This window comes from Pelobates fuscus, chromosome 1 (genome assembly GCF_036172605.1).
Source record: "Pelobates fuscus isolate aPelFus1 chromosome 1, aPelFus1.pri, whole genome shotgun sequence".
NCBI lineage: Eukaryota > Metazoa > Chordata > Amphibia > Anura > Pelobatidae > Pelobates > Pelobates fuscus.
Genome location: NC_086317.1, coordinates 89,105,580 through 89,332,421, shown reverse-complemented (window position 1 = coordinate 89,332,421; position 226,842 = coordinate 89,105,580). Strand labels below are relative to the sequence as shown.

Sequence of the window (226,842 nt, the reverse complement as noted above, 5' to 3'; positions counted from 1 at the left end):
TGGAGGAGGAAGCGGAAGTGGATGGGGGTAATGAGGGGAGGGCTGCAGGTCTTCCTGCGTTTGCGTCACTTCCTCTTAACGGAAAGTAAGGGGGCGGCAAAGGGATCTCGGACTCAGGGGGCGTGTCCAAAATGGGCCTAACACCAGTCCTAGTGGACGAACAAGTCCTAGCTACCATGAGGCGACACTGCTCCTCGTGGCATGTCTGGAGCCATTTTGGCGAGTCATTTACGGCCTGTCTCCAACAGTCAATATAAGGAAACTGGCCGTAAAGTTCAGGCCTACCTGATACAGCCACGTGTAAGCGCTGTACCAGAGTTGGATCCAAACTGCCACGTGGCGGCCATGCCGCAACCAAAGTAGGCCACTCCCTAGTACATAAAGTGACCAAACGTACAGGAGACATCTTTACCCCAAAATCACAAACCTTGAATCCCTTTTTAAAATTCTTAACCATACATCCTAAGGGATCCGGAATCGTTGACTGCGACGCACCCATATTTAACAATGGAACGTCGTCGACAACGATTACTATACACGCGTACTATTCAACAGTCACACCCGTTTCCTCTGGCAACAGCACCACGTGGTACGGTTACCAAGTGAAACGTACACAATAACAATAAACACTCAGGGAATTCCCGTACACACACAGCTGTTACACCAGTCACTATATAATCAATATTATGCCCTTTGGCGTAACTATACAGTCACCCACGCTATAATTCTCTATATACGAATTACCCGTCTATAACACACCCCAGTAACATCGTCTTTTACAAATAGCGGTTACAGTACGGTTAGCATAGGTCAAAGCACAAGTTAAGGTCACAATACAATTATTAGTGGTTATGGTGTTAAAACATGCAATTGACGACAATGATTAGTACTTATATACAGTGTCAGTAAATATACAGGGTTATGGTACCGTGCACTATAATACAGCAACACACTATTAACACTCTCGCTAGACCGCTGAGCTCGCGCTATCTAACAAGATATACACTTGACTAAACAATCGCTAACACATTTACAATTCCCAACTAAACTATTGGCCAGTACCTTGAATGGACTACCTAAAAACAATCTACATACGTTTTGGTTAGCCACACTGCCCAATCACCACATATATAGCGAGCTAGAGAACCGAATTTACACAGGCGCCTCTTAGTCGCACTATACAACGAGCTAGAGAACCGAATTTACACAGGCGCCTCTTAGTCGTACTATCAAAAGTCTAGTGGGTTCCAAATTTACACGCCTTCCCACTTAGCCCAGATAGGATGAGAACTAGCGAACCGAATTTACACAGGCGCCGCTTAGTCTCCCGGTCCCTCCGACCTAGCGAACGTAATATACACCCTAGAACGCTAGTCTAGACAAGACACCGGTGTCCGGCTAGGGCTATTTACACCAGGACCCCGCCTGACTAACCAAATCAAACGGTCTGACTAAAGAGCGTTCGATCGAGCGGTGCGCCTTCGCTCCTTCCCTCCGACAGAGGGGGCAGATACAGATTCAAAAACCCCTTTGGGCCTACCGCACAATCGGTATACCCCTAGCGGGTCCTGCCGTCTAAAACAGCAGTTGTCTTACCTCCTCGTTCCTGAACCTGAGTTCACACTCATCGACGGGGACACCCCAGCACTTCTCACGTAGAGGCCGATGATCTCCTGGACAACAGACCAGTGGCGCCGAGACGAAGGGAGGTCCACGCAGAAGTTCAGGGGTGCAGCCGTAGAGAACGTGGGCAAAGATAGACCGTCTCACGCCTCTGCCTCTCAGCTACCGTTGAACGATGAGCTTCCCGGCCAATGCACCAAATGATACCGGAGAAACTGACGGAAGCCAAGCACAGAGAGATGGACACAGGTTTCTTCAGGAAGGAAGAGATTCTTTATTGGATCACCGATCGGGACTCAGAGGGACTAGCGTCACCAAAATACAGCAAGTTCTGAGCCCCGGACAATAGTGCAGGCTCCTTATATAGGCATATAACTCCTCCCATATTAAGCTCCACCCGCACATTCCCTTGACCAATCAACACAAATAAGAATTAACTTCCTGTTTGACCGCATGGCTTGTCCAGCACAATGGAGGAGGGGGAATACTACATCCTGTATTCTTGCACATGCTCCGTACACTACTGATCGTATCTTGCCTCGTGCAACCAACTGATCGATACGTCAGCATATGCACGTACACATGCCACGTGGTAATCTCGGCCTACTAAATTTATTTTTACCGAGATTCCACCACAACGCCTCAAATGTTTCTGTTTCATTTGGATCTGCCAAAAAGCAATATAAAATAAAAAATTCTCATGATTCATGTCTGTATGGCAATAAAAATAGTCATGGCCAGAAACTGGAGAAATATGGGTCCGCTAAACTGGCAAGATATATATTTACAGATAGAATTTCAACGTAGTATGGAAGCTGGGATAGCTCAAAATAAGATATCCAAAGAGAAATACAATGAAGTCTAGGCCCCTTGGGTTAGATACCTAAATCACAAAACTCAAACCCCCCGCTCCTCCATAGATCGCCACTCCTAGGTAGCAGAAAACTGTGTATGAATAAGTTGAATAGTATGTAATGTATGAATGTAGATACAGCAGAAAGAGTATTTATCAGCATTTGAAACACGGTCCTATTGTAATATATGCACAATATTTTACTGTAACGCAACCTATTGTACTGTTGTTTCAACTCTATATCCGAAAAGCTGTATGTGAATGAATTTTTTTTTCTATTTAATTGAAAATAAAGATTTATATATAAAAAAAAAAAAAAAAAGTTTTGTGTTGTAACCCCATATTAAAGGATCACTATAGGGTTAGGAACACAAACTTATTCCTGACCCTATAGTGTCAACACCACCATCTAGCCCCCCTGGGCCCCTCATGCCTGAAGCTGTAACTCTGCATGCTGTTTGATTCAGAAAAACAAGCAGTGTGCTGACATCAACAAAAGTGGTAGCCTGATCCAATCACTCCAGAAAAAATTGCTGCCAGCGCAACCTCCTAATATCACACCACCTAACCTTGACCTAGTGATAACGAATCCCAAGAGTCTGGTCATACTACCTCTGGTCTGCCTGACCAGCTGTCCAATAAATAAAAGCATGCTCAAGGATACAAACTTACAGAGAATAACTAGTTATAAAGAAATAAACCGAACATTAACCATATCCAGGCACCTATGAAAGGTGCTGACGAACATACAAACAAAACCTGCTCGATTCCTACCGACGACACCAGACGAATGGAAGAGTCTGACAGACTATCATCCACTCCTAACGAGCACAACACCAACATTAAGACTCTAGTGAACGGATAAGAACCGGACCATATGCATGCAACAAAAGGAACCCGCAGCACTGGGACAAATCTCCAAATAATGGTGGCTCCAATCCTTATCACTCTACTACTACCCGTTTGATAAGTACTCGATCACTAAATCAAAATTTCCACTTTATTTTCATACTAAAGAAAATCCTGCCTAAAAAGGGATTACTGAGCTCTAAACTTGGAGCCACCAATCTGCCGACCCATAGAGCTGCGTAAAAACAACACTGAGAAGACCACCTCGGAACAGGATTGCCTCAAATAGGGAAACGTAAATATCAGGCAGGATCCCACCTATGTCTACCAGCAAGTGCACAAATACAGGACGCCTAACGTTTACGTCTCCAACAGTGCAATACCCATTGAACCACAAATGCTTTAGTTACATCTTCCCATCCCATTAAGTGCATCAAAATTAAGAGAGCGGACATACCCTGTTCCACTGACACGAATGTCCCACGATGCCGCAAGTCAGAAAGAAAGGCTAAAGTAGATGACAACCCACTTTCTGAAGAAGACCAACTAAAATTCTTCTACCACACAAATCTCTTGATCCCACACGGTCAGGTATGCTCCCCAAGACGTAGGAGCCAGGGACCTCCCAATCAAGTCAGTCAAGTTCTCAAACTGAGGTTCCAGTAGCATTCGGGGGCACTCCACAAGCCTCTGCCTATAGAATCACCTCCTGAAATTGATCCTACTGGAAGAGTCAGCAATTGCATCAGACACATCTGGCACATGCACGGGAACCAAGCAATGCAGACCCAATCATCGCATTAAGGCCAATACTGGAAGAGAACCCAAAAATAACTGGTTCACGACATAAACCGCAATCAGGTTATCTGTACGGAAAAGAACCCTGCTTCCAACTGTAAAACTAACTGTATCCATTTGGTTGCTATGCCAACCCTTCAGGGCAGCAGTCATGCTCCCCCCTCCCTATTCACTCCAGGGGTTGGCCTTTACCCAGCATGCAGTGTGACACTATAGACAGTAGATAGTCTCATTGTGGCACTGTGGTAGTATCATTACCCACCATGCACTGTGACAATATATACAGTAACTACCAGTATTCTCATTGTGCACTGTGTTATTTGCCCACAAAGACTGTGTCACTATATAGTAACTAATCTACTGTGGCCATATAATGTGTTATTACCCAGCATACAATGCACAATGATGTTTCTTCTCATACATGCATTAATAGTGATGTGTATTTTTTGTTTTGTTTAGGATCAACAGCAAAAACATATGTGAGGAAGGCTGAACTTGATGGACGTCTCTTTTCAGCTATGTAACTATAATGTTTTATTCCCCACAAATACAGAAATGTGTTGTGCTATTAATAGCTGGATGACCAATCCAAAACAGAATTTTGAAGAAGCTTCCAACACACACACACACACACCTTACTCCAAAAATCATGTAATGCGCCAGAGTGCCAGAAGAGGGTGACACAACATTACACATTTAGTATAACAGTAAAGTTATTATTTATTTATACAGCGCCAACATATTCTGCAACAAGCAATTGACATAAATAAGAACAGAGACAAAATACATAAAATAATTATTAAAATTACTAACGGAGACTGAAGGTGAAGAAGGGCCTGCTCAAACAAGCTTCCAATCTATGCCCCTCATTATTTATTGATTAGTTATGTTATTTTACCATTAAAAACCCTAATGTTAGGACAAAGCTTTTTTTGCAGAGAGTATTCAGTATACAGAATGCTGGGTTATCCACTAAACACTGACATGCAAGGTTATTAACTAAATTTAGATAAATTACTGTTGTGCATCACAAGCATATCTCAAGTTGGGCTTAGGAAAGTCCTTCTTTGGCCCAAAAACTCAAAAACTCATGTTTTCACAGCTATCCCAGAGTTCCCAGCTTGACATGCAAACAAACACAGACAGGCATTGTGTATCAGACTTCATTCAGCATTTTTGCAGACTGAAGTCTGAAATACAAAGTAAATGTAAAATTTAAGGCTACAGTAGCTAAACTGAAGGCATAGTTGTCTTTGAGAATTTTTCCAATTCAACCATTTTGACTTGAAATTTGAAATTAATTTTCAATTCAATTTGAATTCCTGTTTTAGTGATCAACCCTATGAATTTTATTGTTTTAAATCTGAATTGCAAAATTTATATATGAAAAGTCAAGCTGGGACTATAGTTGAGTTAGAATTTTTTTTCTCAAGATTTTAGCCTTAAAGGACCACTCTAGGCACCCAGACCACTTCAGCTTAACGGAGTGGTCTGGGTGCCAGGTCCAGCTAGGTTTAACCCATTTTTTTATACACATAGCAGTTTCAGAGAAACTGCTATGTTTATAAATGGGTTAAGCCTTCCCCCTAATCCTCTAGTGGCTGTCTCACTGACAGCCGCTAGAGGCGCTTGCGTGATTCTCACTGTGAAAATCACAGTGAGAGCACGCAAGCGTCCATAGGAAAGCATTGTAAATGCTTTCCTATGCGACCGGCTGAATGCAAGCGCAGCTCTTGCCGCGCGTGCGCATTCATCCGACAGGCCGGAACGGAGGAGGATCGGAGGCAGAGAGCTCCCCGCCCAGCGCTGGAAAAAGGTAAGTTTTACCCCTTTTCCCCTTTCCAGAGCCCGGCGGGAGGGGGACCCTGAGGGTGGGGGCACCCTCAGGCAGTGGCGTAGCGTGGGTTGTCAGCACCCGGGGCAAGGCAAGTAATTTGCGCCCCCTAGCCTGTGGATTTTTAGACACACACACACTAACAGACACACACACACACACACACACTAACAGACACACACACACACTGACACACACTAACAGACACAGACACACACACAGACACACACACACACACACTAACAGACATACACACACACACTAACAGACATACACACACACACTAACAGACACGCACACACACACTAACAGACACGCACACTAACAGACACACACACTAACAGACACACACACTAACAGATATACACACTAACAGATATACACACACACTCACATTTTTAACACATATTCTTTTTTTTTTTAAATGTAACCCCCCCAGCATCCTTACCTTTGGAAATGCTGGGGGGGGGGGGAGAATTCTCTTTCTCCCTGGTGGTCCAGGGGCTGCTGGGCGGGCAGTATTGGCGGGCGGCAGGCTGGCGAGGGAGCACTTCCCCGGAGCTGTCTGCTCAGCTCCCTCGCGCGTCGCAGAGTGAGGCTGGGAGCCGGAATATGACGTCATATTCTGGCTCCCAGCCTCACTCTGCGGCGCCCGAGGGAGTATGTTTTCCTGGCACTATAGTGGTCCTTTAATTTTACTATTTAGCTTTTTTTCACTAAAGTGTTTAGTGACGAAAGCCATGCAGAATATATTGGAGCTATATAAATGATAATAATATTAATATTAATAATAACCCTGTTATTATTTTGAAACTTTTTTTATAATGACAGTATAATATTCACCTGCAGTATATAGCACACAATTCCTTATAACTGTGATGTCTATCGTGTATATATACACTATATACTGTGATTAGATCAGCAGTTTAATAATTTATTAGTCTGTGGCTTCCTCTGGGAAAACAATTCCATTTAGTCCCAAGGTCACACATTTTAGCTTGAAGGCAACATATTTGAAGAGACTCTTTGTTATAATGATGTCGTCAAACTTTATTTTTTCCTTTCCAAATCCTTAATGAGAAATTTGTTGGCAAATACAGTTTCAAATTATCATCTTAAACTACAATGCAAGGCTAATGGGTGTTGGTTTTGGCTTTTAGTAGATTCACACAAATTATTTTTATCGCAATTTAATAAATAGCTGAATGTTTAAAATGAAACCACCACATTTTCCAAAATGATTAATGTTCCTTCTAATGGCCATTGATGTTACCATGTCTTAAGCCAAGTTCAAATTGTTTTTTTTAACATTAGTGGAAGATATTGGCATCAATAGATAATACAGATGTAGAGTGGCAAGTTATATGGTCCATTCTACATATCTATCATACTGGGTGCTTTTGGTGTAAAAAGAACCCTAATGAGCAGGGTATATTAAAAGGAAGTGTTAAAGGCCTTCTAAATCAATGATGTTGTCTGGGTGCATTGGCCCTGTAGTTTAACCCTGCATTGTAAAACATTGCAGGTTTGTAGAAAGAGCAAGGCTTCCATTGCAGAATTAAACACACCTCTTCCTGACAGCCACTAGAGGCTGTTTTTGTGCAACAACAGAGTGAAACATGGTCATGTGATCAATTGCAGCTCATAGGAAAGAATTGGAATCACATGTGCATCCCGTTTCCAATTTATAAGGACCATTGGATGGAATTATCACTTTGACTTGTTCCCAATGCCCATCGTTGAGGCGTCATGTGGTAAACACTATAGACGCCACGTGTAAACACTATAGAGCCAGGAAAACTAGTTTGTTTTTCTGGCACTATTGTGGTCCTTTAATAAAGGGGGAATAAGAAAATCCCTCATTTAGTCCATGCATTGGTCTAAATTGCCTTTCCTTTGGTCCAACTTGACTAGTTCAATGCCAGTAATTTTATCAGGCATATTCATATGAGTCAAGTCTGCCAAAGTTTGTTTTTTATCCCTCAAGTATGAGGGGAGTCGGACTACTAGAGGTCTTAGAATGCGATCTAAGTAGATGCTTGCATTTTGGGTCATGTTATGGGTCTCCCTGATAGTATTGGATGTTGTTTATGTATTTTGGGTAGACTGTAGAACGTGGAGATACGTGGATTTATATTCAACATGAACTCATATTCATTCTTAGAGATCAGTTTGTCATTGAGCCCTGTTTGTAGGATATTTTTAGTTTACTCAGAAAGGCCTTTGTGGGATCTGATATTAAGATCTTATAGGTGGTATTATCAGTGAGGATTTTTTGGTCATCTCAACATACTGGGTGGTATCTAAAATTAGAATGTCCCCCCCTTTATCAGAGGGTTTGATTGTTATCCCTTTCATTTCTTGTAAACCCTTCAAAGCCTGGAATTCCTTTATTGTTAGATTGGAGTTTGGTTTAAGAGTTAGCTCAGGGTTGGAGATGTTGTCAATTTCCTTCATACTAATTCACCAAATGTTTCCACATATTTGGAGTACCCCAATCGTGGACAATATTCGCTCTTTTTGCACTGGGCTCCCTCATCTCTGTCATTTTCTTCCAAAAGTTCTGCCAACTTAGAGTTAGTTGGTAGTCCCTGGGTTCAAGGCCCAGCGATTAAGCTTTTTTTGTCATTGTTTAAAATGTGGTTCTTGTGTAGTATAAGTTTCTGTGCAAAGAGGTGGATATCCTTGATCTAGTTGAACTTGTCGAAGCGTTGGATTGGGATGAACTAAAGTCCTTTCCCAAGTACTTCAAGTTCTAACTGGGTCAAGGTATATTTAGACAAGTTTACAACTTGGTTCCCATCTATTCCTTCGATTGTATTGCCTCCTGGGTCTTGGTCTCAGGTAGGGGCGTTCTCCCCCTGGCGGCTTGTCGAAAAAACTCACTCCTTTTTTGAGAATGCTCCTGTTTTGCTCATTAGAGGTTGAGGGGTTGAACTGAGAGTCAGTATCTGAACTGCTAGATTCATACTCTGAGGTTAAGACCTGATCTTTATCTACCTTTCTCTTTCTTTGGAATTTCCTATAAACATTACCAGTTTTAAAGTCCTTATGATCTCTTAGATATTTCTGATGTTTTCTCTGTTTAATTATAGCTTGATATTTCTCCAAGTTGTTTTGGAGTTTGTTCTCATTTAGACTAAAAGTTGGATCAGCTTTAAAATATCAATTCTGTAAAAACTGTAAGAAACATTGAGAACCCAATCTCAAGGCATGTTAAAACTGCCCACCAGGGGGACCCCACAGTACTAAAATTTATGGGCATTGAGCTACTCAAGCTGGACCAAAGGAAAGCCAATTTAGACCAAAGTCTGAGGAGAAGAGAATGCTTTTGGATTTATTGTTTAAAAACTTTATCCCCGGATGGATCAAATGTCGGGTCCTCTTATTTTATTTTTATTTTTCACCATATTGAGCACTTTGTATCACAAATGAACTTACTGAGTGTTTAGCATCCCTTATTCCTTTCTTTTTTGATTTGCGTGTGTGTTGACTGACTGGAACTGAGGGCATGTATCTAACAGAGATTTAGCATAGAACACCCATGAAGGTGTTTCTTAGGAGAATTAGGGATTAGTAGCAAGGGCATTAATTACTCTTTATACTTGTTTGTTCCGAATGGATGTTTGCCCCTCTTCTGCCGAGAGAGGGGGGATAATACCTACATGGGCGCCCGCAGGAATTTTTCCGGGGGTGGGGGGAGGGCATAATTGTAATGACATCCATGCTTGGCCCCTTTTTGACAGTGTCATGAAAGGGAAAGAGCATAGTCATTTTCACATAAAGTCAGGGTGAAAAGCTTTTTTACAACTATGGTGTCAGGAATATATGTTTGTATTCCTGACACTATAGAGTTCCTTTAATCAAATTAAAGGAACATTCTGGTCACCATAACAACTTCAACTAAATGAAAATGCTATGATGCAAGCAGGCCCCTGGGCGCTCTCTTTCCTTTAAGTGGTGAAACCACTCTCAAATGGTTTCCCCCTAAAGGCTTCCTCCAGCTCCAGATCTCCAGGTCGCTCAGTGGTATTCAGCTTCTTAAACGGAGTGTCAGGAAGTGCAGACTGACGTCAGGCATGGGTGCCGCTGATTGGCTAGAGTGGTCAGCTGACGCTCTAAGCCAATCGCTAGTTCCCGATTCATAAAAATGTTTTACGTTTTCATGAATGGGGAGCTAATGTTTTATGTTTTCAGAGTGGCAGCTGACCCTCTAGCCAATCAGCGGCACCCCTAACCAGCGGCCCTCTGTGTTTCCTGACACTCAGTAAATTAAAGTGAACACATTAACACTGATTTTTTTTACCTGGGGAGATGAGAAGGTCCAAAGTTTCCCTACCAGGCCCAGGTACCAAAGCCTTATGATGTGGTGTCCATAATGAAGTGCTTCAATCTCATTTTCTTCTCCTTCATTTGACACAGTCTTCTTTTTCTTCTGAAGCTCCTTCTGCAGAGGCGGCTCTAGACTTTATGAGGCCTTAGGCGAAACTCAAAAATGAGGCCCCACTAACAAAAAAGTGAAAAGTTGCAATACATGCACACTGTCACATATACACATTGATGCACAGTTTACCTGTGTATGTGCCTGAGAGTGTGTCTGACAGAGAGTATCTGTGTGTGTGTGTGTGTGTGTGTGTGTGTGTGTGTGTGTGTGTGTGTGTGTGTGCGAATGTATGTCTCTGTGAGCATGTTTGCGTTTTTGTCTGGTACCCTATGTGTATGGGGTAGCTGCTTGAAGAGGGGGGTGATGGTGAGAGGGACAGGCGGGTGATGGTGAGAGGGACAGGCGGGTGATGGTGAGAGGGACAGGCGGGTGATGGTGAGAGGGACAGGCGGGTGATGGTGAGAGGGACAGGCGGGTGATGGTGAGTGGGACAGGCGGGTGATGGTGAGTGGGACGAGGGGGTGATGGTGAGTGGGACGAGGGGGTGATGGTGAGTGGGACGAGGGGGTGATGGTGAGTCGGACGAGGGGGTGATGGTGAGTCGGACGAGGGGGTGATGGTGAGTAGGACGAGGGGGTGATGGTGAGTAGGACGAGGGGGGTGATGCTTAGGGGGGAGTGATGGTGAGGGGGCGTAATTCTGAGGGAGGGGGTGATGGTGACGGAGGGGGTAATGCTGCTGAGGGAGAGGGTGATGGGGGTAATGCTGTGGGTGGTGAGGGGGGCGATGCTGAGGGAGGGAGTGATGGTGAGGGGGGTGATGCTGAGGAAGGGGGGTAATGCTGAGGGTGGTGAGGGTGGTGATGCTGAGGGAGGTGGGTAATGCTGAGGGTGGTGGGGGGTGATGCTGAGGGAGGGGGTAATGCTGAGGGTGTGAAAGGGGGTGATAGTGAGGGGGTGATGCTGAGGGGGTAATAGTGAAGGGGTGATGCTGAGGGTGGTGAGGGGAGGTGATAGTGAGGGGGGTGATGCTGAGGGTGGTGTGATAGTGAGGGGGGTGATATTGAGGGGGGTGGTGAGGGGGTGAAGGTGAGGGGGGTGATGCTGAGGGGGGTAATGCTGGGGGTGTGAGAGGGGGTGATGCTGAGGGTGATGATAGTAAGGGGGGGTAATGCTGAGGGTGATGATAGTGAGGGTGGGTGATGCTGAGGGTGATGATAGTGAGGGGGTTGTGATGCTGAGGGTGTGAGGGGGGGTAATAGTGAGGTAGGTGATCCTGAGGGTGTGAGGGGGTAATAGTGAGGGGGTAATAGTGAGGAGGGGTAATGCTGAGGGTGTGAGGGGGGTAATAGTGAGGAGGGGTAATGCTGAGGGTGTGAGGGGGGTAATAGTGAGGGGGTGATGCTGAGGGTGTGAGGGGGGTAATAGTGAGGGAGGTGTGAAGCTGAGGGTGTGAGGGGGTAATAGTGGGGGGGGGTGATGCTGAGGGTGTGAGGGGGTAATAGTGAGGGGGTGATGCTGAGGGTGTGAGGGGGGTAATAGTGAGGGGGGGTGATGCTGAGGGTGGTGATGGGGGTGATAGTGATGGGGTGATGCTGAGGGTGTGAGGGGGGTAATAGTGAGGGAGGTGATGCTGAGGGTGTGAGGGGGGTAATAGTGAGGGGGATAATAGTGAGGAGGGGTAATGCTGAGGGTGTGTGGGGGGGTAACAGTGAGGAGGGGTAATGCTGAGGGTGTGAGGGGGGGGTAATAGTGAGGGGGGGGGTAATAGTGAGGGTGTGATGGGGGTAATGATGAGGGTGGTGAGTGATAGTGAGGGGGTTAATAGTGCCCTCCATCCCTCATTTACCTGCTCTGTAGGCAGTGGCAGCTCTAGACTTTATGAGGCCTTAGGCGAAACTCAAACAAGAGGCCCCCCACTAACACTCATAGTAAAAAAACATATAGGGGTTGCATCGTGTGTATAATGAGCTGTTGTTATAATGTATGACAGGCTTGCAGCTCTGGATACAGAGAGCTAGTCTCTGTATTCACCGTTGGGGTGAGTGTGGCACGGTTGAAGGAGAAAGTGTGACAGGGCAATGGGGAGGTGAGAGTGACAGGATGAGGGAGGGTTATGTGACAGGGTGAGTGTGGCATGTCTAGGCAGGATGAGTGACAGGATAGGAGAAGTTAATGTGATAGGGTGAAGGGGGGATAAGTTTGACAGGGTTATGGGTTATGTGTTGCACAGCTGGAGGAGGGAGTGTGACAAGACGAGGGAAAGTGAGTCGGACAGGATTATGTGACAGGGTGAGAGTGGCATGGTTGGGCACGAGTGAAAGGGTTAATGCGAAAAAGGGTGAGTGTGACAGGGTTGGGGGTGAGTGTGACAGGATGAGAGACGATGAGTGTGATAGGATTAGGGGGATTAATGTGATAGGGTGAGTGTAGAAGAGCAAGGGCTGGTAATTGTGGTATGGATGGAGGGGGTGAGAGTGACAAGATTAGGAGAGGTTAATGTGAGCAAGGCTGGGTGAAGGGGGCATGACAGAATGTGGGGGTGACAGTGTGGGTGGTGGCTGTATGTGTGTGGAATTGTGACGGTGGGTAGGTGAGAGTGTGGGAGGCAGTGTTGGAAAGGGTGACAGTGTGTGCAGGGGCAGTGTGTGGGAGGCGTGACTGTATGTATTGGTGACATAGTGTTGGGGGCTGACAATATGGTGTGTGAAAGGGTAACAGGGTGAGAGAGCAGTGTGGAGGAATGTGACAGTTTTGGGGGCAGGGTGTGAGTGGGTGACAGTGAGGGGGACAGGGTGTGTTACAGTGTGGGACACAGTGTAGTGAGTGCAGGGTGTGTGACCTTGTGGGTGGCAGAGTGTGTGGGAGACAGTGTGGGGGAGCAGGGTGTGTGACAGTGGGGGGCATTTTGTGTGAGAAACTGGGTGGGGGCAGAGTGTATGGGAGACAGTGTGGGGAACAGTGTCTATGGTGGTCAGTGTGATGGTTAGTGTGGGGGCAGTGTCTGTGGTGGTCAGTGTGGGGGCAGTGTATGTGGTGGTAAGAGTGGGGGAACGGTATATAGGGGCAGTGTATGTGGTGGTCAGTGAGGGAGCAGGCCATGTGGGGGCAGGGCATGTGAGGGTCAGTGTATGTGGGAGTCAGTGTGGTGGTCAGTGTGGGGGGCAGGGTGTGTGGTGGTCAGTGTGGTCATCAGTGTGGGGGCAGTGTATGTGGTGGTCAGTGTGTGTGGGGGGCAGGGCATGTGGCTGGCAGGGCAACGTGGGTGCAGTGTATGTGGGTGGGCAGTGGGGGTGGGAGGGTAGTGTTGGGGCAGTGTGGGTGGGAGGGCAGTGTAAGTAGGTGTGCAGTGAGGGTGGGACTGTGAGGGTAGTGTTGGGGCAGTGTGGGTGGAGGGCAGTGTATGTAGGTGGGAGGGCAGTGTTGGGACAGTGAGGGTGGGCAGTGTTTGGGACAGTGAGGGTGGGCAGTGTTTGGGACAGTGAGGGTGGGCAGTGTTGGGGACAGTGAGGGTGGGTGGGCAGTGTTGGGCACAGTGAGGGTGGGCAGTGTTGGGGACAGTGAAGGTGGGTGGGCAGTGTTGGGGACAGTGAGGGTGGGCAGTGTTGGGGAGAGTGAGAGTGGGCAGTGTTGGTGGGTGGGCAGTGTTGGGGCAGTGAGGGTGGGTGGGCAGGGTTGGGGCAGTGTTGGGGACAGTGAGGGTGGGTGGGCAGTGTTGGGACAGTGAGGGTGGGCAGTGTTGGGGCAGTGAGGGTGGGCAGTGAGGGTGGGTGGGCAGTGTTGGGGCAGCGAGGGTGGGCAGTGTTGGGACAGTGAGGGTGGGTGGGCAGTGTTGGGGCAGTGAGGGTGGGCAGTGTTGGGGACAGTGAGGGTGGGCAGTGTTGGGGACAGCGAGGGTGGGAAGTGTTGGGGACAGTGAGGGTGGGTGGGCAGTGTATTTGGGACAGTGAGGGTGGGCAGTGAGGGTGGGCAGTGTTGGGGACAGTGAGGGTGGGTGGGCAGTGTATTTGGGACAGTGAGGGTGGGCAGTGTTGGGGCAGTGAGGGTGGGCAGTGTTGGGGACAGTGAGAGTGGGTGGGGAGTATTAAGGGAAGTGAGGGTGGGTGGGCAGTGTATTTGGGGCAGTGAGGGTGGGCAGTGTTGGGGCAGTGAGGGTGGGCAGTGTTGGGGACAGTGAGGGTGGGTGGGGAGTATTGGGGCAGTGAGGGTGGGTGGGCAGTGTATTTGGGACAGTGAGGGTGGGAAGTGTTGGGGCAGTGAGGGTGGGCAGTGTTGGGGACAGTGAGGGTGGGCAGTGTATTTGGGACAGTGAGGGTGGGCAGTGTTGGGGCAATGAGGGTGGGCAGTGTTGGGGACAGTGAGGGTGGGTGGGGAGTATTGGGGCAGTGAGTGTGGGTGGGCAGTGTATTTGGGACAGTGAGGGTGGGTGGGGAGTATTGGGGCAGTGAGGGTGGGTGGGGAGTATTGGGGCAGTGAGGGTGGGCAGTGTATTTAGGACAGTGAGGGTGGGCAGTGTTGGGGACAGTGAGGGTGGGTGGGCAGTGTATTTGGGACAGTGAGGGTGGGCAGTGTTGGGGCAGTGAGGGTGGGTGGGGAGTATTGGGGCAGTGAGGGTGGGTGGGCAGTGTATTTGGGACAGTAAGGGTGGGCAGTGTTGGGGCAGTGAGGGTGGGCAGTGTTGGGGACAGTGAGGGTGGGTGGGCAGTGTATTTGGGACAGTAAGGGTGGGCAGTGTTGGGGCAGTGAGGGTGGGCAGTGTTGGGGACAGTGAGGGTGGGTGGGCAGTGTATTTGGGACAGTGAGGGTGGGCAGTGTTGGGGCAGTGAGGGTGGGCAGTGTTGGGGACAGTGAGGGTGGGTGGGCAGTGTATTTGGGACACTGAGGGTGGACAGTGTTGGGGCAGTGAAGGTGGGCAGTGTTGGGGACAGTGAGGGTGGGTGGGTAGTGTTGGGGACAGTGTGTGTGGAGGCTGTGACAAGCCTCCACACACTAAAATACCTTGTTTTGTAATAAAATTCCCTGGTGGTCCAGTGGCAGCAGTCCCTGGTGGTCCGGTGGGATGGCTATTCTGTCTGCTGCTCCGCGAGAGCTGCAGACCTCGTTCTCGCAAGCGCCTGTCAGAGCGTTGCCGTGGTAACCCGCGGCAACGCTCTGTAAGCTTGCGAGAACCTTATTATGTGATCTGCAGCTCTGCACTCGGCGGAGCTGCAGATCAGAGGCTGGCTCTCCCTGTGGGCAGACCATGTGGAGGGGCCACCCGGCGGCATACTGGGCAAGCCGCCGGGCCCCCTCTCACTGTCGGGTCCTCGGTCACAGACCGAGGACCCGACAGTGCAGTCTGCCGTAAGGCGATTTAGGCGGCCGCGAGGCCCCAGCAAGCGCGAGGCCTTAGGCGGCCGCCTAAATCGCCTAATTAGAGAGCCGCCTCTGTCTGTAGGCTGCCTCTGTGCTGCTCCCCTGCGGTTTCAGTCATGAGCGAAAGGCAGGGATAAGCTGTAGCTTCCTGCCTTTCAGCATTCACAGCGCCACCTACTTGCCGGCGCCGGTACTGCAGTGTATTCTCACACAAACCAAAAATAGCAGCACAAGCTGAAAAATCCAGGGGGCTTTTGCTTTGCCTTAAGTAGGTATGAGTGATCATTACACTTATTTAAACTTTTGCAATACAATTTTTCTGTAATTGTTTTGTCTACTATCTCCTAGATTCAGACTATATTAGTGTGGCCCTTTTTTCCCATACAGTCATTGGATGATATAGCTACCCATTTCACTGTTTAGTGAATTTTCCCTACTATTTTTTCCTACCATTTGGTCTTAGCAGCAATTACCAGGTTAAGTGTTAACCATATCAATTTAGCTGCCCTTTTCAAACCAAATACAAGGATAGGGTGTGGAGTTGCTATATGTTACCCAGCTTAACTCCAACTTGTATCTTATTGTGTATGGGTTCAATAAAGTATTTATTCATTGGATACAGTTGGTACTAATTCGGCTGGGGATTTTAGCTTTTTGACACACATGACTTATCTTTAAGGAAGTTATTTAGCTGCCAATGTATTTATTTATTGTTTTTCCTTTTCTCATATACCAGTATTGAGTTTCCCCCTTGTTTGGTGTACTCTTTGTTTACACATATTTATTTGTTGTCATGGTGTGTTTAAATAAATTGTATCTATAAAAAAAACATAACTTGATATCTGTTAAAATAAAATTAATTTACTGCCTGTCCCAGTGTCTTGTCTACATGGTGGATAATATATACCTAAATACCTGAATAAAGCATGTTCTTTTGATGTTGCAATATGACCTGTAAATTGTTTTAAAAAATGAAATCAAGTAAAAAATGTTCTGAAATAAATAATATTTAGACACTGGGACAGACAATAATTATAAATTAATTTTATTTTAACAGATATCATGTTATGGTTTGTGGCGGAACTTACCACCTATTCGTATGTTTTCCTATTTATGTTGTATGTTTGATCCTTTTTCTGTTCGCGAGTACTTCATATGAACAGAATCCTTTTGTCTCCCGAATGAGGACCACCCCTGTACCCTATTAGAATGTTAACACTAGCAACTTTAGTGCGAAACAGCAAGCAAAGTAATTAATGAATGCTTCCCCTGGGTGGCCGCCGTTCGTATAACTGAACACGTGGCAGACAAAAGAATGGCGGAGATTTTCTCTCCCGAACATGGGCAACGGTACTTGTTCGTCGAGTGCCTGGAACTCTTTTCGGCTAGGCACTTGCGCGAACGCTGGTAAAACTTAGACCGCTGCCCGTTCCTTTTCCCGACCACCTATACAAACAACGTTCGGGAAATATGAGCTACCGAACGGGGGGGGGGGGGGCATTTGTATCCTGAAAAGAGATTCCTCTGCATGGTGTTCGCAATTAAACCTCACAAACGAAGACCGGCCAGGGCACCTGTTTTCCTGGAACTGTTTTGGGCTAGCGCCTCGTGTCTGGACGACAAAACTTTACCTCAATGGCATTCCAGTTTCACCGAATGACATTTATTTGAATTCTTATTAATAAGTCACCTTCAATTTCTCAGAAGAGCCCACATTGGCCATACCACCATTGAAAAATTAAAATGTCCTTTTTTGTCTATTTTAAATGTTGGAATGTATGTTGTTTCCCCTCAGTGCAGTGGGGGTTAATTCTGATAATAATAAAAACTTGAAAACGGACAAGCTGTAGGCATCTTGGCAGGGCCCGTATAAGGCAGTAGCCCAGCTCTGTGATACTACCTACGTTATTGCCAGCTGTGCAGATAAAAGGATCCAGCGATCCTTTCATGTGAACATGCTGAAGGAGTATCAGGAAAGGCAGGAAGATATTGCTGCAGTATATGCCCCTGCTGCAGACGACTATGAGAGCTTACCTCTCCCTGACCTGTTAGAAAGGGATCCCCAGACTGACCTCACTAGTCTAGTAAAATTAGGAGACCGGTTAAGCCCCACAGAAACCGAGCAAGTCAAACAGCTTCTGTGGGAAAAACAGGCTACCTTTTCCCAAAAAACAGGATACACTACCCTGGCCGTACATAAGGTAGAGTCCCCTGGACAAGCACCCCTCAGACAACCGCCCTACTGTATCCCTGAAGCAGTCAGAGAAGGAATGCAGAAGGAGATACAGGAGATGACTCAGTTAGGAGTCATTGAGCACTCGGACAGCCGCTGGGCCTCGCCTGTAGTCCTTGTCCCCAAGAAGGATGGAACCACACTGTTTTGTGCAGACTATGGTATAAGCTTAAGAAACTTATACCATATTTTTATGGACAAGAATTTTCACTGGTCACTGACCACAACCCATTGGTCTGGCTTAACAGGGTTGCAGGAGACAATGGCAGGGAGCTTAGCCCTGCAACCCTAAAACTTCACCATCAGCTACGACCCGGTAAGCAGAATGGCAATGCCGATGGGTTGTCCCAGCAAACAGACCTCACTTCAGCTTCCTAGTTCCGGACATCCCCAAGTTGACACCAGAAGGATAAAGCCGGGTCTGTCGGAGTGTCCCACAAGGAGGAAGCCTTGTGGCAGAACTCTCTGCCTTTGGATTACTACTGTTTCGTCTGTTTGTTCAGTATTTGCCGGTTGTTCGTATGGTTCTGCTTTCATTCACCTACATATGAATGAACTACCGAATGGCAGGCCACCTAGCAAGGAAGTGTGCTGCTTGTGGTTAACCGCAGACACTTCCAACTCCAGAACGGTCGGCTGGGTGGTCGTCGTTCGCATGTACAAACACATGGCGATGGCCATCTTGGACAGTCGAACGCCCAGCGGTGTTCGTCGACAAACTTATGGAACTAATTTTGGACTCTGTTTCCCACGAACACCGAAATTACCGACTCTCATTGTTCTGTCCAAGGTTCATACGAACGCCGTGCCATTCAGTAAAGTGACAATGCATGAACAGAGCTGCCCCAGATAGCCATCCCATGGAGCTCATTCATTTCGTCGAAAGCACCCTGTACAAGACTTTAGCTCCATGGCGATTGAACTACATGTATGGGATCTCAGCGCTGTTCGGTTATATTGAGCGCTCAGATCTAAGCTATCTGGGGATACGTTAAATGTGGGGATTCTGTTCAGTATATTTGGAAATATATATTTTTATGTGGTTTTACTGTTGGTATAACATAGGGGATATTCTCTATCCCTGGAGGTAATTGAGTTACTTCTTGCACTTAACCCAATTATCTCCAGGATAGAGAGGAGGAGTTGTACTGTCCATGTGGGAGTGTTTCATACTGTAAATGTATGTGATTGGTTGCTGTACAAAACTGTCTCAGTCTTCCACAAGGTCCCTATGGGAGTGTCCCTTGCTGGAAAATCTGTATAAAAGGCTGACATGTAGCCCCCATTAAACAGGTCCTGCTTGACCCTCAATACAGAGCCTCGTCTCGTACTTGGGGGGATTATTCGTATGTTTTCTGTTCGGCGCTTAGGAGTGTTCGGTAGCTGACTTTGTATTCGGGAAAAGGGAACAGCTTTGGCGGTGTTAACCCTCTCTATACCCGGGGTGCCGTTACACCTATATTCTTAGGTGTGTTGCCTTGTCAATATTATCCTTTTTGGTTTTGTTAGCACTGATCATTTATTTTATTATTGATTGTGTTTTATTTATACTGCAATAGACTATTTCTTTCCGTTTTAGAAAAAAAATGTTCCTATGTTATTAATTGTATTTTTCTATTAGTTGTCTATTTTTAGGAAATAGTTTTTACTATATTTCTACATTATGATTATGTATTTCTATGCAATGTTCTGCATTATACATATATATATATACAGGCAGTGAGGAGAGCACTCCAGAGGACTTGTTGAAACCATTTATTCAGTGAAGAGGAAAAAAAATCGACGTTTCGACCCTCAGGTCTTTATCAAGATAAAGACCTGAGGGTCGAAACGTCGATTTTTTTTCCTCTTCACTGAATAAATGGTTTCAACAAGTCCTCTGGAGTGCTCTCCTCACTGCCTGTATATCTATTTACGCTTTGCAGCACCGAGGCTTCTTTTTTCATGAATTAATCTAAAGGTAGAGTGCCAGACCTTGTACATATTTTCTATATATATATATATTAGCCCGCCAAGTCCGCCCTCCAGTTCTTTCCACTCTGCATGGAAAGGTTTATTGAAGTTGAAGGATCACAATACCAAACAAAAAAAATGTTTTTTTTCGATTTACATTTTTACCTTCCAATATGAAATAAATTTGAGGTGGTTGGACTATATTTTAAAGACATGCTTAACCAATCACATCTCTTATTAGGAGTGCAAAAAACTAAAACGGATTCTGGAATACACCATTTAAAGACATACTAACGGACATTTAATACACTTTGATAAAGTCTAACATAGGTGAAACGTGTCAGTGGGAGAGATGTTTACATATTTATTGTTCTTAATCAATTTTGCTGTTCACTTTTTTTTCTACCATTTCATCTTCCGTGATTTTCAGCCACCTGTCTGCATGCACAGCATATCTCTATGGATTGTGCTTGATGACTGTTTTTGTTTCCATTTATATATGTATGTATATATGTATATGTACGTATATGTATATATAATATAAACAAAGACCATTAGTCAGATGTAGGGTTTGTATTTGTGCAAACACCTTTCATCGTGAGAAGAGAACTGACCATTTCCAGCTCTGTGTGGTTCTAATTTTGCCACAGTGTGATATTATTATTATTATTATTGCCATTTATATAGCACCAACAGATTCCGTAGCGCTTTACAATATTATGAGAGGAGGGTGTAACTATAAATAGGACAATTACAAGAAAACTTACAGGATCGATAGGTTGAAGAGGACCCTGCTCAAACGAGCTTACAGTCTGTAGGAATTGGTATAAGACACATTAGGACAGGAAATAGCAATCAAATAAGGTGGGAGTAAAACAGAGCTGGAGGAGAGAGTAAAGCGCTGCCCTATAGGAGAGAGCAAGAGACAGGTATGCAAGGTAGAGGTTACTCTGGGAGGCAATAAGCTTTCCTAAAGAGATGGGTTTTAAGGCACTTCTTAAAGTATTGAAGACTAGCGGAGAGTCTGATGGGGGTAGGAAGGCTATTCCATAGGAAGGGAGCTGCCTGCGAGAAGTCCTGCAAGCGCGAGTAGGCCGTACGGGTTCAAGCAGCGGTCAGGAGGTGGTTATGAGCAGAGCGGAGGGAACGAGGAGGGGCATACCTATGGATCTGTGAAGAGATATAAGAGGGTCTAGAATTGTTCAGTGCTTTATAGGTATGGGTTAGTACTTTGAATTGACTCCTATAGGATAGAGTAATTCAATGGAAGGACTGATAGAGAGGTGAGGTGTGAGAGGACCGACTAGAAAGGAAAATCAGTCTGGCGGCGGCATTCATTACAGACTGTAGCGGGTACGGCTTTTGGGAAGGCTAAATAGAGCGTGGACAAGCTCCTTGGTAGCATCTTGCGTAAGAAAGAAGCGGATGCAGGCTATGTTTTTAAGATGGAATCTACAGGATTTGGCAACATACTGGATGTGAGGCTCAAAGGTGAGGTCAGAGTCAAGTATGATGCCAAGACAGCGTGCTTGCAAGGATGGACTGATGTGGATATCACTGACTTGAAGGGAGAGCGAGAGAGGAGGATCAGTATTAGGGAGATCAAAGACAAGGAGTTAAATTTTAGAGAGATTGAGTTTCAGAAAGCGGGAGAACATCCGGTCAGAGTTGAAAGAAGGGCAAGCAGTGACATGTTACAGGATGGCAGGGGAGAAGTCCAGGGAGGAGAGATATATTTGGTTGTCATCAGCGTGCAGGTGGTAGTGGAATCCAAATGAGGTAATAAGTCTGCCAAGAGAGGCAGTATAAAAAGAAAATAGAAAGGGACCAAGGACAGAGCCTTAGGGGACTCCAACCAAGACAGGACGAGAGGAGGAGGTATAATTAGAAAAGGAGACACTGAATGAGCGTTGGGAGAAATAAGAGGAAAACCACGCGAATACAGAGTCACAGAGACTGAGTGATTGAAGAGTTTGAAAGGCAGCAAAGAGGTCAAGAAGAATTAGTTTGGAGTAGTGGCCTTTGGATTTAGCTGCGATTAGGTCATTAGTAACTTTGAAAATATATTAAATATATTATAATATCATGCTATGACCTATTTCCCCCCGCCCCCGCCACCTCCCCCTCCCCACATGTGACTATAACATTACCGCTTTGAACTAAAAGTTAAATATGTGTATTTTACTAGTTAGGCGCAGTTATACTCCTTTGTTTTTCATTGATATCTTATGACTGAAGTGTCTTTGTCTCGAACTATATTCTTATATGTTAAAACTTTATATATCTTAGGAAAACTGTTCTACATTTGTCTATTATACATTTATAATTTGTTTTTAAAGCACTTGCATCATGTTTAGCATACCCACTTGTAAAAGACACACACACACATATATATATATATCTAAATATATATATATGATATATTTCTTTTAATCCTGAGATGACGTCTTCTACTAGATACATAGTATACTATTCAGTAATTGCATTGTGTTTGAAAAATATTCTGCTCCTGTACATATCGTTGGTCCCAGGGGCATTCGGAAGTTTCTGTCATTGTAACCTTATGTTTTACAATCTGTTACAGGCCCCTCCAGCTCAGAGCGGGATTTAAAAATCAATTATTCCAAGTCAGTCTGCCCAATCCTTGGTATTAATAAAATGTTTCATATCTCAACACATCTGTTCAGAGCTCCTTGGGACCAATACTCATTGTGGCTGTAAAACACTTTATTACACCCACATAAAAGGCTGTAAAACACTTCATACAGCAGTGACTCCCATATATCAATGTGTGCACATCACTCTTAAGGACCGAATGTTGCACTTTGCCATCATCGCAATCTGGTCACTATTGGCCTTGAATTACGTTTTGGCAGCTCTATATGCTGGATTTTGTGGCAGGTACAAGCACAGATATTTCTACACCATCCGATAAATCTCCCTCATGCTCTATATACAATAGCTTACTTGCTATTGTCTCTTACGTTGTTTATACATAGTTTTCTTTATTGTTCACTCTCTCCCTGCCCCATGTTCTTCAAACTTTAATTTGATGGTGATCAACGTGAGTTTGACCTAGAAGATATGTGCAGGAGTTTTGTAGATAGAGATAAAACTCACGAGTCTCCACTATACATAGTAAAATGTGCCTTACATAGATTCTGTTTAAAGGTTGTTTATCAAAGCAGTAACGTTATACATAGTTTTGAACCCAAGAGGGTGACGGGGGATTTGCAGAATTTTCATATATATATTTTTTTATTCTTTATTTTTATTGTGCAGGTGTGTACATAGCTTTGTCAAGACGCCACAACAGCGTAATCATACAGTTGCATGCATGCTAGGTAGTGGCATGTATTTTTGCACATTTTTATATAAATAAACAAGCTAAACCTAATGAGTGTCAGATAGGCTATCAATTATGTTTATGGCGCGGAACGACAATACTGGTAAAGTCAGTTGTATTACAGGCTGAGACATAAACTAAACATAGGCAAACTAAATAATGACCGCTAGAACATACACAATACATGACTGCGTTGCTGTAAGGTACTGCAGTTTTACATTGCTTCTGTTTTACAGATAGAGGAGGTTAATTAGCAGTGTAGTGGTAGTCAGAGCATATACAGAAGGGGTTATCTGCGTTAATTATCTGACTTGTTGTGAGAGAGTTCCGCGTGGCCCATTGCCTTCTTAACATTAATAGGTTATCTCTGGAGAGGCAGTTACATAAAATAAATGATTAAATCATTTTAACAGTGAAGCCTCGTTTATGCATAGATAGTCACAGTGCTGGGTTTGCATTTATGAGTTATAGCCTTGTGGGAGCCTCTGGAGTTGCGGGTTGTTGTGGGCCACTGTGTGGTCGAGTACATAGCTGTGATGGTGTTTGTTGGTACATCATGAGCTCGAGTTTTATCCAGAAGTCTTGAAAGTGCTGATCCAGCCGGGTGAAGATATCATCGCCGTCGGGGCTTTGGGGCCGCGTGGTCACCGCCATTTTGGTGAGGCCTCGGTCGACCTGTCGTATGCTTGTGGCTTCAGCTTGCTGACCTGTCCGGTTTGGATTGCTTTTCAAAGATGAACCGGGATCACCCCCGCCGGTCCCGGGGGGGAGGGGGGGGGGTAACGGGGCACCTGCATGGAAGGAAGGCTTTGTGTGCAACGCTGGTTCAGCATATTGGCCGCTATTTCTGTCCGGCATGCAGTAGGCCGCTTTTGCCCCGACGGGGCTTGCAGATTTTCAGGGAGCCACCGACCACCTCGCCACATCTTAGGTGGGTCAGGCAGCTTAGACCTCTCTTGGTGTTGTCCCTGTCCAGGGCAATCGGGCAGTGAAAAAGCCTTTTTTAGTGAGAGTGTGGGGGAGCTCGTCCGAGACACATCTATCCTCCATTGCAGTCATGCCCCGCCCCTTCAGATATTGCATGTAAATTATTTTCTTTTTAACAGGTCAAATACAGGTTTTAATTTCCTTTTGCCCCTGTCAGTGGAAAAAAATAATAATCTGGATTACTGGAAGTTCCACCTGACAAGGCATCTAAAATAAAGGATCTACCACAGGATGGTTTTATAAATAGTATGGAACAAGAATGAAAATGGATTTACGAATAATATTACAATGAGCTTGGACAGTTTCCTGATCATCAAGGATATTGTTGTTAAAACTAGAGAAAAATAATTAATTTAAAGGACAGAGCTTATTACAGCCATTTTCAAATATCAAACTTGAAACAGACTTCCTGTGTGAATCATTCACTGACACTGAGTTTTCTAGTAAATGGGATTATTTTAAATAAAGGAAGCTGAGGGGCACTGCAACATGGTTCAACAAATTCAACTTAAAGTGTATGAGCACCATAACAAGTTCATCAAAATTAAGTTGTAATTTTGCCCAGAGGTCCCTTACCTGATGGGGTTAAACCACTCTTTAAGAGTTTAGGCCCAAAGGTTGTTTTCCGTTGCCTGATCTCCCTATCCTCAGTGTAACGGACCGTTTCACTTACAAGAGGATAAAACCCAGTTTAGGCGATATCCCCCTTTCCAGATGCATCGGCAGCCACTGCAAACACCATTCTCCCGACTGGAGACACACGAACACTGGAACAGCTGAACAAGAAAAGCAGACATCGGCTTACACTCCTGGCAGTCAGCATACAATCCAATTCCCCCAAAGAACGAGATGACACATCGCTTTGAGGGTTAAGCAGGAACTCTGGACTGGGACACCCAGTCTGGCTTTTATTACAACCAAGTACATACAGGACACTCCCAGGGGGAGGCATAAAAGAACCAATGACATAGATGTTACATCCCACACATCCCCTCCCCTTAGTGTGACACATAATCCCATTATGCATACAGTTTAAAATATACTTTTACACAACTTTCATAACTTTAAAACCATACATCACATTCACATAAAAATACATATCCACAATCAATCCATTCAGGGGAACAACATATTAAAAAATGGCATGAATCCGACCAGGGGTTCAAAAGTTACTAAAAGTATATTTTGTCCCTTACTAGCCGCATGGCAAACCAATTTAGAAAGGTTTTACATAGGCCTCTATCCTGAAGACAAAGAGGAAAGTAATCCAATTACCCAGGGCTAGAAGCAGACTCCATTAACCACATGGTTACAGAAATACATAAAACACTTTAAAATACAGAAAGTTACTTTTTATCCATAACACACAGACATTTCACATATCCCCAGATAGCTGGGATCTGAGCGCACAAAACTACCGAATAGCGCGCAGATCCTATTCACACAGTACAATTGCCATGGAGCTAAAGTCTTTCCCATAGTCTTTCATTATATGAATAGGCTGCATGGTATAGCTATCTGGGGTATCACATTCCCATAAAGTCTGGTCCATAGTCCAAAGGCAGCAGGCGGGCAACCAGGCTTCTCCAGTTCACAGTGGCGAAGTTGGTTTCGCCACACTCAGTTTCTCCAATGCAGTTTGAGGGAGCAATGAGTACTGCCAGACAGGAGTGTGACTTATTGGCCTAGAGTAGTCCACTGAGAGTAGCTTCCAAATCATAAAAAATATATCCGACTTCCCAGTGGGTCATTCCCAGTGGGCAACATATAGATTCAATTTATACCTACCTGAAGGTGAATTTCCGATTTTTCCATTCACAGACTATGTGTATCATTGGTCAAATTAAAGAGATCATCTTAATTTTGATACTTTTTAGAAAATAAAAATTGTGTAACCAGACTGATTTGGAGTGACTGATACATTCAATGTATTTATTGACAAATAAGGTTGAATCAGTCAATATTGATGGCTTCACCTTCATAATTTTTGTCTGGCATTATTGTCTTTCAGGGTTTTATTGCCTTGTAGCGATGAACATTCTACTCTTTCTCCTAACATTTATTTGTAACTAATTTTTATAGCTATATTATACCCTGATACCTAATGTTATTTTTCACAAAACTATAAAAAAACATTTTAACTGCAGAATATTTCCTAAAATAATTAGGAGCAGAATTACTGTACTTGTTACTGAACTTGTTACATTAAATGGACACTATAGTCACCCAGACCACTTCAGCTTATTGAGGCGCCAAGGGATAAAAAAAAGTGATAAAGGTTTTTTGTAACCCTTTCAGCACCATGGGGGAGGGGCCGAAATAAAGGTGGGCACTATAGGTCACTATAGTGCTAGGAAAACAAGTTGTCTGTTGGGAGGGAGTCCTTTATTTTAAGCTGTTCTCTAACTAGATCACCCACTTCCAAGGCAGAACCATATGGACTCATTGGCACTACTGCGGTAAAAACCTCTTAACTAGCAGCACATATCGGCACGAAGAACCATGGGTCAAAGAAGATATGCCTGTTGCATATAACTATTGCATGATAATACAGAAAATAAAAGAAGCAATTGAAATAGATAAAAACCTGGCAGAGCTATACGACATCCTTCCATAAAATTTTAAACCCTTGGCAGAATCAAGACATTTCTACATTCGGCTAGACTTCACTAGCCAATGAAGGCAACTATTTGCTACCTTCATTTTTGGGAAACAAACTGGCACTCTTACATATCTTTCCCATAAACCCTCATCCCATTTTTTCAGACTTGCACCGGGACATGCTCCTTTTATTTTCTTTAACACTGTATTCATCATCACCTCAATCCGCTCTGATGGACCTATAAATAGTTCTAAGTTTATATCTCCCCATTTACTCCCTTAATAATATACTTCCCAACCTCCCCCCTCTCTAACTCTTCCAGGAGGACACACGGAGGACTTGGAACGTACGTGACCCCGACAATTTAAGGAATACATCAGACTTGCTTTAATTATCTTACCTCCTTCCTCACACCATATGGGTGGAACCCCATATTTATGCATCCCTTTTTATCAATGGTTATCACTTTGCTAGCTAACACATGATACTACTGATGTGCCTAGAAATACTTATGACTTTTCAATATAGACCAGAGTGTGTTATCCTCCTTTGAATGTTATTTCTTCTTTGTTTATTGATATATACTTTTTATTACTCCTTCTACGTGTATATTCATACACACACAAACACACCATCTGAGCACACATAATCAACTCACTAATAGAAAAAATATAGTTTTTCTTAATTCCTTTTTGGCAAAAGAAAAAAATACATCTGAGACAGGAGGATAACTTTATGCTTTATTAAGGTTAAAATCAGGCAATCCCCCTGATTATTAAAAGCCAAATCCCAAAGTGTAGGCCACACAGTGTCTTTATTGGTAGCACAAGGAAAGGCAAAATATTTGTTCTTTAGTATGGACATTTATCTGGGATTTTAATGCCCAAGCATAATTGTCTTCATTTCCTTTTTTAAGTGTCACACAGAAAGGAGGATACATATTCCAGGTACTTTATTATGAATTATGTGAAAGTGTCTGGCTAGTGTTATAAAATTAACATTGGCTAATGCAATATCACTCGATTCTGAACACCAAATCATGAAATTCAAGCAACAAAGCCTCCACTGACACTCATATTCCAAAAAACACTGCAGGTTTTGATTTGTTTGATTGAACACAGCAGTCCAGATTTATCAAGTGGTTAAGAAAAATATCCAGCACAAAAAAATTCTACCAATTTTCACAAGACTTAACTATCAAAGTATCGTTAGCACCATTTGACAAAGAAAGGACTAGAATTGGGTTTGATTTGTCCATTGTCTTTAACTTTCGGTAATGGTTTCCAATAACGTTCTTTTACAGATCCTCATTAAATGGGCATTAATGTGAGGGAGAAAAATAATATATAAATATATTCTTTAATGTTAATTTTATGGCAAAATCTGGTCTGGATTTCTATGTTCAAATCTACATTTTGCAGTAAGGATGTTGGTTCAATTGCAATGTAACCGTTTTGCCTATGTTTGTGTTTCTTCTATGTGTACCCTAAATTAGCAAGGTGACTGTTCATTCTCACATATTGTGAGGTAACGGACAGAATCAAATGCTTTATAGCACAGTCAGCTGTTCTTCCCAAATAATGCCATCTCTCAACTTCAAATGACCACAGAGAAATCTCATTTATTTCCAAATAATTATTCCACCATATTAATGACAGTATGAAGAAATAAAAAAAATAATTACTATTAAAATTGCTTGGCCATGCAGTCAGTGTTATCTGTGTCCTGCAGAATGGATGGCATTTGGATTTCCAAAATCCCCCATAATCCCCTTTCCTTTGTTTATACGTTTGTCGTTACACATGGATATCTGTATCAAACAGTTGTTTGATTGTTTTCTCTCTCATCCTGATGCTCTTAAGTAGAATATTATTTTTATTTTTTTAAATTGTTAAATTGTACAAAACAAAAAAACAAATAAATAATAAATCCAATTTTTATTTCTTTTAACCCCCATCACTGTGCAGTTTGTAGTTATTGTTGAATGGAATGCATAAGAAGTACATAGAACACGTTTATCTTCATCTGGATAGAATGCTTTCAAGTACAGCTAAACATCTGTGCAATAAAGGCTACTGCAGGCCTCAACTGCAGCTGTAAAAAAACTCTGTAATGTGTTCAGTGTGCAGAGACCCCTTCTCTCCCTTCCCTTTCTGTACGGTGTGGAGAAGATAATGGGGGACCGTCATAATTTACATTCAAAGACAGAATGGATACCTGTTGAATAAATTTGTTTCCTTGCAGGATGAAACCTACCATTGCAGCTAAAGCGAACACAAGTAGAGCTTTGTGGGCTAAATTAAATTTCCCTTTGCAGAACATATAGAAACATTTAATTTTGTTATGAGAGGAAGGCCAATTTAGCATTTTCAGTAAGTAAAGAATTCTCCTTTGAAAAATAATTTCCCCATCATTAATGTCCTTTTAATTAAGGGTTACCATTGTAAAATGAAAACACAGACAGGATATTCTGCAAAACCAGCTGTTCCTGCCTCCTAGGTTAATACCAGAGTTACTGGAATCAATACAAAATAGCAGGTGTTACATGCTACAGTCAACATAATCCAGAGAAAACCATCTAATTTAAAAAAATAAATTAAAGCTAATAGATACAGTAATGTTCCTTTCAGAGATGTTACTTTGAGGTCAGTAGAATTATTCAGTTGGTCCATCTCAAAGAAAATGTTTCTTTGTCACTGATATAGGGTTGGAGTCCAGGATTGTACACATTGTAAAAAACACATTATTTATTTAAACGAATCACTGATGGCTATGCCAGGGTTAATTTTCACTGTGTTCCACCAAGTCAGTTATTTCACAGTTCCACCAGAGTTTAAGATACCAAATTCCCTTTCTGCAGTGAGGTAGAATGAACAGGTGCCCTTTACGGTCAAATGTTATATAAACATATATATTTCTTGTGCATTTGTCAGACATTTAACCCCTTAAGGACACATGACATGTGTGACATGTCATGATTCCCTTTTATTCCAGAAGTTTGGTCCTTAAGGGGTTAAAATGAATGTATGTATAGCTTAGTCTTCCGTGCTAATGATGTGCTTCTATCATTCCACAAAGGAAGAGGCTGAGCCTATCAAAGAATTTGGTTTGAAGCCAATCACATAAAAATGAAAAATCAGTATGATGAATTCAAGTTTTCTATGATACATCCATAGAAAAACTACAAGATGCCTTATAATATTGGTGACAATTTATATTTCTTGAGCTTTACAAATACAAGTCTTCTCTACGCCCAGGTGGTAATTTGACGACCAATTAGGGGTACACAAGATCAGCATATATTACAATTAATGGTTCTTTCTTTTGTTGACAAGAAACCAAATGATGGGTTTCAAGTGTTATATAATACACACCAACACAAATTCAGCAAAAACACCTTTCTTGTTCTCTTCCGAGTGTCAGAAAAGAAGACAGTCCTGATACATTAAACTATTGTTTGTGAGCACTTACCTGGGTCAGCCACAGTGGAACCTGACCATTGACCAATATGTGAAACATTCACTGACAGTCACACTCACTGATTTGACAAACATCATACTAATCCCTCCCCTTTGCAAATGCCCATACCTGCCTGTTTCTATGCCAACGACTCTACCTTTCTATCTATATGCCACACACCCTTTTGTAATCAGACGCACTCTCTCACTGATAGACACACACACTCACTGATTTGACACACACTGACAGTGTGTGTTTCAATTCAGTGATATTGTGTGTCTGTCATTGAGAGTGTCAGTATGTCTGACAGGCACGCTTACTGACAGGCACACACATACACACACTCTCAATGACAGACACACACTCTCACTGATTTGAAACACACACTGGCAGACACGCTGGCACACTCTCTCAATGACAGACACACAATCTCACTAAATTTGAAACACACACCTGACAGGCACACTTACTGACAGGCACACACATACAAACACATACTCTCACTAATTCGAAACACACACTGGCAGACACACACACTGACAGACACACTGGCACACTCTCTCAATGACAGACACACAATCTCACTGATTTGAAACACACACACTGACAGGCACACTTACTGACAGGCACACACATACAAATACTTTCAATGACAGACACAGACTCTCACTGATTCGAAACACACACTGGCAGACACACACACTGATAGACACACTGGCACACACTCTCTCTCTCACAAACCAAGTAGGGCAAATATATGGGAAGCGGGGTATATGGTCTGTATTGTGGGGGATAGAGGGTGTAGTGTTTTGTGGGGGCATAGAGGTTGTATTGTGATGAGATAGGGGCTGTATAGTGTGGGATAGTGGCTTTAGTGTGGGGGGGGGTAAAGGCAGTATTGTGGGGGATTGGGGTTTATTGTGATGGGATCAGGGGCTATATTGTGGGGGGTTGATTCTTTAGTTTGGGGGGATTGGAACACTATTGAGGGTATTTGGGCTTTAGTGTAGTGGTATAGTGGCTGTATTGTGGTGCACATTATAAAGTGCTTTAGTGTAGGGGATAGGAGCAGTATTATGTGGAATAGGGGTATTAGTGGTGTGGATAGGGTCAGTATTGTGGGGGATCGGGGTTTTATTGTGATGGGGACAGCGGATGTATTGTAGGGGATTTATTCTTTAGTGTGGGTGGATAGGGAAAGTATTATGGATAATTGGGGCTTAAGTGGGGAATAGGAACATTATAGCATTGGGACTTCAGTGTGGTGGTATAGTAACAGTATTGTGGGGGATAAGGGCTTTAGTGTGGGGGATAGCGAGGTATTGTCTGCGAATAGGGACAGTATTGTGGCAGGCTAGGGACTTAGTGGTGCAAGATAGGATTTGTATTGTGGAGGATTGCGGCTTTAGTAGGTGATAGAGGCGGTATTGTGGGGGATTGGAACTTTAGTGGGGGATAGAGGCAGTATTGTGGGGGATTGAGAGTTTAGTGGGGGGGATAGGGGCAGTATTGTCTTGGAACAAGGACAGTATTGTGGGAGGTAAAAGCATTAGAGTGTGTGGGGGGGGGGTAGAAACCGTATTGTGTGGGGTTGGGGCTTTAGTGTGGCATAGGGCAGTATTGGGGGGATTGGGAGTTTAGTGGTGGGAGAGAGGCCATGGCGTGGTGGGTAGGGGCAGTATTGTCTTGGTTTGGGGCTTTAGTGAAGGATGGGGTAGTATTGGGAGGGGTAGTATTGTGGGGATTGGGGCTTTAGTGTGAATTTAATAAGTATGGTGGGTTGGTAAGGATATGAACAGAATTGTTGGGGATTAAAGTGTTAGTGCGGGGCTGGGGACAGTATTGTGGGCACATACACATATAATGAAACACACTCAAAAACACTGAGCCACACAAACAACCACAGGCACAATCTCACACACTAACAGACATTCTCACACACACATTCTGCAAAAAAAAAAAGTGTTTTTTAAATTTATTTTAAATTTTTATTTTTACTCCCAGTCTTCCTAACCTTTAGGAGAACTGGAGTGGATCCACAGTCCCCTGGTGTCCAGTGTGGGCTGCTGCTGTGCACCTCTGAGGGACCTGCGATCCATATGAGCACTCCCTGTATAGCTCCCTTGCGCGCCCTGGGCCGGACTGAGGTCACATTCCGACTACGGGGACAGGGTGCGAGGGAGCTGTACAGGGAGTGCTCATATGGAGCTCCCCCGCTGGCCATACACCTCCTATCAACGAGTGGTGCAGCATATCAGGCAGGCGGACACTCGGTGCCGATCGGCATATTTCAAGTAGCTGCTCAGCGCCAAGAGAGAGCACACACAGTGCTGTGTTAGGGAGAGGCTGAGTAGACCCTCACCTAGCGCAGGACCCTGGATGGCATCAAATTTGGAGGGGGTAATGGCTCCCTCTGCCCGCACAACTCCACTGCCTCGGGAGCGCCCCCCACCTTCTGGCGCCTGGGCAAGGTGCACCCCGTGCACCCGCCAAGGATCGGCCCGGCTTTCCCCATAGGACAAAAACTGAATCAATGCTTTCCTATTGGGATTTTGAAGGTACTGGACGTCCTCATGCAAAGCACGAGAACAACCAACATCGTTTCACGGCATTAAACTAGAAGTTGTGTTAATCCTGCAGTGTAAATATTGCAGTTTATCTGAAACCACAATTGCAGAGTTACGGGGACGAAATTAAATGGTCTGGGTGCCTATAATGTCCATTTAAGAATTACTGCATTAAAACAACTGTCCACTATGGGTAGCTCTGCTTGGTGCGTATAATTGGCAATAACTTTGTTGAAATGTATCAACAGTGATTATTTCACTGGCCATTTAAAGTAACAGTAAAGTAATTTTAAAATACCCTACACTACAGAACAGGTTGAAGTCTATTTGTGCGGCGACTTATATTTTGATAGCATAAGAATAGAGCAGAGCTACTTTAGGAATTGAGGCACAGGATTAGCACAGTATCTGTAAAGCTTAGTGTCTTAGTCTTAGCAGTGAAAATAACTTAATTAAAGGCTGCTCTTCACGTTTAATGGCTTTTACCACTAATACTGGTCTATCTTTCTGGGACACCACTCTAGAAAGATAGACCAGTATTAGCTGCTCTAGCCTAGCAGAAATTGCTCAGTAAAAAGCTATTCCTCCTCTGGAGTCTAGGGGAAGATTAAACTCGTCCTCTGCTAAGAGTATCCAGCTCACTGTCTGTATCATCTTCAAATAAATAAAAACAAGTTACCATAACAAACGGACCAAACACCAAAACCACTCTTGTTTTTAGAAGTGATCATGGTGCAAGCTGAAAGAGATATTCCTATTTTTGTGCCGAAATATAGTCATATATCCTGCACATGTGGCTTAGTCAATCCAGAACATTGTTCCTGGACTCAGTAATGTTAATACTATGCATAAAAAACATGCATCGTCAGCATGCACTGACATAGATTCCCCAGTACACCCTCTCTTAAGTCTCTGTGCCTCTCATCATCCCTCCCTTCAGCTCTTGGATGTGGAGATAGGTAGGCACAAGGGGGCGAGATGTGCTGCCGCTAGCTTATCTTGCAACTCGTAAACGTTCACAATGTGCACACGAGCTGGATAGCATTCACTAGTTCTGATAGAGAAGCATTCGATTCAATGCGTCCTTATCAGAATGATCCGAGTGGCAGTTGTGGCGAAGTGCCCTAGTTCACTATGAGAAGCATTTGATTGAGCCTTGAAGCAAGTAGCGATATAGGCAGAGTGCTCTCCAGGGAGCACATGGTCCAGTGTTGGACGGAAGGTAAGTTTTTTTGCCTTTGTTTTAAGTTTTGTATTGGGAAAAAAGGTGAACAATACGTCTCATTGATACATGAATGCTTATAGAACAAAATAAGCATAGATGAATTGTAGGCATGGTGTAACCCTGTAATTTAAAAAGAAAACCTGTAATGTGACTCTGGCACTTTAACTGCAGTAGACTACTTTTTTTTTTTTAATACAGGCCAATATATAGTTTTTGGAAAACTTGTTTGGGCACAAAGAAACTCAGACAGATGTTGCAATTGGAAAATTCCCATCAAACAGAAGAGTATATTCACTTCAGTTGAAAAAAATGTCACACTGCCCACGCACATGAGTACAATATAGTATAGTTCAGTACATTTGCAATGTGTGGATGGAGAGATACAACCCACAATATCCAGAACATAAGAAATAGAGGAGTTTAAACTCTGTACAGCGATGTATCATCTGCCAGAATTGACTTGATTTTGCACAAATTGCTGCAATATGGAATCATTCATTTTTCATTTGACATAGCAAAATAACAGAGCAAAGCCGCACGGTTTCAACCACTCTCCTTTGGATAAATATATTTTCTGTTAATTGTAACAGAGAAAGCATAGTGCCGTGCAGAGTTCTAAATCACTTATCTCCCGATTTGATTATTTTCTCTCTATTTTGCAGGCCTCTAATAGAGACATGTTATGCTCTGTGTAACTGTCACTTGTTTGACACCATAATGTTAAGGTTATAGTCTCATTTTAAGGCATACTAGAGGAAATATTAAATTCATTGTTTTTTTTCCCCCAAAGCACAGTATGTTTTTCATTCTGGAGGAAAGTGTTTGAAGCTTATCTTTTTAAATCGGCAGACATTCGGCTTCTCAGTGTTCGTGACTGAAGTATATGCTTTTGAACCCAGAGTAGAAAATAAAGATGTACTTTAGAAGATGGTTAGAGAGTCATTAGGCGATAAAAATAAGGAGAGTGTAAACTCCATTTCTGCTCAATGGCAGTTATGGGTAACAAATATCACTGTACTTAATGTGGGATGCGATTCTATAATGACACTCCTCGCAGGAGCGCAGTATCATGACAACATAAGGCACAGCTGTTTACACCTTCACAGCATTTACTCAAATTCTCATGGACACTAAATGTGCTAGTTGCATGAGTTTTTAAAAATGAATTTACCAATTCGAAATATATTACACACAATGAATGCTTAATGTATGGAGCTTTGTTTGACTAGGTACGGAAGAAGACATCTTTTAAATGAGCTTCATTTTCCGCCTTGCAAAGTCGGGCTCTTTCGATTGCATTGTTCATAAGATTAGTTAATGTTTACTTACTGACAAAACCATTTAAATGAAAATGAGCTTCGTCAGACATGGTGAGTTGTTGAATAAATCCATTCTTTTCAATTTATGGGCAGGTTTATACAACTGTTTTTTTTTAACATGAATTCTACAATGGGCAAATAACAAAATCACAGTTATCTATTGTTTTCCATCAATATGCTGTGCTAGTCCAAAAGCTATTAAATGTATAGAACATGTGTCGTGTTTTAAATAAAGCTGTGCATGATTACAGTTGCTACATTCATTGCTTCTTTAACCATAAGGTGTAGCAAGAAACATAAAAAATTAAATATTCCAAGTGATCAATACATTTGCTGTCTATTTCTCTAGTACCATGAATGGATGACGAACAAAAATGGGTAAAGAGTTTTAACCCTTGCTATGATGTTCAAAGTATTACAGGGTGTGCAATATTATAACACACTTTTCTTTCTTACTCTTTTTTTTTTTTACTGAAAAAACAAATCTCTTCTCTAAGACGCCTGACTTGACACTCAACACGTGCCCTCTGCCAGTGGAACTTGCAAGTCAAAGCAACAAAGTTACTTCAGCCACAATGTCCTAAAACACTGATTTCTTAACATATAATCCGTATTTTGATCTGCAATGTTCCATTTCCAGCAGCCTTTATCTAGCTAAGACTTCCTGTGTGTGTTCCATTTCTTTCCTCATCCTTGTCATCAGTTTCTTTTTTTTCCGTCTGTTTTCTATCAATCTCTTTAACCATCAAACTGTAGAAGTGAAGACAAGTGCCTGTGATTCTTCCCTCCTTGCACAGGGTACATTGATTGTTCAGTGGTCATTGTCTGACCTGCTCTTCTGGCTATGCTCATCACCTTCAAGAACTGTTTAGAAGGGCAGTGACAAAAATGAACTGACCAAGGGTTAGACGGGGGCCACACAACCATGAATTTGTTTGGTCCCATTAACCATCCCTATGTGAGGAATGAAGGGAGGCAAACTCATAGCCCGCCTAAGATCTCATGGGATCTTAATCTTTCTCTGCCCAAAACTTCCAGCATTATTAAATGTAGGCCAGCGTGCATTCGTACCCAAAATAAGCATTGATCAAGATAAAAGCCCTAGTTATATTAAAGCCAATGGCGCCCATAGGCCCTAGGTATGCAGAGTGTAAAATGCAGTGTGACACGTGTAGTACAATTGTATTGGGAACTGCAAGTGTTTTAGGCTAAACCAGTGATGGCTAATTTTTGTACTGCACCACTTTTCCAATTACGCTCTGCCTGTCATTATGCTGGGAAATATATTCCACAGCTAATTAAGGACCTAAACTAGTTCATAAAAAAAAAAACTGCAGTACCAAACTTAGACCTCGATGGACAAGACACACAAGAGAAGATACACAAAACTATTTAGCTTTTAGTTGATGTCGATGTTGCTGGAGCTTTGCAGATTGTGTCTGGCAACCATTAAAAAAAAAAAACATATTGAACACTGGATGAGACATATTCTAGGACAGCATTAATTCTCAGCATGAAGTCATTGTTTATAACAAACTGTGACTCACCATATGTAATGTGTTAAGACTCTCACTACTTTAGATTTTCCAGTGCTCTCAAGGCCAAGACCATTTGGAAGATCCAGGTGAGTTATAGCAGCAATCATATCACATCTATTTCTGTACAGTCAGTGATCTAACACATCATTTTTAGAGTGATAAGTCTTAAAATATCCCGGGCTCCTTAAAGAATCTCTTTTTGAATTGGCAATAACGTTTCAGAAAGGATGGGGGGTATTATGTAAGAGTTGAAAATTTGCCATGAATTATGAATTAATTTGTAGTTAAACCCTCCTCAGTAATTTTCAGAACAAAAAAAATATTAATAATATAATGGAACTGTTCCAAATATGCATAACTTCTTCCTCCACCCTAAACCAGTCTGAAGCATTGTCTGAGATAGATGTTTCCTCCATGAGGATAATGGGAAATGTAGTTGAAAAAGAGCTAGCATGGCAAAGTTCCTTACTCGGCTACAATCTATGAAATGGTAAGTGCCCAAAATCAGGGCAAAATACAGTTAAAAATCTGTCTACATGGAAATGTCAAATAAAGTATATTCTGAACATGAAATGGCATGTTTGCATTAATATGAAATCCACATTTATTTAAGGAATTTTTGGTACCTTTAATTTATCCATCAGTATGTGATATATTTAAGGGACAAAAAATGAGTCCATGTCTGTCCTGGTGAAAGCTCCATTTAGGAGCTGAATCGCTGACCTGGATTTCATTTGATTAAAGAAGGAAGATTGAAAAAGCCCAAGAGTGCCGGTATTTTCTGAAATGTATTTAATATGTGACTTGGCACCGGGTACCACTATTTAAAGTTGGAGTGCAAGTGTTTGGAATTGCTTATATCTATATCTATATATCTATATATATATATATATATATATATATATATCCTGCTGTTCCATCACTGTATGATCTTTTTAAGAAACTATTGAAATCAGAAAAAATAAGCTTATTGTCTTCTGAAGAACCATACACATGTAACACAATCTAACCTGACTCAGATACCACAATTAAAAAGAACGTGGTAATAGACTATAAATGTGCTGGAGTACTGTACAAAGAACAGTTAATGATCAAAGATCTGAAATGGAACAGCATGACCATTTCAGTGGTTTCCATGGTGACTGCTCAGCAATAAGAACGTTGCCTATTAACGATCTTTATACATAACCTTATTGACAAATGATGTATCTTAATTCAGGTAGAATTTTCATATAACTATGCAATCTTGATAGCACCGAAGAGCATATGGGGAGCCATGGGCATTAAAACAGAAAGTGATCTATGTACCGTAGCTCTGGTTTAAATATAAGACATTATTATTAAAAAAATAAATAAAACAAAACACATAACCATTTGAATTTACTGCACACATTTACCACTCTGGCATTCATACAGTCAGTATTATTATTATTTCCAAGCCATTGGTAATCATACTAATAATATTAATATGCTGCCAACATCAGCAGCTACCAACCAAAAATGCAGTCCACCCTCTGAGCCTACTAGTCACCCTTTTTCCACTGATCTCAACCAAAAAGTGTTAGATTAATCTGCCTGCATCTGTCTGGATCCCAGTCATTGGGATGTTTTGCTTTTGATGGCGATAATTTTGGAATGATAAACCTCTGGAGACTTTTCAATGTTTAGATGCCCTGTACCCTGCTGTACCATCATGGAATCTCTAGCGACTTTTAATTCATTGTGTTTTTTCGTGTATTTTGGTCATTCTTCATTCACCAGCAGAAAATGGGTTTCAACCAGCACCATAACCGGCAGAGCTAATCTGAGAGGCCCCATTCACTATCTGGACTTGTCTCAACGTACTGAGTGTTCTCTGAAATATTGCAGGTGATTTGCGATTCTCTGACTGAAGGAGACAAAAGATAAAATTAAGGTACGTAGTGGGATCGGAACACTTTTCTCTGGCTTATGTTTCAATGTATTGGGTGTAACAGGAAACCTAATCTGCAGACAGCACCCATCCTTATGAATCCTCCCTTGACATGTCCAGATTTATGGCTTCCCAGATAAGCCTCGAGAAGGCTCAGCATGTTTCCTGGGGTGCTTGATTGGTTGAGTGTAAGTCCTGCTATTTCTCGGTTAGGGAGAGTTGCAGTATTCGCTCCAGCTCTTCCTCTTCTTGCTGCTTTAACTTAATCTCTTCCTCTTGCTCCTTAGCAGAGAGCTCCATGGCTAACCTCAGCTGCTCCTGATAGGTGGTGAATACATTGTTGGAACCTGTGTGAGGAGGGCTGGAGGGTTGGTTGTGCTGGGGAGTCCTGCAAAATAAGCCCATTACAATAACTCCATACATTTCTAACAGATTCAAAGTATCTCGCTAAACACAATTTTAGGAATGAAAAACTAAACATAACAACTTGAGTAACATGTATTCCCTTGTCTATAATATGGCATTTGTCCTGCCAGATAGCTGAATGTATAAAATCAATAGAGATCTGTGCGTCTGTCTGTGCAGATTACTATTAGTGCATATCGCCTACCTGTCTCTTGCTCTCTCCTAAAGGGCAACCCACCTTATTTGACTGCAAATTCCTGTCCTAATGTGTTTTACACCCCACCTCCTATAGAATGTAAGCTCGATTGAGCAGGGTCCTCTTCAACCTATTGTTCCCGTAAGTTTATTTGTAATTGTCCTATTTATAGTTAAATCCCCTCTCATAATATTGTAAAGCGCTACAGAATCTGTTGGCGCTATATAAATGGCAATAATAATAATAATAATAATAATATGATCTGATTGATAAATGAAGGAATTATGTCAAATAGGCAATATGAGCTTTAGCAGTGCTTTTTAATAATCAGATTTATGCCATGGTTTTAGCATCAAAACAGACACAAAAAGTAGTAAGCTACCGTATATACTCGAGTATAAGCCGAGTTTTTTAGCACATTTTTTAGTGCTAAAAAACCCCAACTCGGCTTATACTCGAGTCAATTGTCTGTATTATGGCAATTTGCACTGCCATAATACAGACTGGGGGAGAGGGGGGCTGGCAGAGCTGTACTTACCTCTCCTGCAGCTCCTGTCAGCTCTCTCCTCCTCTGCGCCGTCCGTTCAGCACCTCGGTCAGCTCCCAGTGTAAATCTCGCGAGAGCCGCGGCTCTCGCGAGACTTACACTGTGAGCTGACAGAGGGAGCTGCACGGACGGCGCGGAGGAGGAGAGAGCTGACAGGAGCTGCAGGAGAGGTAAGTACAGCTCTGCCAGCACCCCTCTCCCCCCACTGAACTACCAATGCTGGACCACCAGGGAAGGAGCCCCCCTCCCTGCTATATATCAAGCAGGGAGGGGGGACGAAAAAAAAATAATGAATAATAAAAAAAAAAAAAAAAAATAATACAATAATAATAATAATAATTAAATGAATAAAAATAATAATTAATAATAATAACAAAAATTTTTAAATAATACAAATTTAAATAATAAAAAAAACCACCCACCCCCACCAAGGCTCTGCAACTCTCACACTCTCACACTCTCACACTCTCACACTCTCACACTCACACTCTCACACTCACACTCTCACACTCTCACACACTCACTCACACACTCACACACTCACACACTCACTCACACTCACTCACACTCACACACTCACTCACACTCACTCACACTCACACACTCATACACACGCTGCACTCATACACTCACGCTGCACTCATACACTCACGCTGCACTCATACACTCACGCTGCACTCATACACTCACGCTGCACTCATACACACGCTGCACTCATACACTCACACTGCATTCATACACACACACACACTGCATTCATTATACACACACTGTAAATAAATATTCAATTAATATATTTTTTTTAGGATCTAATTTTATTTAGAAATTTACCAGTAGCTGCTGCATTTCTCACCCTAGTCTTATACTCGAGTCAATAAGTTTTCCCAGTTTTTTTGGGTAAAATTAGGGGCCTCGGCTTATATTCGGGTCGGCTTATACTCGAGTATATACGGTAGTTGTTTTTTGTTCTCTCCACATTTCCTGTGGCCACGGTACAATTTGTTTCATTATCACTTATAAAAGTTGATGTAATTTTCTCTTTTCTCTTGCTAATGCTGGGATGGAGCTAAAATATATCTTGTTTTGATACAACCCATGTACAAGACAATTTGTGTGATCTTATGCAGATTATACCTCCATCATACAGTCTTGTGTAAGTTTGTTGTTCGCACTTTTTTCTCTCAATAAAAATCTATATAAAAATGCAGTAAGCACCTGTGTGCTCCCTACTGGCCTTATGTCACCAATATGAACCCCTGCTACGATTGTTAAAAAAAAATATTAATTTAGGTGTACGTTAGCTTTGTTGCGCTATATGATTATATCTGCTGATATCCCTGAGCATACAGACTCATATATCCCACACAGACACTTGGCTTTCTTTCAGTTGCAGTCAGGATAAACAGATCACACATACCTTTCGCCTCTTCGACTGTCATTGGACATCGGGTGAGTTCCTGGCTTGCTGTTGGTCAGAGCTTCCCAAATAGTTACCTATAAAGTCAGAATATATTTAACATTTAGATTATTTTTCTCTTATTCCTTTAACGAATACAGCTAAACTAAAATTCTTTGCCTAAGACCGATTTGAGTTATGAAATAGGTTCCTGCTACTCATTCTATGCTAGTCCCATGCCCTCAGGCATATTCCATAAATTGAAAACAAAATTGTGAAAATGTCTGGTTGTATAATAGGTAACACAATTTAAAGTATCACTTTATCTATTTATAGTCTATTGGCATGAAGAAAGCATCTTGCTTCAAAGTTGTATAAAATCTATTTCCCTATTTTTCTATAGGGAAACGGAAGAACAGAAGGGAAAGTTATTTTTTCTTCTCAGTGGAACGTTGCATCTTTTGACCAAACAGGACACATTTTACGTTAGGCAGTGGTCCTATTGACAGATCTCACCTGATCGTACTCACTACCAGCTTCTAATAAGCTCTGCTGGATTGCAAACTGAAGCAGGTCATCTTCTTCCTCACGCATGCTTTCCCGGTAACTTCCCACCACGCTGTAACCACGAGGCGCTTCAAACAATGACTGATCCATATCGCAGCCACGTCCAGAAGCTACAAACCCATCAAAAAAAAACATACAGCACTCATTCCATGTGGGCAAGGAACAAAGTAGGAATTATTTCCTTGATCCTTTCAGCTCAGATATCAATATCTGAGCAATAACAGCAATAACTAAACTTGTATGTGCATATGTTTTGATAATGCAGTGAAGGTGGAGGCCTAGAAGACCTATCTGAAATGTTGGCTTAGACCATGCGATCTGGCTCAGAGTTTCCCAACTAGAATTCTAAAGGATACATGATGCATAGCTAATGGTGGCCCTGTCTGACCTCCCAGCCAAGGACTTCCTGTGCCACCCAGTGTAATACCCTGCTGAGAACTGACACATACTGTTGTGGTCCCTCTGTCCCGCATCCCCCTGGTGTGGCATCATACTTATAGAACTGGTGCTGCTAACGCTGCAGGAGTCACTACTCGGGGATGGTGCTTCGCTGCTGGGGCTCTGACGCAGGGACGAGACCGGTTCATCACATCCATTGAGGTTTCCAAATGTGATGCGGGCATTCAGGATGTGGAAAATGGGAATTTCTGTAGAAAGTCATAATAATTACAAGGATGATATATATTATAGCTATGATTCTGCTATTCCACACTTAAGAATAGTTTTTTTTTTTTTAAATGGATTAATGACTATAATTCATATTTAATATTTTTTAAAAAGTTGTAAAAAATAATAATAATATAGTTTCCCTAAGGAATCACTAAGGGTATAAATAAAAACATTAAGCCGTTACAATTTGGAGTTAAATTCATTACTGTAACTTGTAAGCAAGAAATAAATATTTTTTTTTTCAACTTAGCTATTCTGCCATAGCCAATACTGGGTAATAAATTGTGTAATAGTAACAACCCCTGGATGTGGGCTAAGATAACATCCCCAGGATGTACTTGAAAACCAGAGTAATCTGAATGGACCTTTCCTGGTTAAATACTTTGTTATTATTATTATTATTATTATTATTAATAAATGTTCTTTCAAAGCAGGTAAGGTTGTCCAAAGTAGTGTCCTGCATTTTCTAAGTAAATATGATATCAAACATAGAGAAGATTCTCATATAAAATGCCCGAAAGCTGATAGTGTAAAATAAAAGACAAAAAAATTAAAAATAGATTATTTAATGTATTGATTTATATTGTATATATATATTCATGTATATAACATCCACTCACCAATTTTGACAGGGAAGCCTGGGGGTAGCCTGAGAGTAATAAAATCACGGAGTTTTGCAAAAAGTGCATTGCTTATTGCCATGAGGTCAATGATTGGAGCCACTTGTTCTGACAATGACAGGGGATGGTCCTCGCATAACCACAACTTGGCTTTAAACCTTCAGGACAGTAAGAATACAATTATCATGCATATGGGAAACAGGTGAGTGGGGAGACCAGTACAAATCATTTTTTCTTTGATTTCTTAAAAAAATAAATATAAAAAAGGTTGCGCCATATGCAGTTATATAATATAGCTTTAAAACAGGGCTGTCCAACCTGCGGCCCCCCAGAGGTTTCTGAACTACAACCCCCATGAGTCTTTCAATGAAACAGATCATCATCAGGGAATCATGGGAGTTGTAGTTCAGCAACATCTGGGCGGCCGCAGGTTGGACTGCCTTGCTTTAAAACATATGTAAGAAATTGTTCAATACTTTCAATTTTTATGTGTGTATATGTACAGGCTGTTAAGCTTGTAGTTGTGGGAGGTGTTTACAGAACCTGTACATATCCAGGGAAATGGAGGGGGAGTGAGGCCCTCATATAGGAACATTAACCCCTCCTGCCAAAATGATACACCTGTATATATATTTATTTATTTTCTTCATTGCTCGTCATATGCTCTTGCTCTATGATGTTGTACAGCAGAAACTGAATACGGGAACTTGGAAGAGATGCAAAGCTTTGTGGACAAGTTGGCTATACATTAATTACTATAAAGTTGACTGGGCACACAGGGCAAATGCTCTTATTTCTTCTATTTCTGTTAAGCCCAACATCCTCTTATCATCATGTGATGTGTGACATGTCCCCTCTTTGCTACAGTCACCTCTTTCTTTGTCCCAGGCTGTATACCAAGAGCCAGTGTCTGCCTAACAGGCAGGGAAGGAGAGGACAAACAAGTCCCGAACTGAGTGGATTCAGTGTTTGTGATCAGAGAGAGCAGATAAAAGCTGTGAGGCTTGTAAGATAGACAGGTAGACTGAGCTGAGAGTTGGAAGATAGTCATCGACTTAGGATATGTCCGTTCTTAAAAATGAATCCTGCAAGTATGCCTCTAGCAAAACCACACACCTGACACAAGACACTCAGGATGTATAGCTGTTATAGTACTTTGTATCAAAAAGATTCTGTAATAGGCCCAACATAACTGTCAGCAATAGGCCCAATAGGCTCTTAACCCAGCACTTACATTCAGCAATTTTAATTGTTCACAAATCAAGCAGCATTTTCTGGGATGTTCTTTAAATTCTTTTTTATTATCGCCGTTAACTTCTCTTCTGCAACATCTTTGGCTCAACCTCCATTGTTTTCATTAGATTGTAAGCTCAAGAGCTATTTTGCTAAGCACGTGTTCCTAAGACTGCTTGAATGAGGAAGGCCATGCCTCCGCCGTGATGTCGGAGCTGGAAAAAGGTATTTGTATTCCTAACGCTACAGTGTTCTATTAATGCCCCGTTATTCAGATTTAAAAAACACTTCTTGGTAAACCTTTAAATAAGGAAACAATATCCAAATAATACTGTCAGGGTTATTTACTAAAGTGAGAACTGTAAGGAATTCGAAGTGGATTTCAAATTTGAGGACAGAAAACCTGAACTGATATAATTCTCCAAGTCAGCTAAGCTCTCAGTTTGGCTATATTGCTGTGAAATGTGAAGCTCACTTTGAATTCCATACAATTCTCACTGAATAACCCTGTATATCTCTAAACCTTCTATTCATATAGGTATAAACAGGTTCAGCCTTCCTCTGGCAAGTTTGCTAATATTCAGGATTCCTATAACATGACTATCTAGGCCAGGCTTCCCCAAACTCCGGCCCACCAGATGTTGCTGAACTACAACTCCCATGATTCTCAGCTTATCTATTTCATTCATAGAATCATGGGAGTTGTAGTTCAGCAACATCTGAAGGGCCAGGGTTTGGGGAAGCCTGATCTAGGTTAAAACTATTTTATATTTTTGTTGTCAATACTTTTCCCCCCTATGTTCTACTAAACCTCATCCAAATATCACCGCCATTTTTCTTTCCCTGCAGTAAATGACTACACAAACACATTTCATTTGGAGAACAAAGAATGCAGCTGGCTTACTTCTGTGTTTTGGTGGTGAGCTCCATGGGCCGTCCCATATCCCGATTCCCCAGGTCAAAGTTGGGATCAAAGTATTCATCTGGCGTGATGGATGTAGGGTTTGTCTGGCTGAAGGTCTGAGTGATTAATGTTTGCTAAAAAAAAAACCACATTGATAAAAGAGATGTTTGACCATCGATTACCAAGCCATAACTATAATATTTTCTCTTGGTAAACGTGCAATAATGTATCCTCGTATATGTCATTGTTAAAAACAATAATTAATGCTTTTAAAAAAAATAGATGGCAAACTCAAGTCAAATAAACCCTTTCAGGAGCAAAACATGTCAGAACAACTTCCAACACCCAAATATCAGGGTTATTTACTAAACTGGGAATTGTGGGAGTAAACTGTAGAATTTTTTTTAAATGATTTCCTAATCAACTGGAAAACATTTCCAACCCATCTAGTTTCAGCTTAAAACTTCCCCCCCCTAAATTTTGCAATTTCCTGGCAATTCTCAACAATATCAAGTTTAGTGAAAAAACTAGATTGGAGGGCTATAGATACACCTATATGTAATTAGAAAAATCAATATCATGTTTGCACTCACATATAAGGAATCAGAAATACTGCATAAACACGTATCATTGTTAAAGATATGCATAGAACCCTATCGAAGAAATTGACAGAAAGTAGCATCATTAAACTTTTGTACAAAGCTGTTGGTGGATTACTTTTTATTAAAATGAATCCAGAGGTTCGGGTCATATGCCTGCAGACTAGATTAATGCACATCGAAGATTCAAACGCCACGTAATAACCTTCATTGCTAACTCAGTAGAAATCTCACCTGATGGAAAGTAAAATAACCTCTTGTATAGAAGCCTGCATGGCTCAATCTGTAAAGGTACACTGAAGAGCAGCTAGCGAGAGTATAGGAAGAACGCTAGGCACATTTTAGTGATCAGTTATTTTTAGGAGAGAAACTCTACAGTTCATCAAGCCCTTTGCATTCAATTGTACATTCAAGGAACACAGTACTCCTATATACATGTTCCTCCAACAGCACTTTTAAGGGACAGATAATGGAAATAGAATAATAATAATCAGTGATGGCTAAAGATGAACCCGAAAGATATTTATGATATACGTTTAACAGGGCAGGTAAATATGGGGTTATGTTTAAAAAATGTGGTATCCATTTCTTTCTGGAGCTTTTTTCTAATTGCACCCATTTATTCCCCATTTATTATTACTCCTTTTCTGTTATTTTATTTTCCTGTTACTTTTTCGTTCTTGTTTTGGTTTGATAGCAAAAGATCCAAAAGAGGAATAGAAAATAGCAAAAAGATGGATTTTTGGCACCCTACAGAAAGTCAGGAAAAAAGCTACAATTTGTAATGGGTGCAGTAACAATTTTATACAATGGCACATGCACACAAAATGAGCGCAAACGCAAAAGGGTAATGCAACACTTTTTATACATAATCCCATATTTCACACCCATCCGCTTACATGATAACCATACTTACTCCGTTGTTTGGTCCCACATGCTGCTCGGCTATCCCCAGGAATGATTGTAAAGGCGTTTTACTGCCTGGAATTTAACAGACAAAATTGTATCACAGAATTAATTTTCTCTCCTTTAGGCTTGTTCACTGGTTCAGGAATTGTGGTAGGCTTACTAGGAAATTGTACATGTTGAGCCGAAAATTGAAATAAAGCACCACTCACCTATTTTTCTAGGTGGGATATTTTGGCAACCCACTAGCCAATTTCCTGTTCTGTGAAAAGCCTTTGTACTGCTACGGCATGTTAAAAGAAATTATATCCTGCAATTACTGCTAGGAAGTAAACAATTAATGAAGAGCTGATTTTGCATCTCCCATCACTTTAAAAGGTGTTTGTATGGAGTTAAATTTAATGGGAAATTAGTACCGCTTTTATCATAGGATTTCTTGTTTTACTTTTTACTGTGAATCCACAGAGTAACCTAGATGACCACACCGGATTCCTGATCCAGGTTGGGCTGATTTGTTTTTGCTACATAGAAATGGAGCTCTTCAGAATACTTCCCTGAGACATTGTTCCCAATCCAGTCCTTAAAGAGCACAAACAGCGCAGGTACTGTCAATATGGTCACTCGAACAGACTACGGAATTGTCTAAACCCACGCATTTAATTATGATTTTTTTCATTAGGGGTATGTCTAAAAACAGCTTGAAAATGCTGCAGTTCTCTTGTCTGCAGCCATTGCAAGACCTCCCCTTCTAATTCCACCCAGACGTTCTGTGCTGTCCAATCACAGACTTCCCAATGCAGTTCAAAGAAAAGCCTTTGCGAGGGCCGGTGCTCTTTGAAAATTGATGCCTCTAGAGGTTAGCTCTGGCTGTTAGCTTGACAGCCATGGGATATAACACGGTTAATTTATAAAAGTGACAATTTCTATTGAAATCTGTACTTTTTGTCAAATTTTAAAAAGAGGATGCACTTTTTATACATAAAGCATTTCAGCAAGCTAAAGTGCCCAAGAGGTCCATGGTGTGCTTTATGGGTCTGGAGTCTCCATTTAGGCTGTTGTTGTACTACTAGACAAAATTTAAACAATACGCCATATTGGACCAGGCAGATGTCACAATATTTGCATTCTGAAATGCTGTGTGACTAGCTGAACCTACACAATCTGTGTGGTTACTGATGGTTTTCAGAGTGGCACCCATATTCTGATTTATCCTAGCTTAAGGCATATTTGACTTTATTTTAAATATGACTAAGCTGACACACAAATGGTTAGCCATTAGCAGCACCTATAACCTGCTGGCACTGCTGGTTACCAAATAACTGGTGTGTCGGCATCCATGGTCATGTATAAACAGATTTAAGAAATAGTTAAGTTATTACTTATTAATATTGAACATTTTACATGTTAAATTTTCTTGAAAATAAAAATATATTTAAACCAGTCATATGCAGAATTAATAATGATAACATTTTATTTATTAATCTAAACAGGGATTTTCCTTTGACAATCTGAGACTTTGGAAAATGTGAATGCTACCTTTTAGAACATTTCTGCAGTGTAAGGATAAGAAAGGTAAATAACTCCATATTTCAAGGGGCGCTCTAAGCACCACAACCTCATTTACGTCATATGGTTTTAAAGACCGTAACTCTCAGAAACCATACTGAGAAACCATACTTCATTCATCAAGTGCGACTCTGTCCAACCTTGACAGCAGTGAGAGGCTGAGAGCACAGGGGATTCCATAGACTTATACAAACCATAATCACTGCAACGAGCTGTGCCAGGGTGACTCCAAACATCCCTGATTTTGGTGAAACAGTCCATATTTTAATAGCCCCCCTCTTTGGGTGGTGCCAGTGACTCAATTCGTGACACTGGTCTGCTTCCTTTTACCCCACCTGCCAATGTCTCTTCATGAAATGATTCAGATGTCGGGGTGGTAGGTAAGCTTTATTTTTTTTTAATACAGTTGTGAATTAATTCTAATAGTGAGTAGAGAATGAATTTGCATTTTAATCAGATATTTGTAGCGCTAGAATACTTTAAACACTGGACAGGTATGGATTTACTAGCAATTAGCACTGAATGGTCATGTTAAGCCAAACCTAGGTCAATGTGTTTAATCGTGTGATTACAGTGCAGGAATCCTGAAAATCTCCTTAAATACTTGACAATTTACCTAGCTTATTGACAACTGACAATTGATTTTTATTCTCAGACTTGCGATAATACCTTTGCTTTTGCTCTTGTGCTGGTCTGACAGATGCTCTGTGCGAGTTCTAGTGATTAATTCTACATTGGAAGCTCCATATACCTAAAAAGGAACATAGGTGCATTATGTGACACTGTCAAACAGAATTCTGTTAAAAGCTTGATTATGACTTATTACACATTTGAGGTTTTCATTAAACTAAGAATAGTGTAAAATTTACCATGGATATGTGCAATTTTAGACCAAAAGAATATTGCTGGAATAGATACTAAACATCTAAACTACCTTATCCTAAATTGTTATAGTGAATAATCCAAAGTCTTTTTTTTTTTTTTTGTGTAGAACAATAAATTCAGCAACAGGACAGTGCTATACGATGGAGAGTATTTATAACAAATGTACTGTTAAAACATTTTTTTTAAAAATACATAAGTAATATTTTAAAGTATTTGCTCTGTATTTTGAATTTAAATGCAAATAAAACAATTCATAATAAAACAGAAATTTAAAGTAATGGGACTGTCCGTAATGGAGGGAGAATTGTTGTAGATGTAAAGGTTAAATGAGACACTAATTTTGGCTGGGGAATCTGTAATGGCATGGGGAGTTTATTGAGAACACTTATGCTTGTACCATGGGTTTAATTGTTTACTTCCAATTTTTTTTTCCCCCAGAAATGTCGGTCAAGGGTTTAGTATTAGACTTAGCACAAATCCCTTTCAGGTGCACTGAACAAATCAAATGCCTGTCAATCTAGGGCCGAACAATCTGATTCGTTCAGATTCTGCTTAATCAATCAATTAGTTCGTCCATAGATTGACAGGCATTTAATTCGTTTGGCGCACCTTAAAGGAATTTGTACACTAGTCTACTAAATATGGAGAGTTTACAGCATTTAAACATTTTCGAGAAAAAATATTTTTGTTTTGTAGCATTTGAAAGCAGTTCACATTAAACGCACAGGTCTTTAAACAAATATAGGGAAGTGATGGTGGGCTATCCTCAAATTTGGAGAAGCGTTTTATGCTCTCTGCCTGTACCCACTATTAGTTTCAGTCAAATTTCTATTGTGAAAGGATGATGGCAACAAACTAAATAAGTCCTTAATCCTGTGTGAATAGCAGAATTGGCAAAGCAGAATGGCTTTCCTCACCCCATGAGGAAGTTTGCAAAAAGAGAAAAGGTATAATGTAACACTTTCAGAGATATCTCTTGAAAAAGTAAGGTTTTCATTAAAGTGCAATGCACACCCAAGAGTTTTGCTGTAATAGAGTGATGAGTGTATGGGTCACTGGATCATGCCTGTATTGTAATCAGTGAGGCGTGATACATCACACAATAGAGTTTATAAATGTGTTTATGTGCCATGTGTTTAAAAGGAGGATATTTAAGGGGCGTGGCCTGACCGCGAGCCTGGACGGAGGCATGTGAGCTGAGCTCCCGCCGAAAATAGGCCCCACAGCCACCAATAGCACCCCAAAAAGCCAGAAATCTCATCCCAACACCTACCATCCCCAGGAATGGACAAGCGGCAGCCGAAAAAGTCCCCTAAAAAAACGGCGGATGCCGGGACCTCCGTGGCCGACATGTTCGCGGCTTCCCGCCAGACCCAGACTGAACACCAAGATGGCGGCCGCCACAGCCCGAAACCCGCGGCACCACAAAACCGCCCAATGTCACCCCAGCCTGCAGGCTCACCCAGGGGGGACACCTCCCAGATACTGAACAAGTTAATGGAGGTGAAGACCTACCTGGCAGCAGAGATCAGCAGGTCCGCGGCGGAAGTGAGGGCGGAAATCGCGGCAGTGGGCCACCGCACGACCATCCTGGAGCAGAGGCAGGAGAAGGCCACAACAGCCCACAATGAGGTAATTCAGCATGTAAACGACCTCACCACTAGATTAGCTACAGCAGAGGCTGGCCTAGAGGATCTAGCAAATCGCTCCAGAAGAAATAACATCAGGCTTAGGGGCCTACCGGAACGGGAGGGGGAAGGCAACCTGGCAGACACAGTGCTGGCTATTCTAAAACCCCTTGCACTGGACGTCCCTGACCAGTTCTGGCTCCTGGATAGGGTACACAGAGCCCTTGGCACGCGAAATCCAGCCGCAAAACAACCACGCGACATTGTCATGCGCTTCCAACACTACAAAACCAAGGAAGCAATAATGAAGCGTAGCAGAGAGGGCCCCATTTCCTACAGAGGCACAGCAATATCCCTATTCCAGGATCTCTCCCCGGTTACGCTGCAGAGACGACGGGAGTGGAGACCGGTCACCGACCTCTTGCGGCAACACAACATCAAATACGCCTGGGGCCACCCCTTTAAGTTAATGGCATTTAAAAATGGCAGACCCAAGATCCTGCAGCCGGGGGGTGACGCCGCAACCTTCCTTCAGGCGCTAGACATCACACTTCCGACAGATATCCAGTGGCAGACAGCGAAAGCAGCAGAACTGCAGCCCCTGCCCAGGGAATGGTACACAGCGGGCGAATAGAGACGCTGACCCCAACCCCACGACGCAGAGATCTCCGATCAACAGGATACCGTTTGTCACACCTCCCAGGAGCCCGGACGCCCGTCCCAGTTGGGGACTCTCGGGGACTCCAGCATGGATTGGACAGATGGGGCTTGGCCCCCTCCCCCCTCCCCTCCCTTCCCTCCCCCCCACCCCCTGGGATGCCAGAACAGCTGGGGATGTCGCACCTCCTTGGGGCGGGGGGTTGGGGGGACTTGGGGGGGAATGGGGTGGGGTGGGGGGACTTGCCCCACTGGAGGGCGCAGACACTGACAAGCCATGCCACCGGGGGACCCTGCATTCCTTGCCAGCCTCACAGACCCTGGGGACACCTCTGACAAATACGTATGGCGGGGTGGTCCTGGGGAGGCAGAAAAAAAGGGGGAAAAAATCACTACAATACCTCACTCTAGCAAAAGGTGCGGAGGACCTAGTGGACGGGTGGGAGGTCAGGACCACATACCATCCTAGCTCGTAGGAGCGGACAGGGCGGAAGCCAGGGCCGACTTCCACGCCACAGTGCAAGCGCTCTAGCAGGGGGGTACTATAGCCTTTATGGGGGATACAAGCCTAACAGCATAAAAAGTACCGCAACACCACAGGCAGAAGTGACCACCACTCCAGGGATACCTCATAACAGAGACGTGAAGCCACAAGGGTTGCACTCACACATTAGTTACCCTGCGGGATGCTACGTCCCCCCCGGCGCACCACTGGGAGACCGAAATAGACAGACACACAGCGAGGACACCACACCAGCGGCACCAAGGGAAGCACTACTGCACACCACAGAGGCTGGGCTGATACCACGGGGGGCTGGGGGACAGGGCCAGATGGAAACTGACAAACGAGGAAAACACCATAATATACTTGAAGTCACCACGGGGGATACAGTTAACAAGAATGCAAATCGGACCACGGGGTCAGGGGCGTCACAGGGAATCACACAGGAGGGCTTATTTACACTCAAGGAGAGGGCCTAGAGATGTGTTAGTTCAGACGAGGGTCCATGCCTCCGCGCGTTGTACCCACAATTGATGGGCGAACAGCGCTGACGCATGTGCTCCACAGAAGTCTGGCAAATAGTAAGACCAGACAGTTATTTTGTTTGATTTCATGTTATGTTCACTTATTTCTGTTCTTCCTTCGTTTCCTCCCCTCCTCACGGAGATCGGAGAATCCTGCACCTGAAGGCCACTCGGTGTAGAGTAGAGGCAACCCTCTGGAGGGTGAAAGTGAGACCTACCAGCGAGAAAAGAGCAGAGACACAACCCCGTAAGTTGTCCAAATCGCACCCTCTCCACACACCACCATGCCCATACGCATCACCTCACTAAATGTCAAGGGGCTAAACGCCCCCAAAAAGCGTAGGTTACTATTTAGAGAACTCAAAAGGCTGAGCCCAGACATAGCCTTCCTCCAAGAAACTCACTTACCCAAGACTTTAGGGATGCCCCTCCGAGACCACATATATAACACGAGCTACGAAGCCAGGACACACTCCAAACGCAACGGCGTAGCGATTCTGATACATAAGAGATGCCCTATACGGGTCACAAGCATAGAATCCGACCCAGACGAACGATACATAATTATCTCGGAAACGCTATTCGCACACACCATCCACTTAGTAAATCTATATGCACCCAACGACCCCACCAGAGATTTCTGGACACTCATAAAAGACAAACTGGCAGCTCTGCAGCACAGCATAGTCATAACTGGCGGCGACTTTAACGCAGCACCATGCCCAGCTGCAGACCGGGGGAATATCCGGGGCCTGCCGCGCTCACGCAGCAGGGGCCGACAGGACAAACTATTACACGACTTCGTACGCGCGACAGGACTGACAGACATCTGGAGGGCCCAACATCCCAGCGAAGTAGACTACACATTTTACTCTGCACCCCACGACTCATACTCTCGAATAGACCTTTTCCTAGTAAACGACCAGGCCATCCCAAAAATTGCAAAATCCTCAGTGGGCTCCATTACCTGGTCTGACCATGCAGATATAAGCATAGAAATAGACGGCCTCTGCACTACGACCCCATGGACCTGGAAATTAAATACCTCCCTACTCCCTAGACATCAAAGAGACCATCCGCAAAGAGATAGACGAATACTTCCAGCTTAACTCAACACAAGACCTGACACCCGCGACCATATGGGCCGCACACAAAACGGAAATCAGAGGGGCCCTCATCAGGGAAGCCACCCGCAAAAAGAAACAAAAAACACAACAACTAAAATCCCTACTCCTGGTCCTCCACACGCAAGAACAGCGACACAAAACGAACCCTACACCTGACGGACTGCAGGCCCTACAAACCACTCCGCGCCGCCTCAAAGAGACTCTACTGGACGATGTAGCTAGGGCTATGACGTGGTCCAGGAGAACATTCTATGAACAAGCTAACAAAATGCATACACTCCTGGCCCGCACACTACGCCCACGACTAAAGCAAACACATATCACCACAATTAGGGACCACAACGGCCAACCCAAAACGACACCAACAGATATAGCACGAATTTTCACAGACTTTTACAGGGCCTTATACAACCATACCCCCACAGATACCACCGACGGAACAGACCCGACGGACGCCATACAACGGTACTTAAACAGATTTAACCTCCCAAAACTGAACCAGCCAGCTATAGCAACCTTGGGTGAAGAAATTTCAATAGATGAAATTAACAAGGTGATCTCCCAACTAAAGGGACGCAAGGCCCCAGGCCCCGACGGCTTTGAGGGGAGCTACTGCAAAACATACAGGGAGGAATTACTACCCCACCTAGCCAAATGGTCAAACCACCTGATGCAGGGATGGCCCCCAGACCCAGAAATGTCCACAGCCCATATAGTACTGATTCCAAAACCGGGGAAAGACACAGGATCCAGAACATTACAGACCCATATCACTAATAAACCACAACGTCAAAATTCTAGCAAAGATCCTGGCGGAAAGACTGTAGATCAGGTACGATTTATTCCCGGACGACAATTATTCGAGAATACCTGACGCAACATTGACCTTATCTGGACACAGACGACCACACACACCCCATCCCTTATGCTCTCACTAGACGCCGAAAAGGCGTTTGACAGGGTGAATTGGAAGTACCTGTTTGCACTCTTGAGACACCTCCGATTCCCCGAGACATACATCGCGACAGTTCAAGACATGTACACAGACGTCAAAGCGTATATCCGTATCCCAGGAGCACAGACAGCCCCCTTCCCATTGCACAACGGTACACGGCAGGGGTGCCCGCTCCCCCCCTCCTCTTTGTGCTAACATTAGAACCCCTACTACAAGCAATCCGCTCTAACCAGGCTATCCAGGGAATCGAGATAGGAGGCCAGACTTACAAAGTCTCCGGATACGCCAACGACATACTTATCACCCTCACGAACCCAAGAGACTCAATGAGAACCCTGAACCAAGAACTGACGGAATATGGCAAACTCTCAGGTTACAAGGTAAACATGGCCAAATCCACGGTGCTCCCAATAGCCGTCACACCCACAGACGTGACATACATACGAGAACACTACCGAATACCCATAGCGAATGCAGCTATAAAATATCTGGGGATACAGCTCACCACAGACCCCACACACCTATACAGAGCCAACTACACCCCCCTCCTCAAAACTCTCAGCGCGGACCTAGACAAATGGATAGACAAGCCCCTGTCGTGGATAGGAAGGGTCCACACGATTAACATGAATATACTACCCAGACTCCTCTTCCAGGCACTACCCATCCCTGTTTCCAAATCTGACTTGGCCCCCCTACAAAAGACTATAGGAGACTATATGGCAGCGCAAACGACACAGGGTATCCAGGAATGTTCTGTATAGACCCAAGGATGGGGGAGGATTGGGCCTGCCCCATCTCCACAACTACTACCTCGCGGCCCAGATAGCCCAGATTGCCATGTGGCACTCAGCACCGGGTGACCAACGATGGGCAGACCTACAGGCAGGCATTATGGGAGCAGACCTATCCCAATTTTATATATGGCTAATGAAGGAACACAGGGCCCTAATACGCACCCAATGCCCCGCAATCCTGAATTCCATACGAGTCTGGGACGCCACAGGTACAAAACACAAATTAACTACCTCACCCTCCCCAATGATGCCAGTCCTGAGAAACAGGGCTTTCCCACCAGGAATGCGTGCCAGAGATATTAAGAACATAGAGAGGGCGGGCCTACAGCGGGCGATCCACCTGTATGAGGGCGACCAGATACTAACATTCGAAGCCCTGGCAGAAAAGACCAGGCTAACACCCTCAGATTTCTTTCGATACATACAGATCAGGGATTTCGCACAACACAGCCAGCAAAAACTGCAGCACGGACTACACCAACGGGCTTCGAGAAAATGTGCCTAAAAGAAAACCCCCCGAAAGGGCTCATATCGCCACTTTATGCACACCTTAGCTCCAATAACACAGATTGGGGGGAACTACATTACACGACCCAATTGGAATCAGATCTGGGAGAGGTACAGGGCACAGACTGGAGAGACATATGGGAGGCAAATAAGGCCACCTCGATATGTGTTACACAACAGGAACAGGCTTACAAAACCATGTTTAGATGGTATACCACCCCAGTGAAGCTATACCACATGCGCAAAATCCCTGATGACCTGTGCTGGAGGGGCTGTGGACATAAAGGGACGTACAAGCACATGTGGTGGGACTGCCCGAAGGCACAGGCCTTTTGGAGAGAAGTAGGGAACCTCTTAGATAAAGTGTTCCAGAGAAGGGTAGGCATAGACCCATGGGTGTGCCTGTTGTCCAGACCAATGGACGACTGGACAGGAAGGGATCAAAAACTCCTACGTAAAATCACCATGGCAGCTAGACTCACCATGGCACAGGCATGGCTTAAACCCGAAATCCCCCAGATCCAAACGGTGATACACAAAATAAGAGACATCCACGTCATGGACCACCTCACGGCACTAGTGAGAGGTACTATACAAACATATGAAAAGGTTTGGGAACCCTGAAAGGCCACTGATAGAGAAGACTGAGACTAGAACAGGAGGCATTGCCACCCCTGGTCTGCCCCGAGTGTAAGCCAGTGCAATCCAGACGAAACTCCGATCTCCGCTTGAGGACTCCCTCCCCCTCCCCTTCCCTCTCTACCTGCTATTCTCCTCTCTTTTCTTTAACTGGTTACTGTGTAAGTATCAAATTGTGTCGCCAACAACAGTATATTTTGGCTTGTGACAACGACAACAATACTGTACGGGTCGCATTACACAATAGTATACGTATACCTGAATGTACCATGTATGTACCTGGTCACGCAACTATATCCACCAAAGAGTAATACAACAACACACCAAACATAAATGAATCTTAAAAAAGGTGGTATAGAGAACAGGGCAAATCACAAGATAGCATAAGTGAAAAAACGTGTTAGAAATTGAATGGGACACAAGTTAGTGTTTGTTAAGAGTTAATTAAAAACTCCTTGGTGGACGGTGACGAAGAAATTACTTACGATGAACATGCAGTGTCTCTGGTTGCTTATTATATAACTCTGTTCAAATGCATGACATGTTACGTGGCTTTTGCACAAGCCAATACGCTAATGATCTATCACTATGTCTGCCAAGATGGAAAAATAAAGAATATAAAAAAAAAAGGAGGATATTTAGAAGGAGTTGTCACCAAATGGATTGGGTGAGATTTATAGAAAATCCAGATATAACAAGTCTTGTATGGAATGCAAAAATAGGGAAAATCCCTAATTGTTCTGACTTTATAGTTCTGTTGTAGTTAAACTGATATTCCTTACCAGTCTTTCTATCATGGAGAACATTTACTTGTTTCTCAAACATTCGGGACAGATTTTAGCATAAGTCCTTGAAAGCGATGGTATTGCTAAGCAATACATAATGTTTTATTTACTGTTGACCATTGTTACAGTTTCTTGGTGCTGGCACTACATATAAATGCGATATATCACATTTATATGTAGAGTTTCTTCTGCTATGACCTAAAAATGGCTAAACAGACCTGCATCAAAAGGTGAAGTTAGGGGCTACACACAGTATGAGCTATTATGAGGCAGAAACCTACCCTGCCTCCCACAAATAAATTCATATTTGGCCGTTCCCAGTACTCCATTATTTCAGATGTGACCAGAAGTTAGTTGAGGGCCACAGGAACAGCTATTAATTAGGAAAAGCAAGACATGGCAATAAAGAGAATACAAATCTTATCTAATATTTGAGGGACCATAGAATGCTCCACCTAGCATCATTCCATATGAGTGCTAGCTCCCTCTAGAGCCCTAAAAGTGTCCCCCTGAGCCTTTTATGCAAGGATGGGAACTTGCCAAAGTTAACAAAAGAATGACAATATATTAAAATATAATCTATACTTTTTTATTATTAGACATTAAAGGGACACTATAGTCACCAGAACAACTACAGCTTTATGTAGTTGTTCTGGTATTTACAATTTGTCCTTGCATGCTTCTCAATGTAAAATAGGCAGTGTTTATATTGCAGACTAGGAACACCTCCAGTGGCAGTCACTAAGACGGCCCCTAGAGGTGATTCCTAGTCCAGTGCTGCACAGTGTACAGCATTGACGTTCAGTGTCTCCACGCATGGAGATGCTGAATATTCCCCATAGAGATGCATTCATTCAATGCATCTCATTGAGAAGATGCTGATTGGAGCAGCAAGGCATTTTGCTCCCAAGAAAAAGCATTGGATTAGCCGTGGAGGCAAAGCCAAATGTGGCGAGCCGCGGCGAGACCGGCGTGGGAGAGAAGGTGAGTAAAATTCCCATTTTTAGCAGGATCGGAGCAAGGTCAGTCACCTAAAAATACCACATCAGGTTCATGATTGTATTCCTGACACTATAGTGTTCCTTTAAAGTGCTTGCACCATCAACTTTTTTGCAAGCAACGAGCGTACAACATTGACTCATGGGGAAAGTAGAGCTGAAGTAAGTAAATTGTGGCACTCGCATATGAGAAATTGGGGCACCGCCCAAAACCTGAAAATGTCAGCTTCAGGGGTCTTGAAATATATACAACGATCCCTGAAGATGGCAGAGCCTCTTTAAATACAACTGAAAAAATATGGAATATAGATTGTCAGCAGATAAACTGAATACGGCAAAATAATATATAAATAAATAAATTTAGTTCATATTCCCGCAGTTATAATTAAATAAATAAGTTACTTATCTGTAATTCTGTAATCCACCAGCAAGACAGTCTCCTTGCTGCAGCACTAGTCTCTCTCTGTCCACTCCAACACTTCTCCCTCCACTATCTTAGTCTCCTGACTCCTGAGAGCTGCTGTCTATATTCTGGACCAGAGTAACTCAGGGTTTAACTTTCATAAGTTAGACAGTAAAAGTGCTGAGTGTCTTCCATTGAGATAAATGGGAGAAACACTGCACATATGAGCGAATGACATCACAAAACATCATGCGTGCTGTGCAAGACGATTGGATGGCCAGAAAAGGTAACTTTCACAATTCTCCCAGAAAGCTAAGGGGGTGGATTAAGACCCAATTAAAAGATTCAGGTGAATTATTAACAGGCCAGCTGCCATGCTTGAAATTGAAATATGTTATTTAGTATATGTTTTGAAATGTAATTAATTATATGCATATACAAAAATAGGCCTCCAAAGGGTAAAACTCTAACTATTTGACTGCTTAGGAATGTAACGTCATGTATAGTATTCATTATTACTCTGTAAGTGGTTATAATAGCAAAATATTTTTTAAAGGCAATACTGTAATAATTTTCACTTTAATACGCAAAATGTCACCCCACATTTACAGTTCCCCAAATCTGATTTGATGTACAGGGTCTCTGACAAAATTCTCGTCAAACCTTTGATTCATAGCCATTGATAACTTCCGTCTTCTCGCTCCTCCAACCCAGAATTCCTGATTTGTTCCTACAGAAGGGAAGACACAGGCTCTAATTGTAAAAAATAACGAGGTCTGTTCTGACGACAAACTGTACATATCGTAATCAATTCTCTTCCCAGGCTACACCTGAAGAGCTTTGATGAAGTGAATTGAATATGCAATTAAAATAAATAAGAAATTTTGCACGTAGAGGAGTCTATTAACCTCAGACAAGTGGATCTAAGTGTTTAACTTGGAGGAAAAAAATTGATAAAATTGTGCCAACTGAGTATGAGAGGACGGTAATCTGGACTGTGTTTTTTTGATAACTAACAGAACTGTAAAATCTCACCCCATCTGTCATTTTGTTGTCTGTGTGACTTAAGTGTGATGCTTTCCACTGGACAAAACAAATGATGGGGTCCTATTGTAATGTGATAGTTTATGAGTACAGGCTACTCAATTTGATAACAGATAGACATATGAACCACACTGAAAAATATATAGCTTTGGATATTAGTGTAATTTCCGAGAATAAAGGACACATAATCACTAGGAGAGACAGAATGACGAGAAATGGCACCTTGGAGATTGTACAGGACAACAAAGATTTTTTTAAAAAACAAACCTAATATTTAAAAGAGCACTACCAGAAATGTTGTATTAAATTGAATTTGCAGAAACATTCCAAATTGGCAGCATCAATGCACCTTTTTTACTCACTTTTCTGAATGGGGAGCCTACCCCAAACCTCATCACAATACCCTGCCCTTTACCCTCACTTACCAAAATTCATTGTGCACTCTGGAATGCCCGCTCCATCTGCAGTAATTTAAAATCAACAACCATACACGACTTTTTCATCTCAAACTCACTCACACTGCTTGCACTTACAGAGACCTGGCTGTCCCCCTCTGATAGCGCTATTCCTGCCTCTTTATGTTTTGGTGGGCTACAATTCTCTCACACTCCCAGACTCAACTGTAAAGGAGGCGGCGTAGGCATCCTTCTCTCCCCTCAATGTATCTTTCAACCAATCATAACTCCCCCTGCCCTATCCTTTTCTTCTTTTGAAGTTCACACTGTCCGCCTATTTAAAACCACTCCTTTAAGAATCTACCGCCCCCCCCTGGTTATCCTAGACTATTCATTGAGCACTTTTCTTCCTGGCTTCCCCACTTCCTCTCATGCTACTTTAGGATTTCAATATCCCAATCAACAACCCCAATTGCACTGATGCCTCTCGACTGCTCTCTGTAACCTCCTCCTTTGGCCTTACGCAATGGTCCAATTTAGCAACCCATACAGCGGGAAACAATCTTGATCTTGCCTTCACCAACCTTTGTACTGCCTCCAATATTACTTTTCCTCTATCTGACCACCATCTGCTGACTTTTGACATTGGCATACCTAAGACCCAATTGACACCACCGTCTGAACATCACTCTCACAGAAACCTCCAATGTCTTGACCTAGAGCATTTCTCCACTAATCTCCAAACTCTCCTTTTACCTATCTCAAACCTCACCTGTCCTAGTTCTGCAACCTCCTTCTACAATTCCACCCTCTCCTCTCAACTAGACATCATGGAACCTTGTACATATAAATGCCGCAGGCGCCCCCAACAACAACCCTGGCACACCAAGCTCACTCGATACCTCCAAAAATGCTCCAGAACTGCTGAATGCTGTTGGAGAAAGTCTCACTGTGCATCTGACTTTCTCCACTATAAATTTATGCTGAGCTCATACAGATTGTCTCTTTCCTCTGCAAAAGTGAATTACTTCAATACCCTCATAACCACACTCTCCCGCAAACCCAAACGACTATTTCACACATTTAACTCTCTTCTTCGCCCTGCTGTTCCTCCTCCACCTACTAACTTGACTGCCTCAGACTTTGCAACTCACTTCACTGACAAGATATCTACAATCAGAGAAGAGATCTCTCATCTTTCTTCTTCCCCTTACAATACTTCCCCTAATTTCACTCCCTCTGCTGTTCTATGTTCATTCGCACCCGCTACCTGCTCCCTGATCTAATTCCCTCGCATCTCATCCATACTCTGTCTTCTTCTCTTTCTCCACCTCTCATTAAAATTCTCAATCTCTCTCTCTCCTCTGGTATATTTCCATTGCCCTTCAAACATGCAACTGTAACCCCAATTCTAAAAAAGCCCAATCTTGACCCTAACTCCCCATCCAACTATCGTCCTATCTCGCTACTGCCTTTTGCATCCAAGATCCTTGAAAGAATTGTGTATGCGAGATTGACAGACTTCCTTGAGTCCAACTTTCTGCTAGGCCCGCTTCAGTCTGGTTTTCGCACTAAGCACTCTGTGGAAACGGCACTGACCAGAGTATCCAATGATCTACTCGCTGCAAAATCTCGTGGTCACTACTCTATCCTAATTCTCCTTGACCTGTCTGCGGCTTTTGACACTGTTGATCATCAACAGCTTCTTCTCATCCTTCTTTTCTACAAGATATTGCTCACTCCTGGTGCTCCTCCTACCTCTCCCAGCACTCTTTCAGTGTTTCTTTCTCTGGCTCTGCGTCTTCTCCCCAACTCCTCTCTGTTGGTGTCCCCCAAGGTTCAGTCCTTGGTCCCCTACTGTTCTGTATCTATACTGCCTCCCTTGGTAAACTCATTAGCTCCTCTGGCTTCCAATATCATTTCTATGCAGATGACACGCAACTCTATCTGTCCTCTCCTGATCTCTCCCCGTCCCTCTTGACTAGTAACTCTCTGACGGCCTCTCTGCTATTTCTAACTGGATGGCTGTCCACTTCCTTAAACTAAACTTGACCAAAACTGAAATTCTGGTCTTTCCTCCCTCAAGTGTTGTTACTCCTGTGTCTGTCTCCCTCCAAGTCAATGGTGCTACCATCAGCTCCACCACGCAGGCTCGCTGCCTAGGTGTTCTCTTTGACTCCGACCTCTCCTTCATGCCTCATGTTCAATCTATCGCCAAATCCTGTCATTTCCATCTCAAAAACATTGCGTGCATCCGCCCCTACTTAACGCCAGATGCGACTAAAGTGTTGGTTCATTCCACTGTCCTTTCTCGCCTTGACTACTAAAATCCGCTTCTCAGTGGTCTTACGTGCTCCCAACTTGCTCCGTTACAGTCCATAATGAATGCGGCAGCGAGGCTCATCTTCCTGTCTGCCGCTTACCTCCCATGCCTCACCCTTCTGTCAGTCCCTACATTGGCTTCCTATAAAATATAGAGCTCAATTTAAAATTCTGGTTCTTGCCTTCAAATCGCTACATAATGCGGCTCCCACCTATCTATCCTCCCTTATACACAAGTATGTCCCGTCTAGGCCCTTACGATCTGCTGAAGAATTACGTCTATCTTCTGTCCGTACTCCCACCTCTGATGCTCGCCTTCAAGATTTCTCGAGGGCTGCACCGTTCCTGCGGAACTCGCTTCCCTCCTCCGTTAGATGCTCACCCAGTCACCACTATATCAAAAAATCGTTAAAAACCCACTTCTTCATAAAAGCGTATCAATTAAACTGTTAATAGCTCCTGACTGATTCCTCTTCTGCAACTGTCACTAGTCTAATACTATCATTACCTTTTTGTGTCATTTTACCTCCCTCTAGTATGTAAGCTCATTGAGCAGGGCCCTCTGATCCTGTGTGTCCAACGTGTCTGGTTACAACTACATGTCTGTTTGTCCATCCATTGTAAAGCGCTGCGGAATTTGATGGCGCTATATAAATAACATAATAATAATAATAACTAGGAGAGACAGAATGAAGAGAACTGGCACCTTGGAGATTGTACAGGACAACAAAGATTTAAAAAAAATAAAAAGAATAAAAAAACCTAATATTTAAAAGAGCACTACCAGAAATTTTGTATTAAATTGAATCTGCAGAAACATTCCAAATGGGCAGCATCAATGTACCTTTTTCAGTGGAGGGGCAGAGCAATTGGTGTCTTTTGAAGACTTTGACGTTAAACCATTCATTAACAGTTTAATCCCTCAAGGTAAGAAAGAGCCTGGGACATCTGCACAATATAACAACTTAATTGTGATGAAGTTGTTATGGTGCCAATAGTTGTCCTTTCATTTATGAAAATCCATGAGGACTTATATTAGTTAACATAGTAGTTTCGTTCATATATCTTTTTATGCATGAACCTACCAGAAGTGAGTCGTGACCTACATCCATAGCTTTATGGGAAATCCACAGCACTTTATCAAGACATATGGTGAAATCAGGACTGGGCAACATTTACAGCCAGTTACTGCATATTTGCAGCAAGCAAGTAAAATTAGGAGTGTATTCTTTCCTTTATTGTTCTTTTCATTATTTTGCATTTTTATGGAACTTATTTAAATTTATAAACTGCATAAAAGGGAGAATATGTTGTGTCCCTGTTTTCATTTTAGTCGCAAGACGTGCCAGAAAGCGTATGTTGTTGTTGTATTAGATTTAATAAATCTAATACACAAACAGATTTTGTGCATTGCGGGAATTTGTGCCCGAGGCATGTAGACATCAAGTAGCAGAAATAGTTTAAAATCTATGCTTCCTGGATATACTTTGCTGAATGAACTACACACCAATGTCTAAAATGTTAAAACAGAATTAAACAACTCATACATGCTTTTATTCAGTAACTGTCACCATCCAGGATTTTTTATATTATAATTACTAATCTCTATGTTTAACATTTATATATTTATGAGGTGTAACAAAATAACATTAATGGTACATTAAGATTCAGCCTCCCATCCACAAAAAAAAAAAAAAAAAAATACTCACCTTTACACACCCATCGATCTCCTCCCTTAGCTGAGATTATTAATAGTGAAGATCCAAAGCTTAACCATAGGGAAGCATTGGAGGGCTAACGTGCATGCGCCGCAATTGCAATGCTACGCCAATCAGCATCTCCTCATAGAGATGCATTGACACAATGGGGGTATGTTCAGCATCTCCATGCAGAGGGTGGAGACGCTGGATATTGTTCCTGCAATCTTTGCAGGGAGTCATCCAAAAAGTCCCTCTAGTGGCTGTCTGCAGGGACAATCTCAAAAAAAAATCTATGATTCTAAAATTTCCAGGATTTGCAATGGCTAATCCCAAAGCTCGAAGTTACTGATGCTTTCAATACTTTTTATAGCACTTCCCACAAGCTGTGATTACTATGCACAGTAAGAAATTCAGGGAGGGTCTGCTGAACTACAACTCCCAAAAACTACATTATGTACAGCAGTACTTTTGTAGAAATAAAAGCACACACTGGAAGATGGAAGACAGCAGAAGGAATGGGCTTAAGGAGCAAACTTAATTGATAAAATATATTAGAGTTGGTGTCTGGTGTGCCACTTGAAGCTGAAATTGCTATTGTACATATGGGTTTCCTTTGACTACCTGTATTCACACACAAGCATGCACACACACACATGTACAAGAAACAGATAGTTAATAAAAAATATAAATATAAAAAAAAATGGTAAGACGCTTGCACAGTTTGTTGGTAGTATGGAAAGTGTAACAATAAAATCCCGCACTTCCTTTTGAAAGTTATGTGCTTTTATTCAGGTGCCAAAAATGTAGAACAGCAATGTTTCCACAACCACTTCCAAAGTCTTTATTTTCTTATTTTGGAGGTACTTATAAATTGGCAGCAAGACAAACAACCCATAACTCTCTCCTGCTGCCCGATGGTTAATGAAAATGTAGGAGAGATGGAAGATGCACTGCAAAAATCCAGGGGTAGTATGAAAAACAAATGTAGACAACAGAAAATGATCCACTAGTGTAGTATGGTCAGCACCTCTGGAGTGAATAAGTGTATTACTTTACCACTTTATCCACTTATGCATCTGACCATACTACACTACTGAATTGTTACCTTTCCTTTGCTTTAGTTTTTAATATTCCATTGGATTTTTGAGGTGCAACTTCCATCTTTCCTACATAAGAGACAGATAGTTGCCTTTCGGAGGACCCTGCAGAACAGAGAATATTTTCTTTGTCATATACCTGTCTATAAGTCGAATCATTACATTCAGCACTGTAAATAGTGAACTTCCAGTGAGCCACTGAGTCATAGAGATTGAAGAATATTAAATTGACATCTGGTTCAAAGTAAACCTCATCTGACATCTAAAAATAGTCATTCTCCTTTGTCTTGCTATCAGAGGCCTATTAAAGAAAGGTAAATGATCTAAATGGTAACACTATGAATTGCTCTAAAACCAGTGCTAGGCCATCACATTGGAGTTTAACAGTCAACCCATTATTATTATTATTATCTCTATTTGAAAAGCACTAACATTTTCTTCAGATCTGTACAAAACAAAATGTTGTATCCCTGTTTTCTGATAGATTTTTTTAATGAGGCATAACATTTTTTTTTTTTTTTTTAAATAGTTAACGAATACAGTAACAAAAACATTTACGGCCCAGTTGTCCGGGCACTAACCTCTCAAAGGCAATGTTCTTGGTATCCAGCTGTGTTGTAACTACAGGGGCAGTCAGTCGACTCATGGCCTGTTCTTCGGTGGGCTGCACGGCAGCCAGCAGTACTTCATGGTCCTGGGAACCTAAACTCAGGGTTTCAGAGAAGACCACATGTCTATCGTGATCAATCTCCATTACCACGGCGCTGGTATCTGATGTAACATAAATAACATTGTTTACAAAGAGAATGAATACATTTTGGCAGCAATAACACAGTGATTGAGTTCTACTTGTCCCTACCATATCCAGATTACTGCTATTTTTATGAAAAAAAAAACAAAGATATGTCAGGAAGTTAAACTGAGCAAAACAAGCAAAATACACATAAACAAACAAGATGCAGTCTACAAGCGATACGTTTCAGGGAAAGTATCTCATTATTGTATCTAATAACAATATGGCAAAGTACTCGGTTTATATCCTTGCAAATAACACTAATTGGATAAAGAAAGATGTACTCTATATATTTGAATACTTTATAAAGTTGTAGATTAGAATGTGTACATAGAATCTTTTTAGGCAAAGCAAACTCCTTGTCTATGGAATTAATTTGCATATTTAACAAAGAATATTGATTATATAGATTGTTGGCAACGTTAGTTTTCATTATATTTCTTTAACATTACACTCAAGACTATTTACATTGACCAGGACCCGATTATAGAGAGACAAGCAATAAATGGAATCTAGGGGGCCATGAGTGAAATAGATGCAGTTATCTGGACTTCCTCTCATTAACAAGTTCAATATTTATTGCAGCTTTGTTTGGACATTCTGTAGTTAGGCTATTATTGTCTAGTTCTGAGATAGTCACAGTTCTGCAAACAGATTCTAGAACTGTTTTCTGACTTTACTGGTGGCCTCAAGGTGGCTTAAAGGCACTGATGGGCCCTGGGCAAAGCCTTAGCTAATGAATCTCCTTATAATATGCCTGGTAAGATATCCTTGTAACAGCTGAAATATTCTTAATAAGGGGATGTTTGGGGGGGGCGTGGCCTGACGGCTAATGGAGACGGACGTCTGAGCGCTCAGCTCCGTGCAAGAGTCCATATAATACAGCTAATAACAGAGAGATACTCACCGAAAAACACTCACCCACGCTGGGGAGTCCACCCGTTAGGATGGCACAACGATGTACTAAAAAGACTAAACTGAAGATAGCCCCTATGCAAATCGCGGCTATGCAGTCGCCACCACGCCGCTCACAAGATGGCGCCGGAAGGCCTCTATCACCAGCTTCCAGCTCCGACAGGAGTGATATCACCTCGATATCAACCAAGGCTGTACCGGCAACAGATGCCTCTATTCAGAAAATGCTCAAAGACCTACAAGCAGCATTAACCGCAGACTTTGCTAAAATAGCGAAAGAAATCCGGACAGACCTACAAGCACTCGGTGAACGCACAGATCACCTAGAAAATAAAACTGAAGAGATCATCTCTGCACATAACACCATGTCCGCGGCTTATGAAACCATGGATGCAAAGGTAAACTCGATCATCACTAAATTAGCAGATCATGAAGACAGAGATCGTCGGAACAATATCCGAATTAGGGGCATTCCAGACACCGTTAATCCTAAAGATCTGGGTACATATACTAAGGAGTTGTTTCAACTGATGGTGCCAGACCTCCCAGAAGAAGCGACACTCTTGGACAGAATCCACAGACTGCCGCGGCCCAAACACCTTCCGACTTCCATACCACGAGACACGATTGCCAGACTGCATTACTACACCACCAAGGAGAAGATAATGCGGGCTTCACGACAACAACCACAATTACCGGACAACTACAATAAGATCCAAATATTTACAGACCTCTCAGCCACTACTCTGGCATCCAGGAGATCATTTCAAGGGATTACGAAAGCCTTAAGAGCCGCTGACATGCCATATAAATGGGGATTTCCGGCTAGAATCATCGTCCGACACAACGGAGCTGAACACCACCTGCTTACCCCAGAGGCCGGAGAGAAAATCTTGGCTTCTTGGAATATCCGGGTGGAGGACAAAGCTTCCAGAGATGATGCCTCTACCAAGGCTCCGAAATCGCTGAAAACGATCACCCACGACTGGCAGCTGGCCACCACAGCTAAGTGAACCCCCACATACGGGCCCTGCAAGGGCTCTACAGTACACAGGTCACCTAATGGACCAAAAGTGACGTTCATTCTACCCTAATTGTGGTTTATTCAATCTGTGTTATTCAATTTGTGATATTTGATACTTGCTATAATTGTTTTGATGTTTTGTTGTGTAGGGCCAGGGGACGAATGTTAGCCTACTCCTGATCCTAATATAGTACAGCATCTTAGATACGGACGTAAAATTTAACACACCAAAAATATGCTAGAATTATCGGCATACTATGCCGTATAATTTTCTTCTTAAGTTTGACTGGAGCCCCGGTTCCAACTCTCCCCATTATAAGACTTGCCCAACTCTCAGCGGCACACTTACAATGACGGGCACAGATGGATATTCTACTGAGCATGTGTAAAATGAGAATGTTATATACTGTTTATTTTATACACTACTCTTCCTCCTTGGTTGAGAAGCTCCGTTTTATTGTTTTGTTTGCTATACATGTCATACAAGTTATATCCACAGTAACCACTTTTATACTGCACAAAAGGTTCCTTACGAGCTGTAAACTTGAGCTTAGACCATGGGATATGAGCAGTATCCCCACCAATTACAATGATTACATGGAATCGTCACTCCTATGTCCCCCTTGAAACATGTTCAGGAAAGGATATAGCCAGACTGCCATTGTTACCCTATGCAGTATACCCGGTCCATAATATACCCGGGCAGTTATCCCCCAGTTGATCGAGGTGTCTAACCTTTTAGTCTCTATATATAGAGTAAGAAGTAAACAGACTCTCACAATAATATGCTCTGTTGTTTTGCGATACGAACGGCGAGCGATCCACCTTGCCAATCAAGAGATAAATATAACAAAAAACAAACAAAAAAAACAATAAAAGAAATAACCACTGACTGCGTACTCTACGATACAGTAATCAGTGAGAATCGAAGAATTGACTATACCCTACAATAGAACACCGTGAGTCACCCTTAAGGGACCCACAAAGGACTCTTCCCCCATACACGAGCTTCACTGCTCACTTGTCTATATGACAACTCAGTCTCAACCTGGAGACTATAACACTGTATATAGTTCTACCCCAGTTTCCTGTTCCACCCCCTTCCTGGTTCGCTGTCCCAAACTACCACCATGTAAACAACAAATCGAGATCCTATCCTCCTATACAGACTCTAAGGGTCAGACTAAGGATGCACTATCAAATGCTACCTCTCGAAGTACCTATACCTCAACCGCCAGTCCTCTGATTAATCAGCGGGCTGTCACAGTAGAAACTCATATATATCACTATTATGGCGCTTAATATTTTCTCCTTAAACACCAATGGCCTCAACTCCCCTACTAAAAGACGACTAGCACTCAAAGAACCTAAGCAACACAAAGCACACGTGGTGTTCCTCCAAGAGACCCACTTCCAAAAAATGCACACACCTAAGCTAAGGTCCAACAACTTCCCAATAGGATATCATAATACCTACAAGAAAAAGAAGAGGGGAGTCTCAATCCTTATAAGCAACGAAGTCTCTTTTCAGCTAGTCAAAAAAGTAGGCGACAAAAAAGGAAGATATCTCATCATACAGTGCATAATTAATAATGCTCAATACACATTAGTCAACCTATATGGTCCACATGACAATCAACATTTATTTTTGGACCATGTCCTAACCCTCACCAGTGCACATAAATATGGCTTAATCATAGTTGGAGGTGATACCAATTTTCTTCTAGACCCAATACAGGATACCACCTCATCTTCCCAAGTTACACAAAAAACGACACACCGGAGACACCGAGCCACTAAACTAATAGAAAATACCCTCCTCCACCACGGTTATACAGATATATGGAGGACCCTGCACCCACTCGAGAAAGATTATACACACCACTCCCTAGCACACGATTCATATTCAAGAATTGACCGATTTCTCATCCCAACGACGCAGATACCACAGGTCACTAAGGCAGAGATAGGCGTCATTACTTGGTCCGATCATGCCCCAATTACAATATCACTTAAAACACAATATCCAATTACTGGATATAGGACCTGGCGTCTTGATGATAAGCTGCTCACAGACCATACCTTTGTTGCCCAGATCAGAGATGAACTGGAGTCCTATTTTGCCACTAATAATACAGAAGACATAAAAGTGGGCACATTATGGCAGGCCCACAAGGCGGTCATCCGGGGCCAACTTCTCAAGCAGGCCAGCCACAACAAACGGCAACGCCTGAAAACATACACGGACACGATCACCGAACTCGCAGCGTTAGCACGTACAAATAAAATATCACCATCCCACTCAACCACGAAACAAATCCTCCACTTACAAGCAAAACTCAGAGACATGGAACTAGCTAAAACCACCTACTTATTGACAAAAATGAAACATAAATTTTTTAAAGAGGGTAATAGAGCAGGCAAAATTTTAGCCGCCCAATTGAAAGCCCGAACACCGAGATCTAATATAGCGTTTGTATATAACAAAGAGAATCGCAAACTTACTAATCCACAAGATAGCGTGGAGGAATTCGGTAAATATTTGTCAGGGTCTTACCTGAGTTGGGAGTCTGTAGCGCAGATATGTCGCTCACCCTTGCAGATAGCCACAGGCCGAGGTGGTCAGGTAAGAATTCACCTGGCCTGTGGGTCTGTGCACGGGGGCTGTGCAGGATGCAGTACCAAATTCGCAGGACAGGCAAGGGCAGAACCAGCAGGATAGTCGAGGGATAGCCGAGGTCAAAGGATGCCAGAGGTTAGAATAAACGTAGTCACAAGCCGAGGTCAAATATACGAAGCAGAATAAACAGGAACACTGGTACGACACAGGAACACAGATCAAAGACTTGACAAGGAGTACAGGGCGAGGCTGGGTTTAAATACCCTGCTGATGAAGATCAGAGTCAGGTGAGAAGCAGACAAGTCAAGGTGCAGCCCCCGGTGTAGTAGCCAAGCCAGGGTGAACAAGACCGGAATCAGAAGTCTCTGGTAAAGCTGCTGTGGCTCAGAGGCAGAGAGCAGGACTGGGATAGATAAGTACCCTGGTTCAAGTCCCTTGTTGGGAATTCCAGGAGCGACCACGTCTGGCCGTCTGTCTCACAGGTGAGTACCCTGACAGTACCTCCCCCTTCAAAAACGACCTCTGGGCGCAGGTAGGCTCCTCATTGAAATAATCCGTCTCACCAGAGTCACTCTCAGAATCCGTCGAGTCCCCATAGTGAAAGTCCTCAGTATGGGATCCCTGATTAGCTCGGGATTTCCCAGTACCAGCTTCTGGTACAGCTGACGATCGGTCTAGGTTCCGGGTAGGGGTGACAAAAACTTCCACAACTTCGGGAGGGACAGTGCTCGCAGCTAGCAGTGCTTTTTCGAACACTTCCAGGTCTTTTTTACAGACCGTAGTGCCATTAGAAGCAATGACACAATCCTTAGGTAAATCCTTTTCAAGTGGGCAGGAAGTAGTGGTGGTAATACAGGAAGCAACTTTGGTAGTAAAGGCAGACGACTCTGGAGCAGGAGGTCTAGGAGGGCGAACAGGACAAAGCGTGATGAAGTGTCCACCTTCTCCACAGTAAAAACACAGACCATGGCTTCTCCTTCGGTCCCTCTCCCCCGGTGTGACTTTGCAGTGGACACGTCCAATTTGCATAGGTTCCTCAGGATCAAGTTGAACACAGGATACCTCTGGAGTTCTCCTGGGGAGTGGATCATAAGAGGGTATCACCGGGGTGTGGTGACGTAGACTCCGCGATTTTTTAGTAGGTGGAGCTGGCTTGGGCTTAGTGGTCCTGCACTGTGAGTCCAAAGCCATAATAAAGGACTCCCAGCTGACAAGGACAGGACTCTTCCTCTGCAACATTTGGTAAGCCCAAACTTTAATGCGTCCAGACAACAGGTTGATAGCCGCTCTGACCCTGATGAAATCCGTGGCGTAAGTTCGAGGCTTTAAAGAGAACAATACCTCGCAATCCATCCTGAATGACTGGAAGGACGTGTAGTTACCATCAAATCTGTCGGGCATGATGACAAAGGGTTCCGGAGCTGGATGTACTGCGCCTTTAAGAGAAAAAAGTTCCTGCTGCAACTCCGAAACAATCTGGGCCAGGCTGGACACTTGCTGGAGTGAGGGTGAGCACATTTCTGCGGACTCCATATTGGTCAAGTCTTTTGTCAGGGTCTTACCTGAGTTGGGAGTCTGTAGCGCAGATATGTCGCTCACCCTTGCAGATAGCCACAGGCCGAGGTGGTCAGGTAAGAATTCACCTGGCCTGTGGGTCTGTGCACGGGGGCTGTGCAGGATGCAGTACCAAATTCGCAGGACAGGCAAGGGCAGAACCAGCAGGATAGTCGAGGGATAGCCGAGGTCAAAGGATGCCAGAGGTTAGAATAAACGTAGTCACAAGCCGAGGTCAAATATACGAAGCAGAATAAACAGGAACACTGGTACGACACAGGAACACAGATCAAAGACTTGACAAGGAGTACAGGGCGAGGCTGGGTTTAAATACCCTGCTGATGAAGATCAGAGTCAGGTGAGAAGCAGACAAGTCAAGGTGCAGCCCCCGGTGTAGTAGCCAAGCCAGGGTGAACAAGACCGGAATCAGAAGTCTCTGGTAAAGCTGCTGTGGCTCAGAGGCAGAGAGCAGGACTGGGATAGATAAGTACCCCGGTTCAAGTCCCCTGTTGGGAATTCCAGGAGCGACCACGTCTGGCCGTCTGTCTCACAGGTGAGTACCCTGACAATATTACAGCAACTTATATAACTTAGCTCAAGATAAAGACTCATACCATCCCAGTCTCACAGATATAGATACCTTCCTTCAGGATATTTGCTTACCTACCCTCTCGACAGCAGAAGGCCACATGTTGACACAACCATTCCAAACCCAAGAACTTCTAGATATAATCAACCAATTACCAAAACAAAAATCACCAGGCCCAGACGGATTCACTAACTCATACTACCATACATTTAAAGACATCCTAGCACCGCACATGACTAAACTGTTTAATCAATGCTTCCAAACAGGTGACATGCCCACAGACATGTTGAAGGCACACATTTCTACGCTGCCGAAACCAGGAAAACCCCCCACTCAGTGCGCAAATTTTAGACCCATATCTCTCCTGAATTGCGATACAAAAATCTATGCCAAATTGATAGCAAACAGGTTAACGCCAATTCTATCGAAATTGATAAACAACGATCAATCAGGATTCATAAAAGGTAGACAGGGGTCTGACAATACTAGGAAAATACTGAACATACTATCACACATAGAAGAGAAGGGTACAGAAAGCCTTCTGTTAGCCCTTGATGCCGAAAAGGCATTTGATAGACTCCATTGGACATACATGGCTTCGGTGTTAACGAAATACAACTTCCCACCGGAACTAATACAGGGGATCATGTCATTATATAAACATCCCACGGCCCAAGTATCTCAATCGGGCTTTATCTCGACACCCTTTGCTCTAACCAACGGAACCCGACAAGGATGTCCCTTATCTCCCCTCTTATACATATTAGCACTGGAACCAATAGCGGAAAAAATCAGACAGGATCCAATCATCACAGGCATCCAAATCAACAACACAGACCATAGGTTGACTATGTTTGCAGATGATGTTTTACTTTCTCTGAGCAACCCTAAGACCTCCCTGCCACGCCTTATGTCTCTGCTACAAGAATTTGGACAGATATCATATTATAAGCTAAACACCAATAAGACACAAGCCTTACCGATAAATATTCCTACACCATTTATACAACAACTGCGTCATACATTCCAATTTGATTGGAGACAGAAACATATCACGTACTTGGGAGTGAAATTGGCACTCCATGCAACAACAACAGTATCCTTGAACTATGGTCCTCTAAGGCACACATGTATCTATAACTTCCAGAAGTGGAAACAAGTCAAATTATCCTGGTTGGGAAGGCTCCACACAATAAAGATGGTATTATTGCCAAAAATCTTGTACATATTTCGAATGTTGCCGTTGCAGGTTCCGTCAAGTTTCTTCAAATCACTTCAAACTACCTTAAACAGATTCATATGGGATAATAAGAAACCTCGACTACCTCTCTCCGTAGTCCAGATTACACAAGCGGAAGGGGGTCTTGGCCTACCGAAATTAAATACTTACTATGAAGCGGCTATCCTCGAATCTGCAATACGTCTTCATGCCCCTCACTCTACGTACCAATGGGCGGATATGGAGAAAGAAAAAGTTTCTAGGTCATCCCTAAAGAACATAATGTGGACACCGAAGAATTTTCGGAAAAAAGAGTTGACAGTATACCCAACCACGAAACTAACATTAAAAATATGGGATAAACTTTTAGCCACAAGGGCCGACAAAGGGAAATACAGTGTTCATGCTCCTTTGGAAGCAATAAAAGTAATCTCACCGTGGCTCTCGCTTAATCATTGGACGGAGCAAGGCATCATTTATATTAAGGACGTATGTACACAAACTTCGATTCTGGCATTTCCGGAGCTACAGAAGAAATATAAGTTACCAGACTCTTTCATCTTCCCGTACCTCCAACTGAAAAGTATCGTCCAAGACAAAGTAACATTACGCACGCCGACACCAAACCCACGGGAGGTTTATGTCTCCTCTCTGATCGAGAGATGTAGATCAGCCCCTACTAAACCTAAGTCCTTATCGCTCTGCTATAAATCTCTCCTAAGCACCCTAACGCCCAGATCCTTCAAGTATGTAACCCAATGGGACAAAGAAGGCTTATCTGGAATTTTAGATGAAGACTGGCTGCGGGCACTCAATGCTCTTAAGGGTCTCACATCCTGTTTTTCACATGTAGAAGCGCATAAAAAGTTAATCTACAGATGGTACCTCACCCCTCACAGACTACAGCAAATATTTCCCGGAGCCAATCCCACCTGTTGGAGATGCGGTTCACATACAGGAACCATGATGCACCTGTGGTGGGACTGTAATGTAATCAAACACCTGTGGAAACATGTTCAAACCATTTTAAATGCAATCTTACCTAACACACAACCTCTTACCCCACGGGAGGGTTTATTGATGCTTTTCCCAAATACGTGGAATCAAAAGGCGAAAAAAGTAATCGCAATTATCATCTTAGCAGCACGAAATCTTCTGGCTACACACTGGAAAACCACCTACTGCCCCTCACTCAAAGAGCTATCCACCAAGATTTTCCAGTATTATAGATATGAAGTGCTGTCCGCAGATACTCACAGATCGGCAAAATATACAGAACAACTGTGGAAACCCTGGCTCACACACCTGGGAAAACCCTGATCCTGACATACAACGAATGATACAATTCAACAATCACATAAATTGAGACGGCCTGCCACAAGGTAGGCTTTCTCCATTCAGGGCCAAACTTGATAATTAACGAGAATTATCAAGACACAGGGCAACACATTTCCTTCTGAAGGAATCCCATATCACACCAGTGTGTCTACCCAACAAAAGTACCCTCCACGTTTCCATAATATACCATAATATACCAGGCCTACTCAAGCTTACCATGGCCTCTCATTCCCATTCGCCCACTGACAATAGGGAACGAGACAGGGGCCCGCCCACTCAACCATATTCAACCATAATTATAAAACGAAATACTTGCATAAATAAATAACCAAATACTTAAATGACCAAATAACTAAACAGAACGATAAACCAAACCACACAGAGAAGACATAAAGACATCACGCCGCTCGACCATACACGACCCAAATCACTACCCACAAAGACCACACAACAGCAAATGGAATTCTGACAGACTAGGCAAGTTAGGAATTAGCGTTTGATATACTTGAGGAACATGGATAACTGTCTGCAATATTCCTCTTTTTATCTATAACCCAAACTGTTGTTTGGGAAAGTCTGATCGCATGATCTTGTTGTACCCCCTCCCCTTCTTCCTTTCTGTACCCGACTTTACTTTTTGTTGAAAAAAATAAAAATCTCATATATAAAAAAAAAAAAAAATAAGGGCATGTTTGTCAGAGGGAATAAGGGATATTACATTTTCCCGAATGATTCCTGCTCTTCTAGTATTTTTGCTGTTGGGTCACATTAACCATAAGACACATCACCTCTGTCTAGCCAGGAAACGTGCAATTAGACTAAAAGCAGAGACAGTTTTTTTTAAAGAAATGTAGCACAAATGTTAACCTTGTAAAATGATATAATGCTATAAGTAAAGCTGGCATTGTTTGAGGGTTAAGATTTCACAAATATTTCAGATAACTTCTTATAATATACTATTGATTGGGTTAGTGGTTATTGTGATTTACGACTACAACTACTACATTAATAAATACTTAAAGGACCACTATAGGCACCCAAATCACTTCAGCTCAATAAAGTGGTCTGGGTGCCAGGTCCCCCTAGTTTTAACCCTGCAGCCGACAACACAGCAGTTTTAGAGAAACTGGTATGTCTCACTGAGGGTTAACCCAGCTTCTAGTGGCTGTCTCCCTAACAACCACTAGAGGCCGCTTCCGCGATTCTCACTGTGAAAATCACAGTGAGAAGACGCTGGACGTCCATAGGAAAGAATTGAGTAATGCTTTCCTATGGGCGGTGAATGTGCGCGCAGTTCTGGCCGCGCATGCGCATTCGGAGCTGACGTCAGCAGTGGGAGGAAAGGTCACCAGCGCTGAGGGAGCCCGGCACTGGATTAAGGTAAGTGGCTGAAGGGGTTATGACCCCTTCAGCCCAGCGGGAGGGGGGTACCTAATAACCCTATAGTGTCAGGAAAACGGGTTTGTTTCCTGGCACTATAGTGTTCCTTTAAATGCTAAACTTTACCTTAGGTATACACAAAGATTGCGGTATAGGCTTTTATTTAAAGACAGTTTATCCTACAACTGCAAAGGAGAAATACGATATTATCCAGAGTTGATACATGATGTTTTTATAGCCATATAATGAAGGATCCACAGCACCCAAATCATGCTCATGGATGGAACGGAGTACACAGCAACTAAGTTTTTCCAACTCTTGGATCAACAGCAGCAATAGGGCATGTGATAGTCTGCACGTCGTAGACTTGAGCCTTTTTTCAAACTACAATGCTATGGAATTCATCACAGTCCAGTCCCAATATTCTATTGATAAAGCTTTCTAACTCTTGGACAGAATTGTATGAGAATCTTTAACCCCTTAAGGACACATGACGTGTGTGACATTTCATGATTCCCTTTTATTCCAGAAGTTTGGTCCTTAAGGGGTTAATGTAACCATATTCCACAAATGTCACAAACCTTTTCTACCAGTAATGCCACCGAAGTTAAAAATCAATTTAAAAACCAGGCTCAGTTGTCATCATAAAAAGCATGCACAGGAGTGCTAACAGGGTGTCCCGTGTGTCCCCAGGCACACCCGAAAGCACCCAAAAAGCAGAACCAGTCCTGCTCGTCATTTATTTATTTTACCATAGTGCTGATGGATTTTATCAGTGCAATGTGTATTATTTAAAGTGATACAGTCATCTGTAAGACATTGGTGGTATAGAGCAGCATTATAGACAGGCTATGTGTCTACATGCTCTCAGTGGCCTTTATTTTCTGAGCGGAGCCTGTAAGTGAAGGTGGGAGGATGTAACATCACATCTCCTCAACTTCCCATCAGGCCCAGCAGTAAATACTCTATGAATACGTGACTGTAATGCTGTTAGGGCAAACCCACTGCATGTCCCACTGGACCACCAGGGATTACGACTCCCCCTCCATGGCCTAAGGTAAGCCTCAGGGAGGGGGATAAACTTTAGTTTATTTAGGTTTTTTGTTTTAATTAACAGTTTTTTCCCCTTGCACTATACTTCTCCTGCATCCTTTGCTCTCCCCACAGCAGCCCATATCCCCAACACTCACAGTAAACTCATCTACCCAACCAGTCAGTTATCACAGCTACCCACACAAGCAGAACACATCACACACAGCAATACTACTACAGGTATCCACATACATCACGCACTGCAACAAACATCACTAAAAGCTACCCAATCATTCTCACACATACCTACTCACACATATGAGACACAGATAGATACAACACTTACAGCCACCCCACACATAGGCACAACAAAGTAACCTCTCACACACAACCTTCTAAAAAATATATCTGGGTGCACACTCTAATGAAATGAAAAAAATATTTATTTTGCACTAAATCTTACAAGACACTCACCTTGTCCCCTGAAGATGAAGCTGCGGTTCCCTCGTTGCCAAGTCATGTGGTCAAACCCAAGCAGCGTGGTATCTACACGCAGGTTCTGGCCACTTTTCCACACTTTATACGTGTCACTAGGACAGATCTTGGACACCAGGGGCACTACAGAAAGAGTTGTCATCATTCAGTTAGTGGTAGTACATACAGTCATCTTTGCTCAATTCTAAAACTAACACATTGGTGCAAGAATCATTAAAAATAGTCTTTAAAAAAAACATCAATGATTACATTTTGCAATTATCATGTCTCTACTGGCTATCAGACAAAGAGACACTAGGAACGCGAAATAGATTCAATTACTTGATGTATGCCCAGTGTTTCCCTATGAGAAGTATTGGATCCCATGCTTCTCATACAGAAGCATTGGATTAACAGATTGAAGTATTTGCTATGCATTCACTCTGCCCTCAATGCTTCCTTATGAGAAGCATTAATTGAACAAAAGTCATCACAGGGTTATTCACTGAAGTCTGAATTTCTGCAAAAAAAAATGTTGTCTTCAAAAGAGAGGAGGACTGGGCTGCAGTGAGGAATCTGTGCTGGCTCTGTAATAAAAGGTGAGATTAACTATGTTTTTAAAGATGTTAAAAAATATGCAGCACAGATTTCTCACTGCAGACAAATCCTCCACAAAACTGATCAGAGTTATTCACTAAACCCTGAATGTTTATGAATTAAATCCAAATGGCAAAACTGAGGCAAAAACACATGATGTGGTATAAATACATTCTTTTTATTACAGTGAACCTTTGGGGATTTAATGACTAAACAGTGAATTGTCATGTAGCAAGAGCAGAATTGCTAAATTTAGGCTAAAATAATCAAGCAGTGACTAAAGTTGAAGGTTTTTTCAAAATCAACAAAAATAAACTAGCAATACCTTTAAGCTTTAATAACTTTGTCCCTGTAAGTCAAATTAAATGATGCTGTTTGGGGTAATTAAATGACAGATTTCACAAATTAGCAAACAAAGGCATTTAATATGGGATTGTCATGCAGTTGCACTGTCACACTATAAACATTCAAGATTTCTAGTATGGTGGAGCTTTTTGACACACATGAATTAATAATTACTTCAGCTACATGACCCTAGAGGTATAGAATCTATCTCGGATGTAGTCACACATTCCATGCATTCACCTAGAACAGAGGTAGACAACCTTCAGCATTCCAGATCTTGTGGACTACATCTCCCATAATTCTCTCTCAGCCATAATGCTGGAAAAGCATAAGAGAAGATGTAGTACCTAACATCTGGAGTGCCAAAAGGTAGCCTACCCCTGACCTAAGGAAGGGAGGTTTGTCTAAGTTCAATGCCATCTCCTTTCTTAGAGGGAATTAATGGATAATCATTTTTCTGTTTTTCGTTTTGATTTCTGAAATAATACCCAGAATAAGTGTTGTGTGTCACGTTTACTTCTACCACGAATGGCTACTTACCCCAACTTGTAAACTCCCATTTCATTTCTACATAAAAGTCCTGTGCCTGATTAGAAAGAAATAAGAGACTATAATTAAATAACACCTTAACGTCTGCCAACAGATGTGACACATTCAACAGTCTTTCTACAATGCTCAAATGCACAGCTAAAATTCTTCTATATGTTAACAGAACCTGGAATAATGTATGTTTTAATAATAGGCGCAATGTATTCCCCTGGGGAAAAAAATTCTACTCACAAAACACAAAATGCAATTGAATCCAATTTAACAGAAACACGTCTTTGTTATCCAATGTCCTACAACACACATTAACTTTATTGGGTAGTCTTAGTCTACGTGTTCTAAGATGAGGGAAAGCCAAGTGATTAGTAAGAACCATTGATTAGTCCTATCTACATTTGTGCAAATTAACGAACGTTTACAAATTAATCCTTTCAGTGTAGTGTAGAAATGCATTCTTCAACTGTAGGAAACGATGGCAGATATGAAGTTCAGCTGTCCACGTTGTATTAAAAGCTTTACCGCTCATTGTAGACTGAGTCACTTATTATATTGTTCACAAGAAAAAGAATGGATCTACTCAACAACTCTACAGCAGCAATGTAACAGCTACGAATATTAGACAAGTAGCGTCATTTTCGTGAATGAAAAACTAGCTAGTCAGACAATCTTGCAGCTGCTCTAAAGGCTATCTCACATAAATCAATAAGAGAAACAGTTACACGTCTACGACTACGACTACGACTACGTTCTACGACTTGCCCTAGGTGAACACTCTGTACAAAATCTTGTACAGAAGAAAGCTAGCCACAACTCTTTGATATGACGAAATTAAAGGGGGTATATAGATCCTTTGACTTTGGCGAATATCTCCGTTGCACTAATGAATGGAATAAAAGAAGACAGAAACAGAGTGCTCTTGCATTGCCTATGCATGTATCATAAGTGATTATGGCTTAAACTTTCCATTCGCTACTAGCCATTGGCGAGTAAAACTTTAACCCTGGCAAGAAGAAATTCACCCCTTGTAAGTTTGCCATGGTTTACAGTGCCGACAAGCTTAGGATTTCAAAATGTAACCCCCTGATGGTGCATACATGATCTTTTTAATAAAATAAAAATGAAAAAAAATGAACTGTAAAATTAAATGCAGCAATACTTACGCTTATCTTGAAGGGTCGACAATCAATGTTTATGATATCAACGTAAACTGGCTCAAAAATAAACCAATCATAAAAAGACCTGGATCAACTTAAAAAAAACCACAACTGCGTGGCAGAAAATCCAGTAATGATCTATTGGTAGAGCACATGAACACAACAAGCTGCCGGGCAGCACTTTTAAATCTTGTCTGTTAGAATGCAGAATCCATTAACGTCTCAAACAAAAACATGGCTTGGTGGAAGCTAGACTTGTACAAAACGTAGTTTCTGCCTGATCTTCCAAATTGAAATTAATAAAAAAAAATGTAAATGTTTAATCTTTATTAGAAAATGTTTTCCAACATTTACAACAAAAGCAAAGGATGAACTCACACAGAGCATACGCACAGTTGATAAACAACACTGTCACAATATTAAGTACTGCCGTTGTGTGCATCAAAACGGGTGTATCCTCAGGTAGGATTGAATATAAAAGTGAGTTAGTAGTAGAATAGGGAATTTAGTATTCCTGCAGACCCATTGTACAGCGCTACGGAATCTGATGGCGCGATATAAATAATAAAATAATAATAATAATAATAATAATAATAAGGGCCCATATTACAATAACCATAAAGTAAGCCCTTCTTGTACAATAGTTAAACAGCCAAACCTTGAGAAAGGGATGCTGAAAGACTGATAGTTAGGGAGTAGTCAGGAACTGAGTAGCAAGGACAACTTTGTCTAACAAATGGTGGGGCTCTCTAATAGATTAGACTGAATTAAAAAAAAAAAATCCTTTTAACAACATTTATACATATACACACGTAAAGAATTGTGTGACTTGACAGGTGGTGTTCTTGGGTAGAACATTGGCATCATAAATGATACATTTTCAAGCAGGATAAAAGTGGTAAATGGTGTCCCTCAGGGTTCTGTTTTGGGAGTGCTTCTATTTTACAAATGATCTTGAAATAGGCATTGAAAGCCATGTTTCAGATGTTTTCAGACGACACAACACTCTGTAAAGTCATACAATATGAGCAGGATATTACTTTGCTGCAGAGGGATTTAGATAGATTGGGGAACTGGGCACTAAAATGGCAAATTTGTAGTACATTTAATAAAGTACATTTAATGTAGAAAAATGCAAAGTTATGCACTTCGGTGTAAAGAATGCACAAGCAACTTGCACGCTAAATGGTAGTGAATTAGGGATAACCACACATGAGAAGGATTTAGTAATTGTTATAGACAACAAACTAGGCAATAATGTGCAATGTCAATTAGCAGTGGCGCAGGTATTGTCATTGTATAAAAAGGGGCATTCATTCCCGGGATGAGAATATCATTTTGTCTCTTTATAAATCACTGGTAAGACCACATCTTGAATATTCTGTGCAAATTTTGGCACCTGTTCTAAAGAAGGATATTAAGGCACTAGAAAATGTGCAGAGAGATGCTACAAAGTTAATAAAAGGAATGGAGCATTTTAGCTATGAAGAAAGGTTAACAAATTTAAACCTCTTTAGTTTAGAAAAACAGCGCCTCAGAGGGGATATGAAAGCATTATACAAATGTATCCGGGGCCCATACAAATCAATGTCTGGAAATCTATTCACAAACAAGGCTATACATAGGACACAAGGTCATGCGTTTAGACGGGAATAAAGGAGATTTAGTCTAAGGCAAAGGAAACGTTTTTTACAGTAAGAACAATAAGGTTATGGAATTCTCTGCCTGCAGAAGTAGTGTTATTAGAGTCTGTACAGTTGTTTAAAAAGTAACTGGATGCATATTTGCAAAAACATAATATTCAAGGATATAATTTTTAGATTAAGGGGTAATAGATCTGACTACCATTCTGGGATCAAGAAGCAAAATTGCAAAATTAGAAGCGCTTCAAGCTGGGTGTTTTGTTTTTGTGAAGAAGAGAGTCTTTTAATTTGTGACTTTTATGTTTATTCGTGACTTTTATGTTTTATTAGTTCGGTAGATGAAACTACCGAACACCAACCACCCCCTGGCTCATTATCTACAAAGGGAACTGTCGATTGAGCTCTTGATCTGGGCCATCTTGTTTGCATGAAAGGAGGGAGCGGGACTTGGTCGTCGAGTGTCTGGAACTAAAATCCCGAACACCAGTAAAAACATATGAACATCTGCTTCCTTTCACGAACAGCTAGGAGAGTGCTGTTCTTTAGTTTTGTTCCCACAAACAATGGGAACAATCGAATAGGCGGACAAAGTACTTAAGATACCAGCGTTCGTAACAGTTTTCTTTTGGCTCAACAGCAAAAAACAGATGAGAAAAAGGCTGAACTTGATGGACACATGTCTCTTTTTAGCATATGTAACTAACTAAGTGATAATTAAAATAAAGATCAAATTACCTGAATTGGAGAATTATTCCTACTTTATTATTTTTAGATAAATTTTGTTTATTTTGCCCCAGTGAACCTTCTAGCAAATAAATTCTATACGAAATCTCGCCTGTAGCAATTACTCTTAATGTTATCGTGAAACGGACCTTTAAAGCCTCAGTCATCAGTGTCAGCCACTACATTCCATTAGGTGGGAGACTAAACGGAATTCAGTTAAATGAATGATTTATCACAACCCTTCCCAAAACAGAATAAATATTTAACGCAGACGGACAGTTAAGAGCAGCATGTGGTCACCCAGCTTCACGTATGCACTGCTGCTAGTCTTATTTGAACCCTATTTGGGGATATACCTAATAAGAAACGTAACCATTTTTTGCCAGGCATGTTTAGCCGGTTCAAGAAAGTTGATGATATTATTTCTAAACAAAAGAATATCTGTGACAAGATAAAATAAAACAAAAAAAAACATACTGACCAATTAAATGGGTAAACTGAATACTTCCCAAGAGAGATTAAATATTTAGCACATGTTTCCATTGGTATATAAATACGTAAGAATGACACGTACAATAGGATTTAAGCATCTTCTATTTTTCCCTTAACATGTATTCTCAAGACAAATGTAACCCATTTATTGCCAGAGCAGCCAGCCCCTGCAACAATAAAAGGATTAACTCCACAAGAAAATACATTAGCACTTAATCACTTGGGATGTTCGAAGGATCAAATCTGACACCTGTGATACTCAGGAAATAGGTGAGAGATTGAAAAGGCTTTCTTGGGAATAAAGAGTACAGAAGAAAAACAGTAAAATAAAAATACCACAAAAGATTGAGAAAAAGAAAAAGAATATGTAGAATAACCTATAGCAGCATGGAAAATATTTGCCACAAGTGGGCTGGTCGAATGATCATAGGAAAGTCAGCTTACATCACTTAGAATGTAAAAGCTAAAAGGAACACTCCAAGTGCCGTAGTACTTGCAGTGTTTATTCAACCATCATGACTCTATTGCAAAAAAGCAGATTTATTAGAACAAATAAGCAACATTTTGGCCTGCAAAGAGGCCTTTGAATTCTGGCTTTCTGGCATGGGTTTCTGATCTCTACAACCAGAGGATGGCTGTCCATGACCGATGTGAGTGGTCACTCCGCCCCTGGTTAGGATGCTCAAGGAGCAACTGAATAAAAAGGGGAAAAAAAAGACAAAGGTGGTCACAAGGGTAAATTAAGTAATTGATGGTTGATGGCCTAAATGATCAAGTGAGAATGCTGATAAATGTAATTTTTAGATCACGAAATGAAATAAATGAGCGTTAGACGTGGCAGTGAGTGATAAAGTAGTATTTTTATTTACCTTACGCAGTTTCTCCAGAAGGATGGGTATACCTGCCAGACGTTTAATAGTTCTCTGGTAATCCCGATGTCGTAAAATCAAACGCACTAGTTCTAGGTCACGTGTGCTGACTGCCTCTTGAAGAACTGTAAAATAGATATAATATGACTGTACACAAGGACACGAACACTCTGATACAGTGTGCATAACAACTGACCGTGGGACACAAGGCCTTGCATGAGGGTATATTTCCATAATGCGCAGTGTTTACTTAGCCCTGGTTCGAAACACCATAGCCACTACAGCTTATCATACCGCTTGTGGGGCAATGACTCTACTTGTAATGTCTCTTTAGCTGTGCCAAACTGTACTGAAGCAGTTGGATAAAACAGGTCTCTCCCTTCACCTAAACTGGCCCCCCCTCTATTGTGGCTTGTCTTTTTAAGTCTTTTTAAGAAAGATGAGAGAAACAAAACATTTTAAAGGAGTTGGTAATTTTCACCAAATAGCTTTTAGAAGAGGTCCTGGTAGTAAGTGTCTGGATGTGCAGCATTTCTGCTTCAAACACTGCAAATCCAGAGTTGTTTGCTATTGTGTGCCGGGACTGCCAAATGTCAATTCTGTGTATATGTTACGTCTGTCGTCAGTGCGCATTGCACGCTGGTGACAGACGTCCTGGGCTTCTCCCTTTGCAGGCAGATCATGCAGGGGGAAGCTTGTGTCTCCCCTCCCTCCTAAAACTGAAGCTCTCCATCCTTTTTATCCCCTTTGCTATTTTTTTCTCCCACCCACCCTCCATCCTCATTCTCTCCCTCTCCACTCCCTTCCCAAGCTCAGAGTGCCAGCGTGTGCTCTGAGCCGGTTAGATGGTCCAACCAAAGGCTTGTATAAAACAATGCAGCGACAGTGTTAATATTTAGTGATGCCTATTATAACGCAGACTTACTTAATACACAAACGAAAAATAAATTCCTATAGGGGATATGGTACAGAGTTTCCCATGCACTGTACCTTGTCCCTGCACTGTAATATAACCAGATGGCATAAAAACTTACTAGACAAAAGACTGTCACTGTATAGACTGAGGATGGATTGTAGGTGGTGGCTGTAACACACAAATGTAGACTCTTACTGAGGCAGTGTATTTATTTATACAAAGGACACTAGATAGACAATGCATTAAAATGCATTAAGTTTACAAACAAGACATGTAGATACTGCAGCAATATGGCGAAAATCACAAACATTCACAAGCATTATAGAGCTGGGCTTGCAGACCCTGCGTCACGTGGCAGAATTAAGATAATTCTACTGGAGGCCTAGACAATAAATTTGATTACATACATATTAACTATATAATATAGAAACATTATACCACTCCAGGGAGTGCATCTAGACATAATACAAATAGTGTATCATCGTGACTGTATCAGTAACACGAAGCGTGAGTTACGCTGCATCAAATTTGTAGCGAGCGCACCAACACTGCATTCTTTTGCTATACGACGGAACACAAGTACAACAGGCATGTCCTTTTAATTACAGCTTAGCTTGATGATTTATAGTGATCACAACAGGTTACACAACAGGTTTCTTTTTTGTACCAATAGTGTCTACTAAATTAATACACCATTAGAGTTATATAGTGGATTGTGATTGTGTGATTGTGTACTATGATTAAGCAGTGGATCCATACATGGAATTCCGATAACACAATTATATAGTGTGTTCGGTGTGCATTACACTGTTAAGTGATCATCTGGTGATGGATTAGACAACGTAATTTAATTATGAGGAGACTCATCTACTGCTGTGTAATTACACAGACTGCCATTGTTGTATCATTCTGCCGTATTATTAAATCAGGAAGAACATTTTAAATGACACATCAAATTTTTAGATACAACCTTACTCTTAATGATTTATCTGTATCTATATGGCTGTTTTATTATATATTAATCACTGACATACTCTGTAGCGCTGTACAGTGGGTTAGCGAAACAAAGAAATTAGTGCAACAAGATCCGTTTTTGATAGTGGTGACCAAAACTAGCTTGTAGAACAAAGGTGACAAAAATGATATAACAGGTAATGTTCATTCTGTTCAAAGTAAGGATTAATTGCTACACGTATAAACAAAATAAAGTCTATAAACAATATACACTCAGGCCCATAAATATTGGGACATGTCATCGACACAATTCTAATCTTTTTGGCTCTATACACCAACACAATGGGTTTGAAATGAAACAAACAAGTTGTGATTTAACTGCAGACTTTCAGCTTTAATTTGAGGGTATTTACATCCAAATCAGGTGAACGGTGTAGAAATTACAACAGTTTGTATATGTGCCTCACACTTTTTAAGGGACCAAAAGTAATGCGACAGATTAACAGTCATAAATCAAACTTTCACTTTTTAATACATGGTTGCAAATCCTTTGCAGTCAATTACAGCCTGAAGTCTGGAACACATAGACATCACCAGACGCTGGGTTTCATACCTGGTGATGCTCTGCCAGGCCTCTACTGCAACTGTCTACAGTTCCTGCTTGTTCTTGGGGCATTTTCCCTTCAGTTTTGTCTTCATCAAGTGAAATGCATGCTCAATCGGATTTAGGTCAGGTGATTTTCTTGGCCATTGCATAACATTCCACCTCCTTCCCTTAAAAAACTCTTTGGTTGCTTTTGCAGTATGCTTCGGGTCATTGTCCATCTGCACTGTGCCGTCCAATAAGTTCTGAAGCATTTGGCTGAATATGAGCAGATAATATTGCCCGAAAAACTTCAGAATTCATCCTGCTGAATTTGTCAGCAGTCACATCATTAATAAATACAAGAGAACCAGTTCCATTGGCAGTCATACATGCCCACGCCATGACACTACCACCACCATGCTTCACTGATGAGGTGGTATGCTTTGGATCATGAGCAGTTCCTTTCCTTCTCCATAATCTTCTCTTCCCATCACTCTGGTACCAGTTGATCTTGGTCTCATCTGTTCATAGGATGTTGTTCCAGAACTGTGAAGGTTTTTTTAGATGTTGTTTGGCAACCTCTAATCTGGCCTTCCTGTTTTTGAGGCTCACCAATGGTTTACAGCTTGTGATGAACCCTCTGTATTCACTCTGGTGAAGTCTTCTCTTGATTGTTGACTTTGACACACATACACCTACCTCCTGGAGAGTGTTATTGATCTGGCCAACTGTTGTGAAGGGTGTTTTCTTCACCAGGGCAAGAATTCTTCGGTCATCACCCACAGTTGTTTTCTGTGGTCTTCCGGGTCTTTTGGTGTTGCTGAGCTCACCGGTGCGTTCTATCTTTTTAAGGATGTTCCAAACAGTTGATTTGGCCACACCTAATGTTTTTGCTATCTCTCTGATGGGTTTGTTTTGTTTTTTCAGCCTAATGATGGCTTGCTTCACTGATAGTGACAGCTCTTTGGATTTCATATTGAGAGTTGACAGCAACAGATTCCAAATGCAAATAGCACACTTGAAATGAACTCTGGACTTTTTATCTGCTCCTTGTAAATGGCATAATGAGGGAATAACACACACCTGGCCATGGAACAGCTGAGCAGCCAATTGTCCCATTACTTATGGTCCCTTGAACAGTGGGAGGCACATATTCAAACTGTTGTAATTCCTACACCGTTCACCTGATTTGGATGTAAATACCCTCAAATTAAAGCTGAAAGTCTGCAGTTAAAGCACATCATGTTCATTTAATTTCAAATCCATTGTGGTGGTGTATAGAGCCAAAAAGATTAGAATTGTGTCGATGTCCCAATATTTATGGACCTGACTGTATGACGAGAAAGGAAAAAAAGAAGAAGTGATTAGCAAAACAACAACAAACAATGGGGAAATTAGACAATGAATAAGTTAACTGGATAGTAGATATAAATATATGTTATTAAAAAAAAATTAAGTGCACCTGTCATATCTAACTTGTTGCTATTACTTTGTATAATGTTAAGTTTCTTAGCTTTGCTACTATGACGTTGGCAAATCAGTAAATGTTACATCAAAAGACTCTAAAGACAGATGGACAAGTAATTGCTGCCCCTCTAAAGAAAATGGTGGAACTGGACAATTATTGGTGTTCCCATGTATGCTAACAATTGGGGAACTGTTTCTCACATAATTTGTGGGCAGGGTGTATTCCACGTAGCCCTAGGCTTTATTTCTGGCTTGGAGGAAGTAATATTCAGGTAAATATATTTTTTAATCTGTACATTTTCCATTAATGGAATCTTGTCTTTCGCACAATTTGTGGATGACAGGTAAACTTTGAGCAAGACAAACAAAATAAACTGGAGTCACTGGTCTTTTTGACATATTCACGATTTAATCATCTCTGTTGTGTAGCATTTAAAGTGCACATGTCATGACCAGCAAGCCTTAGTGTCATTTTAAAGAGCATTACATGTCTTCTAACAATTGTTCTAGACAGACATAAAAAGTATGTTTGAAAAGTTACTTATTGTTATTACCATTCCTGGGCTGTCTGTTCTGGTAAACAGTAGAAAAACAATAGGGAGCCGCAACACATAGAAACATAGAAACATAGAATGTGACGGCAGATAAGAACCATTCGGCCCATCTAGTCTGCCCAGTTTTCTAAATACTTTCATTAGTCCCTGGCCTTATCTTATAGTTAGGATAGCCTTATGCCTATCCCACGCATGCTTAAACTCCTTTACTGTGTTAACCTCTACCACTTCAGCTGGAAGGCTATTCCATGCATCCACTACCCTCTCAGTAAAGTAATACTTCCTGATATTATTTTTAAACCTTTGTCCCTCTAATTTAAGACTATGTCCTCTTGTTGTGGTAGTTTTTCTTCTTTTAAATATAGTTTCCTCCTTTACTGTGTTGATTCCCTTTATGTATTTAAATGTTTCTATCATATCCCCCCTGTCTCGTCTTTCCTCCAAGCTATACATGTTAAGATCCTTTAACCTTTCCTGGTAAGTTTTATCCTGCAATCCATGAACCAGTTTAGTAGCCCTTCTTTGAACTCTCTCTAATGTATCAATATCCTTTTGAAGATAGGGTCTCCAGTACTGTGTACAGTACTCCAAGTGAGGTCTCACCAGTGTTCTGTACAATGGCATGAGCATTTCCCTCTTTCTACTGCTAATACCTCTCCCTATACAACCAAGCATTCTGCTAGCATTTCCTGCTGCTCTATTACATTGTCTGCCTACCTTTAAGTCATCAGAAATAATCACCCCTAAATCCCTTTCCTCAGATGTTGAGGTTAGGACTCTATCAAATATTCTGTACTCTGCCCTTGGGTTTTTACGTCCAAGATGCATTATCTTGCACTTATCCACATTAAATGTCAGTTGCCACAACTCTGACCATTTTTCTAGTTTACCTAAATCATTTTCCATTTGGCTTATCCCTCCTGGAACATCAACCCTGTTACATATCTTAGTATCATCCGCAAAAAGACACACCTTACCATCAAGACCTTCTGCAATATCACTAATAAAAATATTAAAGAGAATGGGTCCAAGTACAGATCCCTGAGGTACCCCACTGGTGAAAAGCCCAAGCTTCGAATATACTCCATTGACTACAACCCTCTGTTGCCTGTCACTCAGCCACTGCCTTACCCATTCAACAATATTGGAATCCAAACTCAAAGATTGTAGTTTATTGATAAGCCTTCTATGTGCAACAGTGTCAAAAGCCTTACTGAAATCTAGGTAAGCAATGTCTACTGCACCACCCTGATCTATAATTTTAGTTACCCAATCAAAAAAATCAATAAGATTAGTTTGGCATGATCTTCCTGAAGTAAACCCATGTTGTCTCTGATCTTGAAATCCATGTGTTTTTAGATGTTCAACAATCCTATCCTTTAACATGGTTTCCATCACTTTCCCCACTACTGAAGTAAGGCTTACTGGCCTATAGTTGCCGGACTCCTGCCTATTACCTTTCTTGTGAATGGGCACAACATTCGCTAACTTCCAATCTTCTGGGACTACTCCTGTTATCAATGATTGGTTAAATAAATCTGTTAATGGTTTTGCTAGTACACCACTAAGCTCTTTTAATAGCTTTGGGTGTATTCCATCAGGTCCCATTGACTTATTTGTCTTTACTTTTGACAGTTGAAATAGAACCTCTTCCTCTGTAAACTCACGTGTAATAAATGACTCAAAAAGTAAGTATCAAATAGATTTATTCCACCAGAACTGGCTGCTACACAGACGGCATAGCGGTAAAGACTTAATCCATAGAAGCTGACCATATAAATGCGTAACTGCACATTAGGAATCAGGATGCCCAATATATGGCTTGAGTAGGCTGTCCGTGCAGCTAAAACATCAAAAAGAGTTTTGGCTCCAACCAGAAAATAATTGATCCTTTTTGTACTTAAAATCTCAATCCTTTTTTTTTTCTTTAAAATAGTAATATAACAACCTACAGTGAAAAAAGTTATAATCTACGTGCTAATAGCATAATCAATAACTAAGTATTTACCTGTCCATCCACTGCGATTCTCTTTACTGACGTCTGCTCCATGGTTCAGCAGAACCCTGGCACATTCGATATGTCCTAGCGTTGTGGCAAGGTGAAGGGGAGTCCGGCCCCGCGGGTCAACCTGCTCAAGCTGCTCCTGCCAAAGTAGAACGAAAAGAAAATAAACACTGAAATAGTGGTAAAATCACAGTTTATTTACATAGTTACGTAGAGAGACACGTGTCCATCAAGTTCATCCTTCCTCACATTTGTTTTTTGCTGTTGATCCAAAAGAAGGCAAAAAAACAGTTGGAGGCACTTCCAATTTTGCAACAAACTAGGAAAATAAATCCTTCTTGACCCCAGAATTGCAGTCAGATTAATCATTGGATCAAAAAGCATTTACCCTACATTGAAATGATATCCTTGAATATTCTGTTTTTGCAAGTACGCATCTAGTTGCTGTTTAAACATCTGTATGGAATCTGATAAAACCACTTCTTCAGGCAGAGAATTCCACATCCTTATTGTTCTTATTGTAAAAAACCCTTTCCTTTGACTTAGGCTAAATCTTCTTTCTTCCAGTCTAAACACATGACCTTGTGTCCTATGTAAAGTCCTGTTTGTAAATAGATTTCCACACAATGGTTTGTATTGGCCACAAATATATTTGTATAATGTTAGTATACCCCTCTGAGGCAACGTTTAAATTTCTTAAACTTTCTTCATAGCTAAAATGTTCCATTCCTTTTACTAATTTTGTAGCCTGCCTCTGCACTCTTTCTAGTGCCATAATATCCTTCTTTTAAACAGGTGCCCAAAATTGCACAACATATTCAAGATGTGGTCTTACCAGCGCTTTATAAATAGGCAACATTTAATTCTTATCCCGAGAATTTATGCCCTTTTTCATGCATGACAATACCTTACTGAGCTTAGCCACTGCTGATTGACATCGCACATTGTTGCATAGTTTGTTGTCTATAACAATTCCCAAGTCATTCTCATGTGTGGTTATCTCTAATTCGTTTCCAATAACCCCTTAGTGACCAGACTGTTTTTCAATTTTCTTACCGTTAAGGACCAGGGCTGTTTTTACATTTCTGCTGTGTTTGTATTTAGTTGTAATTTTCCTCTTACTAATATACTGTACCGACACATATATTTCTAAAGATACCATTATTTTCATCATATCATATAATTTGCTTTAAACAAATTATAAAATATGATGAAAAAATAAAAAAAACTTTTTCTAACTTTGACGCCCATTATCTGTTACGCATCTACAACCGCCAAAAAACACCCATGCTAGATAGTTTCTACATTTTGTCCTGAGTTTAGAAATACTCGATGTTAACAAGTTCTTAGCTTTTATTGAAAGTTATAGGGCTTTAAGTACAAGTAGGACATTGCTGTTTCAAAATATATAGTTTTACAATTTATCAATAGTAACACGGAAACACTGTTATATGTCAGAAAACTCTGAATCACACCTCACATGTACATATATATTTTTTTAAAGTATACAACCCAGGGTATTCAATATGGGGTCCAGTCTTTTTAGTAGCCACTTAGTCACAAACACTGGCCACAGTTAGCATTTATATTTGTTTGTTTGTTAGAAATGCAAAAAACAATTATGAACTAACTTTGGCCAGTGTTTGTGACTAAGTGGCTACTAAAATAGACTGAACATACCCCATTTGCAATACTTTGGGCTGTCTTCTTTTGCAAATGGTATCATGTGGGTAATTCTCATTCCTGGGCTACCATGTACTCTCAAAGGCAACATAACCAATCTGGCAAATTTCAATGTAAAAAAAAAAAAAAGGAAAATCAAGCCTTATATTTGACGCTGTAACTTTCCAAAACACTATAAAACCTGTACATGGGGGGTACTGTTATACTCAGGAAACTTCGCTGAACACAAATATTAGTGTTTTAAAACAGTAAAATGTACCACAACAATGATATCATTAGTGAAAGTGCCGTTTGTGTGTGAAAAATGGTTACAGGGTTAAATATAGTGCTAGCAAATTAAATTCTCTGGACTTTTGGCCTGGGTTGTCAGGCATGTCCTCCAAATTGCAATCAATAAAATGACTTAATTATGTAAAAATATTACATAAATATGCACCTAGAATTTAAATATATATACATATTTACATATTTGAAGTCTACGTGAATATTTATGAATATATTTGTGTAACTATGTATATATATATATATATATATATATATATATATATATTTCATATTATTTTTATTTATATATACCGTATATACTCGAGTATAAGCCGAGTTTTTCAGCCCATTTTTTGGGCTGAAAAAGCCCAACTCGGCTTATACTCGAGTCAAGGTCTGTATTATGGCAATTTACATTGCCATAATACAGACTGGGGGAGAGGGGAGCTGGCAGAGCTGTAACTTACCTGTTCTGCAGCTCCTGTCAGCTCTCTCCTCCTCCGCGCCGTCCGTTCAGCACCTCGGTCAGCTCCCAGTGTAAATCTCGCGAGAGCCGCGGCTCTCGCGAGACTTACAGTGTGAGCTGATAGAAGGAGCTGCACGGACGGCGCAGAGGAGGAGAGAGCTGACAGGAGCTGCAGAACAGGTAAGTTACAGCTCTGCCAGCCCCCCTCTCCCCCCCACTGAACTGCCACTGGACCACCAGGGAAGGAGAGCCCCCCTCCCTGCCATGTATCAAGCAGGGAGGGGGGACGAAAAATAAATAAAAATATAAATAAAATAAATAATAAAAAAAAAAATAATAATAATAATAATAATAAGACCGCTATGGGACGGAGGGGGGGTATAAGGACCGCTATGGGAGGGAGGGGGGGTATAAGGACCGCTATGGGAGGGAGGGGGGGGATAAGGACCACTATGGGAGGGAGGGGGGGGGATAAGGACCACTATGGGAGGGAGGGGGGGGATAAGGACCACTATGGGAGGGAGGGGGGGTATAAGGACCGCTATGGGAGGGAGGGGGGATAAGGACCACTATGGGAGGGAGGGGGGGGGGATAAGGACCACTATGGGAGGGAGGGGGGGGGATAAGGACCACTATGGAAGGGAGGGGGGGATAAGGACCACTATCGGAGGGAGGGGGTGGGATAAGGACCACTATGGGAGGGAGGGGGGGAGAAAAGGAACACTATGGGAGGGAGGGGGGGATAAGGACCACTATGGGAGGGAGGGAGGGGGGGGATAAGGACCACTATGGGAGGGGAGGGGGAAGTAAGGACCACTAGGGGAGGGGGAAGTAAGGACCACTAGGGGAGGGAGGGGGGGATAAGGACCACTATGGGAGGGAGGGGGGGTATAAGGACCGCTATGGGAGGGAGGGGGGGTATAAGGACCGCTATGGGAGGGAGGGGGGGATAAGGACCACTATGGGAGGGAGGGGGGGATAAGGACCACTATGGGAGGGAGGGGGGGGGATAAGGACCACTATGGGAGGGAGGGGGGTATAAGGACCGCTATGGGAGGGAGGGGGGATAAGGACCACTATGGGAGGGAGGGGGGGGGATAAGGACCACTATGGGAGGGAGGGGGGGATAAGGACCACTATGGAAGGGAGGGGGGGATAAGGACCACTATCGGAGGGAGGGGGTGGGATAAGGACCACTATGGGAGGGAGGGGGGGAGAAAAGGAACACTATGGGAGGGAGGGGGGGATAAGGACCACTATGGGAGGGAGGGAGGGGGGAGATAAGGACCACTATGGGAGGGAGGGGGATAAGGACCACTATGGGAGGGAGGGGGGGATAAGGACCACTATGGGAGGGAGGGGGGGATAAGGACCACTAGGGGAGGGGAGGGGGAAGTAAGGACCACTAGGGGAGGGGAGGGGGAAGTAAGGACCACTAGGGGAGGGGAGGGTAAGGACCACTAGGGGAGGGGTGAGTCAGGACCACTGGGGGAGGGGGGTGAAGGAACACGGGGGTGGGGAGGTAAGGACCACTGAGGGAGGAGGAGGGGAGGTCAGGACATATGGGGGGGGGCAAATATCCTTGCACCGGCCCTGCACACACTGCATTCATACACTGCATTCATACACACACTGCACTCATACACACACACACTGCACTCACACACACTGCATTCATACACACACACACTGCATTCATACACACACGCTGCACTCATACACACGCTGCACTCATACACACGCTGCACTCATACACACGCTGCACTCATACACACACACGCTGCACTCATACGCACACACGCTGCACTCATACGCACACACTGCATTCTTTATACACACACTGTAAATAAATATTCAATTAATATATTTTTTTTAGGATCTAATTTTATTTAGAAATTTACCAGTAGCTGCTGCATTTCCCACCCTAGTCTTATACTCGAGTCAATAAGTTTTCCCAGTTTTTTGGGGAAAAATTAGGGGCCTCGGCTTATATTCGGGTCGGCTTATACTCGAGTATATACGGTACATATTTATGTATATAATTTCATTCTAAGTGTATTTTGATATAAATATATATAGTAATAGCAAAATGCAATAAAAATAAAATTACATATATATATTTTTTAAACATTTTTATTTTTACATTGTTTTAATCTATTTTGAATTAATTATTATTTATTTTTATAATATTTTATATACAATATATAGTTATTATATATATTATATAAATATGTGTGTAATTTTACTCTAAGTGTATTTTTATATTAATATATGTATATTAATAAAACAATACACTTAGTATTCCGTTATATATAAGATATATATACACATATTATATATATATATATATAATATGTGTATATATATCATATATATATATACATATATATATTATTTATTAACAATTTATATATATATATATTATTTATTAACAATTTTTTTATTTATTTTTTTACACATGCAGGGGGACTGCCTGTCAGTTCAGGCATTCCCCCTGCATGCAGCACTATGGACGCCTATTGCGGCCATGTGACTGCTCTTTCAGAGTGATCACATGGCCCGCGGGGTCCTAATTTGCCGAGGGTTTACTGTCTAGGCTGTCAGACCGTCCCGCCAGATGGAGAGGAATACCGATCGCCGGTGGGGGAACGGCAGTGATTGGGTAAGTGATGGGAATATTCGGAAGTAATAGGTACGTCCGAGGTCCCTAAGGACCGTTTTTGTCGGACGTAAGTCGGGAAGCGGTTAAGGGTATAAGTTGCTTGTGCATTCTTGATGCCGAAGTGCATAACTTTGCATTTTTCTACATTAAATTTCATCTGCCAGTTGATTGCCCAGTCCCCCAGTCTATCTAAATCCCTCTGCAGCAAAGTAATATCTTGCTCACATTGTATTACTTTACAGAGTTTTGTGTCATCTGAAAACACTGAAACATGACTTTCAATGCTTTTTTCAAGATCATTTATAAACATGTTAAATAGAAGGGGTCCCAAAACGGAACCCTGAGGGACACCACTTACCACTTTTGTCCAACTTGAAAATTTACCATTAATGACAACTCGTTCTACCCAAGAACAAGAATAATCATCTAGACCAATTTATTTTAGTTTGAAGACTAACCTATTGTGAGGAACCGTATCAAATGCCTTGGCAAAATCCAAGTAGATCACGTCCACTGCAACATCCTGATCTATACTTCTACTTACTTCTTCGTAGAAAGTTAGTTTGACATGACCTGTGCTTCATAAAACCGTGCTGATTTTTGCTGATAACCACACTCTTTTCAAGGAATTCTTGCATATTATCCCGTAATAACCTTTCAAATACTTTCCCAGCCACAGAGGTTACATATAATATATATACATATATACATATATATATATATATATATATATATATATATATATATGTATGTATGTATATTATATATTATAAAAAACAAACAGAAAAAAATATATTTTCACTTCTTTTTGTTCACTTCTATATTAACTTTCAGAAATATTAGCTGTTTTACGCATCATATGAATATTATGCGTAATTTTTATTTCGCATAATACGAATATTTCCTTTTTGAGAATCACTTCTTCTTTAGGAAGAAATACCTTAAAGTTAAACAGAAAAGTAAAGATAAACACACACACACAGTTACACCAGGGCATACCATACAGCAGATGTGTAATATGAAAATGTAAGAAGGTTTTAGGAAGAAGACAATATCCACAAAACCAATAAATGTGGACTTCAGTTACTTTAGAGGGGACACAATGTTAAATTCCAAAAATAGGAAATAAAGTATTGAATCCCAACTGAAATAATCATATAGACCAAGAAACCTCACCTAGCTGATCCAGAAAGGAGAGATACCAGTAAAAGAGACAAAAGTAGTCTACGGCTACGGCTCCTGAAATATTAATTTCCAGAATATGGGCCAAATGAACCAACCTGAAAAAAACAGGTTGTAGAATTATTTCAGATGAGCTGTTTTGGTCCAAACATTGCATCCCTGCATTCAATGCACCTCAACCAATAACTCACTGTCTAGTGACAAAGTTAAAATGAGCAAACTAAGTGCCCTGATACCAGTCCTGTCCAACATTTCCTTGAATTTACTAAATATAACAGGAGAAAGCATGATGCCCCAAAGTTGCACAGTCATGCCCAAGCATGGATAACCAACTATGACAAGTGGGCTTGTTGTATACAACTATTCTCAGTCACTGGATAAATTGCTCCTCTCTATCATTATAAAATCTATAAAAAAAAATCTAATTCTCAAAGTGAATAAATGTGTTGACCCTATCGCGACGTTCTTTGTTACTTTATATCAATCTCTTCGTAGAATGAATAATTATATTTGAAAGTGGTAGATTACATTTTTCCAAGAACACAGACCATCATTATCACTTTGTATCATTTCAGATATATAAGGCACAGCTCTATCGTTAAGGTGGCAATTACATGCAGACATTCGGTTTCTGTAGAGATGGGAACCAGACAGTACATGTCTCCTGTGGGCTTGTAATTTCTCTTTCATTATTTCCCCAGATCCTGCAAGACCACTTACGCGAAATGGAAAACAGGTTAATTTTTCATTAGCTCAACTTGCTAAGAGCACTAAGAATCCATGCATGAAAAGGACACAAATTCAATGACATAGGAAGAACATAGTTTCCATGCATTTAGACAGGAGATGGAGTCATTTCCTGGAGATATGAGGGTGCCTAAATATGTCTAACAAACCCTTTTCTTCTTTTATTTAAATATCTTTATACGTGTTTTGAGACAGATTTGTTAATGTTCTATATACACAATGAAGAAGCCATTAAACAAAGCATTGACAACATTCTATAGAATGTATTTGGCTTCATTGCAGACAGCGAACATCGGACTGCATTTCTTTAATTTGTGTTTTTAAATTTCGAAACAATATTTCTTTACAAAATACCAGGACCAGTGAGAAATTTGACAAAATACATTAGCAGACCGAATAATTTGGTCTAATCAAAAGGATAACATTACAGTGGAATGTAGCATATTTGTAAGCTAGCATTTTTGAAATAAATATTTCTAAAAATGTAAAAACGCTAATTTGCATAATATAAGCGTTTGTGTGTGGATTATCTTTATTGTTTTGGTTTATTTGGTATTTAGGACAGTATTTGTGAATACGTACCTAGCCCAATGAATCCTGCCCCTAATTTTACGTGTTGGGCTATGCGGTGTGGTGTATTTGTCTTTAAAAAGAAACACTATTATCATCACAAGTATACAGCTTAATGTAGTGTTTATGGTGCAAAGAGTCTTTCGTATCTAGCCCCCATTTTTGATTGAACTGTTTTTGAGTAATTTTTCCAAAACAGGCTCTTCTTGGTGCCCACAATCCAACCTTCTATTGCCGCTCAGGTAATGCATAAAATTAATTTCTGTATTATCTTTTTTAAATTCTTTATTTTGGCGTGCATAGTGATGACAAACATGCTGGCACTGCCCCAACAGCAGGTACCGGCCAGTATCGACATAGGTTACATCTGCACATTTTTTGTTATAAGTGTCATGCTTAGGTCATGGTTAAACTGCAGCTTATGTCAGTATAACAGGCAACAGAAAACATTGAAGATCTGGACATATGCTGACATTAAGATTAGGTAATAAAACAATGCTAGTACTGGAATGATCAGGCTAGCGTTCAGTGTTAAGATTAACAGGAGTGAGTTAAATGTGTAATTCGCTTAACGTAGACTGCACATATAGTATAAATGGTTGATACATGAGCAGATAGAAGTATGTTTGCAGTGGCTTTCAGCATTAACATGTATGCGCAGGTGTATCTGCTTACAATTATATGTCTATCTCTGTAACTGGATCGCCTGGCATGTGTAAATTTTGGGAAAAGACAGTAGCTGGCAACATACTAGAGGTACATGTATTGTGTATGTAGTCGGAAGACCGTCATGTTGGGGTATACAGGCACATATAGTGTTATATTGCAAACAGGGATATTGCAAGCTTCCACTCACTTCTATGTGTGAGAAGGTGTATATAGATTAGTGTTTTCTAGCATGTTAACATGCAGGTAGACCAACAGCCACCTAGTGACTGGCAAGCACGCATAGGATGCCACATTAGATTGAGTCAGCTAGCGCGTATAATAATGCTTGTGTTTCACAGAGCAAAGGGTTAGTGATCGTTTGAGAGATAGCAACAAAAGGAAAATCATACTGTAAATTATAAAGATAAAAGTCAATGCGTGGTACTTAAGACATATCGATTGTTCATCTGGTTGTCGGAGAGGGTGGTTGGTCAGATGGCAGTCCCTAGGGAAAGTTCAGCCAACCCCTGTCAGCGGCAAAGCCGTTACCCCGCCGGGTATCACCTTGATGGCGTCTCCGCATTGGAAATTGGTTTTGTCCGTAGGCTGTATGGTGTGGTCTTGTTTTGTGATCCGGCTGGAGGCTGTAATCCCACGGGGCATACGTGCGCCATGCTGGTGTCTGAGGCTTTGGTCCTGTGGGTTGCTTGTGCGTGTAGCTTGCTCTAGGCTCCAGCGTGTGTGAGTGTTTATCGATCTCTTGTCTCTGAGAGGCCTGGAGATCGTTCTGGGGGCTTGCGGCCAGGGGTCGTAGTAACGGTGCCGGGTGTCCGGGCGGATCAGCCTTGCCACCGCTCTCACCGCTTGGCTGTATGTCATTCCCTTGGAGCAGAGTGTCGTCCAGAAGCCTTTGCAGATTTTGTCAAACTGCTCCAAACTCTGCGTTGCCGGATGGGCGTTTGGGTCGATTGGTCTGGGCCTTTGCTGAGTTGCCATCTGGGCCATGTCTCGTTTGGATGGTCTTCCTGCTGACTGCCCGGCCGGGAAGTCCAGCATTGGGTAGTCCGACTTGGTAGGCCTCTGTCTGGCTAGCGTGGCCGAGTTATGTAAAACAAGAACAGATAGGGGGCGCTCCAAATAGTGAATCAAGGCAATAAAAATACTTATACAGACTGGTTCTTCAATTCATATGTACACCACCTAAAAACCTGGATGCACTGGCTCATCCAACAACCGACTTCTGAAACAATCGTACCTGGCTGTGGCTGTATCTGTGGCTCTGGCTGTAGCTGTGGCTGTGTCGCTGTGCTGGAGGCTGCTCTCCTCGCGGTACTGGAGGGGTGTCCCGGGATCCAGGTGGCCGAGTTATGTGCTTCCGTCATTTTGGATGCCCCTTCCCCCGTGGTGCTTGGAGGTGTCGCTGGCTCTTGCGGAAGGTGCCGGGCGCGGGGTGCTCCGGTTGGCGGGGACCGGGATATCCCCCACCGGTCCATAGGGGGGGGGAGGTAGTTCACCAAGTTCGCTGTTAGCTGCGTGCGTCCGGCGGGAAAGCGGCCGCCTTTCTCTGCCGCCTCCCACGGTAGGCCCCGATCTGCCGATGCGGTGCCCGGTTACCCTGGACATCGAATTTGGTGTCTCCGGGTTCGGGCCGGTCTCCCCAGTCCAGTGGGCCCTTTTGTGGGAGGGTGTGCACTTAGTATCCCGTTTCATGCTCGTTTTAGTGCTTGGTGTTTGGGAGCTCGTTCAGAGCACGTCTGCCCTGTTCGTTGGTCAGGCTCCGCCCCCAATTTCTGTATTATCTTTAAGGGCAATAATAGGCTAAGAGAGCAGGGCTTTCAGTTTCTCTCGACAGAGTACAACGACTGGTTTCCTTTTTCCTGTACAGTAGAAATATGGGAAATACTGTCTGATTCTGATTGGCTGTTTATATCACATGTTCTCTAACAGCAACAACTCCAGCACAACTGTGCATTTCTTTAGAAAATGGTTGTGAAACCGTTGCTTGCTGCATTGGAAGATATCTGAATATACCAATGCTGGGATGACCACTTAGTTTGATTATTGGATTGCTTTAACCACATGTTCACATGTAATCAGAAATTGTTTACTGATAGGTTTTGAAAATTGTACTAATTTCAATAAATCTACCTCTACAATGAAACACTACCAAATCTAATAGTGACAAGGACAGTTAAACGTATAATACCATGGTTAGGTAAAAAAAAAAAAAAAAAATCATATCAATCTGTTATTATTAAGTATTATTTTAGGGATTGAAGAGAAGCATGTTTTTAGTTACTGTATCTCTTTAAACATACATTGCCCCATTCAAGCTTGTAGTCACACTGAAATTCACATTTTTTGGGAAGTAAAGCCATCATCAGCGCTACGGAATCTGATGGCACTATATAAATAATAAAATAATAATAATCATGAATTCTACTATTAAGAAGTTTAAGAATTCATGATGCACAAAATCTCCCTTTGTATGATGTGACTATTATCTGCACAACATTCCATCAGAACTATCAGAAACAAGTAAGAATACATAAGCCCGCAGATACATTGACCTCTGCATGGTGACGAGAGCTATCGCTTGAGCTATATAACTGCAGATCTGACAGCATAATGGTCCCACGAGAAGGCATGACAGACGGACGGGCTTGCTGCTTCCCTGCATACTTCCCTTTTCTAAGATACCGCAAGCACATGACGCCTATCTTTCATACTCTAGCAATGACTTTGTGTGCCACAGAGGACTGGGATTTATATATTATATTTTTCAGCTCAAGTATAGAGGTCAGCAGCCAATTGAACATAGAAAGAAGATATTAGAGTCGTTGCCCAGAGACTGCCAACCTTTGGTTTATCAGTTGCTTAGGTCTCTGATTCCATTTTGAATGATACTGTACTTCACGATATGTAGACTGAGTGCGGGAGGTTGTTACCAATATTGAGCATGCATACTGTACACAAATTCAAGGTGACCATTTTTTAATGGCACTAAACCACAAAACATTGAAGCACTAAACATTCACATTTCACTTTTTTCACATTGTACGCAGTAGAGAAAAAACGTAATTTTAAACATGGCAAACAAAACGTTTACAGATTTTCGTAAACATAAAATCAATATAAAAATACAACTACCTGCAGATTGAATTGAATTTCACAGAACGTTCAATGCATATTAAAGAACAAATAAGACATAGGTGCCTTTGGTATCTTTCTAAATGATCAGATCTGTTGGAAATAATGTGGTCTCGCTGGTTCTTACATAAAATACTGTTTTTGTTCTCTTGCGTATTGTAGCAGTGCTTTGCTTTACACCGTTACGCAGTTTGGCCATCTCTTTTATGAATGGTATAACTAATGAATGGAAAAAAACGAACCTTAGTGACTCATTCTTCAACTATTAGATAATACATAACAAAATGAATCCTGAAAAAAACATTCTGCTTAAAATCTTCTCAGTATCAACATGGGCTAGATCCAACGCCGGAACGAAGTCCTGCTACACTAACTAATTTATTGTGGACAGTTTCAGGTCACAATGAATTTAAAATCTCGATCCAGGAGTTTAGGAACCACTGTGCTAAAACAATAACAATAATAGAAAGTGAGGATGTGAGACTAAATTAAATTGTAGACAACGTTACTATCACCATGGGAGATCACAGAAGGTGTGTACTGTACATTTGGTAACTCCAGTGAAGTATTACAAAAATTAGGACAAAATGTCCACTGTGGACACATTCAATTTATTCCGTGCATGTTTCATAAACACACACTTTCCATATTATTAGCCAATGCTCACATATTTTCTTTATTATTGTCCTTATGGAACATGAAGCAATGTTAATTTGCAATGAAATTGTGCTTTGAAATGCCTAAGCACTCTGCAGTTAGATACCGTAGTTTGCAAGCGATTCCACAGTTTGGCCTTCAAAGAGGACTATGGGATAGCATTGTTATCATTATCCAATTAACACTGGCTGAGCTGAGTCCATTAGGGATAAACTAATTTGCACAGATACACACAATATATCCAGTAGTTGCAATATCAGAAACCTCTCTCTCTCTCTCCATCTGGTATATATAATTACAGTGTGAAGTCTGGAGTTCCTGACACATTCAATGGTTTATAAAAAGAAAAAAACACGCTTGCACTTTTTGTCTTCTGCCTATTGAACACCGGAAAAAAAGATATCAGAAAACCTGGCGTGTTAATGTCACACATGCTTGAGTCATTGGAGAAACCTGTTTGCACCTATCACCTCTCAGAATCCTGATGTTTGGGAATCATTCTGACTTACCGTCTCACGCACAAAGATTGAACAATACATATGAAACGGACACTTTTCATCAAGTTCCCTGACCTCTTCATGACAACGGAGGACAAGAGAACACTTGTCATTTTTGCTGTGTATTTGTTTTGTCCATCAGTAATTTCCCACTTAAATGCGTATACATGCTTCATACACTGTTGTTAAATAATGATTAGGGTTTCCTTATATATCATACATAATGTTATAACTTCTCATTTATTCATTTATTATAGAAAAAATAGTTTAAAAAAAGTACATTTAAAAAAAAAAAAAAACATTTTTGGAAAAAAAAACACATAATTTTCACAGTTTTGCCTATTATATTTTGTAGATGACTAGTTTAACAAAGTTTACCAAACCCCACATTTCTAAACAAAAGTATATATGTGTGTGTGTGTGTATATAGATAGATAGACATGGTTATTAATATTTTTTTTATTTTTTATTTTTAAATAGACACATAAAATATTTGCATATGAGCTTTTGGTGTGATTAATTAACAGTTTCTGATAACATTTCAGGCAATATTTTTTTTTACATATACAGATATAACACTGTATCTCTGTGGATATGATCTCTGAATACAGGAATGTCCTCTACGTTTACCTTATTGGTGGTGAAATGACATGGCCAGATTTGAGACCTGAACTATTTTTGAAATTGTGTACACCTATGTCTCATGTTAAAGTTTTATTGTATGTAAAAAATATGGTGGTTGAGGGCATGTTCTAGACCTACCCGTGATTTAATATTATTTTAAAATTATTATTAAATTGATTTAATATGTTGGATATGCGTTCTACATGATTTAATATTTTTGGATGAAATATTATAATTATTTTTTTTTAAATATTAAAGATGAAAAAAGATGTCATATATATGAAAAAATCTCTCTCTCTCTCTCTATATATATATATATACATATATATATATATATATATATATATATATATATAATTATTACAAAATGTTTTTTTTTTCATAATATTAAATCAATAATGTATTTAAAAATATTAAATGATTTAAAAAGCTTATCCATTGAGGCATTGGTGAGCAGGAAAGCTGGAGGGCACATAAATACAACATGACTATTGCAGTGTGTGCCTCTCAGGATTTCCTGAAATGCAGTCACTCTCTGAGAGTGATCGCACATCGGGAAATATCAGTAAACGTTTGATACTGACAGCTTCGGTATCAGTGGAGTATCAGCATTTGCACTGAGAATCATGGCTTGCATATATGCATTTTAAAATTTTTCGACAATGATGTGACAGGACAGTCAGTTATCAGTTGACTGGACACATCTAGTAACTATTTATTCTCCTCTCATAGGTTATGGTGTAAGGAGTTTCTAGAGATCTGACATCCCTAATTGTTATCCTCTGTTATTATCCTTTAACACTCCTTTAACCCCTTAAGGACACATGACATGTGTGACATGTCATGATTCCCTTTTATTCCAGAAGTTTGGTCCTTAAGGGGTCCTAAAGTGGAACTCTCATGTTGTTTGCAAAATTCCCCTAGGTGATATATATATATATATTCTGTGCCAATGATTTACGCAAAGGTATCAGTTGGGGATTTGTGAAAGGTCCCATGAGGCATTGTGATCCTCAAAAGATATCTGACTCACGCCACACAAACAATGGGTCCAGCTTTGGAGGGACACCGTGGACAAAAAACTGCATACACTGGTGTGGCATAATGAAAGGGACGCCCGGACGCTGCTAGGGGAAGATTCTCCCCTCACGCACACCCTGACGCACTGGTCCACAATAAGAAAGGAACAGCAGATCTCGCCCAAACCCAGTCCCCTGATACCCATCACGTACAACAGAGTCGGCTCTCTAATTAGGCGGTTTAGGCGGCCGCCTAAGGCCTCGCGTTAGAGGGGGCCTCGCGGACGCCTAAACCGTATAATTAGAGAGCCGCTGCAGAGCTTTCTTTCCCAGTAAAAAAAAAAATAAAAAAATACTTTAAAGGCGGCCGCATTAAGATTGCCGCGGCGCCGGCGCTATTAAAAGATGAATCCCTCTCACATGGGTTTCCCGTGCAGGAGTGAGTCCCCTCCCCTCCTCCTGCACACTTCCTGGTAATCGGCCAATCCGCGATGCCGATGACGTCACAACGCGACAACGTCACGACGTAACCCCTCCCTGCATTCCCCCGCCTGCGGTACCAAGAAGAAGAGAGAAGAGTAGCTGCTGCTGAAGAAAAGAGAGCAGAGGAGAAGAGAGAAAATGGAGATAACAGAAGGAATCAGGAGAGCAGAGGAGAAGAGAGAAAACAGAGATAACAGAAGGAATCAGGAGAGCAGAGGAGAAGAGAGAAAAAGGTAAGGAGAGCAAAGGAAAATAAATTAAAGGGGAAGGGAAGGAGAGAAAATTAAAATAAATTAAAGGGGAAGGGAAGGAGAGCAAAAGAAAATAAATTAAAGGGGAAGGAGAGCAAATTAAAATAAATTAAAGGGGAAGGGAAGGAGAGCAAAGGAAAATAAATTAAAGGGGAAGGAGAGCAAATTAAAATAAATTAAAGGGGAAGGGAAGGAAAGCAACGTAAAATAAATGAAAGGGGAAGGGAAGGAGAGCAAATTAAAATAAATTAAAGGGGAAGGGAAGGAGAGCAAAAGAAAATAAATTAAAGGGGAAGGGAAGGAGAGCAAAAGAAAATAAATTAAAGGGGAAGGGAAGGAGAGCAAAAGAAAAAAGAGAGCACATTAAAAATAAATTAAAGGGGAAGGGAAGGAGAGCACATGGACAATATTACTTAACAATTTTAAATATTATTAATAATATAATAATTATATTATTTGCTATAATTATAATATATTATCATAATTATATTAATTATTATCATTAAAGGAAAACTCCAGTGCCAGGAAAATCAGTTTTCCTGGCACTGGAGGTACCCTCTCCCTCCCACCCCTCAATACCCGGTTACTGAAGGGGTGAAAACCCCTTCAGTCACTTACCGGAGGCAGCGACGATGTCCCTCGTCGCTGTCTTCTCCTCCGCGCCGCTCCTCCTACTGTCTCCGTCGGCCGGTGGGCGAGACTGATCCCGCCCACCGGCCGAGGAGACCTAATGCACATGCGCGGCAATGCCACGCATGCGCATTAGCGCTCCCAATAGGAAAGCATTGAAAAAGATTTTTAATGCTTTCCTATGAGGAAATGAGCGACGCTGGAGGTCCTCACACAGCATGAGGACGTCCAGCGACGCTCTAGCACAGATAATCTGTGCTGTGAAGGAGGAAGTGGAGTTAACCCTGCAAGGTAATTATTGCAGTTTATAAAAAACTGCAATAATTACACTTGCAGGGTTAAGAGTAGTGGGAGTTGGCACCCAGACCACTCCAATGAGCAGACGTGGTCTGGGTGCCTGGAGTGTCCCTTTAATAATATATTAATTGTTAATATGTTAATATTAACAATAATATTATGATAGTATGTTATAATTACAGTATTATAGTATAGTATTGACTCCTTGGCTGACATCAAAATTGAAGATCTCAGCCAATCCGATGCTTTCCTATGGGAAAGCATTGTGATTGACTGAGATCATCAGTTTAGATTATGTTAGCCAATTGGGCGGATCCGGCGCTGACTGACTTGTGCAGCTATAGAAATTAGGTAAGTTTTTACTTCATTGGGGGGGTGGGGGCTAAATAGTTAAACACGATAGGGTCAGGAATACACATTTGTGCTCCTGATACTGTAGTGTTCTTTTAATACACTGTTGACAACTTTATTTCAGTTTTAGGAGACATCAACAAGAATAACTAAGTAGTCAGCCACAAACCTTTTATCTATACCCAATGTTTGTGTATAGGTATTTTGTAGAATAATTTATTAACAAAAATAAGTTTGTGAATAGTGAGATTATGAGGTTTATTAATGTTTGCCTTAAAATATGCAATTTATACAATTAATTTTAATATCGGCTGCTTATTTTTTAGTTTTAGCGCGCGTGGCGGGGGGCGGAGGGGGGAGCTCATATTTGATTTTCGCCTAAGGCCTCAAAAAGTCTAGAGCCGCCTCTGACGTACAACCCAAACCTGGGAGACAGCATTCCACCGAATGCCTGGCAAACAGAAGACCGAGAGGATACATACCAATACACACAGTCCTGAACAATACGGGAGTCCAACCATTAAGGGCAATTTCGGGTGAAGAAACGCCCACGCTAATGCACCAATTCCACTACATCCAGCTTAAGCACTACTATCACAACCTACCACACAGAAACAAGATACACAGAGAACTAACATGGTACGAAAACCTATGCACACAGACACCAGAGTTGGAGGGTAGGGTTTCCGCATTATATCAAAACCTACTGACGTCAAACCGTACTACCAACTTATTCAAAAGACAATGGGAGGACTGGACAGAGGAGACCTTCACGGACGACCAATGGGGGAAGATACTAACCCTACAACACAAAAGCGCCTCCAGCTCCCACTATCAGGAAGTAAATTATAAGCTCTAGACACACTGGTATCGTACACCGTCCCTGATCAAACGATACAACCTGACAATTCCGAACACCTGCTGGAGATGCGGGGAGGAACCCGGCACCTAAAGGCACATCTGGTGGGACTGCAATAAAATAAAACCTTTTTGGGAGAACATTCAACGGGAAATCAAGCAGATACTAGACGAACCCACACACTTGACGATGGCAGCCGCTCTTCTACATCTTACAGAACGACCAAAACCCTCCTACAGGGGGTCGATACTGAGGCACTTACTAAACGCGGCCAAGTCCCTGGTCCCACTGCACTGGAAACAGGAAAACCCACCCACGATAGAAGAATGGACACGCAGAGTAGACGACATCAGGATAGCAGATGCGAAAATAGCAGATTCCCAAGGGAGAAGCGACAAACATGTGGAAAGGTGGACACCCTGGATACTACACAGCACTTAAGTAGAGATAGAAGATGAGATACACTGGGACGGGGGGGCGGTACGGATGTCGGGGGGGGGCGGGCCCGGGCGCACTGAGGGAGATGGCAGACTCAATCCCCCCTCCTCCTCCCACCCTACCCCAACCCCTCCCAACCTCCCTATATAACCCAGGGCAAACACCAAGAGAGAGCTTCGTTGCACAAGACCGCAATGAAGGCTGAAACTGCAGGGAGCCCACCTGACGGACCTAAAAGCGGAATAGGAGTAAAGAGCAAACGGATACCAACCCCCTAAAACTGGGAAAAACAGATAAACACACAAGGGGACATGTAAAGAGTAGACATCACACAAAGAGAGAATGACAGAGGCACAATATAGTTGCAAACACCCACAAACACGTACTAACACAACAAACAAAACCACAGGGACACAAACGCAACAAACAAAACCGGACAAGATAACACACACAGGAAACGCAATAACAGCTAAAGACTACGAGGCGGACGACTAATAGAATGGGGACGTTACCTCACGTCACAACACCGCCCACGCACAATCACAAACTACCAGACACCCATAGACGATAGCTGATCCGACTAACTAACAGCTAAGAAGAACACAGGGAGATAGACACACAAAAACGCAATAGAGCAATTACTCAGGGGAATACCAGATCCCTAATATAAAAGAGAGGCCACCGGACACGCACGTATAATGACGCAGACCCTACATAGCAACAGAAAAAACGCACATCACAGATAGCAAAAAGGGAAGGTTGTAAGACATGGGCACGAGAGAACACATACCACACGAGACAGGAGGCCCGTGAGCCAAAGCACAGCACTAAAAACCATGGAGCCTGCGAGCTCACACAGGTACATATGGTATGTGGAATATACGATAGAGACCTGCGAGTCTCCATGCACACCATCTGATCCCCATGCAGAAATCTTTATATGATACAACAATTAATAAACCTAAAAGGGGGAAACATTTTTTTTTTAAAAATGGTGTGCCTGCGAGCACACACAGATGCATATGGCACATGGTATATATGGTAGAGACCTGCGAGTCTCCATACACGCTGTCTGATCCCCATGCATAAGTCTATGTATAATACAACAACCCTTCAATAAAAAATCATATTTACAAAAAAAAAAAGATATCTGACTATCCTTTCACATTGTGTCAAAATTTACCATCCCCGACCGAAAGAGGATCAGCGTCTTCACTCACCGCACAGCCTGCTGGTTTCAGAGGTCTCTGACTCCCCTCCCTGGGTGCACAAGAACACAGGCCCGTATGGGCGAGCTCGGACTGAGGGCAAGGAAGACACCCAGGGGAGGAATGTGCTGGAATGGGTGGAAGCTTGGGCTAAGCAGAGGGGACCATCTGGAGAGGTCAACAAAGGCAGAAGCTGGAACTCTCCCTCCGTGGGCATAGACTGAAAGATCCATTGCCTTTGGCTTAGCTGATTTCACTGTGCATACTATAGTGATAACAGTGTGGTTTAGCTATATTGTTGTGACCTACTTGATCATATGAAGTTATCTCTTAGTTCTTTCTATTCAACCACTGGTACTGACCTCTTGATACTATCTGCAGTTCTGCCTTACATTAAATAGCCCAAATAGAACTGTACTCAGGTTGTCTGTACTCCCTACAGTAGTTAAGCATGTGTCCATACTCACAAGAAGTTATCTCTTGCTTTATTATTATTCCTGTTCTCTTTCAAAAAAAACAAAAACGCGTTGTTTCTTATGTACACAATCTGATGGATGTTGTTTCTTTGCTGACTTGTCAGTGTCTGTGATATCATCCTTACTATTATTATGCACATACAAAATTATAACGTTGTGTCATGTCCATCTTTGAATAATGAAGAGAGCTTCTATCTTTAGGTAATCTTCAATAATTAGAGTGTGGTTAAAAATACATTTCCTAGTAGCAGATGTCAGCTATATAGAAAAGTTACTTGAAGATTAAACAAAATGGTTTGACTATTACTAGAGTAAGCTCCCTAAGTACTTTTCAAATCACTGTAAGATTTTTGTGATGTATTATCTTTCTTGCCACATATAGAAGAGAAATATTTAGATCTTCTACGGGTGAAAAAATATTTGTGGAAAATTAACAGTAACCCAGAGTGCCAGATCGTCTGGGGTTTGTCCTAAGTAATGCGGTTAGGTATTTAACCAACCGAGTAGATCGGAAGAGCAAATAGTACTGTACTGTTTATAAAGTTCTATATATCAGGTTAGAAAAAAGATGGTACTCATGTTTGTTAAAATGTTACAGTAACTGCTCCCATATTTCTGTAATATGACTAGGAAATTATACAATGAGGTAAAAAAATTAATTCAATTTGGAATGGAATGTAGAAATCCATACATCTAAACAAACACTGGGTACCTCCATCTTGGCTCCCTTTCAATCATCATTACAAATGTTGCCAATTTCTGACATTAAACACGGGCCCAGATTTAATAGGATTCCCAAATTCAATTCAATAATGAAAAAGCTTTCCAAGTGATTTATTTACAAAACTTTCCTTAGACTTTAATGGTAACTTCTGAAGATAATTCATATGTACATTTTTTTTAACAATATTAAATCATTTGAAAAGCTTTATCAAGAATACTAAAATCAGAACAATGTTCTCCTTCTCATTTGCATTGTATGCCTTGATTGTGCCTTGACTGCATCATAGAGAAAAAGTTAACACAAATTATATAGACGATTTTCAATGATTTATTCAATAGACAGAGGAGTCACAGTTCCGCTTTAAGTTAATTTAAGTTAATACGAGAATAGAAACACATCAGGTAACGATGTCCTAGTAAATAGTATTCTGTAAGTGATGAGTTCCAAACAATATCATCAATCGCTCTGTCCCTGGTTAACTTGGCTAAGCATTATGAGAGTCATAACTCATAGCTTGATTAGTAGCAGCAGCTGCCTTTCATTCTCTTCATTTCTTTGGGACATGTCTGATTTTTATCATTGTATATCTTTTCTCCTGTGTGAAACTCTTTGAAATGATTGGGCTGAGAGATTTCCTGGTGAATACAGACTCTGACAGATTACAAAGGATGTGCACAGCCATTATTTTCAGCTGCAAAATAAACAGTTCCTGCTCTTTAGATGATTAGCACGGCTTTGTAGGGGATTATTTATTAGTCAGCAATTTGCCTTTGAGTTTTACAGTATAAATGGGATACTGGGAGATTTGCAGAATATAATATTGTACAAGCACTGTGTTCTACCAGAGAGTGATATTTAGCACACCAGGACACTCGAAAGGCCGCTTGGAATGAACCAAATGTAATCATGTTTTAATTCACCAAGATGGATCTAGTTAAAGATAGTCACGATAAATAGTGACTCCGAGGACACAGCAAACAGGAAAGATGTTTCTGCTACAGAGTAATTGAGGAACAATGGAAAAATCAATATTATACAGGCACGCAGCACCTCAGCGTGATGCACAAAGCCTTATTTAAACAGGTATTTAATGCACAGCAATAGCACATAATATAATACTTCCACCCTAGCAATGTTGTAAAATAATTATTTTTAAAAATGTAAAACAAACCCTGTTTTTTTTCTATAAAAAAAAAAAAAAAAGATGTCCAGGGAGGGACTTACATATTCCTGTACCAAATCCTTAATTGTTTCTGGCCTTGGACCTTCTCTATCAACTATTAGTCATACCCTAATATTTACCTCCATGTGTTCTCACCAATTCATATTCCTGTCATCTAAACACTGTACGTGTCTCGGAATTCAAGCTGATGTGATAAAAATCACAAATCCTGCCTGGGAACAATGCTGCTTCCAGTTATGGAACTTACCGTAACACTACTGATATATTCAGTTTACTGCAATAAAACCCTCTATGCCTCCCGTGGAACTGATAAACGTACCTGCTAGCAATCCCTATATTCCTCCAGTGAGGTTTGGCGTTTTTCAATGTAAACCTTGTATTACTCCTCTGGGATTGAGATTCTTGCTACCTAAAATAATAATTTCCTTTCAATTTCAGCTTCATGTTTCTGATATCAAAGCTGTGGAGGTATACCCTCCTGAAGATGGGTTAATGCCGCCTGTGGTCGCCTCTTCCAGTTATGATCAGTTCTAGAGTGATTATAGCTGCTGAGTAGTGATTTGTCAGGATCGGGACAGGGATCCAACACGCAGAGTACAAAGAGAGGAAAGGTACGTATACCGGGCCTTAGAATGGCCGGACTAACGTACCGAGAGTAATAGAGAATAGTCAGAGACAAGCCGAGGTCGAGGGAACGAGAAGACAGATAAGCGAGAGACAAGCCGGGTCAAGGGATAACAGAGAAGCAGGGTAGTACAACGAGCCGAGTCAAAACCAAATAGAGCAAACAAGAATACCAGAGCACTGAGTGACTAGACAAGCTAGAACCACGACAGGGCAATGAGCTGAAGTGAGAAGTAAGCTTAAATACCCTGGCTCTGGATGGTAATCACGCCTCTGACAAGTACCGATTGGACATCGGAGACTTGAGTGACAGGTCGCTCGTGATAGCGTCATGACGTCACGTATTGAGCGTCCTGCTAGAAAAGGACGTGGATTCCTCGCGGCCGGTGTTTAAGTGACTGGATGAACCGCGAGGAACGGAGGAAACAGCTCGCCTGGACGGATACACCACCAAGTCTCTACCTCCCTTAGAGGTAGAGGCCTCAGGTACCCTGACAGTACCCCCCCTCTCAGATACGCCCACCGGGCGGAATGAACCGGGGCGAGATGGGAAGCGGAGGTGAAATGCTCTGCGAAGGCGAGAAGCATGAACGTCCTCCTGAGGTACCCAACTCCTCTCCTCAGGACCATATCCCCTCCAGTTGACCAGATATTGCAATTTTCCCCTTGAAATTCTGGAGTCAATGATGGAGCTGACCTCGTACTCCTCCCGACCCTCCACCTGAACAGGACGAGGTGAGGAGGCCTTAGAGGAGAATTTGTTGCAAATAAGAGGTTTCAACAAGGAGACATGAAAGGAGTTAGGAATGCGTAAGGCAGGTGGCAGAGCAAGGCGATACGCAACCGGATTGATACGAGTGAGAACCCTGTAAGGGCCTATGTAACGAGGAGCAAATTTCATAGATGGAACTTTTAGGCGAATATTCTTGGTACTCAACCATACCCTATCCCCAGGAACAAAAACAGGAGCCGCTCTTCTATGCTTGTCAGCGTGTTTCTTGAACAGCGAGGAACTATGTAATAGAATTTGCCGAGTCTGATCCCATAATTTCTTCAGGTTGGCGACATGATCATCAACCGACGGTATCCCCTGAGAAGAGGAAACCGAAGGAAAAATCGAAGGATGAAAGCCATAGTTCATGAAGAAAGGGCTAGAGCGAGTTGAATCGCAAACAAGGTTATTGTGTGCGAACTCCGCCCAAGGAATCAGACCGACCCAATCGTCCTGGTGTTCGGAAACAAAGCAACGTAGATACTGTTCGATCTTTTGATTAGTACGTTCAGCAGCTCCGTTAGACTGAGGGTGATAGGCAGAGGAGAAGTTCAATTTGATGCCCATTTGAGAACAAAAGGATCTCCAGAAACGTGAGACAAATTGAGAACCTCTATCAGAAACAATCTCTGAAGGAATCCCATGTAGGCGAAAAACCTCTCTCGCAAAAATCTCCGCCAATTCAGGAGAAGTCGGAAGTTTAGGTAATGGCACGAAATGGGCCATCTTAGTAAATCTATCCACCACCGTGAGAATAACAGTCTGTTTCTTGGAAGCAGGCAAATCAACGATAAAGTCTATGGACAAACAGGACCAAGGTTTCTCAGGAATGTCCAAGGGGTGTAACAGACCACATGGAGATGCATGAAGTAGTTTAGTCTTGGCACAAGTCTCACAAGCTGCGACGAACTCCTCAATATCTTTTCGAAGTGAAGGCCACCAGAAATCCTTGGATATCAGAGAGTATGTCTTGCGAATACCAGGATGACCAGCTATTTTACTTTCGTGAAAGCATTGTAAGAGCTCCAGTTGAAGTTCAGGAGGAACAAAGTTTCTTCCCTCAGGAGTGTTTCCAGGAGCTAGATGTTGTGACTTCAAGATCTGGTCAAGTAGCGGAGAATGAATTTTGAGACTGGTATTAGCAATAATATTGCATTTGGGTACAATGGAGGACAACAGTGGTTCAACTGAGGCAGAGGGCTCATATTGGCGAGATAGCGCATCGGCTTTAGAATTCTTTGACCCAGGTCTGTAAGTCAGAACGTAATTGAAATGGGTAAGAAACAACGACCAACGAGCCTGCCTGGAGGACAGACGTTTGGCCTCTCCGATATAAGACAAGTTTTTGTGGTCTGTCAGAATGGTAACAGGATGTAAAGTACCTTCCAATAAATGTCTCCACTCTTTCAAAGCCTTGATAACCGCTAGTAATTCTCTGTCACCAATGTCATACCTGCTCTCAGTACCGGTCAATTTTTTAGAGAAAAATCCACATGGATGTAATGGTTTATCAACACCCAACCTTTGAGATAGGACAGCACCTAAACCAGTCTCTGATGCGTCTACCTCAAGTAAAAAAGGCAGAGAAGTGTCGGGGTGAACTAAAATTGGAGCGGAAGCGAAAAGCTCCTTGAGAGTTTTGAACGCCAGGAGAGCTTCAGTAGTCCAATTCTTAGTATCAGCCCCCTGTTTGGTCATGTTAGTGATAGGTGCGATAATGGAAGAATAGCCCTTAATAAAGCGCCTATAATAATTAGAAAAACCAATAAATCTCTGTACGGCTTTAAGGCCTTTGGGTAAAGGCCACTCTAGAATGGATTGGAGCTTATCCGGATCCATCTTAAATCCCTCCCCAGAGATCACATAGCCGAGAAAGGTTACCTGGGTTTGATCAAAGCTACATTTCTCCAACTTGCAGTACAAGCCATGCTGGAGAAGCTTGTGCAAAACCCTCCTGACTTGCTTGTGATGAATCTCAATGTCACTAGAATGAATGAGTATATCATCTAGGTATACAATGACGCAATCTTGCTGAAATTCCCTAAGAACCTCATTTATCAGATCCTGGAATACAGCTGGTGCATTGCATAACCCAAAAGGCATAACAGTATATTCATAGTGACCATATCGAGTATTGAATGCCGTCATCCACTCATGTCCCTGCTGGATTCTCACCAAGTTATATGCCCCTCTGAGGTCTAACTTGGTGAAAATTGTAGAGCCCTTCAAACGATCGAAGAGTTCGGTAATCAAGGGGATGGGATAGGCATTTTTAATGGTTATCTTATTTAGGCCTCGATAATCAATACAAGGCCTCAGAGAACCATCCTTCTTTTTAACAAAAAAAAATCCAGCCCCGGCAGGGGAGGAGGACCTTCTAATGAATCCCTTGTCTAAATTTTCGTGAATATACTCCTCTAGAACTGAGTTCTCTTTCGTAGATAACGGGTATACATGACCTCTGGGCGGCATGGTACCAGGGAGTAGGTTAATTTTGCAATCAAAGGACCTGTGTGGGGGTAAGGTATCGGCTTTCTTTTTGTCAAATACAGCCTTTAAATCTAGATACTGAGACGGAATTTGTGTCTCTGTAGGATTATCAGAGTTAGCCGCTGTATTGGTTAAGCCGAGAGGTGAGACTTTCCGCAAGCATTTCTCTTGACAATTCTGTCCCCACGAAACTATCTCCCCTGACTCCCAATTAATAATAGGGTTATGTCTCCTCAACCAGGAGTACCCCAGCACTATGGGAATAGACGGAGAAGAAATGAGCAGTAAGGATATGTCTTCTCTATGTAGGATGCCAACAGTTAAGTTAATCGGTATGGTCTCATGGAAAATAACAGGCTCAAGTAACGGTCTACCATCGATGGCCTCAACGGCCAGTGGTGTCTCTTTTAACTGGGATGGAATAGCATGCTTGGCAGCAAAACCCTGATCTATAAAGCTCTCAGCAGCTCCAGAATCGATTAGTGCCATAGTCTTAACTACTCCCTTCTCCCACTTTAAAGAAACGGGTAACAGAAGCCTGAGCTCTTTGTAGTTGTGAATAGAGGACAAAGTAGAAACACCCAAGACCTGTCCTCTAGAGGAACTTAGGTGCGAGCGTTTCCCGAACGATTGGGACAGTTTAGGCGTAAATGACCCCTGACTCCACAATACATACATAAGCCCTCCCTTCTCCTGTACTGTCTCTCACTCTCTGTGAGATGAGTACTGCCTATCTGCATAGGTTCAGGAATACGTAAGTCCTCGAACTCAGAAATTTGAAAGGTAGGCGCTAGTTTAAAGGAGGGTCTACGGGTCCTATCTCGAGTGTTCAGCCTCTCTCTTAAGCGTTCATCAATACGAGATATAAAAGAAATTAAATCCTCCAAATTTTCAGGGAGTTCTCTAGTAGCGACCTCGTCAAGAATTACATCTGATAACCCATTCAGAAACACATCTATATAAGCCTGTTCGTTCCACTTAACTTCTGCCGCCAAGGACCTGAACTCTAGTGCATAATCCACAAGTGTTCGATTGTCTTGTCTAAGGCGCAACAGTAATCTAGCTGCATTGACCTTCCTACCAGGGGGGTCAAAAGTTCTTCTAAACGCAGCTACAAAGGCATTATAATTATAGACTAGTGGGTTATCATTCTCCCATAAAGGATTGGCCCATCTCAAAGCTTTTTCAATGAGTAGAGTGATAATAAATCCAACCTTCGCTCTATCAGTAGGATAAGAGCGGGGTTGTAATTCGAAATGGATGCTAATCTGGTTTAGAAAGCCACGACACTTCTCCGGTGACCCGCCATAACGTACTGGTGGGGTAATACGGGAAGAAGCACCTACAGTGGCTACCTCTAGACCTGAGACTGCAGGAGAAATAGAAGGAGTACGTGTCTCCTCAGGTGGATTACTAGCACGGGACAAAAGTGCCTGTAGTGCCAAAGCCATCTGATCCATCCTATGCTCCATGGCGTCAAACCTGGGATCCGAAGAACCAAGCTGACTGTTTGTACCTGCAGGATCCATTGGCCCTGTCGTAATGTCAGGATCGGGACAGGGATCCAACACGCAGAGTACAAAGAGAGGAAAGGTACGTATACCGGGCCTTAGAATGGCCGGACTAACGTACCGAGAGTAATAGAGAATAGTCAGAGACAAGCCGAGGTCGAGGGAACGAGAAGACAGATAAGCGAGAGACAAGCCGGGTCAAGGGATAACAGAGAAGCAGGGTAGTACAACGAGCCGAGTCAAAACCAAATAGAGCAAACAAGAATACCAGAGCACTGAGTGACTAGACAAGCTAGAACCACGACAGGGCAATGAGCTGAAGTGAGAAGTAAGCTTAAATACCCTGGCTCTGGATGGTAATCACGCCTCTGACAAGTACCGATTGGACATCGGAGACTTGAGTGACAGGTCGCTCGTGATAGCGTCATGACGTCACGTATTGAGCGTCCTGCTAGAAAAGGACGTGGATTCCTCGCGGCCGGTGTTTAAGTGACTGGATGAACCGCGAGGAACGGAGGAAACAGCTCGCCTGGACGGATACACCACCAAGTCTCTACCTCCCTTAGAGGTAGAGGCCTCAGGTACCCTGACATGATTATAGTTACTGCCAAAGGGTTATCGCGGTATCACCCAAACACTAGTCGAGACTGAGTGAAGGGTGAAGTAGATCTGTCTATTCCTAGCCAAATGGCTCACATTTATATAGAATCTGATCCAGTAGAAACTCCCCCAAACACGCCCATAAACACACCCACAAAATGTCCACAAAATGTATTGTCATCGCAAAAACAGTAACAAATATAAAAAAACATAAAAACACATATTTCCCACATAGGAACCCCCATAGTCTATACATCCCCAGATAGCCTGGATCTGAACGCCCAACATATCCGAAAAGCGCTCAGATCCCATGAACAGAGCCGAAACGCCACCGTGTAACATTTCTGACCGGCGGCACACATGGTCCTATACCCAAAACAGTTCCAGGGCGTTTTGTCTTTTGGCCGGTCAACTTCAGGAGTTCCATGTGAAAGAAATACCGAACGCACACTCTGGCTTCTTGGTAGCGTTTGTTCGTATGTTCAACATGTTGAGGTCTGGTATATGTTCAGTTATTCAATCTTAAAAATTTGTTATGGCAAATTTTCTGCCTGAAAATTCAGGTTTTCTCATTTATGTTTCCCGTAAGATACTGTATATAATGTAAATGTTTAGAACCTCGATATTTGTCTCATCAAATAGATGATTAAATCTCTTTTCTTGTACAATGTTCTTACCATTCACTTACCATGTGTGGCAGCACAGTGCTCACGTTTTATATATATGCTCCAAACAGGTGATTAACTTGTGAATGTTACTGTGAAGTTTTTGAATCATTTACTTGGAGTGTTACTGTGAAGTTTGACTATGATTCTATTGCCAATTTTTTTTTTTTTAAAAGGATATATTTCTTTTTAAATAACAGAACAATAAAAAATTACATTTTCTCTATTACAGTGTAAGTAGGTAACATAAGAAGTGCAGTGCTAAGGTGTACGTGCAATATTTTGTCAATGAGACATGCACAAATATATTAATCCACAAAGATATCAGGCATGATACTAACCTTGTCTTTTCATGTTGAGATGACAAATTACACAAGTGAGAAATGTCATCATAAAGAGGATAATTTACTAATGTGAGAATTGTTGTAATTTCAAGGTGAATTTATAGTCTGAGGAGTGGCCACTGGAGATGTCCCTAGGGGCAATGTAAACACTGCATTTTCTTTATTACCAGAACAAATACATTAAAGGATCACTATAGGGTCAGGAACACAAACATGTATTCCTGACCCAATAGTGTTAAAACCACCATCTAGACCCCCTGAGCCCCTCATGCCTCCATAAATATAGCAAAATCTTACTGTATGAAAGCCAGAAGCTGAAACTTTGCATGCTGTTTGCCTCAAAAAAACAAGCAGCCTGCTGACATCATCAGAAGTGGAAGCCCGATCCAATCACAATGCTTCACCATAGGATTGGCTGCGACTGACAAGGAGGCAGATCAGGGGCAGAGCCAACATGATTCAAACACAGCTCTGGCCAATCAGCATCTCCTCATAGAGATTAATTGAATCAATGAATCTCTATGAGGAAAGTTCAGTGTCTGCATGCAGAGGAAGGAGATACTGAATGTTTGGATGCATTTTAGGCAGCCATGACCCAGGAAGGATCTCTAACAGCCATCTGAGGAGTGGCCAGTAAAGTTATCACTAGGCTGTAATGTAAACACTGCATTTTCTCTGAAAAGACAGTGTTTACAGCAAAAAGCCTGAATGTAGTGATTCTACTCACCAGAACAAATTCAATAAGCTGTAGTTGTTCTGGTGACTATAGTGTCCCTTTAAAGCAGAACTAAACATACTAAAGTGAATGAAGACTACATATATGATACAACTTGAACCGACATTCTTTCTTTTCTAAATAATACGTTTTAATTACAATAGTGTTGAAATATTTCAGGAAATTGTTTTCTAAAACAAAGCCAGTAATTGTCAGTTTCTAGGGAAGGTAAATACTTTGTTCAAGCAGTGGTAGTGTTAATACGCCTACCTGAAGCTGAACAAAATGCTGAATAAAGAAAAATATGAGCCGAAGTACAATGCTCTTTGAAGTCTAATTCGAACACTTATTTAATGAAAAATAAAGCTCTCCAAGGACAATAGTAGCCTAAAGCACCACTATTAATGCAAGGTATTCTTCGGAAAATCTGATGTTTCAGCTCTTAGAACTTGAGCACTCTTCCTTATCATACAATCCAACATAAAGAATACCTACTAGACAGCCCAATATTTGGGCAGTCTAATGAGGAAACAAACTGTGGCCATTCAATAAATATTACTTTATATTGCACACTTTTTGTCTCAGGGGTCCATGGATTGGATCTACGGAGCAGAAATATATGCAGAGTTATTCACTAAAGTGAGAATTCAAATAGATTTTCACACTGAAGGCCAAAGTAGACGAACTGAGAGCACAGCTGAAGCAGAGAATTTTTCCGGTTCGGTTATTTTGACCTTAAAGCGGCACTGTCTTGGCAGCTCCCTCCTTGTAATATGTAAAAATAGAAGCGGCAGGGAGCATGTTCTCCCTCACTCTATGGGGGTTAATATGACCCCATAATAGCATAAGGGAGATTAAAATCTACCGAATGCCCCTACTCGCTATGCTGTGAGTAGGGGCATGCCTACTAAACTGTTCTGATTCTGTTAGGACGAAATTCGGTAGTTTCGCCAGTGTTCTGTCTAAATGACAGAACGTTCGGGAATACTGACAGGAAGCATCACAAGATCACGGAGGAAAGGTAAGAATTGTGGGTATATTTCTCTGACCACAGGAAACAGAGCACACTGCTCCTCCACTGGTCATAGATGGTCAGGTGTAGGAAACCTCCATAAGACAAATAGTCCCTACTTTGGCTTATGTTTTAAAGAAAACTAGAGCAGACAGGAAGAAAAGAAGGTCAGATCCTGACAGAGGGAGAGAAGAGGAATCGATTGGGGAAAGGTAAGTTCGGCATGACAGTGCCGCTTTAAATTTGAAACTTACTTTGAATTCACTGTGAATTATCACTTTAGTGAGTAAGCCTGATAGGCTTACAGGATCTCTACAGGTAGTGGAGGGGAGAGCAGGATATTAATAATGCATTTATTCATGTAATATTTTGTCAGGCAGCTGCTTCTGAAAGCAGCCTACTGATATAAAAAAGGCTGCTTTGAAGTCTAATTCTAACACTTATCTAATGAAAAAAACAAAGCTCTTCACTGATAATAGTAGCCTAAAGCACTGCTATTAATATGAGGTACTCTTCTCAAAATCTGATGTTGATGCTGAAGTTGGGTCTTTTTCTGTAATAAGACTATGACTATACAATTCAACAAGATGCATAGCTACTAGACAGCTCAATATTGGGCGCCTTGGGGCACAATGAGGATACATATTGTGGTCATTCATGAAATATTACTTTGTGGCGCACCGTTTTTGTCGCAGTAAGAGGATTATCTTTGTGCCGCTGTATGAAACTCACATTATATTAAATAAGGGCTCAATACCACCTCAATATTTCACATACTGTTCCGGATGCTTCATGGCATAGGCATCGCTGGGGGGTGGTAGGGGCTGATGCTCCGGCCGAGGGTTTTCTTTTTTGTTTGTTTTGTTACTTCAGGCAGCTGCTTTTCAAAGCAGCCTTCTGATTTAAATAGACACTATAGGCACCTAGACCACATTCTCTCATTGAAGTGGTCTGGTTGCACTGTCCCAGTCTACTTAACCCTGCAGCTGAAAACATTGTAGTTTAAGAGAAACCAGGAGGACGTCCGGTGTCTTCAAAATCCCCATAGGAAAGCAATGATTGGAGGAGGTGAATACAGAGCCAGCGCCGAGGGACCTCAGAGCTAGAATAACGTGAGTGTTTACAAGGTTATTTCTCCCTTTGAGCACTGTGGGTGGAGGTCTAGGGACTAATACTATAGTGTTTCTTAATTAGAGGGTGGCTAGTGTAGTGCTCTGCAAGGCTACTATAAGTGCCTGACTTGAGGTGGTGAGGTGGTGCCTGACTTTGTGGCACTCCCTTCTATAAGTTAGGTTGCATTGCGAAATAGCACTGCATTCCTGACTGTGCAAAATGTGATTGGTTCTGGCTATGTTTTCATTAAAAACATCCGCAGCACATGATTCATGGCTCGAGAGGAGGGAATATAACATAGAGAGGTGGGATATGTCAAAACAGCCCCTGTTCGTGGACTCTTAAAATGAGACCTCCACTCCTACTACCCTAAAGAAGATAATATAATGAATTCCTCAGCCCAGTTCATTTACACTAGTGACCTTTATTCATCCTTATAAATGACCTGTAAATGTTTCGACTACGACTGAAAAACAGAATATTTGTTAAGACTTTACAGAGAGCCTGCTGCATGTCCAAATATTAGATTTATTATCACATGTAATGCTTAGTCTGCAAACAGAAACTGGATTATATCATCTTCCCAGAACCAACTCATAGTTCACAATGCGTGAATTGTGCTGTTTGCACAGTGAGGGTAATGATTACAGGAAACCTACGCTGACCACGTGGAAAACTGGTGACACCACTACTGACAAACACATGGACGGACCTTAAAACATCACGGACTAGAAGGTAAATGAGACATAATGTCAGGGTGCTTTATGAAGATCAGTGACTACACACAGATCAGCAATGAGAACAATAAACGTTAGAATGAAAAGGAATGAGCTTTGATTAAAACATTTCGAGTGTAAAGTGTAAAACCATGCAGTGTACAACGATGTGACATAGTTACTAAAAAGAGAGACACAGGACCACCCTACTGGAACAAAATGTATCAGAATCTTTCCCACAAACAATTTACAATACAGAGCCTCATATGTTATTTGTCAATTACATTAGTGAAGACACTTGCTGTGTTTTTCTCTTTACGTTTTATTGCAGTGCTCCTCGAGGCACACCTAACAGTCCAGGATTTAGGGATTACACGGGTGTGTCTAAAGTGTTTACAAAAAGAAAAATACACCTTAGAGTCAAAGGTGTTATTTATTTTTTTAGTTTTTAACACCTAAGACACGGGTAATCCTGTACTGTTAGGTGTGCCTTGGGGAGAGGGTTGAGGCACACTGTCTAAATCAGTCTAATACACCCATAAAATCAGCAATAACAATACAGAACCAGCAAACGTTGGTTGTACATCAGAAGTGTACATATGTGCAGTGGCGTACTAAGGGACGATGGTCCACCCCGGGTGCCACCTAGTAGGCGAGTGCCACTAGGACTGGCCAGGCTTAGGGTTCTGTGAGCTGTGAGGCTGCACAGGGCGCCATAGCAGCAGGCAGTGCCGGGCAGCCGACGCAGCTCACACACGCAGGGGCCGACTGGGAATACAGCAGGAGTACTGCACGGTGAGTTAGGGGCAGAGCCATATAAACAGTGGGGGAAGAGTCAAATCGGATGCAGGGGTGGAGCTAATGGCAGCCTCTTACTGCTGCTCACTGAGGGGAAGCAGGAAGGATGCCCTGCTTCCCCCAACAACTAGACACCCATACTGTCAGTAAGTGAGAGTGGCTGTGTGTGTCAGAGGCGGCTCTGTAATCAGGTGGTTTAGGCGGCCGCCTAAGGTCTCGCACTGGCTGGCCTACACCACCTTTGGGCAGACTGTGTCAGGTCTTCGATCAATGATGGAGGACCCAACACCAGGAGGTGGGCCGGCAGCTTGCTTAGTATGCCGCTGGGTGTGAGGCCCCTCCTGGCTGCTCGGCCAGAGAGCGCCCATCCCAGACACCGGTCTGCAGCTCCGCAGTGTGCAGAGCTGCAGACCATGTGTCTTGTGAGAACTGGCCAATCAGAGCATTGCCGCGGGTTACCACGGCAATGCTCTGATGGGTCTCGCGGGACACATTGTGTGCAGAGCTGCAGACCAGATATCACCACCAGACAACCAGGGAACCCACAGGATTACCAGGGAGCCCACAATGGACCACTAGGGAACAAAAAAAAAGGTATTTAGTCCACTTCTCCCTCTCCATATCACCCCCTCTCCCCATCACCCCACTCCCCCTCAACCCCCTCTCCCCATCACCCCTCTCCCTCACACCATCACCATCCCTCCCTCACACCATCACCCTCCCACACACAGGATCACCCCCCCCCACACACACACACAGTATCCACCTACACACAGTCTCACAGCCCTCACACACACTGTCATGCCCTCCACACACTGTCACCCTTAACAATGTTGTGTCACCATACTCCCACACACTGTCAGCCTCCCCAGACAAAATGTTAGCATCCCCTCACACTGTCACCTACCCACACATTGTCACCCCTCCCTACACGGTCATCACTACCCACACTATCACCCCCCCCCCCACTGTCAACCTCTCCATGCATCCACACTCACATTATCCACTCCTAATCCTGTTAATCTCACCTGCCCTCACTCTGCAACACTCACCCTGCCACATTAACCATCCCTTAATCCTGTCACACTCGTCCCCCCTACCATGCCAGAATTGCCCTGACACACTTACCTCCACTCGCCCTGTCACACTCCCTCATCAAACCATGTCATACTCCCTCTCCCTTATTCTCTCTCACAACCCCCCACCCTGTCCCATTTACCTCCTTCGCCCTGTCACGCGCTCCCTGCCACTGGTACCCCTTAACTCACCTTGTGACAGTCACCAGTTGAAGACATTCATCATACACACACAGTCAGGAAACATAGCTTTGCCATAAACACAATGCACAAAGGCCACAGGCAGACCCCCATACACACAACAAACTTCAAGCAGCTACCCCATACACATACGGTCCCAGACAAAAACGCAAACATGCTCACAGAGACATACATTCACACACACAAGGATACACAGGTAGACAGTGCATCAATGTGAATATGTGTGCATGTATTGCAACTCTATTTTTTTCACTTTGGCATTAGTGGGGCCTCATGTTTGAGTTTCGCCTAAGGCCTCATAAAGTCTAGAGCCGCCTGTGTGTGTGTGTGTAACTGTGATTGTGTCTGTCTGCCTGTGACTGTTGTTGACTATGTGTGTGTGTGACTGTCTGTCTGTGACTGTGTGTGTGACTGTTTGCCTGTGACTGTGTGTGTGTGTGACTGTCTGCCTGTGACTGTGTGTGTGACTGTCTGCCTGTGACTGTGTGTGTGACTGTCTTTCTGTGAGTGTGTGTGTGTGACTGTCTACTTGTGACTGTCTGTCTGTAACTGTGCGTGTGACTGTCTGTATGTCACTGAGTGTGTGTGACTGTCTGCCTGTGACTGTCTGATGCTGCCTGTAACTCTGTTATAGTCTGTCTGTAATTGTGCATGTGACTGACTGTAACTGTGTGTGTGTGACTATCTGCCTGTAGCTGTGTGTGTGACTCTCTGTCTGTAACTGTGTGTGTGTGTGTGTGACTGTCTGCCTGCAACTGTTTGTGTTTGACTGTCTGCCTGTAACTGCCGTCCCGGCATCGGCGTCATTACAGGATTCACGGGGGACCTGTGCAGGAAGAGCACAGAGATCCCAGCAGCAACCATTGACCGCAAGGGACTGAGGATCCACTCCAGCCCTCCCAGAGCAAGGTAGGGAGGCTGGGATGGTACTCTTAATGATTAAATATGTGTGTGGGTGTATGTATGTGTTTATGTATGTGATTGTGTGTATGTAGGCCTGTGATTGCATGTGTGGGTCTGTGATAGTGCGTGTGTGTTTCTTTGGTTATGTGGGGAGTGTCTGTGGGTGTGTGTATGTGTGTGTATATAAATGTGTATGTGTTTGGTAGATAGCTCCCTTATTTGGTGCCCTTAAATATGGCAATCCCACATAAGGATAGCAAATAGGGGAGTTATCTGACAAAGATCGAAGTTAAGAGGTGTCAGCCAGCCCACAACAAGATATCTTTGTGGCTAATATGAATTTCATGCAAATTTGTTGACTGGCATCAGACAGCAAATGGCAGCACATTAACCTTATCCCCTAGTGAAACCTTCTAGTGCCCCTCCCCCCCCCCAGTTTTGACTGTGGTATGTTATGTGCTCCCCCCCGCCATATATTGTTCCTAAAGTCACCACTGTGTCTGCATGTGTGTCAGTGTATCTGTGTGTGACTGTGTGTCTATGTATCTACATGTGTGTCAGTGTGTATATATGCGTGTATATGTGCATACATCTCAGAATCTCGCCAAGGCTACACACACAAATCGACCATGACAGCCCATCTTTTCTTTGATTAAAAAAAAAGTCCCATGTAGTGTTGTACCTAAAACTCTCTGGATGGTTTATGTAATTTACATCTAATACCCACTGTGTCTGAGTATTATGCTGTATTGACTTATTTGTTTATTTATACCTAGCTTTCAAAAATTCTTAAATAACTTTATTATGCATTTTGGATCGACTGACTAGAAACTACTGTCTATAAAGGATCACGTTCAAAATCTTTTCCCAAAACTTGTCATCCTACTCCATATATCCTTATATTCATTGGAATCTACTGAAAAAGAAAAAAAAATAACTTTTTTTTTTTTACCCAACTTTTAATAGACTACATAACTTATTCTACCGAGATTGGTTTGAGGTCTTCTAAGAGGACGGGTGCTAATAATTGTGTGAAGGGACCAACCCAACTCTTCTATTGCAATTTCTAGATTCTGACAAATGATTAAATAAGGAAACATATTCACCTAGACAAGACCATGTCAGTCCTAGGGCTAGGAAATATGACCACAACTCGATCTTACTATGGTCTCGATTTAATATTTTTGGATAACCTTTTCAAATAATATAGTATATTTTGATAAACATTTAAAACATGGGGGGTGGGGCCTAGCTAGCATGGCCGACGGACGTGTCTGAGGGGAGCTCCTCAAACAATCATGACGAATCCAGCAAAACGACAGCCCAGCAGCCGTCAAACGGAGGCCAAAAGGCATAAACCTGAACCGCCAACCGACAGGGAACTCCCAAGAGCAACTGGGGAGCCCCGTCCACGGTTCGCGACCAAATTCACTTACTGAGGCCTACTTGAATGGCGGACCAAGTGGAGGGGAGTCACGGCCGGTCTCCCAGGCACCCGCCTACCATAATCGACCCGAACCCCCCCCCCCCCCGGACCGGCGGGGATTATCCTAGTCCTACCTGGGGGCACAGCGACTGAAATACACGACCGACTCACCAACCCCCCAGGACATTCCCTCCCGACAAGCCGAAACTAAAATGGCGACTGTAGAGGAGAACTCATAGAGGCCTACATGGGAGGCACAATTCAATGCAACCTTTGACAGAATCTGCGCAGCGTTCTGGAGCTGGATTGAATCCCGTGCAGCACAGACGCAGCCACCGCTGTCTCAGGTGAGCAGGCACCAGCAAACAACCAGACTCGATCAGAAACCCACAGGACCCGAGACACACCGGGCGCAGGGCACTAGTGTCCAAGCACGACACACCACCCACGTGGAAGCCGCTGCAGATGAGACCGCTCGCCCTTCATCTGAGCTCGGCGCTCACCGGGAGGAACTCCTCCAGAGCCTGCCATACACTCAGGGAGAAGATCGGGATCCGGTGGAACCCTGGGCCCACGATCCTGTTGATGGGATCAATGGCAAAAGGGCACGAGCGCCTACTAAGGCCTCAGGCCGAAGAAGGGCGGTCCCCGGCCGCAGGGGCACCACCGCAAAGGGAAGAATCAGCCGACCTCCCTACCGGAGAAGGCACATCGGCGGACCGGCATGGCCCTCCGCTGCGGCAGAGATCCAAAAGGCCAATATCCTGAGCCATAAAAGACAAGCTCCCAACGGCCGAGCAGCATTCACACCTTGCGGAGTGGGCTGAGTACTCGGATAGACACTAATGGACATATTGGCCAGTGCCTGATGAGCTTACTGGCGCTTAACTGTGACTTGGGCCGAAAATCTTAATAATGCATATCGATAGCTCAACTACGCAACATGGCCCACTTAATCGACCTTTTTGCAACCCTGATAGTACTCAGTGGCGCCCTACCCGACCTGAACAGCGGAGCAATTTGTTTTCTTTATTGTTTTCTTTGTTATAATTTTTCTTTAGTGTCTGGCTGATAATCGTAGAATCCCAGGAATTTCAATACTGAACTCCAAAGGGACTCTCACTGCTTTAACATTCTTGTTTGTTTTGCAATCTCTAACTAATCTTTTTGATAGCATCATAATGTCATACTCGCCCACTAGACATCATTGCAGAGAGCTTGTCACCTGCCATTTTCGAGCTGTCAAGTCAGATTGCCTGTCGCCTCATTTAAGCCCTGCGCCCCTCTCACACTTGCTACTCATACACATGCATCATATTGCATAATTATACGACACATGTCTGAGCACCTCACATAGACTGCCTCTGTGGCACTACCATCCACGCCCTCATAAGCTTTCTCCTGTTATAATCTGCAAGTATCATTAATGATTAGGGCTCCTACAACACCATGTTACAAGCATGACTATTATATCACAAAAATGTGCATTCCTGTAATATGCCTTGCAATGGAAACCAGTATCTACCATGTCTGTTATGTTTGTTATGCTGTCGCGGCACCACAGACCAGCTTGTTATTCTTGTTACATAATTTGACTCTTAAAAACAAAAAATGTGCTATGTTATCGATGCCATACCAATGTTATAATATGCTTACGAATTTGTCTGCACCAGCTGTCGTGGCAGTGCACACGTATGTGTTCTTATTATGCACAAATAAAATAAAGATTGACAAAAACATTTAAAACATCAATTTTTTTTCCAAAATATTACAATTTAAAAAAAAGATATCACGCATTAAATATATAAAAATAGATTAAAACAAATCAAAACATTAAAAAGATTTTTGAAAATGTTATATTATTTTAAAATGTCATCTAAAAATATAGAAACATCTGTATGTAATGCTTATCCTAAGATATTAAATTAAGGCCTGTGCCTGCCGATGAGTGTTTCCACGAGATATGTCATAGTAGTTATTTAATTCTGGAATTGCACATGAAAATGACAATGCTGTATTTTTGTCTTTTTCTGCTGTAAATAGCATTAAAAAAATTATGAAACCTTTCAAAATATCAACTGAAACATGCAATGCTGTTTATAGTGAAGAACACAAATTATCCTGTAATTGTTACTGGTATCTTTAACACCTTACGTAACTATAATTCTAGGTGATTTACTGTCATTCTAAACAGGGGTTCGTTCAGAAACTCAGTTCAGATGGGGATTTATTAAAGGTGGAAATTGAGTCTAATTTAATCTGTCCCTTTTTTCCTTTTATTTGCGTAAAAATGAAGGTTACAGATTTGGCTTACTAAAGACACTTAACATACTAACATGGACTCAATGACTGCACCATGTTCATTATGTGGTTGCTTCTGCAGCATAATCATTTATTCAATAAAAAACTAAATAAATAAAGGTTTAGAAAAATAAAGAGCTACAATATTCAATATACCGTACCTAAACTTAATGGTGAAAGTAGCAATATGTAGATCAATAGAAATAATTCAGATAATACTTTTGGGGTGGTATTTAGTGCATACTGTTATCGTTCTTCAGTCTCTTTACTGGATTGATACTTGGCTATCTGCAATGGACACAATCCATTTTCTGATGACAAAGGTCAGATTCTGTGGGAGCCAGTGACAGTCACTGAATCAGATGGTGTCACAATGCAGCCGCTGTGCTAAACTCCCAATGTGTAGAGAACACATGCCGGGTAAGAGGACCTTTGTCCTTAAGAAAACTGCATAGAAGGTACTCTCGGTCAGTGGAATAACTTCCACAAAGGTTGATTATTGCCATCGTCCCCACAAATCTGCTTGTACATATATATATATATATATATATATATATATAATGATATTAATATACTTATAATTAAACAGTAATACTACAGGAAACTGCAGCTAAAACACCCCAAAACAGGACCCTCCCCAGCCTCCCTGCTGTCACTCCGATAATGTGCAATTTTACCAATATTTGCTTGGTACACGACTTTCTTTTGTATAATACAATATTAAAACTACACCTTGCTTTACTGCAGCCTCTGTTATGTGATGGCTGATGTCAAAGGGATCTGCTAGAAAGATTACCATCTTGTATGCTCATATTCTTAAGGATATGGCAAACACAACTTCTAGCGAAGATACCTGGAGTTGAGAAGATGTAGCTGTCATAGATGTCATACAGCCCTCATTTGTGGTCTTTTAACTGTTCTAGAATATTACTTTCTGGACTTGTTGATATTTCCTCATGAAAGCATCCAGAAAACAAATATATATATATATATATATATATATATATATATATATATATATATACACAAACAAACACACAGGGTCTGTCCAGAAAACTGAGAACAGTTTGCGCGACATTGATGTAACATGGCAGCCAAGACGAATGCACTGAATGCACATGTGTGAACAACAATTACTTCACTGTACTAGTCTGTGGTGGGGCTAGCTCCCATTGAGTGAGCATGTGTATTGTGTGGCTGCCACATTCAAAATGACTGAGCGAGTAGAGCATCAAATTTTGCGTTAAGCTTGAATGATCCTCAGCAGAAACCATTCAGATGATTCAGAAGGCTTTCGGGGACGATGCAATCGCAGCGAAAATAAAAATGTGGCATAAAGCTTCAAAGATGGTCGAGAATCTGCTGAAACATTTGGCTCCCTGCAACTTCTGGCTTTTCCCAAAACTAAAATCACCTTTGAGAAGAAGAGATTTCAGACCATCAATGAGATTCAGGTAAAGAGCATAAGAACTATCAGTCAAAGTGCAAAACTCTGACCAGTAGTAAAAAAAGGGGTTACAGGGGTAGTATAGGGCTTAACCCTGAATATATGACTATCAAAACGGAGGGAGTGAGAAGAGTTCCCCGTAAAAACGGGGTCCTTAATCTCACTACCGCTACCCCCAGTCTTAGTATCAAAGCAGTAAGAACAAAGAAAATAACAAAAGTTTGTTCCACATGATTGGACACACTGATACACTTTTGATGCTGACTGCTTTGACAACTTGAGGGAAAACCTCACAGCCCTAGGTACAGACTAGAGGGACTATTCTGAGTTAGGAGCAGCAATGGTAACTGTATTTTTTGCATAACTCTGTTTAGACTCAGTCCCTTTCATTACTTTGTTTTCTCTGTATATACTGTTTGATCTTACTTTCCTTTCGATTTACTTCCTTTTGGTGCACTGGATATACCAGGCATTTTGATATTGGATTAAATTTAAGTACACCTTAGGATTTTCGGAAGCTATTATACAGATTTAACTAGATTTCAGCTGTTCCTAGGAACACTGCAATTGGGGGAATCCCCCGGCTTTGGTGCTGTTTCCTGGCATTAATCAGTGACAGGTAGGCTGAGGTTCCAAGGGAAGCTAGATGAGCAACTATGTATCTTTACAAACTATATTTTGTCTAGAAACTTGATACACTAGTACTTTTTGTGATTGCTGTTGCTACTTGCATTCCAATAGGTACCCAGCCACACTGGTTCGCCAGTTTACATCTACAGTCGCATCGTATCATCTTGTTTTTAACCCTCACAGAGTGGGGTGATTTAATAGGTGGTGTGTTTTTTTATATTATATATTTTTTTCTTAAAGTTGTTCTATTAAAGTTTTTGTTATTTTCTTTGTTCTTACTGCTTTGATACTAAGACTGGGGGTAGCGGTAGTGAGATTAAGGACCCCGTTTTTACGGGGAACTCTTCTCACTCCCTCCGTTTTGAGATTCAGGTAAATACGACAAGGCAGCTGATGGCGATTCCAACAAGGATACTTCAGAGTGTTTTGAACAGTGGAAGAGACGCTGGGAGAACTGTGTGAGATCACAAGATGCCTACTTTGTAGAGGAATGGGTGGTCATTGTCCAACGTACAATGATCAATTCTTGTACAAATATTGTATCTTCTTCAAAATATGTCTCTATTTCACATAGCTGGATACTTTCCGGACAGACCGCGTATATTAATATATATATGAGATTTGATTTTGCAGTTTATCTGGATAAGTCAAGAACTGGATATATTTTCTCTTATTTCATAGACAAGAACATTTTCACAGAACATTTTTTTTCATCCCCAGTAATGTAAGCATTCATTTAGCAAAGGAAGTAAGAAAACTGTGAGAACCATGAACCCTCCAAAGGCATTAACCGCTGAGTGCCAGAGTGCTAACAAAAACACAGTGTTGTGGAAGATGTTTTCGTCCTTATGGTTCTCCGAGAGTTAAGTTTATATTTAGACATTTTCAGAGAATAATAAAAAATAAAAAAGCACAGCCTGCAGCTTAACTCAGCTATAATTGCAAGGGGGTTTCCACATTAAAAACAATGCTTCGGACAAGATATTCCATTATTTATGTATTTTATGTTACTACAGTAGAAAATGAATTTCATGATAGATTCTTATTCTATATCTGTCCACCAGTCTGTCCGTCTATTTGCCTGTTGATCCATCTGTCCATCCCCAGCCATTACATATAATACAGATGTTTGCTTTATTTCATTATTTTTGGGGGGGGGGGGGGGGGGAGGGGGAATGTAACGCTTTATTTAATCCTATATCCATCTATGAGGTAAAGGCTAAAGGGAAGACACTGCCTCTTGTTCTGATTTTATAAAGAAACCATCAGTTAGTTGTATTCATTTGATGTGAGAATGGGAACAGTCTTGACAGCTGACAGAACATGCAGTCCACAGGGTTATTTTATTGGGCTTCCCGCTGAGTATCTCCCTTTGATATTTGGGAAAGACATGGCAATTTAGTTGGATTTCAACAAATCTGACTTTTTTTAAAGCTTTATTAGCACGGGGAGTTATATAACCTGCAATATCCTTTCTTAGAGGTGAAATGTGGATACATTTCGTGTATTAAATTATAATCTGTACACTGGGTTTGTAAAACTGCCAGCAAATGTGTAAATAAAAATAGTGGTGGTCAAAAGGCCCAACTACTGGGGAACGGCTAATCTAAGGACATTTTGCCAGACTTTAAAACTACGTTTTGGCCGTCAGATGTCCATACTATAATCCTTAAAGTCCTTCCATGGTGGATTTTACCATCCTTTATAAAATAAATAAAATAAATGTGGAACCCTATCATCACAACATATTGATGATCTGTTGTCAAGATCATTAACTCTTTAAATATGTAAGGTCTCACAAGAGGCTTCACTAAGCGTGGGAGACTTGGACCTATTACTCTTAAATTTGTAAACAAATGGTGCCTCCATAGACTATTTTCTCAGTATGAAATCCATTATATAGGGATAGGCTCAATAACCACAGACACAGATATAAAATATACACTTCAATATTTATGTAAGATAAAATATACCATTGTTTAACATTTACCTAGAGTTGAGTAAAATGTCACCTATGCCACCAGGTTACTGTAATAACTGTATAAAACAATTGAAATCAGCAGTGAGATTGAATTTAAAGACGTAAGAAACGTAAAGGTCTATAGTCTAAAGCAGGGGTAGGCAACCTTCTAACAGCACTGTGCCGAAATAAGATTGTGATGTCCCGTAGTGTGCCGGTCCTATTTTCTTTAAATTGAGGTGTGCATGTTGCCGTATTTTCCTTGTGTTATTTATACTGCATTTGCTTTGTATCGTTGTATTTGTGCATATGTGAGCTATTATATTGTATGTGGGGTTGTGTGCATGTATGTGGATTGTTAGTGGTGTTGCGTTTGTGCAGATTGGATGTGTTTGTGTGTGGGCTGTTCGTATTATTTGTATGAGGGGAGGGTTATTCTGCATTTCTGTGTAAATCTAGCAGTATGGGTGGCTTCCCTCGGGTCCAGCGGGGACCAGGCTGGCTGGACAGGAGCTGCGATAGCTGTTGTGAATGGGATTCCGCACTGGAGTAGAGCAGCCTACAAGTGCTGGAATGAAGTGATCTGATATCACTTCTTCTACGTGCTGCAATGCATAAAATCAGGATTGTCCTTCACCACCTTTTCGTATCAGCACATACCTGAAGTTTCACTGAGACTCCTGATAGACCAGAGCATGTTTGGCTCTAGCAGCCTTGAGTGCCATACAAAGACACCTCGAGTGCCGTGCATGGCCCCCCTCCCCGTAGGTTGCCTACCCCTGGTCTATAGTATGAGACATTCTATAGACCCCAGAACCACTACATTAAGTTGTAGTCTTCAGAGAAAAGGCACACCAGAGGTGCTTCCTAGTCCAATGCAGTACACTGTTCAGCACCTGTGTTTAGAGTCCCCAATATGGAGGTTCATGGAGGTTCATGGAGGCCCTGAATGTTCCCCATTGAGATGCATTGATTCAATGCATCTCTATGAGGATATGCATTTTGCCACATATGCACATTAGCCTCCCAATGTGAAATTGTTGGATTGGCTGAGATCATCAAGAATGATGATCAGCCATAGAGGCAGGGCCAGCAGCAGAGATACTGACACGGCGAGGGAGAACAGGTAAATAAAGCGACCTTTAATCTCCAGAGTGAGGGGCCGAGTGAGGGGGCACAAGTGTCAAGTATACATGTTTGTATTCTTGACACTATAGTGTTCCTTTAAAGCTTAAGTTGTATCAAAGACTTCAACTCTGTAAAACTTGTGCTAAATGAATAATTTCTATGCATGCGTTGCATGTTCCTGATAATGTTAACACACATTAGGGTCCTTTGCTCTTGTAGATATCACTAGTTCAATGGAGACAGTTGAATAACTTCATAGTTCAATGTTGCCTACTGAAAGCATAGTACTCAATAGCTTTAAAGTAATTTACATACCGCGTCTGGAATGCCTGTACACTAAAAATGGGAAAGTATAAGATATATTACAAACGAAGATCACAACCAACATTTAGTTACCTCTAATATTTTTTTTAAGTACAAAAATCTCATAGATAGATATCAGAATGAAAATACTTCAGGATATTCAGCTCAGCATGCTCTACAAAGTTAAAATATTCAGTTTAGATTTATATAACAAAAATGCTGTGTGCATTCCTCTCGCTACCTCTTTTCGTAGCTGGTCTCTTCTCTCTGTATAATTTTAACCTCAGGCATCCTGAGACAACACTATGCAACATGGTTAGTTGGCAATGCAGAGAAAGAGAGAGTGTGTGTGTGTGCATATAGATATAAAGTACATATATAGAAAAACACTATGTAAAACAAACAATAGTATGTATCAGGTATGCCACTTACACTACAAGTCAATGAAATCAATTCATAATGTCCTGTTGTATATTACGTGACCCACTGATATTTCTATCCATATAACATGACCTAATCATTTTCCTAGCCACATAACTTGACAATATGAGTCGTGTGTCCCTTCAAAATGACACAATCAACCTGCGTAAGTAAAGTAGCGCGATCGATGCCCGTCTCCACTTCTTTTAACACCTGAAGAGCAATAAGCAAATTACTAGTTAGAGCAGAAATAACGCCTTCGGCTTATCCTGATCTCATGAGATTAATTAGAGAAAGCGAAACCATCCTGTTCTAATTAGAAGGTTTACAGGATAAAAATAAAGCAAGAGGCAGACTGTTCTGCCACATGTCTCAACAACTGGTGCGTGACACAAACACGGAGGAAGAGGTTAGACTCCCCATTAACCTACACGGTTAAACAGTCGAATAACACAAAATTATCCTCTGCTCCAAACATGGCTGTATCTAAAGAGAGAGATGAATAATTATTACATTAATAAAGGGTCTATGACCCAAAATGTTTGTGTTTTGCATGTCCTTTATGAAAACTACAGCACTGAGGTGCATTTAAATATTCTTGTCTAAGCTGGTTCTGATCCTCTATTTGGGTTTAAAAAGAGTGTGTGCATGTGAATGTGGAAAGAGAGATCGAGTTTGTGAAGAGAGAATGTGTGTGTGTGATATTCACACACACATTCAGTATATGCTAGCGATAGCGAGATAGAGGATACATAATGCTATGAAGTCTTTGTAAAGTCAAAATGATGTCATTGAAAGGTTGAGGAGACTTTTCTTCCCAACGATTGGAGGTTGGGCAGTTTATGAATGTTTCTGGAATCCTGGCTCGCTGGCTCTTCCAGCAGTTTTTAATTAGTGGCAATCTGATTCATCGAAAGCATAGCTGTTATGAGTAGAAAAAACAACCAATTAAACAATGCACATATTTGTATATATAAATAGTTAACCTCCTCTCTGTACCCTTGTATGTGTGTGTGTTTTGGAGTTGGGGACTGGGGTCTGTGTCCACATGAGCAGGGGATCTTTTGTGTTTGATTCTTAAAACAACAGGTGGCTTGCAGGTTTTCTTAATCAGGAAATACCAGTCTCTAGATGTAGGAAGAATGAATGAGGACATTTCTTTGAGTGTTCTTTTTTTTAATAATTTCGGCAAGTGCTTACACAGCTAGAGCTCCTACACATGTCCACAATGCCTCCCTTACTATATCCACTTAGGATGACCACTAAAACACAATCAAAACTGTATCCTGCTGGAACGTTTTAAACCAAAGTGTAACTCCCAACAGAGTGAGAATTATGATTTTACAATTATCTGGTGGCGAAGCAAGGTGGTGGAACACTATAAAGAATATTAGTATCACTTTATAACCAACAAGTACCGCTTTTTACAAACCGAAAAACGCTAACTTAATTTACATAAATCAAAACTTGTGTGTGTATATATATTTATTTATTATATTCATTGCATTGTAAATTCACATTGGAATTTTATTGCTGTGGAGGATTGTGATGCACTCACACACTACTTTAAATAGTTTTATTGCTGTGGAGCACTGGTCTACTCACACACTATATTACTGATTACTTTTATTGCTATGGAGATCTCTGACAAACTTGTACACATTGCACATGGCTGTGAGATTCTTATTTTTGTTGTGAAGCTTCCTGATGATCTTATATACCTAGCACACAGTACTGAGAATCTCTGAGACACACTTGTTCACACATTGTAAGTTTTATCGTTGTGGAGCCCTATGATGCATTCATGGGCAATGCACTTGACTGTATTACTGCTGAGGCATTCTGTAATGTACCCATGGTCGCAAAACTCCTAAAGTGGAAGGAGATACAAGGGTAGGAAACGGGAACAGATGTGTTTGGATCTCAAACAGGGACTTTTTCTCCATAATGAAAACATTACTAGACATGCTAAGAAGGCTTATAGAATTTTGAGTATATTTTCCAGATGCAGTGCACAAAGACAGGCATGTGCGATAACGTCTCAATGCTTTCCAATGGGAAAGCATTGGATTGGCCGAGATCATCAAGTTTGATGATCTCAGCCAAGAAGGCGAAGCCAGCCACGAGGAGACCTGTGCAGTGCTGGAAAAAAGGTGAGTAAAATCACCTTTTAACTTGCTGACAGGGTAACATGGGACCTAAACGGCACATATTATAACTACACGTTTGTATTTCTGACACTAGAGTGTTCCTTTAAGAATGGACAAACAGCACTACATTTTGGTCTTGATTTAAATACATTATTTATATAGCTGACTCTTAAACCAGTTCTACAAGAATAGGGAATAATAGTGTAGAATATGTACAGTACATCTATTCATAGTTAAAACAGTTACTCAATAGAAGGTAATAATACCTGGCTTATTTCAAAGCTTTCAATGACAGGCTTAAAAACATCCACCAAAGGATTTGAAAATCTTGGATGGTCTTGTTTGTTCCTTGGTAACTTGGAAAAGAGATGAACACAGAATCAGGATAACAATTTAGGAACGTTTGTGTAATGCTGGCAGCATTTTGTGTTGTACAGAGTATTTTGGCAGACTTCACAGATGGGTCTGTGTATCCCTATATATCATTGCTGGCTGTCACAACAACTGCACAATAAATATGACAAGGAAATGCTCATATAAAGACATTGTATTCTTCGTTTAAGGGATAAGAAGTTGGCTGAGATGTTAAGTTATTTTCAGTCCACCTACAAGTTTCAAAAGAGTTCATTGTACAACATGAAATGTATCCAATAATTCTAAGAAATGTGATAAACTAACTATATTTTAACACATTGCTCTACAAATGCATAAAATCCCATAAATTAGGAGTTTTATTAATATGGTCGGTTTGCAAATCAACTGCCATTTTGCAATCCTTATTTACAAACTATGGCGCAAAGTTAAATCTCACTTCTCATTGGATTACTACACTATGTACCTTCCAAACAAAAAGATGCTTTTGTAAAAAGAGGAGGTGTGGCTTAAGGGGTGGGGCTTGGCGTAGAACACAGTAAAACGTATTTTTTTGATGTATACTATTAACTACATGATTTTACTGAGATGTGTTCATTATCTCTTTTTTTCTAGCAAAGCGCTGTTGCTCAGCGCCAGAAATAGTTTTTTGCTCGGCTTTGTAGCACTGTTTGCGAGATTCAAGATACTGAATGCTGTACAAAAGAAGCCTACGCTGTGTATGTTCAGAAGCAGTAAACAGCCATTGTGTTTTAGAGCTTTTATCAAAGTGACAAAACTTTACCAGTCCTTTGTGAATTGGTTGAAGTGCATTGTCTGACAAATGATCTGACCTTGTGCAACAAAGCTCGGGAACAGTAAAGCAGAATGGAAATAGAAGTGATAAAAGAGACTCCAAATTTCTTCTAGATAAGTTTTTGGGACTACATCTTTTAAAGGGAGAGAATACATTAAAGGAACAATATAGGGTCAGGAACACAAACATGTATTCCTGACCCTATAGTGTTAAAACCCCCATCTAGCCCCCCTGACTCCCTCTTGCCTCCCTAAATATTGTAAAGTCTTACTTGTATTTAAGTCTGCAGCTGCTGGCTCTGCCCCTGTCTGCTTCTGACCTGCCTGCTGACATCATCAGAAGTGGTGGTCTGATCCAATCACAATGCTCCCCCCATAGGATTAGCTGAGACTGTCAAGATCAGAGGCAGAGCCAGCACAAGTCAAAGACAGCCCTGGCCAATCAGCATCTACTCACAGAGATTAATTAAATCAATACATCTCTATGAAGAAAGTTCAGTGTCTGCATGCAGAGGGTGGAGACACTAAATAGCAGTGCTGCTCACTTTGCAGCACTGTCCCAGGAAGCACCTCTATGAGACATCTGAGGGGTGGCCAGTGGAGTCATCACTAGGCTGTGATGTAAAAACTGCATTTTCTCTGAAAAGACAGTGTTTACAGCAAAAGGCCTGAAGGGAATAATTATACTTACCAGAGCAAATGCAATAAGCTGTAGTTGTTCTGGTGACTATAGTGTCCCTTTAAAAACTAAATACAACAAAACAAACAATAGAAAAATACAAAGGAACAGTCGTATCTGCTGTGCCATCTCCAGGCACCAGGAGGTGGCTGAAACTTTATAGTTTGCACATTGTAACGACAATTTGAAAGATACTCAATGTGTCATTCAGTTAGAACATTAGAAATCAGTTTATAAACATTTGTAAGGTACAAGTTAGGCACAGAACATTACATTAGGGTGTACAACCAGAAAAAAAATATCAACTAAGTTTTAAGGAACATTATGTAGAGGGGTATGGTGCCAGGAGTAGTTACATGTTCCTTTAACCCCTTAAAGACGGCGGGCGTACTATGCCGCCCTTGGGAACCTGGCTCTAAACGCCGGCAAGTGCCATAGTGTCCCCCCGTAGTCCTATTCACTTACCTGCTCGCAGGCAATCCCACGCTGGCGATCGCGATGGGGGGCTTGCCTGGCATTCCAGGCAGTCCCCCTGCGTCTGATCTGGCCCCTCTGGGCCATGTGATCGCGAGATCCTTGCAAGGACCTCACAATCACATGGATAGAATAGCCGTCCATAAAAGTGCCAGTAGGGGGAGTGCCTGGAATGACATGCAGTCCCCCTGCTGCATAAAATAATGTTAAATAAAGTTTAAACACAGTTTTAAATTAAATAATATATACTACGAAGACCTGAAGAGGTCGAAACGTCGATCAGATGTATGTTACTGGTTATTAAATAATATCGAGTTTTTTCTACAAAGACCTGAGAGTGCATCTCTTTCCTTCTTGCTTTACATACCCAGCGTGGGATTGCACCAAGGCAGTTTTTTACATATTCATTGAAAGGGTGAGTGCCACTACACTTGTATATATACATATATATATATATATATATATATATATATATATATATATATATATATACTTACACATACACTGTCTAAGTTTTTTTATTTAAAAAATGTTTCATTTAAAAAATGAAAAATAACCAAATAATAAAAAACAAATCATTTAAAATATATATATGTGTGTGTGTAATTTCGTTAACTGTATTTTAATATATTTAATATATATAGATATCAAAATAAACTTAGAACAAAATAATATATGTATCTTTACACATAAATATATATGTATATATCATATACATATATATATATATATATATATATATATATATATACACATATAACTGGCCAAAATTGGCGTTCAAATTAGTTTTTTGCATTTTTCACACACAAACAAATATTAACGCAAACTTTGACCAGTGTGGCTACTAAAGTGGCTACTAAAAAAGACTGGACATACCCCATTTGCAATACCTTGGGTTTTCTACTATTGCAAATGGTATGCCATCATGGAGCAATTCTCATTTTATTGTAAAAGCAAACTATGACATTCACAGTTAAAATGTCATGTAGAACTAAAAAAAAATAACACAATTTCTTAATTTCTCAATTTTTAAAAATATTTTATTCATATTAAATTATGTTTCATAGTTAAATATTTGATGTTAAATGAAAGCCACTTAATATAAAAGAGGTGAATTACGGTTGAACAGACATAAAGTCAGATTCCAAGTTTTGTTTACGTTTGATTTTGCTTAAAACGTGTACATTTGGCTCAGTCCTTAAGGGGTTAAAAATACAAATGTAATGTTTTTCTCTTTATTTAATTTTTCTCTTACACATGTGATAAAATCTTTATGAAATAGTTATAATGACTGTGTGGGAATTTCACTGAGATTCCAACCCACTCAAAAGATATACTGAGACAAAGTAGGGAATATTTTGTCTCAGTATTTTTAATACATCTGACACTGGGTGGAGCTACAGACATCTAGAATTGTCCATCCCTGATGGCTACAGGAAATGGAAGATCCTGCAGTCTCACGGGATTCTCCATAGACCATGCCCAAGAGTACAGCAGTGATGTCAGCTACTAAGAAAAACGGCCGGAAGATGACAGCACACGCAAGCGACATGTTCAAGTAAGTTAAAGGATTACTATAGGGTCAGGAACACAAACATGTATTCCTGACCCTATAGTGTTAAAACCCATATCTAGCCCCCCTGGTCCCCTCACACCTCGATAAATATAGTAAAAATCTTATTGTATTTAAGCCAGAAGCTGTAACTCTGCATGTTGTTAGACAGTCTGCTGACATCATCAGTCTGCTGACATCATCAGAAGTGGTGGCCTGATCCAATCACAATGCTTCCCCATAGGATTGGCTGAGACTGACAAAGAGGCAGATCAGGGGCAGAGCCAGCATGATTCAAACACAGCCCTGACCAATCAGCATCTCCTCATAGAGGTGAATTGCATCAATTAATCTCTATGAGGAAAGTTCAGTGTCTGCTTGCAGAGGGAGGAGACACTGAATGTTTGGATGCATTTTAGGCAGCCATGACCCAGGAAGGATCTCTAACAGCCATCTGAGGAGTGGCCAGTGAAGTTATCACTAGGCTGTAATGTAAACACTGCATTTTCTCTGAAATGACAGTGTTTACAGCAAAAAGCCTGAAGGTAATGATTCTACTCACCAGAACAAATTCAATAAGCTGTAGTTGTTCTGGTGACTATAGTGTCCCTTTAAACTCACCTTTTCCTGTCCCACCAACCAGCCACCAGACCACCAGTAGCAATGTCAACGTTGGGGGTCTTTGCGAATACTGCAAAGTTCCCATATGGTGACAGCGCCACTTTAAGCAAGTCCCCTCAGAGAATATACTGACGCTGTTCACGTGACAGTTTCACTTTAAGCTATTTTATTATACACAATGGTCGCTCTGCCAAAATAAAGGATTATATGAAAGGAAAAAATACTAAATTAAGAAATGAGGCATCTTATACTACTACTTGATTTAGGATAAGTAAGTGTAAACAGAGAAAATTATGATTTTATTTCTTCAAAATATATGAGGCCAAACTCATAAAAAAATGTTCAAAGATAGCTAAATAGGTAGTAAAATGAGAACTTGGCCCTGCATTAGGATATGCAATAACACGTCCAGCATACACCTTGGCCCATCACTGTTTTAAACCTGTCATGTTACATCCTATTATATCATCATTTACAAGTGTGAAGCTTTAGCCATAGCCCTTTACATACCTTCCAACATTTGAAATGGACAAAGAGGGGCACTTTAAGTTTAGGGGTGTGAGTGTGGTGTGACCAGCGGTGGGGCTGATCTGATACATTTTAGGTGACTTACTAATAAAAATGTATGGAAATAAAATGTAATTTAGAAGAAGAACAATATATGTTATTTATGTAGACTGCTTTCTAAACACATTTATTGTAGTTTAAAGAAACATTATGGTTAGTATTATTGCTGCGAAGCTCTGTTATACACTCAAACACACCAACAATATGGAGATCATAGAAACTAGTGACATTATGATAGAAAAGAGGAACAGAGGGATTTGGACCCAAAATAGCAACTTTCCCTGCTAAATAGGGACATTTTGGATATATGCATTTAGCCTTTGTTGCTGCCATTTGGAAGCCTGGATAGTAAGATTAGCCTGCCATCACCAACTATAGTGGATGGACACTGCATATCCACAGTCCAGCAAAGTGAAATGCTAGGCCCTTATCAAACGAGCAAATCCTATTCTCTGATTGGCCAATGGAAACACATTTCATCAAAAGCCCTTTTTAAACAGTAACTCACTCTGGACTCCGACCAATAGGGGCCCTTCCACAATGACAAATAGCCATATCTTCAATGCTTAATAACATCTTCATTTTTTTACTGTATGGCAAGAATACAATAATTTTATTCTCTATGGGATATTATTTACCTGAATTATGCATTTCACTTTTTTTTAAAAAAAACATACAACTACATTATGGAGAGGAAAACGCTTCCCTGACAATCGTGGAATCACATAGTGACAAAGTAATGTTCTATGTTTCTAAACTTGATCTTTACAGTTCACCTTCCAAAATTAAACTACATCTCCCATCATTCACAGGCAGCCAGCAGTAATCGAAGCATGACGGGAGTTGTATTTCAGCACTACGTTCTACGGTCATGATACACAGGTGCTTCACGTGCCATACAGATGCAAATTCTCCCTAACGCTATGTAAATATATACACAATGTGCCTTCTGTGTGACCTGGAGTTTTAAAACCAGGAATCTCCATAGAATCACTACATAGACTATTTTAGATAAGTTATGACTGTGCATCAGTTATTCAAAAGAACATTATTTACCACATAAGTCATCTCCACAACTAACCTTCAATGCCCACACTCACGGTATAATACTGTATTTAGTTATGTAGGGAAAATACAATATATTGAACCTTCTGGATACTTTACCTTGTATGTCACCTTGGGCAGAACTAACGGTGGTGATGCGGCCGCTGCAACCACCCCAGGGACCTTTATCAGAGCAGTAGACTGGCCCATGTCAGTTTGTATCATGTGTGTCACTGTATCTGTGTATGTGTATAGGTGAATACACCCCAGCATTTAAACTTTAACAATGCACACATATACACCCTCAGCATTCAAACATCAATATTACACACAAATACACCCCTGCATTCGTATGCAACTCTACACACAAATACACCCCCGCATTCAAAGACAACACTATGCCAAAACGCATCAATGCATAAAAACTGTAAAACTGTGTACAAATAGACACTTGCATTCACACACACATCGCCTACAAAAACATGTCTGCATTCAAACACAAACACTGGTTACAAATACAACCATACAATGATGAGTAAATGGTAGGTCTCCAGCTGGAAGTACTGTTTTTTTTTTTTGACAGTTGAGGATCTACCTTTCGGTGACCCGTACTTGGTGGGGGGCCCAAAAAACACACGGACCAGTGCCCTCTATTTGTCATTATGCCACAGTGTAACTATAATCTGTATATAGATGGTCAGTTTATCAGAGCAAGACCTTCACATCTCTTCCTGTTCTTCTAACTTCATAATCCAAATAGGCCATGACAACCTCAATCGTCTTCCAGTACAAAATCTAACATGTCTTATTTCACTAAACTGGGGATTGTGACCAGGGAACTGTAAACGTTAGGCCATAATGGATGAGCTGGAGAGTTTTGTTTCATTTATTTTTTCCAGTTTCCAATTTTAATTCCTTGGTCATTTCCCAAATCTAACCCGTTTAGTGAATACATTTGACAATGTTTCATGGATCATTATCATCCTTTCGCCAGAGAATATAGAACACTTCAAAAAGAAACACAACAAAGAAATGTAATTTCACAACATGCCCAAAGTAGCACCCTTCTATCCTAATGCAACAGACAGGTGAAGGGAGGTGTGAAAGCATTGTGTGGCCTTCTAATTAACCCCTCACAGCATGGCTCCACTTTTCTAATATGTTAGTTATGGAGAGCCCATCATGATGTTTATTGTATTTATGTAAATCACTCAATGCTGAAGAAAATGTTTTTTTTTTTGCTGCTTTATGTTCCCATACTAATAGTACCAGTATTACCAAGCACTTATGTGTGCCTATAGTGGTAGCTTCAATGTTAAAAAGCAGATTTTAAAAAACATTTCCTATTCATGTGTTCATTCATTACAGTTAGAACCATTTTTTTTTCTTAAAGGGAAACTGTAGGCTTGGAATAGAAAATAATATTCCTAGCTTATAGTGTCCCCCTCACTCCCCACTCCCCGGCAGCGCAGAAAGGGTTGAAAACCTGTTTGTCACTTACTAGAATCCAGTGCCAACATCCCTCGACTCTGGGTCAGGCTCTCTCTTTACTCCTCTTCCCCCAATGTTGGCTGACGGCATGCTGGCATTAGGACAACCCCATAGGAAAGCATTTAATCAAAGTCTGGTGACAGCCACTAAAGATAGAGTTAACCCTGCAATGTAATTATTGAAGTTTATCAATGACTGCAATAATTACCACTGCAGGGTTAAACTGAAAGGGACACAGCACCCAGACCACTCCAATGAGCTGAAGTGATCTGGGTGCCTATAGTGTTCCTTTAACAGTGAGCACTGGAGAGATTTTGAAATTTTCAGTCGCATACGTCTCTATGGGTAAAATGTTTTTTTGTAACAAATACTATGATTGGGAGTTTTTCCTGCTGCCAATGTTTTTTTCATTGTTAAACCTTTTCACAATGGTACATATATTTATTTCAAAGAAATGAATCTTGAACCCTGAGTTTTCTAGATAAGATCCAGATTCCAAGTGCATTTTTACATGTCTGGGATCCAGGATGCTTACCATTTATGATACTCGGATGTGCCTACAGCTATTCATTTTTGACAGGCTGCCACCAGCTATGCTTTCTGTCACTAAGGTTTCATACATAGCGGAAGTATAGCTGCTACCTAGAACCTAGATTTCAAATGCCTTCTGTGACTATAAGCATTGCAAGCTGTCCTTAACAATCTGGGCCTATTAGGACATTGTTACTGTTCTACAATTTGAAAATACATTCCTGCTCATATATACAGTACATCTCTGGAAAATTGACAGTGTGATTCGCAAGCAATGCATATAGCAATCTGACAATGTTATTAAATGAGTCTGGAGCAAGGCCATACTTCCAATGCCAAACAATTCCCTGTATGACAAGAGCTGCCATCAATGTTAATTTCACCAAAGAAGAAAAACATAAAAAGATTGAGAGGGATAAAAATGAGTTATTGAAATCTGTCAACAGAATAAAAAATACATGGTTATACATACATACACACACACACACACACAGACATACACAAATATAAAAGCAGTATATAATTTCTGGTTCCCAAAACCTATTTTCACATTTACAGTTCAATTATACAGTTTAACGATATCTGTTGTCTGCTAACCTTTTTTTTTGCTTGGGAAATTAGTGCCATTGGTACTTTAAAAGTTTTAGCTAATTGCACATGTTCATGTTTTTTTTAATTCTTTATTTTTGTGTGCATATTATTAACATCTTTGCGAACGAAGTCACAACAGCTATTGTTCACAGATATAATAAACATTTGAAACACATGTGGCTTTTTGTAGTCTTGCACATTTTATAATACATTTAACTCTATAGGAAAAAAAAACCTTTGTTGTAGTGGCAGTTGTGCCCTGTGAGAGAGTGAGGAGAATGTAGCCCTGTGGTCTATGTGTCTGCCCTTGAGGGCTGCACCCCTTGCAGTTATTCTGTGTGGTCGCTTTCAGCGTGGTCTGCCCTGTATGGGCAAGGGAGGGGGGGGGGGGGTGTCAGGGTATCGTGCGTTAATGTGGCTTTGTGGTGCCTCTATATGGTATGCGTCTGCCTCTTCGTGTGGGCATGTGTAGTATGTCTACAGCGTTTGTGCTTGTGCGCCTTCTGGTTTGGTCAGCTGTATCTCATAGAGTGGCTTTCCTCGCGACTGAGAAGCAACTAGGTAATACTAACTATAACTATAAGAGGGAAGCAGTGCATACATTTACTGATAGGAACAAAATAATAATAAAGAATGCTGCATTATTGTATGTGCGTGCCTAAAGAGGGTTAGTGAGTCCGATTAGTGTGAATCTCTGACTTTCGTCTGCGTGGTTGGTGGAATGGGATGGCGAGGAGAGTTCCTCTTGTAGTGGCTGGTCTCTGCCTCCTCAGGTGGGCGATCCGCCCGGAGAGGCTCCGGAGGAGTTCCGTGGGATGAATTCTCGAATGCTGGTCGGGTTCAGCTGGGACAGGCCCTGTCTGATTGCCGGTGCCGCTGGCAGGATGCCTGTTGATTGCAGGTGAGTTTCGAGCTCCTGTTTATCTCGTTATGGGTTAACAGTATGGCTCGAGGAGTGCCCCATCTGTATGGAATTTCTCTGGTCCGAAGGTGGTTCAAAAGGGGTTGCAGTGTTTTCCGCCAGGCTATCGTGTTCCTGGTCAGGTCTGGGAACACTGTTAACGATGCCCCCTCGAACAGTAGGGTTTTTTTCCCCCGCATTGCGGTCAGAAGTGAGGTCTTGTCGGCTAGTGTTTGAAACCTCAGTATGAGGTCCGCCGTCGCCGCTGTCGGAGCTCGGGGCGATTTCGGCAGCCGGAACATGCCATCTAGTTTCATGGTTTTTACTCGTTTCGGTGGGAGCAGGATTTCGAGGAGGCGCCTGATGTAGTGGGGTAAGTCTGTAAGAGCTACCGACTCAGGTATCCCCCTTATTTTTAGATTATAGCGTCTCCTCTGGTCCTCCATGGCATCCAGTCTGTCGTTGGTCGTAGTTTGCCAATTGACCAGGTCTGTAATTTTCTGTTCTACCTTGTGGAGCCTAGCGTCATGGGTGCTTGAGCAGGCCTCCAGCTGTGTGATTTTTGTTGTGGCCCCTTCTATGGCTTTCCTATAGTAGGCCATGTCTGCCGCCAAATCTTTGCGAAGTTCTGCCAGCATTACCTTGAGCTGGTCAGCCGTGACCGGGTCCCCGGTTGGTAGGGGTGCGTTTCTGTCGTCCGATGGGTGCCTGTAGGATGCTCCCTCCAGGACGTCCTCCGAGGAATATGAGGATATATCATTGGGAGGCGCCATTTTGGACCATGCAGCCTGTTGTGTGGTTCGGAACATTTCTCCAATGTCCCTCCCGTGCGGGCTTTTTTCGGCTTTTGCCTTTTTAGATTTTCTGCCCATGTTCTTTCTGCTCACACCTGGGTTGATTATGGGTTATTTTGGGCCCAGTTTCCACCATATAGCGCTATGTTTTTAAAAGTCAGAGACGGAGCTCCGAAAAATGCGTCCTCTCTGCTCCTCTGTTGGCTCCGCCCCTCTGCACATGTTCATGTTTTAAAGTAAAGCAGGGATCAGCAACCTTTTTCCACGAGGGCCAGATGCTATGTCTGCAATAGTATTATTAGACGCCTTCATCAATATAGCTGATAAAATTAATATTATAATAGTAGATTGCTCCTTATATATGGATGCAAATTAAAGAGCAATCGTCTAAACAGCTGAAATAGATAGGTCTAAACACAGACTAATCCACACATTCATAGATTGACCCATACATACATAATATCTGACACACACAGACTTAACCGGTCCCCACACACACTCACTGACCCACACAGAGTGCACACTCATCATCTTTTGCCCAGTATTGTAACCAAGTTCCCCTTCATTTTGTCCCTCTTATTTCACTTTGCTCTCTTTGCCTTTTGCATGACCTCATACCCTGATAGCCTGAGAACAAGGCAGAGCGTTCTTGGCTACCACCACTCATTTCACTTTATCTGTCTCAATGTCAGGCAAGTCTTGTGGTCTGATTAGGTTTCTTTTCCTCTTTTATACATAAGAAATAACACTATCAATCACAGTTTGCAGTAATATACCATTACATCTTGTATCATGATATCGAAGAGACTGCACTATCTCTATCTCTCATCTTCCCATGTTTAACACATCTTTAAACCCTTTAATTGTCAGATTAGTTACTTACTTGACAAGGCTAAGAAGTAGACTACAAAACGAATGGGATTTTTGGGGACAAAAAAAAAAGTCAGAACCGTGACATTGATTTGATATTGTTGGGTACATTTTCCAAATGAACTTTTGGATGAACTTTTTAAATTATTTTTTCAACATATCAAAATATCAAAAAATATATTGTATATAAAAAAATATATCAAAATATTACAAAATGAAAATATTTTTCATAATATTACATCCATTTTAAAAGTGTATCCAAAAAGGATCTTCCCGAATATACCTGACACATGCTGGAGATGTGGGGATGAGCGGGGAACGCCGCTACACATCTGGTGGGACTGCACACTCGTCAAGCCATACTGGGACGACGTTCTACAGAAAATAGTGGAAATCTCGGGGACAGAAGGAACCCTCAATGCAGAGGCGGTCCTTCTACACTCCACGCCTGAACCCATAGGAATATATAGGAAAAACATTCGTAGACACCTAATTAACGCGGCTAAGTCATTGATTCCGCTATATTGGAAACAATCAAATATCCCGACGATAAGGCAATGGATGGAACGTGTGGAAGATATATATAGAGCGGAATCGCTGCAGGCCACACTTATGGGCCTCGAGGACAAACACGTGGAGAGGTGGAGCCCATGGCTACTCTACATGGTGGACCGAAGCACTGCTGGGAACGGTTGCCTGCAGCCCCAGGGAACCTCGCGCCCCCACACGAATGGGGACTAACATCAGACACGATACGTGCGATACCATGGGCACGGGCGATGGGGACCCTCGCCCCACTACACCACCTTGCCCATCCTTCCTTCAATCCACTTTCCCCTTCCCCTCCCCTCCCCTCTCTCCTCTCTCTCTTTCTCTCGCTCTTTACTAATTTCTCACTCATCTTCTCTCTAAAATCTTCCAACAATGATTTCTGTACTAATTGAATAATAGCCGCAGCCCCTCTCAACCCGAGATTACTAACGGCTGTGTCACTTACTCACAATCACACATCTAAATAGGAGCAAACATCCTGTGATCCTTCACCCTGCGATCACAAAACGCAAATAAGACACACTTACGACCAGAAACTGACTAATACCGCAGGACCGATACCCTTCATCACCCCGAAGAGTAAGAGGCCTAGAGGTGATAAGGTACCGTTAATGGAACCCAATAGGCAGACACAAAGTCCACACTTACGAGTATACCTCTCCTCGAGCAGCAAACCGGTCACTCATATGACTACCCTAACGTGCTAAAAGTAACCAAATACCATATCTGTATAGTACATAAAATTTCTCGAGTGATGTTCACGCATTCTACGATGGGACCTGCGCGTCCACTATGTTCTGTTTGCTTGTTCAATCTATAGATTCATGCTGTTATACATTGCTCAGGGCACGCCCTGAATTGTTTATGTTTGAATAAAGCCATTTTGAACATTAAAAGTGTATCCAAAATTATTAAATCAGTTGGATAGCTGATTCAACAACATGAAAGCGGCGCTGTTACCGTTTGGCGACTTTGCCGAATTCGCAAAGACCCTCTGACGGTGACATTGACGCTGTGAGCAGACACACTCATACTGCATAAAATTAACTCAGGTCATTCTGCCTATACAAAATCATTCTATCGAGAATGCTAAGAAAAAAGGTATTTTTATGAAGTGAAATTCAAATGTCAAGCCAACTCATGCTAATTGGAAGAACCTCTGCTATGTTTTCATTTCAGCTGTTATGGTCTAATATCTTTAATTTGTTGATCAATACCCAACAAGTAATGGTATATGAATTTAACACATGACCACATTAAATGTGTAATGTACAATGCCACCTAACTGTTTTGTTTGCCCTGCGTGCTACAAAATTAAGTCCAAATATTAACACAATGCACACTTCTTGTACAATTGGATTCTATAACCTGTGCTATCTATAACCAGCTATACAAGTTGTTTCATAGACAGAAATCAAGACAAAACATATTTCCCGAGTCGTTAGGAGAGAGTTGACAGTATGGTTGGCAGCAACAATACCAACAATATACATTAAATTGCACCAGATCGTGGACAGTTCCCGTACTGCATAATTGCATACATAGCTTTGTTTAGGGTTTTTAAATATTGAATTTTAAGTGTCTTGAAAAAGTGTTTGCCGCCTTCCTGATTTTCTCTATTTTTGATCATCATTTATTACAATGAATGGTTTCAACTCTTCACACAAATATAAGACAACATAAAATTCTATTTGTAAATGGTAATCTTATTTATTTAAGGAAATTTTTATCCAACACCAACTTGCCCTCTGTGAAAAGGTAATTTCTGCTTCCCACCCCACCAAATATCTGTGTCACCTTTAGCAGCAACTACTAAAACCAAGACCTTCCTATAACCGGAGTTCAGTCTTGCTGTGGAGGAATTTAGTCCCACTCTTCATTGCTGTATTCAGAAACATTGGACTTCATTCCGTCCCTGCTATAAGCATCTCAATAGGGTTCCCGTCAGGACTTTGATAAGGCCAGTCCAAAATATAACTTTTTTAATTTCTTTGAGCCATTCTGAAATGGACTTACTCTTGTGTTTTGAAATATTGCCATGCTCCATAACTCAGTTACACTTTAGCTTTAGATCAAGGACCGAAGACCAGACATTCAGAATATTTTGTCATTCAGCAGAATTTAGTGTTCCTTTAATGATGACAGATCGTCCAGGATCGGATGCGGCAAAGCATCCATGCACCATCACAATATTACCACCAAGTTCGTTGGTATGATGTTCTTATTGTGAAATAAAACAGGACCCATATCTTCGATAAACAATTCACTTTTTACTCAAATGTCCACACAACCTTATTCCAAAATACTTTTTGCAACATTTTCCTTAAAAGGAAGATGCCACATCCCAAGATTTTTTAGTATTATATTTATCTCTATGTCCTATAAATTTCAAACACGTATTTGGGATGCACAAACATAGCATATGTTAAAATCTATACCTCTTTATACTTCAACTACGTAGTCGCCTCTGTCTTAGCTCCCTGTCAATCATTGTTATAAGCTCTGCCCTTTGCATCTGTCAGTCAACAAAGAGAAAAGGAGAACTGAAACAAGATTTCTATTTTTCCTTTACATTTTCAATGTTTGCTCTGACTGTTCTGGAACTGAACTGGATTATGATGCAAATTGCTAAATATATTAAATACATTTAAAATAAAACATCACTTGAAGCAAGGCTTCACACAAGTTATAGGCGATTTTCAATATTTTATTCAATGATTAATTTCCAGTGAAGCTCTCCTTTAAATAAACAAAATTATAAAGACCGAGTTTTGTGCTTACTCTGTCTCTCTTTGTCTTTTAATATGTTTGCAAGAGGCCCTGAACCTGTTCAATTTGACAAATTTCCAAAAATTAGAACTCATGTCTAAATGTGCGAGTAGAATATTTTGATAACGAATAAAAAGAAGATAAACCGAACATCCAGTTTTTTGACAAGGCTAGTATTTTCACACACCTCATTGTGGTCGTTATTGGTCTGTGAGTCAGAGGGTGCATTCCTCTGATTAGTGATGAATACTCTTTTCAAAGATACCTCGATCTTGCTATAATGCTGAAGGTTTTTTACACTTTTTTGAAAAAACAAGCATTATGCAATGCGAGACCGAAAAAGCATTCCACTGCCTTAAATTTCAGAATTGATGACCAGTTGAGCAATATTCAGCAGCTTGTATTTGGAAAGCAAGGTCAAGGAGATTAATCATACCCTGTTTAGAAGAAACAGCACAATACTCTTTGATATAGGAGATTCTGATGGCTGAATATTATTTAAAAATAAGATTTAGAGTTAAAGAAATCATGTTTACCAATCATTATTACACATTATGCAGAACAGTATCGCAATGCATAGCTGAGTTCTGCTTTCTTGCTTCTGATTTTAATGCCCACTATACATTTAACATAGACAAATGCTGTCACAAGGGCAAAATGTGTTCTTCATTTTCACACAATTATAGATTCAGTAAAGTCAAAAGTATAATTATAGCTTGGTCACTCACTGCAGCACAATATTTACCTATGTGTTATTAATGTGAGATAACTACTTTGATTTAACACAGCGGTCCATTAGCACCGGGAAAAAAGGAAACCAGATCATGTTTTATAAAGAGAAGAGAGTAAAATGTCAAACCAATGTTTTCAGACTATTATGACGATTTAAACCTGTCTCCACCACGTTCAGCCACCCATCACCAATCGGGGGTAGACAGAATTTATATTGACTGTAAATTTCACATTATCAATGCCATTATAGAAAGTGCAGGCTATTGGTGTCCGGGAAAGCACAAATTTGGAATCAAATAGTACAAAGAAAACACCAAGAGAAATTATCCATGGCCTCTTTGCGCCAAACGCACTGTAATGAGCTATAGTGGATATGGTGCTTAGATTGTCCACTTTAAGGTGCTCAAATACTGTACTATAATGAAAAAGAATGATATGTATCTTGTATATTCGGTCATTTTTTTCCCCAATGAAAATTTAGTTGAATAATGTAGTTCTGCAGGATTCCCTCAAACCTTTATGCTATCAAAGGACCAAGATTGGCTAGGAGGTCTCAGCCAGTTGCAGTTTGAAGAAAGTTAAAGATGAAAGCCAAACCAGCAGCAAAATAGGAACATTCCGAGTGTTTTAATATGTTATCCCTAAGATACAATAAAAAAGCAGAAAAGGAATCCACGTAGGAGTGCCCTATTAAACATAGATTTTTATTACCATATCAAAAGGTATAGATATTTTCAAACCCATCTATTTATTTGCTTCTAAATCACCCTGACAGGCGCTACCTGAAATAATCAGGTCAGAAATTCTGTTATTTTACCTCTCCCCCCTTTCTACTATAAAGTTGAGCAGAAGCTTATCTGTAGCAGCCCATCTCCAGCTCAGAGCTGTCAGACTCACACAAAGCAGACAGGCAGTCTCTGCGGACTTGCATTCTCATCCAAGTATATTTGGGAATGTTTTCTTATGATTTGAAGCTTGTAAAGCAGGTCGGTTATTTGGAAGCAAGGTAGCCAGCATTCAGACAAAGGCTGGTATAACGTCTTACTTTAATTTAAAGTGCGGTGACCTTGTTTTTTTTCCACGTATAGTGGAATGAGAGCAGACCGTGTAAGCCAAATTTAGACATCATTAAAATAATGAAGTGGTTGATCTTTATCTTTGTTGATGTTCATTTTAATTATAGATGATCATATAAAATATATGTAAATGTAGGGTGAACTCGCAAACTAAAGTGCAAATAGATTAATCTTTAATGAGCTCCGCTGGACACCGCTGGAGAAAAACACGCTGGGCTATATACGGTATCTATCAACAGAGATTATTACCATTTTTTAAAAGCAAGAACCTCCCTTTCCTGTTGTTGCAATGTGCTTTAGAAATGGAAAAAAATAGATTAAAGCTGAACCATTTCCTCTCTGTAAATTAGATAATTTAATAATACATTGAAAACCCCTATAACTTGCGTTATAATTTTTTTCATGTAACACTTTGTTTTCTTTTAAATAGTTCATTATGGATTTAGCAAGGGACATCACAATCCAGTTCAGTCGAGGCACAAGCAGGGCACACAATCCAAATGAGGACGAGAACAGAAATATTGTATCGGTTTTACCTCTTCCAATGTTCAATGGTAGAAAAGTTCAACATTTGAATCATGATTGAGAGGAAGTCAAGATGGAGGCACATAGTTTCCGGATAGATGTGTGGATGTCACATTTAGTTTTATTTTTCAGACCCTTTTGCTAAACATAGGGGACAAGTAAACTGAATATTACAAATCTTGGGATTATCATTTGTAATTAAACTAGCCCGCGTGAAACATCAATGGTTACTCTTCTCTGAAAGTGACTATTATCATTACATTTTCCCTTCTCATTTTGAAAGTTTAATAAATGTTTCTTTTTAAATGAAGTATATTGATTATTTTGAGTAAACTTTGTTTTTCACACTAAGAATCCATGTTGGGACAGACTCTACTGTTATCTAACAAACTGCTGCTCAACCTATCTGTGGCTGCGTGTTCACACAAACTAGCAACAGCATTGCCCTGTGTATCACTTTATAGCAACAGCAGGCACTACTGTCTGTGTGTGTGTGTGTGTGTGTGTGTGCGCCTCCTCCCTCTCCTCAGCACCAATCCCTCCGGATCTAAAAATGACATTTAATGTTATATGTATGTTTGCTCCCGCTATGTTCCCTGCTACCTAGACAGGGCTGCATGCAGGAGCTGTGAAGTGCACACAGGGCAATCCTGTGATTAGCTGTGTCAACCCGCAGCAGCAGGAAAGTTAGATTGAGCAGCAGTTGGTCAGATAGGTAGAATCTGGACCCCAAATGGCTGCTCAGGTGATGAAAAGAAAGTGATTCTTTTTTTTTAAACTAACATACATCACATACAAATAATATCATTAAGTTTCATTATATGTAATAAACTTATTTAAAAAAATTAGATGTGGGGGGCGGAGCCAGCAGCCGCACTGACAAGACGTGTCTCTCAGGAGCTCCGTCCAAGCCGGGAGAAAAACGGGCTGTAAAAGCGGTTTAGAAAACCAAGGTACAAAATATTGTGAATCACCAAAGTGATAATGTATGAATGAATATAATACAAACTGCAGATGTGTAGAATTATATGGATTCAAAATAGTATCTGCAAAAGATATATAAACACTACATAGGGTAATATTGTAAGAGACCACTAAAAAGTATGGGTGGTAGAGAACTCACAAAATTAAGTAGAAATCAGGCGTATCTCCCTCTAAATTGGGGAACTGGACAGTATAGAAGATCTCCAGCAATGAATCTCAATATGAGATGATGACAAATCTTCTAATGCACTCCAAATACAGAAAAGAAAATAGATAGTGCAGATGGTATAAAAAATTAACAATTTAATTGCATATATTGCACTTACAATGTATCAGAGTAAAATCAGCTTGTCTCCACACTGGGTGGTATTCATAAGCAGCAACTGAACCAATCAGGATGTGGGATCAGGAACAGTAGTAGCAGCACCAAACAATGTACAAATAAAATGAAATAAAAGTTCGGTATAAGAAACAAATAAAACAATTCCAACGCGTTTCGTCCTTCTATGGACTTCCTCAGGGATGTATGACTGTGATGGGGGTAGGATTCCTCTTAAATATCCTTCAAATCATCTTCCAAACGATCGCCGGTGTAGGCGTGCGTTCCACTGTGGAACGCAAGTTGCTTCCGCATGACGTCATTTCCGGTATTCCGAGCAGATCGAAAAAAAGTATACTTTAAGAAAACAGCAGCTAAACCTAGCTATAACCGTAGTGGAACAAATGGCAATATCATAAAACCTATTTTATACATATATAAATGACTAGGGATGACTCTAAGAGTCCTTCAAATCTTCAAAATTATCGTCGATATGGGTGTGCGTTCCACTGTGGAACGCAAGTGACTTCCACATGATGTCACTTCCGGTATTACGAACAGATAGAAAAAGATAGAAAAAAGACAGTCTACTTTAGGAAACAGCAGTTAAACATAGCTGAGATGGTAGTGAACAAACATCACCACCATAAAACCTCTTACATACATATATAATTAGCTGGACAGTGAGCATATTAGAAAAGATATATCTCCTTATATATTGAATGTATTGTGAATTTTATATAATCTCTCAAAATTAATAAAGTGTGAAAGGAATTCATTGCCAATGGATATGGTAATATATGGAAATTAATATTAATTTGAGAATATAACAATTTTAATGTAAAATTGATATTTAAAGAATTTTTATATTTAAAGAATTTGATGTTTAGAAATATCATAGTCCTTCAAAATATATAATTGATGTAGAATTAATAATCTACTATATAAGCTCCTCCAATGAGTTAAACGATGGACTACCAGAATATAAATTTTGAAAGGTTTGAAGAAATAATTAAAGAGATATATAGTTAACATCGATCATCCTAAGGTGCTCCATGTCTTACAAATTCGAATAATATATTATTATATAATTTCATCATAATAAGAATATGTTTTGGGGAACATTTCTGCAATGAGAGACAACAATTAGTCATCAAATATAGAAATATAATAATAATAATAATAATTATAGAAAGAGAGAGAGAAAAGGGGGGGGGAAGGAGGGAAGAAGAAAAAGGGGAGTGAAAAGGAGGGGAAAAAAAAAAGATATGGAAATTGTCAAATTAATCCCGCTAAATCTATCTCTTGATTTAAACCAAATTTTAAAGTTTTTAAATTAAAAATCCACTGAGCCTCCTTAGTGTTTAATAAAGTTTCAATATTCCCTCCTCTCCAGTGTCTCTCCACTTTGTCTATTCCAATGACTATCAGTGTTTCCCATTGGAACTGTGGACAATGAGCACAGTGTCTGGAAACACTGTGTTCTAATTTTTTGTTCCTTATGTTTTTTTTTTTTTGTAAATATGTTTTTATTGAAAGCATATCATAATTTTAGGTATTTTCCACAATGAACAATGTGAGACTCGCAGGTCTCTCGAATCACCTGAAATTGCATGGACGCGCAGGTCCAGCTGTCGGTTTACATATAAGCAGATAAACAGTTGAAACCAGCCATATGGCTTTGAACAAAAGTCTAATTCGGCATATTTATATCCCCATCGTAATTACTAAGAGAGAGTGAATGAATCGAGGGTTAAACGTACAAGTTCCGTTTGTATATGGAACGAAGGCTTAAATACCTGGGAGGCAGGATTACGGATACTATTGTTTAATACTAGACTAAAGTATTTGTATTTGTATGAATGGATTTTCGGGGGAAGGGGCAGCATAGTCATCCATTAGTCTGGATACCGAGTGGGGAGCCGAATGAGTGGATAAACAAACCCCCAATACAACGAAACAAGAACCGTTCAGAACTTCTACTGGCCTGTACCCTGTCTGAGTCACAGGCACTTGTTTTCGGCCACAGTATGTTTTTGATCTCACGAGCTTGAGAGTGGTATCTAGTGATAAAAGCAAAATTAAATGCTTTTATCACTAGATACCACTCTCAAGCTCGTGAGATCAAAAACATCATTAATCGACACTGGCATATTTTAAAAAAATATACTTTTCTCAATAAGATTCTACCACATAATCCTACTGTAATCTACAAAAAAGCGGATAATCTAAAAAACAAACTAGCTCCTAGCATCCTTCCCACTAACAAAAATATCTCCTCTTTACACACACAAATCTTTTCTAACCAAATATTAAAGGGCTTTTTCAAATGTGGGAAGTGCTCCACTTGTTTCTTTCAGAAAAAAAGCACAGATACATTTTTAGGTACATACACCCAACAGAGTTATCAGATCAATAAATTCATCCAATGCTCCACTACCCATGTAGTGTATTTACTACAGTGTGGATGTGGAGCTCAATATATTGGTCGTACGATCAGAAAACTACATGTGAGGTTATTAGAGCATTTCAAAAACATAAGGAACAAAAATTTAGAACACAGTGTTTCCAGACACTGTGCTCATTGTCCACAGTTCCAATGGGAAACACTGATAGTCATTGGAATAGACAAAGTGGAGAGACACTGGAGAGGAGGGAATATTGAAACTTTATTAAACACTAAGGAGGCTCAGTGGATTTTTAATTTAAAAACTTTAAAATTTGGTTTAAATCAAGAGATAGATTTAGCGGGATTAATTTGACAATTCCATATCTTTTTTTTCCCCCTCCTTTTCCCTCCCCTTTTTCTTCTTCCCTCCTTCCCCCCCCTTTTCTCTCTCTCTTTCTATAATTATTATTATTATTATTATTATTATATTTCTATATTTGATGACTAATTGTTGTCTCTCATTGCAGAAATGTTCCCCAAAACATATTCTTATTATGATGAAATTATATAATAATATATTATTCGAATTTGTAAGACATGGAGCACCTTAGGATGATCGATGTTAACTATATATCTCTTTAATTATTTCTTCAAACCTTTCAAAATTTATATTCTGGTAGTCCATCGTTTAACTCATTGGAGGAGCTTATATAGTAGATTATTAATTCTACATCAATTATATATTTTGAAGGACTATGATATTTCTAAACATCAAATTCTTTAAATATAAAAATTCTTTAAATATCAATTTTACATTAAAATTGTTATATTCTCAAATTAATATTCATTTCCATATATTACCATATCCATTGGCAATGAATTCCTTTCACACTTTATTAATTTTGAGAGATTATATAAAATTCACAATACATTCAATATATAAGGAGATATATCTTTTCTAATATGCTCACTGTCCAGCTAATTATATATGTATGTAAGAGGTTTTATGGTGGTGATGTTTGTTCACTACCATCTCAGCTATGTTTAACTGCTGTTTCCTAAAGTAGACTGTCTTTTTTCTATCTTTTTCTATCTGTTCGTAATACCGGAAGTGACATCATGTGGAAGTCACTTGCGTTCCACAGTGGAACGCACACCCATATCGACGATAATTTTGAAGATTTGAAGGACTCTTAGAGTCATCCCTAGTCATTTATATATGTATAAAATAGGTTTTATGATATTGCCATTTGTTCCACTACGGTTATAGCTAGGTTTAGCTGCTGTTTTCTTAAAGTATACTTTTTTTCGATCTGCTCGGAATACCGGAAATGACGTCATGCGGAAGCAACTTGCGTTCCACAGTGGAACGCACGCCTACACCGGCGATCGTTTGGAAGATGATTTGAAGGATATTTAAGTAGAATCCTACCCCCATCACAGTCATACATCCCTGAGGAAGTCCATAGAAGGACGAAACGCGTTGGAATTGTTTTATTTGTTTCTTATACCGAACTTTTATTTCATTTTATTTGTACATTGTTTGGTGCTGCTACTACTGTTCCTGATCCCACATCCTGATTGGTTCAGTTGCTGCTTATGAATACCACCCAGTGTGGAGACAAGCTGATTTTACTCTGATACATTGTAAGTGCAATATATGCAATTAAATTGTTAATTTTTTTATACCATCTGCACTATCTATTTTCTTTTCTGTATTTGGAGTGCATTAGAAGATTTGTCATCATCTCATATTGAGATTCATCGCTGGAGATCTTCTATACTGTCCAGTTCCCCAATTTAGAGGGAGATACGCCTGATTTCTACTTAATTTTGTGAGTTCTCTACCACCCATACTTCTTAGTGGTCTCTTACAATATTACCCTATGTAGTGTTTATATATCTTTTGCATATACTATTTTGAATCCATATAATTCTACACATCTGCAGTTTGTATTATATTCATTCATACATTATCACTTTGGTGATTCACAATATTTTGTACCTTGGTTTTCTTTCTTTTTTTCTTGTCACTGAATTTTGAGTGTTTATAAGGGTACACTTGTAAACCTAGGGTACTGTGTGCTATATAGATACTGACGGTTAACCTTTTGTCTTTTTCCTTTGTAAAAGCGGTTTATGCCCAATTTCCCCTTCCACATCAGCCCTACCGACCTCTTCAAACGATGGGGCGCAAAAGTAAAAAATACCGGCCGGAAAAACCGCCAAACACCGCCGATATAGGCGAACTCTTGTGGAGGCCGCAAGCGTCCCTGAGACCTGTCATGGCGCCGCTCCATAATCCGCACGCACACTAAGTCGGCTGGGGAGCGCCTCACCCTTGCGCTTAGCGTAGAGGTGTGAGGAGGTAGACAGCAAGAGGCCCCCCTGCCTAGGCAGGCAAAACAGCAGGGGGGCCATATCGTTAGGTGATAGAGCCAGCATTGAAAGGGAAGCAGCTGCCTGCCACTTGATAAAGGAGAGACACATGGATGGAATGGGTAAGTGGACATTGAGGGGGAGACACATGGTTGGCAGGGGACATTAAGGGGAAGACACATGGTTGGCAGGGGACATGGAGGTGGGTGACACATGGATGGCAGGGGACATGGAGGGGGAAGACACATGGATAGAAGGAGACATGCAAGAGGGAGACACATGGATGGCAAGGAACATGGAGGGGGGAGACACATGGATAGAAGGGGGAGACACATTGATGGCAGGGACATAGAGGGGGAGACACAGGGATGGAAAGAGACATGGAATGGGGAGACACATGGATGGCAGGGGTAGGGGACATGGAGGGGGGAGACACATGAATGGAAGGGGTAGGGGGAGTACCATGAGATGGAGAGGGATGGGGACATGAGGGGAGGGGGAGAGCCTTGGATGGAAGAGGGATGGGGACATGGATGGAAAGCGTAGGGGGACATGGAGGGGAGAGTCATGGATGGAAGGGGGATGTGGAGGGGAAGACACATGGATGGCAGGGGAAGGGGGACATGGAGGAGAGGAGGGGGGGACATGTAAAGGAGGGGGCATGAGGGGCGGGTGAGGGAAAGATGGAAGGGTGGAGAGAGAGATGGGTGGAAGGAGGGGGAAACATTGATAGCATACATACACTGTCACCATTCCACTCAAACTGTTACCCATACACACACTGTCACCCTCACTAGAGGCAGAGAGAAGGCACAGAGAGGCTAAGGGCAGAGACATGGCACAGAGAGGCTGGTGGCAGAGAGGTGCCACTAGCCGGGTGTTTGAGGGCACATGGCACTAGCAGGTGTTTTGGAGGCACATGTGGCAAGATATACAAATTTTATGAATTTACTGGAATAATATTCTGGATTTATGCATTTACTGCTCATTGGCATGATATGCCACGTTTACACATTTACTGTTTGTCGGCATGATATATGCAGTTTATGTATGTATTGCTCATTGGCATGATATACCAAGTTTATGTATTTACTGCTTTATTGGCATGATGTACCAAGTTTATGCATTTTATGTTCATTGGCATGATATATCAAGTTTACAAGTTTATGCATGTAATGTTCATTGGCATGATACATTCTTTATCTATCTATCTATATATATATATATATTGCTCCAAAGGGTATAAATGAGTGACTGCGTCGATGTGCTTGTGTATGTGCGTGCATGACTGTGAATCCCACTACTGGATAGAGGCACATTCACTCTTTTTTTCTGCAAAGTCTCAATAAGGTAACATTTAACTTAGAATATCCTACATGGGACAAAGTACCGTATATACTCGAGTATAAGCCGAGTTTTTCAGCACATTTTTTGTGCTGAAAAACCCCAACTCGGCTTATACTCGAGTCAATTGTCTGTATTATGGCAATTTGCATTGCCATAATACAGACAGGGGGCTGTGGGGGCTGCAGAGAGATGTTACTTACCTTTCCTGCAGCTCCTGTCAGCTCTCTCCTCCTCTGCCGGTCCGTTCAGCTCTTCTGTCAGCTCACAGTGTAAATCTCGCGAGAGATTTACACTGGGAGCTGACCGAGGTGCTGAACGGACCGGCAGAGGAGGAGAGAGCTGACAGGAGCTGCAGGAAAGGTAAGTAACATCTCTCTGCAGCCCCCACAGCCCCCTCCTACACAGTGCCCATCCACTGGACCACCAGGGAAGGAGAGCCCCCCTCCCTGGCCAGCTAGCAAGCAGGGAGGGGGGCCGAAAAAATGTGTATATATATATTAATAATAATAAAAAAATAAAAATAATAAAATAAAAATAATAATAAAATAAAAAATAATAATAAAATACAAAAATAATAATAATAAAAAAATGTAATGAAACAAAAAAAATATTAAAATAATAATTAAAAAATAAAAATGCCCACCCCCCACCAAGGCTCTGCATCACACTCTGCATTACACACACACATACACACACTGCATTCATACACACATACTGCATTCATACACACACACTGCACTCATGCACACACACACTGCATTCATGCACACACACACACTGCATTCATGCACACACACACACTGCATTCATGCACACACACACTGCATTCATGCACACACACACTGCATTCATGCACACACACACTGCATTCATGCACACACACACTGCATTCATGCACACACACACTGCATTCATGCACACACACACACTGCATTCATACACACACGCACTGCATTCATACACACGCACTGCATTCATACACACTGCACTCATACACACACACTGCACTCATACACACACTGCACTCATACACACACACTGCACTCATACACAGCATTTTCATACACACACACGGCATTCATATACACACACTGCATTCATACACACACTGCATTCTCATACACACACACTGCATTCTCATACACACACACTGCATTCTCATACACACACACTGCATTCTCATACACACACACACACTGCATTCTCATACACACACACACACTGCATTCTCATACACACACACACACTGCATTCTCATACACACACTGTATTCTCATACACACACTGCATTCATTATATACACACACTGTAAATAAATATTCAATTAATATAATTTTTTAAGGATCTAATTTTATTTAGAAATTTACCAGCAGCTGCTGCATTTCCCACCCTAGTCTTATACTCGAGTCAATAAGTTTTCCCAGTTTTTTGGGGTAAAATTAGGGGCCTCGGCTTATATTCGGGTCGGCTTATACTCGAGTATATACGGTAGTTTATTTTGACGACTTTAAGAATGTATGCCATTTACCATATTAATGCTAATACATATTCTGTTGAGGTAGAATCTATTTTTTTTTTTAAATAAAAAAATATATTCCTGAAAGACCTCATCAGCCATAGAAATATGACAGAAACAAAAAGCCATGGTACCCCAACGCAACAGTAACATTAAAAAATACCTGATTGCAAATATTTTAACAGAGTATTTCCTAAAGGAGTGACACATCCTTTTTTTTTTTTTAAGGAACTGCCACCTAATAAAATGTGCAGTAATACAATTTCCGGGCTTAATCGGGAAGGGGGAATACAGATCTGTTTTTCTTATTTATTTCATTTGGATTTACATTACATACAAGACTGTCAAGGCACAGCCTGGCACTCAATTTAAATGATATCACATGATTTACAGTGGATGTGATCTACTTTGATTTTGCCAAGGCATTTGATACGGTTCCTCACAATAGGTTAGTCTTTACACTAAAATAAATTGGTCTACATGAATATTCTTGTTCTTGGGTAGAACATTGGCTTAAGGATAGAGTACAACGAGTTGTCATTAATGGTACATTTTCAGGCTAGACAAAAGTGGTAAGTGGTGTCCCTCAGGGTACTGTTTTGGGGGCGCTTCTATTTAACATATTTATCAATAATCTTGAAATAGGCATTAAAAGCCATGTTTTAGTGTTTGCAGATTACACAAAACTCTGTGAAGTAATACAATGTGAGCAAGATATTACTTTGCTGCAGAGGGATTTAGATAGACTGGGGGACTGGGCACTAAAATGGCAGATGAAATTTAATGTAGAAAAATGCAAATTTATGAACTTCGGGGTTAAGAATGCACAAGCAACTTACACCCTAAATGGTAGTGAATTAGGGAAAACAACACACAAAGAGGATTTGGTCATTGTTATAGACAACAAATTAGGCAGCAATATGCAATGTCAATCTACAGTTGCTAAGGCCAGTAAGGTTTTGTCATGTATAAATAGGGGCATAAATTCTTGGGATGAAAATATAATTTTGCCTCTTTATAAATCGCTGGTAAGACCACACCTTAAATATACTGTGCAATTTTGGGCACCTGTTCTAAAAAAGGATATCATGGCACTAGAAAAAGTGCAGAGACGAGCTACAACATTGATAAAAGGAATTAAACATTTTAGTTACGAAGAAAGGCTAAAAAAAAGAAAATCTTTTTAGTTTGAAAAAACTGCGCCTCAGAGGGATATGATAACATTATCCGGGGCCAGTACAAACCATTATCTGGAAATCTATTCATAAATAGGGCTATACATAGGACAAGAGGTCACGCATTTAGGCTGAAAGAAAGGAGATTTCATCTAAGGCAAAGAAAAGTTTATTTTACAGTAAGAGCAATAAGGATGTTTAAACTGCAATTGGATAAATACTTGCAAAAACATAACATACAGGGATATAATTTATAATTAGTGGGGTAATAGCTGCTTGATCCAAGGAGATATCTGACTGCCATTTTGGGGTAAAGAAGGAATTTTTTCTTAGTTTGTTGCAAAATTGGAAGCGCTTCAGACTAGGTTTTTTGCCTTCTTTTGGATCAACAGCAAAAGCATATGTGAGGAAGGCTGAACTTGATGGAAGCAAGTCTCTTTTCTGCTATGTAACTATGTAACTATGATGCACTGCAAACATTTGTATGCAAGAGCAGGTTGTCACGGGAGGAAAACCTAAGGCATATGCAGGATAATGAAAAGAATATGGCTGGGCATGTATAGTAATATGCTCAATGCTAGTCTCCAAAGTCCAGGAGATGTAAGCATATCTTACCACTAATAAACATCTCGTTCTTTGATATATTTTGATAATGTTGATTGGCTTAAATGAAAACAGAACTGTCACCAGCTCAAAGGTGACAGATATAATAGGTGACAGTTCCTCTTTAAAATAGCATATGATAAAAGCGTGAAAATCATTAATCAGCAGGCTTATTTCTTTACTTCTTAGCATAATTAATTATGACTTTTTAGAGAATGATAATTTTAGAAAAGAGGTTGAAAATAGTAAGTAACAAGACGTTGGTAACAAGCAGAACAAAGAGATGAGATTCTTATTACAGTAGATTAGATAGATACTGTTACTGATTATTAAACAATTACAATATAATTACAATTTTGGTACAAGCGGAAGTTTTAAAGGGACACTCCATGCAACATAATAATCTGTTTTCACATAAACCGAAGATTTCACAGCACCTAAAGTCCATCCCTCTACTTGGGACTTGATCACAATGAATTTTCACTTCCTTATTGTCTATCCTCATTGTCAGGAATCGGGGGCACAAAATTGCTGTTAATCCGTTCATTAACAACAACGTATACACCGGCTTCCCATACTGGATGAGTATGTCCGCTATCATTTCTGACAGTGAATAAGTACCTTTTAAAGTCAAATGTACTATCGGTAATTTTGTCTATAGAAATATTAGAATCCCTTCTGTTTCAGATAGAGACAAGTTAATTAAATGCTGCTATCATTAAGCTAATAAACTGATTACTCTGGGCAAGTTTACTTTAATATAAATTATTTTAAATAAATTTTTTCAAATTACAATCTCTAATGGGAAGAAAATACACATTGCTATTATATTATATATAAGGGACATACTGTATAATATGGGTGCCAACTGTACTGCTCATTCTGCAAGTCAGCTATTCCCCTTGGTACAATAAGGCTTTAACCCCTTAAGGACCAAACGTCTGGAATAAAAGGGAATCATGACATGTCACACATGTCATGTGTCCTTAAGGGGTTAATAAGTCGCAACAAATTATAGAGATTTTAGTGCAGTGAATGCAACGCGACAAGAAACTCAGCTTTTCTATGTGGCTTACACACCGAAGAGTAAAATGGATTCTCATATATTGGCACTATAGAAGCTGCAAGACATTTTTTGTAAATTATTGAATAATGAATGCAAGTACAACACTGGCATAATAAGTACCCAAAGAGAGAAGAACAAAGTGTCTTGGCATAGAAAAAAAAAAAGAGTTTAGAACTAACGAAAAAGCAGGGTAAGTGACAGAATTTTAAATAAAACATTTAATCTTCCCTCCTATGAATAACCACTGTAGCTGGATAAGATAATTGGCTTTACCTGACCCTGTGTTATTAAAGTGTCAATAAGATAAATTATATCAAAGAAGAACAGATTTCAGATGAGTTCAGATGCCATGTTGATCTGTTAGGTTAACTGTGTAAAGCACTATTTGTCATAGTAATACAGTAAAACATCATTTTTATTTTTTGGGGAAAAAAAATGAAAAATGCAAATTTCCCAATAGCAGTAATGTTGATCAACCATAACTACTGTGGCTGTTGTTCCTCAAAGATTGCTTCAGGATAAGGAGATCTGTAATCCCACATCAACAGAAAGACCATTTGCAGCTGTTTGTAAAGTCAGTTTGCAATAAACATTGCCAGTTTATATTCAAAGAAAACATCTTCATACAAGTAAGCTCAGTGATGTATTAACTTTTTTATGTTGTTGTTAAATTTGAAAAGTCACACAGCATCGATTTTGTACTATATAATGAAATTATAAAGCTATATATAGATATAATGGTGTGAACAATCGTAAGCCAAGGCGTTCTTTTATAATTTAGGTTCCTAGTGACCTATGTGATCATCAGACAGCATAAATAATGCAACGTTATAAATTAATAAGAAGTTTACCACTATACTGAGAATGACGAACAAGGACATGTCCGTAAACAAACAGTGAAAACTGTTAAAAAAAAAAACACTTTGGCGCACATGTCCTGTGTCACTGAATTTATTTTTGTGTGCCTATCTGTTCTACTTTTTCAGCGGGCAATTCTTTCCTTGATCCACAAATGTTCCAGTGTCTTAGAAATCCCTAATTTAATTTAGCTATAGCATACTGGAGATGCTCATTCAAAACGTCATGCTGTTTCTGATTTACACCAAAAGATTAACTCAATGTAACACTGAAAGCAAGTTTGTAGAGTAAGGTTTGATGAATAGTTAGTCTTTTGGCTACAATTCTAGTAAGAGGATGCATAATGGGATGCACTAGGTATATTTTGGGACTATTACATTTTCTGCAGTATGTGCTAGGTCAGGGGTAGGCAACCTTCAGCACTCCGGTTTTTGTGGACTACAGTCCCCCATAATGCTATTACACACATAATGCTGGCAATGCATCATGGAAGTTGAAGTCCAAAACATCTGGAGTGCCGAAGGTTGCCTATGCCTGTGCTAGGTAATGCATACCACAACTAATTTAGTAGTCATACCACTGACTCCAGCAAATATCTTCATTCCATAATTTCTGCAAACTCGTTATGATGTGTCTTATTATCACCAAATTTACTATTCTGTGGGGCAGTGGCACAACTTTGCAAATATTAGACCACAACAGTTGTGCTGGATGACTTTTCCATTTTTGCTGTTGGCCAACAAACTGCAACACCCCTCCAATTATTAATTGAGTAAACCAAACCCACACCATGCTCAAAATGTCAAGTCCTAAACTACTAGCCAGAACGAAAAACAGTGAAGCACAGTTTATCTTTTGAGTGTCCGTTACATGGCGTTGGTGTGTGAAAGACAGATGTATTCGTATGGAAGGTAAGTGTATGTGCGGATAGGGGATATATGCACCATTTTCCCCTTCCCATATCATTGACTCTATTCCTCTACATAGGATGTGATATGGTTAGGGTCCATGACACGTGGAGGTAGTTGTCCAGTAACAAGGTGAAATAGCTGGCAAGTGACACAGGAAAACATCAGTCTCTACTTTTTTCTTCCTTCTGGCATCTTCGAACCGATGCCAATCTACCTGCATTTTCCATACTATACCAAAAGGTCAAAGTCTTATATGATGCCAAAGACTGTAGTCTGTGCTGACCCCAGAGTAAGTTAGAAACGTATCAAATGTTTAGAGTGGTTTCTTTTTACCCAATGGAAAGGGATACCAAAATGGCAATAAGACTTAGTGGGTATGAGTGCTTTTATTCTTCTCTGTATGTAAGTACAATAATGAATGTTTTATCTTTTATAGTTCACATGTCCACATGCATATACCCATAAATTCACAAATCAAGTGCCAACATTAGCAGGCATAGGCATAATTAAAGATACAGGATGGATATATTTAGAACAACATGAAAATGCACTGATTTTATGTTGAAGGAACACTATAGCTTTAGGAATACCAACATGTATTTGTAATGCTCAGGCCCCTTCCTTGGAAGCGTTAAAACAAGCTACTGACCTATATCCCTTGTCTCAATGCTGCTGCTTTGTCTTCTCGGCTGAGATCATCAATCTTGATGACGTCAGCCAATCCAATGCTTCCGCATCAGGCTAGTGCACATGCACGGCAAAAACGCCACACTGTGCCAATCAAATGCAAAATATGAGTCACATTTGATTGAATAAGCAAGTCTGACCTGGTTATTCTAGTGGAAGCACCTCTGGTGGCGTGAAGAAAAATGCAATAGCAACACTACCATATCAACAAAACGTCAATGTGGTGTAGGTGGCCATAATGGTTCTTAAAGGGACACTATAGTCACCAGAACAACTACAGCTTAATGTAGTTGTTCTGGTTAGTACAATAGCTCATTTCAGGCACTTCTCAGATGTCCACTGGAGGGGCTTCCTGGCTCAGGGCTGCACAGTAAGCAACCCTGCCATTCAGCGTCCCACGCTCTGCATGGAGTCGCTGAATTTTCGTCATAGAAATTCATTGATTCAATGCATCTCTATGAGGAGGTCCTGATTGGCCAAAATGGCAAAAAATTGGCCATTTTGATGATGTTACAAAGGGGTTGGAGCCATCGGCGGCAGACCCATGCAGCGCTGGAAATAAGGTGAGTTTTAAACTTTTACAGGGGGCCGGGGGGGCAAGCCACCTAAATGGTGGGTTAGAAATACATATTTGTGTTCCTGACCCTATAGTGATCCTTTAAGGTTAATAGATTGTTACCCCTTCAACGCTTTTTGTTCCTCCATTAACAGTTGATATTTCAATGAAAATATTTGCTTCAAACCACTGTAGGATATCCTTGAAAGGATGCAAATCCAAAGGAGAACACTGTTTTAGCAATTTAGATATGAAAAAAAAATCTCTCGATATTTCCCACATTTCTTCTCTTTCATGTTTATCTCTACTGCTTAGAAAATGTTATATGACATTTATTTATGTGATCGTGTTTTAATTATTTTATTTTTTTCATTTTGTGATACTTTACAGCTTTGAAGTTCTGTTAAACACTAACGAAAGTCCCCTGTGAGTCCTTCATTCAACAGTCTGATACTGCCTAAAGAATTCATTAGCAGATGCTTTCCCCGTAACAATAAATTTGCAGTTACCATAAGAGCACAGAACGGAACAATCTATTGGATTTCCAATTCTGCTTAGCAACATGCATAGAGCTTGCAACATAAATGAACCATTCAGCTGTCTAACAGCATTTTTTTAACATTTGAACTGATCTTTAATAATTAAAATATAATGACACTGGAAAGAGCCAAAGGAAAGAAAACTGAGTTACTACAGAGAACATACAACAAGCAGTGTAGCTGGTAGTACTAATCTTATAAAAATGTTTGTTTTTTTAAAAGGTATACTTTAGGTGCAAGAATGTATCCGATGTCATCTTAGTTATGGCTAAAATGGTTTTTTTTAAAAATCACAATTAATGGAATAATAGTAAAGAAAATATTGTAATCAGCAACAGGTTTAATGAAGTCCGATTATCCGGCAGCATCTTGGCGCATGATCAAGTCATCACACTGTTGCCTGAGAGCTGATTGGTTGATCAGGGTGAGGCTCCCTTTTGTGGTCAAACAGCTCTATGTAAATGGGAAGCTTAGCTTGACAAATCAGTCTGGTCATGGATCTGCTGGAAGATAGTCATAGAGCAGAGGATATGCTTTTATCACCCGTTTTACCTTCCCTCCCTGTTTACTGCTATCTGTATTCTTATATTGTTGAGGTATTGTTTAGTTTGTCTAATTCCTTAGATTCACAGAGGATGAATATTACATTCAGCTGGTTTTAGGAGGTAACCTGGCTATTTTACTTATGGACTGTATTTTGGTAATGTTACACTTAAAGAGAAACTCCAAGCACCATGACCACTTAATTGATTTAAAGTGGCCTTTGTGGGGGTGGGGCTTGACCGCCATACTGGATGGACGCACTTTGCATGGGCTCCATGCCACGGCTCCCAAAAAATAATTTTTTAAAACAACATACCCAGTAAATCCAGACAAGCTATTATGGGGAAATCGCCAGAAACGTTCCTAGATACCCCTGTGTGATTTTTGCAGCCTGCCCCGAGCATACTCGGCGGCACAAGCAAGATCGAGCATTGCCTAACCGAGGGCAGGGAAGTGAGAGAGGGGGCCGATCTCTCCGCCCTACATCCTTCGGGATAGAGCAGATCGACCCGTTCCCCCTTCTGCCGGTGGGGGTTATCCCGGTACCCCCAACTACTAGCAATCACAGCCATAGGTACTTGTGGACACACATCAGACAAGCTGAATACACAAGAGACCAGAGTGTCACCTAAAATGGCAGATGCGGCGGACAGGCCTGGGGTAGACATCCTCTCCAGGCTTGACTTGCTCTTCGAGGACTTCTGGAAAAGAATTACAGAGCACCAATACAGACTTGACCCGCAGGTTCCACGTGCCCCTTTTACCCCAGAGGCTCCCACCTCGCTCCCAGAGGAAGAGGACTGCTAAAGGCCCAAGGCGCACCCAACGATGGCGGAGGCGCACATGCCATCTTCCACAGGCTCCTACCATGAACAGAAGACTCTCAACCCTGCACAAGCGAGAGCAATACCCTGCACCTTCCCGAGAATATGAGTCAACACGAGCGGCATCACAAATACTGGTCGGCATTTCAACACGCTCCAGGATGTCACTCACCCGACCATCATCTGGTCTCAAGTGCTCGATGGCTGCCTCACCAAAACTGGACTGTGATCTACCCCAAAGGGGTATAGGATGATCCAGGTTAGCCCCACGAGACAAGCTTGCACTCCTTCCTCTGCCCCCACAGTGTATTGCCCTATCTCCACGTCTTTAAATCCCCTAAGTCTACCTTGTTGAGTTGGGGGACCCTATACCTAGTTTAATATACATGCACCTATGCATATATATCGCTTGATTCATTACACCAAAGATAATGTTGATCCTGCATCATTGTTTATACTACCACAAAGTATATGCAGAGATTTAACTCGTTCTACATTACTAAAAACAGTGCAGTATCTCTGGATATTTTGTCGAATCATTATGACTTGCATCATTATTGTAAATTTTCTCACAAAATGTCATGCAAAGCTTGTATACCTTTAAATGCACTACAAAAATAAAGATTTTTTTATAAAAAGTGGCCTTTGTGTTTTCAACAGGGCCGCCATCAGGGCATGACAACCGCAACGGTTGTCATGGGCCCGGCGGTCCTGGGAGGCCCGGACTGCTCAGGTCGTCCGGGCCCCACATTCAGTGGGAACATACCGGGTCGCAGGGGGCCCTGCGACCCCGGTATGTTCCCACTGGGCCAGCCTCTTCTCCTGGGGGGCCCAGCAGCCGGTCACCTCAGGGCCCCACAGAGGCTGGCCCTGCTGACACCCGGCGGGCGCGCGAGGGAGCACTCTCCTCTGAGTGCTTCCTCTTCAGCTCCCTCGCGCACCATACTGATGCCCGAGCCGGAAGATGACGTCATCTTCCGGCTCCGGCATCAGTACGCGCGCGCGAGGGAGCTGAAGAGGAAGCACTCAGAGGAGAGTGCTCCCTCGCGCGCCCGCTGGGTGTCAGGAAATTTGGGTGGGGAATTTGAATGGGGGGGGGAATTTGAAGGGGGGGATTTAAATGAGTGGGGGGCGGGGGAATTTGAATGAGTGGGGGGGTGGGGGGGAATTTGAATGAGTGGGGGTGTAACGCTCAATTATTGACAAGATGGAACACAACTGCAGATAACTGAAACTGAGAATGTTTTATTGCTTTAAATAAAGAAATAATCAATTTGAACTGTCTCTTTAATTCCTGGCAGAAAATAAGCAGCAGCAGAGTTGCAGTGGGTTTAGGATAAGGCAGAATTAGTCCAACCAGAGAGGAGTTCCCAATTAGAAATAATAAATGGCAGTTGATTGATTAGTAATTGTTGGAAACAAAGTTATTAGTTTAGGTGGAGGTGATAGTGAGCAAGCAGAGAAGTAAGATAGGTATTATCCAACTTGAGCCAATTTGTTTTACTTAGCTTTCGTAGGAGTGATAGTCCAAATTGGTGAGATAGATTCCCACAGTGGATCGGGTTACAGCAGGCAAGAGAATATCCAAAAACAGTTCCGAGGTCGTAGGAGAGGAGAAGGAGGGTAAACGATTAAACAGTCCGGGTCCGATACACAGTAGAGGTAATAAGTAATTCAGTTTTGAAGTTCGCGGGAGCTTTCAAGTTGATCCAGCACTGTGGTGTTGACGCGGTCTCCCTATGTATCCTGGGAGCGACCGCGTCAGAGGAGGGGGAGTGGCCGCGCTCCGTCTACCCGGAAGTCCACGGTTAGCGAATGCCGGAAGGTCTGACAGGGGGGGTGGGGGGGAATTTGAATGGGTGGGGGGGGAATTTGAATGAGTGGGGGGGGGTGGGGGGAATTTGAATGGGTGGGGGTGTGGGGGGAGCTGAGGGAGCTGAAGAGGAAGCACTCAGAGGAGAGTGCTCCCTCGCGCGCCCGCTGGGTGTCAGGAAATTTGGGTGGGGGTGGGGAATTTGAATGGGGGGGGGGGGGAATTTGAAGGGGGGGGATTTGAAGGGGGGAATTTAAATGAGTGGGGGGCGGGGGAATTTGAATGAGTGGGGGGGTGGGGGGGGAATTTGAATGAGTGGGGGGTGGGGGGGAATTTGAATGGGTGGGGGGGGAATTTAAATGAGTGGGGGGGGTGGGGGGAATTTGAATGGGTGGGGGTGTGGGGGGGGAATTTGAATGAGTGGGGGGGACAGGGAGGGAAGGGAGGAAATTTGAGGGAGTGGGGGGGAGAGGTAGGAAATTTGAATGAGTGGAGGGAAGGGAGGAAATTTGGGGGGGAGAGGAAGGGAGGAAATTTGATGGGGGGGAGAGGAAGGAAATTTGGGGGGGAGAGGAAGGTAGGAAATTTGGGGGGGAGAGGAAGGAAATTTGAGGGAGGGGAGGGAGAGGTAGGAATTTGAGGGGGGAGAGGAAGGGAGCAAATTTGAGGGAGGGGGAGACGAAGGGAGGACATTTGAGGGGGGAGAGGAAGGGAGGACATTTGAGGGGGGGAGAGGAAGGGAGGAAATTTGAGGGGGGGAGGAAGGAAATTTGAGGGAGGGGGAGAGGAAGGAAATTTGAGGGAGGGGGGAGAGGAAGGGAATTTGAGGGAGGGGGGAGAGGAAGGAAATTTGAGGGAGGGGGAGAGGAAGGAAATTTGAGGGAGGGGGAGAGGAAGGAAATTTGAGGGGGGAGGGAGGAAGGAAATTTGAGGGGGGAGGGAGGAAGGAAATTTGAGGGGGGAGGGAGGAAGGAAATTGGAGGGGGAGAGGAAGGTAATTGGAGGGGGAGAGGAAGGAAATTGGAGGGGGGAGAAGGAAGGAAATTGGAGGGGGGAGAAGGCAATGAGAGGGAGGGGGAGAAGAAGGAAATTGGAGGGGGGAGAAGAAGGAAATTGACGGGGGTAGGGGGAGAGATTGACATCCATCACACACACACACAATGCACCCCTTGCACACAGAAAAACACACAATGCATTACACACAGACACACATACACAAGCAATGCATCCCTTACACACAGCAACACACAATGCACCCCTTCCACACACTCAGTGCATCCCTTACAGACACACACACTGCATCCCATACATACACAAACTCACCTTGCAGCCCTTACACATACAAACAGAGATTCACACAATGCATTCCTTACACACATCAGGACATCCCCCCCCCCGCACCCCCCCCCCCCACACACCCCTGTGAACAAACTCATTGGTGGAACTTGAAGGTGGACCCTGGGACCCAGACCTTGAGCTGTGTAAAGGGCCCTCAAAAAATGGAGCTGCTTCTCGTTCTCCCAGAACATTGATTTTTGTGACCACAGTTACAAACCGCCTCCAGAGAGCCTGTTCTACACCAGACCAGTGGAGCCAGACGGCAGCTGAAGCCCATCATCATCCTCATCTGGTTGTAAGTAGGCAATCTAGTATATTATTCGTGGCACTAATCTTTAATTTACCTCACATTAAAGGGACACTATGGTCCCCAGAACCACTGCAGCTTAATGTAGTGGTTCTGGTGTCTATAGCCTGTCCCTGCAGGCCTTTTATTGTAAACACGGCGGCACTGCAGCACTGTGTTAGTTAACATGGCAGATCATATGGGTGGGGCACTGTGATGTCACATGGGGGGGCGGCAAACTTTACTTTTGCCTAGGGCGGCAAAAATCCTTGCACCGGCCCTGCAGACACTGCATCCCTGTGGGCGGACTCGGGGGGGGGGAACTCGGGTGCAGGCGCCGGGGGGCCCAGACCTTGAGCTGTGTCAGGGGCCCCAAAATTTCTGATGGCAGCCCTGGTTTTCAATGACAAACGCTGCACATACATAAATTAATACTTTTGCCGACCAGAGGTCTAACTCCATCTCCAGCAGTGACATTTGCAAGTCCACAATAAAATGTGGATAATGTGAATTTTGTGCAAAATTGGCATCTGATGCTGATCTGTCCTCCCTTCAGTGCATCTTCCCTTCCCTCACTCCCCCACCGGCAAGGGAAAGTGACATCAGACATGGAAGATCAGACTGCAGGGAGAACTTGGACTGGTGCTGGAACAGAGGTGAGTTTTAGGGTATTCTTCATTTTTTCATGTCACAAACTGTGGTAAGAGCTCTCCCAAGAATATCTTATAATACTCCTAAATTCATACCTAAAAGCATACACAGCTATATTTACCACAATATCTCCCAATGCATTATCTCTTAAGAAGAAGAAAAAAAAGAAAAAAAAACTGCAAATGTTGTTTACAGGCTAATAATATTCATTAGCTTCTGATGTTCTGAGATGTTACTGGTGTATCACAGGACAGTGACCCATATATATGTAGTATAAGCAGACAGAATAGCAGTAAAGCCCAGAACTAATAAATAATTAAATGCTAACCAACAGTTTTACTATATGTTTGCTATCAATTTGGCTTGTACAAAGATGGCTGACTTTGTATAATCTATAAAGTGACACCAGTCATAGTAGATATGTCATTCGATACTTCAAAGTGTAACTGGTACTACTGGGATTTTACACTTTGATAACTTAGATATAGGTTGTACTATTATTAAAACAGCTCTGTCAGGCCATCCCATGAAATTTAGAGAGCCGTCATGGTGCCTGGGCACATATACCCAGTATTTGTCTGCCGTTTCCCCTAACCATAAGAACAGTCTGAGCCTCACGGGTCAACACTATCATTGAACATGGAAGAGCCATAGAGGTATTTTTTTTTTTTTTAAGCGTTTCATTTTGTGAGTGGACTTTCAGAGATAAGACGTTTCAGCTATATGCTCTGCCCAGCGACCATCCACTTCTGTCCATATACAGTGATTTTCTGTCTGCGTTGGTTATATAAACCATCCATTTTAAGATCAGGACGGAGTTACTACATTAAGGAGGAATTGTCACTTCTCTGTTGCAAAGGACAGAGTTTGTAATAGGGTTTATTGACAGTGAGCTAAGATGGAGTTGTCAGTTGAAGGATAAAGAGATAGGATTGCTATATTTAACATTATTTTTCACATCACAAATACATATTTATTAAATATAGGGATAAGTAAATATAATATTAAAAACCCTGGCGGAGCAACAGTTCCCTTTTAAAAGAGTCTAGGACAGATGGTTTTCATTCTCTATGGGAGCAGTAAATGTGCCTTAACCCAGTATATACTGTACTTGGCTGATAATGAAATTAGAATGTGTTTTGAGCATGGCTTCATAGTAACAAACAGAAAGTTAGTTGGCAACAATCCCTAATACAGGCAGTATTAAAGGAACACTATAGGGCCAGGAACACAAACGTGTTCCTGGCCCTATAGTGCTAAACACACCATTTAGGTGGCTTGCACCCCACTTAGCTCCCTTAAAAGGAATTAAAACTCACCTTATTTCCAGCACCGCGCTGGTCTGGCCCCACACCCTTGGTGACATTATCAGAATTGCAGAATTTTAGCCAATCCAATGCTTTCCCACAGAGAAAGCACTGGATTGGCTAAAATCGTCAAGGGGGTGGGGCCAAACACCGTTTTGGCCAACCATCACCTCCTCATAGAGATGCATTGAATCAATGTATCTCTATGAGGACAATTCAGCGTCTCCATGCAGAGCGTGGAGACGCTGAACGGCAGTGCTGTCTACTTTGCAGCACTGATCCAGGAAGCACCTCCAGTGGCCATCTGAGGAGTGGCCACTTAGATGTGTCCCTAGGGTCAATGTAAACACTGCCTTTTCTCTGAAAAGTCAGTGTTTGCATTTAAATGCCTGAAGGCAATGATTATACTCACCAGAACAACTACATTAAGCTATAGTTGTTCTGGTGACTATAGTGTACCTTTAATGTAATAATATAGTCTTAGACTACAACTACCATAATCCTTTTATCATCCATGGACTAACAGAAGGACTGCAATTTGACACTCTTGCCTTGGTTCTATAAATGCATTCGGAATACATTTTATGTAGTGAACACTGAATCGCAGGGATCTATACACTAAATAATAGATTTCATTGTCATAATGAAGCCTAAAATAATAGATTTAGAAAAAACACCTACAGAGTGATATACTAAAGTGAAAATTCTAAATTAATTTCAAGTTTAAGATAAAAATAGCCAAAATGAAAATTTCTCTACGTCAGCTATGCTTTTCATTCAGCTACTCTGACCTTAAATTTGAAATTGACTTTGAATTCTCAATTTAGTGAATAATTCTGTTAGCATCAACTATAATCTCAATGTAGAAATGTTGTTCTGTATATTGCAAATGTTCTTCTTAAAGTCATTAGTCCCAGTGTAGTGAAAAGGCATGCATGCCACATTATTTCCAAAACCAGAAATGCCCTGGCATCTTGGGTGTAACAGCTATATTGAAAAAATAAATCATATTTTTATTCATGCATGCATACAGTTGTTTATTCATTTATGCATAAAATGTAAATTCTCTGGTCAGTTCCTGACAGATCTGTGTTTTATGAAGAAACCAGATGGAGTTATTTTACTAAAGCAGGAATTGTGGAGAAATTACGAGCAAATAGGTAAATTGAAACATATTTCTATTTTGTCTGATTTGGCCTAGGAACTGAAATTCTTCAGAATTTCCCAGCTTAATAGATAAATCACCTCTAGAATTCCACACTGGATTCTCAAGTAAAGCTGCAAGTGTAATTCAGCAGGATATTAATGGTTGGATTTATAAAATCTGTAAAAAATAAAAACGCGTAAGTGTAACTGCTACTAAATTATCACCTGAAATTGCAATTACATTATGGTAATGGCTGTGTTATTAAGGTGATTTCACACATCACTTTATCTAGATTGCTAAAGATTTCATCATTGCACTTACATCAGTTTCTTCCCCATGGGTTGTGCGTACTGCCGCAAATTGACATGGGAATTATAAAATGTAGGTTAAATTAGCTGACTTGGAAAAAATCCCTGTTCTAGCCAAATCTCTGCCATGTGTAATAACCCCTCCTCCATAGTGGTCCAATCCAATGCTCTTTATAGAGCAACACTGGGGACCTGATGCACATGCGCGGTGAGTGCCAAACACATGCAAGCTTCCCACATGATCGGGTTTTACTCAGTCAGTGCCACAGAAGTGCCTGTACCCCTAGAGTTGTATATGATCCTGCAATGTAAACATTGCACTTTCTAAAAAAATGCAATGTTTTAAATTAAAGGGTTAAGAGGCAGGACCAGGGGGACTATAGTGTCCTTTTAAATCTTCCTTTCTCTGACTAACAGGAAACCAAGAATGAGGCACATACAGGGTTATTTACTCATGTGAGAATTCAACGTGAATTTCAAATTTAAAGTGACACTCAAGGCACCAAAACTCCAGGAGGCCCCTGGATGCACTCTCAGCTCAAGGGGTTAAACCGTTCTCAAATGGTTTAACCTCCAAATTTTCTCTAGTGATGATGTCCATTCCCCTCAAGGCAGCATCCAACAGTTTAACCCCTTCAGGTAAGAGTGCCTCCAGGGGCCTCCTGGCACCATAACAACTTCATTTCAATGACGTTGTTGTGGTGCCTGGAGTGTCACTTGAAGGTCAATATAGACTAAATGGAAAAATTCTTATCTATGCTTCCAGTTTGCTGCGCTGTACTTAACTTGGAATTCTCACTTCAGTAAATAATACTGTCAGTTTCAGTACAGACGGAAGTAATGTGGATTTCTACATTAAATTAGATTTTTTCAGACCTCACAAATGCATATTTGCTAAATATAAGGAATATGTTAACATGATATAAATCCTGAAAAGTAATAATTCCCCTTTATATGTAGGATACTGTTAGCTAAGTGTTCGCACAGAAGATCTTTGAGTACCAAGGGAAATAAAGTCTTCTGTTGCAGTGTTACAGATTACCCATCTCTCTTTTAGGTGATAATAAATAAGGGAAGTGGCAAGATCAGATTTATTTAGAGGCTTTTTTTTTTTTTTATCCTCATTAAATATTAACAGACTCAATTTAATTTTGCAGCTTAAGAGATTGAAAGAAGAAGGTAGCCAATTTACACATCTGCTCTGAAGCCCTATATGTACGGCATTTGCCGCTAGAGTGCCAGGATCCGTTTGAGCATAACAAAAAAATAAATAAAAATAAATTTTTAAAGTACTATGTAATCTTAAAAGCATTGTATGTCTAACAGGAAACAGATTAAACAAATAACCTTTTATTCTCCTTAAGACCAAATTTAATTTAAACCAAACATAATGTTAGTGCAGATAATACTTATGTACTATGTACCTATCAGAATAGCCTTTGTTTGCTTACAATGTTAGATTGTGTACTTTACCAACAAGAAAAACAGAAAAAAAAGGCTACTTCATTATTTTTTCTCCATTTTTTTTAACCCATTAAAGGGACATTTCAAGTACCATAATTCACTAGGCTCAATTCGTAAATTAGGAAGCACTGATCTTCTAAATTGTCCTGTGTCTTGCAAAAATTACTGCACTAAACAGCTAACCACTCACTGTGACGTGGTGGGATGGGAGAAAAATGAGGGCTTGGAAAAAATGCAGACAAGAGTTTTTTTTTATGTATCCCTAATGAAAAAAAAAATAATAATAAGTAAATGCATGTATGTTTTTCACTAAACCGTGATTATTTGTTTCGATTATTTAATTTATTCATTGCTATTCATTTAATGGAGAATACCTTTAGTTGGAAGCTACATGTGAATGGATACTGTGATAAAATGGCTGAACGCAAACTGTATGTATGTACGTATGTATTTTGTGAGGTTGGGATAAGAAATTCACTTTGCCAATACATGTCTGCAGGTATGGGAAAATTAGGCAGAAAATCAGGTAATGACTTTAAGAACGTTGTCAAAAGGCATTTATAAAAATAAACTGTTCTGTGTCAGTTCGAGTATTCGTCGTTTAATTTTTTTTAGCTTTATTGTAATGATGTACTTCTTGTAATAAGAGACGTTTCACTGCCAAAAATAAATACAATCCATGGAATAAGAGACACTTCCATATTAGGAAAATCGTTTAGCACTTTACTTTTTAACTTTAGTTGCCAACAAACTGCTGAATACAAAACCATGAAAAGTTATATTTTTTATATATTTTATTAGAAGTAAATAAATTATTTGCTATGTTCATAATGGTAGAAAAAGCATTGGTCCCTAAGTTGTTAAACATTCTTGGTTTATGTTTGGCATTTTATTTTGACTGTAAATTTGATTTGGATGGCATTTCAAAACAAATATATTCTATTTATAAAGAAAGAAAGCAGTTAATAAAGCCTGAGTATTTTTGGAACATGCAGTTTAAGACTAATTTTATTAAGGCTTCATATTTATCTTTACTTTCTTTCTTGAACTCCACAGCAGCAAATAAACAGATCAGGACATAACAACCAATTAAAAGAATAGGAGGTAATATAAGCAAGGCGTTTAGTTCTCTTTTTTGTGGCCTAAATCGCGTTTATTCGGCCTACAAAGCTCCAGAATTCTTTCTGCATTGTGTCATACTGCTAATAGCCATGGTGAGTCCACATAAGTCTTTCTACATTGCATTATACTATTAAGAACATGAGGGAATCCCGAGTAAATATCCCTACATTGCATTATACTACTAAGCACAACGGTGAGCACACATAAATTTGTCTGCATTGCATAATACTGTTAATTACAGGGGTAAACTCACATGCATTTCTCCATGGCATGACGCTGCTAAACTCAGGGGTGAGTCAAAAAGGGGTGATCATCCATAATTATTTCTTAATTGCATTATACTGCTAATCACAGGGGGGACCACCAACATTGAGGCTACAATTATTAATCCATCGGCATAAATCAGCATGTTGCTTTCTGTGACATTGTACTTGAGACATATTGATGCTCTCTGTCATATTTTTTTCTGCATGGGTGTACCCCAGATTGCTTTCCACCTCATATTTTCTGGGTAAGCACCAGACGACCCTTTTGATTAAACCCCAGTTTTCCGTACTACAACATTTATTCTGGCTAAGCCCCAGTTTTATGGTGCAGGTTTAGCGGAACCTCTGTGCACTTACTGTCACATCCGGCTCTATTCTGCGGAGATTTCTGGCCTTGGCTTCTGGTATCCAGTACTCTTTTTAAAATTCTTGTTTAGTTTTTCTTGGTTTTTCTGGTTTTCTAATCCTGTATTCCGTTCCTGGAATTCCCAGTCTCGAGGATTCCTTTAAATGTTTTGTTTTTGTTGCCACACCCGTTCCTTTCCTATTAATCCTTTTTTGTTTCAGTTGGTTCCTGCAGGCAGTTGCTACAAGTCCTCTGCCCTTTTCTTGCAGGTAAGTGCTGTGTGTGTTTTATTATTGTTTATTTAGTCATGCATATCTAGGTAGATAGATCCCACCGTGATTGGAGTACTTTGCCGCAGTGGTGGGCTGCATACATCTTGGCCATTTCTGGGTTCTTCTAGTCTTGTCTTGTCTTGTTTTCTTGTTTGGTGCCTGTTCTAGTCTTGCCTTGTTTCTGTACTGGATACATGTCTGCTGCAGAGCCCCCTATCCAGTTCCTGGGAGCTCTGCATATCATGTTCTTGAGATCCACAGTAGCTGCATCAGGGCCCTGGTATGTGGCCGCTCAAACGCTTGTGCTCAACACCAGGGGGCGTGTGGTTACCCTGCACCAGACCCTGATGGGCAGCTTCTTATTTCGTTCCTGTATCCACACATGCCTGTTTCTACATCTACATTGGTCCAGTGGGTGTGTTGGCTTCTATCCCTCGTGGGTGGAGATATCACTTTTGGAGTTCACTCAGTTCAGGGTGCAGCTGCTTCTACAGCCTTTTCTTCCGATGCTTCTCTGTTCTCATCTTGGTTTGATGGATTGGATAAAGGAGGACATGTTTTTGTGTGTTTAACATTAGACCTTCTTTTTATGCCTCTTTACTCTTTTTTTCTGAGCAATATATGACGTTTTCTGTCATGTTATAATGTTTATGTTTTTATTTATTAATGTTTTCAACAAATAAACACTATGATATTACATGGACATAAAAACAAAACAAAAATACAATATAGGTATATTACATAACAATTGAGTGATAGGTTGCACATCAATACATTTTATACGGTAAAATGGTAACTCAATATTTTGTTGTTAGGCAAGTAAATACTGCTCAACAGGGCCATATTAACATAGGGGCTGATGGAGCTGCAGCTCCAGGTCCATGCCCATTGAATAGGCCCATTGCTTTAAAAAAAAGTTTTTTTTTTACTACTCTTCACATGTAGATGTAGGGAAACAAAACTGATGTGGACGGCTGACAATGACAATTAGTTAAGGTAAAGCTGACTTTGCGCTGACTCTTGGTCTCAAGAATCGACCTTTCGTGACTTCTATTTCAGACCAATTGAACACATCGCATCTCGGGTGATAGCGCAGCTTTAAACTTGCATAATATGAGCCTCCGTGTCTTTAATAAAATTCCCAGATTTGACTATTTACATGACGTAAAGTCATGATTTTATTAAAGACACGGAGGCGAGTATTATTCCCTCCCACCCACCCGGAGTGGGATTTAGATGTGAGATGCTGCTGGACTCTTCAGGTATGTTGCAATTTGGTCTGTCTTTATGTAATTAAGTATGGCTTTATGCAGGTTTATATTAATTATATTAATTATATTTTTCTATTTTTCAGAGTTCAGTTTTTATCTATGACTCCCGACGGTTGTACTTGGTAAGTCTGCAGTTTCGAGTTTGGAAATTACCATATTTCTCTGTCTTTTTTTAACTTGAAGTTATCGCATTGTTCCCGTTTTCCTGTTCTGGTCAAGTGGGATATCGTTCATCTTACCTGGTCTTCGGTTTCGCAAAAAAGAGGGGGATTGTGGGAGACACAGGACTTATATAGTTACTTCCTCTGTTATGTGATTGGTTGCCTGTGTGCCTATACAGTTTTTTCTTTCATTTTGATAATATTTATATTCCTCTATCTTTGCTGCTGAGGAAATAAAGAAAGAGTTATGCATAATACTCGCCTCCGTGTCTTTAATAAAATCATGACTTTACGTCATGTAAATAGTAAAATCTGGGAATTTCTTATTGTCTGTTTTTTATTTTTTATGCTAATCCATTGTAATTGTATTATTGTTTCATACTCGCATCAAGAGGAGGTGGCTTTGCTGTCTGTGGCTGATATTACTTCCTACTCTGTTTCTTTGCTGCGGTGGAGTTCGGTAAAGAAAGTAAAGCATTCCATATGCCTCCTGTTATTAATACAATTAGGTTTATAGGTACACTAAAGCTAGCACAAACTACAATTTTCTGTTCGGATTTTCCAAAGCAGCATTTTATAAACAGCAGATTTATCAAATCACAATTATACAATGACCTACCATAAAGGTCACTATTACCAACTGGTTTCTCTGGAGTGTCGACCTTTCATTTGATTTTAGTATTGTCAGTCAAAAACAAGTGATATGTGACATTCTCCTCTACAGTTCAAACAATTTGTATCAAACATCTCCAGCTCATAGTTGAGAAAAGTATTGGATTCTCACTCGTTTTCTTCCAATCCACTAGAGCCAACCCTTCTTTTCTCTAATAACCATATTCCACACTTCCTGGAACAATTTGCATTCGAAAGGACACTTCAAGACAGAAAATAAACAAATAACAAAAGCGACCTCTTTGCTCCACAACCTACGGATTATGCATTTGTTGTTCTGAAACTTGTTATGGAAGCTACATAGGACGACAGGCTTGAGTATCTCCTTCAATATTTTGTCTGTTTGTGCAACAGCTCTCGTATAACTTTTTAGCACAGGGATAGGCAACTTTGTCACTCCAGATGGTGTGGGCTACAGCGCTTTGCCAGTATTATGTCTATAAACACACAATGGGAGATGGGGTCCACAACATTTGGAGTGTCACAGGTTGCCTACTGTTTTAGCATATCTGCAGGAGTTACAAAGAAAACCTTTTGTCAGCTGAGACATGTTCAGGCTGGTTATATACCGTATATACTCGAGTATAAGCCGACCCGAATATAAGCCGAGGCCCCTAATTTTACCCCAAAAAACTGGGAAAAACCTATTGACTCGAGTATAAGACTAGGGAAATGCAGCAGCTACTGGTAAATTTCTAAATAAAATTAGATCCTAAAAAAATTATATTAATTGAATATTTATTTACAGTGTGTGTATATAATGAATGCAGTGTGTGTGTATAAATGCAGTGTGTGTATGTATGAGTGCAGTGTGTGTATATGAGTGCAGTGTGTGTGTGTATGAGTGCAGTGTGTGTATGAGTGCAGTGTGTGTATGAATGCAGTGTGTGTATGAATGCAGTGTGTGTATGAGTGCAGTGTGTGTATATGAGTGCAGTGTGTGTATGAATGCAGTGTGTGTATGAATGCAGTATGTGTATGAGTGCAGTGTGTGTATATGAGTGCAGTGTGTGTGTATGAGTGCAGTGTGTGTATGAAGGCAGTGTATGTATGAATGCAGTGTGTGTATGAGTGCAGTGTGTATATGAGTGCAGTGTGTGTATATGAGTGCAGTGTGTATATGAGTGCAGTGTGTGTATGAATGCAGTGTGTGTATGAGTGCAGTGTGTGTATATGAGTGCAGTGTGAGTGTATGAGTGCAGTGTGTGTGTGTATGAGTGCAGTGTGTGTATGAATGCAGTATGTGTGTGTATGAATGCAGTGTGAGTGTGTGTGTGATGCAGTGTGTGTGTGTGTGTGTGGGTGTGGCAGAGCCTTGGTGGGGGGTGGGCATTTTTATTATTATTATTTTTAATTATTATTTTAATAATTTTTGTTATGTTATTATTTTTAAAATATTATTATTTTATTAATATTTTTTTTCGTCCCCCCTCCCTGCTTGATACATGGCAGGGAGGGGGCACTCCCTGGTGGTCCAGTGGCATTGGCAGTTCAGTGGAGGGGGGCTGGCAGAGAGATGTTACTTACCATCAATCTTAATGATCTCAGCCATGTCAATGCTTTCCCCTAGGAAAATATTGGGAGGTTATTGCGCATGCTCGGCAAAATGCAAGGCGGTGCCAATCAGTATTTTCTCACAGAGATGCATTAAATCAATACATGTCAATGGGGAACATTCAACGCCTCCATGCAAAGCATGGCAACGCTGCATTTATAAGCTACACACTGTGCAGCACTGGACTAGGAATAATCTCTAGTGGTCATCTGAGTAACTGTTACTAGAGGTGTTACTAGGCAGCAATGTAAACACTGCTGTTTCTCTGTAAAGGCAGCGTTTACATTGAAAAGCTTACAGCGACCGGATATAAACACCAGAAGCACTACATTAAGCTTTAGTGGTTCTGGTGACTATAATGTCCCTTTAAGAATTGTATTTTTGTCCTTAAAAAAAAAAACTTTGAGTTTAAAAAAAAAAAAAGAAAGGCTCCTAACTTTTTTAGCTGGCTCCCAGATACCAAATAAATTTGTCAGGCCCTGATTTACTAAAGTGAGAAAAAAAAGAGAATTTTCCAAGTCAGTGATGCTTCCACTTCAGGCCTGAAATTTGAAATTCACTTTGAATTAATTTCGAATTCTCACTTTAGAGAATAACCCTGTATGTGTTAAAGAAGCCTTCAATATATGACGGTTAATCAGGAATAAATATGGAACAGCTGCTTTTGGTAATGGAAACAAAAGCAGTATGAGGTGGAACCGTATAGTCACACTGCAAAGACGTGATACATTAGCAACAAAAACAACAGTAAAATAATAATACAAACAATGTATTGCAAAGAGCCAAAAAGCATCCACCCTCCTTCAATGAGTTACAGAACTGTGAAGTGCTGGCTCATAACGTAACAAAGTGCACGTAATCTCCCATTACTAAGATTCTTGTAGCCCTCACCGTGTGAGAATTACTGTGATGAGGGACAAGCCTACCTTCTATTCTAAAAACTACAAAGATTAATTCCATTTTTATAATGCTCTAAATTCCCCTTCTTTATACAGTATGGCATTCTCATTGTCTCACATTGTCCTTGGATCTGAATTGCCAAGGCTCCAGCTAATTTTCCTCACATAACTGCCACGTTTCCTCAGGTTATTCATATGCAAATATTCCATTAAATACAGTTATTCAGATAGAACCTTGGTCAAACCTTGCATTTTATAAAATAATATCTAAATATCTAAACACAATTTTTCCAACACATACATGCATACCTCTCACATGACCTTATTTATGGGCAGAATCCATGTGTGAGACAGAATTCCCCTTGTCCTCTTTTCCTATCCAAATATCCCTTGTTCTTAAAAAATGCTTAAAAATGTCAGTGCATACAATTGGAAACTGGAGACAATGTTAGACTTTCCCGACTAGGCAATGGGATGCAGGGTTATTTTCCATTGAACCACAACAATTATTTTTTTTATTTTACTCTTTTATTACATTTTTTTAAATATTCAGAAAAACGTATGCATTATGTGTCTTTATTTATTTATTTATTTTGCGTTGTGTTCCACCTTGAGATTGCAGGACGATGTGCACATGTGCAATACGATCTTCAATTTAAAATGAGACCTGCTGCTGCACTTATTGAAAATCTATGGAACCGCAAAGGGATTACTATTTTTTATTGTTTTTTTGCAAATAGCTTTCTGTTTTGTTTTTTTTCATTCACAACTAAAGTTGTTGTTCTAAATCCGACTTTGAGTTGACTTTTTTGTTTTATCCATCAATTAAATAAAAAGTAATACTATATTACTGTTTTTTTTAATTGATCCATTATAGCCATTTTTTTTCCCACACAAAAATGACTAAAGTCTGAACTGATCATGATATAATTTCTAGTCTTTTATAGAAAAAAGCTATATATAAGAAGCAATGTCACATGCTAGAATGGCCAGAAGAAAGGAACTCACATACCGTATATACTCGCGTATAAGCCGACCCGAATATAAGCCGAGGCACCTAATTTTACCCCAAAAAACTGGGAAAACTTATTGACTCGAGTATAAGACTAGGGTGGGAAATGCAGCAGCTACTGGTAAATTTTCTAAATAAAATTAGATCCTAAAAAAAAAATAACTGAATATTTATTTACAGTCTGTGTATAATGAATGCAGTGTGTGTATAATGAATGCAGTGTGTGTATAATGAATGCAGTGTGTGTGTATGAATGCAGTGTGTGTGTATGAATGCAGTGTGTGTGTATGAATGCAGTGTGTGTGCATGAATGCAGTGTGTGCATGAATGCAGTGTGTGTATGAATGCAGCGTGTGTGTATGAGTGCAGCGTGTGTGTATGAGTGCAGCGTGTGTGTATGAGTGCAGCGTGTGTGTATGAGTGCAGTGTGTGTGTGTATGTGTGTATGAGTGCAGTGTGTGTGTATGAGTGCAGTGTGTATGTATGAATGCAGTGTGTGTGTATGTATGAATAGTGTGTGTGTATGTATGAGTGCAGTGTGTGTGTATGTATGAGTGCAGTGTGTGTGTGTATGAGTGCAGTGTGTGTGTGTATGAGTGCAGTGTGTGTGTGTATGAGTGCAGTGTGTGTATGTATGAGTGCAGTGTGTGTGTGTATGTGTGCAGTGTGTGTGTGTATGAATGCAGTGTGTGTGTATGAGTGCAGTGTGTGTATGAGTGCAGTGCGTGTGTGTGTTGCAGTATTTGTGTGTATGAATGCAGTGTGTGTGTGTGTGTGTGTTGCAGTGGTGGGGGGTGGGCAATTTTATTATTTTTTTATTTATTTATTATTTTTTTATAATTATTATTTTTTTTTTTTTAATTATTATTCATCTTATTTTTTATTTTATTATTATTTATTTTTTTTCGTCCCCCCTCCCTGCATGATATATGGCTGGGAGGGGGGCTCTTACTCCCTGGTGGTCCAGCATTGGTAGTTCAGTGGGGGCTGTGGGGGCTGCAGAGAGCGTTACTTACCTGTCCTGCAGCTCCTGTCAGCTCTCTCCTCCTCCGCGCCGTCCGTGCAGCTCCCTCTGTCAGCTCCCAGTGTAAGTCTCGCGAGAGCCACGGCTCTCGCGAGACTTACACTGGGAGCTGACCGAGGTGCTGAACGGACGGCGCAGAGGAGGAGAGAGCTGACAGGAGCTGCAGGACAGGTAAGTAACGCTCTCTGCAGCCCCCACAGCACCAGTCTGTATTATGGCAATGCAAATTGCCATAATACAGACTATTGACTCGAGTATAAGCCGAGTTGGGGTTTTTCAGCACAAAAAATGTGCTGAAAAACTCGGCTTATACTCGAGTATATACGGTAATAATAGTGGATAAGTTCTAATAAAAAAAAAAGTTACAAATAAAATCAAGTATTGATTAAGTTTATGTAACATAGTACACAAACTTAAATTACCAAGGTGGTTCATATACATATGTCAAAAATAGTCATTTCACGTTTTCCGTTTTACCATCCCCTGTATTTTAAAATGACAAGTAAAGTGAGCAGAAGGGGAAAAGAGGAGAAAAAAACGAATTGAACTATGATGTAAAAGTAGCAATTTGATTAATTGCTTTGTATTTTTATTTTTTTATATTCTTTATTTTTGTTGTGCAAAAGTTTGACAGACAGACTTGTGTTGCCACAATAGCAAACATAGGCATTTCAAAAGGAAGAATAATATGGCACATGAGAAAACTGCACAATTTATAATATAATAAACATGCTGACGCTCAATATGTTAGGTTACATAGTTACATAGTTACATAGCTGAAAAGAGACTTTCGTCCATCAAGTTCAACCTTCCTCACATATGTTGTTGCTGTTGATCCAAAAGAAGGCAAAAAACCTAGTCTGAAGCGCTTCCAATTTTGCCACAAACTAGGAAAAAATTCCTTCTTGACCCCAAAATAGCAGTCAGATGTCTCCTTGGATCAAGCAGCTATTACCCCACTAATTAGAAATTATAACCCTGTATGTTATGTTTTTGTAAGTATTTATCCAATTGCAGTTTAAACATCTGTAGTGACTCTGACAAAACCACCTCTTCAGGCAGAGAATTCCATATCCTTATTGCTCTTACTGTAAAAAAAAAAACCTTTTCTTTGCCTTAGATGAAATCTCCTTTCTTCCAGCCTAAATGTGTGACCTCGTGTCCTATGTATAGCCCTGTTTATGAATAGATTTACAGATAATGGTTTGTACTGGCCCCGAATATATTTGTATAATGTTATCATATCCCCTCTCAGGCGCCGTTTTTCCAAACTAAACAGATTACATTTTTTTAACCTTTCTTCATAACTAAAATGCTCCATTCCTTTTATCAATGTTGTAGCTCGTCTCTGCACTTTTTCTAGTGCCATGATATCTTTCTTTAGAACAGGTGCCCAAAATTGCACAGCATATTCAATGTGTGGTCTCACCAGCGATTTATAAAGAGGCAAAATTATATTTTCATCCCGAGAATTTATGCCCCTATTTATACATGACAAAACCTTACTGGCCTTAGCAACTGCAGACTGACAGGAGTAATTAAGGAGTAATCAAGGAGTAGTGAGAGCAAACTATATAAACTGACATAAATGTAGTAAAATAAGAGGCATAATGCCACGAGTGTTATCACTCTTGGCCATCTTGGAATGGTGGCTACAGGTGTTCGGCATCTCAGGATTGTCTGTTAATATTTGCTGTTTACAACCGTCCTTCAGTTAGCACACCAGTGGGGACTGGGATATCCCCCACCGGTCCAAAGGAGGGGGGGGGGGGGGACAGGGCACAAAACAAGTTGCTAGAACGTGAGGTGAAGGAGCGGCCATCCCCTCCACCCCAGTGGATTTTGTAGACCTCTGAGATAGGTAGCACTGAATCTGTCTTCTTAAGCTTAGTCAGACTACTGTTATGGTATAGGTAGGTATAGAAGGCAAGTTTGCCATCGAAAATCAGGATAATACCCCCTCAATAGCCTTATTTTCGGGTTTTCACCAGGAAGCCCCAGTCACACACGTCTGCCTCAGTCGGCTGTCAGGCCCCACCCCTGTTGCTTTGTATTTTTAGCCAATTAGGAATATAGACAGAATTAAACTCATGGTCAGTAACTAGGATTTTCAGAAAAGAGTAAGTATTGGCAACCAAAGTCAGCTCAAATATACACATATATATATATAAAATACAAAAGTTCCTTGCACTCACGCTTGATGTATAGAATAGTGCCTTAAGAGGCTCGCCGGGTGCCAGTCTTTTAGGGAGGTAAATTGTAGTTAGTAGAGAAAAGCAGGCTGCACTCACGGACTTGAAAATTCAAATGGTGTTTATTCCATCAAAAAATAGTAAATAGAAGCGGGACAGTCGCAGATTACAACAGCTCTGACTCCGGGACCCGTTAAAACCCGTGTTATTGCGCAAAAAACTAATTCCGGGACCAGATAATCGGACCCCCGGATCCCTTAAGTTATGGGGAAAAAGACGAAGAAAAGCCGGGCTGATCCTACCTCCGGATCCCAAGATATAGGCAATTTTCTACGCCCGACCACACGAAAAGAGCCCGCCAAGATGGCGCCGAGCGAGGCCTACGCCACGCACTCCTCGGATGAAGAGAGCCTGTCCGACTCTGCCTACACTCCTGGCAGGGCAATACCCAAAGCCCCACAAGCACACGAGCTCGGAGACGCAGCTCCTGCCACTAAAGCGGACATTAAGGCCCTGATGCTCAATATTAAAGCAATGTTCGACGCCGACATGGCGCAAGTACGCAGTGAGATTTCAGCGATATCGGGCCGTGTGACCTCGGCTGAGGAGTCTCTCAAGAGTACCAGGGTGGCACAATCGGCCACGGATGCAACGCTGGGGTCCCTCCAAAAACAGTGTGCGACGCTGGCGGCCCAAATGGCCGGCATGGAGGACAAGGCGAAGGCCAGAAACCTGCGCATCAGAGGGGTACCCGAATCGATCACAAACCTGGAATTGCCGCACTATTGCAGAAGGCTCGTGGCTACGCTGTTAGTCCCAAAGCAAGCCAAGCAAGTGGGACTGGATTCCTGTTTCCGACTACCTAAAGCGGCCAAAGCTCCAGAAGACGCCCCAAGGGACGTGCTGATCAAATTCATCAGAGACTCAGATCGAGGGGCCCTGATGGGCGCCGCCAAGGGTTCCCCAACAGTGACATTTGAAGGTGATACCTTAACGTTTTATAAAGACCTCTCCAGACAGACCCTCACATGGCGCAGATCCCTCCGACAGGTTACTACTCTGCTCCGAGAGAATTCCATCCCGTATAAATGGGGGCTTAACCGCCTCATAACAGAGCAGGCCGGCAAGACAACCTACCTTTCCCATATCTCCGAGGCGTCCAGCTTCCTCCGACCACTAGGACTTGGGCTGCCCACGGCGTCAGCGAGTGCCCGGCCGCTGTGGAATGTGGAGGACATAACCCCGTTTGCGCCCAGAGAACCGACACCGAAGGCAGCAAGCTCCCTGACCTGAGCTCAAAGCCCTACGGACTTGATACTTACTTTGACCCCAACGGGTCGACAATGCAGGACGGTGACCTGGACTCTATACACAAGCTCAAGCACCAAAGATGCAAATGCGGCTTTGTTTTGTTTTGCTCTATATATGTTCTGTTTTAATTTCTGTTTATTTTTAAACACGTGATTAGCCATAGTATGCACTGTGTCTTTCAAAAGTAGCGCTACAATTTAAGTGTTAAGCGTAAGTTTTAAATTAAACTCCATGTTAACTGGCTCCGTAAGCAGACAGCAGGGGATGCTGTTTAAGTTGAATCCTTCCCCCCACCTTTTACCTGGTTGAGAGGCGGCCTATGGCCATATATCTGTGAGTATTAAACTTTAAATATAAGAGCCCTCGTAGGTATCCAGACCCGACATCCATGAGCAGGGCCCCCCCAGCCGACTACACGCACCCTCCTACCAACCGGCACCAAGGCTATACTTTAGGCAAGAGGTGTATCAGACCATATAAATAAAAAACGGGTGGATTAGCAAAGTGTGATGGTTACCATAGAATTTTATCAATCTGTTGTACAATGTGAAAAACGTATTGCACTTGATGTAAAGCAATTTTATTTCTGCATGCCCATGAAAAATAAAGAATTAAAAAAAAAAAATAGTAAATAGAAAATCGACGTTTCGGTCCACGCAGGGACCTTCCTTCACTTGATCCTGAGGAAGGTCCCTGCGTGGACCGAAACGTCGATTTTCTATTTACTATTTTTTGATGGAATAAACACCATTTTAATTTTCAAGTCCGTGAGTGCAGCCTGCTTTTCTCTACTAACTATATATATATATATATATTTTTTTTTTTTTAATTATTAGGTTGAATTTGAAATAATAGGAATATTTTTGGGGGGGAAAATGCGTATAAATATTTTTTACTGTTAAATAATACATTTATACACTAAATACAGCTTTGGCTAAACACCACAGTAACTCACTGTATGAGTAGAGCACCTATTGATTACTGCAACTCATTTTTGCATCACCCAAAGTTTCATCCGAATATAATATTGATAATTGTATTTCCTTTCTCAAAGCTCAGTATTACACCATCACAAACCTTAACACATAATTGTAACTGCTTTAAAATAACACTTTGATATAGCTGTTGAAGCCTGATCCAGACACCCTCACTTTTTGCATGTTAACCGTTACAGAGATGATATTTGGTGCTTGATTTGACCATTTAAATAAGGGTTAGGCAACCCATTATCTCCCATAATGCTCTGACAGCCACAATGCTGGCAAAGAAACAGGGGAGGTGTAGTCCAGAGCATCTAAAGCAGTGTTCCCCAACCCCCGGGCCGCGGACCGGTACCGGTCCGTGGATCAAACGGTACCGGGCCGCCCAGGGGTGTGGGGTGTGCGAGCCTGCCGGCTAATGCAGGGCTGGCATTGCCCAAGTGCCAGCCCTGCAATGTGCCTGCGGACCGGAGGGGAGATCAGAGACCTCCCTCCCCGGTCTGCAAGCACTGTGCTGACAGCCGGCAGGGGAGGGAGTGAGAGAGGACCCAGGAGCTCTTACCTGCAGCTCCTCCGGGTCCTCCTCTCGCGAGATTTGGAGCGTTGCCGCGGTAACCACGGCAACGCTCCAAATCTCGCGAGATTGAACTCTAGCCCTGTAACTGGGCTAGAGTTCACCTCACCACCACCGGACCACCAGGGAATCCCCACCGGACCACCAGGGACTAAGAAATGTCCCCCCTCCTCCCAGTAAAGGTAAGAAGGGAGGGGGGACATGAATATATTAATTTTAATTAAATAAATTTTAAAAAAGCCTCCCTACCCTCCTTACCCCCCATACACACACTGCCCCACAAACACTGCCCCATACACAGACTACACACACTGCCCCACAAACACTGCCCCCATGCACACACTACACACACTGCCCCACAAACACTGCCCCCATGCACACACTACACACACTGCCCCACAAACACTGCCCCACACACACACTACACACATTGCCCCATAAACACACTACACACACTGCCCCATACACACACTACACACACTGCCCCACAAACACTGCCCCCATGCACACACTACACACACTGCCCCACAAACACTGCCCCACACACACACTACACACATTGCCCCATAAACACACTACACACACTGCCCCACAAACACTGCCCCATACACAGACTACACACACTGCCCCACAAACACTGCCCCATACACAGACTACACACACTGCCCCACAAACACTGCCCCCATGCACACACTACACACACTGCCCCATACACACACTACACACATTGCCCCATAAACACACTGCCCCACAAGCACTGCCCCATACACACACTACACACACTGCATAAACACACTACACACACTGCCCCATACACACACTGCCCCACAAACACTGCCCCATACACACACTACACACATTGCCCCATACACACACTGCACACACTGCCCCACAAACACTGTCCCCATACACACACTACACACACTGCCCTGCAAACACTGCCCCCATAGACACACTGCACACACTGCCCCACAAACACTGCCCCCATACACACACTACACACACTGCCCCACAAACACTGCCCCCCCACACACACTGCAACTCTCACACACACTGCCACCCTCACATACACACTGCACCGCTCACACACACATACACACAATTTTGAGTCTATGTCTTTATGTGACTGTGTTTGTGATTTTCTGACTATGTATGTGTCTGCGTGTTTTTTTTAATATATGTGACTGTTTGTTTTTTTTTTGTCTTATTAAATCAAAACAAGCGGGCCACGGAAAAATTATCAAACGTTTACCGGTCCGCGGCGATAAAAAGGTTGGGGAGCACTGATCTAAAGTACCAAAGTTTGCCTACCAAAGCCTCACATAATTAGTGGCATACTAAATTGTATAACATCATAACCATTCTGTAACATAATTCTCATGAAGAGTTTAAATGGAACAATAACAATTGTTTTACGTTGCCTTCTGTCCACACCCATTGACATTAAAAAATATAAGTAAAACAAAGATTGCTCACCTCCTTTCCAGCACTATGACTTCTCAGCAGCAGCCTCCAGCTCTGCCTCCAGTGATGTCAGCATCCAAGCTCACATCATTTGATCCTTTGTGATCTCCTCCAATCCATTAAAAGAAGATATGCACAGCCAAATGCTAAGCTCTTCCAATCAAATGTCATCAGCAGCATTTGATTTCAAAGACCAAGTTTTACTTGGTATTGAACAGCTGCGCCTCTAGTGGCTGTCAGAGAGACAGCCATTTGAGGTGTATTTAACACTGCAATGGATATATTGCAGTGTCTGAAAAAACTGTTTTACATCGCAGGGTACAGATGACAGGGCCACTGCACCCAGACTTCTTCATTGAGATGAAGTGGCATGGGTGAATTTAGTGTCCCTTTAAGATTATTTTTGTGGTTATCATTGTTTATTAGAACCAAGTGCAAGCAAACTGTATAAACCAAAGGTAAAATACAGTACAGGGCGCCACAATCACAAAATATTAGGTGGTTATAGTTACCAAAATGCAGAGTTAAGGATCAAACTCACATGGAAAAGAGAAACAGAGAAATCATAGTGCAAACTTTAATACACACAAGATATTAAAAGAAAGAAAGTAGGAACACTCATAAAAGTAATGGCACAATTTAAATAAATCAATATGTGCACAAGCGCTTATTGCCTCAATGTGGGCTTAGTCTCTGTGCCTCAACATGGCTTCCTCCGCATGCCGTCAAAAATCAGGAACCGGGGAGTCAGTCTTCAAATCCTGCTACACTGGATTCCTTCCAGCCTTCCAGGGGTGACTATCTGCTCAGCGCGTTTCGTCTTGCTTCAGACTTCCTCAGGAGCTTGTTCTGTCTTTTAAATATGCCGGGCTGCGTCTTTGCGCTGTGTCTCTGTTTCTGTTTTCCATGTGAGTTTGATCCTTAACTCTGCCTTTTGGTTACTATAACCACCTAATATTTTGTGATTGTGGCGCCCTGCACTGTATTTTACCCTTGGTTTATACAGTTTGCTTGCACTTGGTTCTATTGGAGGGATACAGGGAGCGTTTCCCGGTTTTCAGTGGCTGGCCTGCACTAATTTGCACTTTGTTATTCTCACGTACCTGTTATCTTGTTATCATTGTTTATTATACTGAACTTTTTGCATACCTGCAGCTCTGAAATATTTAATAATACAATGAAAATTGCAGTTTGAAAGAGCTTGTTTCTTTATTTTGTTTTATTACCATGTGAGAAAGTGTAAATTTGTTTTTAAGGTGTGCATCGATTGTCTGTGTACAGACTAACGGGTTCAGCAACAAACTGCTTAAACTGAAAAAATAGCTACTTTACAGCCAGCATATCCTATTAACCCTACATGTATGCCAGTGCAGTGCAATAGGTTGTGGATACTCATTTGAATCATCATGCTCTCATCTTGGATAGAGTTCCCAGGCAATAAATAAATCCATAAATATATAAAAGGTTAATGGTGTGTCGGGTATTTAAAGTGAATTGTATGTGTTAAAAGTTAAATTAGAATAGAATTCCTAGCGTCATCTGTTTTCAGCTTGGTTAATATGGCCAAAATGTTAAAATTCACTTTGAATTCCCAGCAGATCACACTTTAGTGAATAACCCAGTCTTCCTGAATTTTCAGATTTAATGGTTCATTCACCTATTAATGGTTTATTCATTAAACCCAAAGTTAAGTTAAGTGGATTTGAGATGAGATAATCTCCTGGCAAAAACATAGGAGGTAGCAACGGATGAGTATATAATAGTAGATTAAAAAAACACAGCCCTATATTTTAAAATTTGCAAGTTTCCTACATCATTCTTTAAATTCAGCAGCCGTGCACCTCTGTAAAGTCATATCGTCATTGTCACATGTAAATGGTTTACTAACCAATAATTCCGTTAACATGAGATTAGCCCACTGCATTAGAATATTTCCACCATTTTTTTACCTTTTACCTTCAGATCAGTTGACAAATACATTTTCTGAATTTTCCTATTAGAATCACGTATAGTTTTTATATGCTATGCAATCCTATCTAAAGACTTTCTAAGTGGCATGTTTGAATTAAATCCATGATCTCTTCTGTGAATAGAACATTCTTTGTCCTTGACCTATATTTCCTGTTCGAATAGATTTACCCAGTTGCCTCTTCGGTTGGCTTATTTCCCGACTTGCTTTTTTTCTGTTTACACATAGGGTATTCTCTGGAGGATGTCACATACTAAAGGTGACTTAATTATAAATTCATTACTGTTTGGCTTAACTCATTGTAAAAAAACAAATTAATAACAGTGCTTCCATCCTGTACATATTTTCCTATCCAATTGGCACTATATACATATATTCCTATTCAAGGGACACTTGTAGTAAATGAAGTAGTTTGGTTTATCTAAGTGTTCTGCTCTAAAAAAGGGGTCAAAACCAGTGTTTTTCAACCTTTTATAGAGAAGTACCCCTACCTCGAGAAAGTAATTTCTATTGATTTACATTCGAAATGAAACATGTAGACACCGATATTTAAGTTAATCCCATATAAGAGAACAAGTCAGAATTAAGGTAGTAAACAATATATATATATTTGTTAAATTACATATTGTGAATTTTGTCTATGTAAGGAGGAGTGTGAGAACTATAAATCTGAAGTATAAAAGTCACACAATAAAAATATAATACGCACAATAGTTACATACAGAGGACACTGACACACACACTCACACATTTTTCACACAGAAAAACACACACATTTACACAATTTATACACAAAGTAGACTGACACACACTCACTGATTTCACACACACTGACAGACACACTTACTGACACACACATTCACTGATTTGCTACAAAACTACGACACACTTACTGTCAGGGAACACAGACGAGCTTACTTCAGGGAACACAGACGAGCCATCAGCAACCGTGATAAAAAATCTCCAGTAGCCAGACACTTCCAAATGGCCCATGACAGTAACCCTTCACAGCTTTTAGTAATGGGCATCGAGCATATTGCAGAGAATATACCCAATAGAAAATTAGCCTTAATTACAGCAGAAACTAAATGGATCTTTAGACGCAACACACTTACTCCTAATGGGTTAAATGAAGAAGTGGAATGTAACATTTAAAATTTGGAAGACATACTTATTTGTCCCTGTGAGTGAAAGATCTTTCACTGTCTCTATATGTGGGAGAGGATCAATCGGGAACCACATATATATTACGATTCACCTTAGACCCCATGGTCTCTTTAACACTTATATGAATCCTATATGAGTGTTCAGCATTTTTTTCCAATGTTCTTTTTCTTAATTATACATATAAATATATATACAAAAATATAGTGCTCAACATTTATTTTAATGTTCTTGTTCCTAATCTAATATATATAAATAACAGATTTTTATAAAACAATTGAACTATATTATCATTATTATTATTTTTAAAAAAAGGCTCACAAATCAAGATTGATTAATTATCTCTGTTAAACTTGAGATTGAAATACTTTATTAGTAAAAATAAAAGTAAAAATAAAAATATATTTTTAATCTTTATTTTATGTCTATATATATATAATTTTTCGATGTTAATAATATGAGATTGTCCTAATAAGGATATATATTTTCATTTATTATATTTTGTGTTTTTTTATCCACTTGCAGCATATTTTATTTTAGATCTGTAATGATCTCAGTTTATCAATTAACAATTATGACCATTTACTTTAGATCTGTAATGATCTCAGTTTATCAATTAACAATCATGACCATTCTATGAATCAATTAAGAGTGGGTATATAAACCCGGCTCTTAGACAGCAGACATTGTCTTGAAAAAGTCCTCCAGCTAGGACGAAACGCGTAGACGTGCTGTCTGCTACCTCACCACACCGCCGACGGATTTGAACTTCCCAGCCGATTCGTCCTTTACGACCCGCCATTGATTTTCGGCAAGCGACCTGGCGAGAACGGCCTTTTTCCTGCAGCCCTCACGGTTTGGAGTTTATGTGCTCCCAGTTTCTCACCCGATGGTCGGACGGATAGGGTAAGTTGCTGAAGTGATATCCCCATAGTTTTCCATATCTGGATGTGATTTTTCACCTTTGGGGCCATCCCTATCGCTTCCCTCTTAGTCTTGACCTGGGTGTTTGGCTGGTGTTTGAGCTCCCTCTCCGTAAGACGGCTTGGTCGTCTGGGCACTATCCGTTTATCCACTTATATATTTTTTCACGGACTGGACTGGAGCCTACTGCTTGAACTTTTTTGAGTTCACATATAGTTTTTATGCTAATGTGCACATCTCTGATTTTTTACATCAGTCCTTTGTCGACAAGAATATGAATAAGGGGCCCCTTACTATTCATCACGTTTACATCTGATACTGGACGTTTTGAGATGTTGTTTCATTTTTTATGATTGGTTTACTATACAATAAATGATATTTTGTTATACTCTTATATATATGTGTACAGTATTCTGATTCTGATAAGACTCACCCAGTACATTCAATTGTGGTTTATGGTGGTCATTGTGGTGATCTCGGCGAGATTGGTCATTTTTAAGTTTATTGATATTTTCATCTTGATTTTTATGTAGATCTGCATAATTAGTTGGAGCGCTCACATACCAGTTATATCTTTTCGGTTTCATCTAATAAGTCGCTCCCTTGTATGTGACGCAGCCCTACTGTTATTTCATCCCATTGGGTATATTTATTTCTCACTGTCAGTCCATATTACATTTACGACACACTTACTGACACACAAATTTACTGACAGACACACACACTGTGGGCTTTACCAGCTGCCCATCACTGATCACAGATGATTGGCAGGTACAGCTCCTTTTTACTCCCTATTGTATGTGGGAATTATGCTCAAATATAGACACGCATTTTAGATTATATCATTCATAACTATGTTTTCCACTGGTACTGTGTACTAACATTTCATACCCGGTGTGAAATATTACAAGGTAAAAGACATTGTAAGTTTTTAATTTCCTAAATATTTTTATAAAAGGCAAAAATAAATTTAAAAACATACAAGTGAAAAATGAAAATTTTATAAATTGACATCATTTTTATTTTTAAATGTGTCTACAAAGCCATAGATACATACAATACAATCTTATGAAATATCTATATATTAGCTATGCTACATTGCTTCAAACTAATGTTATGCTAATATTTTTCAAACAAAAAGTGCTCACAGTGAAGGGATCAATTATTCAACCACTCTACTATGTATCCCCTCATTTGTTTAATCCGCTCCATAAAACTCCTCACACTGAAAGATACAGTTGATACATCGCACATTCATACACATGTGAAAAGAAAACAGAACATACCAATAAAACACACAAAATATATCAATAAACAAAATATTTGGCAAAAAATTAGAGGGACCTTAGAACTCCAAGTGCTCGTAAAGGAATTCCTAACTAAGATGGTTCAATAATGTCTTTGCATATTTTGTTTTACAAAACGTCAGCTGTGGAAGCTTGCAATATGTTGCACTAGGGTTTAATCATTTAATCACAAGAGGTTACACTTGACTCAGAATCTCTTTGGTATTAATGAGGCAATGTAATGCTGGCTCCCTTGTTGCAAAAGGTGTCTATAGTTAAGGAAATAATGATTGGCAAATAGTAACCTGATCCGAAGAATACCTTATTAGAATTACTGTAATTGATGAGGCTCAGGGATCTTTTGAAGAATACGTACACCCAAGGTCTGCAAGACAAGACACAGCAGTTGTACTGAATGCAAAGCATGCTACTACGGCAAGATTCTGATAAACGGAGACAAAATAAATTAGATGCAGCAATTTCCTGGGGAAAACCATCACATCCAAGTTACGGAGCTGCAATCATTGATGAGGATGTCTATCTATAGACTACACAATGAGCCTTCAAAATGAGATCTTTAAAATGCATGAATTATCACTAGAAATAGCATGTAATCAATTTTTCTAACAACCTAACACTCTACATGTATTTAAAAATACACTACAGGCACCATACCCACATCATCGCAATGATGTGGTTCTGGTGCCTGTAGTCCCATGGTGCTGCTCCACAGTTCAGTGTTAAACCATGTATAAAGGGTTTTAGATTAAATTAGGTGTCCAGCCACCTCCACTGGAGGTATGATTGAGCTTTACCCATCAATACCAGCAACTGGCGGCAGCAGTAGGTTGAGGGCACTAAGCTGACTCTCTCATCCTTTCACTGCTGATCATCACTGCTCTGGATAGTGCAGATGAGTGTCTCTTTAAATAAGAAGTACCCCTCTTTCCGTCTGATGGAAAACCGACTTGTACTTCTGAATGTATCATGTATTTTGAGTATTGTGACCAATTGAAGGGGCAGTACACACAGGTAAGGAAGGCACGCATTAATAGTTCACGAATACCTAGCATCAAAAAAACAAGAGTAGGGGGATGGAGCCAGCTCTCGGCATGATAAGTTGCACACTTACTGCTCTCCAATGATCGCAGCTCCATACAGCCCAAATTCAGCCTCACAAGGCAACTTATCACATTGCTGATAGCCTACAAATATCCCTCCACCGATGGAGATGAAAACGAAAAAAAACACGCCCGGATCGGCTGCAGTATTCTGCGGATATAGGCGACTTGCTGCAGAGGCCGCATGGTGCGACAGCACCTAACATGGCGGCCGACTTCGAGGAATACTCGGACAGCTCGGACGACATTCCCCTTCACTGCCCTGAGAATCTGGGCTATAAAGAGGCTTCCACACCCACACAGCTCACGGCGGGTCACCCGGTCACCACGGAGATACCTACCTCTCTCCTCTCTGACCTACGCCAATCACTTTCCACAGAGATCTACCAGATAAGGGAGGATGTTAAAGGGTTTACTGATCGCCTCATGACAGTGAAGCAAACCACTCAAACACAAGCAGCACAAATGACAGAGCTCCAGAAGCAGGTCAAGGACCTTACCTCAGCTCACACTACACTCACCCACCAACTAGCAGCTATGGAGGACAAAAGGCCTCTCCGACACTGTATCCCCAGCTGAGCTTCCTCATCTCCTGAGAAGGCTCTTTGCAGCCCTCCTACCCCCTAAGCAAGCTAAAGGGATGCAGCTGGATGGCATGATCGGCCTGCCCAAGCAACCACAACTCGCAAGCTCTGGAACAGGTGACCTCCTGGTCAAATTTCTAAATGGGCAAGATAAGGCTGCTTTTCTGGGTGCCATCAAGGGGAAGAATCCCAACCACTTAGAGGACATGGACTTAACGTTTTGCATATTATGTATAACTTTTGCAGTATGCGATTGGCTTACATTTCAGACCCTTTTGGTTTGTCTGAATATGTTTACCTAAATCAACAGATGATATTTGGACGACTCGAACCAACTGTGTTGACAAAATTTGGTTGACCTAAATAATTATTTTTTTCAGTCACTATAGGGTCAGGAATGCAAACATGTATTCCCAATTCTATAGTGTTAAAAACACATTTTAGGCTCCCAGCCCACCCTGGTTCTCTCCAAAACTAATGAAAACTCGCCTTTATTCAAGCGCCGTACAAGTCCGCCCATGCTACTATCAAAACTGCCAATCGCAGCCAAACCAATGCTTTCCAATAGGAATGAGCACATGCTGTGCCTCGCCAATCAGCATCTTCTCATTGGCATGCATTGAATCAGTGCATCTCTATGGGGAAAGTTTAGCGTCTCCACGCTAGAGTGTGGAGATGCTGAACGTCAGTGCTGCACAAAAGGGGAGCAGCTCTAGAGGTCGTCTGATTGCATAAGCAGTGATGTAAGCACTGCTTTTTTTCTGAAAAGGCAGTGTATACCGCAAAAGGCCTGCAGGGACATGCTATACATACAAGAACAAATACAACAAGCTGTAGTTGTTCTGGTTACTATAGTGTCCCTTTAATTCAGCCTAACCAAACTTTTCACCATGCCCTAGTATAAAAGGAACACTCCAAAAGCCATAACCCCTACTGCCTCCAAACGTCATAACCCCTACTCCCTCCAAACGTCATAACCCGTACTGCCAAAGTTCAGCAAGCTGAAGTACTTTAAGGGACTGAAAAGCCCCTTTAAAGTTTTAGCAATTCATAACACAATCTAGTTCAGTTCTGGCAAAGCCACTTTTTTTCCTCTTCTAGCTGTATCTATGCCGACAGGTCGAAATGCTGCTTTTTATAACAATGATTGACAAGGAGCCAAGATCACTCCGTTTCACGATAGAGACATTTTAAATTCAGATTTTTTTTTTATGTACTTCTTTGCTTGTAAAATACAGCCCAACATATCTGGCAGTAATATTTATCAGCTGTATGTTGTAGTCCATGACAACAGCTGACAAATAATTTATGTCTCAGTTAACAGTTATAAATACATCATAATGCAATATATGAATAGATTCATTGCTATTTAGTCTTCCCGAGAGAAAAAAAACACAAGAAAACCCCCACAAAAAAAAAAAAAACAGAACAGCAGGACAGGTCTATTTTAAGTAAATTCACCAAATAAGGATAAACATAGAAAATCCCTCAATTTTACCAAGTAGATGGTTTGGTGACAAAGAGAGAGTTAACTGCATACCAATTAAAGGCAATGATAAGCATGAAATGCACAAATAAATATTGAAATATTATTTTTTTTCCAAACAACAGATTCTTGTAAAATAATAGGGAATTTAATTTTGATGCATATAATGCGTGCCGTCTTTGAAGAAACACTATGGCACTGTAGAATGTATTATGGAATACTCTTGCATATAAGAAAAAAATACCCTACATTATAATCATAAAAAAAATACATTTTTAAAAAGGGTTTAAAGGGGAAAGGGTTCATGAGGTTTAAATTAAACCTACTGAACTCCGTTAATCAAAGTTTGAAGGCATGGGTTTTCACGGTGATACTTAACATTCTTTTCCCAGATCCACGTATTAATTGCGGCCACTTCTCCAACTCCATTGGTGGCAAACCACCCTTTCTTCTCTCACCTCTCTTTTTCCACCAGTCCACACCTTATCTCTTATTTGCCATTTTTGTTGGTTAGCGCATTGATACATCTTGAGTTTCATTTGAGTTTTAACGTTACAAAAATCAACGAGGAAATATTATTGTCTACCAATCAGTGGTCACTTCTTTTGTTGCGCCATCTTTGGAATGAATATTAAACCTTGTATTGTACTCCCCTGTTGCTCCATATATTGTTATTGAAGAAAAAATTATAAAAAAAAAAAATGTATTTTCACATTAAATGTTGAGGTAGTAAACATAGTGTATGTATGGGTACACTAAATGAGAAAGAGTAAAACTGTGGTTGAACAATCCTTATAGAACAAACATGCTACTGTCTAAGTAATTGGACTGAAAGCATAGCTGTCAGAGGATTTTTTAATTTTTAACCTTAAATTTGAAATTAACTTTGAATTCTCAACTTTAGTGAAAAACCCTGAAAATATATAATTCAACGCGCTCTTTTTATACTATTATGTGCCTCTGCTTGCACGTGGCTGTGATGCCGCTGGCAAAGTCACCCACTTTTGCCATCCCTATTTCAATGTTTTGTGAGATGCTTTATTTATCCTTTAACCCCTTAAAGGACCACTCTAGTGCCAGGAAAACATACTCGTTTTCCTGGCACTAGAGTGCCCTGAGGGTGCCCCCACCCTCAGGGACCCCCTCCCGCCCGGCTCTGGAAAGGGGAAAGGGGTTAAATCTTACCTTTTTCCAGCGCTGGGCGGAGAGATCTCCTCCTGCTCTCCTCCTCCGATCCTCCTCTTCTCCTCCCCGTCGGCTGAATGCGCACGCGCGGCAAGAGCTGGTCACATAGGAAAGCATTATCAATGCTTTCCTATGGACGCTTGCGTGCTCTCACTGTGATTTTCACAGTGAGAATCACGCAAGCGCCTCTAGCGGCTGTCAATGAGACAGCCACTAGAGGACATAGGGGGAAGGCTTAACCCATTCATAAACATAGCAGTGTTTATGAAAAAATGGGTTAACCCTAGAAGGACCTGGCACCCAGACCACCTCATTAAGCTCAAGTGGTCTGGGTGCCTAGAGTGGTCCTTTAAAGACACACGACGATATTCCGTCATGATTCCCTTTTATTACACAAGTTGTGTCATTAAATGGTTAATGTAGAATAGGAGTGATCTTTAGATACATCCAACAGTATTTCTCATAATTTCTACTCATGCGCTAAAGTAACACCATTAACATGTGTCCACATATTACCCCATACAGCCCTGAAATATGCATAGCCATAAGAGTTTATTAATAAAAAATTGTACTGTGGTTTCCCTGCTGCCCACTGCTTAACAAAATGCAGACTGTTCAAACATAACATAACAAAGTGCTGAGTATTCAAATATGACTTTGCATAATGCTAATCATTCAAATATAACAACACATAATGGTGTGAGCTAAGGAACTAGCTTATATATAATGCACACTGCTTACACCTACCTCGGCACAATGCACTATGCCAACATCTAGCGTTATACTACGTGCCAACACATAGTTTTAAATGCCGTTGGAGCAAACAACTATCTACACACTGTGGTGTGTGTCAAAACCTACCTTTATACATTGTTGTATGCCAATCACTTGTTTAACACAATGTTGTGTGCCAACTTCTAGCTTTACACAACACAATGCTTTCTGCCAATGTCTAGTTTAACACAATGGTATTTTGCCTAACTACTTACCTATATCAAAACTCTGAATTAAAGGGAAACTTGAAGCAATTGTCTGCCGGTTAGGAGTTAAAGGACTTCTGTTTCTGTTGCCCCAACCACACATCCGAGAAAAAAAGCTTTTCATTTTCAATCAGGTCTTACAGCACATAGTGTTAACTTTAGAAGTTATGCTCTGTTAAAGGAATACTGTACTTATTTTAAAATAATTTTAGTCTTAGGTATTTTCTTATATCTTTGCAGCAGCTTTTCATTTAAAAATGGTCTAAAATAGAATATTTACTAACCTTAATTCCATCACAATTGATAGTCTTCTATAACACAATACCTGTCCCTCGTGGCACTGTGCGATGTGATCCCTTTTCCATGTTCTGATGCACACCCACTCATACCTAGCTTCCTGGTGCCTCGTTATGACATATATGACGTGGAACCACACTCTTTTTATAATGTCAGAATATGTGGTGCTTTTTGATGATGTGTACACACCTGTCACATGATGGCCCTGTGAAACCAATCACAAACCAGTATAGGGTATTTATACTTCCTGATTGTCCTTGTTTCCTTGTCCTGTTCTGGTTTCTGTTTACCCGAGAGTGCATTTTTGTCTGACTTTGGCTTGTCTGACAATTCTCACTCTCTGTCATCCTGACCCATAGGCGTGCGCACGGGGTGTGCCTGGGCACACCCTAATCCCCGCGGCACGCCTGTGAGTTGCAGGTACTCTGCCGCCCCCAAATGCTTTCCTCCTCCTCCCCCCGTCATGGGGGGAGCAAGAGGTGATGGACACCCGGACACCCCCCCCCCTCCGGTCGGGCGGCTCTCTCCATACAACAAGCGGCGAGGGAGCTGTGTGCTCTCTGCTCCCTCTCGCCGCGCGCCGTTTGCTGATAATGGGAGCCGGAATATGACGTCATATTCCGGCTCCCAGCTACAGCAGACAGCCCGCGCGGTGAGAGGGAGCAGAGAGCACACAGCTCCCTCGCCGCTTGTTGTATGGAGAGAGCCGCCCGACCCACTGGACCCCAGGGACAAGTCCACGCCAGCTCTCCAGGTAGGGAGGCTGGGTGGACAATTTTTGTAAAAAAAAATAATAATTTGTCAATGTGTGTGAGTGTGTGTGTCTGTGAATGTATGTATGTGTGAGTGTCTGTAAGTGTGTGTGTGTGTGTGTGTGTGTGTCTGTGAGTGTATGTGTTTGTAAGTGTGTATGTGTGTGTCTGTGTGCCTGTAAGTGTGTATGTGAATGTGTGTGTGTCTGTGAATGTTTGTGTGTGTGTCTGTGAGTGTATGTGTCTGTAAGTGTGTGTGTGTATGTGTGTATGTGAGTGTATGTGTCTGTAAGTGAGTGTGTGTCTGTGAATGTATGTGTGTGTGAATGTATGTGTGTGTGTGTCTGTAAGTGCGTGTGTCTGTGAATGTATGTGTGTGTCTGTGAGTGTATGTGTCTGTAAGTGAGTGTGTGTCTGTGAATGTATGTGTGTGTGCCTGTGTGTGTGTGTGCCTGTAAGTGTGTGTGTGTCTGTGAATGTATGTTGTGTGTCTGTGAATATATGTGTGTGTGTCTGAGTATGTGTGTGTGAGTGTGTGTACGCGTATATATATATATATATATATATATATACATATATACACACACACACACACACGAGTGTATATTTTTTTTGGGGGGTGGGAATCTTGGGAGAGATCCCACACTTTATTCCCCAGGACTTGACCCCTGCCGGCAGGGGAGATCTCCGGATCTCCCCTGTCGGCTCATGCAGAGCTGGCGCTATCTAAGTGCCGGCTCTGCTCTTAGCCTCCATGGGCCGGCGGGGAGATCAAAGATCTACCTCACCAGCAGCATGGAGGGAGGCAGGAGAGGACCCGGGGAGCTCTAGACAGAAGCTCTGCCAGGTTCCTCTCGCGAGATCTGAGCGTTGCCGCGGCAATGCTCAGATCTCGCGAGAGTGAACTCTAGGCCCGCAGGCTAGAGTTCACTCTCCCTTGGACAGCAAGGATCCCCCCTCCCTACATAAGGTAAGAAGGGAGGGGGTTATTTACTAATCTGCCCCCACCTTCACAATCCCTCCAAGCATACAGCACACACACACACACAGCACCTACACACATACAGCACCCTAACACAAACAGCGCGCACACACGGCACCCTCACATACACAGCACACAAACAGCACCCTCACACACACAGCACACTAACAGCACCCTCACAAACACACACAGCTCCCTCACACAAACAGCACACTCACAAATACACGACACAAACAGCACCCTCACACACACATATCACACAAACAGCACCCTCACACACACAGCACACTAACAGGCCCCAAACACACATACACAAACACCCTCACACACAGCACACTACCAGCACCCTCACACACAGCACACAAACAGCACCCTCACACACATAGCACACTACGAACACCCACACACACACAGCGCACCAGCAGCACACACAAACAGCAGTATATGTATGTGTGTGTATGTATATATATATATATATATATATATACATGCGGCGTGTGTTTGTGCTTTAGGGTGCACACCCTAATGCAATAGGCTGCGCACGCCTATGTCCTGACCGTGGCTTGTTTCTTATTCCGGTATACCTCAGTTATCCTTATCCCTGACTTTGGCCTCTTTACATTTATTCTGTATGCAGTCATACTTTGTCTTTAGTCTAGGTTTGTGTGTTTGGGTCAGGTCAGTCTTGACATCTCCTTGCAGCACTCAGTTCCACCATTTGTGATGCCTTCAGTAACAGGATACTGGTCCAATCATATGCTTCTCAGTAAGTAGAATTGTAGACCCACAGACACATTCACTACTTTCACCATGAACCGCCAATAAAAATCATCATTCAATACAATGATTTTCTTTGAATATGGCACAGTGCACGTGTTCATGAGCGCCGAGTCGACTGTAAGTTCAGCTCATGATTTTCGTTTCTTCAAAGTCTCCAATATCAGAATTGTTTACTTCTCATTAACTGGGGATCACTTACATGAACTTTTGAAATTTGAAATGTTATTGTTTCTTTATTTGATATCTGTGGCTATGTCACTTTCAACGTATATATACTTGTGTGTGTTGTGTGTGCTGTCTGTATGTAATGTGTGTGTTATCTGTGGTTTCCTATTGAAACCTTGCATTGTTTACAAATGACTGAATGCTTTGTACAGAGAATGTGTAACCCATCTTAATTAATAGTGAAGAATTAACATAGTTCCATGCCAGTTAAAGATATGTTATCATTTCCCAGGGAGCAGCCTGTGGAATGGAAGCATTTTGCTTATTTAAAACTTGTTTTGGCTCAGATAGTGTAGTGTGTGCATCACAGTATACAAACGCTTGTTCTTGATAGGTAGAAGCTCAATTTTGTCAACATCAGCATACTAATGGAGCAGACATCACGGTACAATTGGATATGAAGACAGGAAATAGAAGTGAAGGCTCACCAAATTAAAGGCTTGGGAGCGTGGCTACATGCTGAGTTTTAAAGTCCTACAATTTGATCACTAATTCAATTTAAATGAAAAGAAAACCAGGAACTTATTGACTGAGCTGTAACAACTTCAATTAGATGATGTTTTTATAATTAATACTGTATACACTTTAATTGAACTTTACTCACACACAGGAATCTCCTGCAGTGCAAACTATTAAGAAATTCCAAATTAAACACACTAAGCAATAAAGGAAGTTTAAAAATTAGATCCCTCTTTGCAGAATTTAGGGAGATTGTGTAAATCACAGGCAAGTGCTGCATAAACAAAGTATTTAAACGGCAGAGAATTGAGCAGTGAAACTGCTAAAGCTGTTTTGCTTAGAGTGTCCCTTTAACTAATGTATGGAAGTACATGCTCTGAACATTATATTTCTGCTACAGGTCGGTTCTGCATTTGCTCAATATGCTTCGAATTGCTTATTTGTGTATGAAGTCTGCTACGCTAATGTGGTCTTTCAGTATTTGCATTTAGCCACTGTAAAAATGGTAATTTCATTCTAATGAGCACAATTTGTATGGAGTAAGTAATCTGTGAATTGTGGTCTATGTAAAACTTTCATATGTGACTGTCCACAGTTAATCAGAAAATTAAGAAAGAGATCAGATGTTAACAAGCGCAGAACAAGTCCAATTAATTTTCCGCAATTATTCAGCCCTATACGCGGATATGTTGGTTTACAAAACATACGCCAAAAGTAAAGTGGAGTGAAAAAGAGAGTTAAAACAGACTATTTTTATAATAAGAAAAGTTACAGGAAGCCTGATAAATCTTCTGCGCTGTCAAAAACAGAACACAATTAAAAACGATGGTAGGAAGCAGAAAATTATACAGTAAGAAAAAGACCAAATTATTACATCCCACTAAAAAAAAACTCCAAAAAAGATGCACAACTGTATGTGACACTTTCATAAATCTCTCCCTTTATCTTTAAAAAAAAAATAAAAATAAAAAACCATACGTGGGATAGTTTATAAAACACTGGTTGCTTTAGGCCTTCTGGGAAATTATCATACTGAATACTAGGTGCATAAAGAGACAAAAAAAATAACTGATTACCACCTGTTAATTGGGGGGACATGGCTGACAGATAGTCATGTACATTTTGGGTGAAAATAGGCGCAGTGTTTTTAAATTAAATACTTAAAGGTGATTTGGCCTATGAAGTGATTCTACCATAAATTCCTCCCAAGTGTCCCTATTTTGGAGAGACAGTCCCTATTTTGGGACCAAATCCCTCTGTCCCTCGTTTCTATCCTAAAGTTCCTCTTTTCTGAGAGCTCCCTATTGTTGGTGAGTCTAAGTATATAACAGAGCTCAACAGCAAGAATAATAATAGAGGTAAATTCTAGTGAGTGGGGCATGTAAAATGTTATTTAGAACAAGAACACTGGATCTTATTTACACAGACTGATTTCTAAACACATTTATTATAGTTTAAAAACACATTGCTGTTGACATCTGTTATTCACTCAGACACACCAGCAAAATAGAGTTCCTAGAAAAGAGGGACAATAGGATAAAAATAGAGAAGGATTTGGGCACTAAATAGGGACTATCCCTCTTAAATAGGGACACTTGGGAGGTGTGGGGAAATCGGTTTATTCATTAAAGGCTTGTTTTCTACCTTCTACTGACCAACCGCTACTTGCTAAAGTGCCTGTTTTCATTTACCAACTGCAAAATTTCACCAGTTGTGGCAAGGAGTTATACTGGTTGCTACTACTAAAAACTAGTTACTAAATAGCAGCTATTATTTTCTGTTTGAGCCACAAACTACTACTTAGTAACTTGTTTCCAATATTGTCACTACTCATGGCGGACACTACACCAAAACTACCTCTGGCCCGGTGGAATGACGTTAACAACAGCATACAACCTATAGAAACAATGCATGTTAACTATATGCCATTAGATTAAAACGATAACGCACACATCAGACCATATGAAACCCTATCAACCAGCAATAAAATAAATAAAAAGGCTAGCTACATGACGTTAAAAGATTAAAAAAAAATTTAAATCCAGAAATTGCATTTTGCATTTAAATAAAGAATTGCAGTAGCAGAAATTAACCTAAAAAAACACTATTGTGATGTCCTGCTAAGTAGAGCCTTTTTTTACCGGTAAGGTGGGGTTGCTATGGTGACAACATACATAACATATGCTTCACCGGCAAGTGGCTAGTTTGCGATTGGTAAGAATATCTTCAAGCAGATGTTATTGGTAACCTGCTGGTAAAAAAAAAAAAATAGTGTCAACTAGTTAGTAAATAGCATCCGCTACTAAATGCTGGCTGCTGTTAATTGCATCAGCTTGCGAGTGCTATTTACCAACATGATTGTTAAAGGACCACTATAGGCACCCAGACCACTTCAGCTCAATAAAGTGGTCTGGGTGCCAGGCCCTCTAGTTTTAACCCTGCAGCTGTAAACATAGCAGTTTTGGAGAATGCTATGTTTACACTGAGGGTAAATCCAGCCTCTAGTGGCTGTCTCACTGACAGCCACTAGAGGCCGCTTCCGCGCATGAAAATCACAGTGAGAAGACGCTGACGTCCTTAGGGAAGCATTGAGTAATGCTTTCCTATGGGCGATTTGAATGCGCGCGGCTCTTTCCGCGCATGTGCATTCAGCGCTGACGTCGGCAGGAGGAGGAGAGTTCCCCAGCGACGAGGGAGCCCGACGCTGGAGAAAGGTAAGTGGCTGAAGGGGTTTTAACCCCTACAGGCCAGCGGGAGGGGGGCCATGAGGGTGGGCGGGACCTAAGGACTACATAGTGCCAGGAAAACGATTTTGTTTTCCTGGCACTATAGTGGTCCTTTAAGCTGGGAATGCATGCGATTGACTAGGGGGCTGAAAATGTTAAGTTTGTGTGAGCTAAACTGGAATAAAGTCTCAATTTCAGGAATTTTATTCTGCTTGGCAATTTCAGCCTAAAATTACCAGTCACTTCTACACAATTACACATATAGCACTACACATTAATAACTTTTTAACACCTGGTTTCAAATTACTTTGTGCACAGCGAGGCGGACATTGCATATACGTATTTCATTTCCATAAATGTACAATCCACCATTGTTTAGCAAACATAAGACATAAGACCTAATACAATTCAGCTTCATATAATAAGAGGCTCTTCACATATAATAACCACACATCCAGCTTCACGCAACTGAACACAGGAAAGGCCCATAATGATGACTGCTCATGCCTCTGTTTACAAATTAATGACTGCTAACACCTAGATTCACACAACAATGAATGCTCACACCTATTACACAGACAGCTCACACCTAGCTTCAAACAATATTGGTATCTCACACCAAATTTTACACAACAATGGCTGCTGCAATGTAGTCACACAAAATGGCTGACTGCATCTAATTTCCCATTGGAGTGACTGATCACACCTAGCTTCACACAGGGATGACTGATCATAAGTAGCCCTACATACAGCGGTTCTGACATTTTCAGGGGCTTTTGCATATTTTGCAAAGACCGCCGAATGTGACATAGGTATACTTACAGTCACCGTTATCTTTTTCTAAATGGCTGACTTCAGCTGAGGTCTATGGAGGACTCTGTGAGACCATTGACAGCCGTCACTTGTGATAGCAAAAGTTGACAACAGTGCTCTTTAACCTTTTATCAACCTCGCACTTAACACCATAACAATAAGTACTCTATACTTAAATCCTTGGATTCCTTGGTATCCTTGGATTGTGTAGGAATGGTATTCTATTTTCACACAGTTTCACATTATAATGACTACCCATACTTTGCTTCACACAATAAAATAGCTTTGTAGAATAATGGCTGATAAAAAAAACGTTGGCCACTGATGGATTCTTCAGAGTATGACTATCTGCCACAGGAGATTGATTGTATCCCTTGACAAATGATGTTTTTGTATGGGTTGCATCTCTGATCAGCAGATAATCATGGCAGACAGACAATAAATCATCAAATAATCAATTCCCTTCCATACATTAAACCAGTGCAGACCACAATTTCAATTTCGAGAGCTACTTAACATTCAAATGTGGGATCCTATTCATTTTACTACACATCACCCTGGTGTTTCCAGGGATTAAAGTGGTCATATTGGGAAGATTAAGACTATCAGTCGGATTTATTATCCTACGTGTAACTATGTTTGATTAATTTTATTTTACATTCCTTATATTGACCTTTACAAACATAAGTGATTAAGGTTCCTATGAGAGATCTTGGGGCCCAAAAAAATTCCCATATCTGCACTTAATTCTTTTTTATCGTATTACCAAACTTTAAGACAGAAACACCATCGTAAACATAGGACCGACACAGTGATAAATAAAAGTCTTCATAATATTATCCATGAAAAATCTGAATATGTTTATAAAGAGTTATCTCTGAAGTCCAGCGTCCAGCAATCCTCCAAAAAGTTGTTAGACCATTTGCAAATGGTTTGACTATTTACCCTAGAAAAGTCCCAGGGCACTCATGGCACTATAAACACTAATGTGGGCTGTAGTGGTTATGGTGTGTCAAGTGTTTTTTTCATTTAAGTGTTTACAGTCAAGTGTGGGACCTTAGTCAAGAAATGATGAAGGTTCCTAACATAATGACTAAAAAATTAACATGGCCTAATTAGTTTAAAACTACATTTTTGGGAATGCCAAAGACTGCCTACTGCAGGGGTGCCCAAAAGGTAGATCCTACAGCTTCCATGATGCTTTGTCATTTAGTGCATTCTAAGGCATGCAACTCATGGGAGTTGTAGTTCTACAACATCTGGGGATCTACCTTTTGGCCTACTGAATATACACAGCCTTATAAATTATGAACACATGCAAAAATATGGCTGGACTCCTTGGAAAAATCTGACATTTATGCATTTTCTTTTTGACATATGTTCCAAAGTCCAGGCCAAGCACACATAGTTGTGTATATTTTTTAAATATATTATTTAGTTTTTATGAGTGATTTCATTCAGGACACATTCCTTTTTTAGGGTCTCATTTCTTAGCTCTGCTTCCTGTTATAATTTATTTAAGCACAATGACACTGTATCTTGCCTTCGTTACTTGGAATACTGCTCTGTACAGTTCAGGGATGGTTCGACTCTGTCACATTAGAGCTGTTATGAAATACAAATAGTTATCCAAAGAGGAGAGATGTAGGTTTAATTTAGTAAAACTAACTTTAAGGTTGCATTGACAAGGTCAATTCCCCAGGTAACTAATTAAGAACATTTATTTATTTAACATCTTTATTTTAGAAATAGTATCCCAAAGTAATTTCACATATATAAAAATAATGATACATACAAACTGCGATATCAATATTTTCATCCAATCACAGCCCCCATTACCCAAACGCTGGGGTAGCATGCTCATTTCCCGATATTCCTTCTCGATTAAAGCTTTCAAGATCTTGATCTTAATTTATATGGTATTGTTTGCCTACTGTAAAATAGGTTGTTGTAAAATAGGTTGTTTTTTTTTTTAAATAGAGCAACATTTTATTTCTTGGATATTTTTGTAATTATTGTGGGATACTAATTGTAAAATAAAGATTAATTTTTTACTTTCATGTTCCTGCGTGCTTCAGTTATTACTATATATGATGGACTACAATACTCAAGCCTTGTGGTATGTTCTCAAGAGCATGACAGCCAAATCATCACTGGTAGAAATAAAGACATCGGAACAGTAGCAGAAGAATTGCCAAACATTTACATAGGTAACTCTCTCTTTCTCTATATGTATATGTATATCTAAATCTAGATCTATATAAATTAAGAAAGTTGTAGTGGGTAAAAAAGTGATTGAAAACCCTTTCCACCTGAAGTCAGTGGATAGTCAGTACATTGCTAAACACAGATCTACACACACCAGTCAAGCCATAAAGACTTGCTTTTCCCACATAAATCTCAAATTTGCAGTGTCGTTAGTTACTACTGCAAGGGATTCTGGGTGGGCATTTGCAAATGAGTTCGACAAAGAATCACGTTTTTTTTGCCTCATTGTTCCATTCTAAACATTCAAAATATTTTTTTTTGCTTTGTTATTACAGGGAACTTATTGTAGATTTATGTGAAAAAAATAATTTAACCCCTTAAGGACCAAACTTCTGGAATAAAAGGGAATCATGACATGTCACACATGTCGTGTGTCCTTAAGGGGTTAAACAAGTGTAGCAAGAGGTTGCATACTGCAAAGTATTAAAGGATCACTATAGGGTCCGGAACACAAACAGGTATTCCCGACCGTATAGTGAAAACCCACCATTTAGGCTAAGGCCTTAGCCCCCTTAAAAGGAATTAAAACGCACATTATTCCCAGCGCTGCGCGGGTCCACCGGCACTAGCTCCGCCCCCTTGGTGACATGGGGAAAGCATTGGATTGGCTGAAATCGGCAAGGGGGCAGGGCCAAACACCATTTTGGCCAATCAGCACCTCCTCATAGAGATGTATTGAATCAATGCATCTCTATGAGGAAAATTCAGCTTCCATGCAGATCGTGGAGACGCTGAACAGCAGGGCTGCTTACTGTGCAGTACTGAGCCAGGAAGCACCTCCAGTGGCCATCTGAGAAGTGGCATCTTGGAGGTGTCCTAGGGGCAATCTAAACACTGCCTCTTCTCTGAAAAGGCAGTGTGTACATGAAAATACCTGAAGGGAGCGATTATACTCACAGGAACAACTATATTAAGCTTTAATATTTTTAGATCATGGGTCTCTCAAACTGCCGAGAATCTCAAAATGACTTCCTGCTCACCAACTTTCCTTCTATTGTCACATAGGGGCAGGGAAGCTGAGCCATGCAAAGCGATCCTCGTAGCTGACTACAAAGAAAGCTCTCCATGTGGGACTGACAGTCAGCCTACTAAACACATTGTACTGAACATCTCCTGGATGACAGCATGCACAGGCTTATGATTATGTAACTGGCTTTCTGCTCAGTAGACTTGCCGTGTAGCAGAATGCTATTTCTCTTACGGATGTGCTTTTTTGATAAAATTGCACCAGGCAGATGAAGCTTTTTCAGTTCATGAAATTAACCTTAATTCAAGGCCACCTCTCCTTAACCTAATGATGCGGAAAAAACAGAACACCATATTTTGTAGAGATGCTATGTGCACCAACATTCATACTGAGGAGGTAGGAGCAATATAAGCACAATACATGTATGCCTATCTAAAAATATATACTGTGTGTGTATATATATATATATTTATATATATATATATATATATGTAAGTGTCAAGCTCTGGCAGCTTACCTCACACTAACCAACTGCGTCTCTCCTATCCCCCTCGAGACGCCATGTCAGCATGCATTAAAGCCTGGGTCAGCGAGGGTCGGCTCAGCCCAGTCTCTTCAGTAGCACCTCATTTGGCACACCCCCCGCAGCTTGTGAATCAGCCTAAACAATGCTCTCAGGGGCTGCTGGAAATGACTGTTGGTTTCCCCTTGCGCACTGCCTCTAGATGCATGCACACCAGACTATGTTTCTCTTAAAGGGAAAGCGGTGTGACATGCTAGAGGGATGCCTGTGACACGTGCCCCTCTTCCTCCTATATATTTGTAGTCACTCAGTCTTCCTTGCTTAGTTGTACTTTGCTCCCTTGTGCTAATAATCAGTGTTCTATTCTATTTGATCTCCTGGTATTTGAACCTCCTGCCTGACTCCTCGCTTACGATAAGTTGTTGCCTGGACAGACCTATTGCTATTTATGACTACGCCTTGCCTCATCCATATCGGTACTTGCCTCATCCATATTGGTACTTCGTCCTGGTTATGCTGCTTCCTATTGCCTTCTGAGCTCGTGCAACATTAAAGGAACACTATAGGGTCAGAAACATAAACATGTATTTCTGACCCTACAGTGTTAAAACCACCATCTAGCTCCCCTGGCTCCCCCGCCTATTGCCTCCCTAAATATAGTAAAATTTTACTTGTATTCAAGTCTGCAGCTGCTGCCTCTGTCACTGATCTGCCTGCTTGGCTGACATCTTCAGAAGTAATTTTCTGAGCCAATCACAATGCTTTCTTATTGTATTGGCTGAGACTGTCAAAGAGACAGATCAGGGGCATAGCCAGCACAAGTCAAACACAGCCCTGAACAATCAGCCTTTCCTCATAAAGATGCATTGAAGCAATGCATCTCTATGAGGAAAGTTCAGTGTCTGCATGCAGAGGGTGGAGACACTGAATGGCAGTACTGCACAGTTTGCAGCACTTCCCCAGGAAGCACTTCTAGCAGCCATCTGAGGAGTGGCCAGTGGAGTTATCATGAGGCTGTAATGTAAACATTGCAGAAAGCCTGAAGGGAATGATTTTACTCACCAGAACAAATACAATAAGCTGTAGTTGTTCTGGTGACTACAGTGTCTCTTTAACCCTTACAGTGTGTGCATTCTACTATAGTATATTATAGAATCAATTATAGCATGTGGCCCTTCATTTTGAGTTTGCTTTTAAACATTGCACATCATTGGGAATACATTCTGCAAGGGAGCTGGAGTTGGGAATCATCACATAGTGATGAGTAGATGTTCAGTTTGTTATTATTTGGCAATATGAGCATAGTCTGCCCAACCTGGTTCTAATCCCTTGAAGGTGTGCCTGACTTGTACACTAGTCAGCAATGAGAACCACAGTTAATAAAATCAAAAGAGGTTATAACTGGATGTCGCAATCATTTATTCTAAAGGAATACCATTGTTCCCAGAGGCCAATAACAGCTCAGACATTAACCTCTTGAAGAAGAAAGCCAACAATCTACCCACAGATATGATGTTACCAAAACAGTTTCTCTATATATCTCAGCCTAGAACTGCAATATTGGCATTGTTATTTTGTTATTTTAAAACATTATTTCAATAAGGTTCAACGCGGTCAGCAAACAAATCTACAGTCAACTAGACCTTCCTGACCTGGATTCAATGCTTCTCTACGAGAAACACATGGTTGGTGCATCCTTTTTTTGTTAATTGTAATTGATATATATAATTTATTTTCTTATTTTATATCGTGATGTCACGTTATTGCCTATGCTTGGCGATGAGTACAGTTTTCATTGTCTCGTTGTTGTAAACAAATGTTTAAAAATAAGCAAATAAATCAAATATTTTACCAGTTTAGATATTTTGATGACACAACAGCACTTGCATTTTTTTATTTTTTTAAATTCTTTATTTTTGTGCGCAAGAATTTACAGATGAGCCGTGGTGCCACAATAGCAGTCACGTGCGCAAATTCAACCTACATTTCACATATGGCAACTGTAATGTCTGCACAATTTTTATAATGAGAATGGTAGATTAATGAGCTTAAGCATGTGGTGTTCCCGCTATATTCGTCGCTAATACTGGCATTTTTAACAATTGGAGCATAAACACAGGTGTACGTAAGGTTACGATTTGTTTCACTGAGGTTAGCCTGGCATATAGTTAAACGTATGCTGGTTCTGACAACAGTCTATCATTAAATGCTAAGGCTAGAAAGAGGGAGTACATTTCTTTCAGTTAGTTGGGCTGTAAATGCCTAGCTGCGTAATAACAATCATTGACATAAAATAAGCACTTGCATTTTTTTGTCTCTGGTACTGAAGACACAGCAGGCACCTGACATTCTCTGCCCAGCAAGCACCTGACATTCACTTCCTAATTGGCTGCGTATTTCCCATTCTTACAACGTGTTTAATAACTGGAGGTATAAATAGGAGGTGTTCAAAGTAACCAGAGCACAGGTTCATTTTATATGCACACAGGCAAGACGTAATTGAATAAATCATGACACATTGCATTATATCATGTGTTGTTCATCTGAGGTTGTATTTACCTAATTTTAAGACCTGCTAAGGAACAGATGATTGTCATTATGTCTTCATATGTAAAACTATAGAATTCAAAGAGAGCATACATTATTTTTTCCCATGACTGTATCAACTAATGTTATTTGAAGCTCTGCCTTATGTCATATTTTAGCCACATATTGACTAAGACCAGCTCCCCATAAGACAAAGTAGTCTCAGGTTTTTCTTGACATAGCTCTTGTTTGAGTTGGAATTTTATTGAATTTCATTGATTTTATTTTATTGAATTTCATTGAAATTCCAACACAACCTTAATTAGTTTTAATAAAAATGTCATCTTTATGAAAAAAAAATAGTCTTATAAATGTAAGATGGGTTACAGCATAACATCACTGAACTCTAGCAATGCAGCAGGAAAGTGAAGACACTTTTGTAATTTATGTTAAATCTTACTTTTTACTTACTTCTTACTTTTAACGAATTGTTTACACTGCACAGAGACAGCACAAAGGTGAGAACTGTTGTAAAGAATTAAAAAGGTAGCTGCATATTTTGGGTCAATACAGCTGAACCAGAGATATTCTCCAAGTCCACCTATTTTAGCCAAAAGTGTTCAATAGAAGGTTCGTTATTTCACAGACTTTTTTTTCTTGATTTTAAACTGTAGATTTTTCTCCAGTCTCTAAAGTGAAAAGGCAGTTGACACGTTACACGTTACTCACTGTTACCATTTGGTAAAAAAAATTAAAATAAATAAATAAATAAACCTCACCCAAAAACACCTGAATCCCTATTTCTGAAGAACTGTAACATCGATCTATGGCTCTTTTCGCTATAGACAATGTGTTGTGGTGACTTAAAAAACAGATGGCAATTATTAGTCCAATATTAAATGTATACGCATTATTTGTCCAATAAATAAATACCGTATATATGTTTGGGGGGAAAAAAAACAAACATTTTTTTTTTGCAATTAGACTCTTTAAGACTATGGGATTTGGTTCTCACCACACCTTCATTTTTAGTGAATAAAGCTTCAGAAAAAAATGATACTTAAATGACTATCAGTCTATATACCAATTTTCTTCATAAGACATGCATGTCTCCAGCTGGAAAAGCAAAAGAGATATAACACGTTTCACCAGTGTAAAAAAAAACATTCGTAAATTATACTATCGATCTGAACCCAACATGTATCCATTTTTACACATGGTTATGATATTCTTATTACCCTTATCATCCTGAAATTCCATTAGAGTACCAATCGCATGCCAATGCTAATCATATTAAAATCATATTAAAAATAAGAATGCATCTGCCATGCGATGTGACTAATTGCTGTGTTTATTTCACACTGGTCACATGTCGCATGGCCAAGATTAGAGGGGGATGTGGTTATAACAATGCAAGCTGCACCCAGTCACTCTCTAACCCACAGGCAACGGCTATAGCTGAGTGTATACAACGAACATCTAAACACCCATTATTCATTTTCATTCAACATTTAATACATGTAACAGACACAATATATGCAGATAACCGGTGATATTAATCATCTTTTTCTTTTTATTTCAACATTCCCTGCCATGTCATCTCCATTCTTACAAATCAGGTAGTTCCACATCTCCTGATATTTGGTCATCCTTGAAAGCACCATACACCTGTAGTCTCAATGTAATTACTGAAGTGTTCGAGGCATACGTACATTCTGTGACCACTGCAAAGAGCAAGATGCCTTTTTAAAAAAAAAAAATTGGTCTAACACATTCCCATGAAAATTCTTCAGATATGACCTTAGAAGAAAGGAATAACAAAGTGGGGTTCTCATTTTATGGTTGATTTATACAGTAGTGGTGCCCAGTCATGCACCCTATGTTTACCATTCCCATAAAAACTCCTAGTTTGCAATTAGATTCACAATCAAACTATACAGTCTACGGCACCAGAAGGGCCACATTTTACCAATGTCTAGACCAATAGATATAGATCCTATTTTATTTAACCCAAAACATGTCAAATTGATAATACCTATAGACCATACCCATAAATGGAAAATAATTGAGAAGAAGAGAATAAGCTATAATATTAAGGTTTTCCACAGTTTGATTTATCCACTACTATAAAATTCACCTGTATCACATTCCTCTTGCACATAAGACTTGATTATCCATTTATTCTGCGTCTAACCAAACCCAGTGCTTCTATACAGACTCCTATATAACCCTGCTCTCTCACAAGGCACACTTATATCCTTCACTTAATTTGCTATTTGCAATTTTCTAAATACATTATTAGATCCATACCATATTATATGACTTGTCCAAATGCAAATCATTTTATATCAGACAGAAATGCAATGCATAACTAACTGATCAGGCAGCTGTATGTAGACATCTGGGCTTATGTGTAAGGTGCAGTTCTGGGGCAAAGTTCTAAAAGTGGAGCAGTCACCATGGAAACCAATGGAATGTTCCTACTGACTGCTACACTTCTGGAACTTTTACCCAGAATTCATAGAAAGTCCTCTTAACAATAATATATTTTTAATGAACATGCATATATATTTGGGATATATTTATTTTTTTCTGAGCCACTATTTTTCCTCTGCACCTTGCAAACCTCTCTCTTTAGTTGATTCTATCTCTTCCATGCATCTGCAGTCTACATACTACTACAAGTCACTTATCAGTGTTATTATATTAGAAGGCATCTGTCATATAGGTGGATAACCACATACTTTATACATTAATTAATATAGCAGTCCACCCACCCACCCACCCATCCATATCTGCATGCTCCATCTTCTACCCACACACCATGCCAAGGTAAAGCAGTGAAATACCATAACCACCTACCTGCTTGTCAGACAGCTCCTTCTCCAGCTCCCTGTATTTGTTGTGCCACACCAGGTAGTGCAGGGGATACCTGCTCTCAGGACCTTTCTTTACTGGCATCATCATCGTCTCATGCTGGGCTGTCCACCCTGCTTCCCAAAATCACCATGCAGATCTGGTGGGAGGGGGTGCAGCAGGAATAGGCAGGGATCTCAGGAAATATGTGGGTGCAAGTCTCTGTGTGTGTATGTGAGAGATTTGAGTGTGTGCTCCCCTGACACAGCAGCAGGGATGGGTAGAAAATAGTGCAAATATTGAGACCCAGATAACCCCCCCAGCAGCAGGCAGTGTTCTTCCTCCTCAGTACCCAGCAGCAGCAACACAGATCAGCCTGCTACACACAAATGGAAACAGAGGCTGAGGAAGGGGTTAATTTGGGCATGGCACAGAGGGGATCCCCGGAGAGATAGAGGAGAGGGCGCAGGGCAGCTAGGAGGACAGGGAGAGGCAGTGCCAGGGGCTCCTGGTGGGCTCAGGACTCCTCCCTGGCAGCACTGCCTCACTCACTCCTACTGTCTGTGTATGGTGCTGGATGTTGCCTGTGACAGGCAGATGAGATTTGCATCCTGGGGATTGTAGTTCAGTGTGCGCTTTCCGTGGCAGGTGTGGCTGTGAATACATGGGCTGTCTCTAGGGAGCGACATCAAGCATATTTCCCTCACAGATTACTGTATAATGTCTGTGAGAATAGGCAGCTCCCAGGGCTGCAGGGAAACAAGCTATGGCCTTCATTTAAAAGGCATCAAACGGTTGCCAGGAAATTTACTCTGACTTCTGCTTTGACATAGATACATGGACAGATATATTTAGTGTATTTTTTATATATATATATATATATATATATATATATATATATATATATATACACACACAATCTTTTATGATCTCAAAAATATATTTTTAAATATGTATATACACACACACATATATACACACGAGTAATATTTAAGTTATATACACGCACGCACGTGCGTTGCAAAAGTGGAATAATTAAATGACATAACATGCTAGTCCACTTCAGTCTTACCTACTCATCCTTATGAAGGACCTAGAAAAAGGAGAGCAGATGGGGTTGAAACATTGCACCACAATATGTACTAATAAAACTATTTTTTTCTTGTTTTTTTAAAATGTCACATGTCCCTTGAGTACATACGCTTTCGTATGTAGATTTATAGCTCTGTTGCACTTGGGTATATAACGTAGTGCCACCACGTATGGATTTTGCTCATACTTTTTTTTAATTTTAATTTTTTTTTCAATAAATATACATTTTTAAATGCCCAGGGTTAGATAAGTCATTTTTATTGTGATACAAATCTGAAAAGTGGGATTATACATAAAGTAATATGCTTCTATTGGAGAGGAACTGGCACTTACCAATATTTTTGGTGTGATATTTACTTATCCCTATAGTTAAACAATGTGTATTTGCTAAGTGTTTCTATTTTTCCTGTCGCTTGCAATGCTTTCCTTGACTATGCCACATATGGATTAAATTCTGATATAATTTGCTAATTTTGTAATATACATTTAAAAGGAAAAGGAGCAATGGTGTAAATTACAGACAGTTACAGTTCCTCTTTAAAAGCATTATCAGCGGTAATCATGTTGTTAGCAACAGGAAATTCAAATATGTGGTAAGATGCTTTGGCAAGTATATGTACAATGATGTGATAAATGGTAAATGATAAGTATATATACAATGACGTGATAAATTATAAATATACTCCAGCCTCCATTCTGCATTTCTGTATTTGTATTATATATTATTAAGCATATTAAAGGGGAATTTGCATGTGTGGTGTTCAAAGGAAACATCATTGTAGCTATTCATATTGCTGTGCGAATTTGATACTACTGGGGATTATTCACTAAAAATAGGAATTGTGCATGTTTGACCAGAGACTTAAACATTTTTGTCCGGAATAAAATTTGGAAAAATATTTTAGGCTATTACGGCCTAAAATCTGTTCCCCTCCCCTGACATTTCTCCATTATTCCCATTTTAGTTAAATAACCACTCTGGTATGAGATATAATATTTTTTTAAATGAAGAAAAAGAATAATTATAGCACAAAAACTATTTTTTGCATAAAATCAGACAGGCCACTAACCCATCCAATTTTAACCTTTCCCCATCCCTCATGTTTTGGTAAATATCATTAGATTCTAAAAAATAGATACCCCCATGGGATGCGCAATACTACAGGTATTTTCTGTGCAACTCAGAGGTGATTGTAGCACTATTAAAAAGAGGAAATTATTTTTACACAACAATGAAAAGACTAGTCCCTGTACATTTTCAGAGTTATTTACCAAAGTGAGAATTCAAAATGAATTTCAAATTTAAGGCCAGAGTAGCCAAACTAAAAGCATAGCTGACTTAGAGAATTTTTCCAGTTCAGCTACTTTGATCTTAAATTTAACATTCAATTTAAATTCACCATGAATGCTCATTCTAGTGAATAACCCTATTAATAAATAACCCTGTTTAAGGGAACTTTTGTTAAATGTTTTTTTTTTTTTTTAAAAAGGACAATTCAAATATTTCTGAGAAAATAAATTATATCTGTATATTTTCACTCTGCAGACTTTCACCATTTAGTAAATGTCCATCATATTTGGGTTGCTGTTTCCTCAGTAACATCGTTTTGGTGGATACCCCTTTAAGAATTCCCTTGATATCAATATTGTACTGTTGAGGAAATTGCTTTTTTGACAGGTTGACATTAAATTTTGATAATTTGTTACTCTCATGTTACTCATTCAGGCGTAAAGAGAGGAAGAAAAAAATTCCGAAAGCCAAGGGAGGAGAACAAACGTATTTATTCAAGGATGCAGGATTCTATAGTTGAGTACAGGGCGTCTTAGATGTGATAATTCTCTGTGAAAAATGATCACATTGGGTTTTCATGAAAAAAGACCCTGAGTCCAGCTTTCAGCAAGATCTTGATGCCTGCCTAGTAGCAAATTATCCTTCAAAGGAATATTGTCTAAGGAATGAATTTGTAGTAGCAAAATAATTTAGAGCATTTTGATAAACTAGGGTGGCATTACAAATAAAAGGCATTCTAGAAATGTTACTGTCATTTTAATGAAAGATAAATAACTCCATATTTATCTGACTATATCCACATCCAAACTGACCTTAATAAGCCATGAATTGGCCGTGAACCTATAGGATCACCAGCTCCCACACGTCATGTATGGTATTATTTAATGGGAAACGTAACCTTGTGAAAAGCCACCCGAGTCTTTTCCTTTGGATATGTGCTTCAATGTTATAGAAACACTCCAAGCACATCCTATGTGTATCTTTGTGTATACCAGTGTGTGTATGTGTGTGTGTCAGGTGTCTTTGCATCTGTGTATGTGGCAATGTATATGTATATGTCAATATATCCCTGCATTTACATATACAGTCAAATGCCAAAACTACACACAAATACACCTCTGCATTTAAACATTTACACTACACACAAATATACCTCTGATATAAATACCAAACCACACACAAACACACCAATACATTCAAACACCAACACTACACACAACTGCATTCCTGCATTCACACACATATTTTCCACACCAAAACACAGTTACATTCAAACACAGGCACTGCACACAAGTACAACCATGCACAGGATAGGGATATGGTAGATCACCAGACTCCATATAACAAAGGATCCCATGATTTAACATTTGAGGATCTACCCTTTGACCATCTCAAATAAAAAAACCTTGCTTAACCCCTAATGACCAAACTTCTGGAATAAAAGGGAATCATGACATGTCACACATGTCATGTGTCCTTAAGGGGTTAAAGCAGTTGTGTAACTTCACACTTACTTTTTTGCTCTGCTTGTCTTTGATCCCCCGACATTGAATATAACCTTTTTTACTTGCGCCATTTCGTTTTACTACAGTACATAAAGGAAATATAGAGACTACTTAGGTTAGGTCAAGTTCCACTTTAGTTGTCAAATATGTCCTATGCGTAATTCTGGCTTTTACTTGGTGTATGGCAGCATCTCAATCTGTTTGCATGCTTTGTACATACTTATTGCTGTCACAGTTGCAAAACGTGTAAAAAAAATTGTATTTGCACATGTCCATGGTTTCTCAGTGGCATCTAGTAACTTTGGATAAAGAAACCTGTCTCTGACACTGTGGACACGAAGGCTGAAGTGGGAATGCGTGAGATTTGCAGTGCACACCCATGTAAATGCAGAGGAGGCTGAGACCACGCATTACAGACACTCCAAGGTAGCAATACGATCTGAAAGTGAAATTGGCTTAATAATAGGTCAAAAAGGAGAACCAGGGATGAAAAAGCAATAGTGTTGTGACAACGTGTTTTTGAGTGGTATTACACAAATTTAGAGGCCCTTGGTGCCCACAGCCTGGTATGTCACTGTCCCTGTGGTTACAGTTCTGTCTATGTTTTGATGATATCAGCTGATTAACTCAGTCTTTCAACCCTACCATAGGCAGAGTCCCACAATATAAACTACAAGCTATCTTCTCATCACTTTTCCCACCAGTACAAAATCCAGATTTGCCATCTATGGATTCCTAGACGTTCTTCTGTAGTGAGTCACTCTACACCACCATCAAAGAGATCTCATTGCTTTACCAATTCCTTCTCTCGAGGGTTTTGACATTTTCTCCCTTAGCTTTGTATGATTGCAGAATATGGCCTTGGATCATTATTTCACAGGACAACATTGTTTCAAAATATAAATTTTATTATTTATTATTTATCTCATTGCAATTCCAGAAATATAACTATTCATGGCTCCCCTTATGGTTCAGGACTCCAGAATGAATGCACACCATATTCCTGGAGATCTAGAACTTTCGCTGGTGGTGCCATTAGGCTCATACATACACATATGGTGGCCATGTCCTGTTATTAAGTTCTTCTTGCTTGGGGTTCTGTGCTATCTTAAACAACCCCTCTTTTTACCTGTCCATGATATTTTACTCCAATATCCATTTAAAAAAATAAGAAATCAATCATGTGTCATCTTCTTAACACGGCAAATGGAATGACCTTATCAGATTTGAGACTGAATATCCAACTCTTGTGATGGTGTTCCAGAACAGAGAAATCTGTAGCATGGATGACATGACTCACTCAGTAAAAAATAGAATAATTCCATATATGCTTAAATATACTGGTTCAAGAAATCCACTGGCTTCTTCTTTATAAATAATTGAACAAATGATGCTGCTGACCCAGTGCCCTTGGGTTATTGGATGGCAGAGCTCACTATGTC

The 226,842-nt window shown here is 41.0% G+C and overlaps 1 protein-coding gene across 4 annotated transcripts; it reads right to left on the bottom strand.

Moving 5' to 3' along the window:
- Positions 1-38,238: 38,238 nt before the first annotated feature.
- ANKRD13B (ankyrin repeat domain 13B) lies at positions 38,239-222,108 on the bottom strand. Of its 4 annotated transcripts, none has more exons than XM_063450030.1 (16): positions 221,519-222,108; positions 137,839-137,928; positions 91,202-91,337; positions 84,717-84,841; positions 79,830-79,875; positions 78,348-78,491; positions 65,991-66,180; positions 59,515-59,581; positions 49,114-49,195; positions 46,889-46,953; positions 45,374-45,507; positions 43,237-43,394; positions 42,397-42,594; positions 41,897-42,057; positions 41,402-41,478; positions 38,239-39,224 (listed from the first exon to the last, which is right to left on the bottom strand). In XM_063450030.1, the coding sequence occupies exons 1-16, from the start codon at positions 221,621-221,623 to the stop codon at positions 39,035-39,037; spliced, it is 1,968 nt and encodes a 655-aa protein (XP_063306100.1). In that variant the 5' UTR covers positions 221,624-222,108; the 3' UTR covers positions 38,239-39,034. The 4 variants fall into 4 exon arrangements, with proteins under 4 accessions (XP_063306100.1, XP_063306101.1, XP_063306102.1 ...); XM_063450031.1 differs by having other exon boundaries at positions 42,442-42,594; positions 221,519-222,107; XM_063450032.1 differs by lacking the exon at positions 137,839-137,928 and having other exon boundaries at positions 221,519-222,107.
- Positions 222,109-226,842: the final 4,734 nt, after the last annotated feature.

Excerpts from the sequence above, each read along its gene's own strand:
- ANKRD13B (XM_063450030.1), bottom strand. The coding sequence starts at position 221,623 with ATGATGATGCCAGTAAAGAAAGGTCCTGAGAGCAGGTATCCCCTGCAC. Across the intron at positions 66,181-78,347 it reads CTTCATCTTCAGGGGACAAG|ATACCAGCGCCGTGGTAATG; the intron begins GTGAGTGTCTTG and ends ATGTTACATCAG. Across the intron at positions 46,954-49,113 it reads GCACAAGAGCAAAAGCAAAG|GCAGTAAAACGCCTTTACAA; the intron begins GTATTATCGCAA and ends GTTAAATTCCAG.